General features: G+C 43.9%; 8 protein-coding genes and 2 non-coding genes across 11 annotated transcripts; 5 read left to right on the top strand and 5 right to left on the bottom strand.

The window, feature by feature from the left end:
• Positions 1 to 2936: 2936 nt before the first annotated feature.
• LOC128711271 (probable G-protein coupled receptor Mth-like 1) lies at positions 2937 to 140521 on the bottom strand. Its single transcript, XM_053806139.1, has 7 exons — positions 139697 to 140521; positions 138293 to 138509; positions 79612 to 79690; positions 29729 to 29910; positions 8916 to 9054; positions 4364 to 4565; positions 2937 to 3128 (listed from the first exon to the last, which is right to left on the bottom strand). The coding sequence occupies exons 1-7, from the start codon at positions 140519 to 140521 to the stop codon at positions 2937 to 2939; spliced, it is 1836 nt and encodes a 611-aa protein (XP_053662114.1).
• Positions 65778 to 65851, bottom strand: Trnat-agu (transfer RNA threonine (anticodon AGU)). The gene has a single exon. It is a non-coding gene; the product is annotated as a tRNA-Thr (tRNA).
• On the top strand, positions 69642 to 69712 carry Trnag-gcc (transfer RNA glycine (anticodon GCC)). Its single transcript has one exon. It is a non-coding gene; the product is annotated as a tRNA-Gly (tRNA).
• Positions 140522 to 155486: 14965 nt separating the features above from the next.
• Positions 155487 to 161868, top strand: LOC128713717 (rhomboid-related protein 2). Its single transcript, XM_053808580.1, has 5 exons — positions 155487 to 156017; positions 160896 to 160967; positions 161042 to 161113; positions 161305 to 161481; positions 161545 to 161868. The coding sequence occupies exons 1-5, from the start codon at positions 155487 to 155489 to the stop codon at positions 161866 to 161868; spliced, it is 1176 nt and encodes a 391-aa protein (XP_053664555.1).
• Positions 161869 to 162593: 725 nt separating this feature from the next.
• LOC128713722 (uncharacterized) lies at positions 162594 to 175251 on the bottom strand. Its single transcript, XM_053808584.1, has 7 exons — positions 175092 to 175251; positions 167729 to 167851; positions 167433 to 167654; positions 166875 to 167363; positions 163965 to 166805; positions 163767 to 163904; positions 162594 to 163693 (listed from the first exon to the last, which is right to left on the bottom strand). The coding sequence occupies exons 1-7, from the start codon at positions 175249 to 175251 to the stop codon at positions 162594 to 162596; spliced, it is 5073 nt and encodes a 1690-aa protein (XP_053664559.1).
• A 23129-nt stretch (positions 175252 to 198380) lies between these two features.
• On the bottom strand, positions 198381 to 204152 carry LOC128710977 (S-adenosylmethionine synthase). Of its 2 annotated transcripts, none has more exons than XM_053805843.1 (5): positions 204041 to 204152; positions 202308 to 202385; positions 202111 to 202233; positions 201771 to 201883; positions 198381 to 199166 (listed from the first exon to the last, which is right to left on the bottom strand). In XM_053805843.1, exons 1-5 carry the CDS (start codon positions 204150 to 204152, stop codon positions 198381 to 198383), a joined length of 1212 nt encoding a protein of 403 aa, XP_053661818.1. The 2 variants fall into 2 exon arrangements, with proteins under 2 accessions (XP_053661818.1, XP_053661817.1); XM_053805842.1 differs by lacking the exon at positions 201771 to 201883 and adding an exon at positions 200382 to 200494.
• A 2266-nt stretch (positions 204153 to 206418) lies between these two features.
• On the top strand, positions 206419 to 208550 carry LOC128711835 (sodium/hydrogen exchanger 8). Its single transcript, XM_053806720.1, has 2 exons — positions 206419 to 208305; positions 208368 to 208550. Exons 1-2 carry the CDS (start codon positions 206419 to 206421, stop codon positions 208548 to 208550), a joined length of 2070 nt encoding a protein of 689 aa, XP_053662695.1.
• Positions 208551 to 210733: 2183 nt separating this feature from the next.
• LOC128714021 (transmembrane protein 115) lies at positions 210734 to 212249 on the top strand. The gene is made up of 4 exons (XM_053808897.1): positions 210734 to 211169; positions 211236 to 211311; positions 211376 to 211732; positions 211793 to 212249. Exons 1-4 carry the CDS (start codon positions 210734 to 210736, stop codon positions 212247 to 212249), a joined length of 1326 nt encoding a protein of 441 aa, XP_053664872.1.
• Positions 212250 to 213560: 1311 nt separating this feature from the next.
• Positions 213561 to 214181, top strand: LOC128712015 (chromobox protein homolog 1-like). Its single transcript, XM_053806909.1, has one exon. The coding sequence runs from the start codon at positions 213561 to 213563 to the stop codon at positions 214179 to 214181; it is 621 nt and encodes a 206-aa protein (XP_053662884.1).
• Positions 214182 to 216398: 2217 nt separating this feature from the next.
• On the bottom strand, positions 216399 to 218997 carry LOC128715702 (excitatory amino acid transporter 3). The gene is made up of 9 exons (XM_053810614.1): positions 218798 to 218997; positions 218436 to 218693; positions 218327 to 218369; positions 218219 to 218258; positions 217281 to 217595; positions 216918 to 217212; positions 216706 to 216840; positions 216528 to 216630; positions 216399 to 216455 (listed from the first exon to the last, which is right to left on the bottom strand). Exons 1-9 carry the CDS (start codon positions 218995 to 218997, stop codon positions 216399 to 216401), a joined length of 1446 nt encoding a protein of 481 aa, XP_053666589.1.
• Positions 218998 to 238376: the final 19379 nt, after the last annotated feature.

The following is a 238376-nucleotide window of genomic DNA, read 5'->3' as shown; positions in this document are numbered from 1 at the left end:
GAGATGTGAACATCTTGATAATAATGCGTTATGCTGTTGTGACAACAATGACTTAGCGAACATTTGTCCTTAGGCGATCTGATCGTATGAAGCTTTTAGTAGAAGCGAGTTCCCAAACAAGTTCTATTGAAAACGGGGAGAAAATGAAGAGTCAATAAGTGGACCAGAGAATCCTTTCAGATCAGAAGATAAATCGTAAAATAGTTAGATTAGTAGTGAAAGGGTGTTACATTCGGTGGATCTATTTAAACATTGAAAAGTCTTTCTTTTGCAACTAAATGAATTAAACCCCTTTCCTTATATGTGTGTGCAAAAAAAAAACAAAAATACTGACGCTTCTTTTATGTTACTTTCCGCATCTCTTGTACTTCTCGCACACTGATGCAACGATTCGGGCGCTCTGTTGCCGGTGCAATTTATCGCCCCTGGTGGATTTCCACGTCTATCTCGCGAATTGATTAACTACGTTCTTAGTTTAATTGGAAAGAACTTTAATTGATTTGCATTGCTTCTGCTTCTGCTTCCGTTGTCGTGTTCCACTTACTGCTCTTTATTTTCCGCCCTGTGATACTGTCGGGTTTATGCAAATTTTCTGCCAACAAAGCTGCAACTCTTAATACGTGTGTGTGTGTTTGTTTATGTACTAGAAGACGAAACAAGCTTCGATTTTAACACTTTAGAATGAACCGTTTTCTGTCGTCGCTATCGGTTAATGATTTTGTTGTATAGGGAGCAACGTGCTACGGTGAGAAGTTAATGTGAGAAGTGTTCTATTGATCGTATGATTATCGTTTAAACGCGCAACTGCTAGTTTGAAATGACTTCGTATGATATTTTATGTATTTATGCTCGCAAACTGTTTTGCATCCGGTGGGCGGCTCTATTTATTTCGTTTCCATTTCTTCTCGCTTACGTTCCTCTAATGTTATTCGCTTTTGTTGCTCGATAGCATATAAATTGCGCATCGTACAAAAACACAAACGATGTCCGATGTTTATTTCGCTTCGAATTCGTTTCCACATTTGGCATAAAATTTTGTAAACGCTTCTAAAAGAAGAATAAAATCGAGTTAATTTTTTTGTTTCGTTTTGCTCTTCCCACACTTTTTGACCCGAATTGCTCTAAATGTATGTGTTGCGTTATTGTTTTCCCTTCCTATAATATAATCAGTTGTATAATGTTCATTATTGTTATTGTTAACACGTTCATTATGCGTATATATATGTGCGCGTGTATATAATTTTTAAAAAGGACACGATATCAAACGGTGTTTCACAATTGTTTCGCTACATACGGTTCACGTCATCTCCATGAGAATAAAGGGATCAGCATAGCAGAAATAAAAGGAAAAGTAAATCAGTGTTTCTTCTACCAGCAAGAAATGTATCTTGCCATTTTAATCCCATAAGCAGAAACGTATCGTAAAGGCTAAAATCATACGAACAAAGTTTTATACACTATTTACATAAATACATTCGTGCGCAAGGGGTAAGTGTGTTAAGTAATTAATACTCTACAAGCGAAACTAAACGTATTACACAGTTGGAGTTTAGCCTTTGTAACGAAAGCTGTAACGGGTACAGAACATATCTTACAACGTAAGTAAAGCTCTAAATTATCTTCTGCTAATGTTTTCTATCTTTCCATCACCTTCCTGGACTTGTTGTTTCCATTGGTTGGAAAATAGAAGGAATAGACAGGAAGTTCCCAGTGAGCAGGCAGTGTTTGTTGAATGCAACAATAATAATTAAACGTAAAATACTTCCATACTTCGGTGTTTCGTCATTGTGGTTGACAGCTCGAGGATACTCGCCCCGTCCACAGTGCGGCAGCTGCGGAGACATCAACGAGCTGAACCACAGGTAAAAATAGCTTTAACATAAAATATACATTACGCAATTAAAACGAGCGCGCTTGATCTTGAGCTTTTTGGGATTTTGTTCTAATTTTGGCAAAAATGCTATTCTACTTATTGCGAAAAGGTCGACCAATCGGTTAGGCATCATTCGTGCTTATGTGTTGCTGCTTTTCCTCATGAAGAAACCACGAACATTCTATTATCTCTCTATCAAGTGTTAGCGTTGCCCTAGGCTAAGAATGGACATTGCCCGGTGTGTGAGGTCGCCACCATCCAGGGTGGCCAGTTAGCGATCGCGTGAACAAAGCACTGATCCAAGCATGAAGATCATCGAAAATCAGTGCGTTCATTTTCTCATAATTTGGAGAAAAAACGTCCCAGCACGCCCCCTAACTACTAATACCCTGTCTGGTGTGCCTCCTCATGCTAAGCAAGATGTTCATGAACGGTAAATGTGAATGAGAAGTTTAATTTATTATTAAATAGTAATTATTATCCGTTAGTGTATACGTTTTGCGAAGAAGGAGGTTTATGTGTTTATACTCTCTACAACTATTAGCGCCAGAAGAAGCTGCAGGGAAGTAGAACGGAGGCAACATCAGTTGATCGGGCTTTTTACGTTTCCTATGTTATCGTTTTATCCAGATATAAAGGCAACATATCGCTTCCTTCCTACTGTTGATTCCCATCGCTACTACACCTTTCACTCTACTACGCAGTATGCACTACGAATACTCTCTCATCCAGTCGTAACCAAATGTGGTGTTTTGCACCTCACAGACAATTGGGAAGGAAAAACTGGCGCGACGGTGACGATTGATCACACGATTGTTGATGATGACTGTTTCCTTAAGCCAACGGTGATATAAAAGCACTTTTTCCGACCATCCATGAACATGCGTCGATCACGGTTGCATGGCCATCGTCGTTTCCCGATTCGACACGTGGGCATCTTCGTCGTTCGTGTTGGGTTTTTGAGAGTCCCTTGGTTGGCTAGTATCATCTTCCGCACGGGGCACGGCATTATTCCTTCCCTTGTTGAATGTGAAGTTTTGGCTCACCTTTCGACTACTTCGGTTCAACAGACCGTTTCCATCGGCACGCGGTTCGAGGTGGTGGTCGTCGTGTTGTTCGTGCAGGTGTTGTTCGTGATCGATTCGCCCATCGAAGGCAACCCGTGCGACGAGCTAGAGTGCTGCGGACCGTGCGTCGTGTTCGTGAAGGATCGTCCAGTTTTCGAGTTCCACAGACGTTTCATGGCGGCCCAGACCTAGCGATGGTTTGGAAGAAATGGAGGAGAAAAGACCGCGAAACGACGGGTTATAAATTGTGATTTCCCTTTGTGCAAGGATTCGATGGTGAGATGTCCGGAGTCTCGGCCATGGTAAGGAGGATAATGAATGAGCCGTAAAACAGGTGGTGTGTTGAAATTAGGATAATTAATACGAATGGTCCAGTAACCAGGAGTCTCTGCTCGTGAACCCGCTCATAAACCAGACCCCTGACCTGACGGCCAGAACAATCTGATCTCTTTTCCCCCACCAAGAGAAGCGTCCAAGAGGAGCCTAACAATCGGGTGTGAAGAAATGAGTGCATTATGCTGTTATATCCTTTGCGCATTTCTGTGTAATTTTCAATTCTCCTTGTTTGTGCATAATAAATCCTTAACTTTCGTCGGTCTCCACTTAGAACGATGGAACCTCTCCCATTGCCCAGTCAACTAGGCATGAAGGTTGTCGTGTACGCGATGGCGGTAAAGGTTAATTTCGTCTCGGTGGTGCCTAAACCACCGCCGATCGTGGCTCGCCATCCATTGCTTGCACGGATGACACGGTGCCAAATGAGATTTTGTGGTTTCGCTCGAAAGGGCAAAAAGCTGCTGGTTAGAGGTTTTCTTTTTCAGTGCCAGGCGCAAAACTAGTTTGGTGTTTCGTGGTTTTGCAAAGCTCTTTTGCTGCCAACTAGCAGTGTGAAGGGATATTGAAGTTAAGCGAAGCAAGGAAATAATCGATAGAGATGAGTTGCCTATGTGAAGAAGAACTTTCTCTAGTAAAAGCCAATCAGACATTTACTTAACCCATAATTCTTCACAATTATTTTGGGCATTAATTTAAGAAAATCTTCTTTAAAAAACAGTTCAAGTGTGCTAAAGTAAACTCAATTTTAGAATTTTAGTTCAAAGTTCGTAATTATCGTTAAAGATTACACAACAAGAGCATCTTATAGTACTGTCAACGTGTTGAAAATTAAGTGCTTTTGTACTGTTAAAAACGATCGCAAACCTATCCAATTACTTCAGCGTAGCAGACAGCTTAAGTAGGTTTATTCTTTCGATGCTTCGCTTGCTACTAGTGGCAATCACGGCTGGCAGCGAAAAACCATTCGCCTGAAGTGAACAAAAACAGAAATTCAATCTTTTCACGAAACACTCAAGAAATAAAACGTAATGTAGGACCTTTTCCTTCTGGTAGCAGGAGCTGAAAACTTTGCACGCCAAAAACTCACCTGCGGTTGACAGCCGACGACGATGAAGATGAATACGCCCTGCAGTGCGTTGATCAGATCGGTCACGATCCAGATGTAGTTCGGTCCACCGACGGCCCAGGAGATGACGTCCGCCACCCAGGTGACACCCATCACGACGACCAGCTTGAGGCAGACGCGCCCCAGCGCAGCACTGTAAGAGGGAGAAGAAACCAAACCGCGGCTGAGCATACCACATGGGGACGGGGAAGACGTGAGAGAAGAGAGAGAGAGAGAGAGAAAGAATAAAAGAAAGAGAAGGGGGTAGGGAATTGGTTGACGGGTGTGGAGAAGGGGGAGGTTGAATGGGGGTCGAGAATGGGGGTTGGTGGGTCATTAAATCATGCCAGAAACGAAACATAACGCACAAACACACAAGGCAAGGACACATATGTGTGGGTATTAAAAACCAGAAACAAAAAGAAATAATACTACTGTAGAGAGAAATATCTGTCCTACCTAAAGCTACGTCATATGTACCATATTTGTTTGTACGACACCCTCAAAAACCTAAAGCGAAAGAATCCCAAGGACCGTTTCGGGTTGGCAAATGCAAAAACCCCAGCACCAGATTTCCACTGTCCCCAGCGTGTGTGTATATGTCCAATGTCCCAAAGAGTTGGTTTCACTTTGCCAGTTTTTACCATTTTTTTACCGAGTCAACCACTTCTAACCTCGCAGCCCTTGGGTTTCCATCACCTGCAAAGGCATGTGTCTGGAGTGTGCCGCGCCGTGCGGTCCTATTTATCAGCGGGCACCGAGTCCGTTAGTGGAGCGGGACACATTCATTTCGCTGGCGTGTTTTATTTTATTACCATTTTACTATTAGATTTATCACTCACTTTCGTCGTACCGCGTTGCCCCGGTAACCGACATCCAGCCATCCAGGGCTTTTCATGTTTCGAGGGAGGACTTCCCGCACGCCCTAAGCGAACTGCTGCTGCTCCGGTGCACTATCGTCCTTTGGAGATTGCTCTTTCTTTCCCCCTTTGAGGGTGAGGGAGTTGTCGGGTATTCTGAACAGATAAAACAACAAGCTCCAAATGGATTTCCGCCACGAGAAAACGGTACTCGCTGGTACAGATAGAAGGGGAAAAAATTGCAATAAATCCTCGTAAAGAGCGAACCGTACACGCTAAGGGCACGCGGGACCGGGAAGCAAAACTATCACTCGGAATGATACAGATTTTTGTACTTGCCGGTCCCCCTTGTGCGCCTCTCCAGGTGGTCGACTTTTTTCTCGGCCGGATCGTTTGTCTTCGGCCACGAGGAGCCCACCCAACGCGAGGAAAAATTGTCCCATCGTTCATCCCTGCCTCGGTCGAGTTGACACGGAAGCAAATTGGCCTAAGCCTCAGTGTTTTGTCCGTACAACCATCATGGTTTGCTTTGTGTGCACCTACATCGCAGCAAGCCTACTTGTGTTTCGAGTGCCCCAAGAAAAGGGCACCCAGTTAGAGTTCATTATCGATGTTAGAACTTTCCGTTCCGTTGAAGTGGTGAAAACGCGACGCGAACATCGAGCGAAGAGCGAGTTCCATAAATCTAAATTCGCCATGACTTGCTCTTGAGGCCCGAGAATTTATCCGGAACACTTGTCTCGCTTGTGTGTTGCCCTTGGTAACCTGGCTCTATCCGTCCATCCGCCCGTAATCAGTGTGTAATTGAACGATCGAAGCGATGAAACTTGTGATGAAATTAAATTCAAACAATTCCCTGCCATCCGAACGACCGTCGACACGTTGCCATGGTAATTTATCGTTGCGAAGTCCGATTTATGCCATCGTTGATGTCGGACCTTGTCATCGTCTTCGTTGTCCGGTAGCCGTTGACATGGACAAGGATTCGTTAACAACCAGCCGAAAGGTGAGTTTAATTGGCAAACAACTTCCCCAACGCGTCGATGCACGTTCAATACATCGTCGTGCTACGTTCAAATCAAAACTAAGCGACGAACCCATGAAAGGAATGCTGGGGAAGAAAAGAAGATCAAATATCTCGCATGCTTCAGGCATTGCTTTGCTTGTGACTGTTGTTTATCAATGGAATGTTTTAAAACTCCCATTTTCAGTTCTGGTTTTGATTTGGAGTAAGTTCCGGAAGGAACTTCGTGGAAGCTTCAATCATCCTATTATTTGCACTTACTCAAATAAAGAAGTACTCCTTAATGATGCGGGTTGGTTTTTCGTTTAGTCAGCCTTAAGAACACATGATCAAAACAAGTTTTGTTTTTTTTTTTGTTAAACAGACTGTCGAATGAAAGTTAGAACCTAATTGTTTTGTACTTTTTTTTCCTCAATTTCATCTACTCCAAGTGGATCATTATTTTGGGCATGCAATCGGAACTGCATTTTGGCCCTGTAGCGCCATTTGCTCTTTATTCAAGGCAAAATTGAAACAAAAGCTCAATGAAACCAGGATGTGCTTCTGCACTTTTTGCACTTTTCTGCACCTCCAGCACACGGGTAGAGTTGCAGGATGGCGCAATTAAAATTCTTTTTTTTTATATTCAAACCGAAAGAAAACAAGCAATTCTGATAAGGTTGAGAGCAATGCCTCGCGCTAATTGGAAAGAAAAAGGGGGTGAGTTTGGTGCGATGAAAATGTTTCATTTGATATAAATCTTTTCACCAAAGTGTCTCATATGATTCTGCAACATTTTTTCTCTCGTTTTATTTACAATTCTATTTTTCGCTACGGAAATGAAAAAAAAGGAAGTATTGGTCCTTAAAAACACACACTTGAGTAAGTGACAATTAATTACCCCGTGCGACAGTAAAACATTGCCCCGACAAAGAGGGTAATTGTAGCTAATTAAACAATTTCTCCATTAGATTTACGACATCACATTCCGGGCGTTAAAAGTACGAATCCTATCAGCAATCGACTGTACTTCAACCATTCCTTCCTGCTCTTCCTTTTACCACATAAAACATCCTCATGAAATGTGCTAAAACTTTAGCCCGGAACTTCGGTAAAGAGGTCCTTGAAGCGATTTCGACCGACTAAAATCGAATGAATAAAAATGGCACAGCACAAAAAACGGGTTGGGTGGTTTTTAATTATTTCCCTTCCCATTTGGTGGCTGTTTCGCGGCTGAGTGCCGGTACTCAGGAGTCCTGTACCGAGCCTGTGCGCTGTGAGGAGATTTTCGCGCCATCGTACCACCATCGAAGGAAATTTTGGAAGTGAGTTTTTTTTTTCTTTCTCCACCTCCAACGCCTGCCGTCGATGCCGGAAATGAGGTTGTGAACCGGTAAATGGGATGTCCTGTTCGGTGCCTTATTTCAGGAACTCCTCTCCCTTCCCATGCTGACCGGAAACATCCAGTCGAACACAACACACCCGAGGTAGTGTATGTGTGTGTGTTTTACCTTTTTTGTACAAATTCGTTCTAAATCGAAAATTGCTTTCGACAGGAAAACTTAAAATGTGCTGACCCATTTTGGTGCGCTGCAAAAAGGGAAAACGTTCGACGAAGAGAGAAAACTCCGACAATCCTTCTGTTTGTGGGTGGTCTGAAGGGAGAGGAAAAGCAAACGATTCAGAGGGGTTTTCTTTTGGCATTCTCAACCTCCCTTGTTCAACATCCGATTTAGGGGGGGAGTTGTACTTTTCTGCTGATTGAACGCTTCTTTTCGCTCGTGTGGACAGACGAGAGGTGAGAAAAGCTACGGTTGGGGAGTTTTTCCGGTCTATGTTGCAGCAACAGCCGGAACTACGCGCATCGTGCGAGTGAAGTTTGCAAAAGTGATTTTCAACCAGCAACCAGGAGAAGAAAAAAACGAGCAGGGATGAGCTTAGCGGAAGGTTTGCTACACCACACGATCCATAATGGAAACTAATATTTGAACAACGGCACGACAAATTATGATCGCGAAACTTGAACGACCACAACGTTCGTACCGGTGCGACCCGGACGACTTATGGGAAAAATTCGTTTGGCCCGAACGAGAATATATTGCCACCATTTATATTGGTTTTGTTCGGAAATGCGTTCGGTCTGGGTGAGATATTTTCAAACAATTGCCAAAGATGGCTGTCTTTGGATCGGGTACGAGTCCTAGTCGGGCTTAACAGGTCGACGAAAAATGGATATTAATTTATAAAAAGAGGGTTTCGTACACATGAAATCGCTAAAAGTGCCAGTTAATATCACAAAAGTGACACTTTATATAGAAAACGTGATCGCGAAAATGGAACTATTACTAGTGTCGACGAGGACGAGGACGAGTGAAGTTGGGAATATGATATCAAAGTCAACTGTCAAGGATAACGTCGTCAAGTCAAATTATTTTTCATTCTAAAAGCATCCCATTAAAGCATTAACACAGTACACGGAAATAGTCCTGCGTCGTTGTGTGTTTGTGTTAGTTTCGTTTCATTGCATTAGTACTACATATTCCAAGAGTTCGCTGGGCGATCCTCTCGAATCTTCTACAGCGATTAACACAAGCAACAGGAAAACTGAAGTGGGTTTAGTTACGGATAGGTGGAAAGAAAAGATCATAAAAACAAAGGGAACTAATCATACCGTTCCGTCGTCGATTTGACATCGTCCCGCTTCCATAGGCCACAGGTTAGCTGACGTGCGGTTGAGGCGAACAGTAGCAGATTGACGAAAAGCAGTATGCCGATCGGTCCGAAGAAGTAGGTCAGCATCTCCATGTTACCTGGGGAGAGAAAAGACGAAAAAAGAGACACGCACGAACGTGATGAGCATAAATGCTGACACATGTGAGCAAACGATCAGTCAAGATAGACGCCATCAACACAACTGTATAAATATTATGCACGCCCGACAATGTCTTCGCCTGCGCATCGATGAATCTGTCCGTAGGTCGCGCCTGGAGGGCGATTTGATGTAATCCACGGGCAGGATTTAACCACCGCCCCGCGTCATTAATGCATCAACAGCGCTGCTCAAGGTATTTGCCCGGGGCCATCCGCGATCACGGGAGTGTAAGGTGCTGAGAGACACACCTTCCGTTTTGGCGGTTGGGATTTTCTTTTTCTTCGTTGCCGTTGTAAAGATGGATTTGGTTTCGATGAACATGAGTCTAAAACTAGGCTAAATCGGTAAAAGATTGCTCCCCGGTGTTAACTCATTTATTATGGGCAATGAAATAAGCATTAATGTCATCGGTGATGTTCTCCGTTACGGTTTCTTTTTTTCTTCTTGGAAAGTATCTAAAGCTCTTGTCCATAAATTTCAAACCAAAAGGATCTCAATTTTATGGAGAGTAAATTTGCACAAACAGCGAACTGAGCCGTATAATTTTATCGAATCAAACAGTATTGTCGGATCGGATCCCCATCAGTGGAGTTCATAAATCCCAAAACTTCTCACGTCTTCCCGTGCGATGCGGACCGTAATCCACCGACCATCCAGACACAACAACAGTGTATCTCATTGTCTGATGGCAATAAATTTGCAATATTGACTCACTTCCGTCCTCTGTGTGAATCCGTTAGCGACGGGCAGGGGATATTGAAGTGGATTAGATTTACCATTCCGATATGCGACGTCGACTGACTGCACCGTACGGTTTTGGCCAGACGGACAAAGCGACCCCAGGAAATGTCTACAGTGTAAGCTTTGCCAGCATGTTGGTGTTGGTTGGCGAATGGGGAGGATAGCAAAGCACAGAAATAAAAAGAGTCGTGAAGTCTAGAGAGCATATCCACTAGGTTCTGCGAGGATGATCGCGATTCCACCGAACAGCAACTATACTGTTAATTGATGAAACAAAGATACACACATCGACAATGTGCTACACTGTAAAGGACACTACACTTGCTTCCACGTGGAGACAGGCAAATATTTACATTTTATCGGCAAACGAGAAGGAATTTTAAATTAACGACTTTTGCTTCCCTCTTCTAGCCGGTTGGAACCTTTTTTTTATCGAGTGGAAGAATTTTCCACCCTGCACCTGTTGTTGACGATGGCAAGATATCGCATTTCCTCAATACTTTTCCACTTATCCTGTTCTGCTGCAAGAATATCTAACTTCCAGCACAAATACATCCGATGTTCCAATCTCCACCTTCGAGTGCCGTGGAAAATCGAAACTCTCTGCTCACCTTCACGGAACAGCGAGTAGGAAAAGTGATATGAAAGAAGAAATTTCTTTCTATCCTTTCAGGCCATTTCTCCACATTCTTTAGAAAGTACCTGGAGTTTACGGGAAAGTGTTGGTAGAAAGGGCGAAATGGTGGACATTTTTCCGCCCATTCGGTACCGTATTCAGTGAATGAAACTAACGAGAATTTTATGCTGCATGACGGTTACGGTTACTAGGACGACTGTACACCAGGATGAGACTTCCATCGAGTGCCGTAAGCGGGGAGTAACAATTGAATGGAAAATATATCGCATTTCTTCCGTCTTCGTGTGTAACGGAGAAATTGTCGAAAAAATGTTCTTGTAACAATAAAAATACATCCGAATATTGCCATTGCAGTGCTCTGGGTGGGATATACGTTTTTTTAGGACTTTTTAGGTAAATTTACTAGCGACAGAGTTGAATGTAAATTCAAATTTACAAACTTTAAACTCAATTAAATGTATTGGTTTTCGATTCCGGTATTCAGGTAGTCTTCACCAACCAACCACGACTCAACAAGGGCAAAATAGCTGATCGAACGACTTAGCAAATCGCATCTTAATTCGATGCAACATTGTTACGATTCTAAAGAAAAGAGTTGTCTATCTTGTTTCCTGTCGCTACAGGTACAATATCAATACATAAATCAAGCTTCTCTCCAATGTCCAAAGCTTAATCGCGGAAACCCACCATTATGGTGTCTGTCACGTGGTCATCGATAGCTGACCAGCGAAAACAGTTTGTGGAAACCGGGAATTACATTGTCCAGCGTTGAACGATTAGAAAATCGCTTCGGGCAACACTGGCAGCAATGAAAGTGCGCGCACTTGTACATAAATTTGCACGCTTTTTGTCCCGTTTTTCATCGCCGTTCAATCATCCATCAATTTCGATGGCTTGGGATCGATTCCGCGCGCAAGTCGAAATCGGTTTCACGCCTTTAGCCATATCAACCTTTTTTAACAGTGGCCGGGTTTGGGACGGGTTTTTTCACCGCCTGTAGAGCAAAGCGAAAAAAAAAAACACGAAACCTACCCACACATTATTTTCATTATCAAGGTCTCGAGGATTTGTGATCTTGCACACCGCGTGAGATTGATCGGACGATCCCTGTTGCCCTGGCGTACTGATGATTAATTCGATACTGACCAGCAAACCGAATGTAGGAGATCTTCTCGATTCTTCCAAAGTCACAACCATCGTCATCATCACAACCATCATCACCCCCAAGATCAACAGCTGTCAATCGGAAGATCGCCAATCGCCGCCAATGTGTCGTCGGGTGTTTTTTTTCTGTATTTCCTTTACATGAAAACATCTGGACAACTTTTCTTGCTTCGCTTTCTTTCACCCAATATGATTTGTTTTTATGGGTGGAAATTCGACACCTCTCCCCCCAACTAACTTCACGCTGCTTTAGACGCTCAATTTTCGCGTCACCGGATCGATTATGGACGACGTTCGTAATGCCTTGGGGCTATTTTCAACACTTTTCGGCGCAATTTATCTACGCCCATGATTTAGCTTATGAAATGTGTATTTTTTTTTCTCGCTCCTAAAAGCAACCAAATTTAGACAAAAAAATAAGTCAATTTCAAGGTTAAATCTCACCTTTCCGTAATGGGAGTGGAACGTTTATGGTGGAAGTAATTTAGATGACTTCAAAAGGGGAAAAATAATATCTGACACATGGTGCGTATTAAAGCCGCCACGTTTTAAAGCGGTTCATTAAAGACACCTTCCGGTGCTTATCTGTTATCATTATTTACCAGAGAAATTGATTTTCGTTTCACCCTTTATTTAATTTTGTGAAACAAAAGAACTTGTTCCTATTAGAAGAGAAAACGATGCATAAAATGTCCAAAATGCAAGCCCAAAGTTTTCGACAGTAGCACACCGGGCAACCTTTTTGGGGGTGTTAAAATCGGAAGGAATGCATGGGACGTTGTGTCTAGACAACGCGGATGATTGATTATCCGGATGACGGACGTTGAAATGTGGAGCAGTTGGTCAGTGAATGGCCTCCGGAGGTACACTCGTCACTTCCCCATTAGATTATAATCCACCGAGCCACCGGAGAGCGGTGGATCGTACGCGAACGGACACAAATCGTTGTGGCTTAATTTATTATTCAAAGTGAGTCTACGCTTTAATATCGCGCCCAGGGAAGTTCTCACGGACCCACCGGATCATGCGGTAGCGAACCGGATGGGAATGATAATTTAATTAAAGTTTCTTCAACCACACCCGAGCTTTGAGCGTCGAAATGGGGTAGATCGTATGCTTGCAGGTTAGCTTTTAGGGATATTAAGCTGTTGTTGTCTGGTTCGAACAGGACGACCTTGTCCAAAGAATGGTGTTTGTATCGAAACGGTCACATACACACGCTTCCTTGATCTTCAGCTCGAACGACGTTCGGTTCTTGCCCACGGCAACGCACAAAGAACAGTAAATCTTTGCCCCTCTCATTATCGTCGCAAGTTGTCGAGTGTAGTAAAAACAGTTCACCTACCCTCCATCGCGAAACAGCACATTAACGTTTCTTTCTCGCGTTAATCGAAAATGAAGTTTAATGAAGCGAAAGTCGACGCGCATATCCCCGGCCTCGACGAAAGCCCAGAACGAATGCAGCATAGTCAGCATCGGCAATTGCCACCGCCTCCAGGCATTAGGCAACGGTGTGTCCCTCCGTTCCAGCTGTAGGACAAACCGGTGACCTAATTCCGCTGGTGGAGCAAACTAAAAAGTAATCGCCAAACTTATTGCGCCGCACAAACGAAGCCAGTCTGGTAGTACACCTTCCCAGAGTGTGTACGTTGGCTGTTTCGCCGTCCGACAAAAAGCGTCTGCATTCCACAAACGCACTAATGATCACGTTGCGATGAGGGCGACGACAGCAAAAACAACCATCCAACGCGTACGGAGGGAACTACATTTTTATTATCATCCTCCGCACCGTGCGTTCGTCGCTTTGTCGTCATTGGTGTTTCCCGGTTTGACGCTATGAAACTAGACGCGAAAAACAATTACCAATCGCAAATCGAGTGATTTGGTGCATAAATGAAAGTGAAGCAAAGGTGCTATAATGCTTTTATGAAGGAGTCTGATCAATTGAAACGTGCGAGTGACCGGGTGCTCGCCGAAAACAACTTCCGTAAGGTGAGCCCTTTCTCTTGGGCAATATATAGAAAGTCCTTTCACTGTTCTCCGAACAAGTATATCCACATTAGAAACGGTTTGGTCAAATAATAAGGAGAGCAATTTTCGATTGACAGTATAATGAATTGTCGGATTAAAAGGTAAGGTCTTGTCACTTTCATTTTGTATTCGACTGTTTGGTACAATAAAATTAGGTTGTCCTGTAGGTGCTTAAATTAACAGACAATAAAACGCTAGCTTATTATCTTCAAAGCTTCATTTCATATTAGCAAATATATTTTCACGCGATGTAAAGATATCCATATATCTTAAGACTTGCAATGCTATTTTCATCGTTCGCTTAAACAAAAAAGCAACATAACCTGCTATATCATCGAGACAACAACGGTTCCAGTAGCATTTCTCGCTTGTCGACATATTGTCATATTTACTTATTTATTTACATACAACGGTCGACACTCTTGTCACTTGCGGTAGACAGATTATCCAGACAGGTGTTGTGGTTGTATCTGCAGGTTGGCGGAACATCACTATAATGTGCGTATGGCCCACACTCACCAACAGATAGGAAACGATCGCATTTTGTATGTGTACAAAATGTGTCATTCTGTCGAACAACGCGCCGGTTGGAAAATCGATTTTTGCGGAGGATGTTTGCAAAATGTAGGCCCAAACCCCTTAATCATGCATCACATTGAACGCTCATCGGCAGCATCGTGGCGTTGGGGATGTTTGTAAAATGGTTTTATTTATTTCACTGCCATACATATTTTCAATTAAACAAACGCCCCAACACTCTCTTTGTTGCCTTTCGTACTATGCACATGGAACATGGGTGTCCTTGTGGGGGTTTGAAATAAATTACTTCAACGGTAACAAGACTTGAAAAACAACACGGTACGTACGCATAGTTTATAACCGGCAAGACGAAGAGTCTTTATTGGTTTATTTCCAATGGCGAAAAAGTGGAAGATTTATTTTTAAATCTCATCCCTTATCGATTTTGTCGAACTCGAAGAGATAATTTTAGGCATCTCTTGGTGGATCGATTGACTAGTTTTAGCGATACTATTGTTAGAGCATTGAACCCCATGTCCAACAGGGTACTTTTCCTGTTGTAAGTAATTTTCCTGTTGACACAATTTATCCCCGACAGGGAGCAGGGAGTGTGGTGAACGGTCATTAATTATAAGTTTAATTGAATCAATCTGCAACTTTGCAATGCATGCATTCCGGGAGTGCTTAGAATGCAATTAGGTTACACTTGTTGGTGAGGGAATGGGTATGGAATTGGTTGGAAGTGTAATCGCACACAATTATCGTCACAATCGAACCGGTCAAGCAGTTTACACAAATTGATCACTTCAACAAAGACATTGGTATCATTCTTCAAGCTAAGGAGCTGAAATTGCAGCCCAGTGATTTATGAGTGCAGGTAAGATTCTTCCTTCAGACATCTTTAGTTATTTATTGTATGCTCCACCGCACTTGAATCAATAGCAATCCCTGTAGCATCTTCGTGATAAGACACAATCCTTCTGCTTCTCTTCTTACTGCTTCCTTTCGGGTTAAGATTCATGGGTGACATAATGGGTTAAATGTGGCCGATTAGTGTTGTTCGTGATCGCTGAGCTCCAAAACTAATATTTAGCATTGGTACAGAAACGTGTCATAATTCACAGCTAGTTCGTTAACAAGCATAAAGCACAATAAATCGTGCGTTGCTTCGCATCGACCGATAACGGATAACCGTGCGTGGTGCTGGTTGGCGCACAAGTTAACGGAACCCTCGGAACAGCCTCCCAAAACACACACCACCGATCTCAGGTAATGTCCGCGTTCATGCTTCCGAGAATCCACCAAACGCTAATAGTTTTACCGCGAGCGACGTCGGTTCCAGCGAACCGGACCACAATAGATGAGGCGAGACAAAAAAAACGCATCCACCAAACACGGGCCAAAACACACACAGGGGAGGCGTACGCATCACGCCGGGATGTAGGGAACTCTGGTTTCCACCCGCAAACAGACCGGCGGGTGGTGTTGCCCTATGGACAACCGGCTAAATGTCTAAACGAAGTAAAATTTATGGGCCAAACTGCGGGTCGTCCATAAATCAAGCGGGACCATCGCCGCAGTCGCAGACCGTGTGGTCAGGCTGCTTTTGCAAACTCCACGTTTTACCGCCAAAGGGAAGCCGTCTCCTATCGGTCTGCGTCTGGTGTTTTTTTTTATTCAGCTATTTGTATGTGGAACGCAAACCGGCAACCGAAGGGACTCCAAACCAATGTTTTGAACTCTACTGATGTGTGTTCCTGTTATTTTGGCTTACCCTTTAGACCGTATCACATCACTGACAAGGGTCGTCGAGGCGAAATCATACTGGGAATAGAGGGTTGGGGTTTCTTATCAAGCTGGCACGAAGATGCCAGAAGGTCGCTAAAGAAATTCGTCGTCACTCCTCGCTTCTTCTTGGTTCCCACCGAACGAAGGTTTCCATCAATTAAGCAGGAGGGATGTAGAAGACACTGTAAGACACCGTAGACAGCAAGGTTCAGTTTCATAGGTTCGAAGAAACAACGACAAAAAAGCGACATCACTTCAACTTCAATCTACCCAAGCCATCAGACGAATGCCAGCAAAAACGGTTTGGCGAAAATTGCCGCGGGATAACGAAAAAACACAGTTATCTTCATTACAAATTCGCGAACATTATCATGGATGAGTGCGGCACTCGGTCAGCCTTAACGTTGTCCCGAGGGCGAATTTTCACTTCACCACCGCGTGCTGGACCAGGAGAGGGCGACAGGTGCAGTATACGAAATGGTTTTTTTCTTTTTCTAATTTTTTGCTAGTGGCTGGACAGATTGCTATTTCTACTGATCTGTCGATCTTCAAGAGTGGAATTATCAGTAGAAATTACCGAGACTGAAGAGAATTAAGATGTAGTTAGCTATCAACATCCTAACGACACGATGATGTTAAGAGAAATAAAAAACATCTGATTTGACATTTGCAAATGTCACTTGACTTCCAGAAGGCATACCCGGTGACAGGGTAAGGCGTGTCTGACTATTGCTAGTAATTATTATTCACTGAATAATCAAGAACCCAACGTATGATGAGCTTTGAAATTTTGTGTATTTTACGGCACTAGTATTTTTTAAACTAGTCTCACAATAGTTCTACGACTCAATTATATTTTGCATTAATAGTGCTATTAACTGAAATTCAATCTAAATAGCAGATGCTCATTCAACACATTAAACCCATTAGGTACACTGTCAACGTAATTGATTTTAAACAACGTTTCATTAGAACCGCACGTTCCACGACATGGCCACCTCCATTTTACCGTCATCGCGCACACATAATGTTGGCGACCCAACATCAAGCATTATTTATGAATCATGGCCATGAATACGTTTCTATTTTTAATATGCAGCATCACTTACTTCCAATCGAACCGGACCAGTCGTCCCGTATTTCGACGCTTTACCATCAAACGTACCCCCGTGCCCCTGCGTGGTAATGCTTCCTTACCTTCGGTTTCCTCGCTAAAACAAACCATGATGCTTCCACTTCTTTCCCGGGCTGGTTCTCTAATCTCTACTTGTTTGTTCATTCATGGTCTTTTCCACGAGCTATCTCGCATCGTTCACCCCAATGGGGGTTTTGCTTTTTTCGTGTCGTTTCGTTCGAACCACCGACTGTCTGCTGTTTTCCATCCGCCTTTGATTGACAGCTTTAGCACGCGGATTGGTGTCAAATGTATGCGCCCCGCACGATGGACAAGATGCCGCGATCTTGACGCGATCGTTTCCACCGCCACGTACACAAGCATCGCACTATCAGTTTGGTCGTGATCGTCAAGAAACTGAACTTCTTTACCGCCGGGCATACATGCAGCCACGCGAGAAAACCACGAGAAGAATGTTGGATGGGCATTGATTGCAAAATTTCACTTTTCGCACATTGTCGTTGACCTGCGTCGTAGTTTCGGTTATCTTGGACCATTGGTGGTTTGCAAGAGGTGCAAGGTGGTCGCTTTCTGCCAACATCCTCTTCCGGATCCATTAGCCAAAGAGTGCCCCGGAGCGATACAACCCGGTAGAAAGTAAAGCGTGATCGTTGAGAAATGAAAGCAACCAACAAGTAAAGTAAAGGTACAAAGAAATTTGAGGGTTTGACGGGGGTTTTCCTAACAAATGGCCTGACCGGACATAATGTAATCGTAGCCATCTGACATATTCGTTCTTCGGAGTAATGATGATGACTGAGGTCAAAAATAACAACCAAAAAAAGAGAGACACAACTACATATCGAACATCAGATGTGTGCGTATGTTATCATTACATCAAAAATCCGAGGGGAAGAATTCATTTGAAAAGTAAATCTGGACACAAGAAATGCAAGAATAAAAGTCATAAATATTCGAACGTCAGTTCGATTCAAATTCACCAATCCCCGAGTGGGGGTGGTCTAAATAGATTCGGTAGCTTTTGTTGGTCGTTTAGTTTGCCCGTGTTTTTGTTTACTTAAATTTGAGCAATTTCTGTTCACCAGACCCTCACAATGTGGTTTGATTTGGTTGGGAATTTTGACCAAAAAAAAATCCTTCAACACACTCCACCTTTTTGTGTTTATTCAGGCTATAGCTCAGATCAGTTTCCGGTTTGATGAGTAGGAGATTTCTAATTCTCCATCTCAGTGCAAGTGCAAGTAGTCAAGAGCTGTGAAGAAAACAACGAAACCTCATGCCCGATTTTTCAGCAACAGTTTCCCGCTATATCGCACCGTCGTACTGGTGTCCATGATCTAAACACTAGACCACCCTGATTGGATGAGCTTTTGAAGTAGTTCGTTGATGGAAAAGAATGCACCCGACACAAGACAAACTGCAACAGGTCCGGGGGAGAGAGAGAGAGTTTTCAATTTCTTTACCGGTGCATTGAATCGTACTGATCAAAGAGAACCATACATCCGCTTCTACCTACAAACGTAACAATTTCCTTCCAGGTTCCGGTAAGCAACAATTTGCATTTAAATTGCATAGTTGAAAGGAATCTTCTTCTGATGAACACATTGGGAAATAGGATCTTTGCTTTGTGACGCTGTTGGGATGGGCATTCTCCGTGAGGCGGGTAAATTGTGCCATCAAAACGATAAACTATTTCCATTGTTCTTTCGCATAAAAATCATGCTAAAACTGCTTCCTAATGGAAGTTACAGATGACTTCCTTTTGTTACCGAAACACACAAACTGACGGATGTGGAGCATTATTCACATGATAAGAACGGTTCATTGAAAATTCGAAATATACGTCCAAGTCCTCGAATGTCTTCCCACAACAGTCTCATTCTGGGGGACGGTGATGATAATTTGTCTCAAGCAAAAAGGCAAAAATTAACCTCGAAAGCAGTTTGGAAATTCTGAAAACGTGCGGATAATTACGTCCCGGGCCAAACCACGCCGACCAACCGATCCGAACCGGATGTGTGTTTGTGCATGCGAGTATGCGGCAGAGGCAGACAATCTGTGAAAACAGATCGCTCATCGGTTTGCATCTGTGTACCGACAACGGCGAGAAACCTTTACCGAAACAAACCCCCAGTGCTCGCGCACTGACTTCATGACCCATTTCCCACCGGACCGATTACACGAATGTGTCTTGCGGGTCTCTTCTTTTCGCTCTGTTTCGTGGTGCGTGTCTGTCCGTCGAACGCACACAGAATGACAAACTGTCTCAGAAGCATGCCCCTTTAACATCACATTCTGCGAACCACAATTCCCTCCACAAGCGGTTTTTTTTTTGGCAAATTATGAAGGAATCTCGATGGCTGGCCAAAGTCAAAATCGTAATTTCGGAGGTATTTCTAGTGTCTCGGTTTAACTCGTTGCTTCACATCGTGCGTTTCGGGTCGCGATACCCGGGTTCCCACCGAAACGATTTTCGAAGGGCTAAGAATGGGAATATATTTTGAGGAAGAGTTTGGGGTTTGGCTCATTACAGCAAAAGCAAGAAATGATTTATAACAGACATGCGATCAAGTGTGTTCCAATTTTAGAAAACACATAGCCTACTACAAGAGTCAGACGTCTTAGATTTTTTGTTTAATTCTTTATTCTAATTTGTTGTTCGGAAATGAAACCCCAAACTTCACGATGATCCTTTAACAAACAGACGTGAGACGACCGATTGTGCCCTTACTGCAAACCTCACGTGCATTCTCATCGTCAACTGTTCCTCGCACCCAGGCGTAGTTCCATATGTGGCAGAGAATTTAAATTAAAATTTTCATCACTAAAACGAAGCGTCACAAAGCTTTAATTAAATCCTCACACACGGTGGGCAGCACTTGTGTTTGCGAACTCAATTAAAGTTTTTATCGCGCCCACCGTTTGCCGTTTTCAACTTTTTCCAACACGACACGGCGGCAGGAAACAAACTTCATTCCTGTAGCAAAATCATCACCCAAACACCAAAACGGGAGAAGTAAAAAAAATGGTGGCGAAAATTCACAAGTCATTTTCTATTAATCAAGCACGTTTTCGCTTTCGGGACGGTGTGTCGGGGTTTGCAATATCTGCCATGTTTGTTTAAACATTTTCAGGATTTAAACATCGCCGAGCGAAAATGCCCTCAAAATCCTTTTTTTGTTATTCCCGAATTGTTTATCATAACCGGATCCAGGTTTTCTCATTCTCGTCGCTTTACTAATCGATTAAAAAGCGATGAAAAACAGCTTCATAAACACCACCAAAACAAACACCAATTCGAACTGTTTGATTGAAGCGAAAACGAATCGATAAGTGGAATTTCTATGGTCCGCCATCCTGCCAAAGAAACACTCCCCGACGAACACACCTTAAGCGACATCTGTCGTATTCGATTCCGCGTGACACTCCCCTGATGGGAGAGCTTGTCTGTACCTATCCCGAGGAATGCTCGGTGGGAATCTTTACGAAATGTTTTACAGTGCCTGATATGCTGGTGCCATTATTATTAATCCTATTAATCAATCCAGGGCTGTTGATTTCTCCGCCGGGAGATGTTGGACGTGTGTTATGCCTGTTTTTTTCTATCTTAGATTTGTTGTGCATTCTCCCTTTACATGCAAATTAGACCGCAACGATTGGCAAAGAAAGTTGAGAAAAGAGAAACAGATTAGCACACTTCTCAGCTGGTCCATTTGATACGGGCAGTGTGTTTATGGGGCTGGCTTTTGTTGTTATGGAAGGTGAAACCGGGTGCTAATTGTTGATCGTACCTAGAGGAACTTGTAAATCTTGACCACCGTTTCCATTTACCTAAGGTGGAGGTTTAGATGCTGTTTAAAAAAAAAACGAAGCACAATATAGCACGATATGCAGTAGGCGATAGCTCTTTAAAACATCATAGCGTAATTCAGATATATTAAGCACATGAAAGCTGAGTATCCAAATTTCCAGTTTCCATCCAGTTTATCCCGAAGATGGCCCTAAGATTGCACGGGGGATCTGTTGGAAATCACCAATTGACGTTGGATTGCCATGTTGCAGGACGTATTTAGTGTGCCTTAATCGTACAGAACAAATCCGAGTTGTGGCATGCGATAAAAACGTCCAAAATTCCCAGGACTCAATTCTCACCCTGCAGAAAACAGAGATGATGTTTAACCTACATTTATCACGTACGATTTGGGGCAGTACGATACAAAAGATACGCGATAATCATACACCCATCGGTAACTGAACACCAACAAATCCATGCGTGTCGTGTGATGGATTTCCTAGATCGATAACTCCACCATTCTTGAAGATCTTAAACGATCGTAAAAAAAGAGAAAACCCCACACACGACCACAAAACCATACTACCACCCCGGCAGCAAATGGAGCATTAGTAAAATGCGCGATAAGATCCCATACCTTCACTTTGCACCGCAAAACATCCCAAAAGCCCATTCAAAACAATGGCATGATTGATTGTGGTACGATTTTAACCCGATGCCCAAGGGGAAATCGGGTCTACTACTGGTGCGGGTCGATCTGCACACTCGATAAACCTCGGCAAAGGCCAAGTTGCTATGCTTTCGGAAGGGGCATTGGAGTTTGTGATCACGCGAGGTAAACAAAAATATCGCTCCAAAACGGACCTTTAAAGGCAAGGTGGAAAACATAATCAGCATAACAAAGCCAAACAGTGCCTAAATGTTGGGGCCCGTTGATTCGAAAGGAGACGTGAGAAGAATTCTCGACCTCCATCATCTCCGCCATGGGATTAGGTGTGGCTTTTGTTGGGGGGATATGTAGAGAGAGAGGACGGTTTTATTGTCACATTATCGTTACGGCATAAATTCGTGCACGCCTTTCCTTGCTGTTATGGTTTTACTTTTTATTGTTATGTATGTTTCTTCAGCCCTTTCATGCTCGTTCTTCGACTTCGAAAGGTTTTATTTGGAATAATGCGATATATCACGCCTTTCATTTTCATTTTCCCCGAAGCGATTGTGAAAGCATATAAAATCTCAATCGTTAGACTACGATGCAATTACACAAATTAACCGCCGATTAGTGGCGTTTAGGTTGTTCCATATGGGATGTGGGATTAATTTAATGATAGGCATGGATTTAGCAATGGACTTATAGGAAAAGCTAGCATAGATTTCCCTCAAAATTGCACATGATCCAGCAAAGATTAAGGAGGATGTTCCCCATCGTTATGTCTCCGTACGTGAATCACATCTCATAAATCCACACAGTTTGTGCATAATTGAAAATTAATTACACTTTTTTTTTGCAATCCATTATGAAAAGGAAAATTGTCGTGCCCCTTCCGTGGGAGGAGACACACACGGATTCTCTTCCCGCAAAACGCACCGTATCTTGTGTCCGTTTAATCCGATTCATCTCGAGCGCTTTAATTTGCCGTAATGAAGTTGCTCAATTAACAATTATAATTATGTTAATTTTGATGCATAATCGCGAATTTCCTCCCCGTGGGCATGCATTGAATGCGTATCGCACTGCGCTGATTGTGGAACAATTTTCTCCTCAAACTATTTATCCCATCTCGCTCTCTCTCTCTCTATCTCTCTCTGTTTCAATGTCCTATTCCAGTTGCGTTACTTCCGCGTGGAGCTTTTGCAATGAATATTTCTGTTCCACTTATGCGTAAACATTCAACATCCCGACAATCGCATTTCGGGAGGGTTTGAATGATCGATTTAATCCAAAAACATTCGCTCCACTGGGCGGATGGAAAAGGTGCGGTGAAAACAGTAAAAGGTGATGAATAAATCATGATTAAATAATTGACTGTGTACTTCATCAGAGTACTACCGAACGTTCTGCTTCTATGAACTTCTTCGGTACAGAATTCCGCTGCACATACAAAGACTCTGTTTTCGTCTATTCAAAATATTAAACATACAACTAATAACTCCTCTATCAAGCTATCTATCCCAGATGCGGAAAAAATGCTATAATTTCCATCCCATCACACCGTAAACTTTTACCACTTGCAATATATCAACCCACTTTGAGATTGTATTAATTTTCTAAAGTTATAATTACACGATTTCGCTTCGTCCCTTTCCTGAAGGCTAAAGCACCTACGGTACGGTGTCGTTAGCCAACAACCGAATGATGCTCATAATTATGAGCACAAGTAAAAATGAATAGAAAAAAGACCGCATTGCACCGTCGTCTGAGAGGAGATAAAGAATTACTGCAAAGCGTACCGACCGTGCCAGTAACTGCCATGTACTGCAGTGTCTGGAAAAGTCTGCGATGAAAGCGAATTCTACACTCTTGACTGCACTCCTGCGTTGTTGCATTGATGCTGGGATTCTATTATCTATTTACCAAGTGGTTTTAGCTTAGTTGCAAAGGAAAACATGCTAAAGGAAGATTTATTAATGAAACGTTTAATGTGGTGAGCGTTAATAGGGGAAAAAAGTATATTGTAACAAGGAAATATTGAACGTAAAAAAATAAACATAAAAAGCATCACATCCGACACGCTAAAACACATAAAACACAAATTCCACACCAATACACGTCCGGTGTTTTAATCTCATATCAACAAATTTTTCGCTGCAGAATAATTCAATTATGCTCACGCCTCGAAGCTAAGAGCTGCAATCGAAATTGACATAAATCCACCACCATATGAAACCCGCAAACGAACGCGAATGGTAAAAATCAAGCAGAGCGTATAAACTGAAGTCCAAAATTGACTGTTCATTGCACTGGATTCATTGTCACGGCGGAAGCACTGGTGGCAACGGTGACTGACCAAAACCAACCGAATTGTCTCTGTTCATTTATTCATACCGTACTGTTGGCCAAACTCATTCGGACGTGTGTGCATGTTTGCCCCGTTTTTCCACAAAACTCAACCACCCCAAATAGCAGTGTGAGCAAACAAACTTTGCGATCGTATCTGATCGAATTAACCGCTGCATCCCCTATTCTGAGGAAGGGGGATGGAACGCAAGGACGAGAAAAGAAATGGCTGGGAAAGAGTTCCACATTTATCCAGTGCCAGTGGTACCAATTTGTCAATATGTTTGCTATTTTGGATGTCAGCAGCAGCTTCGGAAAATGTCATCCATTTTCCCAATAGAACAAACGCCAACAAATACGATACTCACACGCTTTCCACTTCCTTGTTGACATCCAGTGAGAACTGCATTCATTTTTCAACAACTTGTTACCCCCGAACGTTGTACTATCCATTCGACCACGATAAAGCCATGATGCAAAATGATGCCAATGTTTGAACATCATCAGACATATTTATAATCCATTCGCTGCGGGACAATCTTGGCTATTGGTTTGGTTATGAAAGTTGAAGTGTATTAGGTTGGCTGATAAGTTAAGCACGTTTTGAGGATGCGTTAGTAATGACTTACATTACATAATTTACATAAAATTTGTTCTAATCAAGCTTTTGCTTTCTTTGATTACTTTCGCTCTGCTCATAATAAACATTTTCAAGAAGGTCCCACCATACCATGCTTTATCAAATCTACTGATACTACTTTTACAAATAATGTCTCGGAACTTCACCACATACCTAATGGTAGTAAAAGAAAAGGAAACCAAATACTAACTAAATAGGCAGAAATAACAGACATTCGATGGAACGTCATCAAAAACTTGAACAGCGTCCCAGCCGAACGTTCATGTTCAACAAGAGATTCGGCGATCTCGTCGTCGCCATCATCATCGTCGTCGTTGGCAGCGATCCAGTTTCGTACCATTTCAAAATCCGGCTTTAAAGGTCGTCGAGAATCGTCGATGGAAAAGACAAATCAAATTATAGTCTCGAATGGTGAACAAACCCCCGGGGGAGGACCATCGAAAGAAGAGTGCCGGAATTAGGAACCGTTCCTAGCCGGTGTCGTTCAGTAGAGCAGTAGAAAATATTTTAGTAATACTCCCCCACAACCAACATGTTGCGTTCGAAGGGGAAGGTCCAAGGAAAGCTTGTCGGAGTCGGATTAAGTTTGCAGATTGCTCGGAAATTCTTTCCCTTTCTGCCTCTGCCTGTCCACACTCGCTGGACTGCTCGCGAATGTTGCTTGTCGGTAAGGTTGCGCCGGTGAAAATTTATAAACTCCTCCGACGAAACATTCCAGCGCTCTGTGGTTGACACGGTATCGCCAACGTCCTGAGCGTGAGATGGTGGTGAGGACTGTAGTGTGGTGATGGGGCTCTCCCTATCACGCGTGTATCGAATCGCGGACATATTTATTAAGAGAGAAATGTGTTTATGTTTGCCGTTTGGTTGGACCACCGATTTTCTATCCTTCCTCCTGAACTGATGTACGGCCATCTCGCAAGTGCTGATTTATTCTGCTGTTTATTTTTTCCTCGCGATCTCCGAAACACATTCCCTGGCCCTGGCGGGCACACGATTTAAGTCGAACATTTTGTTCCTTCTTTCTGCTGGTGTTGACCCCGCTGGACCCCGGCCGGTGTGGTTTGTTTTGCTTGCCGGCACTCCGACACATCCAAAATATCCGTGTAAAATTCGTGACCTACCACGGTTCTATCAACAGGGGAAAAGACGGAGAAGGGATATAACCGTACGAAGTACACTGCTGCTTTTGCAGCAAACAGAAGAGGTGAAACTTGCTGGTGATCTTAACCTTTCGCAACATTTCGTCGTATGTCCACACCAGTGGAGGTAAAGTGAGAAATATTTTATGCTTCTCTTGTTGATGCCGTAGGCTGATTTATTTCCTAGCCCGTCACATTGCGGGAGACGGAATGTCCTGTTAGTGTGCGGGTGATGGGCGAAGTGTCATTGAACTAACGAGGATTTCGCTTCAGTGATCATCGCACCACAGCCGGAGTGTGGTTTAATACAGCCAATATGTTCAAGGCTACTTCATCCCGAACACGATCGGTTTGCTTGCTAGATGGGTCGTTCCAGGCGCCCGGGATACGATCGATACGAGACGGCGGCAACGTACCCCATCTTCCCGGACCGTTTCGATCAAACACCTCGGACATGTGGTTTCGTAATTTTCACTTTCTCACGCAATTTCTCATCCCCCCCGGAGTAGTCCGTGTGCAGGGCAAGAAACGAGATTTATCGCATAATTTGATTTAAATTACACTACCCAATACTCGTTGCCGACTGCGGGACTGTTAAGCTACGAGGCTACTCCAATAGGCGAGCCCTTTTGCATAGCCACGGTCTCAAATAGACGCACAGACATTTTAACTGGACACGATGTGCAACTCTGGCCGTACACCAACTGCTCGATAGAGAGATCGCTGACTCTCGCTGCCAATTACGATGGCCGCAAGCGTTTTGATTAGCATCCCTCAGCACTGCTCAGGTTGCACTGCTCCCGACAGCACCACACGACACAAGCTTACTTTTTACCGGTGCAAATTGATCCCACGAGTGCGGTGGTGAGCCGCAACAGTCTCGGGAAAACGGAAGCTAGAGTGCCGAGCTGCACATACAGCTAGCAAATCTGGCCGCCGGGTAATAAAACTTCAATTGCCACCTCCTTCGCTCACTGGTCGGTGTATTGGCGCGGTGCAATCGAAGCAACTCAACGCGATCGAACACGGCGACAAAAAAGCTGCACCGGGCTTTAATTAAAAGGCAACAACGCCATGCAAAAAAGCCGACAACAGCGGGTAACCGACCGGAGGGGCTTTGGCGATAAAAATTAACGGGAGGGAGGGTTAAGCTTATGGTGGAGCTTAATGGCGTCTTACAAGGATGCGGGAACGTCGCTATCGAAGCTGTTAACGAAACCGATGGCTTCATCGGTATTTGCACCTACGGGCAACGCCAAGTTTGCAATATTTCATGTCACATTTAATACAGCACGGCGACATTGTTTGATGAAATTGGTAATGCAGTCTTAGGGGGTAATAAAAATGATCTGGGCGTCATAAGCACAGATCCCGAGGACGATAGTTGATTTATTATTATTCATGTATGCACTCGACCATCAATCCCGGACGTGCAGTCCTAATGGAATGATTTATGTTATCGCATATTAATATGCTATCCAATCAGAACTGCCTAATTCCCTGTCAGGGCACCCGTACCTCCCAACACACAAAAACACTACCATGCTCCGAAGGACATCCAAAGAGGCCACAATGCTGCTAGACTCGAGCCATCTTCGGATCTACCTGCGCTAGTCTCGAGTGCTTCGTCTCGTTATTATTGGCATCGTCGTTACTTGAAGTAGTGAAAGTGTCATCGATTGAATATTGATAAGTACTTCGATTTCCGTCCATAATTGATAACTCCTCGGGCAGATTTCTTGTCCATCCGATGGTTCACCAGCATCCTAGAAGCGGCATCAACTGGTAGCATGGGGCTACTATTCATAGCGGAACCGGTTCCCACTGTGGAAGATGTCAGGAGTGATAAATTGGAGATTGATTTCCATTTCAACGGAACGAGCAAGTCGTTACCTTTCACTCGGACTAGCCTTGGGTCATTTCAGCACCCACACTACGTCCACCAACGGTTTTAATCCAACTGGATGACGTTCTGAATGGTTCCGGGAATTATACGACGTCAGTCTCCGGTCCAAGTGCATTACACTCAGCATTAGATCCATGTTAGTTTACTTAGAGTGTACGGTGTTGCTGGGTAATTATCGCCCTTGAGCTTGGCTATTCCCTTTCAAGATACTCTCAGAGGTTTCGGACGTACTTCAATGGAGATGAGTAACGATAGTAAATATTAAAACGATTGCTACTCACTTCAATACGGTTCTACGTAATCCTACTTTCCTAGGGGTGAATTCATCGCCATAAATCCAGCAAGGATAGATAACGATTACAGGCGCTTATGACAAAAGAGAGTTCGCTCGAGGATTATTTCATATAACATATTTTCTGCATTAAAGGGAATGTTAAAAAATCTCACCACACAAAGCAATCCAGCATTTATAAAAGCATTCAAAATCAATAGACTGATATGGAGCGAGCATTTAGAATGTCTCCCAAAGGTTAGAAAAGAGGAAAGGTTCTCATTTATTCCGGCATGTTATCCACTTCGCCTACCATTGAACTAATGATTGCAGATGCTTCCTAATGCAGTTAATGTTTTAATACTTCTTCCCGTATAGTTTATGGAGGCAAACATGAAGATGCAAAAATGGGAGGGATGAGTTCTTAATGTGTATGTTTGCCAATAGCCAGGAGCGAGGTAAAACTTTTCCAGGAACAGTAAAGAAACAGGATACACTGCACTTTATACATTAATTTTGCAGACAACACTCTGCATGTCAGCTAAATGAACGCAATGATTGCAAACAGGTTCGGTTCAGGATATCAGGGCGAGTAGGAAAGGATTGAATGTTTCGGAAAAATATTAAAAGCCGGCTTTTTTCAAAGCATTCCGATCGATTTATAGTTATCCTTTGTGTTCACATCAGTATGCATGTCACACCAGTGCTTCTCCCTACCGTTGCACCAAATCTCTTCTGAAGCGAAGTTTCGAACCATGTTTTAAATATTCACAAACATTCTAAAGCCATGTGCATGCCACTATCAAAGGAATGTGTAATTTTAATTGGTTTTAAGTGTAACCAACACAGGTTTAAAAGCTAAGGCTGTAAATGGGCAGGATGATACCCATAATGCAACGCTTATTTTCTACTAAATGTACGAAATTAGTGTGGATGATTGTTTGTTGTGGTCAATCAAAGTGAAGATACTTCTAATGGATCACCCCCCCCACACACACACACGCACACACACACATTTGATTGCTCTAATCCTTCCGTCCGTCAGTCACGCCGGTTTGCGTTTCGTAGAATGTTTCGAGTGCAAACGTCGGAATGCATTCCGAGTTCTACGTCAAATGATTGCGTAGAGCGGGTGGGCAGCATCCGGAACTGTTTCGTCTAGACGTTCGTCATCCTTGGAGTTTGGTGTGTAGTGAGCAGATCGTCATGGCCAGCACACAAAGGCATCTTCACTGAGCTTCTCGGTAAATTCATGAACAAAACAGTACCATCCGAACCGACGTTGATGAATGCACATGCAGGAAGGCAGTTGGAGATTTTGTGTACAAGCCCACATAAAACGGAAGTTTCACCCGTGTCGAGCGCTTCAAAGACACTCTGCTTCCTGTGGCGGAAGTAATTTAATCCCTCACTACCTCCTACTTCCGCTTGTGCGCAAGGTAGATGTTTGTGGTAAATATTGGTCGTGAAAATGGAAACGAAGCCACTAACCCACTGGCACAATGCTATCATGGAGAAAAGCTCCTTCAACAAGGCTCAAGGCGTAAACTATATGGCGAGGATCCCGTTTGCGGCCGCCAATGCCTTCCGTATTGATTCGTATAATTAACATAATGAAATGAAATGTTAGTCGGTTTGATTGCTATGTCATGCGTCGTTGATGCATCATCGAATCAACGGAATGCCTGGAGGATGTGGGCGCAGGTGCCATACCAAGGTTCATCGACACACAAGCTCCCACAGCCCGGATGATGATGATGTTGATGTTGATGGAATTTCGGTTCCCGGGGGCGGGTGTATTTGTTTGGAATTCGATGGTTAGATTAAACTGGGTGGGTTTCACTTACCGTAGAACCAGCATTTTGCTTCACCAAAACGTGGCCTCAAGTAGGTATCACTGCTGTCCGGCAGATTGTCCAGGATGGCCGCAACGCCCGCAAAAACCAGCGGGACACCCCACGCGTACACCTCGTAGATCCGAAGCCGGCAGATTTCCTGGCTTTTCTCCAGCGATGTCGGCCGTAGATCACTGTGAACGGGAAGAGAGAGAGAGAGGCAGGAAAATATTATAAATACCGGACTATAACACTGACCATCGCCCGGTCTGTCAGATTTCTGTATCATTCCACGCAAAGTTGGCAACACACAAACTGAGACTGCTGGAAAATCGACGTGGAAAAGATAAATAAAGAGACATGCATGCATGAATAAATAAATAGTTTTACCGGGTGCAACACACTCACACCCATATGCCTTTTGCAGTACCGTATCATCGACAACATCATGACGGTAATGCTGCATCAGCGTTTGGCACACTCGACGGGTAGGATATACCGGATTCCGGCACTGATGCCACCAGACTGCGCCAATGTCTGCGTATGCGGAAAATGAAGCTCTTCCGGATAGACAGTGAGCAGAAAGTGGAAATGAGATCAGTAAATGAAGTGCTAACAGCAACGCTGCCAAATGAATGAGTTGCTATACTGACGTCTGTGTCGCAGGATAGGTCAGAGGTGTTGCAAGAACGTCCAAGGAAATGGCCGAGTGAGCTTTAAGTGCCTGTGCTTCATTGTACAAATTGGTAGACGATAGAGTTAGCGAAATAAATTCTTGGATTGAGTTCTTGGGAACTAGCTCGTCGCAGTGTGGTCAACATCTAAAGAGACACTTTGTAACGCATTTGTAGTTCCAGAACTATGTATTTTAAAAGCCAAAATTATCTTCAAACACTAACCTTTGAGAAAGCTGATTTATGAAGAGAATGTCCCAAAATATAGACTCACCGAGCATGCTTAATCAACCGGCCAAATCAGGAAGCCACAAATGATGGTAAGTATGCAGAGGACCATGCTCTAACCTGAACCAAAATCGCAACGATGCAGAACGATACAAACATGCCACCAACATGGACAGCGAAGTAAATATTTAATTTTGCTTTTAGACCATTCCGATGGAGTAGCTACAAATGTTTTATGAAGTCTGAGGAGTGCTTTAAGTGCGGAGAGAAGCAAAAACACTGATCATCTTGTTATACGTTCTCATCATCGTTCGATTTGCGTCGAGAGACAGTGAATTTCGGTTCCGAAAATATACAATTTCCAAAAAAAACCCGAAAAAGCTTGCCGCTTCATTTTGAAGGAAAACTATGGGCATTGAAAGGAATGTCTACAAGGACGACGAATCAACCAGAAGAGGAACCAGAGAGGAACAAAAAATCCCGACCAACCTGAAACGATATCGTCTGTATGATTTATTCAAATGTTGTGCTTCCCAATATCACACATCCGTTTTTTTTTTGGTAGATTTAGCTGAGGTCGTCCCGTGCTGGGGGGAAGTTATCGGGTGACACTGAACCATACTTCTTTTTGCCATTTTTTCGCTTGAGTTTGTGTAGCTGATAAGGAGTGTTTTTTCAAGATGTTACCTATTCCCGACATCTTCTCACCCGGTTGTCGTATATGAAGCGATTGCGCTTTAGGCATCTCATCCGAGTAAACTAGTAACGTTGTTATCTCGTATTCGTACGACTTTTTTCATTCTTTCTATTTCAGCAGGACCGAGACGCCCTTGGGATGTTATGAATTGCATTTCACTACGTTTTGGGAAGCTTTGATTTCCGGTTCCTTCTTCACGGTTAGTCTAATAGGGGGTTTTGCAAGCAGTTGTGCAGCGTTGAAGTGCTACATCGTCTGAACCATACGTAAGCTCGAGAGGACGCATCCTTCTACACAGTTAGCTTTCCATAAGAGCTCCTCGTAAAAAAAGTTTCGTGACCGGTGGTCTCTGTTGAGTTGCGCGGCGAGTTGATATGGGACGAAATTTATGAAAATTTATGATCGAACAGCGCGGGACGACACCCGGAAATGGAGCACGGTGCCCTCTTGGACATGGGTTTTCTGACCGAAAAATGTGAAAATGTAGCCTTTCTCCCAGCCACCCTTCCCTTATCCACCTTCCCACAGAGAGAATACTGAACCTTTTCGTTGGGTTCAATATGCGAGTGAAGATTGTGTTTTATTAGAAATTCGGCACCGTTTGGATGTATGATTTATGGACAGCACGTGAGCTTCTAGCCCGGGAAAGTCACACGGCACGGGTTCGATGCTGAAGAGCTACGTTGCACTTTGACCAGCTGAGCGCACGTGATAAAAGTCAAACACAACAGCACTGCGTAATGAAGTTTCTTGGCAAGATGTTCCCTAAAAGTCATGCAAGAAAAGATACGAACCGACGACAATAGCATGAAGACACATTCAACAGAGAATGTCTTTCGTATCATTAATCATTCCTGCATGATGTTATCTTGCAAGCACCGGCGAAGAAAGGCAGCAAATCGCTAGGGAACCGTACAGATTTGCATATCAATCGATAAATTGATGCACTAATTGTGTGCAGTATACTACACTCCACACTTTCGCAGGAAATTATACCGGATATTGAATTCTAACCTCACAAAGCGCATAGCTCCCGGAAATGAATTAGAAACCGACGGTATTCTCATCAAAAGACGCTCATTTAATGCATACAATCACCAGGGACAGACGAGACAACGCTTTCGCATCAGGGTTCTGAACTATCCAAGGCCATACTGTCGCCAACATGCTTCGATTCGAGAATCGGCCGCGATCATTGCACCGTACCGCCGTTCGTTCGGTTTCGATGTTCACACGCCAAAGTGTGTTGACAGTGCGCACGGAAGAGTTATGCGGTGTGAAATTACGAAATTTTTATTGCACGTTACGAAACATCGAACCGAGCCGAGAAATCGATAGAATGACACTTTTCTTTCGCCGGAACGATTACTCCACCAAATGGTCTGTTCATTGGGCCGATAAATTCTACCGCGTGGCGAAAGGAAGGAAAGAACGATGGGCTTACCTTGGCATATCGCAAATTACGAGAGCTCGTGAGGTGGAATTCGATCGCCTAGCAAACGAATCACGTCAACACGGCGTCGATGAGGTGCTAAACAACAAATGACTTAAGGAACGGATATTGGTAAAGGTTTCAAAGGAAGGAGACAGCTAGTTACAGCAACTGAGCACTACAAGCGAGTGCTAATCTAAATGTCAAAATTAATAACTAATGAACAACTTTATTATAAATATTTACACTACATTAGAGTAGTTTGATTAGCCTATGACAACTCTAATAGCTTTAATGGTGCTAAAGATACTGGAACACTGATGTTACGGAATAGAACACTACTTAACGCTGTTCTGGTAAACACTGTCCTCAGTAACAAATTGCATACCTTGCATCTAATCATCAAACGGGACAAAAGGCAACTGCATTAACGCTTTTAATTGCCACAATCAAATCTACCACCGTAGGACAAAACCAACGGCAATCAATCACAAGTTTGCCGTAGTTCCGTCTCACTGTCGCAACAATGAAGATTGACTTTCAACACTTTCTGGTGTGCTACCAGTCATTTGGGACCATTTGGCAAGTGTCGTCCATGCGCCACCATCGAGTCCAGGATTATGGAAGAAAACCTTACTTTTCTGGTCCAATAAACACTCTACTCATTCATCCGTGGTGTCATTTTAACGAGACATTTCTTCATTCCGTACGACACTATTAGCGAGTGGGGGGGGGGGGGGGAACACGGTACGGAAGAGTTGGCTCAAATTACTTGTAACAACTTCCAACCAACAAGTAGCGAGTCAATCCTGTTCTGATGGGGCAGTGAAATGGATCACGTTGTAGGTTGTTCTGTCGTGGGATGTTGTTGATGGTGATGATGATGATGTATTTCATTCCCTTGGAACGGAAAAGCCAGCCAACTGTACTTGCAGCATACCCAGTTCTTAAGTAAACGAATTAATTAATTTAAATTTCCCCGGCACAGTTCACGCCTGTGTGTATTTACTCACGAAACAGATTCTCTAATTGTCGCGCTATTCTCTGTCACGAACGGTGAGGGTGGAGGCGTGTGGTTGACAAGCACAGACAGGACCGACCAGACTTCCTACCCTGCGATAGATGCCATGCTTGTGCAGCACAGGTTTATTGTTGGAAGGGCGAAAAGAAATCCCTTTCCCACTTCACGGCCAAAAACTTCTACCCTGCAAGGTGGTGTGAAGGCATCCCGATGCTCGACGCTCAATAGAACACCGGGAAAGAAAACTATTGCCCCAACGTGGCTGGATTTTGCCCGCGGCCCCTAAACACCAAGAGGAACGGGTCGAGTTTTATCAATTAAAACATTTTAAAATTGTACAAGTTTTAATTAAAAGCGAAAACAGTCTTCACGCGACTCGAACGGCCAAGACCATCGGCACAAGTGCTTTATTTCCCGGCGCAGTGTGCACTGCTCGTCGAGTAGATCGTTACAGTCACCGATTTTCCGTGGCAATGTCTCTAGCGTTCAGTTTTATTTCTGCCTGTTAAAACTTATCCTTTTGCAGTACACAACACAAACCGTTGCAACTGCAGCTCCATGCATAAAGTCAGACATTACAGCGATTGTACGGGGGAGACTTTTTCTTTGGGTTGGGCCTGTTGTGCTCCTGGTAACCCACGGCATGTAAACAAGAGCCCTGGGTGTAGGGGAATTTGCTATCTTTGATTCTCTTTACATTCGACCAAACTTCTTGCATGTTAGACATTTCGGATAGTTATGCGGATATTGTGCAGCCATCCGACAATCGCAACAGAAAATGTCCGCGACAAACACAATTCCGTACAAAAGTTATTTTCATACACAAAAGAATGCTAGTGTCCATGTCCAAATAGTTGAGAGAAGGGAAAAAATACAAGCGGTCCAGCATGGGAATGTGGTGCATTTATGGAAAAAAGTTTCCAAAGTTTCGCAACAGACAAGCACGTGCAGAATAAACAACAAAACGAAAACAAACCAGAAGGATGTATTTTTTTTCTGATTTGTGTAAATACGGCGTTGATCAGAAGCGGTACATTTCGCTTAAAAATCTACAGTTAAATCATTGAATTGTATAAACATAGGCAGCACATGAGAAAATAAATAATAAACTTAATATTACTGTTATTTCTGTACCCAAACTTTCTCTCTACAGTTGTCAATATTATATTAAAATTCCATACAAACGACTTTGATTGAGGGACGTAATCATGCATTATAAATCCATTCAAGCGAATGATCATCTTCATCCGTTTGTTCATAGGAATGCACATCCTTATAAGTGTCGATCGTCGATCGTGATGATCGTCTAAAATCGATGCTATTAAAGCGAAATAAATCAAGCGAAGAGACTTGTTCATTTATGATACGTGTTGATCCCGGGGAATGACAGTCCGGTTTGGGAAAACATAGACGTGGGATGAAGAATGCGTAGGATACACCGGATCGGAACCGATGCAGTTAGGGCGTTTTTAATCCTAAATGAAGATCGGTACCATTAAAGCTTCTCCAGGCTAAGAGACGCCGGTTATGTGCGTGGTCTCACCAAGTCCGTGAATTCCAACGTTTTATTGTTCAATTTGTAGCTCTTTGTCAGGGACACATTTGTCAAAATAGTATTAAAAGTGTATGCATTCTAGCCGCTCTCGATGAATGCAGCGCTACTCGGAAGATTAAAGATTCCATGAAATCCCATCAAACATCTTACCATACATTCATCCCGCCACGGCCACAATGTTGCTTGCAGTGGATCGCACGTTAGCTGCCAACACAGGTGCACGCAGGTGAAGTGGCGGAAAGAGTTCAATAACCGAGAGCAAACGAACCGTTAAATCTCATCATTTACGGTCAATTTGGTTTCGGGTCTCGTAAGGGCAGAAGAACGACAGGCTGCATCGGAACAGAATATCATGACTTTTGGGCGGCTAACGAGTTGGTAGGATTTCCCCCGAATGGAGGCAGAAAACAGTGAAAGCGTGACAGCATCAAGCGTAACCAGTTCAATACGAGAACCGCCGCAACTTCGAGAACATTCAAACGGCATCGAGCATGAATCTTCATTTGATTAAAAAGTGAAATCAGAGAAAGAAGATGTTAAAATCAAGGAGAATCGAAATGAGCAGTTTGAACCGGGTTCAGAAGAAAAAAAGTACCCTGAACCGCTAGTTGAACGACCATAACGGCAGTGTACCTCAAACCGGTTTCACGTAACACATCAAACAACTTGAACTGGAGTTTTTTTTTTTATTTCGGCGACACTAATGACGCATCTAAGACCATGGAATCAAGAGCAGTAATCAGTAGCATCAAGTATCACTTTTGAAATGTCTGATACGCTTTAGTGCGTTTCATAAGTCAGAGAAGGTGAAGAATTCTAGACATAAGAATGATAGATTGAGGGATCTTTGTCGGGGAAGAACAGTTATACAACCAACACTTTCTCTTTTCTCACATGGATGACAACGGAAAGACTTGTGGGATTAACCTTGAAGAGATCATCAGAAAATGAGAAAAACTTGATCTTGAAGAAATTTGGTTCGAAAGCTTCTTTAAATATTAATTTAAATATTCATTAAATGAGGATCGTTGGGAAGATGTTTAATTTAGCAGACGATAGCGCCACATCAATTTGCAAAACCGACCACAATTTGCTGGAATAAGTTTTTAATGAATGAGCTGAAGCGATTGAAGCCATTAAACAAAAGGATGCTTCGAAATGTTGATGAGTCTTCTTGCAAACGGCACGAGTGCTTATTGAAGATGATGCGCAGTGATTTCAGTTGTCTCGTCTTTTAACAGCCATTTTATTCCTGGATACTTCCTGGAACTTTGCGTAGCCGTACGTAGCCTGCCCTGTTTGCAACGTTCTACCGGGTGTGAATGTTTGCGCCCAGCCCACAACGCCCAGAACCAGACAGCGATGAATTGGTGGTTATAAAATGTGACAATAAAATTAAAATTATAGCCACCATAAATGTGTGGCCTAAAGGAATTCTCCTCACCAGTGCGTGATTGCTGGACAGGCTTCGGCTCTGTATTGCGTCTAAAGTTTATCACTCTCTTGTCGGATGGATGGCAAGGCTTTCGCTTTCCAACCGGCTTGCTGGTCAGGGAAGGTCAGGGTTTCTGCAAGCCCGGGGTTTTTTTTTTAATCTGCTTCTTCAACTCACCGGAAATAATGGGTTTGAGGAGATAGAGATAGCAAAAGAGCCCGCGTTTCAAGAGAAAGGTCACGGTTCATTGTGTGGATACATTATGGCCGGAGACCCAATAAAACCTCTTCCCGAATTCCTATCTCCACACGGAGCGGATGCTCAATGGATGATGATCTTATTTATTATTGGCGATGTAGCTGCTGTTTTCTGTTCGTCGTTCCGTACGAATGCTAAATCTGGGCCCTAGCAGACAAGAATCAAAAGATCTCCACCGTATCAGCAATAACATAAGGGTCCTATGATGAATGTTTCCTGCTTCACGTTTGATGCAATTTTTCAGATGAAAGAGAAACGCTCTCCCAGGCCAAAGGAACCCATCTATAAAGGGGGGTCCTATAAAAAAGAAATCGTTTCAACAACCATCGACAACATTGTACGCATAGCTTTGATATCACTGTGAAAGTGAAAATTTCTCCCGTGCTACATCCAATCGATGTTGCATCACATAATTTTTTATGCTGGTTTTTAAGCAATTTAGTGATACAAGGGCGCATGTAAAACAGTTTATATTCTCTTATCTGCTCCCGAAAATCATACATATTGACATAATTTTGCTTTAATTTACCAAACCACACAAAACCAAATTCTAGCCTACTTGTGGCTAATCTCGACGTCGAGATCAATGTCAAATGTTTACTTCGCTCAGCCCACACAACTCCAGACGGTTCTCTGTTTGTCGATTGGAAACAATTAGATTATTTGCAAATAATTATCAACACCCGAGAGTGAAATTGCCTTTAATCCAATTAAGCAGGCCGATGGCCATCGACGCCACACGGGAAGATCGCACGGGTATCGCACCGTACAAAGTCAAACGTACCAGTGGCATAGATGTATAAGCCGGCAAGGAGAAGTAAATTGCATTCCGACCGGAAATGTGCACACATCCAACCAACCAACCAACCAACCATCATATTGTGCTCCTTCCTTTTGCAATGGACAAGAGCGAGTTTACCGATTAACTTTAATGTCTCAATGTGGTTGAACGGCGATGTGCGGTTATCTGCCGGTCGAGCTGTAATTATTCGCAATAGGAGCACAAACATCCGTGGAAGTTACGGGTAGACATGGTGCACGAAATGGTAAAACATAAGAGCACACAAATCGATGGAGAAAAGAGCTTCTTACTGCGAGCCGAACAATTCCTGCCGAACATTTGCCTCAACCGGGGTACGGACAAGGCAGACTGTTCGCTTTCAGTTTGAATAAGAATTTGATTAATCTAACTTAATTGAATTAAGTTAGCATATACCACCGCATGCTGGCGCTGCCCGTGGTCTGATTGATCGTGAAGAGGCCAGAATGCTGCACGGAAGTAGAGGACAACCTGCACTGGTACAGCTTTTCATTGGAGAATGATGTGACTTAATTTCACAAACGACACAAAGTGCCCCCGGTGTACCGAAAGTATGTCTCAAATTTGCATCCAAATCGCGAACATGGTCGACAACAACGGCACCAATCTCGGTCGCGTGCCTTTACCTTCACAGAGGTCCCCGTCCAGTGTTTGCAGATGGGGTGCAGTGCAAATTTCAATTTATTTAAATCACAACCACCACAACGGGGTGACGTATGGTCGTGGTGACGAACCTCCGTACGTAATGGTGACATGTGTTTTGATTTATGAACGTCCGTGTGCGAGATACTGGCGGGAATTCATGACTTTTTTTTGTTTCTCCTTTAAAGCCCCAAGAAGCTCGAAATCGTTTGACGAGGTTCGTTCGTTTCGGTTATGGTAATTTAATCACCGGCATGCTAATGGGGCAAAGTTGTTAAACATTTTGTGCCTCGTCTTTGCGAGGGCAGGCTTCTCCAAACATAACTCCCTACGCTCCCCGATCCGGCTTTAAGTCAGCATCCGGTTGATGTTAAACAACGCTGGAAAGAAAGTTCATGCCAGTTCGGTGCACTTTGTGCGCAAAAAGTGGATCACCAGTGTATCTGGTGGGCTGGTGTAAATGACTATCTAAACAACGGTCCTACTACCATTAGCAACCGATACATCCGGATGCACCCACAGGTTCAAAGTACTTAGCTCTAACCCTGACGAGAGTTGTGCATACACGCAGGCGGACCTTTTGCTCGCTCACAATTAGCACTCTGCTTCCACAGAACGACCATGAACGGCTGGATGGGCAAAAGGTTTCTCAGGGTCCATGGTTTTCCATTTCTCCCAATATATCCGGTGGAGCTTTACACCGAGCGCGTAACGCTGCACTCGCCCAGCCAGATCGGATGTCGAGGTTTTGCATCGTCGAACGTGCGTCTTTATTTACACAAAAGTCGATCACCGACAGGCAGACAGCCTTCTCGGCGGTTTCTCTTTGTGGCTAGAGCGCAGAAGTCCTCTTACCACTGTACCGCCCTTTGATGCAGCAATCTTCCAACCGGAATGCGGGAACCGTTTAAGAAGCAGACCAAATTCAAACCCATGCAACAGTGTTTGGGAAAATCTTCCTACACCCCGGGGCCGGGAACCGGAAAAACAGTACGAAAAGTTCTTCTTCTGAAATGAGTTCTCTCACAGTGAGGTTTTACATGCGATTTTCTCGAGCAGAAACATATTTGGCATTCCGTTTGCACCACGACAAAATGACACTGGCGGCTGGACAATTCCAGACAGTCGGCGAAATACATTCGCATAGAAGGAAACATTCAACCACGTTGATAACGGAAGTTCCGTGAATGAAAGTTGTAAATTGGTCGACTTTCTCCATGACACTCGACCGGAAGATTCACACGCGTTCGCTGAGGGTGGATGCAGCATGTCCTGAATGGAGGACATTTTGGAACGCCATTTTGGCGTAGAGCCAGTCGCTTAAAGCTGAACAGTCGTATATTCGGAATCGTAAACTTCCCTGCCGCTTACCGAGCAATGGTGATACAGGAATGAATTGAAAGAGTAAACTAATTAGGAGAACCTGGTAAGATGTTTCCGCTTACGATTTGACATGCCCCGACATGATGCACTGCCATTTGCATACCATTCGGGCGCAAGAGATGGGATAGGACGATAGGACTGCGATAGGACTACACCTCGTTGTGTGAAGCTGCCAAACCAAAGGCACGTTTTGTCCAACCGATTTGCATATTTTTCTTCCTCAATTTTGTTATCTGACACTGAGGATGTGCTGTGGAACTGGGTTAGGATGGGTTTTTTCTTCAACCACTTCTATCCGATCGTACTGACAGTTACGCGGTCTGAATGTGTTTAAGATAAACCATTCGGGTAAGATGGTTTGAGAACATTAAAGGTTCTCTTCGAGGTAGAGCGAATGAAAGTAATGTAAAATTAAAGCTAAGAACCTTGCCAACACTTTACCCAAGAGACAAAAATAAACATTATCCAAACACCTAAAGATGCATGAACATGTTTGCCGATTCTAATGGCTCCTTTTGGCTAAGTGCGACAGACCCCATGTCGCTACATTGCCACCTCTTGTGAAGTATGCAAACGAACCAAAACTTGAAACTACTCCTCCCGTCATCGGAAGCTATGCAAAACATAAACACTGTGCAGGGCCAGTCCAAAAGATAAAGGCGACAAGCGTCAGTGTCTGAGCGGTCGCTCGCCGCTGTGTCGCATTATTTCTGTACATAATTTTGCGTGACGAAGAACGATGCCCGCTACCACATACCGGATGGGCAATGGGGCGCTTCTAACGCTTGAACTTTTCACGGTCATTTGCAGAGGTGATTATTTATCGGTAGCAAGCAAGAAGGTGGATAGTTTGTGTCCCCGTGTTGATGGATCGTTTTAAATCAATTTAGTGAAATCATGCAAACATTCGTTTTCTTCTTCGGGGAAGGTGATAATTTGTAGCAATTTGTTACTGCCAGTGAGTTACTATGTGAAAAGGGGAATGAATGTTCATCTTTCTTAAGTCGCTCTTGAAACCAGAATTTAAACCATCCTTAAAACGCACACATGAATGCTTTATAGAATTTATCAAAGAAAGGCGCATCGCGTTTTAAAAAAGCAAAAACGGTTCACAAGCGTGGCATACTCCCCCGCGTGGTCACGATGCCCCGAACAGTCAAACATCCAAACAGCAACATCAAACGTGGATGGATGATGAAAACTGAAGCTTCACTTCGGGAAGGCTGCACTCGACATATCATCATGCGAAGCACACGTCCCGGGCGGTAGAATGTCACAACCCATATTGATCTTTTCATTGCAGAAATGCAGGTGACATCAGAAGCATCCCCGACGAAAGGGCCAAATTGGAAAATCTAATTATGATAAAGTCAAACACTCCCGGGAAAGAGCTTCCGTTCGTACCGGGACCTGTTTCCCTGTGTTTGCTTGCGAATCATCCTTAAGGATACAAACCAGCCGAGAGTTTCTGATGGAAGTCGTTTGAAAAATTAACCTTGGTATGAGTGTGTGTGTGTATGCATCGTCGTTTCCAAGCGTGGATTGGAAATTGTTTTTGATGTTGGATTATGATCTCGCTGTGAGTGACATGGTTACCCGTTCTACGATAATGCCAGCATATAGAACGATGACCATTTTCAGTGCACACGTGTAGCGCGGTCGATGAACCGAGAGGACAAACTACCCGGTGTGATCCCGTTCGGTGTTCCATCTCTGAGGCCATATCAGTGCACTATCACTGATCAAACAACAGCGGTCTGGATGACAAGGCGTCAGCAGTCAATTTAAGAGGCGATTTCGATACACATCAACCAAATGTGCTCTAGAACTGCAACCTGGAACTAGCACGATGTTACTCGGGTAGGCAGCTTAGGGATTCATTCTGATAAGAATGCTATTAACAGATCGAAAAATCCGTAAGATTAGAGTCTTCCGATATTACCTCTGTAACTATATACCACGGCGGAAAATACATCAAGAAACTAATTCCAGACGTACAGTTTTGTAAGAAATACACGAAGAAGAAATACGTAAACCAACACCCATATGGCCGCAGGCATTTCACACGTGCACGTGCGGGGTTCCTTTCAGTGATCCGGTTCTAGCGATATACAGAGACCCGCGCACACACACGGTCGACCGGTTGTTGCACTGTACTCTTCCGTCTCGAAGACGTGCTGCTGTTCAGTGAACTCAAAAACCGTTAAAAACTTACTCACGGTTCTCGGCAAACGCCAACGACATGGCCACTGACTTCATTTCACGCGAGCACGATCGTGCTTTGTTTGCCCGGTACAGTTTGAACTGGTCGCGGTTAAGCAGTATGTCGGTAAACAGTCGATCACTTCCCTAACCTATATTCGGAACGGGAACCATTTGGATCCGGTCCGGTCGAAGTTAGTTGTGCCAGAACATCAATGCGTAATCGGATTGTTATGGAACACATTGAAATACATTACTTTCGTCATGTTTGGTTGACGTTAATCTCTCGGAACGATGTAAGATCCTTTACTGATAGCAATAGAAGAATTGGAGTAATAACACATTAAAAGTTTAGAGAACTGGTTTACAAAAAATTGATTAAATTCTAACCTTATCAGAGAAGCGTCATGCATAGCATAATGATAAACAAAGTGATATCGTCTGGTAGCATTATGCAATACACCATACTGCCGTTATTATACCCTTAAGCCCCTGTAAACGTTCACATTCAAGCTAAGTCCAATCAAATCATTTCACTCTCATTCGCACAAGGCGTACAACTTCGACTCCATTAACTCACTCAAATCGCGCGGACACGAGCAACCGTTTAAGATAATAATCCGTGAAAATGGACCTTTGGTGTCCACGCTTCAGCACTATCCCGCGAACCGGAATGGATGCTTTTATCAAATTTCATTTGCACGACAAACAGAAACGTGTCCGCAACTCCGAACCGATCGACAGCCGGAAAACCAACAAACTTTATGAAATCCATTAGAACAATGTAATTTATGCAAATTGAATTTGATTGCTTTCAAAAACCGTTCTGCCAATGATGTTGATGATGATGGTGATGGTGACAGGCGTACTTGTCAGGTCTTGTTGCATCTCTGGGCGCACTCCTCTCGCACTGATTGTCGAACGAAGTTGGGGTGTTGGACAGCATCGACAATCTGGATCACAATGTGACTGCACACACACACACAGGTTGGCAGTGGGAAGGAGTTGTGAATTTAGAATCAACCCGGAAAAAAAGGAATGCGTGCAAGTGCCAGGGTAGTGATCCCACTGCTGCCAAAAATGTGTCATCCCCAATCGTTGCCGTTTGTCATCTGCAGCAATGAAGGAAAAGTATCATCAGCTTAGTTTTTGGCAATCGTTTTAAAGTGCCTCTTCATTCTTTTCCCAGCATTTAGTAGGAGTTTTTGATGTTTGGGTATAAAAAAATGGAGCACAAGGGGGATTTTTTTCTGTACTCCTCCAATCCTTTGCCTGTTTGACCGAAATGCAATTATTCCCGTACGGGTATGTTGGCAGGGTGGAAAGGATTAGTAACGACCGGAAAATGTTGTTCAGTGTATGTTTGAGAGCCACACGACGACAACTCTCACGATTGGCTATTATCATAATTGAGTGGAATTATCAGGCAAACGACAGCAGCTGCTGCTATGCGAATTGGATATTCGAAACTCACTGAACACTGTTTGGAAAATGTTGTTTTGAAGAACGCAGTAGCATTTCACCGGTGGTGCGGATTCTAATTCCACCCTAAGCGAAGTTAGTTCTCAAGGGCGTTAGTGGGGTGAACAAGACGGACCCTGAAACGGTTGTTTCATGTTTCAGATTTATCTTTCCGTGTACTACTTCTGTCCCGCATCGCCAGCAACAGCTTCGTTGCCGTATTCATGCATTCAAAAAAATGACATCGAACCAGCAAAATGTGGGATAAACACTCGTGGCGTGCTATTTTGACTTTGTTGCGGATTAGAAACTTTTACATGCACGTTCTGGTGCGAAGGTTACCTCGAGGTCTATTGTATGTGGACAGGAAGTTTTTTATTCTATCCTAAAAAAGACCAGAATGGACACCGCCATCGTGTATAGTGTTGACGTACAGCTTGCAGCTTGAATTTGGGTTTTTCTTTCGAATTGGATGTGGATGATATCCTGTCAATGGTTTGGTGAAAAACTAAAGATATTTTCCCTTAGCTCATACGACCAGCAAATTTCTACCTAAGTGATTTGTTTGTAAATTATTGTATTTTTCATAACTCGCACCATTCTAGCAAAGAATAGACAACGTTACATACAAACCAAAGTGTTCCAAACAAATAAAAACCACCAAAAACGAACTGATTGGTGGCTGCCTTGTTGAGAAATGAAGCGGAAATACGATAAAGTTACCATTATTCACTGCCCTTTCTCTGTCGTCCAGCGATGGGAATGAATTGCGTGTGAATGCAACACAGACTAACACCAGCGGGAAGATTAAATGCAACACATAAATTATTTCGTGAAATACACAGCTGGGATGAAGCCGTACCCAGTGAATTTCGCTTGTCATGTTTCATTTCTCATTCGGGCAGAATGATGCATTTCAATAGACGGTTAGTTGTTCTTGTTGTCTCGTTTTGCTTTTTTCGAAAATGATGAATACATTATGGAGAACAATCTTTTAACTTAAAATTAACTCTCTCTAGCTGTGGAAAAAATGCTCTTCATTCGCACTTGTGATGTGTCTTAAAATTTAAAAGGAAAAAAAACATTTTACTGGGGAGCGATACCGTTAGCAACGCGTGTGGGACCATCTACCGGGAATGATGATTTTCCTGGAACATTTCGACACCTTTCCCGGCATTCCTACCATTGCTGTCCCAGTGCAGACCCCATCAGCGATGAAAATGGTACGGACATTAAGCGAAGTTACGGTCGCAAACTAGCGAGGCGTCAAACATGTCGTGGGTTTGTCGCATGTTTGCCGTAACCTCGCTCTCTCCCGGCGGGTCTCGCACAGAAATTGGTGTCATTATGTCGTGCTTTTTTGTGTGCAGGTTATTGCTGGATCCCATTACGGTAGCGGCTCTCGGGGTAGCTATCCTCACCTATAGGAAAGGTAATTATTTTCACATAGTTTTGTGACCCGAACTGTCAGCGTTGCTTTTTCCAAAGCACACCACTTGACCGTCGGAATGGTGATGTCTTTCCGTTTCATCTCTTGGCGTGTGTTACAGTCACATCCGTCGCCAGAAACATCCAAAGGTACCTTCGGTAGTCTTTTTGTCTTTAACTGTTTATTCGCGGTTCTTGCAAGACAAACCCCATTCCATGACGAATAGAAACCCTGTTACAATGGATGGAATTGATTGAAAGCGATAAAAGTACTCGCTTTTTGTGGAGGCGCAATGGTACATAACCTTTGTTTACCGCCACATGTCATAACAATTTGCTGAAGTAGGGTACTTAATATCTGTACATCAGAAACATCGCCATTCGGCTCGTTAGAGACAATCCTACGCTTGGATCTGCAGTCTATTAGGGTAGACAGCGGTAGGCCCATTGCAGTGAACCCCCTTTCACCTATTTGGTCGATTTGTTTTTGTTTGCTTTCCATGGTTTTTCATACTTTCTGCAACTCAATCTATAGAGCCAGTTCAATTGATTGGTCTAGCCATGGACTGCTTGTGTCATACACGGCAGAAAATGAGAGATAAATTGATGAAAAATGAAAGCTTAGCATGATTATCTCTCAAAAAACGACGGGAAAATGCTTGGTAGATTACCGGTAGAACCGGTAATGACTTTTCAAAACAAAACAAAAAAAAAAGACGAGTGTACAAACAGAACGGAAACTAGACCCCTTGTCAGCAGCACATACTGCAACCGACAGTGATATATTGCACGCGCGAAGATATCCGGCAGTACATCCTCAAAACCTTCATTTAAAATGAACGGCTTTTTTCCGTTTCACATGCGAGTACGAAAAGTTGGAGCCCTCGTCACGGAACACCCGCGGAAAACACGAAAGATAACGAGATAATGAGAGGGCATCCGACCTTAAAAACGGGTTATTAATGCTTTGGTGGATGAAAAGTGAAACGGGATACGCTGATTCGTCTCAATCGATCGTTTTGGGGAGATGAAATTCCCATGAGACGCTAACTGTAGATGCCGCCCATTAACCCTAAAAGCATGGTTGTTTCGGCAGGTCAATAAGAAGCCATTTAAACCCTATTCAATCGATGCGCTTCGATGCGTAAAGGGCGATGAAGTTTGGTTATTTGAGCAGAGCGCAGCAGGAAGACGTGCGATAATGCTTTCCTTTTGAGTGTATCACGTTGCTACACGATTCCTGAATGACAGCTGGGTGTGAAAAGCTCATCAAATTTGTCGCCCAATCTTCGCCAGCATTCCAACCACATTAGCATAAACATATTAGCTCACGACTGTAGCCCCGAGTGCGTACGCCTTCCACACGTTAATGTTCATGTTTTATAGCCCACTCTAAGAATTAGTGCTTCAGCACTGTCCCACGGACGTAACACAATCACGCTAGACATTGTGATGCGTAGTCTCCCTTCCTGTGTAGCTCTAACATAGCTCATCTACCACTAGCTGTCAGTGCGAGTGTCAGTGTCACATTTCGGGTACGTCCAGGCCTTCAGCCTGTGACATTATATTGCTTTTTTTTTCTATTACCACCAGCTTCCACCAACTGACAACGTTGAGTGTCAGACGACGTGAGAAACGCAATGCGTGTAGCCTACCTTCCAGGCGTTGCTAGCACGTTGCTTATCGCGACAGCTTGTACAGTGTTGCCAGTCAAGCCAGAACAATTCGCCCGAAGCGATGCCTTGAAGGAAAAATGGGCGCTTCTGGGGAGGCAGTTTTTTCTCTGTCGGCATTTTCGGGCCTTTCAGTCCATTCGATTCCGGACACATGACAATGTGCGCAATGGCTGAAGGATACGTTATATCGTGCCACACACGTTTCGTTCGTTACGGTTGGATGCATGCGAATCTCATCATCTGTCACGGGGCTGGGACGGACACAGGCAACCGGAAACACCAAAACAAGGAAGAGGCACCCAATGGCACCCATTTTTTATTGGTAGTTTCGCATGTTTCCGCAATTCGTTTTCACCAGCGTTGTCAACTGCAACGCATTGTTTGATTATCCTGGTTGTAAAACGTAACCCTGCGTTCACCAGTAAAACATTGGCTTCTTCATCCGTTGTCCTGATGTTCCACCGATCAACCGATACACTGTTTGGCTTTTGACGAACTGTTTGAATTTTTTTGCACCGCCAGCCTCTCCACGACGTGAACTTCAACACCGTACGATGAAAACGTGTTGCAAGCAGCTGTCGAAACGTCCTGCCACCAGGACCCGGCACTCTTTTTATTGAGTCCCGAAATAATGTCAAAGAATTTTGCTTTGTTTCTGTGAAGTGCATGCACACCGACACAGCTGTGAAGGACACCCAAAGTGTCGAATTGTATATAAAAACCGATATTACAACACAAACACACCCGGTAACACACGGATTATTCATGTTCGATTGTTATCCGATCGGTTACGGTTCGAAGAGCTTTTCCCTTGTCCTGTTCGAAGTTCCCTTCTGTATCTGTCTATATCCGCAGCGCAAAATACTGTCCACTCGTATAAGGTCCGATAGCTGGTGGTGTGAGTTTTGTGACACCTTTTTTGAGTAACACATTTATTGATCCTGTCATTCGTGTAATGAATGGAGAGCACCGATTTTCGTATCATATTTCCTCCGGTTCGCAATTCCGAGCAGAAGCAGAGGAAGCAATTGATTCGAGGAGGGATGACGCTTTTCCCATTTACGGAGTGTCGCTTTTGATCGTCCGTCTGGCTGGGGACCACTCGTAACATACGTAAATCTGGCAATGTGTTGTTTGATTTGGAGGCTTGTTTAGATCGTGGTACTGTGTAAACGTAGAACCGGAAATCGACGAAGCGTTTAACCATGGTTGATCGGTTTCTGATTACGGTTTATCGACCGGTGATTATTTAGATGACACATTTAGATTACCGATTGGAACCGTTTCAACTGGTCGTAGATCGAAAGAATCCGCCACGATACACATGGAATCGGAAAAAAACTCGATCAAATGAAAACATAAACATAAACCCTCGGTACGATTTAATTATTGTTAGTTGTTTTATCCATCGTTTCAAATCATAAACAAGGTTGTCGGTTACGATAAAAATCCCACTTTATTTCGAGTTTGCTTAATCCACGAGTAAAACAAACAAAATTCCTCCATATGCGAAACAAATTATTTCCCGTATAGCTCACGCATCCACACCGACTCCCCCAAAAACTCGCCCACGTCCATTGAAGATGAAACCACACGAAATACACAATGGCCACTCGCAAGTGCACAACGCAACACGCTATGCGGCCGGGTTGCGTACGAATTGAAATTTCCGCACGAAAAATCAATTATTCAAAACTACAAAACTGGCCAAATATTTCAATTCCGGATCGGCCCACACACACACGCCCACCACTGGGTTGTGTTGTGCGTGTTTGATGCGCAAAACACAACCTCCTGGCAGCGTGGCAATCTTCCTGCTTCCAAGGTACGCCAAACCGAACCAAACACACTTCAAAAGAACGGCTTGCTGGGGGGAACCGGAATAAACCGTGGGATCATCATGTGTTCCGAAACCATCGCGAGTGCCAATTGTGTAGGACACATTTTCGGATGATAACAAACGGCGTATCGACGATGCTGAATCTGGACAAGAGTAGAGCCAGTGGATGAGTGTGGGAAAATAGTGCAATGCATTTTGGCGTAGAACTGTTGCTGGACACGCAATCGAACTACATACCATTCAATGGGACAGAGTTGGCACAAAGGAAGTGTATGAACTGATGCTCTTCTGTGCTTCAAAAAATGCACAAATGAGCTTCACAAATCCACAAATTTTACTGATGAGTTATTTTTATGGGTCTACGCAATCAGTTCGTCAATTTTTGCACTAGGAATAATAGTCTATTTAATGGTTCATGGAACTTAAAATTACATAAAGATCTATCTCTCTCTCTTTTCTCTCTCTCTCTCTCTCTCTCTCTCTCTTTCCCTTCTTGGCGAACGGCCTTCTAGGTTGTCCTGCCTGCCATTTCTGACTTACTAGACTTAATTTTACCGCGTAGCCTTTTAGTCAATCCTTTGCTAGGGGGGATTGGTCCGCATAGGATTTTTGACCAGTTGTGTGAAGACAGCCTCTACCAATACACCACCGACCGCCCCAATCATATTAATATCATGTTTGTCATAAAGTAACTACAGTCACCCGTCATTGTTTCAAAAGGTTTAATTCACAATTTTAGCTGCAATAGACCATACTTCGAAATATGAAACTATGGAACCACCCTCTTGGAACCACGTCATAAAATGAAACCAGACAAAAAAATGATGTCCAGCGGAACCATAAATCCCGCATCCAAAAATAAATCTGAGATCTTAGCAAGAAACTCCCAGTTGAATAACTGCGTCAAAAACACGAAAGCTGTCCGGCTTGTTTTTAATAAAATGCATTTCCGTTCTCGTCGCCACATTGCATCATCATCATCGGCGGGAGGTCTATGAACCGATTAATTTCTGCAAGACACCACAAATGCCCCCCAAAAGAAACCTGTCCACCTCCATACGTCATACGACGTGTTGGTAGTCAAGTTCAAATCCGTGCCGATATTCTTCCCAACTTCCAGTATCCTCTGGAACCGGATTATTAACACACCTTCCACCTTCTCGGGACAATATTCAATTCTTTTGGTTCCATCATTCACCGCTAATGATTATGTCATTAAGCGCGACGCTTTTGCAATGGGATAGTTGCGTACTTCTGACCGACCGGACGAATACTCCCACAATTATCCAAAAAAACGACCCCGGTGCAATGAATCCTTCTAAAGGCCAAGGCAAACCCAAGTTGAATTGAATTACTATCGCATGGTTTCCCTCTGTGTGTGTTTGTCATTTAGCATTCCTTTCGGTTTTTGCTTCTTAGATCTCGTAGAATCTGTATTTGTGAGTCTTCCTTCCATTAGAAATTCGACCCGCCTTCGCGTGGGCAAGAACAGGGAATTAAATTTCATTCAGAGCTAATGCCGATTTGCTGCGTTCAGAAAGGAAATGCAAATTCTTTCCTTCATTCAGATTTTGTCTTTTGTGTTTGCTCAATGGAGAGAAACCGTCCAGACAGTTGGATAAGAATGGAAAAAACAACATTGTCTGGTTGGTAAGCAGTTGACGGAGCAAGTGATTTTAAAACCGCTCGGTATATCAAATAACGTTTCATTTTTGTTTATTTTGGATCAATGATTTGAAATACTAGTACAATGTTTTACGATTTTACTCTACTGAAAGCTTATTGATCGAATATACTATACAACCGACAACCGTTTGTCTGCTTTTCATGAAAACGAATGAAAATAGTCCATCAAACTTGCAGTGAATATTTTCCTAAAGTATTACACCTCGACGGTAGATAACATCGTTGTTGGTAATAAATAGTCAAATATTATCCCTTCATTGATGTGCTATCTGCATCAGATATCGTCACTTTAGGCTAATTACAACTGATGGTGTGGTGATAAATTATAAACGCGCCCAAAACTCCAATTTCCTGTCGAGCGGCCGAGTAAATCAAAGCACTAATTTCACCAGCTTACCAGTCACAGGACAATTTGATCCATCATTTTATCATCAATCACTTTGGCACGTTTGATCCTAGGTTCCAGAGTGCATCCATTCGGTTAGTCATCCTCGGAAGCGGAAATGAGTGAACACAATATACACACCTACCCGGAGGAGATAGAAACACGCAATGGGTGCTTCAAATTTGTGCCAAAGCGCTTGGACGCATCGTTTTAATAAACATGCACAACGGGTAACGTGAAGCCACTGAAGCTGTCCGCTCCCTTTCGCCCACCATCACTCAAGTGTCATTAATTATCCTTCACAACTCAACAAAAAGCGGATCCGGCATAAAATCGAGCATATAGCAAGGATACTTTTCTGCCAATTCAGCATAATTAATCGCCCTTCAGTGTTCGCTTCTGTCACAGGAAAGGATCAGGGGTGTGTATGGGCGTCATTTTTTATCGTTTTGGAACTTGAAAACATTTTTTCCTGGTCTAAAATCCTTTGATCGGTTTTGTATAAACGCACGTAGCAACCAAACGTATCGCGGAAAAAAATAAATAAAAAAACCCCAGAAGATCAGTGTAGAAAGCAAAACAACGGATTGCTAAAGTGAGCCAATAAATTTGCAAACGATCAAAATTGAACAAATAAGCATTGCCGTGCGCTTCTGTGCACAGATGCAGCTGCATCATCGTCATCATATTCCACGGTATGCGTTTGCGTTCACAATGTTTAATGCAGACGTTCTCGAAGGGCATGAACATGACGTGCGTGTGTGTGTGAGTGTGTGTGAGAGCAGGTCGCAAAAGTTCGCTCAATGTTCCACGCCAGACAACAAAAAGCAATGGAGAAGTTGCACTTTTTTCTACTTGACAAAAAAAAGTAACGTAACCTCGTACCAAAAGACCGACCATCCGACCACCGACCACGTTTAGCGTGGTCGAAAAAAATCACACACGAAAGGAAAAATTGGATGTTGCTTTTCTGTTCGGTTTTGTTGTTCCTTGTACCTTTTAATACCTTTTATCCTCACAAACGTTACTAATGAAAACGACAAAACCAAACCTATCCTCCTTCCATATTGCTTGAGCACGCGTATCGAACGTGCGCCTGTAACAAACAACGGTACGTTCCGGAGCTATAAATTTCCGGATAAATCATGTGAAAATATGAAAATGAATCATTCTACTCTCCGTACTAGGTGTCTGCAATCTGAAAGTTCGAGCGTTAGGGATATTAAACAGACCTTTAGGAAGAGCAGGACACAGGGCGCACAGAGATTATTTATCCTTTTAAAAGGTTCAGATTTTATCACACAACAGTAATGTTGCATTGCAAAAAAGAATATTATAAAAGATACTAAATGGAAGTGAAACAGATAGTTGTTAACAGGGAGAATGTAAATGTAGAACTGGCTGGCTGTGTGAATGGTAGCGGTGCATCATTATTAACGTGAAACATTCAATACTTATAACAAAATTGTGGCTTAACTGGATAAAGCGCCAATATACTCGACGGGAGTTCAAATCTCGCCGGCGTCGAATGACAGAAGAATTTTATTTAAAAAATTATTCTCTTCTACATGCTATCAATACCCGTCCAACACAACCTCCTACCTACAAAACAGAAGCAGTTTTGCAACTAAAAGAACGCCAAAACAACACGGGGGAGATTAAGGCAATTATTTATCACCAAAACTCCCACCGGGAACCGGTCGATCACGATCGGCGAGGGAACAGGCGAAGAGCCGAACGCGTGGAGAGAATTCTTCGGCAGCGTTTTGGATCTCGATGTTGGCTACAGTATGATGTGTAGGACGAAGACGACCCATGGTGTAGGCGTATGTGCTCTCCGGGCATGTTCTATTCTGCGTGGAGACGATGTCTCACTGGAAATAGCAGCGTCTATCCGTTTTTGTCCCAACCTCCCACTATGACCTCCCAAGCCCGCAAGTGACCAAAAACCTTTTCTGCAATTTTTCTTCGTTTGTTTTGGTTGTGCGTTTCCATGTGCTTGGTGTCGCGCTGCCTAAGAACCAAATAGAGAACACAATGAAGTATATGTCACCATGGCGGCAATGTAGCGATTCGGGCGTTTTTCACACTAACGACGACGACAACGGAACTATTGCCAGTGGTGAGTGCGAATTCAATTAGAACGATATCCACCAACGGAAACACGTTTCTTTGCCTAGTCCGTTCAATACATTCCACGCTAGTGCTCATAGGTTTATTCCCGTGCGTTACTTCCTTTCGGATACGCTCATTGCGTACGTGTCTGCACTTTCTAAATTGCATGTGCGACGTGCAACGACAGTTGCAGCGTGATTTTATTTCAATTAAAATTGAAGCATTACACGTTACTCAGCCACCAACTGGAAAGAGTTACAACCTACCCAATAGACGCCTTAATTGCACTCTCTTGACTTGATGCAAAAATTGCTCTCCAACTCAATCTTTGCGTATCACGGGCCGGAAATTCGAGTGCCAAAGATGTCTGATGTCTGACGGGTTTGTGGTACGACGCTCGAGCGAAAATTAACCCGGCCGTGTAACTATAATTAGTGATATCCTCATCAGCCTACTGTACGGTGACTTGAACTCTCGCATCGTGTGGCCATTTGAACTCGCGATTCTTTCTTTCTTCTAAAGCCATATTTATCTTTCCTAATAGTCTACCGCGAAGTTTCAACGATAATGTAATACGTAAGCGCAGCAAAAAATGCCCCTTGTCTTGCTCGTCTTGCGAGTTCTACGCCCCGCAAGCCAAGAAGCGTTGTGCACACATGTGTTCTTGTGCGTTGCGGTTATACTCAATATGTTGAAAAGGGAGCACAAATGTGTGTGGGTTGAGCGTTGAGTTATTCGCCTGTTATTTTTGTTGTTGTTCCACGTCGGCTACACGATCTTTACTAAATTAATTTCATTCATTAATTTCAATAAACCTCCCTCTTTACGGAAAGCCTTTGTAACAGGGGAGGAAAAAGAGGAAACTTCGGAGTTGGAATTGGCAAACGCAAGAAATTGCCATACCGTTTAAATTCCAAGAATCGGTTGCCCGGCTACTGCTTCATGTCTACAATGCAAGGAAATTTAACAACCGGCCACGATTTCTGGACGCATTAGCAGCACACAGAGACTGAGCGCTAAAGATCACTCACTTCCGGTCGATTTTTAGTCGTCAAAGCTGCCGTCAAAGTGTGTTCCGAAAACTGGAGAACTAATTGAATGTACGCCAGGAATGGTGGAATGGGCAACAATTTTAGATTAGTTCTCGTGATAGCCTACGGGGTTGAAACCGAACGCTGGTTGCCTGCTATTAATTACGCTTATTATGTATGAAAACGATCGTGAGGATTACAGCGCAAGAAGTAAATCCAATGATTCGCCAATTAACCCCGTTTTGAACTTCCTTTTTTTTCCTGACATATGGTTTAAATATTTCATCCCGTCAATCACACGTGCAATTCAATTCTAATAAAATCTCATTGCATTCGATTCGTGATATACATCAAACATCAATCTGAAAATCATAATTTCTCTTCCAGATTTCGCTCATCCCGCATGGTCACTTTCACTATCCCTTCCCAACAGGTTTGCCAAATTGTACCTCGCATCCATCACAACACCTTACTGATCCGGTTCGCTCATCACGGAGGTTGGATGATGCAGTTACACTTCTTTCCCTGAAGCAAGCAAAAAGAGACGAACTTTCACTGACACAACGCGCCCCCGATTCTTTTCCCTTTCGTCGAACCCATCAGAAATGAACTCATCCATCGTCGTCTGTCTGCCACCGGCGCACGTCAAACGCACGGGTGTAGTACAGGTCGAACATGACCATCACTCGGAACAACCACCACCTCGTATCTCCGATTGCCGGATGCAATGTTAATGTGCATCCTCCACGGGTGAAGCAGTATGCATCATCTCGTCTGGACGTCCAGGCGATGGTGTGCGCCGGAGCTAGTGTTGGGTCGTAAATCGTGTTTCATTCCGTTGCACAGTCATCATCATGCAAACCGGCCATCATTAATCTCCCGGACGTGGAGGACGAAACAGAAAAGAAGGCGAAAGTGAAACGATCACCTGCGAAGAGAGCCTGCAAAGCATCACTCGGACCAGTGCGAATTTGGCAAGGCCACATGATCTACAATGGGGAAAAGGATACATTATAAAGAATGCATCGATAATGCAATATGCCTACCGAATGCGCCCATGCATGAATGGGTAGTCACACCATAAAGACATTCGTTGCCCATTTCAAGATGGCTCACCCCGGGCGCGATCACGCTGATCATCGGATGCTATGGGAGATGTACCATTACACCGCTGACGACAGTTGCATACCTAAGGCTACTCAGCCAGAGCGACGCGAGATTACCTTCAAGTTGCACACGGTCGTATGCAAAAAATGGAAACCTGCACACCCTGCAGGAGCTGACATGATGCATAATGCGCGATGAGAAGGTGAACAGGAAAAAACCTGCCTCTAAGGTATCTTTCCTCGGTGCCACCAGATGTCTGTGAGGAATCACTTACCTATGGAGAGAAAGAGAGACGGAAGAAAAGAAAAACGACAAACAAACTGTTATTATTATGATAAATAGGCAAATAAATGGTGGCTGCAATGGGGAGGAGGAGATGGTGGTAGAAAAACGTAATGCAATTCCATAAATGCAGCCATTCCCGTGCAAACGTGCGTTGCGCATAGGGACATTCTGTCCCTCCAGCCAAGTGCAACGAATTTTTAAGTGAAAGTTACCAGGGGTTACGGCGAGAGGGAATTGATTTCCATGTTCAAATCTTTGGGGAGAAAGCGGAAAAATGTGCACCCCCTGTGTACCCGTGGAAATAGGTGGGACGCTGGACAAAAATTACACAGCGGTGTCAAAACCTTTTCCATGTCAATATTTATGGCCCGGTTTGGGTACCTGTGTGTGTGTGTGGTGGTGGAGATCAGCGCTGCTGTTCAGATCAGTTTTCCATCCCGTGTGGATGGCTCTACACCCATGGGGTGGGTTTTCACCACGTTGCCTTTCCCCATCGTCCCATTCTTACAGTCTATCTCTCAGTCTCTTCTGGTTAGTCTGTTGTCGCAGCCATCAATCACCTGGACGCGGTTAAAGCGGCATAAATAATCTCGTATCATATGCGCATTTCTAATACCGGCGGCTGCCGACAGAGCGACAGGGCCCTGGCGCATTCTAGTACGCCTCTCATTCACATATTACCCGGATCCAATTTCTCACACTAGCATCCACATCCATTCGATGCTGCTGTCAGCTATGGGGACAAAAAGAATCTGAAGCCCTCTTTTGATCGCTTGATTTATGCTTACACTGCCGCGACAAACCCACCAGATAAGCCTTAAATCTTCAATTTTGTATTAATTCCACACAATCATACATGTCGCTTTTTTACATCAGTAAAAAAGAGAAACCTTGCGCTTTTTCCCTAAAAGGATACACCGTCCATCTAAGGGGGTTTTGTCACAAAGGGCTCGGAAGATCAGTGCTCCTATATGTATCCACACAATGTATCAATCTAATCAAAACGGTGCGTAGTACGATTCTATCCTCGATATCGATATGATTTTCATCGATTTCTTTCATCACCTTCATTCGTGGGCAGAGTTTTACTGTGAACGATACACAACATAGTGGCAATACACTAAAAACATGCAAAAAGTGTGTTTGCGAACTGTTCCACTCGTTACCCAGCACGATACAGCACCGCTGGTACTGTTGTGTCATAAATCATTTCTGGTTCTCCGGGTTGGCTAGTTAACCATTCCACTATTACATGGTCTCGCGACACACTGGCAACTTTCCTCGGTTTGCGCGAGTGTACGGGACACAATTTTAATTGAATCAGCATCCTTCAAACACCAACCACCAGTCGAGCAGTCGAATCCACCGTAACCGGTCGATCTTGTGTGATCTTTTAACTTTCCTCTTCGGCTACGGCACCATGCCAGCATTATCCACGATCCAGTTAGATCGTTTAGTCGATCCGAAGATAATTCAATCGAGAGATTATCATAATTATCGTCTATTATCGTTTTCCAGATTGCAACGATCACCGCTAACGATCTTTATGACAGTTTTGATCATCACATGCGGAAGAGGGATTAGCGAATGAAGCAACGAGAGAATGGGAAGACTATGCTAACTTTTAAGTGGGAACTCCGAAGATCTGCTGAGCTTAACTAAAAGGCAACCATACGTCTTCTTCCCCGCCAAGACTCAAGGGACAACAATCACCGTTGCTGTTATGCCGTCGTTATCGATCTTGTCGCCAGTACGACGTCGGTTCACTATTTTCAGTGTTTTTTTTTTCTTTTATTCTGAGCCATAAACCTTCTCGGACATTTGACTGCACTTACTTTCAGCGTTTCTGTGTGTTTAAACCGATCAGCACAAGCAGCTTGACCTAAGCGAAGTCGTCGTTCTCGTCAAGGTTTTGACAAGACGCCATATTTATGGATGGCTCGAAGTTGAAGGAAATGCTACAGTTGGACGAGACGATTTAGTGAGTGGGTATCGAGTTTGCGAGTCAAACAGAGAATCGTAAATCACCTGTCTACGGTTTGAGATGCGTTAGAGATTGAATGCAATGCTTCACAACACTTCCCAATGCGATTCCACGCACAGTGACAGCTACCGGTCTTAGACAAAGACACTTGAACCAACTTGGAAGGAAATGGGTATTTAGACCAAGCTTTCGGTGCTTACGTTCTATGAGGATCGTGGTTCTGGAGACACTTCCCGTTGTATGTGATGTGGACGGAGTGATGATCACTTCAACCCGTCAAGTAAGATGGCGGTGAACGTCGGTTGGGAGTTCTTGTGTGGCAATTGATGCATTCCTGCGACACTCATCGGTTGAACCACTTTTACACCGGTCGCAACATCCTTCACGCTCTGGTTATGCGTTGGAATCCAGCTCCACAAAGCGAACCGTGCTCGTGGACAACAAAGCGAACCTGATTCCTTCCTGGCCGAGAGTGTTTGATGAGTACCATAGCAGCCAGGCGTTCAACATTCTTCCGAACCGAAACTCGAGAAGCTATATGACAAGCGGTACATTGCCGATGGGCAACTCCACACTCACTAGCAGCCCATTGCAGTAAAACATGCTCGGTGGGACAGTAGTAACATCACCTGGTTCTGGGTATCCAGGTACTTATCACAAGAGCGAAAGCCACACAAGGGACGGGCAAAACACATCCCGTGGAAGCAGCGGTGGTCGCAACAGCTATCGCCATAATTGTCAGGTTGATGCTGTTGCTGTTGCTGCTCAATTCCAGAAGCCCTCACCGCGGCTCGGCATTTATCGTCAATTAGTGATTGCTGTTTTTATCACCATCATTAAAGTAAAAAAAAAAACACGAAAACATCCCGCGATCGTCACCGGTTTGAGGAATTGTTATGCGTCTCAACTTTTAGACGCAACTTCAAACGGCAACGGGAAACCACAGTTCTCATCGCTAATCGTACCAAACTCTAATGACACAAATTATTCGTGTTTTAATTAAGCTGAAAATTAATCGCCTCTAAGTGACCGTGTCCTTTCACCTGTCCTGGTTTGGAGTTGTCCGTGGTATTCATAGGTTTGTGGCGGGTTGCTCGTTTGACTTTTTGGGCCGTAAAACCTGGCAAACAGCAACTCACCTTATCGGGTGGTTTCGAGTTTCGAACAAAAAACAGCACACCGATGCTTATCACCGAATGACTACTTGATCATTGTAATTTGACCAATAAGCATCACTTCAGCGTTATTGCAGCCCCTTTAAATCGATTCCTATCTTATGGGTCTCTCCTCGAAGTGAAGATTCAGTTCAAGATTTGTTATTAGGCATAATTATTCAAAACCGCATCATAATCTTCATCGGCTTTCTCAGTGGCCCCAGCGAAAACTACCCATTTAAAGACGTTTCAACTATGGTTGGGTATTTCGGAACTGCTGAGCACCGGTAATTCTCCTATTCGCTCGCGCCAGCTAATGGGCGCGTGATTGTGTTTCGTTGATTGGTATCGATAAATCTCGACGTTGGATTCACGCTCTTGAAACCAGTTTCATACCAATATGTCCACTTTTGGACAACCGGAGGTCGTTCAAGACACTCTCTCATTATGTCCACTCTTTTTTTCCTCTTTTGGAATTGCTCATTTCGGATCCATTTCGATATTGCATTGTTAGTGCACTTGTGATACTAAGCTTCGATAATCAATTTAATTTTGTAAAATAGTAATGACACGAGGTATTTTTTTCCATTCGACACATGGAGATGGAGTTTGCATATGAGCATCAGTACAAAATAAATTACCTTAAGTAGGCAACCGGTGTAGTGTTACAAAAATGTCACTTTTATTTACTAAAACATTGTAAAAGTTATGGCAACTTTTTAAGAAATTTATATTTCATTTATATTCTTATAAAATCTTAATAATTCATACACGAGATGTCTTAAAAGATTACCTTTCATCACATTTTGGGCAAATGGAATTTCCTCCCAGATCCTCTAGATTTCCCCCAGAAAAGTACACACATGTGTCCGAGTTGCCAGACATGATGTAATTATAAATATTGATCTATCCATCTGGTTCTTCCCATTACGTGGGCTTCTGTAGACCGTGAGTCAAATGAAAGGATTTATGAGGACCATGACAGATCACACCTCAAACTGGAACTGGAAAATCGGACCATCAGCAGAAGAGAAACAGAACGGGTTCTCCGGACGCGACCAGAAACATTTACGAGCCACACACTGATGAGTGATGTTGCGACAAAGGGACAACTAGATGATGTCCCATCGCCATCATGCGTTATGGTTTGCACAAACACTGCCCTCAGGATGTTTTATCTGTGGACGGATGGTGAAATTTTGCAAGAACCATTTCCAATTAAACTTCCGAAACTGTCCAGTACGACAGTGCGCTGAACCGCAAACCAAAGTCATTCCAGCAAATGGGTACGGTGGCCTTGGGCTTTTGCTGCGTATGTTTTGCGTCACGTAACCGATTGAAATGCACGGCAGGTTTTATGGCTATGTGTGAAAATTCAATTAAAAATTTCCCCCCGAACGTACGGGCATCGGTGTGTCGAACCACGGACCGTTTCGCATACTCGTATCGATCCGAGAAGCACAGGAACAGGGTCGATTTTGATGGGCAAATTAAAACACGTTCCCGTATGGCAGATTGGAGAGCAATTAAAATCATTTTAAAATGTTGCCTGCAGTACCGGTGACGTGTTTCGCTGTAACGGAATATATTGCTCTGCAGTTTTGACGGTGGTTTATTGGGATTCTTCGTAGAAAGACGGAGAAAGTTCTGGGTGTGGATAAGTTAAGATAAGGATGGCCTGAGATGAAAATGTAAGCTGATGTTAAGCTCATTGCTAGACGTTTCCTTAACAATGATGTTTGTTCATTATTGTTCCTGGTTTGAAGTCCCTTAATGGTGGACTGACGGCTCAAAATCTTACGCAAAGATTAAAGCTATAAGAGCACCTTGTTTACAACTGAGAGTTCTAGTTCAAACGTACCTTCTTATCCACTTATTGACCTCTTCTCGTTGCCGAGGAAATACGTTTCCTTAAAACCACTTAAATAATGTCGTCTTTGGGGCAACGTTTCACTTCAAGACATCCGATTCCATTCAATCTCTCTGACTCACCCCTGTCTATCTGTACCATCGATGTCTATCGCATACGACATAATCTTCCACTCATCCTTCCAATAGCTTTTCCAGCCGGAAAAAGCACAACTGCGGAGTGCTCACACATTAATCCTTCCTGCTTCACGGTGGCTTCTACAGACTTCATACTCGAGCTCCATGAAGCACTTCACGGTTTCATTTAATGCTCGCTCGCATCGAAACATGCACTGCAGACGGAGCACTCGTCATTTTACATGCACTCGAGAACACCTGAGTGAAGTACCGCTTTCGGGCGGTTTTTTTTATAAGAACCCGTGTTCCGCCGTGTTCGCTTCGTTCGGCAAAAGCCCCGTTAATGGATTTAACCTTTTACCACGACCCGCACATAATAACCTATTTTCCACCAATTTTACCGTCCATATATTCCTCTTTTCGCGATGAAGGTGTTCACCCTGCCTTCGATAGAGGTTTCCTTCTTTACTTGCAAATAGCATAGCCAACTACAGGGAAGTTTATTGTAAGATGATGACGATTATGATGATGAAATCGATGATGTAGGTGGCCATATGCAATGTAAACCTCATAAATTCTTACCCCTTGGTGGAATCAATCAAATTGGATACTGTAATGAGCGGCAATTTGCTCGCCCATGTGAACCATCCCATCAACTGCAATCAATTAGGGCTTTTGGGATGGAAGGTTGCAACAGGTATTGACGGTGTTATTTGCTTGCATGACGCTACGGGACGCTTTTGCGGTGTGCTGAACGTGAGAATGCAATATTTTAACATCCCCCCATCTTGTATCAGTATTGCCAATATGCAATGGAGTAGTTAACCTTCGATCGACTAACTCGCGGTAATAATGCTTAAAAGCACCCGACCGGCATTTGATCGTATCGATCATAACAACTCACTCGCGACCAACTGTCTTTATGGGATGGCTATGACAAGCATTTATGATACACACAATTACTAGACCACAATTTTCGAGTCCCTTCAATCATAACACCGACAATGGGAGGTTTGCTTTTTTTTTGCAAAACAGATTGAACAATAATGTCTTTCTGCGTCGTTAACAATTGTCCCAAGAGTAGTGATAGTATGGCGAAACCAATTGCAATTTTCAACCCGGTGCAATCCACAATGCGATACATTGGAAAAAAAAAACCATTTTCAAGTGATCGCACTCGATACACTGCCGTTATGGTGGAATGTGTGCATTCAAAATGCGCATTTGAATATTTATATGACAGCCGGGCGGAGTTCCAATTCCAAACCCCCTTCCAAGACACCGAACCCAGCGGAGATCTCAAAGAGACGCATCGTATCTTCAAACGAACCAACTCTGGGCAACATGCGTCGATATGCACCAGCTAATTTATAGGCAATTCGCAAAGAGTTAGTGGCATTATGAATGCAATATGAAAAGGAAGGTCGCCAATGCAATCAAGCGTCAGTAGAAGATATTTTTACTTCTTTTATAGCAGCGTATTACGCTTGCAATTCCACTCAATTGTAGCCTCTTTGTTGTCGGTGCGCAGCCAAAAAGGAAAGGTATAACACCTTCCATTCCGAGACATTAGCATTCAAGACACGCTTTAGTAGATAAACTGGCCACGGTGGTGCGAACTTTCGAAGACATCAGGCACAGATGGAACATCGGACTGGTAGGTATCGAACCGAATCGATTAGCAAAAGATCATGGTGGAGATGCCGATCGTCGTCTTTCAAACGTACCGGTCACTCCTCGGATACGGTCAATCTTCATCGAAATGGATGTAATGATGTGTAATGGGCAACGAAGACAAGTCTCGCCATCGTAGCGACACAAAATGAACTGATAAGTGGAAATGTCCTGAAATGGACGGTTGGGCAAGATTTGCCTTTGCATAATGTCATCGGTTTAAGGCCATATGTATCTGGCGGTAGCGTGTGGTGGAATGTTTAGCAGCGGTTTTGGAAACAAACTCACTGTCTCCATGTTCGTTCCATTCCAAGGTGTGAGTAGCGGCTTGGGCAAAGATTTATGTGCTAAACGGCTCACAAACGCATATCATCAAGTGAATGTTGAGAAACTGCTGCTGACGCTCAAATTCAAATCAGTTACCCCGACCGACATTCCGACGGCCCATGAGCTAATATCCTTTCGATGGCACAGAATGTTTGCAACAAAATATGCAAAATGATCTACCCTGCTGCAGTTGACATTTGAAAACGAGCACGATCGTCGTGAGATACAATGATTAGTGAGAACTGTTCGACCGGCCCATGTAAATACGTCCACTCTGTTGATAGATATCGAGCTGGCAACGGGATCCCGCTTCCCGTTGGTGGAGGAAACAATAAATCCTTCTTCAATCACCTCTTGCCAGTGAGGATTGATTAGATCGTGAGCTGTTTTGGAGACATCAAGCCAGCTCCAAAGTCAACGAACTGAACACCCATGAGTTGGCTGCTACCGGGATTAAGAACCCCACCAGCTCTTCCATCCGTTTGGTTCAGTTTCTTCAGCGTTCTCCGTCTACAGCACACTTACCTTGGAACCTGTTCTTCTCCGCTGACCTGCCAATCAACGGACTCCACAAACATTCTGCATTCCTAACCACCATTTGATCACGCTACGGTGTGTCGGTGTGGTTTTATTTTTACACCACCGAAAACCAGATTAAACGGGACTTTGGCGCACCGTTCTATTTTGGCAACGGCATGCCGAGCATGTTGCGCCGGGAATCCGTTATCAGCCGACAAAAGGAAACATATAACCGGGATGCTTGGGTGATTGTTAGAGTCCAACACACACACATACGCATAGCGTATGGCTGGAGATAATCACGTGAACCGTGTCTAACGACTCCCGGAGGAGCTTGATTGTCTGTCGAGAGGGACACTAAATGGACGCTAATCGTATACGGCGTACAATGCAAGAGGACGCATATTTCATGTCCACCAACGCCGAGGTAAGTACACCATGGAGAATAGTCGTAAATAAAATTTCCGAACAGTGTAGGAATGATGACAACTTCTAACGAATGGCCCTTATCAATGCACCGGAAAAGAGGAGAAAAATCTACCCACTTCTACCACTCTAGGTCATGGTCATATTGCGCGGAATTTCATTTGCAGTTTTATCATATCATTTGCCCCTTTTCGGTCCTCTTTAACACCTCGTCGAGATTAGCTTATCCGACCGTGATGTGATTATTAAATTATTGACACTTGGGGAATAACACTATACACGCAAAGCGCACAGCTCATCTGCAGACTGAAACTACCCTGCAGGTGTTCGGTTGAATTTCGTTTGCTACATCCCCTACATCCCCTACGAAGGACGGAAAAAAATCATTTCAAATTTAATTAAATCTCACTTGTTCCGACCCCACTTGGACCTGGGATGTTTCAGGCACATCAGTTCAAAGAGGTCTCTTCCGGAGGTTTTGCCTTATTTCAGTCATTTGTTTGGCAGGTGTTGTGTTCTATAGTCTCGTCTCTCTTTTATTCGGATCCGATTGCCATTCGGAAGAACACGACCGAATCAATCTAATTTCCGGATTACCGGCTTCTTCCACCTTCCAGACCGATAGAAGAGTTCGAGTTAGGTCATGATTTCCGGTCCAATGAATTGTATTCAAATACCGGTGTGCCGAACGTTGGATTGAAATCGGAGCAGGATTCGGATGCAATAAAATTTTGAATCCATTTCGAACGCTTCCGATGCAACCTTGTGCAGATTGTTGTAGGGAAGACCGTCATCACCGAGAGGATTGATTTCACCTATTTCGTCATCATGCCTGGTGGCTGGTGGCAGTGTCTGGTGGCACCAATCGGCTTTCCCTCCAGGTGACTGACGTGTGGTGTAGATTTTGTGTACAACAATATTGAACTGCTCACCTTCTTCATGTGATACCATATTTCAAACACCGGACGGAAAAGGGCTGAGATAAATTAAGTTGTTTGTGTTGCTCTACAACAATTCCACCTGATGCCTTGGTCTGATCTAACCAACCGTACGCCAACTAGCGTTCCTTCAGGCGTACATCAAACAAGAATTTGAGAGAAAATAATGCATGTGGCTTTTCAACAAAACCACTAACCATCGTTTTGTGCACGAATGCTGATAGGTTGCGGTTAGGTTTGCATTCTACTTGAAACCCGAAAATAACGAACTGAATAGAAGGATTGGTGGGTTTTTGCGGTCTATGATTATATATGCTACCGTAAGCTGCTTTAGCTAATTCGATTCCGCTGCTTTGAGATGGAAATAGTTTGCGGTACTTTCTATCTACCTTGCAGCCCACAGCAGAACCTTCTTAACGCTCTACTTCAGCATACACTATCAGCATCAGAGATCAGAAACAGGTCTAGCTTCCGTTAAATGTTGGTCGACAGAATCTTCGAACTCGATGCGGACATACACGGAAGCACCTTCAGTGCTGATGAGCTCCTTAAATTACACCGATTCTGGTGCCGGTGGTTTGTAATCAATCCGAGAAGGTGATTTGAAAGTCAGAAATTGTAAGCGTAGACATAAAATAACATGAATCCATTTTTCCCCAAAAGCAGAAAACCTAATTTCTATTTTACGCTAACGATTTGATCAAATCCAGTTTACGTTTCAAATTTCCATCCTGTCCAAAACACTTGGGCGTCTTCCTCACATGCTTCCAAGCGCAAAAAGAAACCTCCAGAGTCTCGTTTTACCTTATCCAATCCAGCCAAGAACCATTTCATACGATATCTTGGATCATTGGGAACGCTCAATTACCCTACGTTCGATGCCTCCACATTCGCTTTCTTGGTGGCCTAAACACAAACCAACCTTTAAACCCATGAAACCTTTTCGGACACTGGAGTGGCCATCTTAAAGGTGGGGCTTCTCCCGTGATTTGATGTTTGTTTTATGTGTTTTTCCCCCTGTACAATTGTTCCCCAGCACCGTCGCTTTCTGGTGACCTCTCGACAAAAAAAAAACTTCCCAAATAATCAACCTGGGCGGTAACGTAAATATTTGCTTTAGTTTTTCGATCGGGACAGAATTTTTATTTTCTCAAAGACCCCGTCTTACTCGAGGATCTTTGCCTTCAAACTGATTGCTGACTCTTATGAAGAAAGCTACAAAAATACAACGGGATGAAAAGAGAGCAAAAGGTTAAAAACACCACGAAACTAAACAAATCGTATTGCTGCTCCTCGCATGATCTACGTCAATCGATTTGGGCTCATCCGTCTCTTGGAATAGGGCAGTTTTGGCTGACTGTGACGATGGCTAGATAGGGATGCTGGGGGTTGGGAAACATTTTAAAACATCAGAAAAAGTGTTCTTTTATGAGGCGGCATCGAGAGTTTTGGGGAATTGGTCACAGCTACACACACACCTTCTCTGTGAAGTTGTTCGTGATGTCTTGATTACAGGAAGGTTCAACAAATCAGTTACATCACCAGGAAGGAAAGTTATTGAGCATTTTTCCACACATGAAGCATTAATTAATAAAAGAACTAGTTTCATATGCGTTAAGTCATAACCGCAACAGATAAAATAATTCCACACGATTGATTCCCTCTTATCATCAAGATTTTGGAAACAACGTTAGGCTCCGGCGAGATTCGAACTCACGATCTCCTGTTTACTAGACAGGCGCTTTAACCAACTAAGCCACGGCGCCGATGAATGCCATGCGTGCTCTCATTCAACAAAAAACACGCACGCCCGTGGTCCATTCTCATGATGCGGACAAACAAAACGTTCCTTTCTGAATTTCAACATCAGCACCACTCCCACCGCGTGATCGCGATGCAAGGGACAAAGTGAAAGGCAGCCAAAAATAAGCTCCCCTCTCTCGGCTGATGAAATTGCGACCAGCTGTTTATTTATTATGCACACTGATCTGATCGCGATCATTCAATGGGTTCGTTTCATTAGCCTACTATATCTTCATTTGTTCACGATTATTAATGAGTTCTTTGTGTGAGGGGCAATATTTTGAATATAATCTCGACGATTATGTTGATTTATTCCCATAACCAGGCAACACCCACCGCACAAAATCTATAACTTAAAACGGCTTGTCAACAGGACCGACCACTCTTCCATGCGATCGATTTCAAATTAATCATCGATCGAAAAGATATTGCATCCCTTTCAATGCCCGGGATGGTATCGTTTCTCGGGAAGAAAGTGAAACGTTCCCTCACGCTTATATCCCAATCAGAAAAACTGAGAAAGAGAGAAGAAAAAACAGGGAAAATCTCAACCATCCCGGACAGGCCAATCGTAGGGCACACGTATAAGATACGCGCACATGCAGCGAAAGTGGCAGCATCGCGGTGGAAAATTAATGACAACAATTAGGCAGAGACCTCGCGTAAGCTCGCTCTCATCGCGCGTACCCATGCTCGTTATGCTTATTTCCCACCGGGGAAGGGTTAGAAGCCGTCCGTTGCCACCACACGCCAACCCTGCGGTCGATTTTTCTCGCGCGTAGGAAGCTCATTCGCCAGCGGTGAAACAAAACTGTTCCCGTGTGCGATACGCACCGTGGCCACGAGACAGCGACAAGAACTCCTCCTGCTCCCATCTTCCCGGCAGCCACACAGAGAGACATTACATTCTCACAGGGCCCGGCGTATTTGTAACCGTGATTAACGACCAGCACGGCATATTTTTCTCTAGCGATTTATCATCACATTCCCTCGGTTCGGTTTCGGTCGCTGTCTAGGCGGATAGCGGAAGCGAGAAGAAAGTGATGCGACCTCTTCCCACACTACCCCTTTTTACATCCACCGCTCTTGTACCGGATGTGCAAGTGCAAGTGAGTTATGGGACACAATCTTAGCCGGGAGGGAATAATAAAGGTTTTGCGATCAAAAGTCGCTTTCGTTCGACTGCTGTAATCTAGCACACACGAGAAGGAAAAACATGCTCAGCAGACAAAACAGGTGTCGTGGACGGTTGACGATGTCGTTGTGTATGAGTGTGGGGGCGATATTTTCACCACCCTTGCAAACCATCTTTCCTTACAAACAAATGAATTATTGAATTGACGATTTTCCGCATACATAAACACCAAACTATCCTTGTGCGGCGCACGATGTTCTTGTGTTTTATAATTATATTTTCTTTTTTTTCCTATCCCCCTTTCTTGAACCATTTGTACTACATCACCACCCGCAGCGGTGTCCGGTTGATGACCCTGAAAATTATACACAATCTATTAGCATAAATTAAAGCCCTCCCTTGCTTAAGCATTCCACCTCAAAACACAACGGGCTAACACGGTTGCATACCTCCGTTAGACAAACGGGTGCGAATCCCGTGTAAAATTGTATTCTTCGCTACACGACCAACACAAAAATACATACACCGATGCGACCTAATCGGGTGTGTTCGAAGCACACGCAACAAGAACTCGTTCAAATGTGAAAATCATGCAGCGCGGTGGTTTGCGTTGATACAAATCAATTAAAATATGTTAATTTCTTTTACGGGTGACATTGGTGTAAATAAACTTGGTAAAGGTTTCGTGGCGGCAGAGAAATGTTTATTGGTAACATCTCTGTGTAGCGGAAGGCAATCTAGTTCGTTAATCCACCTGCGCTTAGGGGAGGAATTTTTTGGCGTTTTTTTATACTCTCGCATTAAACTCATGTCTTTTACAACATTCTTTACTGCAAAACAACAGTGTTTTCGATCTGTATGACACTCTTTACTGTCTTGTCATTGAACTGTGCCGCAAAGAAAATATGTTTTCTTTCGAAAGATGCATGAAACAAGCTTGATGCAGAATGAAGACGTTGTGCAACAGGTTGCAATAGAACAACATACAACAATCACTCAATCACAAACTATTTCTGATCATCCATAATGCATCTTCCCGTAAATCTCTCGATGAAACTAATGCACTTAACTAGCTAAACCTCATAGAAACCCATAAACGAGTTACAAAAGGTATTTATTTACACATCTTATGTCTTACTAGCTCCTAAAACCTCGTGACACAACAACAAACACATCATCAACCACACATGAACCTTCTCAAAATGCAATAAAACTGTACGACTAATCGATTTCGGCTATTTACCCCGAAATGTGCCACTCATTTACGAGCTAGTTTAATTTTCCTCTCCAAAAATAAACGACCAAACCCGGTGAGTGTCATTTTAATTGGCCTACCGATGGTCCCCCCGGATGGCTTGTAACATTAGTTGCATTCGGGCGTAACATATTGCCCAGACGGAGCCACCATCCATCCACCATCTGACTACAACATCCCACATTATGCAAATAATCAATACCGAAAGGACCGCAGTTGCGCAAACGATCGGCTGGGGGAGCAAAGCGACAGTGGATACGCGGGGAAACAAGTGTGCGTTTAACAACAAAACGACGGGTCGAAACCGGCGGTAAATGGTCAATATTTACCTCTGTAAAAGGAAAACCGTCGGCTACCTCAAACCACAATAAATAAACCTTACAGTGATTAATTGTTCCATATTTAAATCTAAATTGCATCATAAACATCGGATTGTTGACTGTGGTGTGCTGTTACACTTGACCGATACGCCGTGTCGTGGCCCGAAAGGAAATCACCCGTTCCGGTACCTTTTCCACCGTTTGTATTTGGGTGCTTGCATCTGTCAAAACATGCTCCCGTAGTGTAACAAATACGTGTGGAAGGTGCTTCAGTCAGGCATTTTACGCGAATGTCCACCCGTTATTGCTGTCTCATACTTCTCTTCGAGCTCAATTGCAGCTACCCTGCTTTGCTCCCGGTAAAGGTTTCGACCCGCTTGGTTTGTGTTTTTATTTATTTCGGTAAGCTTTGTTCCCGCTGCAAAAAAAAACCCTTCCAGCTCAAGTGCAGCCCTAGTGCGTGTGCATCATTTCGTTATGCACTTGTGCTCATGCATTATGCAATGTTCGCTGCCAAACGGCCCTGGTCGCTAAGCCGGAATGCAACCAGGAATGCATTTACTGTCTGCCCGGTCTGCACGTCATTTGAGGACCTGCATCACGTGCAGCGCGATTTTACGGCCGATGCACCAAGCGACCGACGCGTTGAAGACAAGAATGTCGAATAATGAGATGTGTATCCTATAGCTGGTCAGTGGATCGGTTGGATGGAAAAACCAAAAGACCCGGTTCACGTCATAGCCGTAACGAATGTCGAAACCCTGTGTCCGGTGGTCAGAAACTATAAATTAGAATAAAGCATATCATATTACTATGATTGGCAATTTAGCATAAAACGTGACGAAAGCACCGACGATACCTCAATAAAATGAAGGGTTTGCCCGGTACTTCATTTTCTGTACCTTTTCTCTCTTTCTTTCTCTTTGATTTATAAAGGGGTTTTCACAGCATAGATGGTGGAAAATCGTTTCTTTTTAATGGCCACGAACATCACGAAAATAGGTGCTTTGCCGGATGGCAACTAAGAGCTCAAAAGATCGTAAGCATCGGTGGTTCAGTGGTAGAATGCTCGCCTGCCACGCGGGCGGCCCGGGTTCGATTCCCGGCCGATGCAAGCAAACACATCTCTTTTTTGCTATTCCAAGATGTAATCAACGTATGATTGTCTTATCAGAGTCTTGAATGGGATTTCGTTCCTTGAATAGTTCGTAACAAGGCTTATCTTATTTCTAACCGATTTACTCATAAAATCAAGTTATCTATCACGGGCGGGTTTTTTATTTATTGCCAAAATGAAATCTTGATAAATGCCGTTGGTAAACGGGCTCAGAGCGCAATGCGTGGGTTCAAATCTCACCTCAACTATGATGAATGAAGGCTTAAAGGTTTGGATAATTCAATTCATAGAACCAAATATAAAGAAGAAAGCAAACAGGTTCGTATAAAAGATATATAATACAAGACCATTTTTTATGACAAGACTAATCGAACATGATTTTTGATACCCCAGAATATTTCACTCTTTTAATCATCGTCATCAACATTACCAACATCATATGAAATGAATCTAATTTTACCAATATTTATTTATGAAATCTAAAAGTACAAAAAGCTATCTTTTATCCTATAAACCCTGTCTGCTGCAATGTCAACATTTGCCACCGCCCCGAACGAAGTTGCCACCGTATGTCTATGTTTCATTTAGTAAAATAAATCAAAAACATGAAGTAGATGAGCTATGTTAACAATTACCATTTGCTCTACCGGAAAACCCACCCCAAAGCTTCTGTCCTCCAGCTAAACATAATCACAAAATTGGCGGAGCTTCACAAACCGATACGGTCTCCACCGGGCTGCCGTCGAGTGAGAAACAAATTATACTTTTCAGTTGCAGTTGCAGTTTGGTGTACGCCACAGCGCACTCTCGTTTGAAATCGCTACGGGAAATTGCACTTTTGCATGACGACGAGAGAGACAGAGCTGGTATCATTGTGGTTGGTGGAAGCATCACCCAGCATCCCAACATCTGCCGTCCATGATCTTCGCAAAACGTTACCCGGTAGGGCTCGAGGCTTTCACCATCAACTCTCAACAAATCATGTTATTCCGAATGACGACACCGGAAACAAGATTATCTTCCTAAAAGTACCGCCACTGGCACTTGAATGAACCGGCTTTTTGGCAAACGACACCGGGAGCAATAGGTGAGGGGGAGTTGGGGCAATGAAAATGTTTAGTCTGTGTTCTGCTCCAGCACGAAGTTTAATAACGTACGCGTGGAGCTGGGGAAGGAAAAGGATATTCGCCCAGATTTTCCATTTCCCATCCAATAACTACACAATTTAGGCCCCCCCAAAAAAAAAAAAGAGAGCTTCTGTACGTTCGGGTTACAGTCGAAAGTCAAACCAACAAGTCCTCGATGCACTTTACCCCCACTTCACCTGCACTCTTACCACCACGCCACCCCGTTGAGGTTTCGGTTACGGTGGTTTTTGGGAGAACCTCCGAACCAACAAACTTTTGACCATGACTATCATGGACTTCATGTTGAAAATGGCCGCCGACCACCGGCCGACACGCGGATTACAGTTGATAAAGTAAACACGACAGCACAACATATCTCTTCCCTCCCCGGGCACCCGTCCCTTTCGCATCCCGTCCGTGCGCCACACTATCCGGTTCCATAAAATAATGCCACGACCCGATGCTGCGATGTTTAATTCGTGTGTATTTATGTCAAAGGCAATAATTGGCCACTGAAGTAGCATCGGCTTATAACGTCCGATTAAACATGTTACCCCGCCGGTCCCGTGCTTCTCCCTTTGCCACGCTGTTCTTCCTGAACGATGCATTACATTGTCCATATGGAGGAAGTCTAGTGCTGTCCACCAAACAACCAAATATAGTCAAACAAACCTCCTCCTCCCTGTTCGTCCCGCTTAGCAATGCACAAGTGTTGGTGACATTGGTTTCAACATTATAGTATCCGAGAGTACCCGCGATGAGGAGCGAAAAATTATGCTATGCCTCCTCCATCTGACGATGCACTTTCGTACGACGTCAGCTCGATCCATTCATTGCAAATTTTTGCGATGGCTCAACTCGGAGTTGGCGCCGGCATCATCTCTGGCGCCAGCGTAGATGCGCGGATTCGCATCTCTGTGAGGATCTTGCGGGAGGTTTGGAAGCAGAAGGGGCAAAAAGATGATCTTTATTGGTTTAGCAGATCGCAGATCTTCGCTGCGCATTCCATCAACGGCGCGTACGATCGTTATGAAGCAACAAACATGTTACGAGACCGTGTGGTGGCCTTGTAATCGAATCGATCATTAAAAAAATGCGTCCTCTACACATTCTTTCTCCTTCTTCTATCTCTTTCACACTTCGTTCACTACAAACATTACTGCGCTTGCAATATGGACAGCGGCATGCAAATATTCAACTTCCTCACGCCTGTTGTACAGACTGCTATACAAGGTGATTGTCAAGTACGGTTTGCTATTGAAACACGTCCTTCTGTTCACTTATTATCGATTACTATTGAAACGTATAACAAGGGAGGTCCGGACGTAATGGACTTTGTTAAATGCATTTATTATTAAAAATGTTGTTAGACCTTTTCAGACACTTTGCTCAAACTTAGTAAAAATATTGCATACGTACACTACTAAATTTCATATAACCTATAAGCCTTAAAAACATAATTGAAATAATTAAAACTTGTCTTTAAATAAAGTTATTGCTTTTCAACCACACTTTTTTCGGGCGTTTACTTAATTTTTGTGTAAGTTTTCTATTGTTCTGATATGCATTAAAAATGTTACCTTTTTTGTAGAAGGCTCCTTATATGTAGTGGAGTTATTCATGTCACATACTCAATATGTGCCATATTTCCGATCACTTTTTCCTCCATTGCCCATTCACCTTGACGGTAGACAGATGCATCGCTAATGTTGTCCATTAGCGGGAGGCAAAAGTAGTTATGAATAGATACCATTTTCTACCGGCTCATAACGACAAAACGGCTGTTGGCAACTGTGACTGGCAAACAAATCAATGTGGTCCATCTATCGAACAATTATTCTCGTTACCCTACCAGAAATGCAGCATCTGTCCCATGCTGTTGCTGCACCGGCCAAAGCGGTGAAATGGTGGTGTGGTTCTCTATGAACCTGCTATGGGTTAGCGAGTAATGGATGCTTGTTCGCGAGTCTATTGCAGTTGCGAACTTCAACGTTGTGGCCTCTTGTGTGACTTTGTGTCATTCTAGATGTGTGATAAGCGTGCACATGCAATACAGACGAGGACGAGGTACCGGAGTTGGTTTCAAATGACTCCATATTGATGCACACGCACACCCAACCCACCCACCCACGGCACCACAACACATGGCGGTTAATGATCGAAGTGGTGAATTATTTTCATCTGACTGCTTGTAATTAAATGCCATCGGCAAAAGCAGCTGTTGCGAGTGTGCTGCTGATGTGCTGAAGGGCATACCGAGGTGGGTGTGTTGTGGATCGGGAGAGAAAACGGAACACGTCGGTACTTGCTTTGTTATTCGTATCATGTTAAACGGAGCATCCTCTCAAAGTATAGCGTGTATTTGTGGCAGCGGTGGAAGCCATAGAGGAGACACAGGCGATGAGCTTGACGAACGATTTTGACATAATCCCAAGCATCGTGTTGAAGGGTTAACAATGGAAATTGAGATTCTTTTCAACATCTTTCACATGCAGGAATGAAAAAATACAGAGCCACTTTTCTTTGTTAAGCGAGCCCATTTTATTCGACAGATTTGATCACCCAGCAATAGGATGTAGGTGGATTTTCGGAACTCATTCGCTACATAGAAATGTATTCATAAATTTCCCAATCCTAAATTGAAGTGAACTCGTGCAATTCAACATCTTCTCGTCATCTACATAATTATTTTAAAAATAACGACATGAAAAGGTGTGAGAAAATGTTTCATCTAATCCGAGGTGGGTGAAAAGAGCAACTCCATTTGCATCACAATCTAGTGTCATTTTGTTCCCATCGCATCCGGTCAAAAAACGGTGTATTAGGGAACGGGCATTCAAGAACGGTTTCTTCACACTGTCACACAAGCGGTGTAACAGCGCATAAAACACACATCTCTTTTCCCATCATTATCATCATCACAAATCACGCGCTTTTCACCAGAATTGCAGTCTTTTCGACAGCTGAGCTGAAGATGAACTTTAATCGTGCGTGAGCTCACTTTTCTTCCAATTCCCAGCCTTTGCCCGTTCGCTTCGCTTAACCGAGGGGTAGAGGATATATAATCTATCGGATTTGGACGGTGCAACATAAAAACGATTTAAAGCGATGAAGGCGATCGGTGATGGGCGAGGGAGAAAAAAAAGATTAATGCATTCCCATTTATCACACGCATGTAGACGCATGTTTAAGCTTGTTCAGGGCGAGTAACAAAATAAAAAAAGAACACAAAACGATACATTTCCGACGATCACCACACGTAATGGATGAGGGACGGGTCGGTGTCGATCCCCGACACGATCATCTGGCAATGGCAATGGCACTTTCTCAGCCTATTTGGCCCACACACTACTCGCCACATTTACAGCTGTGCCGTTTCGATGCTCGAATTCATATTTCTCCAATGTCAAGATCCAGGCTCAAGATCGGATTCATGCATAAAACCCCACGTGAATCATGTCTTCGTTGAGCGAAACAGTGTGAGTGAGTTAGGCATGCTTGCGTTTGAGGGACCGAATGTGGATTAACTGATGCTTACTTCCCGAAAGCGAATGACCTGTGGGTTGTAACGGACAGAGTTACAAATTTTTAGTATGACTTCAAGTGCTCCCATCCACCTCCATCCAAATTGCAGTCCACAGCAAAGGTCATCGACTGAGACATTTTAAAATGAACATAAAAAAACCCAAACAAACGCCTAACATACTACGGGATGGAACGTTTTCCGAAAACAGATTCAAATTTCTCAAAAAAGCAACAAGAAAATCGATGAAAAATTATTCGACACAACACGACAAACTTCACCACTTGACTCCGGGAAAAAAACACCGAACATTACTGCAGTGGAACGAATGTGTGTGTGTGTGATCTACTGTTTGTCCAGATATAAGCTCATAATTCATCGTACAATATTTATTTTTACTTTTCCACGGTCGCCATCCCGGTCGGCGAGCGATGGGTTTTCTTCGGTACGTAGGCAAGGAGGCAAACATTTGCTCACTTTATCTACTGTGCTTGCTTGGGCCGTACTGAAGTGTACGGATAGCTCCTAACCCCGATGGGATTCTTTGGTTTGGAGGAAGTTACAGAAGCTCCTGGTGGTGTACAGTGTGCACCTACGTCTACCGGCTCCATTCAACAGAGACAGGTGAGTATCCCGCCTTTAAATGGTTAAGCCTAAGCGGCCCAACAGTAGACACAGTGTGGGGCTCTGTTTGGTTGCCGCTGCTCCAGGCTCAAAAGGTCAAATCTATGTGTCCTCCAACGGTTCATACTTGTTGTTTGTCTTACGGTTTTGCTCAAATATTTTCCCTGCAGACAGTGTTTCATCTAACTGCAACGAATTCCGAGGGTAGGTTAAGCAGATTGAGATGTGGAGCTACCGGCATCCCACAGGCTAAGTGGGTAGGCTACCTGATGTTTGTGTCGTGACGATATAATTGATGGAAAATTGTATGTGCGTCTTTAGCGGCTTAAGTCTCCGTCGAGACTACGTCGTAGGCGACAACAAAGGTAGCGACTTAACGAGACACATTCAAACATGCTCCATAAACGTTCCAGGCAAATATGCATTTGAATCAAGTCTGAAACCCTACCATATTCCGGGACTAATAAATCCCACAATGGTTTTTTTAGAATCATTCCCGACCAAGTTTCGTTTCCTAAAGTACTGTTCTCAAAAAAAATATGCTCAAATCTAAACTCCCAAAAATCTTCTCTATTGTAATGTCACGTAACTTCTTCGTAGTCTGCACAATGTAGCTAATTACCATTCGCATTATAGACGATGTCTGGTATGAAACCGTTCTACTCATCATGCAAATGCCCATTTTTTAGCTTTTTTTTGTGAAGCCGTCAAACACATTATAGAGCTAGACTTAGAATGGGAAATTTTAAGCTCCAATCTGACTTCACGCTTGGCACAACTACGGAACGATTACCCGACAAAGCCTTCCCGGGCAGACACCTTCATACGACTCATATTTTTCACCTTTGCATGTCATGCATGATGTACAATGGTTTCTTTGCCTCTTCCGGACAGCAAAAAAAATCTTTACAATAAGTCAGTTTTTATTTTCCCAAAGTGGCTAAAGCAGTTCCAAACTCCATTATGTGGCCATTCATTGCTGTTTGGTAAAATACCCCCAAAAAAATAGACTTATCCATCCCGAGCACCTTTCGGCATCTTCGTAAATATTTAATGCGTCAATTTTACGCTCAATTTCAAAAGACTTTTGAGCGGGTGTCTCCCAAAAGCGGAAACCATATTTGCGTACGTGACACACGGTTTTGTCCGTTCTGCGGCGGTGAGCGGCAGAAATAGAGCTACTTGGACGCGTGTGTCTTTGCGCTTGCGAATGTTTTCTGGAAGAAAGAGAAGTCCCCCCATTTTCCCCGACAGCCTTCCATCATCGGATGGTTGGTTGAGGGCAAACATTGTTCAGCAAGATCGCAATTTCGAACAGCCGTTAAACACCTACACCGCAGGACACATATCATTGTGATCTTGAGAGCGCCAACATCCCACACCAGGCACTGAACGAAACAAAAGCATTCCCTCTTGGCGAAGTATCGTTTCCCCGATTGTCGGTGGCAAACAATAGAAAATGGCGTGGCATAAAACCGGTACATAAATCAATCATTCAAATTCGCCATCCTGTTCGGTGTGTAGCCTGCGATAGACGTTACATTTTGCCGAGCCCGAAGTGGGTACGTCCCCGGCGTACCATTCACAGCCACGCGCGGTACGCAATTCTTTGGACAAACAAGACTCTTTTGAAAACGCGTCTGCACCACGCCAGTCAATCTAAATTTATGAATGGTAAACACAGACCCTACCGTGTGAGTGCGTCTGGAAAAGTTATTGGAAAAATTACATTGCACCAGGGCGCGCAAAGGATATCACTTTTCGGTTGGCACAGCAGAAGCCTTTCAGTGAAACATAATGTAAACATGCCATTTCCATTTTCATACCACCGTGCGGCTCCTGGAGTGTAGATTGTGCACACGTGTATTGCCATGTGTACATTTTTGCGCGCTACACTTTGATGCAACTTTGTTGCATCCTCAAAGAAGCATTGAGGGAAATACCCATGCAGAATGCATCGAAGAATTTTTCCGTAAAGGTCTCCCCAACTCCACAACACTCTATCGGTTGGAATGAGGTGCGGCAGGTACGCCAAGCCACGAACTGAAACGAAACGATTGCAATCGCGTTGATGCATTCAATTTAAATCAGCAACGCATTTTAATTGAACCAGTTCTTTTGCTCTAGACAGTTTTTGTCAATCATGTCCTCTAACGCCGTCTTCTGGACGATCGATCTAGCGCGAAAGACATCAAGATATTAGGAGCACATCGAGTCGTCACCCGCCCAGATAGGGGTTCCCTATTTTGCCATCGTCGATTGAGTATAGTAGAATGCAGAACTCCACCACCAACCATCTCATTCGCATGCTTGTACGCGGTAGGTTTAGGAAGGCCACCTTACCCCGCCCTAAACGGTGTACCGGGGAGAGCAGAGTGGTTGGGGACATCTCGTTAACGACCATCATCTCGGGCTCGCGCGCGCCCAGAAAGGCGTAGAATGCCACATTTTTGTTTTGTTCCAAGCTTGCCGAACTCTATAGACACACATACACAAAGTAGCACTAGGTGGGCGTCCTTGAGTTGCCTTGAATGCCCCGGAGCACTGAACTCCGATTGGACGGTCGTAGGAGCACGTATCGTATCGGATGCTGAAATGCGCCTCCAAACACTGAGCTGTGGGTCGCGATCTTAGCGAGTGCCGTTTTAGGTTGTGCTGCTACTGTCTCGCGCTTTCCGTCCTTCCAGCACACCTCTTTTTACTTGGACCATCCTTCGCTTTTGCGACCAGTAATGAAGTGAAACTGGAAATAGAACTGGAGCCTTACCGACGGTATAAGAAACGCTAAAACAGATGGCAACGTTAACAGCGTGTCCGTTCGTAGGGTGACCTTGACGTAATGGCAGCTGTTTTATCGGTCCCGGTTTTTCTAGGCTTGCGTTTCCGCATTCAGATCCACGGGTTAGGTACGTTTAATGGCGCACAAGAGCGCATAGCAAATGGTTGGCGAACCGGTGTGCAACCTTAACAATGCGATCGTGTTCCAGAAGCTTGGCCACAATAGCCCGTAAGTAGCTACCATTTCTGAAAGGCTTTTGTCACATGTAGAATGGCCAATGTACCGAATGTTACCAACGCAGATCACTTTATAGCAAGCGTGCTCCACTTGCTCCGGCCCGATGACAGCCACCGGGCTAAAGAAAAACAATCGACTTTTTGCCATCTCGAGCATACAACGCCCGAAAATTGCTTACTCATGATGTGAGTTTCAGCCCATTCTTTGTACTGCTGTCATTTGCAAACCGTTACAAAGTTTGCACGATCACCACAGCCTGAACACGAGGCAGCGAAACGAGATCACAGCCACAATCTTTAGAATTTGTGCAAATCACTGTGAACGTAGAGAATTTTATAGGGCTCTATTCGACAAAAGCAGGTTCTTGGGATTGAAATGGCAATTGTCTAAATGTGCAAGTAAGCGCAAAGCTGCATGAACGAAATAAAGCCTTCGCATGATGTAATGATAATATTGTTACAGTTTTATTTGCCTGTCCAAAAGACATGCGCCGAGAAGGTAGAACTGTTCAATGTTCATGTTTTCGGTAGTGTCTGGAATTAATCGTCAATGTGCTACATATTTTCATTGTTTTTGCAAGATTGGATAAAATCTGGTCCATTGATCATTCAAAAGAGCAACTTCATTACCATCAGGAATCAACCTTGTTTCCTGATGAACTAGAATATTTTAAACTATCTTAAAAATAAAACTTTCCTCAACGCTTCTTTACACACTTGATCGCTCTAATCGATAATACTGAGGATTCTGGATCGTTTTGATAATCCAATCAGTATGTACCGAGACGCGAGATCTCACAGAAATCCAAACTTTCATAATATCATGCACACGTTTCAAATACCTTCCACAGTTTTAAATAAAACTTTTGCTCACGAACTTTACATCGTTCCGCAACAGCGACAAATGATCCTACCACTTCATTTCGACGTTGTTTGCGACGTGTTCTCCATCTTTCAAATCTGACGGCGCGTTATTGGGGTGTGTGGTATGTGCCAAAAACTTTTCCCTAATTGCATTTCATCTCACGCTGCTGACGTACGTCGGTGTGGTTCGATGGTTCTCGCGACTGTACCGCACAAATTCTACACTACCTGATGCAGAAGCGGAATGCATTTTCCAGTAACGCATCAACAAATCCTCATGGATTCGGCAGTCAAAAAACTTTCGCTTCTGGTAGTGGGTGCCTGACGAATGGTTAGTTTTCTGTGCGCGAATACAGGGATAGAGGGATTACGTCGTCCTGATTTCTTGGAGTGGAATTTACACTGACATGGGCATGAACGTTTAGAAGTAGAGAAAAAATCTCCTAAAAATACATCAGTAATATCTCTTCGCCAGGACACCAATTCGGCGATCGACAGAGAGGATTATGTACGCAACAGTTGCTGTCAATTAGGAGGATGACTTTGAATAGGACGTCCCATTCAATTCCGTTTTTTTGTGTCATATTGCACAACTTTAGCATGAACAATGTTCTCCCTTCATATGAAAATGGACCTTTCTTGGTCGTCCGTACGGAGATTGAAGCAACAAACAAACAAAACCAAAAAACGAATTTCTAAATTGAGAAATAATGTCACACAGCGTTTGCTGTTTTGTCACTCACCGGAAAGTCCACCAGATATTGAAGCACATCGTGTTGAGCCAGAAGAATGCAGCCAGGAAGAAGAAATGCATCATGATTGCTAAAAAAAAGGGGGGGAAAACAGAAAAAATACCCATTAGATGAAAGCGAAAAACATTAACGTCGTTGGGTTGCGCGTTCTTTATGGCCGATAATGTTCCACCGTTGCTGTGTTGCTTTTGCAGTTTAGGATTTGGTTGCTCTTGTTGTTCGGTGCTGCCCATTGAGTATTAAAGACGCCGTAGTTTTCAGTTGTAGTTTTCCCATTCCCAGCTAAACGACCACTCGTCACGTGATTTTTCTTTTTACACGACAAGAAAGGTTTACCCTACTGGCGTTACAAAACAATCTTCTATAATTTCAACCATCGCGAACATGTTACAGTAAAACGGAAAGCTTTTATCTTTCAACCATGCTCTCTGTTCTTTTAGATGGTTCGTTCGCCAGCTCGTTTTTTTCGCATTTTCCTTCCATTTTTCCCTCTGAACATAATCGGAGTTTTTTACACCGGATGTGCGAACAATCTTTTCACAATAGGTGTCCGGCAGTGTCTAGTACAAGCGAGCACATGGTGTTTGTAGGGCCATTTTCCTTCATTCAGTCTGGTTTGTCAAGGAAAAAAATACACCCATTTTCCAACTCACTCCAAAGCGTTATGATGAAAGAACGATACGCGAGAAAAGTTTGTAGCGAAACTATGATCCTTTCAGTGTGCTAAGGACCTGTTCATTAGGATACGGTACAAAAGTTACACTAACTTCATGAGTGGCCACTCAGCATGATGTCATTCCATGCGCTAGAAAACCTTTCCCATTTTCCTCATTCACTCCGGAAACGAGAACTAATATTAAGCTCCATTCTGAGCGTGGTGCATTATAATAAAGCCGTTGCCGTCGATAAACCCCGCGGGCTGCGTCATAAAAGAACTATTTAGATTGTAGCCAACTGTACGATACCTTTGCTTAGACCCGGTTTCTTGGTGCTTTGAAAATAAACATTAGTACTCGCGTTCCAATCGAATGGAGTACAAACACAGCTGTAATTAAATCTCATTAATCATCCAGACCGCCGTTAGATCACCGTACTCGCTGATCTCACTGCTAGCCGCTGTAATTAATATCGACATTTCTGATTGCTTGATGTCTGTGACTACATGTGTCATGTCTAACCGAGATGGAATATCTGCGCCTCAATCGAACCCACGTGACGTACTGTGGAACGCATATTGCTTATGATTTGCATTATGCAAAGAGAGATACAGAGCTCTCTTTCGTTGGTCATTCACCATTGAAAGGTTTCATCACTTACGAAGTGACCTCCTGGATCACCTCCTCAGGCATTACGGACCGTGTGTACTGTGCGTTTGAAGTACCACCGGTGAACACCTCGGTTAAATCTCTCTCGTCAACATTTAGTAACGAAAAAAAAAATAAACAGGGAACCAAACACAATCAACGTCATAATTATCATAACCTCACAACCCCACCATCTCCGGGGTACTTCAGTGGACGGCAGTTTCGATGACCTTACGCCCCAAAGCAAGCTTCCCAAAAAGCCATCCAGTTAGGGCTAATACATTTCAATTGTTTTCACCTTTTGACGTAACAGCCGAACAAAGCGAAGGTGAAAAGCATAAATAAGCGAACATTTGGTCACGAATATAGGTGCTTTAAATTATGGCATATTAATAGGCTGGAATGATGGAAGACAAATATCAACCAAGGCAACCATTCAATGGTGGCACGCGAGGATCAAACGAAACTTAAACAAGCTGGCGTAGAAAAAAAAGGTGTGAAAAGCTAAGGTGTGTTACATCAATCATAATAAACCACCACTTGAGGATGATTTATGCGTTGATAAAGAGGCAAATGATTCGTAATTGGAATGTCAATAGAAACTGAGTAGTCGCCCAATTATTTGAAGAAGGTAATTTAAATTAATTAACTTACACTTACTATTTGCGTGTCAAAAACATAAAATTAAATGGTTCAGAAAGATACATATCATTGGAATAAATTATTGAACTAAACGTGGTTGAACGTAGCGTTCATAACCTCGACTTTGAATGTAAAGGAAAAAACTCATTAGCACCAAAAATTGTTGAAGTTGTTAACTAAAATGAACCATACCAACGTTACCGTTAACCAAGCTATCTCGTACCCCAAATATGACAACCGTGTCAAAGTGCGATTATTGCACCGACCTAGGGCTTTTCTTGGATCGATCGACAACCGGAGAAAAAAATAACCTCCAATTATCAACATTGTATCCACCGGCGTGCTAAACGGATTCTTCGACACTAGTCGATGGCTTGCGTTCGATTCTCAACTCATCACTGTGAGCTCACACACATGTTCGTACATCTTCCAGAAGCACTCGAGAGCTGGCGTAGAACAGTCTCGGTGTAGAACATCATCAGACGGTTGCTAACGGTTGTTTCTCAATCCAGGGGCCTTGATTACCGCGAGCGATTAATAAACGCTAGTTGCTGGCACTACTCTTTATGCCCCCTTTTGCCATTCTGTTCCTCCAGCACCGTTTGCTAGAAAACATCACAATCGTGTACGATCGAACGCCTTCATACACCCCAAGCTACAGCTAATCCACCGTGTTCTAGAACAACACACAAACCAACTCATTGTAAATCGTGCAAACTCACTTTATGCTAAGTACCCTGCGGTTGCGCTCTTCCACCATTTCGGCGTGTGTACACGTGCATCAAAAGAACGAGATATTCAAGACGATTGCTTCCTTCCAGCAACCGTTAGAATCGAATCCCCTAGCCGAAGATGCTGAACCCCTTCACTATGAGATGATCTATTTCTCTGGAAAGTAACGCGTCTGATGTGCGCCTTGGGGCGTATGATAATGAAGACTTCCATCTAGGAGAGCGGCGGGAACTTAACGAATCGGTTGGTTCCTACAGTAGCACTAGCACGCTGGATGCACCCCGGCACAACTCACACACTGCTCAGCCCAGCTGTCAAGTGGTGTAACGCCGAAAGAAAGTTGACAAGGAAGTAAGAGCTAACCGCACATTCCAACCACCTCGCAGACGACACCAATGACGACGAGGTGGGCACTAGTTGTGATAAGCAATTAAGGTGAATTCATTTGAAAGAATTATCATCTTGCGAAAGAGAGGTAGAAAGGCGGCGAATATCCATCGTCGCTGGTCGATCGAGATCTATTGGAGGGTGAGCCCTGCAAGTACACATCAACAGTGTTGTCTGACCCACCGAGCAAACGCTTCCGGACTACACGGGAGTAACCATTACTGACAGATACTCGAAAAGGTAAACTGGCGGTCTTGTAACCAATGTCTGCCCGCACGGAGGTGAGCCCAGAATAAATTTGCATTGTAATTTATGGTATTTAGCGTAGAATTTATTTTATAACGGTTTGCACTCTGCTTAGGGATCTCTTTCGCTTCTTATCGTTTCTGCCGCGTATACCGCCGCGATGGCCCTGCCCGTTGGTCTAATTGCTTCCAGCGTTGACCATTTGCCAGAGGTGCTGCTGTTTATTTAGGAATTTACCGATCGTGCCAGTTTTGCGCGCACGGAATCACCATTTGCACCGTTCTCACCCGCGTTGAACGTCATCGGCAGGGAAGAATGCCGGCAGGTGTTGATGTACGTGAATTATGCCCGGCATGTCCCCCCGACGTTCACGCTACGCGGTATGTCTCGTAGGCAATTCTCGCGTCCATTACGGTGTGTGGTACAGCCGTTACGTTCGTGAGACGGCTGCTAAGTGTGGCCCAATTTGGCGATACGAAACCTTTTGACTCCCCAACGTACTTGTGGGAATTACTTAAAGCTTCAAAGAGAAGATGAAAGGACCTTGCGAATATTCAATAACAAAAAGATTATTTGTTCATGATTAATTATACCACAAAAATATTCGAAAATTACTTTAGTATCTGGGAATAGTAATACATTTTGTTTATGCTAAATTCCAAAATTTATTGTAGAGCATTTCATCACATATGTTGCCTTTCGTTCAATTGTCTACACCGGTACTTTACTATGTCTTTTCACTTTTCTTTACCACAAAAAATGGTGTTAATCGAGAGAAAGCATTTTGTCTGCTGGTCATTATCCGTACTCGTAAACGATCTCTATCCCGATCTCCGCAACACCAGATCACCATTCAGACAAGCATTCGTGGATTATCAGCAGCTCGTGGATTATTTTTGCATGAAGTAAATCGTGAGCCGAAGGTGAGAAACGCTTTGTACTCATCGTATTTTTACCAACTGACAAGAGTTTTTCCTTGGCTGAAACCATTTACAAGACAGTAACGTAGTTGATTATCAGATAATGTTTTCCATTTCCACAGCTTCCGTTCCCACCGCATGAGAGAAAAGATCCCATCGCCACAAAACATCCCTTTCTTGGGTGATCTTAGATTTTCAAATCGTTTGGCCTTACTTTCACCACCCGACACTTCTGAGATGGTGCCCCATTCTCTTTCCACACACCATGAAAACAATCTTCAAGTCTCGTCAGACATGCCAATGAACGCTACTGGATCGCAATCCCGGTGACGCTACGCTACATCGTCGGAACAATTTTAATGTAAAAAAATCAATGTTTGCTCTCGTTCGGTCGCTGTACGCTCATCACCACCAAAGGCTGTTACCGATCGCCCTGTTTTTTTCATCCATTACCCTTTTCCGAGCGAGTTTACGTCCCCCGAAAACTTACACTCCGAAAGATCATGATTCTTCGATGCGATCGTCGCAATTTCCGTGAAGAATCGTAAATTCTACATTTCCGCTCAGTGAGTTAATTAAGGTGGTCAGGAAATCCGAAAGGCACGATCGGTTGTCGCGGGGGTAAGGGGGAAACCCTTTCTATCGACAGCACACCGTATATATGGAAGGGAAAAAAGTGAACACCGATCTTCTTGTAAAGTGACATAAAAACTGTACATCAATCTCGGTTCGTATCCGATCGACGAAAAGTGCGGGAAGAATTTGTAGCACCGGAACAATCATTACGGGAGTTAGCGGAACATCACAGAAGGATAGTCTGGAATTTACCCGTTCGGCTTTTCCACTGGTGGTAGGCATTTATATCGAGGCGTGTCTGACAAAAGCGAGAGAAAACTCCCCAATGATCGTAACATTTTTACGATCGAGTGTTACTCGTATAAAATAGCAACCAAGAAACTCTCAAAAGTCCAATTTAATGGTGTGAGGTTTTCCAGCCCGGCCGAAGCAGTTGTTTATCTTTCACGGTGGGAATTTCGCAAAACCATTTCTTTTGCGCAAAATTTTCATTCCATTTAAGCGTGACAAAATTGAGCCGGCGGTCAGAGTTGTGTTCGTGGTAGACAGTTTGATAGCGTTGCGTTCAAAATGGTAAATAAAATCGTTCACATAATATGCTGCCACCGACGTTCGCAGACCGTGTACGCGACCACCATAAAAAGATTGAGGCACCACGCTTTTTTATGGGCGATCATGAGATGACCAAAATAGTACGCAATTCAATGCCGGTCAAGGCAGGGTGTATTAAAACGGGGTGCTCGAATACGCCTACAGAAACAGAGGTTGGATCAAGGTATAGACGAGTGAACGCCGAGCGAAATTGTTGTTTAATCTCTTTCTGTAAATTAACCTGACCGTACCGTCCGTGTAATTGATGATCATGACCCCGTTGAAAGAGTTTAAACGACTTGCTTTGGTTGGGCGATGAAAAATTAACTTTAACGTAATGTTGCTCAAAACTTTGACAGCAAATCAAGTGATGAAATACTGCTCTTAACCATACACTTGATTTAATAACTTCCTCCACTTTTTTGAACGTCTGAGTCATGAAATTCATTCAAATTTTTTAACATAATGAAGGGGCTACGTTAGGGTTTTATTAAATTGACCCATAATAGGGCAGAATCCAGTCCATTAAAGAGACAAAGTGGCTCCAATCTGACCAGCCGGGAATCGGGTATCGATTTCTTCCCCAACGAAAAAACTCCCCATAGACAGACTTCGGAAATACATTTTTCACAGCGAGACGGTCATTAATTTTTTGCCGATTTCCGGCCTCCGGAAAATGACCACCCGGCACGAACAGCTACTCCTGCTGGGATTTGTAACGATAGTTCCGGCACCGTAGTAAATCATCTAAAGCCCCGACACTCGCACACTGTCCAACTAAAAAGGGGAGTAAGTTCATGCTGTTACTACGGTTCTTATACGCCAGAACTATGATTCCTCTCCGCCCGCACTCTCATTCGATCCTGGTGTTAGTAAATTGAATTTCATAAATTCTACCAAGTCCTCCAACAGTGGACCAAAGACTCCAAACCTAATGATGGTTAGGCAAGTAAAGCTACTCTTCTTCCCAAACCCGAAAACCATTTCCTGGCAGCACGGACAGAACACAGCACAGCTTGTTCGAGAGCACGGACCAAACCAGGAAGGGACCCAAATTAAATTCATTACAGTTGCGAGAAAATATGTTGCCCTTCCTTGGTGCAACAAGGACACGAGGGCATGAAGTGAACAAAGCTTTCGAAGCACCGGAAATAGGGTACAAATTCCTTCACATCTCGGCCATGTCTCCGCCGGCTGGACCAAACTTCTCATTGCAGTCTCGTGAGCGGACACACTTATGGACCATCGAAAGGGGGCAACACATTTCCATGGGCACGGGAAGCGACAAAGATACGGAAAACGACATGTTTCCTTCGGGACCGTAGAACAAAAGTGCCCGTGTACTCGTAGTGGTTCGTGTTTTGCACAATCAAGTGCCCAAGTGGAGGAAATCATTCTGACGGGCGAAAAGGAAACAAAATAACCAACCTAAAAACGTTCGTTCATATAAGGTACGAATGGGAAACGTTTCCTATCTCTGCAACATAAAGTTAACCCAACATCTAATAGCTTTCGGACCATCCGGGGACCAATGACAATACAAACAAATTATTCTCTTCCGAATTGGCTCTTCTCGGACGAGCTTGGAAAATTCCGTTGAAAAAAGTGAAAACAAAAAACCCTCCGTTCCATTAAATTGCTCCAAAATTAGAACTGTTTTGGTGATGGGACCTGGCAATGGAGGATTTTTTTTAGACACGAACACAACATACATTACGAGATGGAACGAAAGAGCTGGAAACCTCTCTAGAAACTTTCCACTCTAGACGGGGTAGATTTGTAATTGAATTAATTTACTGTTTCGCTTGATTTAGAGAGGGCAACACTTTTCGGAGTTCATCTGTTGACGGAGCAGGTTATCTAAGATTGGCACACTCTACACGTCCTGTTGAGTGAGAAGATTTCATTTAGACAGGAAAAGCGAGAGAGGTATACATTAAAGCACACAAACATTTAAGGCAAGAATTTGTTTATGTGCGTGTGTACGTGTGTGATAAATGTTGCCTCTCGTGACGATCTCAGCGTGATCAAAAGGATCTGTTGAAAGCAGCCGTCAGATGTACGCTGTGAACAGTAAAAGTATCGGGCAGTATTTAGTAGGATAAAAATATGAATTTTGCAAAACGGGTTGTTGACTCGATAAATCAAACCACTTTTTCAAAACATTAATTTCATTTGAAGAAATTAAACAGCAGCATTCTCACGTGTTGTGGCTTTTCATGCTATGAGCATCACTCCCAATGCTACCACCTTTCACAACAGAAGAAATGTCGTAAGAAAACACGATCAAAGATGATCTTCAAAACGCAACAGCGGCCCAAACACAACGCTTGATTTATTCCGATCCAAATATCTAACATCGTAGGTCGGTCACAATATCGTCCCACCGTTCGTCACTGCTGAGAACGCTGCGTTGAATCGTCCTCGGCAAATCGTCGCCTCGCGCAACAATCACGAACATCTAGAGCCCCTTGATCTATGACCCAATTAGTAAAGCGGGAGGGAGCGTTTCAACAAAATACCCACCGCTAAAGATCCCTTCGCTCCCAGTGACCCAGAAGAGGAAGATACCCCACGAATGGTGCGAGAGGTTTGACCGATTTAACAAGTCGGAAAAAACACAAACTATCAGGGCCATCTCCTTCTTTGAGATTTTAAATACTAACTGATCGTGACTGTGGTCTTTCCCCCATGTCTAGCATCGCTTGTAGGAAATGTATTAAGGGGGAAGAATTTTCACCGGTAGTCGATAGATAGACGGAACATACATTTACCTTCTGGTTTGATTTCCTTTGCCCTTCACCCGACTGGTGTGGAAACAAGAAAAAGGGAATTTAAGCTTACATCTTGCAATATTTACCAAAGGGATTTGTGTCAACCGCCAATTGATTTTAGGTTACAATTCAAAACCTCTCAATATTCTGAACCATCTGAGAAACTTAAAGAGAGTTCAATACAAATCAACTGTATGAATAAAGGAATGATCTTAGGCATTCTAACTTTTAAGAAGTCATCTAAATAAACAAGATGCACAAGTTGTGACATTCCTGTACTTGACACATTGTGTCTACAAAATAATTCCATTCCTTCAACGCCAATAAACCGAAAGGTTCAAGATGGAGCTGTAGATGGTCTAGAACAATTTATGTTTTTTTTTTATTTCACCGTCAGTTTAACACAACAGATCTTCAACCGGAAGTTTAGCTCTACGAAAACTGTTTTCATTTCTTAAGCCTCTCTTTAGTTCCAAAACCTTTGACCAAAACGGCCAAACTCAACTTTGAACGTAACATTTATTATCTTTTCTTGGCACCAAAAAAGCATCACAAAACAGAAGGAACAATAAATAAGAACGGAGGAAAAAAGTGCATTACTTTTTGCGAAGCTTTACTACCGTTGCTGTTTGTGAAACGATAGAAGACCAATAAAACTTTATTCTAGTTCTACCCTGTCTCCCACTGGAAAGCCGTTTGTCCGTTCGCACTAAGAACACCGAAAGGAATGCTATACTATCGTTGAAGAATTGTGTCCTAAAAGTGGTTGAGGTGTACCGGAGGTTAACCTCAAGGAAAAACTTCTTACAAAGCCCTGGAAAACTAGTTTATCTTACTCTGAATGCGCTTTTCTCTATGTGTGTGTGTGTATCCCATTTCCCTGATATTTCTGCAACTCCATGAAAAAAGGAAGGTGGAAAATCGTTGATTGGCTCTGGCATCCGTTTTGGCATCCCGGAAACGGGGACCCAATAAATGTTTGCCGAAAAACTTTCACATGTACCTTCCTTTTACTGTTTGACTGCTGCGGTGTCACGCATTCACCTTATCAGCGATTGCACTTATTTTCCACAAAAAAAAATAAAGTTTTCACATAGAATGGCTAGAATGGTTGGAATGAAACGATTGTCTACCAAAATAGTCAAGAAGGAACTTATTGGCCTACTTTCATGGGGTACGAAGGCTTCAGTCGAAAGGTTTAAAGGATACTTTAAAGTTTGTTCAACAGTGGTTCGTTGCTTCGTTGTTCCATCCTGTTGCATGATTTTTAATAAAACATTCTTAGGGCGGGATGAAAAGAGGAAAATATATTTAATCTTCCGTCGCACCACATCGAAAGAAGGAAATTTCTTGCTCTCGAGTGCGCTTCAAGCTGAGTAGGAAGGATTTAATTTCGAAAAGTCCTTGCCTACTGCTCGGGCACCTCCCAGGGGCTCCGGAAAAATCCACTTTCTAGTTCGGTCGAGACGAGCGTCCTTTTCATTGAGATTTGTCTGGAAGGTATTTTGGCTTTTGTTCTCGCTGCCTAGACGCTCTAACCGAGCCAGTGGAAAGCAAAACAACAGAGAAACGGTTGGAAAAATAAAATAACGCGTGTGGTCTTCGTCTTCTTCCCCGCTCCTGAATGTTACTCGTTCGGTGCAGACGGAACCAAAGATAATGACATATTTTTCTGTCTCCACCGCTAACAACAACAACCTCCTCAACGGTCGCGAATATCCCCAAGGTAACCACGAAGGCCACCCATTCCATCGCTCGAATTGCGGGATGCATCCTGGCGTTTCAAGTATTGTTTTTCTTACGCCGAAGCTGAAATAATAGAATTTCCGCTTCATTTTCATTTCCTTCCTGTCGCCGGCATTTTGCTTCTTTTCACTTGGAGGAAAAAACCTTCGAAAAAACGAGCTAAAACCGTCCTCTAAATGACTGTAACTGGAGAAATCTCCGATCGACGATGGAACAATCGACTCGATAAGACTTAAGAGAAGAGACACGCTTTAAGACAATCAACAGCATATGAAACTGCATCCGAGGGGTCCGTGTTCTTTCTTTTCCTACTTTTCGTCCCCATTTTTATCCATTACAGTCATCGCCCATGTACGTTTCATAATCCTGGACGAACGAAAACACAAGGTAAATAAATAAACAATACTGTCATTATTTATGACAAGTTTCCAGTAGCATAAAAGGGGCATCAAGCTAAACGTGAAAAATGCCCCTGAAACAAGAGATTCTACATGAGAAAATAACAAGATGTGATTCATTTCATTATCATAAACTCACTCTGTGGATAAAATATCACGGCACTGCTCACTGCTTAGGGTGTATAACAGCCATTTTGATTCACTAAATAAATTTCCACTGTAAACATGTTTTGTACGCTACATAAAACTGACCTCCTAAATTTTTGAACATGCATCACAAATTTCATGCTGCCGGTGTTTGGCGTGTCTAGGGCCCCGTGTAAAGATACCCCAACATTGACCCTTACGGGAGCGCTACATCAAACGGACGTAAACCGTGAGGGCTAGCAGAAGGCCAATGCCAAAGTCCATACATTCCATCGGACACTAATGGGGTGTCGGGAAACATAACGATGCGATGTGTTGGAATTGAAACAGTTCAATACTACTACTTGGCTTGTGCCCATGTGGAGAAAGGAAAGTACCCATATTTTCTTGCTTGCTTCCAATCTTACGAAATGACAAGGTCAGATTAATGCAATCTCGGCGCTGCTGGAGGATGCCCGGAAGCCGAAAGCCACAAACCAACGCCGTAGAATGAACGGTGTTTAATTTATTATCTAGCTATTAATTCTTTCCCTGATACCACTTCATTCTCTTCTCACGTTCTTTGCTTTTCTTAACCGTGGACGTTTTTCCCCAGGTTTTCTGTCGCAAAAAATAGGCGCGCTCCCTCTCTATCAGGAACTTTAAATTAAACTAATCTTTCGATGGTACACAGTTGTTCTCTACCTTACGGTGGCAAGATTAACAGTAGAAAAAAAACTACCCTACGCCAAGCCCTTTCGTAAACCGAGGTCTGGATGGGGAAACGAACGAGTTGGCTATAGGCACTCTCCGGCACGGGAGATCACTCTCGGGATGGGGTCGCGCGCGTGTGGGTGTCACGCAAAATGGTGGCGCAATTTACAATCTCGTCGACTTTTAATTAAGTTCATTATTTTTGTGGCGGGAAAAAGAAGCGAATGCCGACCGACTACGACGATTGCGGTTGGCAAACAGAGCTCCCCACACACAACACAAACACACCGTCCGCACCGCCCCAACGATTGCTGGGGCGGTGAAGAAGTAGGCCGAGAAAAGAATGGATCTACTGCTGACTACTAACTGGTGCGGATGTGCAATTGTTGGGTACTGTGGTAGGAAGTTGCGCTGCTGTGTACTGTACTGCAAGAGCACATTTTTCTCGCCATTTATCTACGAAAGCCGCTAAGTAATGGCTGAAAGCGGGTGTTTGAGATTTACAGTGTTCACCAGAATAATTGAACGGTTTTTGGTGCCATTATAGAGTGGATATTAATAAATTAAACTGCAAAAGATAATTAGCATAGACAATTGCGAATATTTTAAATCAATGGTCTAAAGGATTTCTCTTCTTTAAATACTTCAACCTGCTGGTGGGAATTATTAGCAACAAACTTTTCACTTTGTACGAAGACAATCCTATACTTCCGTACTTCGCTAGTAGGACTAGCACATTGATTAAAAATTGAACAACGAAGCAAAATGAAAACTAGCGTGGTACACACTGTCAAATCACAACTCTTATTCGTCCAGCGTTTGGAAGGTCTGTTTTCGACCGTCTTTATGAAGCTCCATTTTCTTCTACTCCGGAACGAGAATTTCCACTATCAGTAGCACATGGAAACGATGTTTATTTGTACATTTTATAATTTCACATTATTTATTAATGACTGCTCTGTGCTGCACGGGTGACGCAGCAGCATTCTCCCAACGAAAATAAATCGATATGTGCCATAGAGACCACAGCACGAAGAAAGGGAAAGGCATGGAATGGGATGCAGCCCCCTGTTGTGCGCTGGTGTCTTCTCCACCCTTGAAAGTGAAAGTGGAAAACAACAACATCAACATGCAAACATAAACAAACGCTTCTAACGACGAAAGTCACATCCAGTGTTCTGGGGCCTTCGCCACCCAGGCGATGCTTGAAGTGGTGTAGAATAGAGAGCTCTACGTAAACAATTCGAAATAGCGGCGCAGTCCTCCGCCGGCAGATGCTTCTCAAGAGGCTTAATTCCTGTGTGTTGCAGCCACAAAACACAGACACAGCTTCCAGTAGTTTCAATCACACCACCTATGAAGGTTGCACGTGAAGCATTTCCTGTCACAATGTTACTCCACACGAGAGAAGGAACGGATGAGAATTTGCACCCCCAACCATTGCATCGTGGAATGAAGCACGCACGAGGTCGAAAAAATGATGCATATTATCGTAAATCTTAATGAGAATTTTTCGGAAACAGTCCCCCACGCAATGCAGCGACTAATTGGAGTAAAATAACCGACAAAAAAAACCCAAATTTTGACTAATGAGAATCCTGAGCTGAACCAACCGACTGCTGCGACAACCATTTCTTCCTCTACTCCAACAATCTATCATCATGCACACACGTTACGAGGCTCATTGCGTTTGTCACTTTTTATTTTTGAGTGCGAGTGTGACAAACATTTAAATTTATCTCTCGGAATGCAGTCGCAACCCGTTTTTCCAAGCGGTATCGAACACTGCGAAGAGGGTGAAAAATCGCTACCGTTGGAATTCCTAGCAGACATTCGTTCAAGTACGGTGCATCCGTGGTGCAATTAAACTTTATTTACACGCACACTTCTCCTTGTTTTATGGTTTATTTATAGTGCCACCAGAGAGTTCGTCACAAGAAATTGTGACTGGCGGGGAAAAAAACGGAACGAAATTGTAGTGGAAATCTGTTGATTTTTCAGCGCTGCAGAGGTTTCAATAAATATACCGAAATTTATTACCTTCTCTTCAGTTGTTTTCGTTTATTAAAATATTGTTCTTGTTTATTTTTCAAAGTTCATTTATAAATCAAAAGGCGCTCAGTCTTACAATTGTGTTTTACCATAGCAAGTTCAGAATTTTCCAACGCCCAACGTAACAATTACCCACATTGTAAGCAGTAGGAAAAGAAAAAAAAAACAAATACCCTCATCAACAGTGCCTGGCCTAGCTGGTTTTTGGCGGGCCTAGATGTATGGAATCATCCATTTTACGACACCCGGGAAGGAAACACATCTCAACAGCACTCCACACTTGAAGAGTAATTGAAAAAGTGTATTAAAATTTTGCTTTTTTTACGATCCAAAGCGGCAAACCGTCCGAAATGCACTTGGGCCAGTTGTTGTTCCTGTTTGTTCCGCCTAAAACAATCTCCCAATAATCGATCCGAACCACTCGCTATTCGAAATGTGTGAAAATGGGGGACAACACTACACTTGCTAACAACTCGTATGGTTTGTTTGATAAAACTTTTGGGGACACGCCGACGCATTGGAATGTTTGCGGGATCGTTTAGAATTTAATGTAACGTAACCGAACCCGCGTTTCGTGGTGGTCATAAACCTTAACCAAAGGCCTCTGCCTGCTGGTAGTTTTAATGTTCACGCCTCCACCACACATAATATTGTGACATATTTCAAACATAATTTTAGTGCCCGAGTATACCGAGCCCCGATGTATAAATAACTTATTTACTAACCTCCAAACGCAACATCATCATCTGTGCGCAACCATCATCTAGCCGAATAGTGAGCGGAGTAAAAAGGTGTCAATAAAATGTTCTACTCAAAACATTCCCCAAACCTTCTAGACCTGCTGTTTTCATCTCATACCTCTCTAACGTACCGAAAAACGACCGCATCCGCTTTAATATGCATCTCACGTTTCAAGAGAACTGGGGTCTTGGAAAGTGGAGCCAGAATTAACCTACTCCAGAACCGGACTGGCTTCTTCGGGAGCGTAAAAGTATATCGCTTTCTCCCACTCCCCAAAAAAGTATCCGGTATCAGTTACCTGGGTTGTGAACCCTTACGCCACTCTTCGACCCGAAAGGGTCATTAACATTCATAACCTCTAAAAATAGTTACCCAAAATAAGATGTACGAGAAGTTGCTGCATCCTACATACCGTGCTGTAGTTCCAAAGGGTGTTGATTAATTAGTCCCTCTCAGTTTCATCTCGACCATCGCGAGAATCGGTTGAGGCGTTTTTGGATGAAGGAATGTACCACGAATCTGTCAAATTCAATCCAACACATCTTGGCTTCCGACGGAATCCAGCCGAAGAGTTGTGTCGTGGAACAAATTTTCCGTGACCATAAAACACAGCTGGCACATTCCAAGCAAAACATCGCCTTTAGACCGGGTGTCTGGTTTTGTGGAATCATCTGTCATTAAAATGTCAAATTTGGAGATGGCTCATTTGACTCATCGTTGTTGTCGTAAGACCGAACGTCTTTGCAAACTATTTTTTCTACAAATTTATTTCCAGATCTTTAGCCATGTTGGCAATTGATCTTTTATTTGAATCATACTTATTGCAAAGATATGAACAAACATCCATCTGAGTTCCGGACTTTGTTAGCTGCAAACAAGCGCCACACATAAACACCAGTCACTTTCTTCCTTTGAGTCATTCCAATCTGACATTGACCTCCTTTTTCACGATCGACTCACGAACGGACTCAATTCCGGATGCGGGTTAAACCCACCCGCAGGGACATTTTTTCAGCAAAAGGAGCGCAAAAAAAACTGCATAACCTCAACTCACAATGCAAAGAATCAACATGGGAAGGAACAATACTTATCGGCACGTTTTTGCATGAGATCGTTGCAAGCGTCATCATCTTCTTTCTCGGGAATTGCACCCATTTCTTGTACCTTTTTCGTTCAGCATCACAAACTTTCACTCATAAAATGATCCCCGCTACTTCTGGAAGACCTTGAGCAGTCTGTGCTAAAAATTGCTGACCCGTAGATTCCTCACAGACCTACACAAGCCGCGAGTAATGTTACGATGAAGAAGATTAGCCACGACCGGTTAATGATTATGACACACGTTCGGAACAGATCACGGAACCGGGAAACCTTCATCATGATGATCCACCACAGCGAGAGAGCCACCGTGCAAATGTCAAACCGCGTCGCTTACCTGAAACGAGAAAGAGAAGAAAAGCACGATAAGATACACGCATTTGGCTTAGTCAAGGTAAATTGAGAAGCGGATTTATTTCGCTGCCGGGAAAGGGATTCAACATCACGAAGTTCGAAAACGGTTTACGGTTGCATGACTGCAGGAAACGAATCAATTGCTAGCTTGATTTCTGGACTTTCAAGGACTTCCATTTTCTTCGAAAGGGCAGTATTCAATTGTATGGCCGGCACGTGATCATGTTTCCTGAGCAACACAGTGAATGTAACTGGCTAAAATTGGCAACCGCACCACAAAACCGAACTCCAAATTGACCGTTTTATGAAACATGTAATCATGCTTTTATTTGGAGAAAACCTCTGTTTAACCTATAGGAGCCGGAGTAAGTAAACAGAGATTGGTGCTATGTCCGGATCGGATTTCAGGGTACATTACGTGAAATCGACTCTTTTTTCGGAACTGTTGACCACGAATTACACGTGTACACGAGCACTCTCACTTCCCGTGCCATATCATGGCAGCATGACAGCACGAGATGACACATGTACAGATGGTTTTAAAATTACGTTATCAATCTGGGTAAATTGCCTGTATCCAACTCTGACTCTGCTTCGCCTTCTGCCATTTCCTCCTTTTTACGAGCAATTTACGCTAAATAATTAAAAACCTAATTCACTAAATGTATCCTAAAGACCCCTTTATGTGACCGTATTAGCATATGAAAGCCAGACCGTCCCTCTTTGCTGGCGAGCCGAGGAAGCGGCTACGTGTATTATTGCAAAATGTACCTTCCTCCCCAGCAACATTCGTAGACGAAACCCGACAGATGTTGGCAGAAATCCTTATCCTTGAGCAAATAACACAACACAGCACGGTATGTGCAGAAATGGAATGCGTATGTCAGCAGTAAACAAACCCACAAAACAGTTACCATCCCAGCATCGGATTCCCTTTCCCGTGACTGAGACAAGCAGGAAGTTATTCATTTATTTTGTTCAAGTATTTGAACAAGATTTTACTGAAGGGCAAATATTGTGAGGGGAAAAATCACCAGGATCTACATTTGCGAGTAAAACCCTCTTCGGTAGGCTTAATGCAACTGAAAGACCTTCACATTTTCATTGCCACTGCTTTTTGCCCCTAACCGACTAAAGGAACTGCACGAATGGAGCAAATTCTGCATATTTTTCTGCAACTGTTGGTGCAAGTCGACACGATCTGACTAAAACCTGCAACAGTAGATGCTCTTTGCGCACGGGTATGAGCTATTTTATTCCATTTCCCATTTCTTATTTTCAGGATGCACATCAGCACCACATCAGGACACTTCCTCCTGCTGCTGCCTGGTTAATGCGCGGTGCAGTAGAAATGAAAATATAAACACTAAAAAGTCACGTACGGCTGACATCAGACAACCGCAATGACACTTCTGTCTGGCAGTTGGGTTCTTTGCCGAGCGCAGCTTTACCGCGCCGGAACAAAGTGCTCGCAACGCTTGTCGTGATGGTGATAATTATTCGACTCATTTGTTGCTCCCCTTCCGTTGTCCTTCGAAGTCAACTTTCGGACGGGTGTGTCTTCACAGCTCCTTTTGTACCCTTCATCCGGACAAACAAATCCAGCATTCAGTGCGCTAGAATGGACTGAAATTGTCTCGTCATCTTTTTCTAGCAACTCCACTGTAAGCCTCTTTTCGAACCCGATCGTAACAAATGTCAGAATTTCTGCAGGGCATCAAGACACACGCTCACCTCCCTTGGAGATTCCCGAAGAATAACACTTCACATGTTGCGGTTAAGCTTTTAGCCGAGCAAAGCAAGAAGTCGTACAATAATTACAAACTCAACTCCATCGTCCGCCGCCGTTCAACAATCTGGGCTGGCTAGACGCACCAGTTTGCTCATCACTGGAGACGACAGCGAGACCTGAGATTTGTGGTTTTTTGCAAGATGAAATGCTCCGCCTGGGTACCGGCTGTCCACACAGCTCTTCGCCTTTAAATAGCGTCTCTTTCTGTGGACAGCCGACAACTACCGTTCACAGAACGGTTCATCACAATCGACATGTTTGGGAGGCAGTGGTTGTTGGAAAGACCGCATAGCCAAGCTTGAGTATGTGTGCAGTATTTACAGACGAGCAATTGTTGCTTTCTGCTTCAAAGATTATCTGGCAAACTTTAGATACAGTGGAACTGCAGACAAGGCATATAATGTTCAAGATGTTTATGGTAAAAAGGGCTATGTATCGGACATGGAAGAAAATGCTACGCTTTTTTGTATATTACCAGAGTATCGTTTAGAATATTACTACTCGCCACATCGAAATGGTTGCCATGGTGAAAGTGATCTGTTCGTCTCACTGTCATTCACAAAGTTTTCTCCCTGTTTTACGAAGATTGCCACCAACTTATGAAAACAGTCTACTAGAGAAAAGCTGTACTAGCGCTGTGCGTAATGGTGCAGGTTGCAGTTCATGAAGAGTGGTTGCCTAGGCAGTTCGTCTGCCACTCTTCGCCGCCTTCGTAGCTCGGGCATTCCATTCTAAAGAGTTCCTGTGTGCAAAAGCACACTTCGTAACAAGCTATTCATCGTGATGGCAACGCTCACACGGCATGTGATCTGATTAATGACAGACGAATGCACCGACCATTTGTCACCGGGCACAAGAAAGCGTTGAACAGATTTAACGTTACGGTTGAGCGCGAAATTCTCGAGAGAGGAAACGCACGTGACACACACTGTTGCATCTGTGCTGCACGAATATAATTAGCTGCTGATAATTGATTTAATTAGCTGCGTACAGTGGCAGAAACACGCTTTCTAGCGCGTGCGAATGGTGGTTTTGCGCTATAAATTCCGCAACCGGATGAAGAGGTAAGATGGAAATCCCCCTAACTCTCGGGTCGCCATAATGCCAGCACAACATCATCTCCCACGCAACGGATTGACATTCCGATCAGAAATAGAATCCAAACAGGCCAACTTATTTAAGAGTGTTGAGATGTCCGAGGCTTGCACACTTCCAGAAAACGAATGCCTTCCGATCGTGACCTTTGCGTTCTGCTGCTCATAACGATTCCGACTGCACTTTCATCTCAGATATCCACATCACGCGAGCCTTATACTCGCCCCTGTTGGAGCCTTTCTCTTTGGCCACAGTGGCCACATAAAAAAAAACCGTCATCCTGTCAGAGTGTCTTCCCCAAGAAATGAAACCAAAACCGATCCAATGCACGAGAATCACGAAATCCATTTCACTTTCAAACGTGCATCCCGTCGCCTTTTGCCAAGTCTGGCAGAAGTTACGGTCATGCAACCACAGTGAACACCGACGCGGCAGCGGGTGGTTGATTGCTAAGTTGCGAAGGAATTTTCATTTGGCCTCAATCTCAAATTTCTCGCGTTCCGCCTCACTCTCGATCGAGTGACTGAATGAGGCAAATGTGAAGACAAATAAAAACGCATTCGCTAGTGAAAATGCCAATTGCTCATTTTCGCTCACTCTAGCTCTGCCCAGCCCCGATACTGCCGTGTACCCCGAGACGCGTCATAAGCGTTCTTTGGAACGTCTTCAACATCCTCAAGTGGCGTGCAGCGTTCGTTAAACTGCCAAGACTGCATATGCGTGCAAGTTGGGCCCAGCATATGAGGCGCGCGTAAGCGTAGAGAACAGATTTTTGCAAACAGAAATAATTACTGCACCATTTTTCACTCCATTCGACAATTGATCCGCACAGCACTGGGTGGGTTGTTTTATTACACATCTTTCTCTGTTGTTCCGTCCCCACGACCGTTTGCCACTCCCGATTCAATGCGTAGTTTGGCACCCGGCCAACGTTTTGACATTGGCTAGTGATCAACGCCTGGTTTTCTGCTTCCACTTGAATTTGGCGCCACAGTACATTGGAATTGGAAAATCGAAACCGCGTGTCCTTGAAGTGATCGTCTTCCCACTCATCGCCCTCCCGAAGCTCCTCCTCTCGACCAGTGTCGGTAAATTTATCACAGAGCGCTTGTGTATCCATTTAAAATGTCATAAATCTTCATCGCAATCGATTTGCGGACGGGTTTGTGCTACCCTTTCGTTTCAACTGCCAAGCCCGGAGGTCCGGAACAACTCAACAACATCGGAATCGGATGTTGGCAAAAGAAATAAACACAGGACGGCAAAGACAACGATTGCAGTTGGAATGTATGATCCGTCGGTCTTCGGGAGCAAATCGTTGCGCTGCATCAGAAGCGACGAGAAGATCGGTTCTTCTTCACGTTTCCAATTTGTTTCGATTCGTTCCGATGTTCCGATCCGCGGCACGAGGCGGGTGATAATTAATGTGATTCATGCTGCTGAGTGCGTGTCTCACAAATCGCTTTCTTGTATAAAAACCAATATGTTCAGGACCGGTGGTTTTTACATCCTGCGTTTGAGCAGCTAGACGCAAGCGGGTTGGAATTTCGAAGCTGATGTGTGGTGGACCGGTCATGGCCAGCACGAACTCTCGTTGACGTTGGGAGCATGCAGTTGGAAGTTACAGCTGCCTGACAGCTGCCCGACACCGACGACCAGACAGACGACAGACGAACGCATGACCCGGCTTTAGCATCAGTTCGTTCAACGCAAAAGGGCATAACCCGATTCCGACGCTACAAACTGCTCTGTTCTGTAAGTGTGTGTAGAATTGGAGACCTACTTTCATCTTCAGGGTCCAATACCCAATAGACCATCACTCCGGATGGAACTTCAACCATGCTGTCATGGTGTACTGCCATCTCATCCGTCTCTTCAATGTGGACTTCCAGGTCAAAGCGCTCAACGGGGGAGGGTTATGACTCCCGGTATTGGAAACCACCAACAGTTTCAATCCCCGACAAACTGATTGCTCCTTAAAGACCACCGACCAAGACGACAAACCACCCTCAACCGTGAGTGACGCGCTGCCCGGGCTCACCTTCGATATCTGATCCATTCCGGGATGGTTAAAAGCCTTCGCTGTTCACATGTGGGGTTAATTTACGAGAAAGCCTTCACCTTTTCGGTACGCTTCTGGACACCTCTAATCAGCTGAACGATACACACACACACTAGAAGAAGGAGAAGGAAAAGTGAAATGCACATTCCAGGCCCGTAATAACATGTAGGTTTTATTAACTTCCTGTCCGATGGTTTCAGGTTATCAAACCGAATTCGATACGCTGATCTGCGGACGGAAGACAAGGTCGACCTAATGGGGATCAATTGTATTGGAAATAAAATTCCTTGATTTATGCGCTTTTTATCTAAACGCAAACGCACGCCTTTTCTTTTATTTTATTTGTTTTCCCTTTACAAGCTTGAACCGAATTAGGTTCTTTGATATTGCCTATTTCGATTTCTATGGAACAAAAACTACAAGAATATATAAATGCGATGTTTATGTTGCTGCTTTGGGTCTGCTAATTAAATAATAAAGTATCACTTTTCAACAACGATGAATAATTTAGCAATCTGGTCACTCTGTCGGGGGGAATCTGATTCCAGATATTGGGCCCCCACAATAATTGAAATTAGGCTCCATTTGTGATCGATGCCTGCTTCTGTGAAGCCATTACAGGGCGCTTAATACGTACGATAAAGTAGGTCACCCTATTGCTAATCAACCTTCTCCCGTTCCAGTTGCAGCCTTTTAGCATTCCCACGACAAAACCTACGCTTGAACAAACCGGAAAGGAACTCCTATGCAAAGATTTCATTGGGTTAAGAAAAAGAATCGTCTCGAAGCGGGGCACGAGCGCAAAAACCACAAACAAGCAATGGTCTACCCGAACGCCCCCAAAGGGATACCCGACAATGGTGCCGATTATTAAAAAGTATTTACATCGCCTCCAAAACACCAACAGCGATAGAGGAAAGAAAAGCCCGTAAATGCAACCTATTTTCGTGGGTCTTCGTCCATATATGCACATGATACAGGCGGCATTTGTGCATCCATAAATCCGCCATTCCGCCGATGGCGTTTGCCTACGCACCACATACGAACAGTAATTGCTCGTTCTAATGTCCGGAAGGTACCCGATGCAAACTGTGGATTCCTCGGTGCTTCTGTTAAGACGTGGTACGTTCTCACCGCAACGGTTTTATCGTCTCTGCGTCACTAATGGAATGGTCGGAAAACCAATCATTACAATGCAAAACTAGACACCCGGAGGCGTTGCACATGGAAAGCCGCTGTCTTGCATGGAAATTATGAGGTTTTTCTGGTAGTGCTTGTGGTAGTGCTTTCGGCACGGTGGTTACATTACAACACGATTAGGAGGGCGTCCGTGATTCTGAATAAAATTGAAGAAAACACCTCACGGTTATGGGGTGGTTTTCCTTTGTCCCAACTGGACTCAATGGGAAGCTGTAATATTCTGCATCAAATCACAGAAGTCTATCAAATGATTTGTGGGTGCGTCTTGTGGTCTGTACCACAGTCAAAGGTTAGTGGGAAATGATCGTCTTGGATCGATCATCAAGTACTAAGCAGGGTTTTTCCATACGCATTAGTTTTGGCTATTTAATGTTTGTTCAAAGTTGGTCAAATGTGCTAAATTTGATCTCTATAAACTTAAATATTATAATAAATTTCTAAATACACCCTGGTTGGAACTTCTAGACTATGTATGTTCTACTTCTCGCACATTAAATGTCGATTCATTGATATAGCTAGAAGACGTGTAAAAAACCCCTTGTGGGCTTATGATCTGTTATCACACCTAATGGAAGCTAATTTCCTTCTATACCCCAAAGGGGTTTTCATACAATTCAATTGATGTATCCCGCAGCAAAGATACACCTTCACGATCTTGCATTACCACTACGGTGAAATTTGATTTAGTGTTCCAATAAACCAACAGAATTTATTTTCATCCTTTCGCTAAAAAAACCCTTTCCTCCCACACAGTCACCATCATCACGCTGGATGGCGAACTCGCCGCTTAATGGTGGACAATTTTCTTCGCTTCACGGAAAACTAGCTACGTGACGTGCATTCGCTTCGGGGCAGAAATGATGGAACATCGCTTGCTACAAAAAAGCCATGCTTTGTAAAAGTGTCTCCACCAAGTGTGTTGGAAATCGGGAACGGGATGGTGAGCAAAAATAAAATTCCATCAAAACCAACCCAGCTGCTGCACATTGCGATCTCTCTTTCTCACTCTCATGCAGTATCCCGCACTATAATGAATATCTAAGCGATAAAAACGAACGACGGAACACGACGGACGCCTTCCTTAGACGTGCAAATATTTTGTCTACACTCCATAGCAAAACCCGACATGAAATGCTCCACCAACGGAGCAATTCAGGATGCAATATGGTGCGTTTTGCCGCAGAAAAAGTGACAGTCTATTCTGGCGGACAGGTAAGTTTTCCGGTCACAACGACCAGACGAACGACCAGAACCTTTTTCGTCCGGATCTCAACGGCACAGTTCACAAACCCCCCCGGAGCATAAATGAAACGTACGCACGTTTGGAGCGTATGATTTGAATAATTATTGTGGAGCATTATGAAGATGCGCGTGCATTGTTTTGCGTTTTGCCGACAAGCAACGCGTTCCGTTAATTGAAAATTCAATCAAACGAATAACGATGCACAATCACACACGAAGGGCCGCACTCGGTGTGGACAATTATTTCCATCATTTGCATTAGTCAACCACATGATGTGAATTGGAAAGTGAAATTGCACTTCGCAAAACCATTCCAAAAACCAATAATCCAACAGCTCTCAAATGACGAGTTTGACATTCTGGTGACAGCTTTCTAAATAGCAAACTGTACCACTCGTTTGTGTGACTAATCGTTCGTCGTTGGCGGGATGAAAGCGGTGTCCGTATTCTAAATAATTCATTCCACTCAACAACCTAACTCAAACGCCGGATTGATTGGGTAACCGCAAATAATCTATCCACTGTCAACGTTTTGCAAATGACGCTATTGGTGGCGAACTTTTTGTCTTGCTAGCTTTGCTTTGGGTGGGAAAAATACATCGTGCATGTGTTCATTTCATTCGCTTGCTGCTATTTACTATGTTTTAGGTGGGCACAAGGAGTAGTATGAAATGACTTTGATAAATTAATTAAAATTTTATATCAATTTACAAAAAAAAGTATCTTTCAAGCCACTAAATAGTCCTTATCATAAATAGAGCCAGCTTAAGCAACATTATAAAATGGTTCAAAATATTAATGAAAAATTCTAAAAGAGGTCATTCGGCCCCACTTTTCCACAAACGCTTATGTGTAGAGAGCAGGGAAAACCCGTTCACCGTCTGTTCCAACAGTGAAAAGTGGTTTTAGTGGCTACAATCTGTCGAATAGTCAAAACAATTTCCATACCCAATGCCCCATCGTTGTGTGCCGTCAATTTTCCTCTCGATTTTTCATGCCGGAAAATATACACCGAACTATACACACACAAACACATAAGCCCTCTTGCCTGTCTGCTGTGCAAAATGGCATTGTTTACATTATCCACCATACGTCGAAGCTTCTATGATCGTGACACGCGAATTTATTTTCCACCCTCTAACACACTACGGTACTGTGTAGTGTGTATCAATGGGGCAGAACACAATTCCGCAATAAAAAAAGAACATTTCCTTTGGGAGGAAGAAAACAAAAAGTTAACCCCACATGTTCCACCGGTTACGTGAATAATCTTCTAGCGGCCCAGACACAACCGGTTTCACTTTCATTCCATAAGAAAAAAAATACCCACGCAACGCCATGCGTCTAGAAAGAGTGGGAAGCTGCAAAATTCAAACGCACCCAGAAAGTGGAGCAAAAATTCAAAAAACAAAATAACACCAAACCCTGGATTGAAAATGGAGAGAAAAGCTAAATGAGAAGAAAAATGCAATGCACCACATACAAGCGTACCGCAGTAAGGGGAAAAATTAGCCAAACAATATACCGTGGGTGGTGAAAAGAAGTGATCAGTAGTGTTTTTTTTCGGATCTTTCCTTTGATTTTCTCTTTTGCTATATCTGACGTGGGTGAAGTTGTTTATTTTGCTTCTACCCATTTTCCTTCCCTTGAGGTCAAACGATCGCGGGATCGAACCAATTCCGCAGTCCAACCACACATCAATCGCAGAGATCATCAATTTGGAGGAGTGAAAATCTTTGTTTTGGGATGTATAGCAACTGTTGTTTACCTTTCTTCAATTTCATTTTCTTCTCCATGCCTGAGAGTGGAAAAATCTCCCAATTCAGGGGAGGATAGAGTGTTCCCCTTCAATCGATCAGTCGATTTCACGATCATTTGTACGGAAGAGAACATATCCCACGGCGTGTTCTTACATTCTTCTTTACCCATTCCCGTGAGACTGATGATGATATCACTTACAGCGAAGCGATGTCATTGCATCAGATCACCTCAGAATGGCGAAAAGATCGTAAGTTCAGACAACATCGTATTGGAATGTGATCCCATTTCGAAGGCAACACGTATTGGCCAACAGTAGGCGTTAATCTTTAGGTTTGAGAATCGATTCCTCTTTTGACACCAACATAAACATTCTTGTTCTCTTAACCCTCAGAATTGTCTCAAATTGTTCCTGACAAGACGAATTGATCGACGAAGAAAATCGATAGCGGCACAACCACTCTAATGGTCACGAGGATCACATTTAATCGATGTACACGTGACAGCACAATGTTGTATTGACGTTTCTAAACAATCGGTTTGTATTTCCGATATTCAATGTTTTCACAGGTCTTGAGCTGACTTTTGCCACGCGGCATTAATCGCGAGTGAAATAATACATCTGATTTGTATGTTTTCAAGGAGTTACATAAAAACAGTAACTGAGTTAGTCAGTGATAAAAAAGCCTCAATAATTGACCAGAAACGGAAATTTAGATTATCTTAATTATAATTTAAATATTTAACAGTCTTACTGACTCAACTTTAGAGGAAAAATGAAAACTCAAATTCCTGTTGAATATAGCAACTATTCAAATGAAGCAAAAATAATAAAAAAAAAACTTCATTAAAATGTTACTTTCGACTGTGTATATTCAACCAATTTCCCACCAAACGAAAAGATTGATTGTCTATGTAAAAAATGTCTCTGTCATAATAAAACCAACTATCCTGCCACTTTATTACATCCAAACAAAATTTTCTGTGTCTGTGAAGAAGAAAGAAAAACAACTACATTCATCAAACCAACTGACAGGCAATAAAAGTAATTAAACACCACATTTTCTGCAACAGCTCGAAAAAAACATCTCTGGATCGTCAACCAAACCGTCCAAACTCCGGTCGCATGCATGCAAAGCATTGTCAGCAACAAACAAAACAAACAATCCCCGTTATGTTCCCATGCTACACCTCCCACACACCCCCAACAAAGCGAACAACAAGAAAATCCGCGCAAACATAGCAAACAAACCGGCTGAAAAATGCAGAAACAGAAATTTCCATTGAAAAGAATTCGAAACGCATCTCTCAAATCGCGTCGTGTCTCTTCTTCTGTTACACGCGCTCATTCCCCGGGAAGGTGGTGCACATCGGGGTTCACTTTTCCGAGAAAGCGAAGGAATGCAATTTTCACCAGCCGGGAAGGTGGGTTGTGTATTATGTTCCGTTTGTTTTCTGCACTGTTTTGTTACCAACGCAGGAACATAAGGAAGGGAGGATCGGGCTGAGGCAGGAAAGGGGCACAACAAACAAATAAACAACGGCACAAAAACCTGCCCGAAAAAAGATCAATTTACACCGCAAGAAACGCGTATATAATTAACGATGCATATTTTCGATCGAAAATACGGTGCTTTCGCGTTCGGTGTCTCGCGACCGTAAGGAGCGAAATCGAAACCTCGGCGTTGTTTTTTGCCATGTTGTATTAATTGCAACTGATCCAATAAAAGGGAGGTTTAAGCCCAAAAAATTACACCTCAATTTACTGCGCTTTTTCTCTTCCCCATTTTTATGGTGCTATTTTCGATTTTATTTTCCGTTTACCATCCCGTATCCTGATTATGCTTCCGGGAAAATGTTACCTCCCACGGGCAGGATTTCCGTTGAGCTTGGGTTTTATTTTTTGTAACACCATTTGTAAGCGAGATATTTATGGCTTAAAATTAAATTAAAACAAATAACACCGGTGCACAACTGTCGCCAAATTGCACTGTTACAGCCCGGAAGTGCAACCACCCACGACAACCACACCCAATATAATTATTATTTCATCACCCAATATATTCGATATAATGGCAAATAAGAGGGAGCGAAAAAATCATTTCCAAACTGCAGCAGAATCCGATTTTCCCCCTTTTGCTTTATGTTTCCCATGCAGCATTTTATCAACACACCCACGCTGAATATCACGGTTGATAAGGCGATTTATACAATAACAAAAAAAAATACTCAAAGTGGATCAATTTTATCATGCGTGGATTTAAATATTTATCCTACAAATAGATGAGTTATTACCGAACGCAACGCTTTCCGCGATCGAATAAATAACGACTGTGATAAACAAACACAGACACCACAATGGGCGTCTCCCGAGAGAGCGAAAAAAAAGCGCATCACATACACCGCACCTGGTTGCAAAAGTGCATCTTGCCGGTGTTCACAACCAACAGTGCCGTTCAACGCACGTAAAGGTCGTTCATATTAGTAAGGCGTGATTTTTTTTTTAAATTAATGATCAATTTCTCTTCAACAATGTTCCCCACTGTGCACCGAATGTACACTGGCGGATGGTTTTTATTGTCCTTACGCGACAATATCTCCATCCATCGCTCGGTGTTGACCAGCTGAACCGGACTGAACCGGCACACAAATCACAAAGAGAAGCGGCGAAAAATTGTTCAACAGGCTGTGGGACAGCACATTTTTCATGCCTCACATGCTCAGTCAACCCGGCGAACGATCATAACGATCCACGCACACAAAATGGACAGCGTAGACAACGCTTTTTTATATATGATTCCTATTTGTTTGTTACTGTCGCTGCTTGTTTGGAAATTATTTTATTTTTGCAAACAGTCCCATTTATCCTTTCCCACTTGTCAACCATTTTAAATACAGGCACACACACACGTGACATTTATTTACGGGTGTTTTCTCCACCTCAAAGTCTGGTACGTGGTGGTAAAGATGCACCGCTAATGGATGCAATTTTGGAAGCAAATAATGTAACCGAGTGAGTTTGATGATAAAGGCATTTCGATGGGATTGAAATGTGCAAAAACAAGTTATCCACGTTTGCAGTTTTGCGGTTCTTGCAGTTGCACAAAACCCGCAAACGCAGAACAGTACCGCAAGGTTATTGGACAAAGTAAAGAACACTTTAGTGTTACTTAAAAACTTCAAATTTTTAGAACAGGGTTATTACAACTTATGTTAAAATGAAACTGGCATTTATTATGCAACGGAATTTTAGCGATCGTTTGCCAGGACCTGGATTGACTTACAGAAGATTTAATAGATTTAACAGCTACTTCTACATATATATTCTAATTTAGAACAAATATTTGGAACAACGACAAAATATTAGATAATATGAAGGAAAAACAAGTTAAATAAGCCATTTTATTGTTGAAGAGACCTAGAGAAGGTCAGATAGCCCAGAAAAGAAGACGTCAATGACGTCAATGATGGGCCTTTCTTCTTCATGCCATTTCCTGAACTTTTAATGTATGATGCATAAATACAATATCTTCACCCTCTTCATACGCATTCATGGTGTCTTTCTCACCTATCTACTCATTTTTACCCGATTTTGTGACCCACTCACCATAGCACAACTGACCTTCTGTTGCTCAGCAAAAGACCATTTGCGCACGCGAAGCACACCCATTGACCAACTGACTGGACAATGTTACAAAACGGTACGGTACCTTGCTAAGGTTAGTTTCACCTTGAGCAGATAATGACATCGACACTTTGCACCGCCGGATCGGACGTAGAAAAAGAGGGAAAAACACGCAAGACAGGTAAAGTGAGCGATACATTCCACCATCAAAAGCAGAGGCCCAACCTCAACACCACCGAGGTATGCAAAGTGGTGAAAGTTGGCGTGTTTCAACAACAAACCGCGACGTCAATGGAATTACCCGCCCAAACCCTTCACGGTTCCTTCCAGCTGGTGCAAGCATCACCGGTCGGCCAAAGAAATGGCATTGAGTGACAAATTCATTGCAAAAAAATAAACCAACTTCCCGTGAACATCTTTCTGAGCTGCAATCTTTGTGATACCGGTATCGTCAGCGGGATGATCACCGAACCGTGCCATATTAAAAATACCTCACCGGAAGGTCAATTCGCTTTCACTTTTTTGCGTTCGCTGTTAAACCTTTGACAGCAATGCAAACGATCGAACAGAAGGAAATGGGGAAAAAATTGACAATGAAAAGAAAAGTTTAAAGTCGAAAAAAACAGAGGGCTGTAGTCACGATGCTTCCCAGCATGATGCTTCCCGCGCACACAGCAAGACACGAACGCATCACGCGAAACTTGACCATGGTACGAGGTAGCACGAGGCCACAAGTCATTGCACCCCATACCCCGTGTGAGCTTCGTTGGAAACTCCGTTCGGAATCGGAATTTGAAGCTGATTAAAACATCAACCACAGCCGTCTACGGCAGTAGCAGTAGCAACGTACAATGCAAATCAGAATTTGTTAGTCCCTGAAAGCGAAATCCTACGGGAGAAGCATCTATTTGGCTTTTATTCCACCTTTCGATGATGATGTCGGGTTTTGTATTGGGGATTGAAGTTTGAAATAAAAAACCCAAAATCATTCCATTCGTCAAGCACCCCAGGACAGGACAGCAATTGACCACCCGGCGTTACGCAAAGCCGTTGTTAGTGAAACACGCTTCACATGCTCGCCGGGAGAAAGGAGCATCAAATTTTGAAACTGACAGCTGTCAACGGTTCGACGAGGGTTGCCACTGATGACACCACAGACTCCTCGCCAATATGACTCCTATATGTGGAGGTATTTTAAAATTTGCAAAATCATATCAGCAACATATCTAAACGGCTTGCATCACAGCGTGATCCAACGTGAAACCAAAACGATGTAATAATGGGTTTAACTTTTGTCCAGTACACAAATGGTGAGTGACATAAAAGCAATTTCATAGCAAGAAAAAACCAATCAACAAAGAAAAAACATTCTTTTTGATGGACGGTCTCCATTGTTTTGCGAGGTACATGAAATTAATGTTTTAACATGTTAATGTTTCTGCTGCCCACACTGACAGCACATGCACATGATACGCTTACGGGTAGGAATATCCCAGTAACAGCACGAATCAAAGGTAGGGGTAGAAAAACATTAACTCTTTCATACGTCCCGATCCATCCATTATTGTATAAACATCAGTGCGAGATTTTATCACCACACCAACATGCTGACGAGTCCCCGCGTCCGAGGACATTAAGCGGGAATTGGGAGGAATAAAACGGGAGATCGTGTGATTTGTAACTCATCGCTGTACCGCTAATTTTTACAACTGTGTTGAGGATTGTTTTTTAAAGTGCAACTGCTGATCCACGATCCGTTTCGGGGGGTACCACCCGTACAGCATCATTAAACGGGATAAAGGGATAAGCATAACAGCGCAAGCTGTTTCATTAAAGCGCTTGTGCGAATGATTTGTTGGCAAAACACATCCACACGAGAGCTTTAAGCGTGCAATGCACTATTGTTTTTTTTTTTTTGTTAAAACCAATGAACTTATGTTTTGTGCGATTGCATGCAAACAACATACTTAGGGGCACTTTGGGTAGATGGAAATTGGGAGGTAGAGAAGATTATTAAGTGAGTCCATAAATTTTATGCCAACTACAACACCGATATTTATATTTATGTATCGGCGTTTTTTTGCGTTTGTTTTTCTCCCAACTCTGCGTTAAAGGTCTGCGTACCAATCAATTCCCGTTCCCGAACGTATCGAGAAATATGGGGAAACAAAAACTTTATTTCGCAATAAACATGCACGTAACTAAAGGTTACCTACTACAGAGCAAGTGAAAGAATAGCACCAGAAGAGCAATTATCGATGATGTTTTCATTGCCTTCCAATTGCAACTCGTTTGCTTCTCCTTTACCGATTTTCCGACGCAGTGAAGTGAAACACACCGATAAAGTAACAGAATCATTACTTCGGTTGCATGTGCATTCTACTATGGCAAGGTGCAAATATATTGATTAAAAAATGCCCGTTGGTAAATAAAAATACGCAAAAACACAGATAAATGGAAATAAACAACACAACGAAACGAGCCAAGTATTTCTGGAGCTGGGAATGGCAAACTATGCAGCGACCTCAATTTGCACCAACCAAGTCAAGACCCCACTTTCTTTGGTGCTTTCCGTTTAAATGAGGTTAAAGCATTGAAACATGACCTGCAACACGGGGCCGGCAGGAGAGCGAACAGAAGCCGGAGTACTTTCTGTCTTAAGTTTCCGAATTTCAAAATGGGTTCAGGAGCTGGTGTGCAAGGCAAATGTAAACCATCTTTTCAAGGTGACCCAAAAGTGAGAGGTGCTCCTGGTGCAGAAAAATAGGATTGCCCATGCCAAAAACGGGAAATAAAATTCCAATCTTACCCAGCTGAGGTGGAGTAATTTTTTAAATATTGCTCTCCTAGTCATTGACACACCCTAGTTATTGCCTTTAATGAACATCAAGGAATAATATATTGAAGATGTTTACCGAAGAATGCGACCTCGATGCCCTTGATATGTTATCTTAACTATGCGAAGTTGTCGAAGATGAGAAACGCTCCCCTACCTTAGCTGGGGACGCCGAATAGTGGAGCTCTTCTGAACGTCTGACTTTGTTCGTTATTTACACTTGAACTTGCATCGAGATATTTCTGACGCATTTCTGACTGTAATACTGCCATAGCACATCGTTCGATGGACCCTCTTGACACAGAACGTTGTGACTCATCGGCAATCGTCGACTCATCAATTTCTGTTAAAAACGAAACAGAACTTCTCTCACATCGACCAGTTATAAATTGCTTCAGCCATTCGCTAGATCCCCGAAAGCTGACGAGAGCCTGAGAACACTCGCGGGCATTCGAAGATAAATCGATCCTTTTAAGGAAATTAAGGTGAATCACAGTTTCACAGCTTCACGGCACACGGTTCCGATGTTAAAGAGAGGGATTCTTTTCGTCCCGTTTTCGTTGCAGAACATTTTCCTGGAAACCGATGGCCAAGCGCCGGCAGAGTCGTTTCTAATTTATTGCCTTCAGGCATTTCGTATTGGATTAGGGAACCGGATTCAAAAGTAATGGCTTTTGGTGCTTTCCAGAAGGACCAAGCGCGAGTTCTAAACGTTATTGGGGCACGATGGACGCAGTTAGCGCCCTCTAATTAAATTGTTTCTTATCATGGTTCTTCGTGAAACAACTTCACAAAAATAGATCACCAAGTTTTATTTGACAGTGTTCTTCCTGGATGAGAGTTCTGAATATTTTATCGCTTTCCACTTACATGCCGCAAAACATCATTTAAAATTGAAGGCTCACCTGAAAAAGAGAAAAGAAAAAAAGGAAATTCATGAAGAAAAGTTATTAAAACAGCCGTTTAAAGAATAAGGGTAACAAATTGGATTTTCAAGATGTTAATCTAATATTTATGCTTCAGATTCACGCCTTACACACCAGAAGGTGTCCACAATAAGACGGCACCTTAACTTTACGATCCCTCTCATTGGGTCCTTTTGGTTCCGGTTCGACTAAATCAACATTTACAGCGTCCTTTCCATCACCATCATCTAACACACCATCTGGTATGATGTGTGCATAAATTATGTACAAAGTCTTCACTCTCCAAATCTAGCAGGGGAGTCCAGAAAACATCCCGGTTCTGTTTTTAATTGTTTCCTGAAACTTACTACTGTTTCTGATGAGCATCACTACACCTCATTCGGATTTCTGGCTACGGGAGCGCACTACAACTGCTTGGGGTTCCCTCTAATTTGCCCAACCAAACAAACGCTCTGCTCACGCGGAAAGGGCAATATTCAAATTTAATGAAGCACTTCCAGGCCCCGTATGTCCTTTCCCGTGGTGTGCTCTCTGTTTTTCGACATGCTATAAAACCCATGTCGTCAGTCAGAAACTTCGATTAAAACCTTATTTTCAACACGCTTCAGCTCCGTGTAGTGTGTCGGTTCACGGATGTCCCTTCTTGCCCGACAACATTGAAGTCCAACCCCTAAAGAAGAAAGTCCTCCTCTACTATTTGTCTCTGGCAGTCCCTGATCCTGGCACAGGATCGTTCATTAAAATTGGTCCCGAAAAAAAACTCCGCTCCCTGTTTTGCAAGGGGTGAAAGTTTTGCTTCGCTCGGGGTGTTCACCAAACCCCCCGAGATGCTTTTGATTGAGAAGAAACCTTTCTTCAGGCATGCTGAACGCGCAACGGCGAAAGCCGTCTTGCACCTTATTGTCACGTACGAAGCAAAAAATGGAAAAAGCTGGGCGTTACCGGATGCCGGCTGTCGTTCCCTTTTGCAGGGGTTTGGCATGCAAAATACGGCTTCCTCTCCAACCGTGTGTGTATCGAAAGGGATTTTCACATCGTTTTTCAACACCCAACACGCCTTTAGTACACACGGTAACACGCAACACAAGAATAGGTAAATAAAATCAAACAAATCAACGATCAAATTGCGTTAAACATCACACATTCCAGACATTACGACGGCAACACGGAAAATGCTTGCTTATTTTCATTACAATCACATTCCACGTACAATAAATGACAAAAAACGGCATGCCTAAAAGGGAAAGGCATTTCAATTACACACCAAACGGCACACAATCGAAACCCGGCGTGAGGTGACAGGGAAAATAAAACCTGTGAAAGCATTTCGCGTTTAATGAAAACATTTAATTTTCCCACTTCTTTCATCATGATAAGCCACAATGGGAGCGCAAACTTTCCGAACTCAATAGGGTGTTTTATTGTCGTTCACCCATAAATCATTTGCATACGAAAAAACTTCTGCCCGACGGGTATGTTGGGTCCTTTTCCTTACGTTCATTCCCGCAGCCTGTCGTTTGGTGTGGTTCATCAGAAGGACCTGTGTTTCTAGTCCCGCACAAGGGACACATTCCTCATGGATGGACGGTATCCGTTCATTATCTTTAACAATGCGCACCATCGACAAATGGTGGTGTGGCGAATTGCTTTGCTATACAAAAGACTTGAATGATCGTCTGGTGAGGTGACCTGCAGAACGAAACGCTTGGCGACTAACGTTGCAACATTAATCGTATTATTAGCATCACGATAACTTGTTTTATGCGTTGTTTTCGTACAACAAGAAAAGAACAAGAATTCTGCCCCGCGACCATCATTTCCACTGAATAATTGAGTACTGGTGAAGCTCGTCCCATTTAAAAGGAAGGCATTCGACCACTTTGCAGGGTTGATTTTATTCAAGTTTATTTTTTACTGAGCTTAAGATGCAATACAAGCCGAAAAACACTGAATGGAACGAGCATAATAATAATTTGTTACTTTGGCGTCATACTGTCGGCCTTCTAGGCTGTCTTCAATGCGCCTTTCCCCTTTAGACAACGTGTCGGAAATTGAGCATTTCTCCACCCTTCGTAAGACGGTACCTTTTTCTTCCAAAGTTTCTACCAATGCTGGTCTACTGTCTTTCATGTCCTCCCCAAACCAGCGTTATTGTGTCCAACTTTTATTATGGTTCACAAATTTTTCTTCCACCCCCACACGTAGCCCCAACATATGCTTCGATCGAAGCAGACCAAAGAAATATGAAACCAACGATTGAATTTCATTCGACCAATCCCTTTTCGTCTACGACGGCAAAAGTTTTGTATGGCTTTGACGTTTACTTTCATGGGGTTGAATCGTCCAAGACGGTGTGAGAAATCGGTGCAAATCAATCTGTTTAAGTGTTTGCTGTCTCACCCGATAAATGGTGGCATGAGTAATTGAGCATTGTTTAAAAAACTATAACGGGCAAATGGAAACAAACCCCAAAGCGGGAGCGGTTAAAGTGTAAATGTGGCAAATAATAGCAAGCAATTTAGAAATTAAAAACAGTTTGGTGGATGAAGCACTTGAGGAAGTATAGTTACTTAATAATATACAAATTCGCCTTTTTTTGGATTGGATATTTCACTAATTCTATAAACCTCGTGTTTGAAATCTAACGTAATCCTATGTTTTACAGCATTTGACCACAAACAAACATGGCAAACACCCAGTTTGTACGTAAATTTTTCCACTTATCCATATCCAGACGGTTGCTATTGCCGTATGCGCTAGAAATAGTATAAATGTCCCTCTAAAGAACACTATATTTAAAATAAAAAAAACCCCCTATCCAAAATGTTCTCTTTTGGAATTTCTCTCCGTCCTGTTTCAAGTTCAGTTGTGAATAAAATTGAAAATTCATTTTACACTCCTGCTACCAGCCAACGACGACGGGCTGTGTGTGTTTATTTGCCTCCCGGGCACAGGGTTGCGTTCACCTGATTCTACACCAGGACCTATTTGTTTATCGCGCGCAAAATTTTCTCGTAAATGTTTCACCTTTATTTACTCGCCCCCCAACTCTCCCTATGCTCTATCCACCCCAGACACAGGCTCCCCATTTAGCAGCATTCTTTGAAGTCGAAAGGAACCATTTGGTTGGCGCATTGCAACAACGATTTAATAAGACTTCTATTTGTCATGAAAACATGTGTAAACATAGCTCCGAGCATGAAAGACCATACCAGGCGCCCTGATAGCTGGGTGTGTTTTGTTTTTTGCATACCGTCCGCATGCTCCCTTAACGTAGCTTCACCCCAAAGCCAGAGCCTTATTAAATGGACACCGTTAGTAGCGGCAGCTTCACGGGCAGGCACTTTTTCTTCGCCTTCTATGGTGCTTTTTGGCATCGTAGAAGAAAACGGTCGGAAAAGTCAACCGTTGTTTTACGCCACCTTTGGTTTGTCGGGTTGGGAGGAGAGACAAAATTAAATAACATGCTTACTTGTTCCTTCACCTCCGAGATGGGCCCGTTGCGTCCCGCGTTCGTGTAGTATCGCAATGGAGAATTTAAATAAGATGCCAAGTTCTTACAGTTTGTCTGCACTTCCGGTGCCGACATTGCTTTTAAAAGATGGATTCATACTTAATTCATAGCGATCCCACACTAAGATCCCCAAAAGAGCATACAAAACTGACGAAACAACACTGGAAAGGGAATCATGTTGCTGTCAAAAAAGGCAGGAAGTAATCCAGGAAGTTTAAGCTAGGAACTGAGGTTTTTCTATGCTGCTTCACAAAAAGTGTACTGTATTTTTTTGCTTCTATTTTCATAACTGACAGGTGGTTCTCAGTTTTCATCCTACGAACGGGAAAAATTGGAGGGAAAAGCATCATTTCTTACAATGAGTAAGGCCAAATCCAGGACTTGTCGTAGACGAATATTAAAGTGAACCATTAGTAAAGTGCAGTAAGCCGCTTAAGTACTACACTTTTATAAAAAAAAAACACGCTTTGTCTTTCTCTTTTTCATGAGCGGCTCAGACAACACTATTTATTATGTCAGAATAACAAACTAATATTCAACCAATTTCCAAAGTATCCGTAACAACCATCCTTCAACGACTACTTCATCTATCAAATATAATCAGCTAATCAACTGTTGCAAAATTGCATACACAAATACTTCCAAATGCTGTCAAAATGTACCTGCTGTGTACCTTTCCAAGTCAATGAAAAATTACCTTTCACTCCATCAACGTTGAATGTTTTCCACTCAACGTGGACGTTTGAGCAAAACTCAGGATGCTTTAATAGCAATTCATGCTTCACCGCTTTTTGCGAGTGTTCTGGTAGCGAATAATTCATCTGCGCCAAGCACCTTGCCGACCGTGAATCAACTTTCACTCCATCCTCCAGCCTTTGCTCACTCCGTTCGACCCAAGTGTTTTGGTCCGTTCCGTCATCGCGTCCGTCACTTTGCACTTCGGAGGAACTAAATTATATTTCCAAACGAACCCACTCACCTACCGCGGTGTGTCCGGGATGGATGTTTGTACGAGAAACTGACTCCGTGCTACGCTTAAAATATGCTTTCATCTTCCACCCAACACCGCAGAAGGATGCACAGCTTGGAAGCAAAAAATAGCAACATAACGCATAACTTTCCACAAAACCTGGTCTACAACTTCCATCCTCCTAAAGACACTGGGAGAAAACTTTTAAGGAACCTTAAACACCAACTTCGGCAGGATATGACGTTCCCGTCCCATTTGCTCTCAAGTGATCCTTCAGCACGGCTACAGGAAAGTCACGATCGCTTCGCCATTCATAATTTTGGTAAGTTATTTCCCTCTCCACCTGCCATCCACCATTCATCCCCAATAGATGAAACTCAGACGAAGAATCGCTGCTAGTGAAAGAAAGGTCTGAAAGTTTATGCACTTCGAACGTTTCAAAATCTGCCTGGTTTAATGCAAAAACTTACGCATTGGTTCACCTTACTATCGATGAACTTGTTCGCCTAATAACTTTCTTCCATTACGGGGAGTTGTGTTTTTTCGTGGATGCGAGTCGAAATCCCAGGAGAGGCCTTCACCATTTCAACCCTCTAGCTCCGTTGCATCTTGATTTATTCCCTCAAGTGTAAGAAGGAGTTCCTTCGCGTACACTGTGTCCATCAACTGACAGCCAACATCAGTCGACAAGAACTTCATACCAGGTACCAACCATCGAAAGCGAAAGGTAAGAAACGTTCCAACATGCACATCCGATTCGTGCAAGGTGCATTAGATCCCACAAAAGTGAACTACTCGCTTGACTATAGACCTTGCAATGGCAACTCGTTTGGCAAAAAGTCAGTACCTCAGCAGACGCAAGGAACAAATCCTGTTCCTTTCTCTACGCTTCAAACGATGCGTTGCTTTGCCAAGCCGTGTGCAATAAAATTGTTTTACAAGATCTCAAACGTCAGATAACTCCACTCACGGAGGTTCACTTTAGTGTTCGATTTGCGTTTTACGCTTGATTGGTGGAGGTGAAACATTTCCTTTTTTTGTTGTTACGTCGCATAATTCCCAATGCCTTCCAATCAACGTCGCATTCCTGCAGACTTGCGTACACCGGAAAAGACAGCTGGATTGTACCACGATAAGCGTCAAGTGAGTTTTGCTGTCAACGGTTTGAGATGTGAGTGAGCGGGAAGCTGCTTTTATTTCGCAAGCAAAAACCATTGGATTAGCAAGAATTTGAACACTAAGCAGAAATCTCCAGAGACGGAATACCTTGTCACAGACACCTTAGGTATTTAGAATGACTGTTCGAGTACACTCTCAGACGACACAGCTTGTCATGTGGGTATTGCACAACAACTCTTCAAACCCCAAAGCACAGCTCAAAAGTCCTAAAAACAGAAACAATGATTTACTCGCCACATATTCAATGGCATTTCATCCCAAAACACACACAAAAAACTGTACACTGAAATTGTGACAACCGAGCTCTTACAATGCCGTCGAGAAATAGCGACAACAGTTGCATACTGTGGAGTCAAATGGAGGACTTATACCGAAAACATCACTACTAAAACCCACATCAAACCAGGCGAAAAGCTTCCCACCGGAGGCAGAAACAACAAGACCTAGCAGCAGAAGGATTATCACACCATAAATCCGTCAGTCACATATTCGATTCGCGTCCCTATCATCCGGTGTAGCCTGTAGAAGCTTTTGGATGGAACCAAAAATTCAGAAAAAATAGTAACCAATTCGGGAGTTTTCATTTTATATCATCCGTTTTTGATGGGTAGACGAAAATCGTCGTTTTGAGTTTCCTTTTTTTCTTATTGCTGTATCGCTTTGCAACTGCTGGGGTAAAATTTATTTGATAATGTTTTTATTTTCTTCTCCTCACTCTTCATCTCGGGTATTTGCATACGCGTCTATGTGCAGATTAAACTAAATTTTTCGCAGCAATAACTCTTTTTGGCTGCGCACATCATAGAACCGAATGTCTCTGACAGGATTTATGTGCGATGTTATGGCATGATTTATGAACGACCAGTGTAGCATCGTTAACAAATGAATTGACTGTTGAAACAAAACAGAACAAAACATCAATTGCCAAAATACGGAGGAATAAATGATAGAAAAAAAGATTGGAATAAAAACAAGCGTCATTTTCCTCTAACAATTTGCATAATCTTTTTATTTAAGCCACAGTTATGTTTTCCATAAGGCACACAAAAAGAAGTTTCCTTTTACGAAAACACTCAAGTGTGAGGCAAATTTACTTCTGATAGCAATCTTAACATGAGTTTACCACCACCAGGGTAAAAGTAAATTCCAATTTTTCGCTATGGTACAACATAACGAAGACACGTTTTGAATGGGAAGTAAACGAGTCGTCGTTGGTGTTGTTTTTCTTTCCTTCGCCACGTCTATGTTGGGGAAAGGCAAAAATTTCCCTCATCCGGAGTACAGCAAGGGGAGAATGCAATAAAAATTGAATCGATTCATGGGAAGTTGATGGGCAGCACCAGAGCAGCGCAGCAGCATGATTTAATTACACCGATAAGGCTTATACTTGACGCCGACAGTAAGAACGTTCACTACGGGGGGGCTTGAGAACCTTAACCGTTGGCGCCATGTGTCTCGGGTCTGCTTCATGTCTAGGCACGGGGAACGTTTCATCTTTGATCTTTAGCCGTTTGGTTCTTGTTTTTTTTTTTTTTGTTTCTCTTTCTCTGTTTCCATTCGCTTGTTTTGCTTTCAATATCAATAGTTTGCTAACAGCACCATGCGAATGGAGGATTTCAGTGGTGGATTCTTTAGACACAAGCCACTCCATTCTTTTGTGCGGATAAGTGCAAATTGCAAACAAATTTCACCGGAAGTCATTGTGGAGACCGCACGCGATCAATGTGTTTTGCTGGGTTGTATGTTTTTTTTTCACCACTGTCTGTCGATTTCTTCCGACCAAGGGTGAATTCTATGAAAATTGGAAGGGGTTGCCAAGTTGTGAAATTGCAAACATCATTTTTGGCATGTTTTTCGGCTATTTGCAATCGCAGAATGGATGTTAAACACGCAAACATTTAACACCGTAATTGGACACTAATCTTGGTGTTGCATTAGAAGCAAGAATACCTTCCGATTTTTTTGGGATCAATTATCATTTTAAAAGCAATACATAAGCTCAGCTTTTAGACATCTATCATAAATCTATAAAAACAGGCACGATTCAGATTTATGCTCCAGATATTGTAACTTCTGTTACAAAACAACAAACAGACGAAAACAAAACGAACGAATATCTCGTCTCTTAATTATACGCTCCACGTTTCCATCGTATCAATTTCAAAATTGGCAGCACAGTTTTTCACTCAACCGCTACCAAACAAAACATCAATCTATTCGTGTTCTTTTTTTTTACCGGAAACATTATCCTAATCAATCGATCGATCGTACAGTTAGCGAAATTACGCTAACGAATCCAGCATGACGCGATGCAAACGTTCCGAAATCAGACAAGCAAAAATCAATTCCCTGCAGCTGTGCAGCGCAGTGCAATAAACTTGCAACGAGAGTGGGCAATAAAAACACACACAACACCGCGCATTGCACACAAATGGTGTAAAGCGTCACACTACCGTTGTCGTTACATGGAATTACCAGCATCAGTTCCGGGGGAGGGTTTCTACAGTGATGGCAGGGAGATTGGAAATAGGCCCAACATGCAAAAAAGCAGCAGCAATAAAAAGCCAAAAAGCCCACGAAAACGTCTAGCAGCTTAGCGTCACTAACCGGGGCCAGCTGTCACTTGACTTTGACAGACGGATCTGCTAAAATATTGTCACTACAGTGCCGTTTTGAAAAAATACCCACACCAACTCCCATTGCCATCCTGTTCTATGTCTCTTTCTGTAGTTCTTTCTAACGATGAGAGAGTGAAAGAGAGAAGAGAAAAAAACTGCATGAGATCTAAAGGGTAGGAAAAACTTGCCCGCTTTGATCATCCGCGAATTGGAAAATGACTTTTTCGATCATGCCCGATACTCAGCCAGCCGGGTGTAAGAGCAACAAGGCCACGTTGAAAAACACAATTTTCTATCACACCGATAACATTCCCACCAGTTCCATCCCGGACAACACGGGCAACGGCATCATTGATGCAACTCGGTTCCATTCACTTTTCCATTTTCCACTCAAATGCACAACCCAAACACAGCCCCGATTCGCACGCTGGAAAGCTTATTTTCCATTCAGGCTGGTTGGTAAGGGAAAAAACGAAAGCAGGAGGAGGGCAGGTGGAGTGCATTTTCCCGCATAATAGAAGCCAAATCCGAATGGGCCGCGAAAGTCACAACAGACTTCCTAGCGTCGGCGTTTTCTGGTGAATGGCAGAAGCTAAAAAGAGCTATCAATATAATACGGCCATAATGTAGATTAAGCAACGCGCAACTTCCAACAGTGCACGACGGCGAAACGGTGGAAAAATAAAAATTTCATTCGATTTTCCCACCTATTGACAACGGTCCACCTTCCAAACTAAGCTCTCAACTGGACCGGATTCGAGGCCAGGCTTTTGGTCGTGTTCCTTATCAAAGCTTCTTTTCGCCCTTTTTGTTTCCCTTCGAACAACGTTCTCAAACTCGGCAGAGCTTTTGTCGCTGTGTTTTTTTCCCCCACCCACAATGTGTCCATGCGCTTTGTTTTTACCGCCGAAAAAAAAAGCATGAGCGAAAGGCGCACAACACGCCTTTTGGCAATGCAAGTTTGAACCCCACGTACCCGAGTTTTCCCCGAGTTGTTTCATGCGAAGGAAAACAAAGACCCTTTCACCGATGGTTCCAAACATGGCATCCGAGTGTGTTGTTGTTATCAACGCTAGTTTGCACGCTGGGATTGGACCAAAGCGGGGGAAACCTGCACACACACACACACCCAGATTGGAAAACTCACACCCCAAAACAACAACTTTTCGACCACGGTTCGAACCGGACGCACTGAATGTCCGTAGCATTAGGGAACGGGGGAACACCTCCCGGTTGCCCGGTTGCAAACTAACGCGCCGAAGGTGTGTTCTTCGTTCTATCACGTTTATTGCAGTGGTGGACGGTGGTATGTGCTCTCACTGATACCGGACGCTCAAACGGGACCCGTTTCGTTGTTTGGCGAAAGGAAATGGATTGTGAACTAACGAACAGCACCCGGTACGGAAGCCAACATGTTGAGGAAACGGTATCTCTGCCTGACTGCCACTGCGGTAATTACAGTCGTGGACAATGTCGTGGAGATAACGTACCAAAGTTTACGAGGCAAGTAGTGAGTTTTGTTAGTATCTTCTAATTCACATAATGAAATGAAAGTAAATCTAAACGAGTTTCGAAATAAATAAATAAAAAAATATTCCAATAGAGTTAAGCGAATGTACATCACAATTCTTGAAAAAATGATTAAGGCAACAAGAGAAAAAAAAACCTCAAACCTCATAATAATCGTTCTACAAGTTTCCAGTAATATCAATGAAAGATCGCAGCTTTCGATGTCGGTTCGTGTGATTTTAACTGTACTGGAACTTTCACTCTGCCCAAACCCCGATAACGACCAAGAACAACACGAGCACCTGTACGGTATCATGCAACGTTGCCCATTTTGAACTTGTGGACGCTATGTTTTTCCCTTCATTACGCCTCACAATGCGAACGTTAAATACCCACGAACCCTTGTCGAGATTGGACATCGTCCGAAAATCAAGTACTCTTCCAGACTCTCGATACCGGCGTACGGTAATCGTGTACGTGTGTCTTCCGGATCGCACACATGCGATCATTCTCCATCAACCGGTTTATCGAAGCATCAGCCACCAGCGAACAGGTGAACATGAAGTACAAAGGAAATAATGCAGAAAAGTACCGCATCTCCCACAATCTACCCCCCTGTACAGTTCAACGAGCGCCGAACAGGAAGATGAAGAGGCGACGATTTTTCATGTGAACCGCTGTACCTTTTCAGGCAGGCCTTGTTCGCTGTTCTTCCTCAAGTTCCAAAAGGGGTTTCATTCACGATGAAGTTGTCTCGGGTGATAAAGTTTTGGTGCACACCACGGCTCTGTTTCGCTTCAACTCTTTACATCCGAGAGGCAGATAACTTTGGTTCTTCGTCGTGTACCGAGAGAACACAGTCCGGGATGTCGCAGTGTATTACGGTGCCGTGGACCCAGATCGTGTCCATCGAAGCATGATACGTGGTAAAGGTATCGATGCATGAAGCAAAGATAAATAAAAGCGTAATACTTTCGTTCTTTGCGCCAAGTGTCATCGATTATGTTGGGTCGCGTTTCGAACACCGTGTACGGCGTGTGCCTTTGCGGTGATCATTACTTTCCGACGCCGCGTTGCCAGCACGAAATTATGTCCATTCATTCCTTTCGCGAGGTTTGCGAATCGCTTAGGGAACAAAATGGAAGGGCCCCCTTCTTTGGATACCGAACGGAAGTCTATGTTTATAGCACAAAACGTGCTTTTGCGGATTAGAAATGGCGCTTCCAAAACAAGCATTGGCGAATTTTCAGCACCAGAAGCCAGCAGATTTCCGCTTATGATTAAATGTCCCATAAAAGGAGCAAATTCTATTGACTTACTGCACCCGAAAACCCGCTGAACGTACCGAAACAAAATGCGAGCCTTTAAAAAAACCCTACATAAAATCGTTTCCCTATCCGGGATACCGAAGATATGAATAAGGAAGGTCTTCCCCTTTGGCTTTGGCATTGTTGTCGTGGAAGCGTTACCCGATACCAGCATAAATTAGCATAAAGGCGTTCGTTGTTCATGCTTCAGCGATAACAGAGCCGCGTGTGGTGCCGTTGTGTGCGAACAAAGTGAGATGATTTCATGCATCGATACCGGTATAGCACCGCGCCAACTACTGATAATCTGATGTGAATAAGAAGCAAAACCTGGAAAGAGGATACGGGTATTGAATTCTAATTCCTATGGTCGATACATTGGCTGAACGTAAGAGGATATCATCGAAATAACCATCTGAATCACAACAATATGCTTTGTGATAAAATCTGATCTTCCTTCTTGGTGTAAAACACAAAGTAGATTTTCCATAGAGAATTTAATGATTACACGAGGGTAAGACATTCAACAATGTTTAATTTGACTGATTTAAGAGAAAAATAAAGCTTATCTCCCAAACTGGTTCGATCGAGAATTGAACCCACGCTGGAGAAAAATCCTCTACTTTACCTCCATATTCTTACCACACACACCATCGCGATCGGTTGCTTTACCCATCCCAAATACAGACAAAATGCTTCAGGCAACTTCCAAACGGGACAAAATGAATCAAAGTCATCATAAAAAATGACTAATGAAGCTACAAATGTCAAACTCCAAAATTGTAACCCAAAGTGGAATAGAAACATAAAATCACGTAATAATCACCCATCCGCTCCACACCCAGAAGAAAGTTAATCATACAACTGTGGTCAATCAAATAAACACCACACAACAACAAAAAAACAATGCTGCCCTACCGTGGCTTGATGGTAAAGCCATACCCAAACTGACGGAACACACCATCATTAACTGCAGCCCCAGAAAAGCAACTCCCATCGGCATTTTGCAAACAAAAAAAAACCGCGAAATGATTGCTAGAGGTCTCGCGTCAGCGTAGCAAATTCGCGAACCAGTTGACCCCTTGGAATATACCCCCGGCATTATAAACTGAACCATCGCCGTCAAAAATAGACCTAAAACAAAGAAGAAATGAGGAGCGAGGCGAAACGAAAAACTGCCTACCTAATTTATTTGCTCCTATTTCGACCTTCGGCCAAATAATCATAAGGTAGTGTTTGGTCGCTTTCCCGCGATTCATTTTATTTTCCCGCTTTTCTCTCCCTAAACTCGATCCTATCCGACACACGAGAGCAGGAAATATCTGTCTAGACGTCGTCCTTTGGCAAGTTTGAGCGTTTGGCAAATTTTGCCTTCATCGCATCGCTGGCGGACGGCTGCATGGCAGCATAATTAGCGACTAGCGATGCAACCGAAAGGGGCAAAAAAAAACAAACGCACAACTCATGTTGTATGCGATGTTGAGTGATGGTAGTTTGGTACGAACTTTCTGCATAGGTTGGCTCTATGTAGCGAAGAAAAAACCCTTCGCAGCATAATCCATCGTTTCCTCATTGCTTTTTGACGATCGTAAAACGGTTTCGTTCGTGTAAGCGTATAATTTTGTACTGTTTACTCTAGCTGAGATCTCGTGAGCAGGGAGTACGCCAAAGCGAAGTTGTATAATTTTCATCTCTATACCATCAGAGGTTGAGTCGTTCGGATCAAATTAGAATGAAATAGATAATCTCAACAAGCTGGGTCTTCTAAACTGCATGTTCCCCAAACACCGTCCCAAGCATGGGGAGACCCAGGACCAAAAGTTATCCGTACCCCCGAGTCCGGTAAAAAAGAATTCAGAAAAAACAAAACGCTCCACTCATAAACCATCCCCGAAGCGCAAACAAACCCCCGACCAAGTGCGCCAATAAAATAAAGCAGCCGAAAAACTTCATGCTGCAGTAACAACAGCACCATGCCATATAATTTTGCGGTTTTGTAAAGCATTCGTTCGTACGCTCTACGGTCGTTTTTTGCCTTTCCTTCAGTTCAGACGTCTGTTTCTTCTCCACGATGTTTGGGAGCGCTAGGTCCGAAAACTCGGCCGATTCGGATCCGGTTCAGAAAACGCACGTAACCGACCGAGATAAAGAGACATGGTGGTGAAGGGGTTACGGCCAAATAATACACCAACGCTGGTGCATAATTTTTCCGCAAGCGAATGAAAGCGAATCGAAACGGAACAAATGACGGAATGAAGTCCCGGTAGTTTGCTTTACACCTTTCACTGTTCCCCTGTCCATATCACGTTCTCTGGGTTGAAACATATGATAGCTCCTCGATACGCGACCGGACATGTGGCAGTGTCGGGCTGCCGCTTAACGGAAACAGTATAATGAGTCACCCGAAACCGACCAGTCGCCTGCTGCCTGCGCGCGTATAACGGATCGTCTGGCGGTTTAGGGTTGGTCCAACGCACTGTTGGATTTTTGCAAAATTGCTGAATTTATACTGCCTTACCGCATTTTTTCCCCCGGGTTGCATGTGTGTTTTATTGGTCTGTGGTTTGCTTGTGGAACTTTTTACAGTGTTTCGGGTTTTCCGGACGCTGTCTCGCTGATATGGGACTGATGTCGCAATTATTAAGCGACGAATTATAAACGCAAATAAAGAGGGAGATTTGGTCGGAAAATTAGTGTCCTCCGCAACAGAGATAAGATCTAAAGCGGTTAATTATGAAATGTAGCCAGCGATTATAATTTAATGACGAGAGAACTATTTTTCCATCAGTTTAATTTTGTGTTAGAAAAACAAGAAACAAAAGCACCCAAACGGTTAATTTCGACGGCCCTATCTGGGTATCGGATGGGGAATCTGATGATCGTACGGTCGCCTTTCACCACCCTATCCCTCAACTACCGGTTGTAGTGGGAGATCATAAAAGTAGGGCGAGAAAATAGGAGGAAACCCGATGCACCAATTTTCCAGCGTAGCGAACCACCAAAAGGAGTAAATGAATGAATCGCTAATGTTTTTTTCTTTCTTTATTTTCATTTGCAAAAAAGCCTCAACCACTATTTGCGAGTCTGATAAATAGCGGCCAGCTCCGTTAATTATCCGCTGCTCATTGCGCGATAAATGCACACGGAGGGTGCTTGCGATGATGCGAGTTGTTTTTTATTTTCACTGATTGAGGTTTGGAATTTTCCGACCCGATTTCGGTTCAATGTGCTGGAAAAATAGTTCACAGAGAGGAATGTGCGAAAATAGTTTTTTGAATGCAAAAAAAAACGGGAAACCACCACCAAACCCCGAAACAAGGATGCTTATTTAAGCACAATGGAACAAAAAGGATAATTGTCCTGCAACAGCACAATTGGGCAGAGGGGCCATTGAATGGTTTGCGTTCATTATTGAACGTCAAATGCAAACAAAACTGGTTCCCTGTTTTTATCGTGCCCCGTAACATAAATTCACGCATTATGCTGAAAGGTACTGACGAGCTGTAGGTTAACTTTACTTAGGTAATAATCAAACATAATTAATACCACAACTACAAACAAACCCAACACACAAATAAGCTTTATGAACATGATCCAAGAGAACTTCTTGTTTGGAATTTATAAATTTACTTCATCAAGCGAAATCCCACTCTATGGCGCTGTGTTATTCACAAGCGACTTTATTGCTCCCTAAAAAAATGAATTTCATACGATATTTTACAGCATATAACCCTTCCCCGAGGCAACCCAGTATGTTTGATGTGGTCACCGTGCGCTTCAGTTGGTTTTGTGCTTGTGCATAAAATAGCTAACCAACCTCGGCTGCCGGGGCGATGCTGCGCGAGTGGAAATCATAACCACCTGCCCCACACACTGGTCTACTGATCTACTCCTTCATGTGCTTTCTGTGTTGCGAACAGGAAAATTGGTATGTTTTGTCTAGTTTTGTTTTAAAATTCGCTTCAAATGGACCCGTTTTTTTTTAAACCACTACCTCATACACCAAATACGCTCAATACTTAATGAGTATTTATGCTACCACGCGTCTGATGAGTGTTTGAAGAGGAAATATTACAAATAAACCACACACAAGTAACTGACTTTTCCTGCTTTTTCCATGAAAAAATATTGTTCAAAATAAAATGAGTGAGTGTGTGACTTTTTGCGTGTTATGTACAGCAATTCGGTTATTAATCAAAATTCCGATTATCTCCGTGATCAAGGGAAAAACAGAATAGAGTATACTGAGCTTTCCGTTTAAAAAAAAAAAGATTAGGGATTATTCTGATTTGAACGGCAATCGATGAATCAAACAAATTTTCCCTAAAATCCGAGGCTAGGTTTTAATGCTTGTTCAGTAGAATTTATGGAACTCTTATGGAAGAGACCATGGGACAGACGCAAATACCCCGACTCAAACATTTTTGAAATGCTATTTCACAAATCATGAAGATTACGATCGTAAATCTTATCGATCAGTTTAAAATAAACTCGGTAGCTCATCCCCCAAAATACCAAAAGTATCGATAAAAATTGAAAATTCCTGTCAAGACAAACGCTGAAATTTTGCGAATATATTTGCTGACGGTTTAACAAAGTTATGCGCACAGCCTCATACACCTCACGAAACCGTACGGAAAGGTATAAACGCGTCACAAAATGATAGTCCTGAACATAAAAAAAGTACACGCTTACCATACACGTGCCACAATATGAAATGCATCCCCAACGCATTCGACAGGGATCATAAAAATTCACAATTTCAACGTCCACACATTCACACGTTCGAATGTATGACGCCAAAACAACCCCCCTGTCCATTTATATATGGTCGGACCAGGAAAAGGGGAACTGAAACGTTGTTTATGCTATGTTTATTATTTCATAAAAATAAAATGCCACCTTTCTACCATAAACATAAACGCGCGGGCGCGCGAAAGCGCAGCATTATTGCATATGCAAAAGCTGAAACCGAGTGTGCTGCTTCGTGGAAGTGTTAAGCATTAACAAACAAACAGAAAAAAATACGTGATTCGCAATATTTGGAACACGTACGCTGGTCGAACGTGAGCGCGCGCCATCGTGAGATGACCGCGTGCCTTTTGTTATTAAGCGATTAAACGCCGACTTTTGGAGATGTTGAGCCAAACTACTTAAAGCTGTCAATGTAAACATATTCAACTACAAAGAATTGTTTTTCTTAAATAAACATGCCACATGTTATAACGTAAACACACGTATTTATTGAATGAAGTTGTCGCTTTGATTTGCGCTAAGGAAAAAAGCGAACATCTAAAACATCACTTTTACAACAACCAGCCCTCACGACAATTTCGATTTTTTTTCTCTCAAACCACTTTAAACTAGCTGCACCCCACAGAAACAAAACAATGCACGACGGTACATTTCACTTTTGCTACACGCTCAATTTAACTGGCACCGAAAGTGTTTCCAATTCGCCACTCACCAAAAAGGTGTGCCAAATGCCGCCAAAAAGGTGATTTGGAAAATTGCCTAAAACAATTGTTTAACCTCCCCCTGCGGATCGTCTGATCTTTTGCCCGTAAGTGTGCCGAAAATTGAGAGCATTGGCGTGGCGTAGTGCAGAAACAAAACATAACATAACAACCACCCCGGCTTGCACTCTGCGAACAAGAAGCTTAACAATGTAAAACAAAAACGCACAAACCATTACTCATGTGCTTTGGGTCGAGTGCAGCGATGCAACGTCAATATGGCGTGCCTCTCAAGTGGCATGACGAAGCGCAATGGGTGCTCGTGTAGTTTTCGTACTACCCCTAGCTCCATGCTGGGTCGGAAAATTGGCACCTCTTTTGACTTGGATGTGTTCTATTTTGTAAATAGCCCTTTTCTTCCGACAGTCGAACGAATCGGATGCACTTTGAAGTGCAATTTTGCGTGCCCTGATCCGGTTGCAATTGCACAAGAGCAGGGGACGAATGTGTATACTATAGTATGTCCAAGGACGAACAGAACTTTGTATGATTATACATTTGCAAAAATAAAACTATCGAAAATCAAAGATGAGCATCAGGATTATAAGGATAAGTATATTTTCACAAGATATTTCATTTTGCTAGTAAGTCGTATTCCCACAAGTCCTACCTACTGATGACTCATTCCATTTAAGATCCAAAATTTTCGATATTTTTGACCGACTACCACGGAACTCCTCACCAGGAGCAATAATACGAACCAAACATAATGCATAGCTCCCTATACATCACTCGGTGTGTAGGCTAGGAACCCCACTCTCCCCTGCAATCTAGGATGGGCCACAAACTTTTATCAATGTACTCAAAAATGTATTAATAGAATAAAAATTAATAACGTGCACAAAATGTCATACCTGCACTCAAGACCGATCGTATTCACTTTGTGCACTTTATCCCCACAAAAATCCCACTAGGGAAATTCGAAGCTCCCCGGTATAACATTCGCAAGAACAAGCGGAAACAATTTTCGATGCAACGTTTTGCAGCGAAACAGCTGAACCGAACCGGACCACCACCGACCGAGTGCGAACGAGCTATTAATAAAACACCCACCATAGAGCCCTCTACACACGTACCTGCATCGACAGCCAGACGATGGACAACATATGGTATTTTAAATGGTTTGACCACCTCTATCCATACCTGGACGGACAGATACGAGAGAAATAACACTCCGGGGCATTGGCGACCGGAAGCGGCCTGGGTGACCAATAATTAATGTCTCACACCTTGTCGCACCAAAGACCACTAGACCGGACTGGTTGTGAAAACGAAGAATCTCAACGGGTGGAGTGCAAAATTTTGGAAAATTCCTCACAGATTAAAATCCCCGTTCGGTGCGAAAGAATGTCAATATTGCGCAGGGCCTAAAATTCTGCTCGCGAAATACGATCGGTGGGAAATACGATTATTTTTGGCACCTTCACACACACCCACCTTTTGAAATAATCGCATGCACACTGCCGGTGCGGACATATACGGCGATACGCACACGAAACTAATTCATGGTTACAGATTCTGTTGTCCAGAACCGGGGGACACACATGCCGATAGAAAATCGGTGCAAAAATTAGTTGACACCCACTTGCATTTGCCACCACGGATCTTTACAGTTTCCAGTATGTGCAATTAATTCAATACCTGCACAAGTACCTGATGCACACAGAGGCAAAGGACCTTCCGGATTTCCCAGTACACACCACTCCACACCGTGTATCGTGACTGGCGCGTTGCATGTCTGCAAAAGTTCACATGTACTCTCATTAGTGTTGATTGCATTTACAACGACATTATTAGAACAGGGCGACATTAAGCGTTCCGGGAGCAGGAGGTCTCCCGAACCATGCCGGAAGAATTTCCCTGGACGCTGCACATGGAAATGCACCGGAGGCGCGAAAAGTTTGTGCAAACGATATAGAAATCAATTAACATTAGTGCGCACAACCATCCAACCAACCAACCAGGGCACCATTCTCCAGAAACGTCCAAATTGAACGGAAACCATCTCCGTGCAATGTTTGCAGAGTTGCAGCACTCCTGACCCCCGTTTGCGCCACCATCCACCGGACCGTATTGCGATTCAAATAATTCTCATCCCGCGAGTTCTCGCGTCTAATCAATGAGGTTAGGTGTGGGGTTAGGTGAGGTGTCACATGGTCAATATTGACACCAATCGAGAAAATGGGAACAATGACACGGTCGCTGGTGTGCTCCAGTGTACGAATGATTGCATTACAACGCGATGGGCAAGGCGCTCACTCATCATCCTTCACATGGGAGGATGTGGAGGAGTGCTAAGGGAAGCTCACTTAGGGTGTGAAAAGATCGCCTTTTGCTAATTGCAGTTTACTACTGGTCCTATGCTTTGTTTGCCTGCATTTGTACGAGCGGAGGCGTAAGTGCACATCTTGACACATGGCTAATGTCAACTATGCCATGATCGTTAGGAAGTATAGCGACAACAAAACAGAACTCTATATTGGAACATCAGACCATTACTTAGAGATATTTTGCGAGTACTGGATTACATTCAGATATGGTTATATCAACTATTATATTTGTTTTCCTTATTTAAGAGATTTATTTGTAGATTTATGCATGTAGCTTCGCAAAAAAACGCTGGGACTATATTCCGGGCTTTATATTATGAGTTATTAGCTTCTACATGATTACTAAACACGTTATTTTTAATTCAACTTATGCTACATCTTTCAAACGCTTAGTACTTCATTCTGCAACCACTTCCGGGTCGTGTTCCCGTCTAAGAGGAATAAATTACATTGTATAACAACTAATGCCTCCATCGTAGAGTCGAAATGTACGAAAAAAAAAATAAACGCTCACGACTCCCTTCGCAAAGAACCGCATCGTAGCCCTTCATTACATCCACACGGGTATATATGACACGGTAACATCAGACCACGCCAGTCCGTCTCGTGACATTTGCCCACCCATTGCAAAACCCTACCCACCAACCTGTCACACGCCCCGGCGATAAACATGCTTTGATGTTGCAGTTTAAGAAACGAACCCTTCCCAGAGCGGGAGAGAGTATGTATGGGACCATTGCAATGCCAATCATTACTTCGGTAGAGTATGGGTTGGCAACCAAAGCAAAATCGCAACGCTTCACGTCATACCATTCAGTCCCCCGTCATAAGTCTGTCTGTCACAAGGGGTGGGTCGTCAGACCAGGAAGCGGGTCTGTGTGGGTGATGATGCGTGGCGAATTCTTCCCGGCTATCCCTTTGGCATGTAGGCAAATCGCTTTGCTGTAACCAACTCCTCACCCTGAACCACTCTCCCCCATCTCTTACGATCACGGATCATAAATTTTCCAAATTACAATCGACTCACTCCACCCGTCCGGGTACATACCAAGCAACTTTCCCGGGTGTTTGCGATTCGGTTTTGGGTGGATTCCCCATAAATCAACACCCATTACAAATCGTGGAATACGTTGGAATTGGCAAAGCTCATGTGGCATCTTCCTACTCACCAATTTCCCTTCCCGGGGCTATGATAGGATGTGCAAAAGGGCGACCTGTTTGAAAGTCGATACCTTTATAACCTCTCATGGTGAATCTATCATTTTTTGTCCCTTATTATAATTATACTGCTGCGAAAGGTTGCAATTTCGCAACGATTGCACAAATTATTTTTACCCAGTACGGAATCAGAATAAACTCGCCGTGACATTCCCCTCTGTCAGTGGCAAAGCGTAAAATTAAACTAAATCCCTTCGATCACCGCTTTCGGTCACCCTTCGGTATGAACAAGACAACCGAACCGAAACGGTGGAATCAGTGGAGAATCTTCTAAGCAACCTTTTTTTAACGCAGGGAAATGGTTTTCCTTACCACCGATTTCGATTTCGACCACAATGCAGCGTCGCAGTTCCGGCAGATTTGCGTTTAATTTTAAATTTAAATTGCAATCCCTGGTGCGTTGCATTCCAGCAGCGTTACTACAGGAAGTGTATTCACCCACCTTCCGCTATTGAATACAACACAATTCGTTCTAGACGTTTGATAAATGACTATTCGTCCAGGGATTCTAATAAAGAGCTGAGTATTCCCTTACGAAATACGAAAGTACAGTGCAGCATTATGACAGAAGCTCGAGGTTTCATGGTCTCCCGTCACCTTTTGGTTCTGTGTTTCCTAATGAAGCTAACCTACAAGCAACTAACCTCGAAAAACCAGTACTCAACACCCAGATGGTGGTAATGAAACGAAAACTTCCATTTAATGATACAAACGTGCGCCACACAGTCGCAAAAAGGTTAACAGTGACGTTACTAGGGGAGTGTAAGGTAATGTTTAATGATAGCAAGGTGACTTTCCATTTCGTTATGATGAGCGTCCCATGAGAATGCACGATTCATCACGGAATTTATAAACCAAAAAAAAGAAATAAACAAGCGACGAACTTAATTACGAACTGGTCGACCAACTTTTTTTATTAAAATCGACTGCATTTAGTGATTTTTGGGATTAAAAATCATATTATTTCGTATTTTGTAAAGAATTACTTTCAGAAATTGCTAATCGTAAATATTAAAAAGAATTTCCATAGCGAAACTCCCATCAGGGTGGTAAACCACATCCTTTTCTCAATTAATAAAATCTGGCAAGTAAACAATCTTTTCTGACAGATTTGTTTTGGAAATCGTACACGCTCAATTCCCAACAAGAAATTACAAACCCTGCTTTTGACAGCGCGAATGGGAGGGAAAAAATGAAATGCAACAGATTATGAATATCAAAAGGAAAATCACTTCCTATGAATATTTTTCACATATAAACTCCTCATACCAAGCTACCTTTTAACCCCGAGGGTGTTTTTGTGTGGTTCCCCATTCTTTTCCATTTCTTACATTGCACACAACCAAGCAAATACTGAAACATATTTGCATTTTCTATTATTTTTTTGCTTTGTTCTTTTGCGAACAAATTTTATTTCCCTTGCTAGAACCCTGAGAATATTCAGGAACCGGGATTCCATCAATGTAAACCATCCGTTACTTCATCAGTCTCGGTAATCTTGAGGAATAAAAGGCTTCCCCCGCCGTTTAGTAGTGTGCGGAAAAACCTTTTCCCCCCCACACCGTTCCACGCCGTAGCAAAGGTGGGATGGCGTTGGTAGTATTTCCATTAAAACAACCCCCTTCTCCAATGGTGGTCCAGCGAGCTATTTTCAATTTCCATCCCGTCCCCTGCTGTAGTAGCCAAATTTTCGATTTTACCAACCTTCAGCCGTCAGAAACAGAATGGTTTACCATTTTTTTCCTTTCTACGCTATTGCCTATCCCGTCCGTTAATCCATCTAGAGTGTCCATCGCAGTGCAAAAACCACAATGTACCATCCTACCAATAGACGAGCGCGTCCATTTTTCCGGGCGTTCACTTCTTTTGCGCTTCACTAGACCTAATGCATCCTCTCGAATCCTACAGTCAATGTGGTCACTCCTTTCCTTCTGTGGGGGTGAGTTTGATAGCAAAAAATTGGCTCCCCTTTAATGGAAAAGCCGGTTGCTTCCGTATCCCAAACTGGGGACGCAGAGTTGCACTCGAAAGTGTGAAAACCCGGCAAAAAGGGAAGCTTACGCAGTGGAGAATCGAAAAAGAAAACTCGCCTGAAATCAATTTATTTATCGGAGATTTTTTTCCTGCGTTTTCGATGCTCTTGCAGGAGCAGGCCCGATTTTCACGAACATCCGTTTGCGAAGCGTAGCACTCGCTATCGGTAATAATACGTTATTTATGTCTCCCTTCAAAACACCCGGCCACGGACTGGCGAGAGAGTAAGCGATTAGTCTTTCTATTGGTTCATTCTAATACGGCAGAATTGCTGCAGCCTGAACCTGCCAGCAGCAAACAAATAGCTACACCCGCACCATCCAACAACTGCAACTGTCTGGGAGCAGTGGAGATCCGAAGGACACATCTCATTGTCGTCCATCATTGCCAGATTTTACCGCAGAATGTGGTTTGCGGCTTTTGCCACTGTCCGCTGCTTCGTCTTGCGTAAACGTACGGATGCGAGAGTGGAAAACCGCAACCGGCAAGGCGCGTACACACATAAGTCCTTCGGCATCTTGGCGCCAGGCGACGTCGAGAGTACCGCCAATAATTCCTCGCTTATCTCTGCACAAAACCCACCGGCATCAAGCCGGCTGCGAACCCGGAAGGTACGGATGGGCCCGGTACGCTGGATACGACAACTTTCGGTAATTATACCGAAGTTTGATTGCTACTATTATTACTCTCCCTTCGCTCGGTCTCGGTGGTTTATTGTTATCAGTGACCAATGGTTGCGGTTACCCTTCACGTCCGGAAATATGAAGACGGTCGCCTGCCTGCGCTTCGGGGTGTAAGCGAACACGTACTGACTAAAGGACTGCCTGCCCTTTGACGGAAAGCGGAAGGAAGTTCACTCTTCATCCATATCCAAGCGAGGAGGAGACTATTATTACGCCCTCTGTATATGCCACCCACATTCCGTACGTCGATAGTAAAGCAAACAAGCAATTTCGCAAACAACAAAAGCACGGTGTCGGCTCTCATTTCCCAGGCTTCTGGTTGTATATTGCGGCTCCTTGATTTCCGGTGATGACACGTGCTTTTAATGGTTGCACGGAGGTGCTAAATCGCTCGGGAAGAGAGTCATTTCAAAAGGCACCTTTCGGCGATTCGGAATCATCGACAAGTCGCCAGGTCGGGGGGTTTGGTCTCTGCGGCATAATATTGAACTTGGAAACGATCGAAAAACGGTGAGTGGGTTAGAGTGCGTTCTAATAAAATATATCAATACCGCCGCCGGTAGTGGCCCTACAGCGTAACAACAACTTTTAGCACGTCCCTAGAAAGAGGGTGTTGATTAGGTGGACGAACATCGTCAAGATAAATATTGATCGAGTGTTGGTTGAACCAATTATATTTCTAATTTGATTACAAGTGTCTTTTCTATGGAGATACATGATGGAACTGTTGGATTCGTGCTATATTACCCAAGTTTCAATATTTCGGAACAAGCTCTAGGTACTCAAAAACTTTTACAAATTAATGTCCAGGAAACATCAAATACATTGCTTAAATTATTTTAATCGCATATATATTCCGTTCTAATTCCAAATATGGCATAAATCCCCCAAGAATAATCGTCATTTTCATTAGCTCCCAGTAACGAGTTCCTCTAAACACCAATTGATAGGAATGTCTGCCCTAACACACCCCATGAATTTAACCTTTAATGCCTTCCCATGGCTCCCCTGAGCTAATCGCTGGACATCCTCCTAAATTAATTTTATTTACGCATTTAAACACTCTCCCTAAACACGAAAACGATATAGGGGATGTTCATGAATAAAAGAGTCCCGATGGTCGGTTTTTCGAGCGCAAATGTGGCAGATTAATTTTATTACCAAACGAATGTTGCTTCTGGAGGTGTCACCGATCCAATCTGGACCCTTCTGGATTTGGATATGGGAAATGAAAAGCGCACTAGCACATCCATAAAAATGATGATGAAAGCGTTCCAAGTAATGTATTATAAATCCTCAACACTTTACACTTATCCACGCTAATAATCAAATGCAAAGCTTACACCTACACCTTGCCTCCCAAACCAACTCAAATAGGCTCCAATTTCCACTAGTAATTTCCGTCCTTTAATCTACTCGCTGCTGTAAACCGCTTCTTCTACACAAATCCGAAGCAGAAACGAGGCATAAATTTTAGATTTCAATTTATGATTCTAGCCCTATCTACAGTTTAAATGTTATTCTGCTTCATCCTAAACCGTCTCCATCGTAAGCCGAGCACTCCAAGTGTATTTGTAGCCCAAAGTCCAACCGACCAACATGCCAACCTGCCAACCTTCAGAAATTTACCCATTTTTGTCATTCGTTTCCGACCCAAACGAAAGCCCAGCTCGTACTAAATCGGGAAAGTGGAAAACTCGACCAATGTTTCTGACATTACTCTGATCGTTGCCTCCGCAAGCGCTACACCAACCAACGGCACCGAGAAGATGATCCGGTAAAATGATTGCAGTGATTTAGATTACATCAGTTCGAACGGACGGCACACCGGAACTCGATGCGCCAGCCCAAACATGGGAACTGTTCCCTGCACCACGTCCTTACACAGGAGCTGTAAATTGAAATTCGAACTGCAACGAAAAAGGCATCTCCGGTTGGCGACACTCGGAAAGAGATGGTAACGTATCCTTCCCATCGTAGCCTTGGGTAAGTTGGTCCGATTGAGGGTGTACAATCAAGCTACAGCAGCAACATTTAATAGCAGAGTAAGGAACCGAACAGAAAAGGGACGAAATAGGAGGAATAGAGAGAGAGAGAGAGTACGAGAGAGTTTCCCCTAAAACCCTTGAATTTGCAAACTTTACTGACTAACTTCGACTCAACGATGTGAGGGGATGATGTTTTCTTTCCGATTCAATTTATGCATTCAACTTACTGGTGCTAGACGTGCATGACGACGACACTAGTCAACTTACTGCAGTGTCTAATAAAATGTTCAATAAATCTTCTCCGGTTGAGTGAAATGGATGGATAAATCGGAACGAATCAGACGGATGGATGAGCGCCGCTTTGTCATTCAAATGAAACACAAACATCAGATCGATTTCATCTACATCGGAGGCAGTAAGCCAACCTTAAGAAGAGTATGCATGGGAAGGAGAAGTTTGTACAAGATAATATAAATATTTCAACTGCACAATGCCCATCCAAAACCAGTGCAGTTAATATTCTCAAGGTGTAGAGTTTGTAGCAGCAGTACATTCACGGGCACTAGTGAATCACAGAAACAATACAATAAATGTCAAACATTCGCCCAACGTTACATGCAATGCTCTTTGCTTGATTTTAGCACGTCTTCGTGCTTGAGCATTCCGGGGCCCACTCTAATGAATCGTGTTCGGTCCGCTTACGGTTGCAAATCTCACACAAACCCAACGGACACCGAACCGAGCGTACCATAAATCCATCCAAATTCCAACGCTCCTTGCACTGGAACGACGCTAGAGAGTTGGAGATGCCTCGGGATATTGTCGGAAACGAGTTGGTGAAGAAATTTCCCAAATATCTCTCCAAAAACGGAAACATTACGTACGTTTCGGAGAAGGAACCCCGAACGAGACTGAGACTCCTTGCGGCATAATCCTATCAGCAGAGATCTATAATTTATGAACAGAGTTCACTCGCCGCTGATGCGAGGTTGGAAAGAAGGCAGTTGAAATCGTGCTAAATATTTGACCATTCGAAAAGTACGCCACGTTGGAACGGCAACCCGAACGGCAACGTTATGGCATAAATTTTACTATTTTACAATCGCACCAGCATCCACAGCCGCGGTCAGGCTGTTGGTGGATTTTTCAAACCACTGGTGGGGCACATGGAAACATTTATTAGTCTAACCCCGCATTAACAATAAAGAAAACCTCCCAAATCGTACGAGTTTTAGAACACGACATTGGAGGAGCAGGCTGGGGATCGTCGTATTCGCGGCCCGTTTTGTTGGGCAAAATTTATTCGAAACGCATTCCTGATAACGACACACAGCAAGTACAGCGTACTTGGGACAGTATTCGCATAATCATCGCCATGATCATCATCCCATCGTTGTCGTTCGTTGTCCTCCCATAAAACTGTTGATAAGAGAACACACACTTTGAGTGCTTCTTTAAATCATAAATTATCAACACTTGCTACAGCATGGCTGGTTGTTCGGTTGGTTCGTGGACGTATCTCTCCAAAAAACCCTGCCACTTGCCCGGGTTTCTGGGCAAATACGGAAGTGATTCGCCCTAAGCTTTAATAAACATTGCCAAGCATGCGAAAAACACATAATAAGATCTTAATTATAGATAACCTTCTCCTCATAAATGGGTGCGCTCCTTGCATACTCGTCCGTGCTGGACGGTCTTGGTGCGGTGATAGTAAAACAATCGTTACCATTCTTAGGACAATTGCACACACGCCTTCACTACTGGCGACGATGACGACGGACCAGCGGGTAGTCGAGCCTATCTCTTGCATAATTGCATAATTTTGACCCCTTTGCCCGCGCTGTTTTCCTCCAACACAAGCTCACTTACCTATTATCGTGCAGGCCGGACCGGTGATGGAGTTGCCGGATAGTTGAGTGATGGCAAGCAGCAGATCGCCCACCAGCAGACAGGCAACGTAGTGCGTTTGGCAGCGCCAATGAAGCACGTGATGTTGCGACGGTACCAGCAGACCAGTGGCCAGCGTGGCCGCCAGAAAGATGGTCGAGATGAGCAGACCGGCGGAGTACAGCACCAGTCGGCCGTCCTGTGAATGGAAACAAGGAAGTAGGCGACGTTGCATTAACGATTTCAATCACGGGTTGCTGAGTTGTGTGCTGAAAAGTGTAGTTGCTTTTTAGTGGGTTCTTAACGATTATGGGTACGGTGATTGTGATTAAATGGTTTAAGCCGTTTAAAACGATACGGACTACGGATGTCATAGAGGTATTCTTTACGGATTAAGTTTTTGATATCCGGACTACCGGGTGTACTGGGTCAGCTGTACTTAAGATCCGATTTGACAGATTTTTCAATAAATTAAAATGTGCAACTGGAATATAGAATTAGGTGTAAAAAATAAATTAACTATTTCGACATCTTCGTTCTCCCTTTCTTTTTTATGTTACTGAACTATTTCTCTATTCTTTTTTTCTTTTATGCCTGAGATTACATTTTATGTCCTTATATTATAAATAGAACAAGTTTCTGTGTACTTCTTTCAATAATTTCGATAGTTCTAATAGATTTCCTCTTTTTTTTGCAATCCCTTTCTATTCGGCCAACGTATATAAAAATAATTTTGGTTCAGAATAAAACGCAAATGAATCAAACTCTGACTATTCAGCATCAGTAAACCACAGTGAAACTAATTCCATCCCCAAAAGTACCATTTACTTTTCACAACTTTTGTTTGCACAACTACTACCAGTTGCAGAACAAAGTTCGTCCCAAACCATCAAATCCGTCCTTTTATTGCATTCTCATCAAAGATTTTTCCCCGGCGGAAGCCGGAGGGAAATAAAAACTCGAAAACAATATTGCGAATGTTATTAAAATCATCACCATCATCATCGTCATCACCATCGAGTGGAGTTTATGCCACAATTGCCGACTCATCCAAGCTGGCGAGTTTTATGCTACCGATTTGATACTGCAGGGAAATCATTCCTCAGGCGAGATTGTATCTACAGGCTACTCGATTCCAGTTTGATAAGCTTTGAGGAGGTGATCGGAGATGACGATTTATTATGGTAAAAACAGGGGACGAATGAACTTAAGGGTGACGTTTCGCCCGAAGGGTGATGGTGATGATGCGGAAAATTTAACACCCTCCCCTTTGTGCATCTTAAATATGTGGGGTGGGGTGTTAGAAATAGGAATTGGATTTGCCCAGAATGTAATGTTATCGCTTACAGCTAGTGACTTTGATTTAGTTTGTTGATTTTCTCTTACCTGCTTAGCGATGGGTACCGAGGCCGGCTGGAAGTGCTCGGAACAGGTGAACACGTACACCGTACGATCGTCCTCCCGGACGTGCTCCAGACAGAACTCTCCGGAAGCGAAAATCTTCCCGGAATCGATCGTTACCGAGCCGGTTTGTTCCTGGAGTCGCGATTCTTCAAATGCCCCAGCAATCGCATGCTCCTTGCAGGCCGGAAAACCATAGCTCAGCTCCACGTACGGTGAGTTTACGATCCGAGAGTCAAACAGCTCATGGCCCCGGGGTAGTTTGGAGCACGTTCGGTTGCCTCGATCGTAGGCGAAGTTTGAACCACAGCATCTCAACACAATGCTCGTCTTTTCCGGCGCTTGCAGCGAATCCATCTGACCACCTTTACCCCCATCAGTTCCCGCTCCGAACAAATCCGTTGGCCGTTCCGGACATACCAGCGCGACCTTCTCATCGATGCAATAGTCCGGCACGGGGACCAGCACATGCTTCTGGTTCAGAAACAGCGATCCATTGCCCATCAGCGTGACCAAATCGACTTCGTACACGGTCGGCCGGGGACATGTTTCCGGTTGCTGTTGCTCGGTAAACTTCATGAACGGTGGTGCCGATCCGAGATCCTTGTATAGCTGACCCTTCGCCGGTAGGAAGATGCGCGGTACCCATTTGGCGATACCACCCGCCACACACTGCCGCTCGGTCACGTTGTAAAACTCGCCCAACCGGCAACATTTGTTGATCCGGACCTCCTGTGGACGTGTGCCGGCAAACCCGGGAACAGCCAGCAGGACTAACCCGAACAACACCAACGAAAGTAGGCTGCTCATTTTTGGTCAATGCTTGTTTTTCTTCTCCACCGAGGGCCAAGGCAACCCAGTTTCCTGCACCTCACTTCTTTCGCTAACGTTTCGCGACTTTTCTCCTGCTGCCACACTCCTACGGAAAGAATCACACAATATCACAAAAACCAACACTGCACTCTCTCCTACCACCCTTGAAAACGGGGAGTTGGCGATCTTCGCTTTTCTTGTTATATCTTTTTTAAAGATTTCCTTCTTTTTTTGTGCACCGCCACTGAATACGAGGCTTTTCACTTCACATTCTACTCGCGTGACACAGATTGACGGGAAAAACCGGACGGGTATCGCGACAATACAGCACAAACACAAACGCACACGAACATGACACTCTACGGTAGATCATCATCATAAGCCACACACATCTCTACTCCTCTTCATGTGCCGGGCGATTCTTCTGCAGGCACTTCTATTCACTGTTGATGTTTTCTCTCTTGGGATTTTTCCGCTATGCGTTGTGTGTGCGTGATCGACTTACTCGTCCATCGGCTTGCTACTAAATCGCTCTTATGCTACACTTTTCACTCGTTTTCCCAGGTTGAGAATTCGCGACTTTCCCCCCCACACCACCCAGTGCGGGTGTGAGTCATACAGTAAGGCGCGTTTTATCTCTGGCAAATGGTTGCGATGTACTTAGGCACCTTAGGAAAACTAAGCAACGATGGTACTGCGTATGGCGGTTGATTAAAAGGAATTCCCCTGAAAAAGAAAGAGAAGATGAAAAGTTTGTCTAATGCAACAATTGGCACGCTTTCTTGACTTCTAAGAGAGTGCAAGTACGGTTCGGCCCGGACCAGCGCTGATGTGTCACAAACTCAAACCACAACGCACGTATTTAGCACGCGTTCGCGTTGCACTGGACCCCCCATGTGCACACCCGTCGGTGTGACGACGCGATTTTGTGATCCGGACCGAATGGCCGGCAATCGTTCGAGTGCACGTACGCGTGTTCCGTGCGACAACAGGCCGCATCACTTCTTCTCCCTCCAAATGCTCGGCCCGGGGTTTTCGCGGTGCTGTGTGTTGGCATCCGTTTTGTGTGCATCGCTTTGTAATTAGCACACATCACAAGATGGTGCACGAAATGCATGATATGCAACCGCATGAATGCACCATAAATGTGGTTTAAGTAAACGCGTGCATTAAGTTCCTAGTGGGGTAAGTATCGATTTAGACGATTACTTGATATTACAAGCGTCTATTCTGTCAAATAACGTTGTTTAACATATCCGATTCAGGCCAGAAAATGCACCATTTTGTTGAGTAATTTGTTGCCATTTTGTAGGTAGCTTTGTTCAAAGAATCCTCTCTTGGTCCGAATTTCTGGCCTTTGAGGAAGTTTTGCTATGTGAAAAAAGGCCATATTTGCTTGATAGAAGGTCAGGGATATTTGATGGATGCATTAAAACTTCTGAACCAAACTTCCTTAGTTCCTACGAGTCGCAACTGAAGTATGTGGAATTCTGAAGTATTGAGCGTCTTGTGGAATCCAATTTGCGCAAATGGTTTAAAAATGTTTTATGGACGATCGTGAACTCCTGATCGATGCAGGAGAACGATTTCTAAATCGTTAGCTACCGATATTTACCGGAAAAATAATGAATTCTTTTTCCCACCCCAAATATCATTCTTTAACAAGTTTGTGAACTACAAACAAGTTGGCAGGTCAGATATGACTATCTTAAAAGCTTTAATTATTATTCACATACCAAAAATGATCAGTTTTCCATAAGTGTGGATTTTGCAAACAAATTACCTGATATCTCAAACAATGCTTGCATAAATTGATGGACGCAAAATTGCAGTTTATCATGCGAGAATAATTTTATTTTCCCAATCCCCGATAAGCATGTTTACTTTATCACCCAACTTAAAACGAATGCAGATTCGTAAAAAAAACACAGTGTTTAACGTACATTAAGCTTTGACAAACACTGACCAAAAAGGCTGACCGGTTAGAAAGAACTACCAGCTAAAGGATAAATACTCATAATAACAGACCAACACCGGAGCGCGCCGGGAAAATACAAAACGTCTCCAAGCAAGGCACGTTATTATGATCTTTCCCAACATGCCTCGTCCATTAGGAGGCAATAAACGTAAGAAACCAATTTTCGTCCATATCCCATCCCGATACATGCGCGGCAGGGTGTTCCGAATCTTTGGAAGGATGGCCGGCCGGCATCAGAGTGATAGGGAACGGAATATTCAAAACCCAGAGTGTCGGAGCGAGCGATCATGTGAAAGAATCTCATCATCAGAACGGAAAAGCCGATCATGGCGACGCAATCACACCAGCACGAAGCAAAAGGATGAGCGATCGTTAGCGATCATTAAATCGGATCGAATCACCGTAGTTCCACCGCACAAAAACGTCAAGCCACCCGGTTCACTCTCGACTGCGGTTAAAACCGGTTTTTTGATAAGAACCGATACAACCTTTACCCACCGTGGCGCGTCGATCGAAACAGGTTCAATCGTGCTTGTGGAAGGAAACCAAACAGTGGCCCCGTGCCGTGTGGGAACTGTACACAACGTCTGTTCACGTTTTGTTTCACACACCACGCCACATGTCTACCGGTGCGCCACCAACACACTAATTACTAATGCAAACTGTCACGCGGGTGCGTTACTAATAAAGTTCACTCGAAACAGACACACACTTGTGTGCGCAAAATGCGTGTGAGGTTAAACCTGTCCATCAGACAGCGAATCCGGCTCTTATCTCGTTTCTAGTGTGGTAGATTAATCGTGCGCCGAAGAAGAACGGCCATTCACGCGCACAAATAGAACGCATCCATCTTCCGATCGCTTCTTTCCTTCTGATTGTGTAATTGCATGGCAAAGATCATTATGATCGTGCTAATGTGTGTGTGTGTGTGTGTGTGTATGCTTCTATTCTTGATGACTAATTTACCCATCATCAGCATCACCATCATCATAGAAGAGAGTGTTTTTATGAAGTGGAACGAAATGGAATCTAATTATTCACCACAAAATTGTGTAATATCATCCTTCTGCTTGATCGCTCTTTGGCCCTTACATTGTTCTTAACCCCGTCACGCACACACCTGTACCCGTGTGCTACATTCTTCATGGAAATAGGTTCGATCCGATCTATCTCTCTTTGCTTGGTGAGTAATGTGATCTTTTACACGCGCCTCGATTACTAGATTTCTTCATCTTCAGCGCTATTTTCAACCCGTTCTGGGTCTGCAACCCGCATTCTGCCCACTAAAAACACTGCAGACGGGCTGTGGATGGGAGAACATCGGGAGCGGAGATTAACATGCGTCTCAGAACAATCGGCTCGCCACAAGGAACGACGGACGAGACGCACATAAAAGCGTAAAAACAAAAACCAACCCGGCGAGTCGATGGGGTGCATGTAACGGGGGAGCGCCGGGGACGCTACGGTGGTAATGGAGAAATACCTTTCCCAGGACTGGCCCATTCCCTTTCGAGCGAAGAAACAGAACTGATCCGTTCCAACTGATCATTCGCTTCGAAGAATTGTTTAGACGCTACGCGCCATCTCATTCTCGCCGTCTTTCGGATGCATTCGGCCGCTACAGGTGTGCCGGAGACATCTCTTTCACTCACAGTACAACACTTTCCCAATTGCGTATTCCGCAGCGGTGCGACCGAACTAGATCTTTTGTTTGCAGCAAACAGCAGAACAACAATTCACCTGATGGCTGATGCTCACCAGCCAAGAGAAAACGCAAAACCCGGCTAAGATTGGTCTCGAATCACGCAATGTGTCACCGTGCTTCGTATCACTTCTATTATTCACATTAAAAATGCTTTACGCTCGTTGGCTCGTTTGCCAGTGAAAGTGTGACAGCACCGTTTTTGCCGAATTGCTGCAAAAATCAAGTGCCGGGAAAGCGGAAAGAAAACAACAAACACTCACGCACGCACCTTTCGACAGCTTCCTTCTGTACGGTGTTTGCCGATCCTAGCACCTTTTTCACCTTGCACAATGCACCCCACAAAACAACTGCACTGGAACGCGCTGAGGCACTGCTCAGTTTTCTCCCTTCGTTTTTTTTTGTCTTCACGCGGCCTGCCAGAAACTGCAGCAATCTTTCACACGCAACTGCTTTTCACGGTACACGCGCGCGCGAAATACCGCCGTTGTGTCCGGAATGGAAATAAATTCGAACGACGGCTCCCGCTTGCCATGTGCGAACGCAAGAAAAACAAGAAAGCGACTGAAACTGAAGCTAACGCACAGCGATCGCACAGCCCGCTCATGCTAGCTCGACAGACAACACACGCACACTACTGCAGCGCTGTGGTAAACAAACCGTTTTTGACACTTGCCGGCAAAAGTCGCGGCGATGGTTGTGTGCGTGCATGAAGTGCATAGTGTTTTGTTGCGTTAAAAGTGCTTAAAACAGGAAAGTGGTGCAAAATGTTGCTACTACCAGGACGGCTAAATATTCTTCCAGCGCAAGGAGGCACAAATTCTACACGTGGATAGCCCAAGCAACCGGTTAAAAAAGCAGTTACAGAGTGCAGTGAGGATTATAATGCTGTGTCTATGATAAATAAAATTAAAACTACAATTTATGTACTGGGAAATGTGCATGAAATAAATAAAAAAATGTTGCATAGTGCGTTTCTATTCAAATCCGAAAACAGCTGTGGTTGAAGCGCAGTCGTTGTACGAGACCGCTATCGCGAGAGAATGAGCATTGAGAGAAAGAGAGTCAGGCACCCGCACGGCTACTTGCCCTTTTCTTCCTTCTTCTTCTAACACCCGCTCTATTAACTCTACAATCCTGCTGTTATACCCATTGTTGAGCCCAAATTGAGACAATCTTTCGCTTCGTGCAAATTTCGCTCCCTGGGAATGCCATTACACGCACACAGCTTTCTCCCGCTTTGCCGGCTTGTTTACAACCGTTCTTTAGCAGTGTGCGTGCAGCCGACTCCCGCTCTCGGTGAGTAAAGCAAACCGCGGGAATTGTAGTTCGTTATTTTGAATTGAAAACATGTTTCTCACATTCTTTCAGATCCTTACTCTTCAAATTAGTTAGTGGAATGAGTTTCAGAATGAACATATAATCTGTATAATATATTTACTTGCTCAAAAATGAACTCAAACACCAGATAAAACTCTTTCCATTCTATTAACAGATTGTTTTTATTCATGCACATGTTTTCAACATAGATACGCCTTTGTTGAGTTTTTTTATTCCAATACCTTAAATTACCCAAACGTACGTTAACCTCAAATTGTATCACACTCTCGCTGTTATACTCACCGATTTTTGCCTCACAACCACCCTGTGTTTAACCCATATTTCTCCCCCAAAACTTCCACACAAGAACTTGCATCCTAGATGGGTGATGTTCTATACAATCGCGTAACATCGAACGGTAACGCATAACGTTACAAAAGGCGTTGTTATTATTCCCGTGTAATACAATGTACAAAAGTCATGATGACAAATTGTAAAAATAAAAGATGCTAAACTTACACAACTCCTTACAATTTCATAGTTATATTACATAATACATTATTAGTTAAAGATGAATAACAACAAAAAAATTATGATGTTTTGAACATTAAAAAAATATATATATTATTTACGCATTTTATATAGTATTTTGACACTAACTAATTTAGTAATCTTGCAAACTTGTGATATTCCTCTATCTTATTTTCATACTCCATCACAGAGACCCCTTCGATGTGTCGCTTCACAAACGCTGCTGCTCGTAAATTGTTCCTATTACTTTACCTATTAGCTGTAAAGTTCACCATACCATCGCCCAAAATGTCCTGTTTCGTCAACATCTTCCTCCTTTGTGCCACTCATTCGAACGCATACTCATTAACACAAGCTGACGCCGGAACGGTTTACATTATCGCTATAAAGTTAATTACAAATCGGTTGTGCAACTCGGGTCCTCCCGAAAAGAACTTGCTTCATGTAGTTTGCGTAGATATTTCCCCCTTTTCTTAGGTTTACGAGCACATGGTAAACAGGGCAAACGTGTTTATCGGTCCGTTTTCCCGCTGCACACATTTCAAGACTTTCCTACACGAATCGGTGTCGTTTCCCAGGACAAATAATTCATATTCGGTCACGAATTCTCCCAGAGGCAAACGATTACACCGGTGACAAATGAAAGGGAAAAGGTACGCACAACCCACTCAGACGGTAGTGCTTTAACGATGCACAATATGCTGCACCATGCTAACGCCACACAATCAACACGCTGAAGTATCGATTCAAAATTTCTTTCCCCCTTTTTTATCGGAAAGAAAAAAAACCCACTTAGGAGTTGGCGCACAATCACGCCAACAGCAGATGAAATTTACGTTCCAAAGAGGTAACTCAATTACACATTCAATCGACGGCCGGAATTGTCCTGTACCGTGTATCACAGCGTAAAAATCCACCCTGCACGAGGGAGATCTGCACCATCGGAAGTGCATTGCTCGCGGCTCATTTGTTCGTCGCGAGTGCAACAACCTAACCTCTGCCCCTTAGTGCTGGGTCGAACGTCAAACTTTGTTGTTGCACCATTGTTTGCAAACCCCGGCCCATCGTCCTTATCGTGGTGCGGCACAAACTAACGCACACTGCTCCCCTTAAAAAAATCGTCCAACTAGATTCTCGTTTACGCAGCCGCCACACCAAATTGACACACCGGGACACACGATAAGCAACACTAAATTGGGAGGGTGCAGTCGACGGCAGGTCCTGGAATCTAGCGCGGTGTTACAGCAGCTGGGTGCAGAATGGTAATAAAATAATTCTACACATCAAAGCATCATCGGAGAGGGCGAGAGAACAATCGTCCCTTGGAAAGCAGTGCGTCATCCAACGGAACACCGTGCGAAATGTCGGACCGTGCTTTAAAAAACACTCCTTCCCATGCCTCACGCTCAACGTGCCGCTGTTACTACTCACTTGCCTTCACGTCTCACATCGTGCTCACCGGCACTCGTTACCATGGTAACTACGCACCGAACATGCAATGCGTACGCTTTCATTCATTGCTCGAGCTAGGGAGTACGCGCGCGCCTGAATGGTAGGCAACACGGGTCGCAGCATCACATCGATGCCGTCCTTCGCTCGCGCTGGCAGTTTCGGTTCGCCCGTCTTTCCGGACAGCTCGCGTTATCAGTGACGGTGTGGAAGTGTGCTGCAAAGATGAATTTGTGCAAGGGTTCAGTGGTTTGCTCAGTGGGATTAGATTCCGTCAATAAATAAATGAAATTCATCAGAAAGGCAGTGCATCGAAACAGGTGAATGAAGGCAACAACTTCCCCCGGTAAGCATCCCTTCTGTAAACAAATCTTCATTCCGTTCTTCACCGCAGAAGAATGCGGAAAGCAGCATTTTGCTTCCGTTTCTTGCGCAGCGAAAGGGAAAGTTTTCTTAATGGGCAAACAAGTGTTCTAAAATTAAACCAATCGCCCGGTGTGCTTGTTATGATGAGGTTTTTTGCCGGTTTTTTTTTTTGGTGTTGCTGCATTCCCGGAGTGTGTTCAATCGGGATCGTCTTTATTGTTGGAGAGATTTTCCTGAGCATGTTTGTTTGTGTTTGCTACTCCCACGTCCAATATTTATTGCCGAGTGTTTCAGCTTGAGTTGGGAATTCACCAGTACGCTCCGTTCATAAATATCTGGTGGCATGAAAATGTACTAAACTTGTCAGATTTCAATGTTATTTATAAGTTCTGTAAGTTCAAATTTTCAAGAATTGAAAAGGACCCCAAGTTTGGATTTAATTTTGAGCGATCAATCTGGAACTCATCCAAACAGCATGTCCACTTGATTAATTGTCATAAGCCAACGCCAGGTTGACATGTTACAATGCAGATTACCACTAACAATCCATCAATCACCGAGAGACAACAGTTTTAACAGAAAATTCCGTGTAAGAATGCAACAAAAACTTACAGGCACATTAGCATCAGGAACATATTTTTGCTTTCATCTTTACAAGTAGAAACCGTGCGAGACCCACAGTCGCCACGGCTCAACCACAGTGTCGTCATAATGTCGCGGCACGTGCCACTCATCTCCCAGTGAAAAAAAAACTCCTCCCATAATCCCAAATCCCGGTCCCGGGCTAGCCGAAGAAGACACCAACGGTGACCACACCAAGTCGTACTTCAAGCCATTGGAGTTGTCAACTCCCGGCTCCCAGAAGTCACGTGCACGTTGTGTGAAGATTGATGAAACCAAAAACCATTTATTTTGTCCCATTTTCTCACTCGCGTTGCATCACACCAATTCATTTTGGGCGGAAGGGCAAATGAATAACCGCTCCCGAACGCATGAAGAGATCATAATATTTTATTGATTTCGTTATGATGTTTAGGTTTTGCTTCCTGGTGAAGTTTACTTCACAGCGGTGCTTCCACGGAAGAAAAACAACAATATCCTAAACGATCCCAGGGGATCCCATACGGCACGCTCGATTGAAGTGTTCTGGTACAATGGGGATAGGGGAAGCTATTAAGCAGCTCAAAAATGACAAAGTATAGCTGATGTACAATGGAGCCATTTACTGGTTGATCACGCATCATGCAGATGACGCATTTTTGTGCCGTTGGAGAGACGCAAAAACAAACCCCACAATATGCACAGTCTGGGGGGTGGAATTCGTGTCACGAATCGTTAATTACACCCTGTGCCATTGAATGGCTTTCGATCCGACTTCGGATCGGTGCGACATTGTCAATACATCCCAGCACATACTGCAAGCGATTGTTAAGCAAACTTAACAACGATAACAACAATAAATTCACGAATTTGACGTACCGTGCATTTCCGTTTTGATACCGGGATACTAAACCCCCTGTATATCCGTTTAACACTCCCGCGCTGGGGAGTTTGCGGCGCCTAAAGCAATCGCAAGGGAACGTGCTTGGTGCTCCTCTTGCCGATTTTTTCGTTCCATCTTGGGAGAACACAACGATCACCTGCGAACAGTCAAACAGACACACATATAATCGGAGGTAGACGGTACGTTCGGAATGGAATACTTAATCGGTTGTCGCAGGGTTACGCACGGTGACTACCAAGCAGCAATTGCTTCAGGACAGTTCCACATCTCATCACCAGCTGAGTCAAGCGAGTTGGCGCTTAGCCTGAGGCCTAGTCTACCTAAAGTTGGTGTGGTAATTAATAACCGAAAAAACTGCCAAATATAAACATCCGAGCGCCTAACGCTTGCCAACACACTTCCAAAAAAGGGGATCTACAAACGAATGAGCTTACTGTTTTATTTACTTCCTGCCGCCATGTACTAGGGACGGAAGGTTGAGAGGAGTCCGGTACGATCGGAACCAGAAAGCGATAAATTAGTAGCAGCTCGTTCGCATTATATCGGGTGGAGATTTGCCTAATCCAGCACCGTCGTTGACATTGATCGTGGTGGGAATTTATGCGACAGGGTGGAAGATGTTGGAATTTCTTCCAACTGGAGCTGTTCGTTGAAGCTGTTGGAACGATTAAAAGATTGTGATCTGTGCAATCCATTGTGATGGGGAATTCAACTGGATGAATCATAGTGGAGTTTAAACGTATATTACTCATCCCCGCGATAAACAATGTCTCTGCAAACTCCTATTACGTAAACGACTGCATTCCTCCAACCGTCCATTCCATTCCTAAAAAGACTTCCAACGGAAACTTAATAGCACCTAAACTCTGTACAAAACTTGCTTCACGAGCTAGGCAGCTGCACTTGATATAGAACCGCTCGTTCAACACTTTCACAACGTCAGAATGCAAAACGCCACTGCCCATCCGTAGCGATACTATCCAACACCCCGTTAAGTCAAAACACACTCGTAATCTCCCACGATGATCGCCCACGTCACATTTCCGGCTCGTCCGATTCTGGCCGTTCGTGGAACTCCCGGGCAAGTTTCAGCACAACTTCTGGGCCGAAACAAGTGTCACCAAGCGATACGGGAAATCGTCTCCCTTGTGGACGCTCCCTGGTCCCGAGGGTTCTACGCTAACTGACGGTGCCATTTGCCAACCTCGGCCAGCCCGCTTCCCTCCCAAAAACGGTGTTACCCACAGGAAAAGGGTTTTGGCATGCAACTACCCACGAACCACGTTAATTACACCCAGCTGCAGGCGTGTCATCGTCCGAAGAATTCGAACGTATATATTTTTAACCCAAACGAAAGAACCGTTTTTCGATGTGGTGCGTGCGGGATGTTAGAACCGGGAACCGGTACCCAACTGCACATCGGTACCGGCAAACGCGTCTTCTAAAAATGCATCCACCCGGAGCGCTGCGTACGCGGAAACGCTTGCTGAACGCGCTCGTGGGAAAACCGGCTTCACCAGCCGTCGTAAGGTTTGCCATATTTGTGACCGTGCGGCGGGAGTTACACAGTGTGACAAATGTTTGTTATGTCGTGTGGTGCGGTCCATTTAATTGTATGATACTGCACAGCTGTCAAAGCAATTTTTTGGGGGAATCATGTCCAGAAAAAAACAAAAATGAAGATTTTTTCCTTGAAGAATATGCCTTCTGCTAAACTATTACAGATCGAGCCTTAAAACGGAGGTTTTTGTCCAAAAACGAAGATTTAAAAATTGTGCAATAAAATGTGGAACTCCCAAGGAAATATTAGCAACGATAGCTCAACCAATTTGAGTTCTCTGGATGAACTCAACCTCCTCCCAAAAAAAACTGATTTGAACGTTAAGATCCTCAGAATTTTTCCAAAAACTTAAAAAAATCGTAGCGCCACTGATCGCATGCGTCACACATCCACTTTTGCAGGGTTTTTCGATGTGAGCAGCGTGAAGCACTCGGGTAAAGAAAGAAATAATTAAGAATTTAGAAGCCAAATGGTTGACCGTTTGTCATTTTATTTAACGCAAACAAATAATCTATAGTTTACATTAGTGGCGAAAGATGTGTAGACGGTCCTTGAAGGCCGTGAGTGGTATCTTATCTGGACAAGACACAAACTAAGCCAAAGAATCTCGGTAAGCCTTCAATCTAGGTTAAGGTACACTTATATCTAAAGCTCATATTTTCACCTTTGATTTGATGAAATTTCCTACAAAAGTATTCACTAAATATCTCTACTATATAACATAAATATTCAATAAACATTTCAACAATTATCTTAAAACTGTCAATCCTGTAATGAACGTCATCAAACTCTACGCAATCGCAAACGAAAACCCCTGCTATTTGATCAATACGATCGAGCACTGATTTGCCGGAAACAGCGTGAGGGCGCTGCGTACGGCTCCAAGCAACCGGTGGCGACGGGTGCGAACTCTTAGTCTACATCGCATCGACCCGCTGCTAGTTTACCGCCGCGGCATGGCCGTCAGTCTATTCCGGTCGCTGTTCTAGCATGGACGAGCGATTATCAGCAGCGCATTAGAGAAGCACCGCTTGGAGCATGTTTGTTGCCCGCGGACACACCGAATCGTGGACCGCGTGCGTGCAAGTGCCCGTGCTCCGTGCTGTAACCCGTCGTTCGACTCCCAGCAGTGACGCATGCATCGCGCTCGTCTGGTGCGATAGTGAAAAACGGCGCGAAAGCTAAGCTGCGAAAAAATTTACACACGAAAAAGGTGATTTCAAGTGGAAGTGATTTTTTTGTTTTTCGTGGTGTTCGTTGTTTCGTGTTATGTTCTGTGGGTTGCCCTGTTGTGAGTTTTTGCGTGTTGTATTGAGAGTGGGGTGAAGCGTACATTGCCAGATCGGTTCAACGCAAACGATTCGATTGGAAATGCATCACATTGTATCCTAGGTGAGATGGAGCGTGCTCTGCTGTTTAGTGATTTGTGCGAAACTGAAACTTGTCCTTTCCTAAATCGTATTTTAAACAGTCCCAAGCATCTTGCACAATCTTGCACCGGTAAAACAGTGCATCGTGGCGTTTCAAGAGCTGCTTCAAAACGCTAATAAATCATACCCAACATTTCGATAGGATATGTACAACCATATCTACCAACACTGGCGAAATGAACCGAAAATAGAACGCCTCCCGATGCGCAAATCTTTCACATCGATCCCTATCGGGTTTGCTCAAATCTACTTCACATCGACAATCATCAATTGTTTGGATTGCTTGGACCGTTGCCGTTTTATTGGACTATGGTTTGATAAACAAACAAAGCAGGTATCGCAGGTGAAATCGAATGTTTTCCACTTCTTACGGCACGAATGATTAGAATCAACAGCTCTGTGTCGGTATTCAGACAGTGGTTTCCAACGTCGTTATGTCTGCTTTAAAGCCATTTGGTGTGCGATTTCATTATTTAATCTTGCTCGTCAAAATCCACTGATAGTGATGACGCTGGCGACCAGCACAAAGACTTTGTTCCGAGATTATCTCATGGAGCGCGTCCATTATCGACGTTAATCTTGATAACCCTGTGTTATTTGCTTTCGATGCGAAATACAGTCTGCCAGGCAAGTGCAAATTTGGGGATTTCCCATGCACGGAATCGGACCCAACTCGTGCCACTTGTAATGACATTGAAGAGATTTTTGCGTGCTCCATCGATACGGAACTCGAACCGAATCGATTGACACGCGCCTCGCACGCTACGCTTCCCGTAACCTTGCAAATACAACCGATTGTCTTCTCAACGGCAAATTACTATGTCCGACTGTCAACAATTACCACGATCCGTCACACCGAGCTGTGTTTTTTTACAAACCCCCATTTAAAATGGCACTCTGCAACAATTATTTCCATCGTCCAAAAGGCGACGCAGCATTTGTCAACTTGTTGGGTACAAAGTTAAGTTAATGGTCAGTTTTGCCGAAATAACCTCCGTTTAGCCATTTGCCCTCAAACCAATTGCGTGTTCGTGCGGTTTCCCTCCCGAGCCGTACGCAATTGGTGGGGTTCATTTGTGGTTTTGGACGAAAACAAAATACTTTTTCCCTTGCGATTGACAAATTTTGGTGCCCAAGGCACGGAATGTCCTTAAACAAAACTCTCATTTTTTTCTCTCGCCATTTGCGACACGCCATAAGTGAGCTGTAAGGTTTCTCCCGCGCAACCGTCTTTACATCATCCCCGGGGTTGAAGAGATCGTATGAAGATTGAAAATAAATTCATCCCAATAGACAGGTGCGTTTGCGACCTCCATTTGGTGCTGCCAAACCGCAACAAACTATGGCGACAGCTTGTTAGTTTGCTGCCTGCATTATGAAATATTCCGGGCGGTTGGTTTTGCTTTTTTTTCACTATCTCCACCTTCTACCTTAAAGATATACCACACAACAAAAACCGCAGAAATGTAGATCATCTGTCAATCGACTCAGTGGGCCCCCGGCGCATGATGACGATCGGTCGAAACGTCACTGTAAGTAGTGACGGCACTCCAACAAGAGACCGAGACCGTTCCGTTTAATGGCCTCCAAAGACACAGAAATATCTATCGTGCTTAAGCACACTAATGAAAGTTCTATAAATAATCCCCCTCCACTTGGAAAAAAAATGCTGGGCACTAGAATGGAAGCGATCGTGATCGACGACACTGGCAAGAATGCAACGGATCTCTGGCTCGAACGATCAGATGTCGAAGATGTGAAGTCTTGTTTTTAAAGCTTGAAACCGATGACAAAACCGGCAGATCCTGAAGACCCATTAGCCGCATCCCAAAGGTGTCGGTAAACATTCAATTTAAGTCATCTGCCGCCACTGAGATGCCCTTTTCTGCCACCGTTCGGGACGCATCTGTTTCGGCTCTATCGGCACGAAGCAGTTGACCGTAATTGATTATCTTCGCAGCCGATGTGATCCCAATGTTCCAGTGCGTGTTCCGGCGTGCGTACGGTGAGAATGTTATTATAATTGAAAGCAGCAAACCCAAACGCAATAGTTGGGAAAGGGAACCGAACTGTCAGCAAACACCGGGAACGCTGGGAACTGGTTTGTGTCATTAGTGCAGCTTGTATAAACATTAGGCGGTGTATGTTTTAAAGACACAAAAAAAACTCCCCAAGGGGATAGTATTAATTAATTATTTTACGCCAGATAAATTAGGAGACTGGAAAAGAGATTATTTCGGGTGTGTTCGTTACAGGGCAGCGATCTTTGTAAAATGTTTAAAAGAAACATCACACACCCCCTTGTCAAGTTCGCCACGTACATAAATAATAAGTATCAGCTGAGCTAAAGTACGTCCAAATCACATTCTTTTTTTTATTTTCTTATCAATTTTCAGGATTGACAACATGAAAAGCAAAGCAAAAAACTGAACAAACGTGTGCCGCCAATGTCATGCAACTGGAACGACGGAATAACCGGCAACACGACAAAGCGCCTTCTGATGTGTTCTTCGCCAAACTCCGTCATGTTACCAGAGGTTATCTCGTGGATTGGAATCTATAGGCAATAAAGCATGCGATTTGTCCCGGGCGTGCTGACCCATCTGTGTGACCACCCAGTCACAATATAGCAGAAGTAGACGAACTTGTGACTCGGCTTGTCGCACATTCGTAGATGTCATAAAAGGGGTTACTGTACGTCCTCGAGCATACCCTGGAGGAAATGTAAAAAAAATCGTTAAATCTTCCCCGGAACTGAGCAGTCTTCCTTTCTAGATAGGAAAGGAGGCATGTACGATCCTTGATAGAGCTTACAAGACAGCGTCGCATTTATTTCAAAGGTTTCAATAAAAAAGTGTGCTTCTTGCATTTCTTATCAGCTCAACGATATTTAGCCCTGTGAAGACCTTATCGGTTGCGGATAATCACCTGTCCCAACTGTTGTGAACAAAGTAGGCTATTGGACCTGCTGCTAGACTACTGCGATGTTGCCATAAACGGTCCAAGTGACTACTGTAAACAAAGCCTTTGCTAAAAGAAAACCAGTGCCAATGTGACTGAGAAAAGCAATAAGTAGACATCCGTCTCTATATCCAAAGAAAACTCAGAACAAAACAAAACCATGACCGACTCACGCAAACCTCCCGCGAAGGTTGTTCCAGTTCATCGGGGGAAAACCACAACCAACGCCGTTGCCGAAACGTGTCAGCGAGCCTGGATCGAAAGTGACAGGCACCGTCAGCCGGAATCGGAACGGGAACCATTCCTTACCACCGGCAGCAGTACGGACGGGAGCGAAACGTCCAGCCTGGAGTGCGAACAGTTGTGCACGGGGACGCGTGCTCGCGAAAAGAAAAAACCGCGCATTTTCGCCATCGATCTGGAGCGGGGCGGTGGAAAACGACAATGTGACGGCAGTACCGGTGAGCTGACACCGTCGGGTTCGGTCGGTTCCACCGGAACGGGAACGAGCGCCGATAGCCGTACCAGTAACGAGGATTCTCACAGCGATGCCAAACTAGTCGATAAGCTGCAAAAGGTGAACCGACGGAAGCGGAAACAGCCGGAAAGCAGGACCGCCAAGCTGATCCAGTTGTGTCAGTGCTGTCCTTGGACCGTACCGTGGAGTCTGCTGATTGTCAGTGCCCTGCAGGTAGGTTTAGGCTTTGATTTGGAATCAATTTTTTGACAGATGTGTTATTGCGCCCTGGGGCCATTGGGGCTCGGTTCGAGGCATGGGGTTTCTCCTTGAGTGTTAAATTGGTTTATTAGCGGGAGCCAATTTGGCAAAGCGGAAGGTTACGGTGATGATGATGGGCATGAACCACATTTTCTGTTGGCTTAACTTCAAGATAAGATTTCAACATCGATTAAAAATAAAACTCTGATAAGCTACAATACAAATAATGAGCTGACGAGTGATTCAAACGGAAAACCTGTTAAGCGAATTGCATACATTTCGCTCTTATTTGCTAAACAGCCTACAAGTATGCAATTTCAATTCCTAATCTAGATAAAACTCTCTTTTTCAGTCCCATTAGCAGGTTTTTCACTCTTGTTAACAAGGCTATATCCCGGATGGATCGTTTTTTTTTTTAACCGAAATCCATCAGTCCAACCCTTGCTTGTTAGCTTTCGCACTTCCGAGCAAACTTCCGAATAAGCCCAATCAATCAACCTGCATCTGTCTTGCCCACCGGACACACAAACAGACAACGCAATATACACACTGTTCGGTCCATTCTTATCACATTTCGCACATATGTACTAGCAAACATTCCCCCTCTACAGCGCTATCGATTTTCCTTAAGCTGAGCTTCTTCCTCGATCCCGAATCTTTTCTTCACACGGTTCAGTGGACTCGTCGTACCACTTGTCGCTGACTGTCCCGGTCAAATGGTTTCACTTTCTCAGAGCCGGGACTGTGTTGCGTATGAAACAACACACCCCGGGAAAAGAGGGCTGGCAATGGGAGGAAAAAGAACATTAACCTACAAAAACCGGGAAACGTGTCCCGAGAGAAGGACACGCATTCCACGCTTCATTCGGTTCGGTTAAAGATGGAAAAAGAGAACCGGATTTCCAAGAGCTGTGGGGAAAAAATCGATGTGAAAATTTCCTTGCTACCGGGGCGAGGCAGTCAGGGTGTGGCATTGACGCAGTACTGGGATGCTGTTTACGTGTTTTTGGCAGGAACCCTTCTCCTAAGCCTAGACTTGCAGGCACCAGGCGGAAGAATTGCTGATAAATTGTGTAGGATCCGCTAACAAGCCAAGATAAATGAGTCATTATAGCGTTAGGGAACTGATTATGGCTCGTTTTGCTTTTGTTTTGAACGAGAATCATCGACACATCGATGGAACCTGAGCCACTGCACAAACAACAATCCATACTCCCGGCTTGGTGTCGTTACACAGCAGCTAAGCCTCAATTAGTAACTATTTTCTTGCCATTTACCGAACTTCCTTCTGTGACATAATCCAAATCGAACGATACCATTGGACCTTGCCCTTGTGAATGCCAGATCAGTGCTATCTGTGGCGGAGTGTTCAGCTTCCCTTGCATCATTAACGCTGAGATTTACGTTCCCAGCGGCACCCAGCAGCATTCAAAGCAGTGTCATTAATTTATTTAATTTGTTACGCTGCCACACTGGCTGGATGCACTATGCGCATTGTGCTTAGTCAAGCAGAATAGATTACACTGGCGCACGTCACCGGTCACGTCGTCGATGCCAAGGGAACAATCACCTTTGTTAGGAGGTGATTTTCGTTATAAATCAGATCTCTGTTACCCATCAGAAACTGTGGCCTAAGATCAGTTGGGAATTCTAACCATTCTAACCGCACATGGCGCATACCGAAACAAACGATACACAAAAAAGTGCTTTGTAAATATTTGTCCAGGGTGTTTCGTTTGCGCATTATTTCGCAAACATGATAAAGTAAATATTTTGGTATGTTACCGAGATGACTATCCGGTGGAAAAATAAACTTATCTCTACAACAGTAGCACAAAGTAAAAAAGCGTCCATCATCTCAGGGGGGCAGTACTTCTTACGGATACCATCTTTTCCTAATGCTTCTTTTCATAGGCAGGCTTCAATCAATTCGTCTCCCCTGCTATCATCTACAGACTACAGCTGTAATGTACAATGTCCCCTTTCCGAATCAAACACTTCAAGCAGTTTCGTGAAGGCATAGACACATCCCCTTGCACGTGCGCTTCGCATCTTGGGTCGGCCCTAACCTCATCAATGTCGATTTCCCTTCAATACCTTATCGGCTATAGCAGGGATCGCCAATTTATTTATTTTTTATCCATTGAACGAATCAAACATTCGAACTGATATCGATGGCTGTGTTTAAGATATTTTTAGATGAACATTTAGAAATCAAATAAAAAATCATGCGGTATTCCTAATGAGATATGCCTTGGAAAGTTTTACCATGCGCATTGCATACCTCCAGGCGGTTTATTATGTAAATAACTTGTATTCGATTTTTTATTAGAATGGTGTATGAATCATGTAGTTTATTACTAAGAGACACAGCTTGTTTATAATTGGATTTCATTAATAAGAAGTCGCTTTAAATGTTCTCCTGAAGAAGAAGTTAACAATATAATTATTTTTATGTTTTGTCCTTCTACAGTTTTTCACTCTGTGGATCAGATACAATGGTTTCTAAAGGTAGGAAACAAAAGCTCTAAATTAAAGCTCCCACAATCCTAAAACGTGTAAAAAAAAACTAATGTCAAGCACTGCCAACCCCTGACATAGAAAACGACCTCGCTGTCACCCCAACAAACATAATTATAGGCCGGTGGTGCTGGCAAAGACAATGATTGAATAAAATTGCAATAAAATGCAGACCTAAGGCTTTTGCATCCATTTGCAGCATAATCTCCGCATTGAGCGATCGATCGCCCTCGCTGCTAGTCTCTCCACCATCCCCTTCTGTCATGCTTCTTCAGGTATTTCGTTCCATTTTTGGTCAAAGAATGACAAACCCCCTGCGCCTGTGGAGAGTCTGCTAGCAATCGCACTTGATTGATGACATGATGTCCGCGAGATTGTCACGTGCAGTGTCCCTTGCCGGACTAGAACTGCATCCCTTGTAAGGGAACGGCCTCGTAACTAACTTGCTAAAAGGCGCAAAAATAGACGTTCAATCTGTTCGATTGGGACGCTGGTAGCGAAGGAGAAGCGAATTCCAAACTACCAGCTGCAAACAAACGTACCATTTCATACCGTCCGCAAGGTTTGGTCGTTGCTCTACCCGCGTGCAGTGTGTGCAGTTGCAATCCCCTCGTCCCTTGTTGTCCTCTCTACCCGTAAGTTAGCCACGGCTACACACGGTGCAGCGGAATGTAAACAAAGGCGCACCGGCAGCAACCGGTGTAACGAAACGGCAAGCGAAAATCCAATATTTACCCAACGCCTCGTAACTGCCACTGCCACTGGGTCACGGGTGTAGCAAATCGGGAACAACTCTATCGATTGTTTACGGTAGCACGTTGCACGCATCGACCACGGATTGATTCGGGCGGTGACAACTTACCAGTGACAACTCTGCCAAGCGCCCCCGACAATGGGCGTACGAAGCGAACGGTCAAATTGTGGCACTCCAAATGGTTTGCAAAGTCTAGCGTGACCTCACAAAACCTGTGCCAATCGCATCAAATCGCTTAGAGATTATAAAAGAGGATTTTGGACTCGGTGGCCAGTAAAGTTGCGATGGGGACACCGTGAGCACTATTGTGTCAGTAGAACAGCTAATGTCTCTTTGTTCTTCAACGCGTAACCCTGACGTGGCGATGGATGGGTGTGTATGGCTTCAGCACAAACAAACAAGGAAAGCCACCAAACTGCGCCATCATTGCGCTTTGCTCTGATTTCTACATTGTCCCCATGTTGTCCAAGAATTGTCCAGATGGCAATGCACCAGCAAAGCACACAAGGTGTTGCGGGGGACCAGGCAGCTCTAGTTCTTTCGAATTCCTTGCCCTACCGTACTCAATCTCTTTGGAACTGATTTAGGTTACCGGCCTGTAGCCCGTGGGTGCACCCAACGGACACCACCCCGAAGTCAAACGGTATTGGAGGTATTCGACACATAATTAGTATAAACTGTCCAACAGTACTTACCCACCGGAAGAGTCTCCTTGCTCACCCGGAATGTTCGGGTCAATCCGCGAAAAATGTCTCAATGTACAGGCGGAACCAAAGAAAAAACCAAACCCATCGGCCCGAATCGTGTTTACCAAAACCCCAAATCGGTAGTATTTTCACTCAGAACGAAAGTTATGCTTAATCACTGAGCTTCTACGCACCGTTCACTCATTTCCACCTATTCCTATCATGTTACGGCGTATGGGAAAATAGTGCGAGGAAAACTAAAATGGTCGTAAAAACACGACTCTAACAAATGGCCCTTCCGGCTTCTTCGTCAATCCGTCACGGTGGGTGCGTATGGTGATTACACTAGAAATTCAATACGTAAACTCGTGGTTTCGGGTGTGCATGGTGCCTTTTTCATGGTTCCCTTTCCTTTACGAGCATACTGACGTGCTGGTGCTCGTAAACGTAAATCAAACCACACCAACTTCACGATCCCAATCTGGCGCGATTGGCTGGGTCCTTTGAAACATCTTCATGATTTATGCGCTCGCAACCCGGCCTCCACCATGACCATACCGGGGACGGTCGGTGTTAATTCTGCTCATATTTTTATACCACATCACGTCGATGAAATTAACGGCTTTTGGCCATTGATCTGCGTTGGCACACTGCGGACAGGTCCAATCTATACCGAACGCCCGATAAAGATAGAATCTCTTAAATGGTTTTGTTTGGAAAAACATGATTGGATTTGTATCTGATTACAATTACAAACACCTTAAAATGGTACAATGTTTTCCACAGTATATCTTGAAATCGACTAGCCAACCGTTGCGTCTAACGCTCTGCACTGAAAATCATCATAACAATCATTCATAACAACGGTCTCTCGGTTCTTTTCTCCCCCAGATCGCCATCTTTACCTACGATAACGATGCCATCAACCAGAAACTCATCTTCTCACCCGTGAAGCAATATGAGGTAAGCGGGTTTCTGAGCATTCCCACCATCTCGATGTCGATTAATGATGAATTATTTAAACCTTCCCGTAACAGGTTTGGCGCTTTGTAACGTACACTTTTTTACACATGGGAACCGTTCATCTTGTGCTTAACATCATCATACAGGTTAGTATGCATAGGATTTGGTGAAACACCTTATTCTTTGTACAATATTTCATAGAATGAAAGCAAAAGAAATTTCATTTAATACATAGTAGCAAAACGACAATGCAGAAACAAAACGCCTAAATGTATGCAACATGCAGTGCTTGATGTCATTCCAATCGAAAATCTAAACGTTTATTTTCTTTCTTCAGATTCTTGTAGCCTTTCCACTGGAAACGGAACAGGGCCATGGGAAGGTGCTGTTTGTATACTTTATCGGTACGCTGGCCGGTGCTTTAGGTGCTTCCGTGTTTGAGCCTACGCTAATGGTGGGCGCCTCCGCCGGGGTATATTGTTTACTCATGAGCCACATACCACATATCATCATGGTAAGTTGCAGTGTTTCGTGTAGAATGTCTTCGTTTTAATCGAATTTCCGTCCCTCCACGTAGAACTTTCGCACGCTGTCTTATCGGTACTATCGACTTATTGCCGTGCTGATGCTGTGCATTAGCGATGTCATGTACTCCATCCGTCACTGCCTTACCAAAGGGAACCATCAGCCACGAATCGGTGTGGCAGCCCACATCAGTGGTGCTGTTTGTGGACTCTTGATTGGTTTCGTCGTCTATCGGTCCAAGGTAGAGCCCGACACGTCCAAAGTCGTCGTAGTGTTTCGGACACTGCGGTACCTGGCGACGGTACTTCTGCTGGCGTGGATAGGCGTTACCGTGCTCTACAACCTCGACCGAAGTCATGTGATTCAAATCCTCTAGCCATAGTGTGTCAGGTAGTCAATGTAAGTTAAGTTTCTAAACGCCCAATTGATCTATTCAAAACTTGTACAGTACGGTAAGTTGGAGGAAGACCAAAACTCGTTTTTATGACATATTTATATACGACGCTAGCTGTGTGATTCGTTTATTCGACTTACATCCGAACGGTGTGCTTAGAATTACGACAGTATGCAGACCACTTAGTGATACACCTTAAACCTCCTTAAACCATCCGGAAGCGATATCCAAGTCGTATCGCACAGCCGCGACTCAAATCGAATAACGCTTCCGGCATTTACTAACCAACCTAAAAGTAAGCCTTTGTGGCCTTACACACCCTCGGTACCGTATTCGGGAAGGACTCTAGTTGCAAAGGAAATGGATTACAAGCTCACCGAAACCTGAAGTTGTTCGTTGTTTGCTCGATTGTGTCTTACTCCGCGTGCTACGTTTTGTCCCCTCCGACGTGATATGGTTCGCGTCTACGATTCGAAGACCGCCGTCCAACCTTATCAGTCGCTCTGACTTAAAACTATAGATTAATATCACGAAAATCACAGTAACTCTCGTTCATTCCGTCTTCCGTTCAGCATTGGTACCCATTCATACCGTGGACGCACAAGCACTCACACACACACACGCTCCTATACACTTACATTAGCCGTACTTATGAACACCCGTGCACACACTTGTCTCATCCTAGTTCGGGTCACCTAATGACCGGCTTACCGCCGCCTTCGACAATCCAAGGGCGTACAGTGCACACCCACTTCGGTACATTTACACTCCAGACATGGCCCCGATAGCTCCGATATGATCCGTCCCACTCGGTACATGCGCCCGTAGATGTTGCATCCGGCCAGCTTCAGTATGCCCACCGTATCCTTCACCTTCGACTTCATGGTAATCTCCGCCGTACCTTCGGAGTGATGTTGCTTCAGCTTGTTAATATCCACCGGATTGACCACGTACGATTCGGCGCTGACACCGGGCGTACCTTCGGCAATGACCTGGTACGGATCAGCGCGATGCTCCGGAGTACCACCCGTATACCCGTATCGATCCAGCTCATTTTGTGACTCCGGGTCTGATTCGGGCTGGTTGATAGGTTTCGTGTGGAAGCCCGGATTCAGGAACGGCAGATCGAGCAGGGAAGGCCGGTACAGCGTTTTAGTATCGTTTTTGGCACTCTCCACCTTGAGCGTTACCGTGCCATCGTGAAGTTCTTCGTCCGACGGTGGTTTCACATCACCGAGGGAAGCCTCCAAACCAACCGTCGGATCGTAGACGGCCGTCAGTCGGGAAGGTAGTGTCTTGAACGGCGGGATTCCATCTCCAAGCGATCCGGCAGTGCCACTACCACCCGTGGTATTCTTCAACTTATTCTCATTAATGGGATCCTCCTCGCGCAGCAAGTAGTTCAACATGTTCTCCAGACTGAACATTCCGCTCGGTTCAGGTTCATGGTCGGCATGACCGGCATTACCAGCTGGTTTGGTTGCCTCCGATACGGGTTCTTCGGAATGGTGCACCGAAACTGGGAAGTTTAGCTCGAATCCGGTAAAGTTGGGTTTCGAGGAAGTAGTGCGCTGCGTCGGTACGTGTTCCTCGGACACTGCGGATAGGTAGTTCGAGTCGGTCGTTATCGATATGATTTGCTTCTCAAAATCATCACCCCCTTCGCTCGGATCGCCCAGTAGATCCTCTAGCGAGGTATTCTTCGATTGCAGTGTCGAAAGTAGCTTCTCTTTGTCCTCGATCAGAGACATTAACGGAGGTGCCGGTTCCGTTCGGATCACATCGATGAACGGATTAGATGGTGTTGCTGGAGAAAAGTTATGTTTGATAGAGAATTAATATTGGAGATTAAGTGTCAACACGCACGGGAGACATCTTACCTCCATAGGAACTGGTTGGTGTGGCGTTATATGGTAACTTCGCGTGATGATCGTCCGTCAGTTCTATCGGGGACGGTGTAGTAGCGTAACTTTCATAGTAAAACTCATCCTTGATCGGTTCCTTTGGTACAAAACCACCTAAAATATCAACAGAGCGCGTTAAATGAGAATCATCAGCACTCAACTCTTGCAACATACCTTCCGTTTTCGTTGGCGGCGAGAATCCACTCATATCCGTTCCATCAATCCGGAACAGTGGATTATCGGTGCTTGGCTGTATCTTGTCCAGCTTCGCTCCACCGTAGGCCAGCTCCTTGTGGTTCGTGTAGTAGACGTTCTTCTCCGGATATCCCACACCATACTTATCGTACACCGGTACATAGGTGCCTTCCTGCGGTACCTCATACTTCGTGGGGATGAATTTCTTCAGCTCGTTCTTGAACAAGTCTTGCTTTTGCGGATGTTCCGAGTACTTGTGTATGGTGTCCGTGTCGTAGTCGTAGTCCATTTCATCGACCGTATCATACTTGTCGCGTATAACCTTCGTGTTGTAGTACCCATTCTTTGCATCCACATCGTAGCTCTCGGTCAACGCAGGATAGTTGATCGCCGGATCGTACGAATACTCGTACTCCGCCATCGGTTTTCCGGGTGCCTTGTACGTCAAACCCGGATGAAGAATTTCGTGCTCATTGCTCACCCCGTACCCGGTCGGTGTCTCGTACGGATCGTTCACTATCGGATAGTTATTTGGATGGTTCTTGAAGTACGTGTACGTCGGTGGTACAATACTGGCCGGCTTTGGCGGTTCGTTCTTTTTCACTGCATCCGCCGGCAGGAACGGAATGATCTTCAGGTTCGGTAAACTCGGTGGCAGTGTCGGTTCGTCGTAGTCCAACCCAATATCCGATTCCAAAATCGAAGGAATATTGCTCACCTTGTGGAAGCCACTGATCGGAATCGGTTTCGGTGTGATCGGGCGATATTCCGTGCGATTTTTCTGTCCCTGTTTGCCGGAATCGTTCTTCGTTGCATCGAAAATGTTGGACAGTCCGCTCAACAGCACGGACAAAAGATTGTTCTCCTTCAACGGGTTCGGTGGACGCGTTGCTACAGTGGGTGTTGATTTTGTCGGTGGGATCGACGTGATCGTTTCAGTGGTAGTGGCCGTTTCGTTATTCTCCACACTGAACGCCTCCGTTCGGAGTTCCTCGTGGGTAGTGTCCGTGTAAGAATTGACCGTTGTATCGGTCACTTCCGTGGACGTTTCAGCAGAACTATCATCCTGCAACGTTGATGTTTCGGAAGGAACAGTGGAAGTCACCATTGTCGACTCTTCACTATCACTTATCCTCAGCGTACTTGAGCTTATTTCTTCCGTCAATCGATCGGTCGTTTCCTTCATCAGGGTCGTCACATCTGGCACAACCGTTGAGGTCGCTTCACTCTCAGTTGTTACGGATGTCGTTAAGTCATTCAACAAAGCAGTAGAATCCGTCGATTCCGTCGTTGTTGTAGTCATCTTGGAGAGAATGGTCGATGGTATCTTTTCCGGTTCGAACCCAACAAATTTATTGTTGGGACGCTTCGTTGCAATGGTGGTTGTGGTTATGGGTTCTACAGCAGTCACCTTCGTGACTTTCTCTATTTTAGCATTGAGCGAGTTAAGAATGGTTTCTACCGTTTGTTTGTCGACCAATTGATCGATTTTAATAACGACATCGATTGGCGTGGAACTGACGACCGGTTGCGTTGTTGTTCGTACCAATTTCTCAGATACTACCATCTTTTTCGTTGTTGCTGGTAGAGGTGTTGTTGATGTGGACTTGATGAATTCCGTAGATGTTTTCATTGGCGTAGGAGCTGTGGCGCTAGAAGTGGGTGGAGTTTTTCCTGTTGGCTTGGTAGAATCAGTCTTAAGAGAAGAGCTTGTCGAAGTGGATAAGGCTTCTTTCGTCAATGGAGCTTTTGTAGTTGCCAAGTAATCGGTACCATTAGCTATCAATGATTCCACCTTCATTGGCGCTGCAGTGTTTGGGATAGTAGTAGCAGATGAGGCTGTTTTAATAGCAGTCGTAGGAGGTACCGTTGTTGTTTGCTTTGTGGTAGTTGTACGAGGAGTTGAAGTAGTAGTAGGAGCTGTCGTGGTAGTAGTTGTTGGAATCTCGGTAGTTGTAGTGGTGGTAGTAGTAGTAGTTGGAGATGCAGTCGACGTAGTGGTAGAAATAGTAGTAGTAGTAGTAGTTGGAGCTGCGGTCGACGTAGTAGTAGTAGTAGTAGTAGTCGAAGTAGTACCGGATGTTGTACTTGCAGGTCCAGTCGGAACAGTTCCTGTAACTCTTTGAGCTGATTTCACAATACCAGGTGGCATTGTGGTAGTGGATGTCTGCTTCACTTTGATCACCGGAGGGGTAGTTCTCTCGGTAGTCGTTGTCGTTGTAGCAACAACTTCTACTGCTTCTGTTTTATCCTCCGTAAAAATATCCGTAGTGAGAACGTTCTTCAAGGTAGTTTCCGAAAGCGAATTCGACACTTCTGTAGGGTTTTCTTTCAGCAACGAATCAGACTCCAAGTTCTGGAAGCTCGGCTCATGCATTAACAATGTCGGAATCTTCGGCAACGGTTTGAACATTATTGGAACCGGTGGAATCTTTCTTACGGGGAAATTAAAGTCGGGCTTTTCAATGTATATCGCTTGCGGTTCCTGAATGATCTCAACCTTGACGGTTTGCAGCTCGGGGGGTGCCTCCGTGGAACCGAATGTGCTTCCTTCCGATGCTGAAGTGGTGCTCAGTAGCAGCTCATCCTCTCCAGCGTCATCGATAAAGTCAAGCCCAGCACGCAACAAGTCCAGAAAACTTTTCTCCGATGTTGTACTTACGGGGGTAGCTTCAGTGACGGGCACTTCAATGGTTTTTGTAGCATTCTTCGCTTCCTCTTTCGGTGCGTCGGGATCAGGCCCGAAGAGGATTGAGAAAAAGTCAAACGATTCTTCCTCGTCTTCCATTTTACGTCCAAATGGTTTCTGTTCGCCATGTTCTGTGAAAGAAACAAATTATGCTAAATTGTAAAACCAAACCTTCCAACGCAACCACTCAAAGCACTTACTACAATCGTATCGCACCGCACAACACTCGCCACGCGGTACTCGTGGCGTACAGCCCTTGATGGCCGGTGCACACTTCTTCGGAGTACATTTTCGTTGTCCTCTTATGCAGTAGCACACTTCACATGGATCTTCCGACTTCATCTTCTCGCCGTCCGGGTACGTATGGCCTCCGGACGTACACCCATTGCTACGGTAACCTCTTCGTTCCGTCATGCGTTGATAGTGTTTGTTATTGATCCGACGGACATGATTTGCCGACTCGGTGGACAGCTCAGTGGCACTGGTTTTGATAGGAGTTTTTCCGCTACAATCGTACCGTATGGGACAGCAAGCGGAATCCACAAACACTGGGGCACATTTTTGATTTGCTAGGGCACATTTGGGTTTTACACACTTCTGCCGTCCATTGATGCAGTAGCAGTATGAGCAAAGTGTTGAACTAACCATGGCCGAACCCGATTTGTATACTGTTCCATTAATGATACACGCTGTTGAAAAGGAGAATCGTATCGAAGGTTAGGATGCCAATTGAAGAGTAAAACGAACGATATACCAACCTCCATTATCTTCCACCTCATCGTCATCCGAACGTCTCAGATACGAGTTGGGCTTTTCCAACCGCTCCTGGGCTGCCTTTTCGTAGTAATCCAAAAAGTGTAGCTTCTTTCGATCGCCATTGTTTTTCACCGCCAAGTTCAACTTGGAACACTGCAGATACGGACAACAAGACCCGGCTTTGTGCACCAGAATGCACCCTCTCGGCGGTGGAATCGGTTGCTCTGTGAAGAAAGAACGAAGCACGAAGCGGTACGGTGAACATCGACTTTGCGCCTAGCGGGTATGCAATACGCACCTGGACACACTTTTAGCGCGCATATTAGCGTCTTCTCCGTGCATTTGCACATCAAGCACGGTTCTTTCGTCGGCACGATCGAACCCTCCATAAAGTGGGTACCATTGTAGTAACAACTGGATTCTGGGGAAGAAACAGCGCAGATTAAAATCAGATTAGCAGCATTGATTTGCATTATTTATTGCTCAACATTATCTGTTCATCATTGGAACGCGCTTCATTTGCGAATGATTTATGCAGGTACCATAAACATCAATATGTGCATTTTTGCCACCACGTTTTATCGAACAAAATCAGTCCTAAAATTATGGCACTGTATAGATCAGCATCATTAACAAAAGCCCCGTTAATGTTTGTGGTCCCACTTCGTTTGCCACTTTCGCGCATCATTAAGTGACACCGACAACATCATAAATATATCGTATTACACACGACCAGCAGCAACAAAAAAAAAATACGTTCTGATCAAACGTTAAGCTTAGATAAAGCAAATAAAAAACCGCTAGATCCACACCGACGTCCGGTTATTGACACCCTAGAAGAGTGGAGGATTAAAAGAGCAGCAAAAAACATGGCACAGAAAAAAAAGTCCGAATGTGACCAGAAAGGCACAAAAAAACCAGACATTTCGTTAATGAAATGCGTCGTACCGTCGCAAAACCCGTTGAGATCACCATCGTCATCATTACGATGGTGACACATTTTGCACCATGTCCACCTTACCGCACCATTGTTCCGATCGTATACATATTTTCGCCATTATATCAGCAGTCAGATACTTTAACGAAAAATTTCTCATCCTTTTCGGCGTACATTCGGCAGCATGTTTTTAAATAACAAAAACACGAACATAAGACACTGATTTCTAAGCTCATCTGACCCATGTTGGGATTAGTACAGCTTCCTGAATGCTGTATAATGAGCTACACCGGAGAAGGCGAAGAAAAACGAAATCGTTTGGCCGAATCGTTAAGTTGATCTTCCGCTAATGATTGAAAATTTTCGTTTATCGATCATTTTTTTCTCTCTCTTACATTCCTTCTTCCATGCTTTATCGAAAAATCGGTTGTTGTTTTTTTCATTTCTGGAAACGTGCCGCACAGAAATAATCAAACCGTTTGCCGCAAACCGCTTTCCAAAATGCAAAAGAATCGATAAAATCTACAACAATACGCGGCGGAATTGAAATCTCCGCCTGGAAACGAACCCGAAACGAATCGCACCGATCGCACAACAAAACATTGACCCGCCTCGAAGCCGGTTTGCGCCAATGAGGGTCAAACCTCATACACCCATGCGCGAAAGTAGTCCATGATCAAGGCCTTAAGCGTTGAGGTTCGCCGCGGTTTTACGTCACAGAGGCAGCAACTAGCGTTCCGGGGTTCATCGAACTGGTCGTGTGCAGGGGTTTCGTAAAGTTCTCAGGCCGTGTACTGGAAGTGCAACCTGTCTAATTGGGCAGTGGGGATCGCAGCACAGATGATTAGCAAACAGATGTGGGGTGTGTTTTTCGTGGTTTTTTTTTTCTCTTTGCATTTGATCGTCCGGGAACATTGGACGTAACCCATATTTACCGCTCGACACTGACAACCTATCTGACGGTGGACCGCAGGAGGCATTATATGCACCCCTATTCTGCCCCCCCTGTTCGGTCCGAAAGCCACCGTGACTAATTTGCCCACTCATCGCGGTGTCCTAGATTTGTGCGAAACTCCAACCTGCGGACCGGCGGCAAACAAATTGAGCCGAGATACTCTTGCCCGGGCACGCTGGCACCCCATACGTGCATATTCTTTGGCCCTCTTCAGACGTGCCCCATCGCTTGAAATCGGTTTCTCCTTCTGCGCTTCACTTTCTTCCTGCACCACAAGTGTTGTTTGTTTTTGCTCGCCTCCATTCCATTCTTGACGCCTACCTTCACAATGGCATTCCAATTCCACCTGGCGATGATGGTGGGGCTTGATCGGTTTCTCCTACTTCACTTTTTCAGTCCCTAACAAATTCGCTCTCGAAATGGGTTGACTGGGTGGCACTAGAGCACGGTAAATCAATTCTCACTACCTAGAAGACAGAACTGCTAAATAGGTCCCCCAACTTTAGAGGGAGGTACGACATCCCCCATTAAAAGAGAGCCATACAATAGGAGACAGCAGGAGACAAAAACACGGCGGTGGAGTACTTTTGACGAACATTAGACGAATGTTTTGCGGTTTTGGACCACGATATAAGCACGACACCAAGGAGGAAAAAAAAGCACAACCGCTGTCAAACTGAATAATTGATGCTTTTAGGGAAGGCGAAAGTTTCAGTCTTTATTTTTTCGCTGAGACCTCATTTAACGGTCTAAAAGGAGGTTTTGATGCCTGTTCCCATTTATCGCCCATTTATCTGAATTACTTTGTTTGATTAAAGTCAAATGAGATAGTTAAGGCGAACGTAATCTTCACCTGGCGTGTGCTGTCAAATAGAACCATTATGAGGTTCGCGGGAGATCAGAGCCTACTATGTAGCTATAAATATTAATAGAATCGAATTTAATTTACCGCATGTTTGATTCATAAAAGCTGTAACCGTTTTGATGGGCGAACGTTTATAAATATTTCATTACATCTAATCGTTTTACAGCGTCCAATAGTGCAGGGAACAAACTGACCTCAAATTGTGCTCCCCAAGCGGTTCTTTATGATCTGTGTTCCTGCTCGAAGCTGGGGTAGGAAAACTCCATTCCGAAAACCAATTCGCAAGCATAATCCCATTAAAAAATCTCATCCACACACAAACACACACACACACGATCAACATCGTGACCATTTGCCGTGGCGATTGTTTACGACCACGATGTGGACCAGGGAGGTCCACTCGCGATCGTGCCCAGCATCCGGATGGTTTTGGATTTATGATCTCCCAAAAGGGCCATCCATTTAAAGGCACGCATTGAGAACCCTCAAAAGGGTGCACCCTTGGGCCAGAGAAGAGGAATTGTAACTGCATCACTAAACGCCCCGAGAGGGAAATTCGACTCAACGGAATTCCACCGAGTGTGTGATCCCAAAACCGAACCTGTTTCCCTTTGCCAAGATGCCCCATCCAAACGCCTGCGCATTCCCAACAACAACTGTCTCGATGGGCGCGTTCGTCGTTGTCACCACCGTTCAAGGCACGCACCTCGAAAACGGGGTGGAGTTTGTAAGTGAAAATTCCAAACCACTATCATCGGCGATACATGATGATGATCGTCGGGGGTTTAGCCGTTCCCTGCGGGTGGACCGGGAACGTGCGCGATCATAATATTTAGCACACGATAATTTCACACTCACACCCCAGGACCCGTCATCGTTCCCGGTCGTCTTCCAACGGGGAGTCGGTGGTTTCACCAACGATACCCATTATCCGATACCCTCCTTCTGTTGTTCCTGCTAATGTTGGTCCGAAACGAAATTATGGAGCGCATGGTTCGAAACGAAACGAAGCAAAGCGAAGGCAGCGAGCATATACACCTTGCGAGAACTAATTTGCATTCGCTCCGTACGCGCCATCACACGGCCGGTGTGGACCACTTTTCCCTCAGCGTGCCCTACACACACCTTGCACTAGTATTTAGCCTGCCCGCCCTGTACGCGGTACGTTCATTCAGGAAAATGCAGGTCACATACTGTTTTCCTTTTTACTTCGATCGCGAACAGAACGTGGCGCTGAAGTTTTGCAACAAAGTGGAAAAGTGCAACAAGCAGGGTAAGACGAATGAAGGTGCATAGAAATTATGCACGTTGCACGAAGAATCATGTCATCATGTGTGATCATTTTCATAACACTGCAAGAAAGCACACAATGGAAATGTGTATCTTACCGTATCCGTATGTACGTACCAAGATGACTTACATAATGACGTGAAGAACAGTGAAGCAGCGCAAGAGAGCAGCGCCATAAACAAACAATCAAACGGACCAAGTGTTCGTCGCTTGATCGATCGTTGAAGTTCTTCGTTTTCACCTTCAGCCTTTCGGAGCCGGGGGTGGCGTTTGCAACAGTTGGAAGAACCTTTTGCATAATGCAAATACACATCTCCTCCAATTTGGGTCATGTCCACTTTGGGGAAAAAAGCAGATAAACACCTTTCCCATACACATTTCAGTCGTGATAAATCGACTATCAACAACTGGTAGCTGCATACAACGCATTTCAAGGCACTTCACAAGGCGTGAAAGATTTAATTAACGATTGCCGGTACAGCAGCCCTATTCCGACTAACCAGAAGGAATAACTTTTGCTCTCTGCACAGCTCCTAAGCGAAACATTCCACTTCCTAGGTGGTTTCCCAGTTAACGAAGGCCGTTTCATGATTACGCATCGAACTGAAGAAGGACCCATTACGAGGCCAACATTCCGATCGTTTGGAATAGAACGAAACGAAAGCAAGCCCCCGCAAGCTCGCGATGCCTGACCCAGTTCGAGAAGTTGCTGCAGACGCACCTCCCAGCAATCCCGAACTTCGAGCCCCGCTCGTGCTCACTATACTTTGGCATACAAAGTGCAAGTTGAAGTGAGTGCATGACGGTACGGTGGCGACGAACCCCCGGCGCTCCCTTACGCTCGATTCGGAACCGAGGCCTAGGGCCTAGGGTTGGGAAGTTTTGTATTCAATTAATTTGTACACGTTTTCCCTCTATCGCCTGCTGTACAGCGATCGCGCGTACCCTTTGCAATGATCCTCCCCAAGAAGAAGACGGGGCTACAAAATGAGGACTCTTCAGCCAGCAGGTGGTGAACTGAACTGGATATGTGTTTTGTGTCCGATGGTCAAGGTTTTCCCGCTTTTTTAAGCTATTAAGCTACGCTTTGCACGAGTCTCGCTCGATTACCCAGATCGTTTAATCTAGTTTTTGTGTGTGGGAAATGTGAATGTTTTTCCTGGGTTTTATTTTTTGCGAACCAAACCGAAACAGGACAAACAACAAAAAGTAGCTGCTGGTCCGAAATTTTTCCCCGTGGAAATTTCTTCACACAACGGGAAGCGTGAAAGTGCTTTGCGTGCGGGGCCGAACACATGGTGTGTCGTGTTCCTGTTTGACCGGCTTATAATGTGCACAATTCCTTTGGCGATGGCTTTGCGGCTTGTTAACACAGTTCTAACGGTAACACGGACCGAGTCTCGTGTGGCTGTTGGATGTGAAATGTTGTAAAATATCATTAATAAAATAAAAAAGTAAACCCGATGTACCTTCGCTTCTCCGGCGGTGGTGTAACACAGTTCGTTGAGTAAGATTCCTCTCGAAACGATCGTGAAACCGCTGAGGCTTTTCATTATCCCACTGGATAGTATGTAGCTACACATCATCATATTAAGCCAGGTCTAATTAACACGCTAGACCACATAGAGCTCTCATAAGCCATGATCTCCACAAGCGATAAGCAACGTTGCCCATATTTGCTTATAGGACAAAACATGTACGATACATAAAATTGACTCTAATTAGAGTAAACGAAATAGTAATTAAATTTTTAAATTCTCGAATTATCTCCTTACGTTCCTATCCCTGCTCACGAACAACACCATCCAGTGCTGTTGGAAGTTATTCAACTATCATCTTTTGCTGCCCGCATCGGCGAGGTGAACGTTGTTTTTGCTAAGCTCAAGTTGCGATGAGTGAGAGAACGGGACCCTCACATCTCATTATTGTGCGCATTCATGTGCGATATCAGCCACATAAGTTGATAGTTCGGTTTTGCGGGCCCAAACTATCAGCGGGTGTTTTCCCTGCTCTTCACACACGCGAATAGATAATAGCAACAATCATTGGCGGATTGTTTCAAACGGATGGAAAAGTGAAACTGAACAACACTTTGGAAGTGTTTCCTGCCAGTGGCTGATTGGCGATCAGTGTTTTCCCCTTTTTTTATGTAGCATCCCGCCCAGTAGGTGTGGAGCAACATTTAAGCGGCTTTATTTAAGGAAGGCTGCTCGAGAACGAAAAGAAAAATAATAGCTCACAAATAAACGCACAACAGCTGCTGTCAAAAGATGTTTCAAATCAGACAAGCCAGTCACGGGCCAGAGCAAACTGTAAAAACCGCCTTCGGTAGCGCCAGCAAGTAGAACATCCCCGAAAATGCTACTAATTGTGCACATCGGCCTCCCATTCTTTCTAATTATCCACCCACAGTGTAAATCGCGGGAACCGGGATAAGTAAAACGGGGTAAACGAACCTCTGGCCACACCACTCTCATCTCAAGATAGACACGCTCCAGGAAGCTCCGAGAACTATTTTCCATCACTTTTGCGGCTACAGTCCGCCTTTTGTTGATCTAAGGTAACAAAAAAATGAGCTCCATTTCCTGCCCCCAAAAAAAAAGGCAAGTGGCCCAATAACATGACACAAAAAGAACATATTTTAAAAGTGCCTAAAATGCATGTCAGCTTTAGCAAATTTGCAAGTATAATGAAGCTACGCGGGAGAGAGGGAGAAGCTTTTGTTTCTGCTGTATCTTTAGATCGCGATCGGGAACATGGCCAAGGTTTGTCGAAGAGAACAGAATGGGGTGCGAAGAATCAAGCCCTAGAAGGCAACCGGAAGGAAGCATAGTATTATGCAAAAGATCGTTTTTCTGAGAGTGATCATCATTCCCGAGGTACAATCTTCTACCGAAAAACACAACAAACAGGAGTGTTTGTGGCAAAACAATGCTCCAGATCTAATTTATATTGTCTTTTGTTATTTTTTGCATAACTTAAAAATAGATTCAAGCGTTATGAAGAACGGTTATTCTAGTAAATATTGTTTTACAATCAAAATATCCTAACAACTATTAAAATGGCTATCTTGAATTTACAATTGCATACATTTAGGCGTTGTATAACTCAAGATCTATCCAGCGCTGTATTTAATAAATAAAATTATGTTAAATTTCTAAACGGAAATATTTTAATAACACTTTGTCAACATGTTTTCATTTCAATTTTTTATAAAAATTTCATTGTTATTTTCATTCACTCAACCGTGAGCAAACGATAATAATAAATACAGTTAAAACTCTATAACCTTTTAATACACCTTGAACAACGTGGCCATTTGTAGTAACGCTTACCAGCGTTTGTAATAAAAAATAAACCTTCCTCAGAAAACACTTCTCACGTAATTAAAAGCCGGCATTAAAACTGAGCCTCGGTTTTATTTTCAATTTCTTCCATTAAATAAAATGTTCTTATCGCGTTCTTATCCTCACTTTTTCGCCACACCTACATTAAAAAACACCCAAAGACAGCGTCGCAGAACGGAGAAAAAAACACACGACCAAAAATCCATAATTTTTCCACACCCCCCTTCCACCATTAAATGTTTCAAATAAAACCGTCCAAGCACTTACGGGTTCGCTGCATACGATATCCATCGGCGAACGGGAATTGCACCGCAACGAGAAGCATCACCAACGTGCCGAACACGGAAAGAGCTGGACGGCTTATCGGCGAAGAACCTTTACGAGTGCCAACCGTTCCACAGTCGCTTTTGATATTTTGGTGGCCCATGATGATCACTTTTTAGAACTCGTTTGGGAATGCTCTGCTGTACCGCACGCACAACACACTCACCTGCCCGTATGCACTGTTTGCTTCGCTCCCTTTTTGCAACAACACAACTGACCCGTTTCAGTTAACGCACACACCAAACAACACAAAAACAGGTTAACATCAATGTACCAACGAACGCAGGATTCAATCAGCAGCACGTTTGTTGCAAAACTTTGTTAAGCTTTCCGTTGGCCGTGCTGTGCGGAAGCTGTTTTTGTGTATTGTAGCAATATTTCCTTCAGGAAACTCACAAAAGACGCACCCTTTTTTGTGGAAAACAAAAAATCTCTTCACACGCTGCCGTTACGTTGAGCTGAATCATTCGCGATCGGGGATGCTCCGAAGTGGCAAAAGCAAATTACCGGACGGTCGATAGTGAACTTCATCATCATCAATCATTTTGATCTTTTAATTGTGTGCACATACAACGCAGTAGAACGAATGGTAAGAGCAAACCCGTATTCACGCACTAAAATCTTTGCAAATATTTTTTCCTCTAACACAGCAAACCAAACATCTATTCTCTGCGCTTTATGGTGACGATCGTTCACCCAAAATGTGTGTATGACACCGAACACAGCAAAACACTTGATGCGCGACAAGTTACGCAGTAGCTGATCCACCCGGTCCGGTCGGTTCGCTGGTTGAGCGACGAATGATCGCGAGCCGCGCACGATCGGTGAGAAGAAAACTGATTTTCTCCATTGATGGGGAAAAGTGCCATGCTCCAAGCGGGCTGCGAGCAACGAAAGAGACAGAAACAGAGAGACCAAAACGGCGCTGATGATCGTGATGATGATGATGATGGTGATGCGTGTGTGTGCAGGAATGCAAGAAGAATCCACCGAAAGCGAAGCATTTCGCGCACGGCCGGGAAACGAAAAACAGAGAAGCGAACAGATCAACACTGGAGCATTTGGCTCTATGGCGAGTACACAGAACAACAGCAACAAAAAAAAACAGAAGAAGAACGATACCTTTGCCACCAAGAAACGAAAGTCAACAATATCTCGTCTGAGTAAAGCAACGCAACAGAAAAGACAACTACACACAACGTTAATGTCCAGTGGCCAGTGCAGTGGAGTTTACGGGTCTGTTAGTGTGCTTGTCTCACCTACGAGAAGATCACTTCCTCCGGGGCACATTTGGGTGGTGCGGTCTCTTTAGGTGAATTCACCTGAGCAGCCACGGCTTAAGAAGCCAGAACGCTTCAATGGTCTTGCCCATTAAGAATTTAACCTTCTCCTAGCGCCCAAACGAAGGGATCACACAAGAAAAGGGCGAGAGCGAGAAAACGTCCGAATCCGTTAGACAAACATAATCAGCCTATCAAACCATCATTAGAGACCGAAAGGAAACGAGAGAAAACAATAATATCTTGCAGACGGCCGATCGCGCCCGCATATGGAAATGAGTTCGCAGGGGCGTCGGGAAATAAGATCGTCCGTGGTGGAACTGCAACTACACAAACAAACAAAAAAACGCGCGCACACAATCCCGGAAGAGGAAAACGAACAGCGGGAGGTGTTTTGCTCCATTTTCTGCGTTCTTAAGCGTGGGAGACGAACGAACGATTGCCAAAAAACTACAGACCCAATCGAGATGGGAAGGTTGGAAAGGAAGCTAATTAAAACATCAATGTTTTGCTTGATTGCTGCTAGCGCAATGGCAGGCATTGTTGGTGAGCGACGGGGGAGTCATTTATTGTATCCAATGTTTGCCAATTATTGTGTTTGCACGGTGGTAAGCTCTTCGTAGTACTTAATTTTTTACGTCGGAATACTCATGTTTGACAGCTCTCGGTAAATTTTGACAGCCGCTACTGAATACTAACAACATCTATTGACATTTATTTTCAAGGAATATTAGTACATCAAAGTGGACTTCTTAATAGTTCAAATTGTGGTAGTCATATCCTTCTACGAGGTTAATAGTCAATTAGCCTCAGCATTCTCCAAGAATAAGTATAACAAAAGTGAACATCACTTAGGTGGCTCAGTGGCTTTAGATTACAATTTTGTTTTGAAAACTTGTTAGAGGACTCACTAGTAGAACTCTCTGAGTTGTCTTTCCAATTTCTCGTCTTGTGATATTTGCTAGAGCTCGACCGAACAGATAAAGAAGATGTTCATGCTTATTAGCATCCTAAAATGCACTCCAATGTGCTGTGTCTGCGAGTACACTGTAAACTCCCTTACCAAACACGCAATCATGCACAAAACCTCCGTTACCACGAGTACCTCGTGATGTCTGCTTAAATTAAAATGTTACTGATCACCGGGAATTATGAAATCTGACTCCACCATCAGGGGTGTACACGGTGCACACCGGTGGAGAGAAATAAAATAAATCCCGTACCCAATTAGCAGATGTTTGTCATAGCTGTCTGGTGCTAATAGAGGGAGAAAAGAACGCACAGCACGAAACGCTTACCGAGGGCGTCGACACCAGTCACCTCGCGCATGGTTCGAGTCCACCGCCTGGAGTCTCTGGAGCTGGAGTTGGTGAGGGAAGACTCCACCCGTAATGTGGCGGAAAGATCACCGAAGAACGGGATGGAAGAAGATGGTAGCCAAGTTCTTCTCATGTTCCCAAGAGCAGCATGGTAGCGCCGTTGGATCGATTCTAGTGGGACTATCTCGTGTTTGCGTGTGTCTCGGAACGCCCCAGCGGGAAGTCACCCACCGAACGGCTTCGACGTAATCGTGTTCGCGCACGGATGCGCCTGATTTTGCTTACCGAAACGCGCAAACCCCAAAAACAACACGGTCACGCATGATGGGACCCAGTGTTCTGTTGTTCGCTTCCAGCTGATCCAGCGTAGTAGCGCAAGGGGTGCGACTTCGTTTTGACACGTCGGAGATTAATGTTACCCGAAACCCGGAGCAGCTTCTGGATCGCGAGATAGAGACAGAGATTTCAACAATTGGCGTGCTAATGACTAATCAACCCTTAGAATTTGATGCGAAAACAGCAACAAAAAAAGATCTTGCCTGAATAAATTGCGTGCCACGGATGGTAGGGCAAAGCGCAATCTATCTTGCGGTTTTGGACCTGTACTTTGGCGTATAATTCACCAAGAACGTTGTGAGGGTTGCGCTTGTTTTTTTTTTCAATCTAATACGAGCTGTCCCATGCTGCTCGTCCGTCTCGTTCTCACCAGAGTTCAACGACACGGCGAAAGACAATTGTATCTAATCGCATCATATCACCAAGCGAGTCATTTTCCCACAATTTGAGATCGTCACTTATCGCCAATTGACATCAGCCATTTGTTCGCCTATACTTAAACCCCATAGGTAAATCAAAGTGAAACTCTTGCTCACTTTCCTTGGCCGTGGCGCAAAAGGTACCCACTTCAAACGCTACGATAAAGAACGCAGCGAAAACAAACAAAAACAATCCCCAGATCGAGTGAAATCTACTCAATTTCGTGGGGCAATTTGTCACAGATTTATGAACGTTTTGTTTTTCTACGTTACTTTACATTGTCATACGTGCGTAGGCGTAACGATGTTGGCAGTCGTCAGGGTTTTCTATTGTTTTTATCTAAACTATCAACTATCAGCATGCGCGCGGAGAGTCCAATTTCTTCATACTGTCCACAGGAAACTAAGTGCCCGATGCCCGATAGTGTACGGCACAAGCCAAAAGCGCAATAAACGCTCCCGAGGGGAACCCGTTATTCTGGACTATGGCTAGGCTGGCTTGCTGGCTGGCAGGCTGACACATTGGGAGGAAAAAAGGGGCAAATTTGTTGCATGATATAGCGTACGCACGCACGTTTGATCAGGGGTGTCAAACTAACAAGATAATTTATTTTACTGTTTGATAAAATATAAAAAAGACACACATTTTCAAGACAATCGTTATCGAAATTCTGCATACTTGATTTCGCATAAGGAATAATTGCTATAAATAATCTCTCTATTCAAATGTTTGACAACGCTCCCCAACAGTAGGCCGTAGTACAGGAAGCAAAAGACTTCAACGCTAGCGCAAGCGACGAACGTTCGTCGCTTCATCGAACGGAAGAAGTTGGTAGTAAAAGCGCGTTGTCTAACACACAGGCTGAACCATCCCGTACCGGTACCGGGTTGATGCTATTTTCCCGAAGTGGTTGTGCTACTTTTCCAAGCAGCAGCTTCGTTTTCGTTCTACATGCGCTCTATTATGCGCTTTTGTTCATGGAATTACGTATTGCGAACTGTTTGCCTTACAAACGTTTAGCCGGACCTCCATATTTAGCGTTCGTTTCCGCTGGAACCAAAAATAAACTCTCGCGTGTTCGTATTTTGCTTCGTTTTTTTTTTTTTTTTTGCAACTCCAAATAATACGCTCCCTATTCGCTGGCGAAAGGTAAACAGTTTGCTTTGGGCACCTCTTTTCCCCCTCGAGGGCTAATAATTATTTAACATTTCAACACACTTTTTTCCGCTTTTGCTACGGTTATCGGACGATAAACACAGTCAGTAATTGTGAGAACACCTCGAAAAGCGTATACCAGCGTACCCTCCGAAAAAGCGCTGCTGTCCACCTAGCTGGGCTGAGCACGATCGTTTTCCCCCGAAACGATTATGGACGAGTTCTGCTGCGGCTGCCGGCAGCTTCACTTGATCCGACCACTTCGAAGACGGGTGTGAAAACGGTTTTCCTTTGTGCGGTCGAAGCGTTCACGTACACACGTTCGTGCGCAGTGCCAACGATCGTGCACCCTGATCTTGACTTTGAAATCGTAATGTGTGCGCCCTCCTTCCCTTTCTCATCTCCGTCTTTTTTCTATCTGTTTGCGGACTGATAAATGATGATTTGTTGTTTCATAATGTTGTGTCTCAGCCATTGAACCGCGAAGGGCATTAAGCAGCCGCATCTTTCCTTGACACCAACGCGCGGCCAGTGAACGTGCATGGTGTTTAGTGTGCCTTCCCATCTGGACCATCCATCTCCCATCCCCTCTCCCCTTTTCTTATAGCTGCACTCCTTTCCATAGTCCGTCCCAACCAAAACTGGGTCAATAGAACTCCAAGGCACTGTTCCACTGCTCGCTTTCGGGGTTTTGTGCCTTTCTATTCCATCCCGAAAGTCGTTAAGCGCTGGACACATCATCAATAGCAATGTGGAATAATGATGCCCACCAAAACACGGCCACGGGCAGCCTAGACATTAACATCAGATTTGCGATGTTTATTGTTTTGCCCTACAGTAATCTACCGGCCGACACTGGGGTGCCAGTTCTCACGCCCCCCAGCACCCAGCACATTGGCCGGTAGAAATTCGGCACCTTCAGTGACCTCCAAGTTTCGGCTCAATCTTTAATAGATTATTTTAACTTCCACTTCCAGTACGGAGAGGAAAGAAAAAAATATGACGATTTGTTGGGAAAGTGTAATAAATGTCCCGGGCAATTATCCTCCATTATAGACTCCAGCTTCTTGCATCTGGCATAAATTAAACACTATTGGAGTGGCACGAAATTAAGCCAAACGCGTTGTGCTTCACTTTAATTGAGGATAATTCATTGCATCTGTTTAGAAGGCGGTTTGCGCCTCCGGAATTGGGCAGGAAGTTTGGTATTTTAAATCCATTGAATTTGGTGAACGATTCCACATTCCCACCCACAAGTGCTTTATCTGTTTTGTTAAGCAATTTAATGAATTTCTTTCACAATTCATTAAATATTTAACGAATTGTTTAAATATCAGAGCGAATAAACACATCATGGCGTTACCTTGATGTGTCATCCCATATACGCTTTTGCAAGGCCTACTTGTGGTATCGCTGCTGTGGTAATACTGCACTAGCTTTGATCGGTTGCGAGCATTACCCCCGCTTTATGGTCAGCGAGTTGCATAAATGGCAAAATGACTTGTGAGTTAGAAACAGGAAAATCAAACGACTGCTGCGATCTCCAAGCAACGAACCCCCATTCCAACGAGCCTTACATCACATTAAAGCTTCTTCGCATTAGCGCGAAATGTCAAGTTTGCCGTTGGCATCCCGGTCATTAACCGCAAACATTACGGTACGTTTCTTACCAGGGGGTGGTTTGCAACAGAGATTAGAAATTCTTTTGTCATTCTACGCTGGTATTCCGTGAGATAATGCAACCCGATGCAAACCTGGGTTTGGCACGCGTTAGGCTTCCCTCGCCGATTTGGATTAAGATACTGTCCGATCGAACCTTCGCCTGCAGTCTGGAGTGAAGATCCAGTTACATCATTGCTGCCCTACCCGTTCACGCCATGCTATAAAGTGACCCTAATGCTTAACCATTCACCAGGAAAATGCTCATTGCTTCACTCAATGCGTGGATTTAATGTTTTCTCTGCCCTTCCTACACACTCATATTACCGCACATCATAAATTTAAACGTTCCTGGAGTAGCAGGGCCAAGGTTGGGATTTATAGCGCAAGACAAAACAATAAACTGATCTCTAACATTCCCGAGAACTTTCTTCCGCAAACAAAGTACACTACTAAACTGTAATTCCTGTTCGTCTTGCCCTCGCTGCTCGCAGTGATAATAAACCGTTGGGTCATTTTAATTAACTTCAAGTGCTGGAGGGTGCTAGAGGGTGGATAGAAAGTTGTTTTTACTCTTCAAATTCTTCCACTTCCATTGTTCCTAAAAGACACCCCTGTGGAAGCTGGTAGAGCAACTAGAAAAGCGTGTAAAGAAAGTTCTTCATCTTTCTTTCATTCACTTTCCTCTTGTGAGTAAGTACCGGTCAATGATACATACTTTTATGAATAATTTTTTGTGCTTCAAAACATATTTTCCCAAAATTTTTATTCATAAAAACATGTAACAGCACAAAAACGCCCAAAAGCATGCAATTTACAACACATCGCGTAGTTAATTAGACAAAATAAGTTAGTTTGTCGTTTTTCAGCTTGCATTTTAGTTATTTTAAACTTGGTTCATGAACAGATTAATTTTGCACAACATGGTAATAATTGTGAGAACAGAAAACACGACGGAACTGGACATATCATTAGGGAAATATCTACAAGTAAAATGTTGCTTTGTTGACTTGTTCTCCACAACGGTCAGCAGGGATAAATATCTTGGATGTACAAAAAATCGTCCCCCGCCTTAATGCGCATTGTACTCAACGACCACCTTTATTGTGTGTATGTCCCCTCGACAGGAAGCGCGATCAGATCGGATAACAGCATTTGCTAATAACAGTGCTAATAATGATGAAAATGAACTCACCCGCACAGAAGGGACAGTTCTGCGAGTACCCCATCCTGCTGCAGTCAGGTGTCATTAAACACTACCATTAGGGTGCCTGCGTCTTGGGATGCCTGCAGCAAACCCACCCAATATTTGCACGTCAATTATAATGCTTTGCACTTTGCGGAAAATCCCCCATCCGGGTGGAGTTCTTGGTTTGGTTGGTTGGTTTCAAAGAAAGTGCAACAATTCTACTCTCTGGGACCCGTTTCACCTTTCTCTAAAGATGCTGTACAATGCGGAGGGAGAAAGAAACATTCAAACAATTCCACCGGAGGAAATTTCCTGCTCCATCTGCATAAGAACAACGACGCACAACCAACCAACGCCCAACCCGGTGAAAGCGTTTCGCATCTCCTACCGGACGGTTTTGTGCGGTGCTTTGTGAAAACCCCGTCACTGTTTGTTTTACCACACTGCCCACCGAGTGGGCAACAAATCATGAAACTAAAACATCTACATATACCCGTCCGTAGCCTGCCGGATCCCTTTCCACACAATCCACCTGGGGGAACAGTTATCTTTGTGCGCCATTTAACGCAAATTGCTTTTGCAGATTGTTTTGCTGTGCATGTGTTCTGACCTTTACAGTTTGCTTCTTCCACCCAAACTCGTCGACTCCGCGGACGCCTGGACCCCAGCACCGAAAGAAATTCTTTTTGCGCTGCTAATGAGTGCGCTTTTCGCAGCACTTCAATCAGTAGTCCGCACAAAACGCAGGCGCGTTTCCCACCGAACTGCGCATATGCGTACGGACTGAGGGCTTTAGCACTCTTCCAGCTTCCAGTAGACAGTGCCAACCAACAACCATCGGTCAGTCAGGTCACGGGATGTCTTTGCTTTCTTCATTGGTGTGTCTTGCTCTGCTCACTAACGGCAGTCTTGAGTTTTATTTCACCGGCAGTTTCTACCAGATGGCAGATGTTGAAGATACATTTCAAAGTGTTGCTGATGCTCGGATAAGCAATAGTAGCTACACATTAAAACCAACTTTATCTTGCATCTGTCAGGTAGGTAAATAACATACAATATAAACAAACAGTATGTAATAATTATTGCACCGAGAGCCAAAAGAGGCAGGGGTTTGACCACGGACGTCATAATATTCCCTCATATCTGTCACTTTAACGCTCATCAACGCTCTCCCGGGCGACCCCCAAACCAACGACTCGGGGGGTCCAATTTTATGTGTCCGTTTCCGTTAATCAAAAGCTCTCACTAGCGGAGGGAGAAGACGATCGTGCGATCGTTAGCATAATTTGTTCATTTGTATGAACTTTCTACCGATGCGGGTGCAGTTCTAGCAATGCGTAGGAAGATGACCTCTCGTTCGGTGGGAAGTACCTTACGGACCAGAAAACGGAAAACCTCAATCAAATCGGTGCCTTACGGTTCTTGTTGGTACCTCCGACGGGATCCAACGGGTTTATAGTACAAAAATCCCTGAGGTTGGATTAATTACCACACTTTCCGCACCACTGCACCATTGCATCGCCTTTGGAGGTGGATTGATTAGCATGTTTTAGGTTTGTGGGTTCTTTTAAACTTCACAATTCATTCTTCACAATGACGAGGTGTTTTTTTTTTGTTGGCTCTCTCCTTACAGCACTTCTAATCTCGGAACGGAACTGCTGTAGATCGACGTAGATCGAAGCTTAGCTCCCGGGCGAAAACCATTGATAGAATCGATTAGAGGTTTCTTTTGGAAAGGAGGGGGCGGAATGTTAGATCTTTCCCTGCTCCTACCGTTCCCTTCGACATCTCATGAAACTCACATGAGATTCAGCACAACCGTTCAGAATACAACGTTACCTCACTAATGGGACCGATTTCGATCGATTTTTGGGGTTTTTTTTGCCTTTCTTCCTCCGAGTAGATTTTTCCCGCGAAACCCTTTGTAGCCTCTTGCCGACCAGAAAGGGGCATAATTTAAGTGGGCCGTAAACGTAAATAGACCCATTTGAGACTAGGTGGCGTCGTTCTGCCCGCAACCGGGACCGATCTCGTTCTCGATCGTTTACACTCCGACGTTTTCTGGGGGAAAGAATCTCTTGTTAATCGCAACATCATTCATCAAACAAAACGAACCGTGGACACACTCACAAAAAAAAATCGTAGCACTTCCTGTTGCGTGGTATGTTCCTTCCGGTTATACCGAATGTCCAACAAAAAAAAAGCGAAGACATCGGTCTTACAACTTCATCCACCGGATCGTGGTAAATCACACGGTGCGACCAACCGTTACGGTACCTTGTGCCGTATATTGGTAAAGGTTAGAACACGCAACCACGTCCCAGAGTAAGGCCCTAATTTATGAACTGCACTTGCTTCTAGAAACTCCAACATAACGGACGAATCATGATGTGAGACGTGCCGCTGATTTGCTGGGCTTCACTGTTTTATTACAGGGGTTTCTCCTCGGAAAAGGAAAATTAACAGGTTTATAGTGCGACTGTTGTAACAATAATATAGCGCCTGTGATGTATGCAATTTTCTATTGAAAATACACCAGTTAATGGTGACAAGATCATGGTGATATATCACATTTAAGTGAAACTAGCATAAATAAGAATAGACATCGGTAATATTAATTTAATTTAATAACAATTTTATGTAATTATTTAACAGTACCTACCATTTTCTGATATCGACATAAGTATGAGCGTCATATAAAGACCTTTTTTGTACACAAATTGCATACTTTGAGGCGTATCACAAAACATTATTCAATCAACGTAGGCAGTTGTCCGTCGAAACCCCTGCAAATGGACGTTTTCCCAAAACGTGTGCATACATTTTTCATTTGCGTAAGGTGTAAGCAATATTTTTCTCAGAATCACTTACCATATCGTGGGCCAGACATCGCGACAGGAAGCGGTCGCTGTGTGTTGCCGTATGTTGCCCCAGCGAGCGGTCGATAATGCACGCGCGAAACAATGTCGCCGACATAAGAAGACGGCCGACCAGTCGAATCGGTTTCACATTTACAGCGAAGGCTGTGGAAAATCGTTTGCATATGCGATCGCGAGTGATATGCGATCAACAATCGCGTTGGGCAAACTTCACTTCATTGCGGCACCAGAATGCACTGAAAAGGGCGGCATTTGCACACGCTTAGTTTATTGTATTGCTCGGATGAAAAGTTATGATCGACTGTAATGTCTGCCGCCCGCTCTTAAAGGGTAATTTAATAAATTTAAATCAAACGCATTTGCAAAATTAAAACTCTTCCTCCAGCACGCGTGTCCCCTTTTCCCAACCGCGAAACGATTGTTTCTGTTCGTCTATAAAAATGAAAGCGAAACATTCCAAACTTCGGTGGGAAGCTTTGCGAAGCGTATCGGACCAGTCGGTTTGGGGTGTTTTTTTTTTCTTATTTGCGAATGGCATTTTTATGATCATCAGTCGTTTTGCTTGTTTGCCCTTCTTCTTTTCGCACCGCTTATCGTATCGATGAAGATGGAGGATCGCCACTATCGGTGCGAGTGAAAGACTGCTACTCCATGACCTTCAAACTTTATAGCACGCCTTTGCCCGTGCGCGGTCTGTTCGCTTAAACCAGATATTTATGACATTGCGAGGTAGTACGAGTCGGAGACCATCACTGTAAAGAACTGTGCGGTCGATGAACATTCACACCATCCACACCAAACCGAAATCAGTCACTTTTACAACTCCAAACTCCACGTTCGTTTTATACGGTCCGGGATCGCGGTCTTAAAACGCACAAAATCAAGTTTAATTATTTAATGGGCATTTTATATCAAGCCCCGCGAGGGGTTGGGATGCGAAACAGAAACCCGGCGGAAACGTCGACCGATAGGCGATGGGCAGCTAATTGAAACCAGAACATTGAACCGTTTATCTGGTTGGGCAGAGAGGCTGAACACGCGCTCAGCCCCAAGATCAACCCCGCAGGCGGCGGAACACCGGCACTTTGCGATTATGAGCAAGTGAGCAAATGCGTTTGTTACAGCCGAAAACCTATCTAATCCACGTACGGTGGAAAGGAAACAGCCGATAATGCCTGCATAATACACTGTAAACATTGACCTGCTTCGAAATTCACTTAATCTAACTACGCTTTAAAGATGGGAAGAGGGAAACCCGCGTAAATTCCATATTAAGATGACGAAACTGTGTGTGCAATTTTTTTATTCCTACCAACTTTACTTCCGGGGAGGTTTAGGGAAGCAAAAAAAATACATTGCCCGCTCCCGGAATACCTTATTTCGAATGCCCTCGAGTGTAACAAAAAAACCGACTCCGCACCCAAATTAGCCACCCAAAAAGGTGCAACTATAATAAGGCAATATCTTAAAGGTACAAGCCTGTTCGCATGAGTACTGATGTACTTGCCGAAATTCGGTCATTGCCGGTTCGCTTCATTCGTGTGACCATTTTGCCTCATGCATAGGGAAGGTTTTGCTACGGTTCTTTAACGTTTTCTGGTGGCTACCATAATGCAGACATGGCATGGTAATTTAAACCATCTAACGATACCTGAACCATTCGGTAGGATGTACTTGATTTTTACTTCCCTTCTGCGCTGCTGTGGGATCGGCTTAGCTAACGCTTATCCCGGGCTGGAAGTGTGGATTAGATTTGATCTATTTTCGAACCATCTCCTCAAGTATGATTGTATGCAATTTTCTTAGGTACGCGAGCGAATTAACGCGAATGTATGTGAAGGTGCTGAGCATGTGATTTGTACACCATCGGTTGAAACGGGCCTCAGTAATTACATGATCTCTTTCTTTTGCTTTGAAACTACCTCTTATCCATGAGAGTCTGATTCAGAGCTGCCGAGGCCTCCAAGGATCATCTGTCCAACAGACGACGCTACGGCAGAAACAAAAGAACACATTAACAGTAAATCCTTCTCCGTATATCCGGTCCTAAGTCGAAAAACTTCCAGGAAAACCAGGAAGCAGTTACGAATGATTTCAAACCGCATACAAAACCGGCTTTTTTGGACTCGCAACCTGGAAGGATTGAGACAGGGACCCCCCAACAGGAGATGGTTTCCAATTATGCAAGCTTTCATGGGAAACATCCAATGACCGAGACACTTGCAAAGGCAGGGAACAACCCAGAGCCTAAATATTTGTGCATTTATTTGTCTTTCTGAGCAGAAGTGTTTCTATTAAGCAACTTTTTTATTCTATATTGCCTACATTTAGGCGATGATTTTCAATGTTTGATCACACGTGGAATGAATGAAGTTTCAAATAAATAATTCAAAAACTAATGTATCCTAACTAAACTTAACTTGTTCTGCGAAGATCATTGACTTGTTCGCTCTGTGTAGAAATGAATTTTGCAGATAAATCGTCAAAGCAAAACCTCACAAACCCTACCTCAAAAGGTTTGCATCCGTTCCGATGTACCAAAAGGAGCATGAAAAAAAAGGGTAGAAATGCAATTTTATATTTCCGCTGCCGAAAAACTGCAACATCGCCAACCTAATGCAGGGCGGATCCAATCATTCGAACGGCTTAAAAGCATCGTCCCGAAAGCTGCCGCTTCGTACTCGCCACTTCCCATCCAAAATGCACCAGAACCGGATCGTGCCGCAGCAAAAAAAAAGGAATAAAAAGCGCAAAGCAAATAAAAAAACGTAATTCTCGTCTTCCTTCGTCCGGGGGTAGTACAAACGCATCGATCAATTTTGGCTGCTGATCTGATTCGCTTCCTTCAAGCACATTTGAGGCGGGCGTTTTATTTTCTCTCTTTACATTTTCGTTCAATGTTATTTTGGCAGTTCCTGTTTTCGGAGTTAAAATTGCCTTTGCAATCATTTACAGAGAATTGTAATTTTTATTTGAACACAAAAAAAAAACACAAATGCAGCAAACAGACCACCAAAAGATACAACGTTACTTAAGAATGGTTTTCGTGGGAAAAGGAGTTACCACAGCTTAATTTCTACCTTTCGTTACAATTGCTGATTGCATACGTAATGGTAGCAAATGATTGTAATAAAAATTTCAAAATGTTCTTTATTTCGCTTTCTAGCTGCTAGCGCTTTTTCCCAGTGCAGGAATAGAGAAAACATAACCCCCGGAAGTTACACCTAAACCAGGTTATAAAACCCAAAAACAGACCCCGTTTTCTCTTGCTCCCCTATTTTCCACCGACCTTAGTGCAGCTGTGCATGTGTGTGTATGTGTGTGTGTGTGGCCCAATTTTATACCACAAAACTGCAACTGCAATTCACCACAATATCACTAAAACCATGGCACGGATGAAAAACGATGACAACAACGCTAATAATGCAGTTGGCTCACTTCCGACCGCCGGTCCAAAACCCTTCGGCAATCTACACCCTTTGATCTACGACGAAAGCGCACTGACTTGCGTACGGTGCAACATGCACCTCGTGTCAGACACACACACACACACACGCTTGACTGTATCTGATGTTCTATATTTCGACGTTGGCTTTCCATCGTTCAAATCGTTCACTCATCCGGTGGCTTTGGAGTGGGAAAGACAAAAAAAAGGCAGTGGATGTGACAGAAATCAGTACGACAAGCGCGTAGGTGATGGCCGTATGTGAACGATACGGATTCTCCTACCCAGCTAACCACCACCACCTGGTGGTTCCGTACGGAATGGATCATGTAATTATCCAGTTGCATCGTAACTTACGACGTCGAGGAAGTACGCTTCAAGGTTGCTTTACTTCCAAACCGATTATAGGTGCTTTTAATTAAAAAGACAACCATCCCGTCCTACTGCCTGTGGTCCGTCCGCTCATCCAGGCCTCGCCGACTGGAAGCGGCGGTTCGTGCGCGGTTTCTGGGTCACCGTTTAGAAACCATCCAGAAAGAGATGCGGTCCAACATCTTGGGGCGGTCCTTTGCAGACGGTCAATAAATCGGATCGCTGTTCCAATTTTGTCGTACCGGAACCGGTTCCCTCGCTGGAAATCGCTCGTTATCACATGTGAACCTTCTCCGCCTCCGAACCCCGAACAAGAGCCGATCCCGCCGCGGCTTTAATCGTAACCGATGGCGTACCTTTAAGAACACTCCGCAACCTTCAATGAGTGGCCCCGGGGCTCTGTAATCACGGGTGGAAATTAATTGGTTTTAAATTAGCCGTACCACAGGCCCCTTACAATCGATGCAGCAGGCGCCACCGGAGTGTGAAAGTTGCGCTATTAAAAGCTGCGTGGTATGTGCATACAAGAAACGCCCCGTTGTACCCAGCAGCTCGTGCTACACGAAATCTTCCCAGTACTAGTACTTGTCACCCAACCCTTTTTGGTGGAAAAAAAGGAAATCGAACTTGAATTGAATGTAGTTTATTTACACAACACAACATCGTTAACAAGCAAACGTGCTGACAAAAAAAAAACCCACCCCTTGTCAGTTCGGAAACGGCAATTGATTTCCATTGAATGGCGAACCTTCTCGTCCGAGCGGTGACAAATTCTTCTTTTCATTGCCTGACAAATTGCTGACACGATCGGAATGTCGAAACGGTTAACCTTTCTTTGCGTCTTGTGTCGCTTTTTAATGCTCGTTTTGGCCCGGGATAAGATCGTGTACAACCGCTCCCCATTTTGTTATATGATCTCCAATGGACCACACTTGTCACTCCTTAACCTCCTCGATTCGCTCCCTGGGTTTGGTCACTCGTGTGGTTTCGAATTCCCAGTGTCCACACACATTCTGCCCACACGCTCACCCCCAACAAGCCAGTGATATACGATGTGATCTCATGTCTGCAAACCGTCACATTTTCCGTTACTGTCAAATGGTCTAATGGAGAGGAGCAGGAGAAGCAGGACGGAGTAAGAATGACCCCCCATCGATGGTTGGAAAATAATTTTCTTCCATTTGCCTCCCCCCAAAAGCTAACGGTTCCCTATCCCGCGTACGAAGGATGTATTGAATGGACGAAACAAATTGTCACGTCGTGACATCGAGTGCATGGAATCCTTTTTTTCCCCCAATCGATTACTTTTACGATCGAACAACTTATAAAAAAAGCGAAAGAATTCTTTATCATTTTTCGATTTGTAGAAAGAAAATCTTCAGCTTGAGAAAGAATTTGAAATCGCTAAACAAAAGACTTCTACCAGTGGCAACAAGCGAGGAACCCGCTTTGACAGTATCGCGAAAGCTCCGGACTGACCGAATGCGAGCGTTACATTGAATTACATGCAAATTTGCAAATCATCACTTAAAAAAGCCTCCAATACCACCACCCCCATTAAGTGGGTATGTGTTCTTGTACAAGAAAAAAAAAACATCCCCAGACATACGTAATCAGAAAGACCCAATTTCTACAGAATTACGCAATCTTTCTTTCTCCCTAATTCCATTTATCCCTCCCTCTATCCCACCAGACCGTTGGGATGTTAAAGCGTTTCTAAACATCCGAAGTCCGAATTATTCTTCGTCCCGCGTTGAACACTTCTTCCCATTAGAATCATGCTCGATCCGTCAGCCCGATTAGCCCACATTTGAGCGCACTTGTTGGGTGGTGAGACTACTCAACGAGGCTTACGGTAGCCAGAACAATTGAATCACCGGCACAATTTTCGCTGCCATACGTTTGCTTAATCCACAATGTTCTGGTTGCTTATAACACCCCCCTTTTTTCCTGACGTTCTTTCCCTCCCTCCCTCTCTCTCTCTCTCGGTCTTGAGGTCAGTCGATTCGCGTGATCGGACAATCGAACGTTGGATTCGACCTACCGAGGGATTACAGTCGTGGAGGTGGCACAGAACGAAGTCGAACGCAAAAGTAATCCAATTACCGCAAACAGTTATAACAATTTCGATCGCACGCCCGGCCCGGTTCGGGTCAAGATCTGGAAGTTCCCCATCTCCAAGCTGCACAAAAGCTAGCGGAAGAAACATACAAATGGTAATGAAAAAAAAAACGGCCAAGATTGTACAAAATAATACAACGGCCAGCGCAAACATGGCCACCGAACGGTGCCGACCTACGACCGGATGAGGATGGGAACGCACGTGAAGACTTCCAGCGGGCCAGCCCGACCCGGTCGGTCGTGCATATGCTGATAGATAAATGTAATCAACCGATCCGTTCTGTGGCCACTCGCTCATCCCGTGTACTGGAAATTGAAAAACGTGCCTTAATGCACCGCGCGCTGTTGTCACCCTGCGTCACTCGATCCCCGCTGTGGTAAGATCGATCCACGAGATCCGGTCGATAACTGTTCAGCGTTTGAGGTTGGGAGTGAGATGGCCTTTTTTTTTTGGTGTGTGCCGACTATCCCTCCCCTTGTCAATACCGTAAGGGTGGAGAGCGTTCGTTTATCTGCACTTTAAAGCATCAATTCCCAATCCCTGCTGTGTGGTCAAACCACCGGTTGGTGGAGGATGCTCATAATTAGTGCAAAAGGGTAGTAAAACGGGACAAAAAAAAAGGTAGTCCTACCCCCTATTTTTGCCTCATTAGCTCACGCAACTCAAACACTCATCACCCCTACACACATACGCACAGACCAATGCTAATCATGCTCAAGTGGTACACGGATTCTACGAATCCCCACACGAACCGCACACAAAACACGCTTTTCATTATCTGCTGTACCGGCTTCTTATCCGTTATCCGGCAAGCAAAACTTTCCACCACCGGTAATGGCGGATAAAACAGAGAAAAATGTATCGATTTTCCATCCATTTGCGCCAACTCACACGGGAAGAGGTTTGATTCTACGATGAAGCAGCTTCCCAAGTAGTAGCAACACTAATGGAACGAATGAGAAGTTGTTAGCCCAAGTTAAGACTGTTGTTAATTAAGAATTTGCTACAGCTTGTGGAATACAGATAATTGTATTTAATAATGCTATTTATTACTAATTGTCTAGCGGAGATAAATTTGTAAAAAAACAATTCAATTTTTAAAAGATCTTTGAATTATTTTCGACTACTTAAACTTGTACTTAATTTGCATACTGCACAAGTAAAAATAGGACACATCCTAAAGCTATTTTAAAGTCCAATAATCGTTTATCCCACCGTTCATTATGCAAACGGAGAACATTAACGCACAAATTAAACCGACCACCGGCATCGAAGGATGGAAGCGTTTAATTTTGAAAACGTTCCAATCCAATTTTAACAGTTCAGCCTGCATCTCGGTGTTAATTGGCTTCGGGGAGAAGAAACAGGAAAACGATTGATATTTACAATGCAAAATTCGCTTTATTGCGATGCGATAATGAATGCAAAGAAGGGAGCAAAATATCAGCTTACAGATGAGTCTATTCGCTGCACCGGACAATAATAGCAAGCAGACAGCATTTTTCTATCGAAAAAGAAATTTAAACTGTATATACAAAACACTCTAACAGGATACACGGGCAAACGATCGGGTAATGATCGGTGCAAACGTTATTGCATTGCTTCATTGCGAAAATGATTTTCATGAATCATATTGTGCCCGGTTGTTTCCCTCACCCGGTTGCCATTTTATAGCACGAAGCGGAAAAACATCAAACGAATCCTGCACGCAGGCAGAAGAATGATCGCATTTTCACCGCGGGGTTTGTTTTTGTTTTCGCTGTTTTACTGTTCTAATGGGCCGTAATCAGTGAAATAAACGCTTTCTCCTTAAACGCTTACGGGCTGACAGGTTGAACGGGTACAAAACAGATGTGTGCCGTAATCAATAATTATTGTTTCAACTTGGTATTCTTTCCCCGTTTTGTTTGTGAAGCAAATTTTGAAGATGGAAAGAAAACTCGCAAGGTGTTGTTTTCTGTGATGGCCACTATAATGTGGAAGAGGTGAAATTTAAATATTTGATTGCACAAACTTGCTGTGGTAGATTGTTATGATGGTTTGCTAATTTAATTCCTTTGATTTATATACAACCCCCCGCTGGGTGCAGGTTGTTATCGACCTGTTAAATGCGTTGCGTTTCGGTTCTTTTCTAGCATATTTAAACTTATTATCCACCTATTATTCTCTCGTGTGATCTTCTGCACACGGCAAATGGCAAACCTTCGCGCACCTAGCAGCGAACCTTTCATCAATTCAGCAAATCGATCTCACACCATAATCGCACTCCATTTCCAAGCAGATGCGCCACAAATTATCCGCCAACTTCCTGCTCTTCTCTCTTTCTGTTTTTCTCTTCCACCCCTTCGAGTTGTCCGCTTCGACTAATCCACAGTTCGGTGGTTAGAATCGGTGGGCCCCGAAGAATCGGCTCACCGATGAACCCACGATCGCACGATCATAGATTAGCCAAAGCTTCTTCACCGGGCCACTGAACTTTCCCGCGCGCTGGAAAAACGGTGTACGGGGGGACCAAAACAAGCCACAAATTATGAACACGGTTGGGGTGATGATTAGAGCAAAAATTTCAACCTCCTGATAATAGTCAAACCGGGGATAGTGGTGGGTTCTTATGGGTTCTCATCGCACTACCTACACATAGCAACGAGCACATGCTAATCAAAATCCGCGCGACTGATGTTATCATCGGCGAGCAGCATCATAATAATGTCTGGGCCGTGGCTTCTTCCTGCATTGTAAATGCCGGTGGTTTGCTGCACACCGTTGCACACACCGTTGGTCTAGTCTTTCAGTACAGTGCCGAACCTTTTCACCTTCACCCGGATTAAACGTCGTGAACTTCGCCGTGATGCGCTGCGCCGTACACCCTACAATCATAACGAAATAATACCGCACCAACCACCAATCCACCCAAGTTACCCCTTATACCCACCCCAAGTACTTACGAACGTTCGTGGGCAAAACAAAACAGCTGCATCAATTGCAACGATGCACGAGTTTCCCAGACTGTACGTACACTGTATTCACCGCCTGCTGTGGAACGGTTAAACAAGAAACGGTTTCCATTTGAACTTGAACTTGACAATCAATCACAAACGTAACTCCTTCTGCACGCTATCGAAAAAAGTCCGCCGCTATTTACAGCTGGCCCTTCCCGTATCAGGCGGGGAGAGGAAGCTGATAAATGTGCGGTCAAGCGTTTCACCTCACGATTGTACCCTTACCCCGGGTTTTTTTTTTTTTTTGCTGGAAAGACATAAAATTTTATATTAATTAATCGCTCGTACCGAAAGACTTCCATAGCCTGCCTTGTGTATAAAAATATTTCTCTGCAAGCAGGTCACTAACTTCTTATCAAGCAGCACCACTACAATCACTTGGCGGTCATCTCAGTCTGGGTATTCTTCGTCCTTCTCTTTCCCCGCTATGGGTCGTCCGGTGTTATTTTCGGGACATGACCGGTGCTAAGTATTCGTTCACAAATCATCGGACATTTACGAATCTTCAAGATTTAGGGTTACCCTTAGTGATTCCAATAAATGTGTAGTGCTTTCTTTCCAGTTCTAAACCTTTAAAAACACACGTTCTTTCAAATAACATTCCATCAACAATTGCATCTCAATCGCTTGAAATAGCATAGAAGTAGGAGGTGTATTTTAAATCATCTCGCTTGTTACGCAATACTCCTCAGTAAGGAAGAATTCTGGGTTTCAAACACTTTTACACTGCTTTTTTGTATAATGATGCATCTTATTATGTTTTAAACACTTTTGTTTATTGGGCACCGCAACTCTTTCATGGAGCGTGTGCGTGTGTGTATGTCTCGGTACATATATATTTTTCCCTTTGTTTTATTCTCTTGATTGTGTGAGTGTGTTTTATGTACGTGTGCTATATAAAGAGAATTCTAAAGTTCTAAACTTATAAAATGTATGTGCAAAATAAAAGCTGCCCCACATGCTGTGCTGAAAGGTTTTAATTCTGCTGCACAGTTGCTCTCCATGCACCACTGGTGTTTGCCTCAGTTGGACCGATTTTCTGGCTTTTTTCACCATTACGGATCGATTTTTCTGTTACCGTTCATGGTTTGTATTGCTGTGCGTTATCTGACCTCATGTAAGCTCAAATTAGTATCCTGATGCCATTGTTTCTTGCTATTGGTAGTAATTTGTTCAAGGATTTTACCACATTCTTCAATGATAGCTTCTTCAGTTGGCACTTACGATAGGGAAATTCTGGTAGTAGCCTGTGCGAGATATAGTGGTAAAGGTCAACTCTATCATGGAGGATTAAATATGACTGGAAGGTACTGGTTGTATGATGAGATCAAGACCTAGTTAACTCAGTTTGCATATCCTCAAATCAAATGTCAGGATCTCAATGTTTTGTCCATTAGTAACAAGGCTTTCGACGTGGGCAAGCTAACATAAGTTTCAAGAGCGCCTTCAACAACAGTAATCTCCAATCTTCTGAACTTTAATGCTACAATATCTGTTCCATTTTTACAAGCTATCTATATTCTTATTTTCGAGCCCTCGTGGCAGACACAAGTTGGTGACAGGATGAATCAGAAAAAAAAGTATGGCATCGATCGTATTATGTCGAGCAGAATCAAACACATTTTATTGTGTATCAAATATCCACCCTGTGGTGCGCTACTATATGAACAAATGCTAGTATAACTAACACTTCATAAATGTTTGAGATGGCAATTTATGTTTTCATCTGGATGTGTATGTGTTTCGTGTTTTCTAATAAATCTAAAATTTTCACTGGTTATTTTGTTTATTCTTTTTTTTTGACATCATTTTTATACACAATTTTTCATCTTTTTCTTTTTTTTCTGTTATTGTGACCGAGAGGCATTCTTCGACCATTCAGCGGACCGGAGTATTTTCGAAAAAGCTCTTTTCCACAAATAAAATCCTTTTCGTAAACACAACACAAAACGTGTGCTGGTAGAGTGAGGAAGATGAAACCGCATTTTAATTGGACTAGTTTTTTTGCGCAATGGAGAACTAACTTTTTTACAACTCTTCGGTGTTCGAGGGTCGTTGTATAATAAGATTCATATTTGCCCCATTTGTTGTCCTTTTCGTATGTGTGTGTTTCGCTTTACAACCGCGTTACGCAGTCTATCGGTACTCTAAATCTATCAAACGTGTGTGGCTGTTTGTTGTACGTCTCTTTCTTAGTTCAGTTCAGTGCTGGTTGATGGCCAATGTCGAATGATGGTGCTCTTTCACGATTTCGTACTCTTAGAATTTAAATTTATGGATTTTAAATCCTAAAATCACAAAACAACGGCGGCATCTAATGCACTGGGATTACACAATTCTTCATCTTTGAATCGTGTTCTTATACGCAGAAAAAAAAAACAGATGGATGGTGGTAGTTTACGCAACAATGAACTGATTTGTGCAGAATGTGCTTGGGAGTGCTCCACTACTGGCTTATGTAAAATTTAATGGCAGTACATACTCCGATTTCGTCAAAACCAAGTAGTTAGGTTGCACTTCAAATGAAACCCACATTAGTAATCCTAACTCTTGTGGAGGGAAGCGTTAGTCTGTGCAGTTTCTAACACAACCTAATCACTCCACCAAACCACAGCACCTTTTGGATTCCAATATTAGTACGCGTTCTCATCTACCGATACTAGCCCCTATTACACGTCGATCTTTTCCTTAACCATCACATCTCACTCTTTAAATGCTCACCTCAACAAAAGAACTAAACCGTTTCGTCGTAGATAAGTAGGGGACACTTGAATTTTTGTTTGATCGTGTCCTACTGCCATTTTATAGCATGTTTCGACGAATGAATGCAATGAATGCAGTTTGATTTCATTGAATTGGAGGCAGAATTCAAGAAGGTATGCCATGACTATGGTGATACCACAAATAAAAGCGCCAGAAGTTTTGCTCTACACTTTGCAATCAACATAATATATGAAGATGCAAGAGTGGTGGTCATTACCTTCCATCATCACTTTATGTTTCATGTTTCGTGTGCCAGATGACATAATAAGAACACAGATCATAACAAAGACTCACAAGTAGTACAAGCAGATTAATAGTTCTTATCGGGTTTTTTAAATTAATAACCGAATAATCAATCATCTACTCAGTTCAGATTTAGTCCAATTTAAATACAGTTTCTAAACGCATCGTTTGCTTCATGGCTAGCAACATTTGTCTTCCTAGATTTTTGTTTTGCAAACTCTCTCTCTCTCTCTCTCTCTCTCTCTCACTCTGTTCTGTTATCTAATATTCGACAAAACCCTTCAAATGCCGGTAACCATGCGGCACACGTAGTGCTCCGTCTGTAGAATTCGTTCAGTGGACTACGGATGGTAGCAACGTGATTTAGTAGTAAATCTTCCTCACACCGCACAACAAATTTTGCAGCAGGTAGCTCCTTTCCGGAGGTGTTATTCCGGCGTAGAGCACTTTGATCTGAAACTATTGCCTACTGTGGCCAACCGAATGGTCTAGCTCCGCTCGAGTTCTGCGGGACACAGAGTCCACAGGTTTTTTTTTTCTTTTTTTTTATAATCTTAAGACTATCTTAACTTTTTCTGCTACCATAGGGACATTGTCTTCATTTTTTTTCTTGTTTAATTTTCTCTCTGCTCGTCGCATTTCGTCGATAATGCTATGTTAAGTTCAAAGAACATAAAGCGAAAGCTAAAGACGGGTTTGCAAGATTCTACTGGGGTTGGGTTTAGTTAAAAAGAATGAATAAAGGTCACCCTGAAGGTGTATTTAAATCGTGATGCCTCCTTACAATCCTGCATGCATGAACACACATTATGTGCAAAATGAGCAATATAATTATCATAAAAAAGGTTGCTTAACAAAAGCAATAATAAAGAGCCATTTACGGCAACGTAGAGGTCACTTTTAAATCTAATTTTGCTTTCTTCGAAGCGCTGGCTCGCATCTCCTCATCACCTACCATCTCGGGCTCTGTTGATGTGACCGTACCGCTTGTCGGGCGGTAAGCGTTCTCATCGGTGATGGCTGGCGGCAACTTGACCGGATCCGGATGACATCATTCAATTACCAGCACTTTGGGCTCCTCCCATGGGAAACCGGAGCGTCCGAAGTGACCATATGTGCTGGTGCGCTGATAGAATGGGGTGCGTAACTTCAGATCCTTCACAATTTTGCCCGGACGTAGATCGAAATTATCCGACACGATCTTCAACAGTTCCTTCTGGTTGTACTTGGATGTGCCGTAGTGGAACACAGTGATCGATAGTGGCTCGGCCAGGCCGATGGCGTATGCCACCTGCACCAGACAGCGCCGACAAATGCCCGCCTTGACGAGCGATTTTGCTACCCAACGAGCAGCATACGCAGCGGAACGATCCACCTTCGTGAAATCTTTGCCGGAGAAGGCACCACCACCGTGCGCTCCCCAGCCTCCGTACGTGTCGACAATGATCTTGCGCCCAGTCAGTCCCGCATCACCCTGCGGTCCACCGATAATGAACAATCCGCACGGATTAATGTGTACGATCGTGTTCGCGTCGAAGTACTTGGCCGGGATCACATCCTTGATCACTTTCTCCATTATCTCATTCCGGAGCTCTTCAAGGGTGATTTTATCCGAATGTTGCAAAGACACAACAACAGTGTGTACACGCTGCGGCACGCATGCACCAGATTCGAATACGTATTCCGCAGTGACTTGCGTCTTCGAATCCGGACGAGCCCACCAGAAATCACCACTGCGCCGCAGTTCCGCGATCTTTTCATTCAATCGATGGGCTAACACCACGGTCAGCGGCATACATTCTTCAGTCTCGTCCGTAGCGTATCCGAACATCAAACCCTGTAACGATTGAAGATTTAGAAAGTGTCAGTCTCGTGCTGCAAAAATGTAGAAATAATAAAGCGACCCAATCATGCATGCGTTCTAGCATGTCTATAAGCAGAACTATTGACATGCTGCGGAATTTGTTCGATTCTTATTACAAAAACCACTGCGTATGAGAATTAGACGTACCTAATTGCTAAAAATAAAGCAAAAGTTCAATGACTCTGACGTCATGATCAAGTCAACTAGGGTACATGTTTTGAGCAGTGGCGTACACATACCAAAAACAACAATGTTGTAGCCGTCTGCAGAACCTACTAGAAGCATGTCAATAGTTCAGCCAGTTGTGCGCAAACGGTTTGGCTTATCAGCGTTTAAAAGCCAATCCCCTATTTTTATTCATTTTTTTGTTGCTACTGATAGAATATTACATCAACTGATCGAAAGAGAAGGTCATCATGAATGGGGCAGCAGTGTTTTGACAACGCGCATGAGAAGAAGTTAAAAGGCCAATACATTCGGTTCTTCTTCTTGATCTTAAATACACGTCAACGCTTGTCTTTTGACCAACAATACTAAATTTTGATAGCATCCTCCAATCGCTTTAGATGTCGTCATCACGATTGCCACTAATATGCCCCATCACATGTTGTTCCCTTTCTCTCTATCGAAACATTACATTCATACACACATGCTAAAGCAATTGGACTATTATTAGTACGCATTAATTTAAAGAAATAAAATGTTACATTGATGTACATGCATTTAATTCTAAACACTACAGATTAAATAGAAATTAATATTATTAGTGATAAAATATAACCCCACAAACCAAAATAAAGCCATTACATGATACGAATCGATGAAAAGAATAGATTGTTTACAGCAATAATGTTTCTCCTACTTAAATTACGCAACAAAATTCCAATTCCAAATTGTTGCAAGGGTTCCACAATTTTGATTCCCTTTTTTTGTGTCGATCTTTTTTTTTTTTAAATGACTCCCGATTAAAGTGAAATGCGTGCAACAAACCCCAATAGAAGGTGAAACGTAAAACGTTCGTGCAAATAATAAAATAATGTCAAATATTAAATACAAAAGTACTTCAGTAGATAGAGTAAAGTATACTAAAAGATGTAGCTGGTAGTGAGAAAACTGTACACACGCCGAAATGTAATCAAGAGAGAAGCGATTAAACGCTTCCCCCTGGCTAACGTTTCATGATCTAACCTGGTCACCAGCGCCGACCTCCTCCTCGGGCCTGTTCACATGCACCCCGGCGGCAATGTTTGGCGATTGCTGATCCAGCGCCAGCAGCACGTTGCAGGTTTTGTAATCGAATCCTAAAGATGGACGAGTTCATCGATTGCGCATCGCAATATAGGGCGATGACATATGATCCGCGCACATTAAAACCATTTTTCCATTACAAGGACAGTATTTATGTAGAACGAGTGATCGAATCGAGTTTGGATGAGAAAATCATTGAGGTAGAAATGAGAGACCCGATTATCGAATAAACCCAACCATCATGCGTAAATAGAATTCGTAACACACGCGTAAATTTTTGTCGTAAACGTATTTTCGATGCATGCAAAGAAAGATAAAATAGTGAAATATTATTAACTTTCATTCATTTCTTTACTGGTCGACAGATGTGGATGTGTGTATTGTTTGGCTGTAGTGCTGGTGTTTGTATTCGTGAGTGTATTGAAACTGGAAAGGGGAGACTGTATGGTTGAGGGATGATAAAGGAAGGACAAAGGTGTTGTCAACCTAACTGAAAAACTAAAACATAGCTCACTGCTAGCACCCGTACCTAGCATACATATAAATACAACAGAAGAACTGATCCTTCTAATCCCATAGAAAAATATCTCCCTTTAGTAATATAACCCATGAACCTAACTATCAGATAGAACTGTACGGTCATTGACGTCAAATTCATTCTGATTTGGTCATGAATTATTCGCCGAGCCCGATTTGTCTGACCGTAATGTGTGATGTCCTCAACCACGTGCACAGCATCAGTGCCAGACTTCCACTAAATCGGACAGACGTTCATTCACAGTCGATTTCCGATGCTATCAGCGACGTTTGTTAGACGATTAAAATGATTAATCAGAATTAACTCCCTTAGACGGAATAAAAAAAGTTACCCACACAATCAGACGAAACCGACTATTAATGGTGTGACCTGTGAACTCAAGACGCATTGCAGCTCGCGACGGTGAGAAGTTTAATCAATCATGCGGTTGATGGTGAGACACACTTCTAGAACTTTAACCTAGACGATTTTAGCAACTCATGCAGTATTAATATTCTAGACTTTAGTTCATGTCTGAAGACTCTTCAAGATTATCGGTTCTTTGACAACTGATCGAATCCGATTTGAATACACAATGATTTCATATGAAAATGAAGTTAAATGAGCTGCAAAAAACTACATGCCTGACGCAGTAACGGATGGCTGTGGTACCGGTGAACATCGCAATACTACGCCAACTATTCTAGCGAAAAACGACAATAACACAGATGCAGGTTTGACAACTTTTGGCGGACAAGACACAATTGTTTATATGCCGCATTTTTATAGATCCTACGAGACTTCACCCGTACCTGATCGCCTGCACCCACGCTGTCTTCATCACGATCGACGTGTACTCCTTGGGCAATGTTCTCCGACTGCTGTTCGATCGCTACCAACAGATTCAGCGTACGATAATCGAAACCTACACGTACATGGCATGGTAAAGGAATATCATGAGAAAGAGGAAGCCTAAAAGATGCCTGCCGAACGTATCTTCACACCGTTTGACAACAGACACGGACTAAAGACAAACAGCATGTTTCAGGTTAATATCGGGAGAAGGATGGCTGAGGATTGCTCTTGCGGAAAGTTTGAGGATCAGAGTGATGGGTAAAGAAATATACCGCGCCTTTTCGAACATCAAATTACCTTTCGAAGAATCATCATAACCGATGTGCTTGACTGTTTCCCGAACAACACGCTGGTAATCGATGACGGCCTTCGATGTGATTTCTCCGCACAACAGAATCATGCCGGTCTTGGAGATTGTTTCTGTAAGCAGAGAAGATGGCATGTGTGTTAATAACGCGAGTCGTAAAAATTGACATAAAAATAGAATAACTTGCCACATGCAACTTTGGCATTCGGATCCTGCTCGAGATGGGCATCCAGAATGGCATCACTGATCTGGTCACACATTTTATCTGAAATGGAAATGAAATACAGTACATGCATGAGTGATCAATGGTAAATGAATTGTAAGAGAACTATTTACTCGATTAAAGTATAGCTTAATCTTGATATTGCAAAAAGCTTAATTCCAAAAAATCATTCACCGAGCAGAAAATCGTTCAAAAATTTAATTGAGCATAATTACCGCGAAAAATTAAAAGCATAAATTATCTGAGCTGTACTGACGAAACATCAGAACAGTTTTAATGATACCCTGCCGTCTCTGACGCGACCTGCAGGAGGAAACATAAAGCATAAAGTATGCAAAAAAAAAACTAATTAAACTTAAACCCATTATTAAAGAATACCAAAACATCATCCCCTCGGCAGACAAAACACTAGAGGATGCCAAAACTGGGAAGAAACCCAGAAAAAAACATAAACAAACACACCGTCGCACTTAGCCACACACACATACATGTGTTCCATGTGTGTTACAACACACGCCTTCACTATGTAACCATGTGTTCGTTCTATCTTAGCCCTGCTGCAGTGCACATATGTGTTGGTAAAGGTGATAAAAGCCGCAGCCATGCCGCCATCGGACGAAATATGTGCTGAACACGCGGTTCGCATGATTATTCATCATCACCCGCGAAACTCTACACCTGTTTGGAAGACTGGACCGACGGGTGTATGAATGTATCGGTGCCGGTTCGCTTTCTGGACAAAGCCCCATGTTGAGATAGTGCGTAATAAAAAAACGTACATCCACGTGTTTTTCGCTTGCCGGAACAAAACAAATCCCGGAAACACTACCAATTATTGGCAAAACTGCGTCACAGTAATGGCGGTCAGTATTGTAATATGGGCTGAAATGGTGCAATAATGGGTGAATCCCATGTACACACTATCGCGTACAGTCGCAACAGCACAACACTCGGCAATAGGGAGCCTGCGAGCGTGTGATGATGAAAAATCAATAGCGTAGCTGAATTTTGCTTTCAACCCGCGCCACCATAGCAATGACAGCACAGCGTATAATGTTCCTTTCTGTAATCAGAGATGATACGATCGATTTCATGGCAAACGAGACCATGGAAACTAATCTAGTTAACTCCTTTTAACGTATCATGTGAGATTTTTGCAAAAAATCATTTCCATATACGCCCTAATCAACATTCAATTGCATAACAAGCGCACTAACCAAAACTGCATCTCCAAAGACCAGTCGAAATGCTCTCGCTCCTCTTATTTTGGTGCTGTAACAACGGTTCTATGTTTGATGCGATATGTGTCTGGGGTGCCCTACCCCATGCCTAGAACATCTTTCGTAACTTCAATGAGGCCACAGAGACGGATAATATAGGTTCATCATTCGTGCTGCTGTGCCGTACACGACCACTCGACACGACGGGTCGAAACCTCCACACGCAATCCTAACCTAAAAATAATATCACCGCAGCGCACACTCTGCTTATGGCACGACGGCATGCATGCTCTTGCGGACAGGGAAGATTTGATATTCAGCCACACACTACTGCCATGCCTTCATCGATGTTCATTCGCACTCAAGGCAATAGAGACTAACGCACGGCACATAAGGACACGGATATTACGATTAATGTTTTCTGACACTGCAATAAAACTTTCTGATATAAGTTAGTAAAAGAGTATTGTAACTTACCGGGGTGACCCTCTCCGACGGATTCCGATGTGAATAGAAAGGAGCAGCCATCCTCCATCTCATAGCCGCTGTGGCCGTTGGAGTTCGCAGCAAATCCATTTGTCTGTGGCATTTTGCTTGGTTCTTTATCGGTCGCTTTGATCGCAAATATAAATTCTTCACTGTACTGTTCTGCACGGAGAAATACTTTCAGCAGCAAAACACTTGGTCCAAGTTTTCTACACACAGGACTGGGAGCCGCTTTTTGTAGGTGTCACACAACCGCACGGGATTTAATGCTGTTTTTAAAGGGTAAATGTTGACAATTACTATGTGCCGCAGAACACAATTCTAAGCTGCTCTCGATTTGGGTGTTATTAATAGTAGATTAAAGGGAAGCAATTTTTTTCAGAATTCGGCCTAATAGCAGCCCGCCTAAAACCCGTCTTTGCTTCGCCGATGTTTGTGGAAAAGAGAACGAGAACAGGCAACATCAGCTCGACCGAACCGAGTTTGCCGAAGTTCTTGCACAAATGTCAAATGCATGAGGGGTAGGACAGTGGATGAAAAGCGAAATGCTTTGTGGCCGTTTGTTTTCGCACCGGGAGTAGGAAGCGTTGGCGAATTTTGATTAAAAGGTATCATAAAAATAGAGCTCTTTTAAATTACTTTTAATTCTTAGCAGAATCAAGAATTGTTGGGAGAAGGCACACAGGCAGTAAACCAACCGTATGTACTGGATCAAACACAAACACTTGTTTACAACTTGGCAACCCAATTGTGATCGAAACGATGCGATGCGATTGGAACCGTTAACCACTCACTCGTGAAACAACACGTTGGACGATCTTTCTTCAACTAAATGCCCCGTAGCAGGGGCTGGCATATTTTATAAAGCTTGTTTGAATTTTTGCTCACCGAATCTGCCCGGTCATTATTACCGGTTGACGGCGTCAAACAGCTGATAAGGATTTCCCGACTTAAGCAGGGAGAACGATTCAAAATAACCATTCACGCCACGGTTGCCAACTTCCCTTTCTCGCTTCTATCCCCTCCCAACCAATCCTAACACACCGGTGTACCGATAGCTGGATGTTGTTATTCTGACTAGCAAAATACTTCCCTTCCAGACGGTTTGTTTTTTGCCCAGTCTGAAATCACTTCAACAAACACGATTGACCCCGGGAGCGTCAACACATGCACCGCTTCTGTCGAGGAAGAATGCTGCTGTATGCTACAATACCTTTTCGAAAATCGTTCGATGATTGATAAGCATTGAAGCTTTGCCCGCCGTTCTTGAAAGTTGCTTTAGGCTAAGCAAGCCGCGCAAACCATTGCACGCTCGCGCAAACACGCGACCACGAGCAATACCATTCATATGATAATGCGTCGCGTTTGAAATCCTTAAGAAAGAAAAAAAATAACTTACGTGTGCTAGACGAACTTAAAAATGGAAGCTATGCGTACATCGCGATTCGGAACAGTTTCTTATACATGTATAGAACGGTTTCCGGGTGTGCTAAAAATACGACAGAGGAAATGCATAAGGTCAAGGATTAGTTTCAAATTTCATTCTGTTGAAAAAACGCCATACAAACGAAGTCATTCTTATCCTACAGTCGAACAAGGTCACAAGGGCTAAAAAAGTGTGAGAAGATTCTAAATCGGTCCTCAAGACAGGTTTAAGTTTAGAGTCATTCTGGAAGCATCAACCACAAACAGTAACAATCGGACCTAAAATAAAGCAAAGCAAAGTTATGGACTTATGTTAATAAGATTGTTAACCTTTAAGGCATGTTCTTCACCCCGATGTAGAATAACATCATCCGCTTGCGTTTGTAGCGACAAAAAAGGATCACATTCCAGCACAAGTAGAATGTTGCTTTTGGAAAGTTTCTCCAGTATCCAGTTTGATTGCAAGAGGCGGCATATGAAGAAGTGACCAGTCCCATTAAAAAGATCCAGAAGAACAAATTGATGAGCTCTATAATGAAGAAAAATTGGTTAATTTAATTAACGTAAGCCTTTTGAAGTCGATCTGATACTCAATACAACACCTATCCCATGAAGCCAACTGCAGCATCGCAGGGTGATTCGACCAATGTTTATCTTTTGTACATTTGACGTTTGACGTTTTTTTATTATTCTCCCACTTCTCGCAATCGTGCCATTCTCTTCCATTCGCGTGGTCGTGTGTTTCGTGCCCGTGTTTTGGGTGGAATACATTTCAACCCCCAACACACAAATCTAGTCACCGACGACGACAACGATGCAATGGACCATCTAACTCGCGAACGTTCGACGCGTGTGAAAACGTAAGGCCAGAGAAAATCGAAACCAAAGTCCCCTAGTAGGCCAACTGTTGGGTCTTATTGGCCACCGTGTAAAGCAATAGTGCTATGACTCAATCGCTCAAGGACACGATGAAGTCGGCAGGAATATACTTTCTAGTTATATGTGCATTCCTGTTCACCTCGTTCTACAATGTTGCGTCTGACGTGGCCATTCAACGACCTGCGGCACCATCGCAAGGATTGGCCGGGACGACCGCAGCCGTGATAGCAGCAACCCGCGCGAATGGATCCTCCTCGACTGTTGTCACCGGCAGTACAGTCGGTGCGGTACCACCAACGGCTTCACCCGTTCCGGCGCCGGCTACGTTTGCGAAAAATGGCACTGCAGTCAACACTGCACCATCGCTGGCAGCGACCGCAACTGCGGCAAGTACAACTGGCGCCAACAGCAGTGCGTCCGTGACCATGTCACCCGAAAAGAGTGCCGTGGAGCAGGAACACTACAGCTCGATGTCGATATTTTTCGTCCTGTGTGTAATTGCGCTGGGGATTTTGCTGATTCACATGATGCTGCAGACGGGCTTCCAGTATCTGCCAGAAAGTATTGTGGTCGTATTTTTGGGCGCACTGATCGGTTTAATCCTGAACGTTTCATCCGTGAAGCATATCGCCAACTGGGAGCGTGAGGAAGTGTTTTCACCGACCGCCTTTTTTCTAGTGCTGTTGCCTCCGATCATCTTCGAATCGGGGTATAATTTGCATAAGGGTAACTTTTTCCAAAATATCGGTTCGATTCTGGTGTTTGCCATCATTGGTACGACCATTTCGGCGCTGGTGATTGGTTCCGGTGTTTATCTACTCGGTCTGGCGGAAGTTGCCTACCGGTTGAACTTTGTCGAATCGTTCGCCTTTGGGTCTCTGATTTCTGCAGTCGATCCAGTGGCAACGGTTGCGATCTTCCACGCACTCAACGTAGATCCTGTATTGAACATGTTGGTGTTTGGTGAGTCGATCTTAAACGATGCGATTTCCATCGTGCTTACCACAACCGTAATGCCGATGGTGTCGGATTCCGGTACCAATGCCAGCACTGGAGAGTCCATCTTTTCCGCTCTCAACACCTTCTGCATGATGTTCTTCGCCTCGGCTGGCATAGGCGTTGTGTTTGCGCTGATGAGTGCACTTCTGCTGAAGCACATCGATCTACGCAAGCATCCTTCGCTGGAGTTTGGCCTGATGCTGGTCTTCACCTACGCGCCATACGTTCTGGCCGAAGGTATTCATCTGTCCGGTATTATGGCAATTCTGTTTTGCGGTATTGTGATGTCACACTACACCCATTTCAACCTGTCCACGGTGACGCAAATCACGATGCAGCAGACAATGCGAACCCTTGCCTTCATCGCCGAAACGTGTGTGTTCGCATACCTAGGACTGGCCATATTTTCCTTCAAGCATCGCTGCGAGCTATCGTTCGTGATCTGGGCAATCGTGCTGTGTCTTATAGGGCGCGCTTGCAACATCTTCCCGCTGGCCTGGCTGGTGAACCGGTTCCGAGAGCACAAAATTACCAACCGAATGGCTTTCATCATGTGGTTCTCGGGGCTGCGTGGAGCAATTTCGTACGCGCTCTCGCTTCATATGCAGTTCTCTACGGAGGAATCCCGGCACGTCGTTATCACGACCACGCTCATTATCGTGCTGTTCACAACGCTGTTCTTCGGCGGTTCCACGATGCCGCTGATGAAGTATCTTCAGGGCGGAAAGAAGGTAAAGCGAGCATCGCGAGCTGGTCGTGCCGGACGAAAGCGGAAAGAAAAGGCACTTTCGTTGAGTAAGACGCGCGAATGGGGACAAGCGATTGATTCGGAACATCTGTCCGAGCTAACTGAGGAGGAAGAGGTCAGTTTTACGCAGTCCAGAATTGGAGGATTTACACGGTGGGATCGAAAATTCTTTACACCTTTCTTTACGCGCCGTTTTACGCATCAGGTGAGAGGCCTAAACTGGGGTTGTTGGATGATGAAGACTCATAGTACTTTCTTACATTCTAGGAACTTCATGATTGTAAAAGCCAAATGGCAGATTTGACCAACAAATGGTACCAGGCAATAAGAATATCCCCGGACGATCCGGACGAGGAAGATGAAGACGATCCGGATGCGGACGCAATATCGGAACGATCCACTACAAACATCGTATTTCCAGGACCGAGCAGTCGCAGTGGAAAATCTTGATCCACTGATATGCCCGGGCACACAATACGCTCCCTGCCGGTTCCTACGTCGCCGACATCGTCGGTTGCGGAACCGCCTATCGGCAAGGATGCCGGAGTTGATTGCCTTCCCGGGAACGACGGGCTGTACGATACGTCGCCCCTGCGTACGGTGGATTTCCTGTAATCAAGACGCTGTGGATGTACTGTGAAATGTTGTTATACGAATAATAACTTACGTAAACCGTACCAAAACACTTGGAGAACGAACAAACAAAACGTGTCCAAAGTAACAAAAAAATGGTGCAACTACATTACATTGGCTAGTGACAAACATTGAACACGACGAAGGGGAGTACAGGTGTCGTGCTGGTTGGTGCACGTTTACAAACAAGAATGGAACGTTTTTAGCTATCTTTTTTAATCTTGTAAACAAATTACGTATGTGTAAATTTATAATTGGATGATAATTCGCTAGTCAATCGCAGGGACAAAAGGGGGATGTTTAACGAACAATGGGATCATTTTCACAGAAACGGGGTGATTTCTCTTCGGGGTGACGGCTGGCATCGAATGCCGGCAGTTTGATTTTTTCATAGACATTTTCAACATAGCCATATACGTAGCCGTTATTATAACATAACTATTCGCCCAGTAAAGAATCTTACCAACAGTACGAATCTAGTAGTTTCAGAAATAGATAGGGCAAAAATCAATGACTATTGTAGCACACTATTACACAGATATATTAAAAAGCTCATTTATAGCGTAATCTGACGGATAAAAATTAACGCACAGCAGGTATTGTTATGTTGAGAAGATACCAAAAAGGTCGCTTACAGTTACGCTTACAAATACCCATTCTCCTTATCGTGAGATACAGCGATAGTCCTCAGAACACGCGTCATAAGTGTGAGCAGAGTTTAACCTTGCCAGAATCTATCGGAGCACTAGGTTTAGGTTTTCGCGCTCTTTCTTTTCTTACACGCTTTTTGCAGTAGTACGAAAATATTGGGGTTGTTTAGCTTATGTTTTCCCCTACGTTTCTGTATGGAATTGTTTGTCTCTAAGCTATCGTTATAAATAAACAAAACCAAATGGTTGCAATAACAGCAACTACATCATGCAGCTCAAAGACGTTTCATTTGAATCCCCTGGTTCAACTATTGGAGAGGCGCATCGTTGGCAATAATTGCTACCTTGCCTTCCTAGATAAGATAAGGCTCAGGAGGGCCAGGTTACATGAAGCAACACGACACGGTACCTTGTATGATTGTGGGTAATCGAGCGTTTAGCACCCCCCGCTGGGTACATGTTATGAAAATGAAGCGAGTGTGTAGTAATGCAACAAAACAGTAAAAAGTCCAACCTATTTAAAATAAACTTTGCTTCTGGGTATTTCTGGGGTTTCATCTTGACTCGAATCTCAAAACGCGACAGGTTTTAAACTATACCTTCTACAATTGAAATTAGTTAATAATTAAATAGTGGTAAAATTTATCAACAGGCATTCAAACTCAACAATCAACCAACAGCTCCAGCAACACCCGATACTGCAGATCGAATCGATGAAAGTTTCGTCGAAATTTTAAATGCTAGAAATCTTTGAATCGAGGCTTTCGTTTTTAGCTTCCTAACCTTTTAAAATGGGTCAAAACTAACAAAATGGGAAAATCTAATATCAAATTAAGGACAATAACTTTTTCTTACAAAAAGTGAGTAAAATTGAACTGAAATCGACTGATTTCCAACTGGCCATCAGCAAAGCAGCATGTGCTACCGCCACTTCAACTCTACCATATAAACCAACGTACGCACACTCGCGCACTCCAACACGCAGAAAAACTATTTTGACGTTACAGCAAAACAACCAGCGATCAAAAATTGTAAATTTACAAAATCGCAAAGCAATCGACTGCGAAACAAATTCCCCTTTTCCTTCCCGAACAGTATCGATAAAGTTTGACAATTTCTTCATTGCTCTACTTCTAGCGTGCGTACCTGATAGCCCTGGTGTTTGTATGACCACCACTTCGAAGGTCTGCCCTGTTCGTTGCTGCCGTTGCTGTTGTTATCGTCGCTGCTGACACGGCATAAATGTTAGGATACCGATCAGGGCGCGTTCTGCGGTGCAAAGGGAAGTAAAGAGCCTGCCATCCTGATCGAAGGATTGCGTAAAACAAACCGCCGCCCGGTAAACCCAAAATGGCTAGCAACAACGCAATGTATATCCGGCAGCAGATGTCGGCCCTGCTGGGCAGTACGTCGACTTCGATAAAGTTCATCTGCATAGCGACGCTGGTCGGGTATATGATTTCCTTCTCCGAGCGGATATCCGTACTGCTGTGCGTCACACCGGGCTACCTGATGCCACCGACGTTCTGGATATGGACCATCTTTACCTACTTCTTTATAGAGCAGCACTTCTGGGAGGTGCTAGTGGATCTGGTAACGGTCGGGCTGTGCGGTAAGCTGATCGAACCGTCCTGGGGCCAGATGGAAATGCTACATTACTTCGCCATCACCAATACCGGGGTGGCCATCTTGACAAGCTTCTACTATCTGTTCTACTCGATGATAACCAAAGATGCGGAGATTCTATTTAATGTTCGTATTTACGGGCTTGCTGGAATGAATGCAGGTAGGTGATAATGTAAGGTTGGTTTATTGAGCTGATAATGAATGTGCATTTGAATACGCGTTGCAGCAATAAGTGTAGCCGTTACACAGATAATGCCCGACCATCTAATAGCCAGAACACCGCTCGGTAAATTCTCCAACAGGTACGTATTACTGAACCTCCATTCGGCTACTGCATTGATTGCAAAATGGGACCTTTTTTTGTAGAAATGTACCACTGACCGTTGTCATAGCATCAATTTTGCTATGGGCTTGTGGATTACTAGATGGAACCTACCCAGCAATGTTTGCGTCGGGTCTGTACGTTTCCTGGGTGTATCTGCGATTCTATCAGCGACACTCGAACGGCACGCGTGGTGACAGTGCGGAAAACTTCCGCTTTGCAAGCTTCTTCCCGAACGTATTGCAACCATTCATCGCAGTCATTGCAAACCCGGTGTATCTGGGCTGTTTGCGAATAGGGCTAGTCAAACGGTTGAGTCCACAGCAGTCAAACTCTTCTTCTCTGCAATCGATCAGCGTACAGCTGCCCGGTGTAGATCCGCACGATATGGAACGGCGGAGGTAGGCTCATTGTATGATATTGAACGAGTTCGCAAGTTTATAACAAATATCCTTTTTTAGGCAAATTGCTCTAAAAGCATTAAGCGAACGGTTGTCCAAAACGACCGACTCTAGTCGTCAAAACACCGTCCCGAAGTCATTCCCACAAACAACCACTGGAAAGCACCATCATGGATCACACCATGGGCATAGTCACGGGCATGGGCATAGCCACGGACATCATCATCAGCAACATCAGCAACAGTTCGGTGGGTTACCACCGTTTCAGGGTTTCCCCATGACGGTGGATCGTCCAGCGATAGCATTACCTCCCCCACCATCGATGATCGCGTCGAGCAGTAGTGGCAACACTGCAAAATTACCAGCGAACCCATCCTTGCCCAGTACGGCTAGTCTACCGTCCTCTGCACCAGTGAACAATATGTCCACGAACCTGATCAACCTTGAGGCAACCGAAGCTAGCAACAGCAGTAGTAGTGGTGTCCCTCCTGGGGGGCCACCAACGTCCTCCATGTAAGCGACTAGACATCCCTATCCACCCGGTTACACCTCTAGTACCATAACAAGCCTTCGGCATAGCTTTAAGCGTTGTTCTGTTTCGTATTTGTTTATTTTTCCATATATAATACCATCGTGTACCGTGTTTGGCGTAGAAGTTTTCTTTCTTGTTCCACCAATGAAACATCGACGACAGGTTCCAATGGACAAATATTTGCTGTCGCGTTACCTAGGCATTGCTCTGCACTGGCTGCGCACTTGAATCTAGATGAAAATTGATTTCAAAATCCTCCCCAAATAACGACCCTAGTGCAAGTCAACAAATTTCAAATACGTGACGATATTTCTTTGCTTTGATTGAGATTCAATTTAGTATGTGATGGCGTAAGTCGAAAGGGCGCAGGAACGTTCATAGATGATATTATGGCAGCGTTCGGTGGGCGATCTAATTCTTCAATCCTCAGTATATCTGAAAAATCGACAAAGAAATTAAAATAAAACAATAACAATTGAGTCAAATGATACACTAAACAGCTTTTGGATATGAGAAATATTTATCGGCAACAGTTTGCATTTTCAATCAAAGATCGGTGATGAATTAACTTTGCTGATATCTTGGAAAAAATCGTCGAATCTATTGCTTGTGTACGTAACATCAACCGAAGAGGCCTTGATCCAGTATGATTGTCTGGACAACCTTTTCATTCAGCAACCAGTCACGCATTTCATTCAAGGAATGCATTCGAAATGCAAATTTAGCAGAAGAAAAGAAAATCTAGCATAGAATTGTTGGGCATGTTTCCGGCGATCCGGTGATTATATCTAAGTCGGAAATATGTGCAATTGAAATAAATCCTTTGTTATTTTCGAATAACCAAGCAATATCTCATCAGCACCAATTGATTAATTTAATTTGCATCTATATTGACTGAAAAATTACCCCTTTTGAAACGGGCAGTTCAAAATGATGGCTAAAAAAAAACCGTTTGACACACTAAACGTCATCACGAGATCGAACGCTTCAACCAAGTGTCGTAAACGGGATTTATTTCTGCATTATTCGCGGCAACAAGCGCCATCACAATAGCCAAGCGTCGCTGCCTAGCATACAAACGCGGCTAAAAGCGGAGAAATTCGTAAGAAAAGTTTCGTTTGAGAAAGTCTGTATTTTGGCAAATAGTCCGCGCTACAGTCCGGCGAAAACCAACGATTTAAATTTGTGTCCTATACAGGTAAGTTCAGAGTGCCGCCATCCGATGCCCTCGAACGATGCCGCCGCATTGCTTTACAGTCTTGCTCTTTACCAATTTTGTAGTGTTGCAAAATAAGCATGGGTCGCACAAAGGAACCCAAAAATACGAACGGCAACAGCGGTGACGATAGCGACACCGAGGAAGAGTACGTGGTCGAAAAAGTTGTGGACCGTCGCGAAAAGAAGGGAAAGGTGGAGTACCTTCTGAAATGGAAGGGCTATGACTCGAGCTGCAACTCCTGGGAGCCGCGCGAAAACCTGGATTGTCCGGAGCTGATCAAAGCGTTCGAACAGTCACGCACGGATGCGAAAAAAGATGCCGCCAAAAAGCGGACGTCCAAGAAGAAGAAGTCCGGCGGCGATTCGGATAACGAAAATGACGGTTCCGATGACGACGGACGCGATGACACCGCTTCAACGAAATCAAACAAATCGAAAACCATAGACGATGATGGAAAGCAGACGGAAAATGAACAGGTCGAGGATATGAACGGGTTCGAGAAGGGCTATGTCCCGGAAAAGATCCTCGGCGCCACGGAAGGCGATAATGAGCTGCTGTTCCTGATTCAATGGAAGGACAAGGATAGAGCGCAGCTGGTAAAGTCCAAAGAGGCCAGGAAGCACTGTCCACAGTTGGTAATAGATTTTTACGAGGAGCGTCTAATCTGGCAGACGGTCGATCAATCGCAAGGTGATTAATTAGCTCTTACCCTTGCGTTATCTTTATGGAATATTACAATTGTTTAGTTAAGAACGAATTCTTTTCCCCCCGTCAAATCTTCTTTGATGCGCTTACTATAACAACAGTTTCAATCGAGAACTATCTGAAATAAATCTGACTTTCATTTCGTTGACAGTGTAAAGCCGTTTGTTACGATCCTATTGTAAGCGCTACCGGATACAGCATGGAACGAGTAGAGGAAATAGGTACATTAAATAACGTTTATTGACGATTCTTAAGTTTTACATTACGATTAGAAGCAATTACACAGTGAACACTCACACACACGGACGCACAGTGAATAAATGTGCCTCTTTTACTGCTATTACACATTCAACTAGTTTCCGGAAGTTTCTATGTTGACCTCTCGGTTGGCATTCTTTTCTGAATAGCACATTCTTGAAACTATCTTTCCTAGCTTCTACTAAACACTTTCTTCATTTACTCTTGCATGCAGTTCGGATTAACGCAACACATACACCATTGTTTCTCGCGCCTGCAAAATTGCGGTTTATCATTCATCAACATCCCTAGTAGTTACCTAGCGAGAGTCGAGAGAACGGTTCGGTGTTTGCCAATTGAAGTAGAAGTGTCTAAATTAAGTTGCGTTTAATTGTATCCAGACAGGAAGTATAAAATTAAATTTAGAAACAAAGCGGAATTAACGTTAAAAACCATCTCCTAACCCGGAGCAACCATGTTGTCGAATTGAATGCAGAAAATGAAGAACAAAAGAAAAATAAAGGAAAAGTATGATACAAAAGGTGAATCATTAAAATATATTTGTAAGTATGTTGAAATATACAAACACTCATTTGCTCACGCAGCTCGCGTCGCGTTTGACTTCGAAAGTTATACTAAAAACCCTAGGTTACGTGCCTAATCCGGTAAGAAGCCTTTCGTATGCGCACTATCTGACTGCATTGAACTGAAAATGGTACCGGCAAGAAGGAAGTGGACCCTAGCAAAAAGATGTCCTTCTTTCCCTCTCTCTCTCTCTCACTGTCTATGAAGTGGTCTAAACGCAATTAAAATGCACCGGAAATCAAGAAAAAAAAAACAGACAAGAAGGAGGGAGGATCAGAGTTTCCGCATACGTTTAGTTCGGCACGCACACTGTACACGATCGCCGCAAGTTCGCAGTGTATGGAAACTGCAACCCAGTGTAACAAGGGAGCCAGCGAGTGATATCAATAGTATAGTGTGCAGTGTATTCCGGGTAAGTAGTCTAGTTGAGTATTAAACATCGATATGATATGGAAACATACAACATCGATGTCCGGCGGTTACCTGGAAGTGGGAGATATAGGGGGGCAAGACGATTTGAGTCCGGTACGGCTGGTTCTATTCCGTATAGTATATCTATATCCTGTATCCTGGTCCTAGTCTTTTGCTTGTGCCTACCACGAGTCTGTTCCTAATGCTTCGGCAAAGTCTAACGTGCTTTGCACCCTCTCTTACGTAGATACTGTTATGTTTTGTGTTGCTTACACTAATAATTTAACCTGTAAACAATCGATGAAATGATTTCCCTAACACGACGCCACGCCGCTGCTCTCCCGATTATTGGTAATTCCTACTGTATATTTGTCTATTGTCGCGTTCTATTGTTCCATGGCACTAACGCACACACATACGCGCGCTTATTCGCTGGCTTAGGATGTTTTGGTTTCGTTATTGAGTAGAACGTGTGGAGAAACAGCGAGATGATCGAACGGATGAAAAATGGGCAGTGTGGTACTCATTTTCGCAAAATATTTCAACATTATTGAGCATTCTAGGCCATGGTTTGGGCACTACCATGGCCGGGCACCACAGACTGGCAGTAATACTCGCAATCAAGTACCACGAGATGTCCAGGGATACGAAATGCAATCACTGTATGGATGATTCTCCCTACATTCCTGTGCTGCAAATGTCCCCCTAACATTCTCACACACCAGCGTCGATGAATGGATAAATGAATGGTGGCCTGCTCTGCTCTGTCTGTCTCTAGATGGATCCTTTGCCGTCAAATAGATCGTGTGTAAGATATGTCCGAAACAACAATTACGTATTTTACGTATAATTCGCGGTACAAAAACACGGCAACGATAACCCAAATGCAGAACACGTTCAAAAGTATGGGCAAAAGGATGAAGTTGAGATGTTGTTCTGCGGTCCGGAGTTGACCCATGGGTGAGGAGTGGGAACGCTTATTCCTTCTGATCGGGTCGCAGTTCTACCAGTTCGTGTGGTTCAGCCAGTTCCAGCTAAAAGCATATCAAAGGGAGGTTGATTATTACTTTCTTTGCTCACGATCACGATATGTTGGGATTTCGTACATGGCCGTTGGCTTCGCCTGATAAATCCTTTTTCGATAGGGAGTTGACGAGAATCGTTCCTAGGGCGTCGCACATAACGTTAATAGTCGTACGGAATCGATCGCTAAATTGTGGGACAAAATAATAGATAGATCAGCCATTAATAGTCATTCTTCCCCAAGCGCGTAATTTCACTTACAGGAGCCAATCAACGGCAATGATGATGGTGACATCCTCGGCCGGTAATCCTACGGTGTCCAGCACCATTACCATCGTTATAAGACCGGCTTGCGGAATACCAGCAGCACCGATGGAGGCAGCCGTGGCTGTCACACTGGCGAAAGAGACAATCAACACAGATTTACCATGGAGAAAGGTAAACACCTATAATATCATACACAGCGGACGTACCTCACAGCAACGATATGACCAAAGGTCAGATGAATATTACGTAGTTGAGCAATGAATAGCGCAGCGACGGCTTCGTACAGTGCCGTACCATCCATGTTGATCGTGGCTCCAACGGGAATGACAAATCGTGTAACACGCGGATCAATACCCATATTGTCAAGGCAGCGGATCGTGATGGGCATCGTGGCCGAGCTGGAACCGGTACCGAATGCGGTCGCCAGAACCTGGCTCATCTTGGCAATGAACGGGAACGCCATTTTGCGCGTGGTTAGGAAGAAGATTACCGAAATTGTACCTAGAAATGGAAGTTCCACCAAACGAATTCGTTATCCAAGAAATTCCGATGTCCGAGTCCATTCTTACCGAAACCGTGCAGTATTAGTCCCAGCATCACAGTCATAAAGTACCATCCCAGCTGTCCCAATACCTCGACGAAGGATGCCATCTCCAGCAGTTTGGCCGCTACCAGAAACAGTACACCGATCGGGGAGATCCAGATGACCCACGAGGTAATAATCATCATCGCTTCACTGAGCGTTTCGAACAGTCCGAGCAGTGGTTTGCCCTTCTCACGCATCTTGCCTATGCACGTACCCAGCACGACACTGAACATCACCAGACCGAGCACATTCGTGCCCTCGGTAAACTCGGAAGTGATCTTGTACTGCGTCAAGGGAACTGTTGGAAAGGTAGCAGATACGAGAAATGGTTTACATTAATCACACCGAATAAGCGAGACGTTTAATTACTTGCCACCCTGTGAGACCCCCCTCAGTTTCGCAAACATATTTTGAACAATTAACGTAAACGTTAGGGATTTCCTCCCCGAAGGTCACCACCAATTGATAATAAACGGAACGAGCGGTTACCATATCTACGGGCACCATATAGCCACCGTGTTGGCGGCGTGTCGCGGGTAGATTACCCCTAAAATTGATATGACGGTGACAAGTGAACGTTTCCGCAATTTATCCCTTCTGCCGCGGGGAGGGAAAGAGTAACGCAAGGTGTGTATCGGAATAGTGATTAGAAGCTCCATTTCGGCTCATCCGTTGTCCGCGCTTCGTGAGAGTTTCCTGCTACATTTGTTCCTTCGTTTGATGTTGGAACAGCGCCCCCTAAAGCGAAACGATATGTACCGCTTCTCATCCCCCAGCACAACGGGGAACGGGTGTGTGTGTGTGGAAATTGCGGATTGATAGCTGTCCATCCGGTGCAAAATTCCCCTCGTCGATGTTATCCATTGCAACGTTGCATAAAGATCGCGAATTACATCACTTTTCCAGTAAGGAGCTACTTACCACCGGTAGCATTTGCTGGAGGGACAAGAATGGTTCGGAACTGCAAGGATGAGAGAGTTTGAAGGTCATTGATTGCTCAAGAAGCGCGCATCCCGTTCGTTTTCTTACCTGGAACATCGTGGCCTGGATGATATTCGGTGGGAATAAGTTTCTGCAAAAAAAGAGCAATGCGATCATTAATGTCTGAGCCCAAGTTATTCGCCCTCCGGTGACGTACCTTACGAGATCTAGCAGTGTGTCGGCCGTAAGCACCTGTCTCGTGGTGCCTTTGCCACCAATGTTGCTCACCTCGCGGCCCGCTCCGGGTCGAATAGTACTGACCAGAATAATGCCCAAGACGACGGCACAGACCGTCGTGGTGAAGTAGTACACGATGGCCCGGAAAGCGATCTTCTTCGACATGCTCAAATCCAACGAACCGATCGCACTGGTGATCGACGATACGAGCAGTGGTACTATCAGACACTTTAGCATCCTGACTTGGCAGTAGAGGGGAAGAGCAAAACGGATGTACATTTTGGTAAGTAATGGGTCCTACTCGTCCAAGACAGCAGTGCGTGGATAGGATTGGAACCCTACCGTAGGAACAGATCGCCCGGATACTGGATATACATCACCTCACGCTGTGTCCAGGGTTCGGCCGAGTTCTTCAGAAGCAGCCCGAGTGCGGTACCACCGAACACACCGACCACGGTCAGGAAGGTAAGCAGGTTCGACTTTACAAACCGCTTCCATCGTGACGTTGGCCGTGCGCCTGTAGTCGCGTACGAGTTCGACATATTCGCTATTATGTCCACTACACTATCTGGCGTGTAGGGTTAGTGTGCCTTTGCGGTTTTTGGCGGGCGATGTGGATCTACGAAAGAAACAAACACAGGGAGATTTCTATCAGTGGCTGCTTTACACAGTGCCCATGGGGAGCGATTAAATTATGGTGGCATCTTCATGACGCGGCTACGTATCTCGCAGTACTTCCCGTGCCAGCAAACATTGTTAACGAGCGGAGAATCGTTACTCGTGACATCTTCGCGTTTGAGTGGAGCGTTTACGGCGCATTTCGTATTGTTGGGCGTTATTATGCTCTCGTCCACACTGAGCGCATGGTTAGGGCGATGCGACATTAGTAAAACAATGATAAGCATCGGTGGTGCTCTAGCTCAAGATTAATTGCATCAACAGCATTATGAGCTGAAGGTGTACGATAAAAAGTTAAACAAATGTTGCTATTATCATGCCCCCTTGAGTGATGCAATATTTCTTCTTAGTGAATCTCCATGGAAACATGGACATTATACTCAAAGCATACTCAGCATTGTCGCTTTAGAATGACGGTGTACAATACAAAGTGACATCGTCATTATGGGTTTCGGCTTGAATAGAATTGACACTGTGGAGGGAGTCATTTTAATTACAACTTTCGTACTGGAAGAATTCGTTGTTGCAGTGGAGTGAGAAGCAGATATTTTTAGAACCTGTGAATAGCCTGACTTATCTTACACCGTACATCATTTCTGGGAGGTCTCTTGTGAATTGAAGTCATCTGAATTGTTAGCAGTCTTTAAAAAGCCTTCAATTGAAACATGCAGATGTCCAGAATTGGTGAACGATGTGCTGCTAAAATTGGACGTTGTATGCGCGTTCGTTAACATACTCTGACATCTTTAAATCTATTCTGGTTCACACCGGTTGAATGATCCCGGCAGAAGAACGAACGAATCAAGAGACCGTACAAATTAATCCAATCGTTAGTGAGTGGGGTTTGATGAAGTTTTCGTATCATCAACAGCCTCAGTTGCCTTATCGTTTTGACCGAGAGTGTCATAACTGTGAAGTATGTTATCATAAATGGATTTACAATTGTTGGATAAGCTAAATGAATTGAGGAGTATGATTTAATGGCGTGTTGTTGTGATGAATTAAATCGACGAATGCAGATTTTCCGTGACATATTGCAGTTTACAGATGCATGAAGCTATTATTGGAAACAATTGTGCTCATAAGATAACGTGCAGCATTTTTTTATCTTATCAGCATAAAGGTATTGCCTGTGAGGTGTGGCATCTTCACCAAATGGTTGTTCCAACTGTCCAAGATACGTGCCTTGGCGCCCAAGAAACCAATCAAGCAAATGAAGATTAAATCCCTTTTTTCAGGACTGTTTATGGCGATCGATTGATAAGGCGAGGTAATCGCTCAACAAGTGGCACAGATGTTTGCCTAACCGGAACATGATGGTCTTGAAGCTCTGCCCGTGACCGACAGCCGGATGATAGCGCGAACTTGACCAGCCACCGGTCGGTCGATTCTATAAATCTTTTACAGACAGAGACAAAACACCCACCGCGATTACAAACGTTGGATCATGTACATCATTCGTCGGGATGTGTTAAGTGTTGTCAGTAAGTTGATTCTATCAATTATCAGCCGTACACTTTTGCCACCCTGTCCACTCTTTAACGAACAGAAGGCGGGGTGGAAATCGCAAGCTATAAGCGTGTCGTTGTCGGATGAGAAAGTGTACAAAAGCACTACCGTCCCAGGCTTGGTGCAGAATGGCCAGAGCAGCAGCATGCACATTAAAAACAAACAGCTATAAAAACAAGCGCGAAATGATCTCATCCTGGCCGTAACACCGCGTGTCCACGGAAAGAGTCCACCGTTTATCAACGCTGGATCGAACCACTGTTTGGAAAATACGACCGTTTTTACGCCCGACGCTGACCTACAGGAGGAACCGTCGCTTCGCCATCTTTGCTCGTGTCGCTGGATCGTGCGGCTCCTTTGAAGCGTAGTAAAGCGACATGATGTATAATGCATTTGGCGTAGCCCTTTTATTCTCTCCTGCACGATTAGAGTGGATTTCAGGGTTAGAAAATGTAAAGAAAGGAAGCCATTGGCAGTTTAATGCGCACTTGACATCATTACAGTAGTTCCTAGACTAGCCTTCTGCCTAGCCTAGACTCTGAATGCTACCGACAGCAGAGAGGCATGTGTTGGTACGTTTTAAAAGGACTAGTTTTGTTGCTAGTACTGGCAAACAAGGCACTTAACAGTCAGGATTCACCGTTTGCAGGTGTGCGCACACTTGGAATTGCATACATGACACACAGGGTAGTACAATAGTTAGTAGCACTTTAAGTAAACCCCACCAACGCCAATATGACTCACATCTACCACTGCAAAAAAAAAGACATATAACCTCTTCGAAAGCCCATTTTAACTCTCTCGGAAGTGAGCGCCACTTTCCATATGGAGCTTACTGACAGTTTTTTTGTCCCTACAGCTAGCAAACCTGACACAAAACCTGTAACATGAGCACTTTATACTCGTCTATATTTCGTGGAATTGAAAGCCAGCCATGCAAAGGTTTCCACCATCACCAGTTGGCCAATGTCACTTATGGGGATCGTAATGATAGAGCTTCCCACAGTAGGCTTTGATGCATTGGAATCGGAGGATGCAAAAACCTGAATGTCCTCGCTTGAAAGCGAAACGAGAAGGATCACACAATCAACGCTCGATAAGGACGATGGGAGCACTTTGTTCGCTTTTTTCCGGTTTTGCTTTTATTTGGCCCCACCGACACAGGCTAATCCGCTTGTGTACACCGCCCACGCCAGGGGATGCTCAAACACTTTCTATCCTTGGTATCGTTATGACGCGGTTAGCAAACGCCAGAATGACCAAATCGCAAGCGGATGTCGGTGAGAGCCGGGCTGGGCAAATCCTGACAGATTGTCGCTTGGCAAGGGAGCCCATACCCCATAAGGCTCTTTGTCCCCTGGAGCGCTCCGTTACGCTTATGTCGCGAGTTATGGATTGTTGGGTGGGACAAGCTTTTACCTACGCATCCTCATCACTTCCCTCTTGATCGCCGTTCCCGGTGCTGGTGGTTCTCACTAAATAATCATCTGCGTTCCTGGTTGGTGAAGTTGCCTAACCGTTGATTACACCACCTCCTTCTACAGCTTCAAGCACCGTCTCCATGGCAAGATGCGACAGGAAGGCCATCATAGATACCAAGATTAAACGCAAGAAATCACAACCGCCCACCGAAACACGGGCGGTGCAGAAACGTGAAATAAAATTAATCCCATTTCAAGTGTGTCCCGGCCAGCGCGGAAGAGTAAAAGCCCAGTAGCAGTCTCCCGCTGCTGCATTCTTTTCATCGTTAAAATTATGACCCCGGCAGTCGGGTATTGCCGTACCATAAATTTGTGATATAAAAAAAAACGCCACCGGCCCGGGCTGTCCCGAGCCGTATGGGCTGCTGTACGGACTGTTTGACTGATGGTGGTGTTTGATGAACGTCAACTGTCGAAGCAATGAGTAAAACAAGGATCAGAGAAACCTCGTACCCTGCATGTCCTTCCAATCTCCATGTCCGAGCAGGGAGTTCAGGGACGTGAAGTGCGCGCTGTGTACGCAGTCAATCTTTTTGGGAGAAAATTAGATTTACCGTTTTGCCACCATCACCTTCCCACACACACACACACACAGAGTCCCCTTGTCAGGTCCGTGGGAATGTCGTCTTCGCTATTCGCGAGACTCCAACAAACGATGCCATACGCACCAGTCATCACTCGGCGATTGCACTCACCCCTGGAAAGGTTCGTTGGAGCAAAAGGCAACCATCTTCCACACCTTCTGTAGCCCGTTCCAACCTTTTTTTTTTCTTTGGTTGGTCTACATGAAGTTACGTCCCGTCCCGTTCACCCTACCGCGACGTCATTTACCGAAGAATTAGATTTTGCGCGGTAAATAAACTTCTAGAATCATCCCAAGCATCTGCACCTTACCACCCGGCACAAGGGTGGCGGCATCGGGGGCCCGTGTCCCGGGGTGAAGAAAATAAAGCGACCAAGTATTTTTCCTCCCCCTTTTTCTGTTTTTTTTCCTTTTTCCCACACCCCACACTGGAAGTGATGCGAATGAATAGCCTCCTGACTGACGGAGGGTTGAATTTTGACGGAAATGCGATTTATCTTTCATTGAATTGAAATTGCTTCCATTTGCTTCGGTCTGCGTTCAACTGAGCGAAGGGGACAGAGGTAGGGACAGGCACTTTCACTTGTACCTTCCCCGCCAACAAAAAAAACATGATGTGAACGGTAAAACTCTCCTCCGTTTGGGCAATGGAAAGGCTCACTCCCGGTTTCTTCTGGAGGGGGCACAACGTCCTTGAAGAATACCGCGTACATGGGACTAGTGTGAGCGGGAATTTCTGGAATGGTTGGAAGTAAATTTGAACGCGCACAAAAACCATCCCGCACAAAGCATCGAAGGGTTTCGGTGGGCGCAACGGTGATGGTAAGAAAGAAAAAGGGATCGAAATTAGAATAGGGATGGCAATTTTTGTGTGCTCAAGATCTTTTTGTATTCGCTCCCTTCGTCTTAGTTACAAGATAAGATGGAAAAAGTCACCAGCGATAAGAGAAACCCTGGAACAGGAAAGTCATTCCGAGACGCCTTTTCCGCTTGTCTAAGTTATACGAATGCGGTTAGGAGTGGTTAAAAAAACGATTCCTTAACATTGCCGGACACTTCTTCATGGTTGATTCGAACGTAAAGTACGCATCAATATTTCCCACCATTTGTTGAATCATCGTTAAATTAAACAATCCGACCTTCATTTGCGTTCCGGAAGAATTCATTTCGAGCCGGCTTAGGTCAATGGCGAGGTGCAAACACGAGACATTGTTTAATGCGCACGCGAGTATCAAATTTACACGCACGGACGCACTGTGACGCTGTAGCGTGTGTTTGACCTACCCAAATGGCTAGCCTATTAACACCTTCCGCTTGGTTGCTAATAGAAAACGCAAAGCCTTCTTTGACACATGTCACGCTAACAGCTATTAATTAGTAACTCATTTAAGAATAGTTTCAAAACGGTTGGCAAACAACAGTAAGAAGCACTTCCGGGTGACTTGGTGAAGGTTTCATTCGTTGAAAGAGTGTTTTGTTTAGAGAATTGCCTAAATCTAGGCGCTTCTTGTGAAGGTATTTTCATCAAAAAGTTGTTTTATAGTTCCTTATCATACGAACACGTGTTTGCACCATACCATATGGTTCGTATGCTTTTACGATTTGATGACCTATCTCAATCTCTCCCGGTAGGGTTAAGCATCGGCTTTCCGTTTCCAGAGTCATTGCATTCAACAGGTGGTTCTTGTAGCGCTTCTGTGGTTTTTTTTTCTCTTGCTGCTCAAGATGTTTTTTTCATGGCCTGCTTCTTCATCGAATTGCCAGAGAGTACAGCGGTACCGAGAAAGGCACAAAAAACACTCGCACTCCGTGGTACACTAACACGGAGAGCATTCAGGTTTCTCAGCCCGGTTGCAAAAATGTTCAACTCTCGTAAAGTTTTATGGCAAGCGTGCGATACGCTTGCAACTCCTTACACTCCACTCGTTCTGTTTACTCTATTCCACCCCACGATTTCAACATTCTAATGGCGTTAAAGCGTTTAACCTAACTTTTGCACCTGTCCGATCTCCCTGATTGCTGCTTCCGGGTTGGTATGGAGACGCCCAGTACCTGACGGTGATTTTGTTGCCATCAATTAAGCGATTCGTGTTATGGGCGAACGACATTATACCCGAGGGGAACGCACCATCAGCACACCGCCACCACCGTGGTTGTTTTTGTATGCGCGATTTTCTGTTCTCAGAACTGTCTTCCGGCTTCCATACCGCAAAATGCAAATTGTCTATTTTAATTTTAAACTTTTATCTTTTGCGCATCCGTCGCGTTTGTTTTGTCTAGCGTGTAGTGTACTAAACATCGCGGCAAAAAGGCTTTTTTTTTCTAAGGCAAAACGAGAAACGAGTGGTTTCTATGCTGGGAAGCAATTTTAAACTTTCCGATCGTACGGGATAGTTAATTATGTCCACGCAATCGCCGGATACTCAGCGTGGATACGAACGTCCGCTCGTCGATGGCAATTAACCTAACTTTCTGCCGTGCTCTGTGGTTACCGCCGTTTAGTTGATCGTTTTAATGTTGCATATATATGCCGTTTTGTGGCTTCTGGAGGAAAGTTTTTTAATTGATTTTTATTTGGTTGAATTATTCCGTGCATTTTACCTCATTAGAGGCGTAGAGTGGCGGAAATAATATGGTATGAATATGTTTTATGCTGACCAAACGTTTAAGAAGCTTTGATACTGGAATTTTTTTTTTAGAATTAAAGAAATCTTTTTTATTTATTTCTTTGGGAAGTTTATTAACACAGAACTCACTGAATCAAGTTAATAGTTTTTCAGTACACTTATTAGCCTTAATTGAACGATCCTTTTGGTTTAAGTGGATTAAACATTCTCTCGAATACTTTCTGTTGATGAAGTCTTGATGAGGTGCTTCAAGTCTTTGTGTGTTTTGTACAAGATGTCAGTGTTCAAGGATCAGTCAAATCGGTAAGACAGCATCCCAGACAGAGATTCCAAAACGAAAACCTCACCAACTCTTCAACATCGTGCACCATGCTTTGAAATATGCCATAGCTCTTTCGCTTCGTTTTAATCTTCGGCTGAAAAAAGAATCCCTTTTTTTGCATACGTCACATTGAATTACATCCACCCTGTCAACAAAGGACAGCAGACCACATTGTGGGACGGGTTCAAACTTTTGTGGAAAGCCAATGTATTGTGCTTCTTTTGCAAAAATGATTTAAGACGTTCACATTTACTTCACTTATTTATAGCACGAATTGAATGGCGAGCATCGTGAACATAGGGCAGCATTGTTTATTGATCGATCGGTTTACCTCCGTCTAGCGTTGTTGGTCTAGTAAACGTCTCGCGATCCAAACTTCTGCTTGCTCCTGCTGTTTAACATACAAACAACCCAACCAATACAATATCGGAGGCTGTGGGCGAGTATGCAGCGAAGGAAGAACTAAGTTTTCCGCATCGGAAATGGGAAAACAAACAAATCAAATCCTTTACTTCATCCCTTACTGCGGCGGGAACTTTTCACCGGAAATACAATAAGAAACAGAGAGCGAAAGAAACCCCGTATCTGGATGGTACAAAGTGTAGCATTATTGGTAAAAATAGCACAATATGCCCGCGCACTGACGGCACAATTCATCAGTCAGCTGGAATGGGTTTAAAAATCCGACCGCGGGCAAAGTTGCATTGTGCAAGCACTGCAATCGTAAGCGGCAAGCTATTACAATCGTTTAGCAACGAGGTAAGGAAATGGCAAGAAAACCGTTCCAAGCCAAACCTGCCTGCCCCCCTGAAGTCATGGCGCGGCTCTATGGCAGCTTATTGTCATTATAAACAATTTATGCCACAATTCATCCTGGCAAAGTTTCGCTTCGATGAAGTAAAGATGGCGAAGGTATTACGGTGGATGCGATTTGTTGATTCATTTAATTTCGCTGCTTTCAGCGTCCTCCCGGGAGTTGTTGGCCATTTTCCCAAAAGTGACCACAGCGACAGGCGTGTGCAGTGGACGGGGGAGGACTCTTGATGGGCCATTCGCCAATTGGCGAACGACAAACTTGGTGCACGTACCCGGCCCACCGTACTGTGGCGTTACGAACGGATTGCGAGTTTAAAAAGTTGTCAAAGAGTTCACGGTTGACCTGAATATCTCGTGGACGATAAATTGGAATTTATTCATCTTCGTCTTTGATTAATACTGCACGCAGAAAGACGATGGAAGAATGGAATCCGGATTACGTGCACGATACGCCCGGAGATACCAATTAATCCGATGAGCCGATGCTAGTCGCGAGAGGACATGGTAAGAGCAGGATACAAAAAGAGAACGAAAGAGAGCAAACGAACCGGAAGCAACAGGTGTCCACTAGCAGGCCCCCGAAAACAGGGGAAGGGCGCACAAAGCCCTTTCCATTACGGGCATTCGATGTTGTGTTAAATTAAAGTACTGTTTGATCCGCATACAAATGTGCCACTCACAATTCGGTTGAAAGCCGAGCGGTGCTTCAGGCAACAACAACAACAAAAAAATCATAAAATAATGCTGTTGCTATAGTAAAACCCCTTTTCATTCTTGAGGGCCCCCCGGCCAAATGTATGAATGTTTGCCAAATGATAATCCGCTTCCACTATGTCCAATGTGGGTGAGATTGGTTGTGCAGGTAGCGTGTAAAATACGATTTGAATTTACCGTTTTGACGATTCGGCGAACGTGGTTTGCCGAGGGTATGATGTTATTTTGGTTGTGAGTTATGTTTGCGTCAGTTTGCGAATGTACAGCGGATGAAAGATTGGAGCTTCTATCCTTCGAAGTTGGTAAGATCTCATTCTCGTAATATCTACCACAGTCTACCACAGTGATGATGTAAACAGTTAAAAAAAACTTTTACCCATACTGCCCAACTTCTTGAAAATATAAAACAACTTACAGTAATCAAAAGTATCAAGATTAATTCCCTGGATCAGCAACCTCTACGGGATAGGAAGGGAATATAAACTAATCCAACATTTTATCACACGAACGTGTTAAAACAAACACAAATAAAAGTTGACGACAGATGATTTCGGCAAAAAAAAACATAGAACTTGTTACAGGATTGCGAGACATGAGATCATTATACGCGAACGTAAGCTATTTCTGAACAACGAACTCTAAAGAAATTTGCGAATTCGAACACTACCTACGATGTAACGCGGGTTATGGATTAATATAAATTGGGTTGCAACAGCGCTTCTTTGGGTCGATAAGGAGGTCTAATGGTAACGTATCTGATAAACAGCACCGCTCGGTCTTGGTTCAAACCTCCACTGGACTGGATAGCGGATAAAAAACGCATCTTATCTAATACAAAAATTCGAACACGATCATCATCTTACTTTTTCCACATCATTATTACCATGAATTAATATTATTAATATTCTTCCTCATCCTTGTACCAAAATTGATCTTGATCCTCAGTTCATCCAGTGAAGTGCCCCGAGTGTTTTTGGATGATTGATTCACGATCTGCAACAGTCTCAACTCTTCTGACAGCTGTCTCATAAAAGTTTTTCATGTAAAATACGCTTAAATTCCCCAGAACCTAGGGAGATTTGATAAGATCTGTGAAGCATAAAGCAAGCAGAGCTCATTTGAATCTTAATCCTTCTCAGCACATCAACGAATTGAAGATGGAAAATTATTTACGATCAGCTACAGTTGCTGCCTAAAAATACAACATCTAGAGCACACAGACTTGCAAACGGTGACACCGATTCTTCATCTCCATGCTTTTTACGTACGCTCAGCGATGATATATTCCGCACCAGATCGAGCTACCTTACCACCAAAGAAGCAGCGTGTGAAGCAAGCGGTGCAATGTTGCACACCAGAGCTCGTTCCACTGCAAGTGTGCTAAATAGTGAGCAACAAGTAGCCGAAGATAACATCCCATATGGGCAGTGGCAGGTTTGTCTGTACGTCGGATGATTGATTTAATGTTGCCATTTTTATTGCACTCGTTCCCTTCCCATCTGCCAACCGCATTGAACGCACCGGGAATGTTCAATCGATGTGTTTGTTGGTTTGAACGACCGTTGTTGTTATTTTATGAATGAATAATTGAGCGTTTAGACGTTTTACGCGTTTCGATAAAGTTGGAAAGCGTTGTGCGCGTCAAAACACACACAGTTTATGGGCAATAAAACTAGCGCTAATCGGTCGCTTCTGTCCAAAAAAAAAACCCCCCCACGTCTTCCTTCTGTAGCGTCGTAGAAAGGGGGTTTGAATAAAATTTGGCACGATCTTGCACCTGATGGAATTTCCCAACTTTACGGTCTTCTGTTCTGGATGTCTAAGCACCATCCATTTCTCGGACGACTGGTTGGCAAGTTTGCTCCACAGCGTCTAACCATCCGCAACCGGAACTTGAGGAAGGTTTGCCACACCGTGAACTCAGTGTCGGGCTGGTAATTTTAGAGTCTTGGCACATGCTTCGTCGTGTTGCTCATAATTGCAAACTAGTAAGCATAAGTGTGGCTTATTACTTCCCTCCATTTAATTGCATTCCTATTTATAGGGCATTAGATGCAACTTCTTAAACACTACCGCCAAAGTTCATCTCCTGCGGTTAAACACATTTCGATTTCCCTTCCAACCAACCGAACCGTATCGAACATCGTATGAGACGAATAGAACCGGCTGGGATATAAATAAAACCTCATTTCCAATCCATGAGATGTTGGAAGGATGATAAAATTGGGCCACCTTACCGGGAATCAACCGCATCCGAGTTGCTGTCGGGACGACATCCGTCAACACGGGTCAAAGCCACACTCTCAACCGAGGCACCACTCGAGAAACACCTTTTGAATCGACCTCACCAACATGATCCCACCATCCGACCGTGCCGTTGCATTCTGGGTGCATAATGTGTGCACATTCATTAACACCATTTCACAAGTACCGATTTGCATGTTGTCTGACACACACGTGTGTCTTTTCTTCGGAGAGCTTCTCATCTTCATGTTTGGTTGATCGCCCGGGGTGCATACACACAAGACACACGGGTGGTACATTGTGGTTAACGGGAAGACGCTATTTAAACACCCGTGCCCGTGCCCACCGTTAATCGTCCTGCATCGTCTGGCAGAGCAGTGCTGGCTGTAACGTAAATCGCACCGCAGAGCACAGATCTCTCGGTACCCACTATCCATCTGTACACACACGGTACGTGACGTGCGAATTCGAAGGGCGAGTGCACTCAAGAAGAAGTGCACAGTAGCATCGGCGTGATGGTGATGACGTGGTTGGCGTGGTAATATCATTGATGATTTTCCACGAGCAGCGCCGAGTCATTCTGGGAAGGTTGGAATTTTTAGCATCCCTCACAGTTCAATTTGCATCGAACTTCTAACGATGACATTTTATCCGAACTTGTGCGGACATTCTTGGAACACCCGCTAGTTCTCCGTGCCTCTTAAAGGTGTTGCGCTAGTGGGGAGGTACGCTGTCAGGTGAGTTCCTAATCGAGAATTGATTACGAAGTAAACAGTTTGAAACCGCCACAGACACTTGTTGCTATGCCGGGCGCGTGAGAGATACGCTCGTTTGACACATACTTGGGAGTGTTCTTCAGTATTGAAATGTACTGGAAACTTCAAGTTTTTCCTAAAGATTTGCCTGAAAGTATGCTATTCGCGCGACAAAACGCCCAAAGCTATGCACTCCACAAGACAAACCGTTCGTAGTAGATTAGTTTTTTAGGCTTTTTCGCAAGTTTTGAAACACACTTTAAACCCATTTTATCCGCACGCACTTGCCATCATCCAACAATAAATTACTGTAGCGGTAACATGACGCCTTTACGAAATTAAGGCGCCATTCCATGAAAGGTGCTAGAAACGCTGCTCCTTATTAACGCACCGTGACGAATTCAAATCGCTCACTGCTTTACGAACGACACTTGAATCTTGCAAGTGTGAGTATAATAAAAGAAAGAAGAAACTCTTCAGGGAAAAATATAGGTCAACCAGAACGGCGCAACTAGGTCCTTGAACTTTCCACCCGTGCGCGTGGAAGTGTTTGGCCGTGGATCGGGAAAATTTGCATTCCCATCAGGCGTTAATGGTTCGACGAATCTATCCAGCTTATTGGTGCGGGGGGACAAAACACAAAAATTGGAAACACTATAAAACTCATGACAATTCCAGGAAACGCAGATTGACGCGAGGGTGTTATTCGCTATGGCTCGGTGTGTTTTTGAGTGCTTTATGATTGGAGTGTAATGTTTGTTTCGCGTTTTTCGTTATCATACGTGCGTTTGATCGAAAACAACTAGCTTTATTCCATGTAATAATTAGCACAAAAAAAAAACATCGATTCGATCGGTGGGTTATGCGGATAATTTGCATTTATATGAATTCCCACAGCGCAAGTTCATCGTTTCAATCGAATGTTTTGGAAAACAAATATGTGCTGCGGAGTAACATTTATAGAGCTAAAGAAATAAAGTAAATATAATGTTGTTTTATCGACACACGTGTTTATAGGCACGCTGCACGATCAAAGTCGTATGCTTTCGCTCATTTTAAACCATAAACATTCTCGATTCGTCACCAAAAATGATGGTGCTGTCGAATGTCACACATTAATTTGAACACGCATCTAATTTCCCAAAACGAAAAATCCCATCCAATGTCATCCCTTTTTTTACGAAACAACAAACGAGCGAGTTATCGCGTTTTTAACGCGTCGAGCATAAAACATTCATTAGCAGAAAATAGACCCAGACAAGACTTTAACATGTACTAATGACCACCGTGAATTCACTTTTTCAGTATCACCGTTCTGTCCGACAGAGCATCTCTATTTAAAAATCTATTCCCAATGGACACATTGCACACACGTACACGCCACCTCACCTTTCCGATAGAACGCGTGTAGGTGGCCCCCACATTTGCATTTCCCGCTGGCCATTTGCGCGTCCTGCCTATTGCGTTGTTGCTCACAATCGACAAGCTCATTTATGGTGCCTTTGTATTATTTTAAAGTAAAGCAACAACATTTGCATTGTTCCGGTGTCGGTAACCCAATACGGAATCACGATCGAATGCATCTGGCCCGTGTACTGCACCTCCCGCGAGAGGGCCGCCTTCGCACAATATCGCACACTGCACATCATAAATGGAGGCTGCTGCATACTGCACCGTACTTGAGCAGTGAATTTGCAATGCGATATCGAAGCCATCATTAATCACCGACCGTTTGTCGCGCGATCTCCCTCCCATTTGCGCCAGTGACTCCCACACACACACACATGGGGTGGGACAAAAACCAAGGGTAGTTTCGGTTGTTATGCAGTAGAAACTGAACCTGATACTGCCTGGCGAAACTACCGACCGGAAACCCGTGTGGTTCATTTGCACAAACACTGGTTTTCTCTCAACCTGACCTACATCATAGCGTGACATCATGTGTACTGAAGGGTGGCCCTGAACCGCAGCCAAACACAGCAGATTGCTCTCAGTTCCAACCTTCGATTCTGGAGAATCTGGTGATCTTGAATTTCGTTCTTGCGCCGGTTACATCATCCTCACATCCACCGTGTTACAAACTTTGCAAGTGAAGAGTTTTATTTGAAGATGTAGGTCATGCCGATACGCATCTTCGTCATCTTAATCTGTGAATGACCGTGCATTAAAATCCAAACATTACAGCGCGATCCCAACTGTAGTGAACAAGTCAAACCGACACTGAGGTACGGCAGGGTGGAGAGTTCACAAACAGGTCACGGCAGTTGCTTCCACGTCCGTCCACTTCTCGTGAAACTTGCGGCATGATTTATGTCTTCCCGGCTTTTCGGATCTACGGTCGGTAGACAATTTTCGGCAAAACTCTATTTTTGTCCCCACAAACGCTACCAAACGGCAGCGGAAAATAATAACACCCCGAAGCGTGCAGTAGTAGGGGTGCGAGCGATAGGAGATGAGATCGAGGTTTTTTTTTTGTTGTTGTGGTCAAAAGGAATTTCTCCCGAGAAACCGTTGTGGGGAACATGTCGCGCCCGATAAAAAGATCTTTATGACCCATCAAAAATGAGTCTAGCAGAATGTTTCCTGCTGACTGGGAAATGAACCAATTGGGACAAGTGCGATCATATTCGCGATCACGTGAAGGGCCATCTATGGAAGGGTTTCAAGATATATTTCATTTTCCTGTTATTTCAAGTATTTCCGTTGCGCAATTTAAAAGCAGGTTGATTAGCTTGCGCTTCCAGCAAACACAAAAGACGTTACCCTCGAGCGTGCAAATACTGGTCCCGACGTGCCGGTACACCATCAACATGTACACTTGAAGCGGAGAGACAAACAAGCCGGTCGGAGCTTAAATATTTACCCCATTTGCACTGGGAGACGTGTTGAGAGCTAGCATTTCTTTCACCACCCACCGGAAAGCAAGGCAAATGCGTAACCGCAAACGAAACGTGCGGAAATCGTGACATCGTACGATCACCCTCGCGATCAGCTCGAAATGAAGATGCCCAGCTATGAGACACATGGACGAATGATCCACTCAATTTCAAGACCGGTTATTTTGGTCATAGAATGTCAATAAGATTAAAAAGAAACTTTACCGATTGTGTGTGTGTGTGTTTTTTTTATTGTTATTTCTGTCCGGATCTAACCGGTTTTATCCGAGTGTTATGCAAAGTAAAATCGTTAGTAAAATCTTTTAAAGTTTTCTTTGGCAGGTTCTTCTGTGGCTGTAAAGTACATTCTATACGTCATTCCTTTTCAGAACATGGTATAAAACGCGATCATTACTGCATAATGTTTCAACGAATATATTTTATCTTAATCTCGGAAAATATCGATCAGTACACTCACCGCTATCCGATATCACGTATCGGATCGGTTCTAACAAAAATGCCTCGTTTTTTCAATCACCACTCCTAGAGCTGCACACATTTCCAGTCCACACTTTCTATACGGTGATAATGAGCTTGTACAGCATTTCATTATCGCCAGCACACTGTTTCGGCACACCCGTCCGATAAGGAACCCGGCCGGTCTGGCTTGCTAGTTCGATAAATAAAGCATACCACACCTCATCGAGTCACAACCGCGGCCCAACGCACAAGCTGCATTGTTGCACGAACTCTGCGCCCTCGCCATTGTCGAGGGTTTCGTCAAGAGTCAAGACGTTCCAGAATCTTCTACCCCTAAAAAGCGAGCGGGACGTCGTTGGCAAGAACGGGTCACACAGGCATGTGCTCAAACAGGGGTTGAGTGTGCTATGCCACAACGCGTTTGAATCAATGCACAACAAACGGGAAGAGGTCGGGAAACGTGGGAAACGATCTTCGGGTGGTTGATTCTTATAAATCCCATTAAACGGCGCAAGTATCTACTCAGTATTCGTGTCCCGTTGGAGAATTGGTCAAAGTCAATATCAACGATCGATGATCATCATGCAAAGTTTGAAGTTGTTTCATCGGGTTTTCGTAAACCGTACGACCGCCTCAACACGTCTGTGTAATTTATTCCACTAAAGTACACTCGGGCGGGCGTCAGACTTTTGCATTACCGTTGCAAACAGTCGGTTCTTTGGAGTCTTTCCTGAGCTACATGCAAATTTCGTGGTCGAAGTCGATTATACTTAGCCAAGTTTTAGGGGGGTCACTCTGTTCTATCTCTCTCTTTCTCCCTGGTGTATAATTTCATTTCATCACCGGATAGACGACTTTCCTCGCGATCATATTGCACGATCGTGAACTTGTGTTTCGATCGCAACCCAAAACCTGCCGATCGTTCCTACACACTGCACACGTCGAAAACATTTCACGGTCTCTTATGCGAGAGTGCCACTTAGAAGCAATGTCTCATTTTATTATTATTTTAACAGCTGGTCACGTCTTCTCTAACCGGCACTACACCGGGCACTTCTGTGTGGACAGAAAAAAAAGACGCGTATAGGAACCTTTTTTAAAACGGTGTGCTTTACGGCGGACGAAGAACCAGCAAATGAGGAACGATTCTATTTTTAAGTAAACAATTCCGATACAACACTGGGTCCGCGGCGAACTGACACTTTCCGGGCGTGTTTTGTATGGGTGCCGAGGGTGACACTCGGTTCCACTGCTCGAAAAAAGCACTAAGATCGATCATCCGTGCGCACAGTTTTGGTTATCTGTTTGGTAAGCAGTTTGTTGTGAGCGGTATCACTACGATAAAGGCACGATTTTCTCCACGATTAAGTTCCACTGTGCTTGGGAGTACCTTCCCAAGCCTATCGCACAGCAAGTAGCCACTCAATCGTACTCAGTTTTATTAACTCCTTGTTCTGATTTTTCAACAGAGGGGGGAACTGGAGACCGAACCACACCGGATGCATTGAAAAGGATCTCTCACGGTAAAACTCCAATGGATTGCGCAAAAACAAGCAAAACACACACACGGCGGAACGCACCTTACACCCAGATCACTCGGTGATCGAAGATCAACAGCAGCCTGTAGTATAGTGCAGCTAAACCTTCACGCCCGCTAGGCACCGTTCGCGCTTCGATACTGATAAGAATTCGTACGCCGTGCGCGCGTTTTTTTTTTTGGCGGTACCACCGTAAAGAAAGCACACGTCTCCGTTGTCGCCGTCGTCGTCACCGCGTACTGACAAAACAGCACGTTAATTCGGTCGCAAGAAAACGAGCACGTTCCGCGATGAGAGATGAAAGCGAACTGTAACGCCGGACCGGATTGCTGCTACCAACACGACGGGCCCCAGCCGTTGGGCGAATCCGACCGACCGGGCTCGGAGAACTTGTGTTCGCTTGTTGCGCGTTTGCTCTTCTCGTGCACGGCAGCTGCCTTGCCAATATCACCCTCCCCGTGCCTTCCTGCCCTTCGACGGGCGCATCATCCCCTAGCGCTGCCGAAGGGTGTGTGCGTGAGAGAAGGCATAACTCCCGCGAGAGCATATCGTCGGAACATTGCATTGCGGCGAGAGAAAGCATTGCGTTGCGTTGGCCACCCCGAGAACCCACCCACCTTCACCCCATACGGCAGAAAACCACCAGCTGACGGGATTCAGTTCTCATACACTCTTGAGGATTATGCTATAAAAAAAACGCACCCCTCTTCGTTCCTTCGTTTGACGAGGCAATTTAATCTTCCGATTTTCTGGTCCTTCGGTAAAGCCACGCTTGATGGACATTTGACGCCATGCCACAGTTTTTGAATTCGATCCGCAACGAGATGAAGAACGGGGAAAGACCCGTTCCCAGCTGGTTGATTAATTAAGGATTCGCGCGGATATCACGTGGGTAAACTTTCACTACCTTACGCACGCACAACCGGTTCTGCGTGGGAAAGTGAAAAAGGATAAACATCTTCCAACAGAGATGTATTATGCATTATGTGTGTCCCCTTTTTCAACGACTCTCCAAGGTATTTGGTTCTTAACTTCTGATCATTCCACTTGAATGCCCTCAGTTTGCATAATTATTTTCACTTTTCATCTCTTCGTTTTCTGGTATTGAGTGATTGTTTCGCGCCAAAGGAAAAGGTGAAAAGAGGACATTGCGCGCTCAACGAATAGTGTGCAATCTGGAACCGAATAGATGCTGTGTGAGGCTTATTTTTGTTATCCTTTTATCTTCGTCCTTCTTGCACGCTGCTCTATCTTTCTCATTATCAAATGCACACGCATACACAAAAAAAAGGTTTTGTGAATGAAATCTACCGCTTACAGCAACCTTTCCTCCCGGTGTTCCCGGAAAAAAGGGACTCGAAGCAAATAGGGCCAGCCACACAACATACTGCACAGTACCCGGTGCGTGTAAAAGGATGACCGTTTCCGCTTTCGTTTGCCCAACGGTAACCGTGGAGGAAAAGCGTGATTGAAATGCGCAAAAATGGAACCAAAGCGCACAATACACACTGGAGGAAGTATGCAGTGCTTGAAGGTATATATTTTGTTAAAGAACTAATATTCCTTTTCTTCTTCATAGAGACTTTACACGGTACTGGACTGCTGCAAGAGGATGACGCGATCATGCGAAAAAGGGACACCAATTCGTCTGATGGTCTCATGGTCGGAAGTGATCGCAAAAAAGGGTTACTATATAAGAGGTTTAAATACCATCTCGGGGTTTTTCCCACCTTTTTCGTGTCACATCCGTTTCCCATGGCTTTTCGTTATTGGTGAGGAAGATATTAACAAAAAACCTTTTTTTTTGTCTGAGTTTTGGCTCGGAAAGTTGTAGCACCTTGGCGAAATGATTACAAATGTCCTTTTTTTGAAATGTCCCATTTTTCAACGACCCTTTCTTTGCAATGGAAAAGCACAGCACACGCACCATCCGCGTTTCGCGTTTCTGTGTGTTGTTGGAAAATATCAACCCCGTGGAGAATACGCTCTTTCCATTTTTGTTGCTTTCAAATTCATATCCCCGTGAATTGGATCTATCCGGTGGGAGTGCGCATTTTGATGGGTCTCAATTGGGCCCCTTCATCGCTTCATTGAATTGAACCGTAGAACAAAGTGTTGCGCGTAAAACGGCTCAATCAGATGATATTTTATCCAACCTGCGTGTATTTTCCTGCGCGCAGGGTAGTAAGGGCCCTGGTTCATGATGCGTTCTCGCGGGTGTGCTACCGAAGCCGAAGCGTTCCGGTTCGCGCGCTAGGCTCTTATATAGCAAAGCACATATTTTTTGGACGGCTACCCTTACTGTGTGAAACGGCCATAAATCTACCAACGGCAGCGCACCATTTACAAATGATGTCAAATCATAATGAAATAATGGCATAATGCGTACACACCCGAGCATCATATGCTGATCATGTCCACCCAATGTACAGTGTGAAATTGAAGCGCCAGAAATTTAACTCCCGTACTGCACTTTCACACTCCCGTGCGTTGTATCGATAGTGTATCAAATAAAAAAAAATGCTGTTTTTTTTTGCTTACTCAGTAGCAATTACCACATTTACGGGGTCGTGCGAGTAACGGTAGAAAAGTACAGCGCGCCGGTAGAAAAAAAAAACAATTACTTCGAGAGTTGATTTCCGCTGATTATGCTTCTTTGCTGCGTTCCAAATGGGTTTATGTGGATTTTACCGTACATGATCGTTTTGTCACCGCCGGCAATGAGCGGCAGGGGAGAGATATAGGGAGGAAGAGATCAGTTACTATCCAACACCACACCACATACACACCGCATGGGCGCACGTTAGGTCAGAGTTGGATTCTAATTGGATCCGACACTTGAAATCATATTCACTTCCGAAAAGGCTTGTGAACTGGTGCGTGTTTTGCGGGTTGATGTATTGAGTGCAGCACATGTCTTAATTTAAACATTGTCATATATTAAGTGAATTCTGTTATGAACCTTAGCATTCAAAGCACATCACATTGTACAAGAATTGACATCGATGTCCACGAAACATATGCTTATGAATTGACATAGCATAGCATTAATACAATACTGTCACGGTTTGTGGTCCATTGAACTAGAGCCATTGTGGTGGAGTTCATAACCATTCTTCTCTCTTGGCTTACAAATGATCATCACGAGCGCCAGAGCAACGTTTTGCAATTGATTGCTGCAGATTCACATCCGCCCATTTAAATCAATTAATGTTTGATTGAAAGCGTCCACAATTCGATCACAAGAGTGTTATCGATTGCACGATCATCCATCGCATTCCCTTATTCTGCCCATAAC

Source organism: Anopheles marshallii, chromosome 3 (genome assembly GCF_943734725.1).
Source record: "Anopheles marshallii chromosome 3, idAnoMarsDA_429_01, whole genome shotgun sequence".
NCBI lineage: Eukaryota > Metazoa > Arthropoda > Insecta > Diptera > Culicidae > Anopheles > Anopheles marshallii.
The sequence above is the reverse complement of the archived record's forward strand: the minus strand, read 5'-3'. Positions and strand labels throughout refer to the sequence as shown.

What these genes read in the sequence shown, in the direction of transcription:
- LOC128710977 (XM_053805843.1), bottom strand. Translation starts at nt 204,152, where the DNA reads ATGCCACAGACAAATGGATTTGCTGCGAACTCCAACGGCCACAGCGGC. An exon ending in CGTCGGAGAGGGTCACCCCG is followed by an intron (nt 202,386 to 204,040) that starts GTAAGTTACAAT and finishes TTTCCATTTCAG; the next exon opens with ATAAAATGTGTGACCAGATC. An exon ending in TTATGATGATTCTTCGAAAG is followed by an intron (nt 201,884 to 202,110) that starts GTAATTTGATGT and finishes ATGTACGTGTAG; the next exon opens with GTTTCGATTATCGTACGCTG.
- LOC128713722 (XM_053808584.1), bottom strand. Translation starts at nt 175,251, where the DNA reads ATGGGCCACCAAAATATCAAAAGCGACTGTGGAACGGTTGGCACTCGT. An exon ending in TGCGGTGCGATACGATTGTA is followed by an intron (nt 166,806 to 166,874) that starts GTAAGTGCTTTG and finishes TTTCTTTCACAG; the next exon opens with AACATGGCGAACAGAAACCA. An exon ending in ACCAACCAGTTCCTATGGAG is followed by an intron (nt 163,694 to 163,766) that starts GTAAGATGTCTC and finishes ACTTTTCTCCAG; the next exon opens with CAACACCATCTAATCCGTTC.
- LOC128711271 (XM_053806139.1), bottom strand. Translation starts at nt 140,521, where the DNA reads ATGAGCAGCCTACTTTCGTTGGTGTTGTTCGGGTTAGTCCTGCTGGCT. An exon ending in TCCGGCCTGCACGATAATAG is followed by an intron (nt 79,691 to 138,292) that starts GTAAGTGAGCTT and finishes CCTTTTTTTTAG; the next exon opens with CAATCATGATGCATTTCTTC. An exon ending in TCGTCGGCTGTCAACCGCAG is followed by an intron (nt 3,129 to 4,363) that starts GTGAGTTTTTGG and finishes AACCATCGCTAG; the next exon opens with GTCTGGGCCGCCATGAAACG.
- LOC128714021 (XM_053808897.1), top strand. Translation starts at nt 210,734, where the DNA reads ATGGCTAGCAACAACGCAATGTATATCCGGCAGCAGATGTCGGCCCTG. An exon ending in GCTTGCTGGAATGAATGCAG is followed by an intron (nt 211,170 to 211,235) that starts GTAGGTGATAAT and finishes TACGCGTTGCAG; the next exon opens with CAATAAGTGTAGCCGTTACA. An exon ending in CTCGGTAAATTCTCCAACAG is followed by an intron (nt 211,312 to 211,375) that starts GTACGTATTACT and finishes CTTTTTTTGTAG; the next exon opens with AAATGTACCACTGACCGTTG.
- LOC128713717 (XM_053808580.1), top strand. Translation starts at nt 155,487, where the DNA reads ATGACCGACTCACGCAAACCTCCCGCGAAGGTTGTTCCAGTTCATCGG. An exon ending in TGATTGTCAGTGCCCTGCAG is followed by an intron (nt 156,018 to 160,895) that starts GTAGGTTTAGGC and finishes TTTCTCCCCCAG; the next exon opens with ATCGCCATCTTTACCTACGA. An exon ending in ACATACCACATATCATCATG is followed by an intron (nt 161,482 to 161,544) that starts GTAAGTTGCAGT and finishes CCCTCCACGTAG; the next exon opens with AACTTTCGCACGCTGTCTTA.
- LOC128712015 (XM_053806909.1), top strand. Translation starts at nt 213,561, where the DNA reads ATGGGTCGCACAAAGGAACCCAAAAATACGAACGGCAACAGCGGTGAC.
- LOC128715702 (XM_053810614.1), bottom strand. Translation starts at nt 218,997, where the DNA reads ATGTCGAACTCGTACGCGACTACAGGCGCACGGCCAACGTCACGATGG. An exon ending in TCCAGGCCACGATGTTCCAG is followed by an intron (nt 218,259 to 218,326) that starts GTAAGAAAACGA and finishes TCATCCTTGCAG; the next exon opens with TTCCGAACCATTCTTGTCCC. An exon ending in ACTAATACTGCACGGTTTCG is followed by an intron (nt 217,213 to 217,280) that starts GTAAGAATGGAC and finishes TTCCATTTCTAG; the next exon opens with GTACAATTTCGGTAATCTTC.
- LOC128711835 (XM_053806720.1), top strand. Translation starts at nt 206,419, where the DNA reads ATGACTCAATCGCTCAAGGACACGATGAAGTCGGCAGGAATATACTTT. An exon ending in CGCGCCGTTTTACGCATCAG is followed by an intron (nt 208,306 to 208,367) that starts GTGAGAGGCCTA and finishes CTTACATTCTAG; the next exon opens with GAACTTCATGATTGTAAAAG.